The 288,358-nt window shown below is 42.9% G+C and overlaps 3 protein-coding genes across 7 annotated transcripts in view; 1 reads left to right on the top strand and 2 right to left on the bottom strand.

Annotated features, from left to right (window-relative positions):
• The window catches only part of KCTD1 (potassium channel tetramerization domain containing 1), a 147,044-nt gene extending 60,319 nt beyond the window's left edge, over nt 1-86,725 (top strand). For 4 of the 5 annotated variants that reach the window (XM_050941955.1, XM_050941957.1, XM_050941956.1 and 1 more), the window contains exons 2-5: nt 28,342-28,520; nt 74,279-74,423; nt 76,890-77,195; nt 81,065-86,725. In XM_050941955.1, coding sequence (XP_050797912.1) covers nt 28,342-28,520; nt 74,279-74,423; nt 76,890-77,195; nt 81,065-81,223 — 789 coding nt within the window. In that variant the 3' untranslated portion in view covers nt 81,224-86,725. Of the gene's footprint in view, nt 1-27,768; nt 27,856-28,341; nt 28,521-74,278; nt 74,424-76,889; nt 77,196-81,064 lie in introns of those variants that run through there. The other variant, XM_050941954.1, reaches the window with a different exon arrangement.
• Nucleotides 86,726-120,671: 33,946 nt separating this feature from the next.
• Nucleotides 120,672-247,889, bottom strand: TAF4B (TATA-box binding protein associated factor 4b). Its single transcript, XM_050942084.1, has 15 exons — nt 247,162-247,889; nt 225,866-226,014; nt 222,764-222,871; nt 216,898-217,065; nt 216,674-216,796; nt 214,883-214,972; nt 206,078-206,584; nt 202,409-202,544; nt 201,633-201,735; nt 194,341-194,510; nt 190,209-190,339; nt 178,544-178,669; nt 177,300-177,356; nt 157,818-157,937; nt 120,672-122,437 (listed from the first exon to the last, which is right to left on the bottom strand). Exons 1-15 carry the CDS (start codon nt 247,583-247,585, stop codon nt 122,273-122,275), a joined length of 2,577 nt encoding a protein of 858 aa, XP_050798041.1. The 5' UTR covers nt 247,586-247,889; the 3' UTR covers nt 120,672-122,272.
• Nucleotides 247,890-254,098: 6,209 nt separating this feature from the next.
• PSMA8 (proteasome 20S subunit alpha 8) lies at nt 254,099-274,668 on the bottom strand. The gene is made up of 7 exons (XM_050942063.1): nt 274,422-274,668; nt 268,920-269,046; nt 266,528-266,652; nt 258,490-258,612; nt 257,041-257,160; nt 256,878-256,940; nt 254,099-254,634 (listed from the first exon to the last, which is right to left on the bottom strand). The coding sequence occupies exons 1-7, from the start codon at nt 274,521-274,523 to the stop codon at nt 254,545-254,547; spliced, it is 750 nt and encodes a 249-aa protein (XP_050798020.1). The 5' UTR covers nt 274,524-274,668; the 3' UTR covers nt 254,099-254,544.
• Nucleotides 274,669-288,358: the final 13,690 nt, after the last annotated feature.

Genomic DNA, 288,358 nt, shown 5'->3' with positions numbered 1-288,358 from the left:
TGTTTAGAGATTTTTAGGATAATAGTATTTAGAGGTACAGAACCATCAGATGAAGTCTGTTCTCCTGCAAGGGTAGAATGCAGGTGTTCTGCAAATGATGTATCAGATATTACAGTAGACTATGCCCAAATCATTGTTTAAAAATCCTCCCCCAACTTCCACTGCTAATTTGGTGGTTGGACATACTTCTCTATCCAAATATTTGAAGTACTGTAAAGCAGGGGAATGTTTCTTTCAAACCTTGTTTATGTGGGTTGCGATGTCAGTGACCTTGATTAAAAAAAAACAAAAAAAAAACAACTAGGAAATCTGCAGCTAAGATTTAATAGGGAGAAGGAGACAGCAACAAATTGTTAGTGTAGCTATGGTCAAAAAACTGACTCCACAACAATAGCATCTTATTATTCAATTGACAGTACATGCTCCTCCTATGTTGTAGTTATATTTGCCTAGTTCAGCGATGTACATTTTTATTACTTCTAGCTGTGTCTTTCTGCAGTGCTATAAGAGCATGATCTTGATTTTGTTCTGGCTCACACAAATAAATAGAAATATTAGAAGTGCAAATGTAGACCCAAACTCTGTGACACTATATTAAAGGTTATGGAACCTGTAGATCTGGCTTCTTTGAATTTTGAGGCCTTTAGGATATGTCTACACTGCATTTTCAAACCCATGGCAGAGAGTGTAAGAGCCCAGGTCTGCAAACTTGGGCTGGCACTCCAACACTAAAAACAGCAGTGTAGAAGCTGCAGCTTGGGCTAATGGAGGCTGGGGGGAGGATGTCTTCCTTGCCTGACCCACATCATCTACAATACTGTTTTTAGTGCTGTAGTATGACCTCTGTAAGCCCAAGTCTGTAGATTTGGGCTCTGAGGTTTGCTACTGTGGATTTTAAAATGCAGTGTAGCAGGGCCGGCTCCAGGCACCAGCGAAGGAAGCAGGTGCTTGAGGCGGCCAATGGAAAGGGGCGGCACGTCCGGGTCTTCGGCAATTCAGCGGCGGGTCCTCTGTTCCTCTTTGAAGTGCCACTGAAGAGGAAGAGAGGGAGTGAAGGACTCACCGCCAAATTGCTGCAGAAGAATGAAACGGCGCAATGGAGCTGCTGCTGAAGTGCCGCCGATTGGTTTTTTTTTTTTTTTTTTTTTTTTTTTTCCCTGCTTCGCCACTTGAGACGGCAAAAAGCTAGAGCTGGCCCTGAATGTAGACCAGGGGTTGGCAACCTCTGGCACGCAGCTCGCCAGGGCTGGGCCAGTTTGTTTACCTGCCACGTCAGCAGGTTCGGCCAATCGCGGCTCCCACTGTCCACGGTTCGCCGTCCCAGGTCAATGGGGGTGGCAGGAAGCTGCGGCCAGCACATCCCTCACCCACGCTGCTTCCCTTTGTCTCTGTTGGCCTGGGACGGTGAACTGCGGCCAGTGGGAGCCGCAATTGGGTGAACCTGCCGATGCGGCAGATAAACAAACTTGCCCAGCCCGCCAGGGTGCTTACCCTAGCAAGCGACGTGGCAGAGATTGCAGACCCCTTGTGTAGACGTATCCTTAGACTCCATGCTAAACTCAGATTTTTCTCTGAAATAACCTTCAACATGTATACAAATCCAGTAAATAAAGCTGAGATTTTAACATTGTGATTTCCTTCCTGCTCTTCCTTCTCTAACCTCCATCCCCTTTATTTTAAATGAGGTAACTTACTGGTAGAGTCCAAAGAATTGAGGCACTGGCTACCTCAAAAAACTATAAAAAATTCCTGTGGTTGAGCACCATGTGTTGGAGTATCTGTGCAAGTTTGATGTTCGGGAGGTGAGAGTATAATAGGAGAAAGGTGACCAGAAAAGAGAGAAGGGAAGTGTGTGAATCAGCCAAATATAAACTGAGCAGAGACTGAGGCCTGGTCTACACTACGAATTTATCTCAAATTTAGCAGCGTTAAACTGAATTAACCCTGCACCCGTCCACACAACGAAGCCCTTTACTTCGATATAAAGGGCTCTTAATACCGATATCTGTACTCCTCCCCGACGAGAGGAGTAGCTCTGAAATCGGTATTGCCATTTCGAATTAGGGTTAGTGTGGCCACAATTCAATGGTATTGGCCTCTGGGAGCTATCTCCCAGTGCACCATTGTGACCACTCTGGACAGCAATCTGAACTCGGATGAACTGGCCAGGTAGACAGGAAAAGCCCTGCGAACTTTTGAATTTCAATTTCCTGTTTGCCTAGCATGGAGTGCCGATCAGCACAGGTGACCATGCGGTCCCAGAATCAAAAAAGAGCTCAGCATGGACTGTACAGGAGATACTGAAGCTGATCTATGTATGAGGAGATGAATCTGTTCTATCAGAACTCTGTCCCAAAAGATGAAATGCCAAAACATTTGAAAAAATCTCCAAGGCCATGATGGACAGAGGCCACAACAGGGACTCAACACAGTGCTGCGTGAAACATAAGGAGCTGATACAAGCGTACCAGAAAGCCAAAGAATCAAGTGGATGCTCACGGAGAGAGGGGCGACTGATGACTAGCTATCCCACAATTCCTGCACTCTCTGAAAACTATTTGAATTCTGGGCTTAGCTCCCAAAGCCTGAGGGGTCAAAAACATTGTCGCGGGTGGTTCAGAGTATATGTCGTCAGCCCTCTCCCAACCACCACCCGCAAAGCAAAGGGGAAAAAATCATTTCTCGCCTTTTTTTCAATGTCACCGTATGTCTACTGGATGCTCCTGGCAGATGCGGTGCTGTAGCGCTACACAGCAGCATCCCCTTGCCTTGCCTTGCGAACAGCAGATGGTACAGTAGGACTGATATCCATCATCATCGTCCTGTGGGTGCTCCTGGCTGGCCTGGGTGAGGTCGGTTGGAGGCACCTGGGCAGACATGGGTGCTCCTGGCCGACCTTGGTGAGGTCGGCAGAGGGCACCTGGGCAAAATGGGAATGACTCCAGGTCATTCACTTCACTTCTTTAAGTTTTGTCTAATGGAGATTCAGTCCTGCCTGGAATATCATGGCAGCTGGAGGCTTCTGCCTCAGGTTGCTCTCCCAGTCAGCAGCACCGAGCAGTCATGCCTACCCCAGCCTACTCCTTGCACCAGGGCTCACAGTCAGATACTTAGACCTCTACATTTTGCTGCAAATAAAAAAATTAAGCTGCCGTTTAGAACTGTCCCCTAACATACATATCCTGGGACATTTTTGTATTTTACCAGTGTCAACCAAAGGTCCCCCACACTAATGGAGATTCAGTCCTGCCTGTGCTTCTATCCTAATGATTGTCACAGATTCCCATTTTCAGCTATAGGCTGAGCACGTGCAGAACGGTGGTTCACTCTACTTCACTGTAAGCCAGCCGCCCTCCCCTCCCCCCTTTGATCTCTGCTTGCTATAAAGTCAGTGTTGTTTCTTATTCCTGCATTCTTTATTACTTCATCACACAAATGGGGGGATAACTGACACAGCCCAGGAGGGGTGGGACAGGAGGGAAGCAATGGGTGGGGTTGTTGTAAGGTCACCCCCTAGAATGGCATGCAGCTCATCATTTCTGTGGGATGTCTGGGGCTCTGACCCAGAGCGGCCATTTGCCTCTCTGGTTCTTTAGTAGGCTTGTCTGATACTCTAGGCAGGACCGACTCTCCATTAGACAAAACTTAAAGAAGAGAATGACCTGGGGAGTCATTCCCATTATTGTCCAAGCGCCCCCGACCTACCTCACCGAGGCCAGCCAGGAGTACCCATGACAGTAGTAGATGGTACAGTATGACTGGTAACCATCATTGCCAACTTGCAAAGCAGCAGACGGTACAGTAGGGCTGGTAACCGTCTTTGCTAACTTGCAAAAGGCAAGGGAATGCTGCTGTGTAGCGCTGCAGTACCGCGTCTGTCAGCAGCATCCAGTAAACATATGGTGACAGTGAAAAAAGGCTGAATGGGCTCCATAGTTGCTGTGCTATGGCATCTGCCTGGGCAATCCAGGGAAAAGGGCGCGAAATGATTGTCTGCCGTTGCTTTCAGGGAGGGAGGATTGTCTGACAACATTTACCCATAACCACCCACAACAAACTTTTGGCCCCATCAGGCATTGGGATCTCAGCCCAGAATTCCAATGGGCGGGGGAGACTGTGGGAACTACGGGATAGCTACCCACAGTGCAACGCTCCAGAAGTCGACGCTAGCCTCGGTACATGGACGCACACGGCCGAATTAATGTGATTAGTGAGGTGGCATTCACTCGACTTCATACAATCTGTTTCCAAAAATCGATTTCTGTAAAATCGGAATAATCCTGTAGTGCAGACCATACCCTGAAACAAAGGTGTGGAGAAGATTTAGAGATAAGTAATGGGTTGTGAGGAAGGAGAAAGAGAGCAAATTGTTGTCTTTAAGGTGGAGGCATAAGAGGAAAATCAAAAGAACAGTGAATTGATTACTTGAAATAGGTTTTGCATTTGATTTCTTTCTTTCAGCTATCAAAGCAGTTAATTAGGAGATGCTGTCACAAAACCAACTGAAATATTGGGTTCCTATTGTCCGTGTGAAAGTGTGGTTGAGGGAGTGTCTTCTCCTACCTGAAACAAAGCTGAAATTAAACCAATGGATCACCATAAAGGTTTTTTTTATTTCAAAGTTTTATTTCAAATCTGGGCTCTTGAATAAATGCCTGAAGAATAAGAAATCAATTTTCAGTAATGTAGTTTGTGGCAGTTAAGGACAACACTGTTTTTATTTCTAAAACACAGTAAACTAATTTCCCTAAGCTACTCGCAATATCTCCTGTGAAGTGGTGTCCGGATCAGTTTCTCATTCACATCTAATGTAAACTCCATAAGGAAATAGGGGAAACATGTTTTTGATCAAACTACTGTATAAACTGATGATCTACGCCATTACTCTTCAAGCTGCTTCGTAAAATTCCTGAAAAGAGCTCAGTGATTTCTTGGTTTCAGAGTAAGCCTTATTCCTTCTGGATAGCTGAACAAACTCTTTAACTTGTTGTTTTGTGGATGGGGGGTGGAGGGGTTGTATGGTGGGGGCAGGCTTGATGGAGTCAGTGGTGTTAGGGAAAAAGATCTGCAAATTTCTTTGAGTGCTCACTTTTTTTGGGGGGGTCAAACACCTTCCAGTATCTCTTAGTGAAATGCTAATATTATTGTTAGATTATTCCTTCTAATGCTTATATTTCTAGAAACTCTTTTGTATTCTAGCTATTCTGTCTTAAGGCAGTGTTTTCATTGTGCATTCAATTATATAGTATGTGGCAACTTTGCATGCTTCAGTGGTACGTTCTATTATTAAATATAGAGTTCTGATTATTTGTACCCTGAGAAGCAAACTCAGAGCCTTAGAATTAAGGAAATATTAGTTTCCAGTAGGTACAGTGGTATCTTTGATAAAATATTTTTGTCAAACTGATTATTTTTAAAAGGGTAACTACTATATGATGTATAAATCCTCTAATAATTTTTTTGTAAACCATTTCTTAAACTCTGAACTAACCCTCCTTTTATCTCAGTTATGAGAAGTCATCTTCTCAGGCTTGTAGTCCTTAATAAAAAATCATTATAAATCACACTTGCCTCCATACCATAAGCAAAGATAGAGCATGACTCAATGTATTTTTAAACTCATTTTACAAGTGCAATTGAAGCAAAGGGGTTTTTTTTGTTTGTTTGTTTTTTAATTTACAGTTTGTAATAAATCAGACACTGCTTATGATCTGTGTATAAAGTCATGTAAAACAACTGTACTGTGTTTTGGCAGAATAATAGAGTGTCACTGTAGAATAGTGGCTCAACCGGGAGGGTGCCATGAACAGGTTTCAGGGGGTCCATCAAGCAGGGACGGCATTAGACTTTCTGGGGCCCATGACAGAAAGCCGAAGCCCCGCTGCATGGGGCTGTAGCTTGGGGCCCCAAGCCCTGCTACTGAAGTTGAAGCCTGAGCAACTTAGCTTCACAGTGCCCTCTATGACATGGGGCCTTGGGCAGTTACCCTGCTTGCTACCCACTAATGCTGGTCCTGGCTTTTACATGCAGAAAAACTGTGGTGGCATAAGCGGGCAGTGGAGTTTTTATAGCATGTTTGGGGGGAAGGGGCTCAGAAAGAAAAAGGGTTGAGAACCCCTGCTGTAGAAGATGCCATTTAGTTGTGATAGAAAATAGAGTTTAAAAATTTTATGATAAGCTATAAAAGTGGATGAGTCTTGCATTGTTTGTCACTAGAGCGAACAATGTAGTAAAAACTTTGTTTTTTAATGTTTTAGGATTAAAGTAAGAGTTCCTCATAGAACCAGGAAATAGAAGTGTTTGGGGTGAAGTTGGAATAATCCATGTGGTCTAAGACAGGGGTTGTCAACCTTTTTCTTTCTGAGACCCCCCCCAACATGCTATGAAATTCCACAGCCCACTTGTGCCACAATAACCATTTTTCTACATATAAAAGCCAGAGCCAGCGTTAGAGAGTATCAAGCAGGGCAGTTGTCTGTGGCCCCATGCCAAAGGAGGCACGGTGAAGCTAAGTTGCTTGGGCGTGGGGTTCGGTTTCAGCCCTGCTACGGCAGAGCTCCGGCTTTAGCTTTCTACCCTGGATCCCAGTAAGTCTAATGCTGACCTTGCTTGGTGGACCCCCGAAATCTGTTCGCGGCCCCTAAGGGGGACATTAACCCCCAGTTGAGAACTGCTGGTCTAAGAGATTGGTAATGGGATTCCTGGCATTTCACTTCTTAATTGCTGGTTCAAACGCAAGTCAAGATATGTAGTGATTGAAAGTTGTTAGATATTCAGAAAGCTGTTTGGTGGTGTACATGAAAGAATGAGTGGTCTTAGTTCCGTTCCTAGTGGATACACTACAAAAGAAACCATCGCAACTGACACTAATTGTCACTCTTGGTGGCAGTCTCGGTAGAGAGTTAAAGGATTAAATGGGCGTAGAGAATAAACCACACTCATCCCTAGAGGTCTGTTTCTTCAGGTCAAAGCACACTGACAGCAGTGTGAGGAAACTTGCTCTGCCCATGGTGTATTTGTTCTATTGATGGTCTCCTGGACTGTCAGTGTGATACCTTTCAAAAGTAGCAGACTCCCTTCCCTTTTTTAGGGGAGTCTAAGACTAATTACCAAATCTTAACTCTTTCCTTACACTTTTTGATGGCAGTGATAAAAAACATGCATAATTGCTCCTGCTCTGTTTTGGACATCTCAGAAATGTAATTGACCTGATTTTATTAATGGTTTTTGTTCTCTCATCACTTAATTAGCAGATCAGTTTAGGGATTTGTCTGGATTTGGAGTGAGGTCCTCTTGCCTTCCAAAATCCTTGCTGTTTCCCTGCGCCCCTTTGATTCCTGCCTTGGGCAAAAACTGTTTCCAGCTAAGAAGGGCTAGATGCAACTCCTTCCAGAGCGGAAGTAAATGAGTGTCCATAGATGCAGATAGACAGAGATAGCATAAAAGACTTTTGAAGGAGCAAAGAATATTTTCACATCAGTGTTACAGCCCCTTCTAACCTGACTCGGAGGAGTCAAGTTAGCATCTAGAAATCAGATTTTGATTGATTAAAACAAACAAATGAAAAAATGCTTGTAATGCATTTGCTACCACTAGTATTCTGGTTTCCCTTTTAGGAGTGTGGCTAGATTGTGAGGTGCTCAGATACTACAATAACTGGTGCCATAAAAGAACTTAAGGTATACAGAGCAAATGTGTTAGTTTCTTTCTGTGGTCTAAGACATACACGTGAGGCTGAATCTTCAAAAAGGGTAAAAGCAAAGAATAAATTATTTAAAGATATAATAACAGCACTTTAATACCTTCTTAAGTCCCTTGTATTGGCACACCCATCATAATACTATAGAAATGGTTTGTAATAGTTAGGCTTAGTTTTGTTTGTATCTTGTTCGTTAATAATACAAATTATAAAGTTCCTTCCCTCCCCACAGGTAAGAAACTCAGGGGAATGCATGATTTATTGAAGTTGCAGTAATTAAAATCAAATATACAAATAAAGGGTTTTTTTATATTTATTCCCTGCCTCGTTCAATCACAATTTTTGCCTTTTGGCTGAACATGAATGTTTGTTCCAACTGGTATAGTCTATTGTGCAAAGAGGTCATGAGCCCATTTAAGAGGTAGCAAAATTCGAGTATCTTCCTTGTCAATTTTATTGGCACATCCTATGCAATTTTAAAATATCCTTTTCTCTTATTGCTTAATTTTTAGGGTTCATGCATCAATTGGTTTCTCAGGCCCAGAACTACAATGGAACATAGGTGTTGCAATGCTCAGTGTTTTAACACCTAGTTTTAGGCACCTAGAAAATCAGTGGAACAACAATGGGATCAACAAAGCCTGAATTAAGTGCCTAGACCAGGGGTAGGTAACCTATGGCATGTGTGCCGAAGATGGCACTCGAGCTGATTTTCAGTGGCACTCATGCTGCCTGGGTCCTGGCCACCAGTCCAGGAGACTCTGCATTTTAATTTAATTTTAAATGAAGCTTCTTAAACATTTTAAAAACCTTATTTACTTTACATACAACAATAGTTTGTTTATATATTATAGACTTATAGAAAGAGACCTTCTAAAAATGTTAAAATGTATTACTGGCACGCGAAACCGTAAATTACAGTGAATAAATGAAGTCTCGGCACACCACTGCTGAAAGGTTGCCGACCCCTGGCCTAGACTCTCTCTATAGTGAATGGGAAGAGATAGGGACTTGAGACTGGGATCCTCAAAAGCCAGCACAGGAGGCGGGAAGCAGCCTATGATAGCCAATAGCAGATGCTGACAAGAGGGATGAGTTGTAGTCCCTGCCCCTCTCATGGAGTTAGGCACCTAAATCTGGGTTGCAGGGAAGTTACATTTATCTGCTTGCAATCCACAACCAGGAATCCCTCTCAAAGGCCAGGTCTACACTACTGCAGGAAATGGATCTAAGCTATGCTACTTCAGTTACGTGAATAATGTAACTGAAGTCAACATAGCTAGATCCACTTTCAGTGGTGTCTACACCCTGCTGTATCAGTGAGAGATGTTCTCTCGCTGACTTGCCTTACTCGAGAAGTGGAGTACAGAAATCGACAGGAGTGCGCTCTCCCATTGATTTAGCATGTCTTGACCAGACCCGCTAAATCTTCAATTGCAGCAGTGCCAGGTTAGCTCTGTAGTGAAGACATGGCCTTAGAGTCAGACAACATAGTTGTCTAAGCCATTAGGCACCACCATCTCCTCTATTTCTTGCTCTATGTTAAACATTTTAGCCCAGCTGTTAGAGCACTCTCTTGGCATGTGGGAGACCCAAGTTCTGTTCCCTCCCCCTTCTGCTTGATGGGGAGATTATTTGAACAGGGGTCTCTCACTCCTCAGGGAAAGTGTCTTAACCACTAGGTTATGGAATATTCTGATGGGTGGATCCCTCAGTCTTTCTTGTTGAAGCAGTCTCACTTTGGATAATTGGTCATTGGAACTGAGGGACTTGAATCCACGTATCTTCCCCTCCACCCCCTATGTGTGTGCCATACACACTAGGCTATAAAGTCATTCTCTCTTTCTCTGGCCCAGTGACACTCTAAGTATTTCTCCAAAGTGGAACAGCAGCTTCAACAGGAGAGGCCTACACAAAGATGTCCCATAGACTGGTCGTTAAGGTACTTTCCTGAGAGGTTAAGAGATCCATGTTCAAATCCTTTCTCATTAGGCCAGGAAAAGGAACGGGATTAACTGCTCTCTCCACATACTTGGTAAGTGCTCTAACTGCTGGGCTAAAGTTGTCTATGGGAGACTGCACTGCTGCCAGTATTTTGAATGGGGCGCAATCCAATGGTTGAGATCTGCATACCAGTTAGGAGGAGGAGTGTCTGTCTTTCCCTGGTTTGAAAATTGCACTGGGGCTTAGGTATCCTGATGTGTAGAGGGATGCAGCAGTGCATATGCTCAGAGGCAGAAACTTATATGCTAGAGAACTTTTACAGTCAAAATGTAGGTGCCTCTGGGGTTAAGCAGCAGCCAAGCAGGGAGTTTGTGGATCTCACTGGTGCCTAAAACTGGGCTTCTGTCTAGATCTTTAGTTAGGGAACAGTATCCAAGGTTCCTTCAAAATATTTTCCTATTTATATTTTTCCAGTCTTCTTGTCACTTAAAATTGTGTTTATGCATCAATTTTATTAGAGTAGCATCTTTTTTTTTTTTGCCAACAGTGGATGTGGCTTATTTGTAACAATGCATTGCAACGAAAAGTTTAATTGGCTTGGCTGTGTCACAAATAAGTGCCCTTAACTTGGGGTGTGGGGAGGAATCAGTGTAACATAAATAATGCAGGATGAATTAGAACAGATCTGCTTATTTCAATGTGTTTGTGTGTAGACCAGCTCTTTGTATAATTTCAAGTGCAGTTCTTGGTGATTTCAAAATTCCAGATAAACCATTATTTAAAAAAAAAAACAAAAAACTTGGCCTTAATGAGTTCCATCTGGGGTATATAAACCTTGCGCATTGTATTACATAATTATGTTGGCACGTAGTATATGGGGGGGAAGATCTTACTGTTTATTTATACAATCTTATATGACTCTAGTTTAAAAGAATAATATAAGTATTTAATGGGGAAACAGTTTCTGATGCTATATCAGAAGAAGAGGTACTGTACTAAAACGTAAGAACACTAATCTTCAATATTGAATCTTCATTATTTAATATTACATGATTGAGACATGTAAGTGGCGTTCAATACACTGTCAAAATTGCCCTCCTAAGGACACTTCTAAATTGATTGGTGTGATTAAGGTGACTCTTTTAAAGGTAAATTATCCTGTGCTGAATTTACCATATTAGGAACATATTTATTCACTTGGAGTAATGTTTTGACCAGCCTTTTTGAGTAACACTTACACTGCTGCATTGTTTACAGCTGGATTCAAATGATGATTAGGAGCTTGCATTCCTTCATGACTGCTTTCTCTTTAACAAACTTATCGCAGAAATACAAACTGCATGTCTCCCTCCCCCTTTACCAAGCTCTATCATTAGAGTAGCGGAAGAAATAGCATTTAGTTTTATGTTGCATATGACCATGCATTTAGTTGCGTATGTTGCTATAACTTCATATGTGTCCTAGAATGTTTCTGAAAATATTTAATGTGGAAGGTGACTAAAGAAATTAAAATGCTAGACTTAAGATGTTTTTATGTAATGCATATCTGCCCTCTGTTCATTACATTTGTAAAGCTTATAGAATTAATGTGAACTAAATATAGAGTTATACATCTCTACCTCGATATAACGCTGTCCTCGAGAGCCAAAAAAATCTTACCGCGTTATATCAAACTTGCTTTGATCCACCAGAGTGCACAGCCTTGCCCCCCGGAGCGCTGCTTTACCACGTTATATCCGAATTTGTGTTATATTGAGTTGCGTTATATTGGGGCAAAGGTGTATGTTACTACTTTAAGTAATTAAATTAAATATTTACGGGCCTTCACCAGTGGCTCTCAAACTTTTTTACTGGTGACCCCTTTCACATAGCAAACCTCTGAGTGTGACCCTCTTTATAAATTAAAAACACTTTTTAAAAATATATTTAACATCATTATAGATGCTGGAAGCAAAGCAGGGTTAGGGGTGGAGGCTGACAGCTCGCTACTCCCCATGTAACCTCATGACCCCATGAGGGTTCCTGACCCACAGTTTGAGAACTCCTGGCCTACACCTTTTGCTGTTACTGTTTCAGTTATAGTTTTGTGGTAATTTAGAGCCACATTGTTACAGGTGTACAAAACTGAGAAATTGAATATCTTGCTATTGAACATTGAGGAAAATGTGATTTGCTTAACGGAATGTGAAATTTAATATAACTTCTTGAATTAGTTACCCCTTCCTTGAAAGGAACTGAGTACTGACCTTCAGATAAATGTAACTATGTAACTATGCTAAATTCCCTATGTGGAGAAGGTTAAAGGGGCATTCAGCGTATAAGTGGATCAAAAACTTTTGGTTTTGTCAATGTAAGTCCTCATGAATCAGTTGGCCTGTTTCCACTCTTGTGTCAACCACATGTCCTGTGCTCTGACGACATAGCTACCACAAAACGCTACTGAAGAATGGAACCAAACCATAATGGGCTTGGAGGAGGAGGGTCAAACAAGTGGCATTTAAGTGTAGTGCAGTATTGCAGCTTTATATCTCAAGTGTAATTCAAAAGTGTCTCAGATCTGAGCCATATGGTTTTTCAAGGTAACTTACTTGACCTCCCATATTCTGTCATAGAATATCAGGGTTGGAAGGGACCTCAGGAGGTCATCTAGTCCAACCCTCTGCTCAAAGCAGGCTCAATCCCCAGACAGATTTTTGCCCCTAGATCCCTAAATGGCCCCCTCAAGGATTGAACTCAAAGCCCTGGGTTTAGCAGGCTATCCCTCCCCCTACTGAGCTATCTGTCCCTCTGTGGTGTATTTTTTGTTTTGTTTTTTCCAAAATTTTTATTTAAAAATAGTGCTGGAATGAGACTTCCTGGGCAGCATGGAGAAGGAGGACTGTTACAATTTGCTTATAAAGTTTCAACAATGGTTGGGTATTTTACTATTGTCATTTTAAAATAAATGTTCATGTTAATTGGCACGTAGTGTTAAAATATGCAAATTGATCAGAGAAAGACAGCACTTTGTAGGACCTGTTAATTTGATTAAAAAATTAAAACATCTGGGACCTAGTATGGTCTTTTCTAAGAACATAAGAACGGCCATACTGGCTCAGACCAAAGGTCCATTTAGCCCAGGATCCTGTCTTCCAACAGTGGCCAATGCCAAATGCCTCAGAAGGAATGAATAGGTAATCATCAAGTGATCCAGTCCTTGTTGCCCATTCCCAGCTTCTGGCAAACAGAGGCTATGTACACCATCCCTAATAGCGTTTGATGGACCTATCCATGAATTTATCTAGTTCTTTTTTGAACCCTGTTATAGTCTTGGCCTTCACAACATCCTCTGGCAAAGAGTTCCACAGGTTGACTGTGCGTTGTGTGAAGAACGCACAGTCCTTTTGTTTGTTTTAAACCTGCTACTTATTAATTTCATTTGGTGCCCCCAGCTCTTGTGTTATGAGCAGGAGTAAATAACATTTCCTTGTTTACTTTCTCCACACCAGTCATGATTTTATAGACCTCTATCATATCCCCCCTTAGTCGTCTCTTTTCCAAGCTGTAAAGTCCCAGTCTTATTAATCTCTCCTCATATGAAAGCTGTTCCATACCCCTAATCATTTTTGTTGCCCTTTTCTGAACCTTTTTTCCAATTCCAATGTATCTTTTTTGAGATGGGGTGACCACATCTGCACGCAATATTCAAAATGTGGGCGTACCATGGATTTATATAGAGGCAATATGATATTTTCTGTCTTACTGTCTATCCCTTTCTTAATGATTCCCAACATTCTGTTCGCTTTTTTGGCTGCTGCTGCACACTGAGGCCTTGTCTACACTACAAAGTTGCAGTGCTGGTGAGGGGGTTACAGCGCTGCAACTTAGGATGTGTACATACCTGCAGGGCATTACCAGCGCTGCAACTCCCTGTTTGCAGCACTGGCCGTACATCCGGTCGTGCCTCGGGTGTAGAGGATCCAGCGCTGGATCACCAGCGCTGGTCATCAGGTGTAGACACTGACCAGCGTTTTTGTTGACCTCCGTGGAATAAGCAGGTATCCCAGCATACCTGAGGAAGCCTCTCTGGTAATCAAGCAAACTCCACTGCCCTCCAAGCAGGTCTCCTTCCCCGCGGTGTGCTCTGGCGTTCCCCGACCCCCCCTCCAAGCAGGTCTCCTTCCCCGTGGTGTGCTCTGGCGTTCCCCGACCCCCCCCTCCAAGCAGGTCTCCTTCCCCGCGGTGTGCTCTGGCGTTCCCCGACCCCGCCTCCAAGCAGGTCTCCTTCCCTGCGGTGTGCTCTGGCGTTCCCCGACCGCCCCTCCAAGCAGGTCTCCTTCCCCGCGGTGTGCTCTGGCGTTCCCCGACCCCCCCCCTCCAAGCAGGTCTCCTTCCCCGCGGTGTGCTCTGGCGTTCCCCGACCCCCGCTCCAAGCAGGTATCCAGCCCCGTGGTGTGCTCTGGCGTTCCCCGACCCCCCCTCCAAGCAGGTATCCAGCCCCGCGGTGTGCTCTGGCGTTCCCCGACCCCCCCTCTAAGCAGGTCTCCTTCCCCGCGGTGTGCAACAGCGCTGCAGCGTGGCCACATCTAACACCACTTGCAGCGCTGGTTGCTGTAAGTGTGGCCACTCTGCAGCGTTGGCCCTATACAGCTGTACTAATACAGCTGTAACAACCAGCGCTGCAAAATTGTAGATGTAGACGTACCCTGAGTGGATGATTTCAGAGAACTATCCACAGTGACTTCAAGATCTTTCTTGAGTGATAACAGCTACTTATACATATAAAATGATGGGGTCTAGTTGGAATTTTGTTTTTCCAGTGTGAATTACTTTGTGTTTATCAGCACTGAATTTCATCTGCTATTTTGTTGCCCAGTCACCCAGATTTGAGAGATCTTTTTGTAGCTCTTTGCTGTCTGCCTGGGACTTATGTATCTTGAGTAGTTTTGTATCATCTGCAAATTTTTCCACCTCGCTGTTTGCCCCTTTTTCCAGATCATTTATGAATGCATTGAATAGGACTGGTCCCAGTACAGACCCCTGGGGGACATTTTTTTTCTCTCTCTCCCTCTTTTATTGTTGGTAGAAACTCTCAATAGACCTTGTCCCACTCCCATTGAAGTTAATGGGAAGATCCTTATTGACTTCGGTGGACATTGGATTGAGCTTTAAGACTGTAATTCTAAATCATGCAAATGAGCACTGATTGGTACTTGGTACAGTGTCTGAAAACAAATGCTGTGAATTCAAAGGTTGTCCACAAGCCATCATCCCTTAGTTTTGCCAAACATCAGTATGAAACTAACGGTGATTTTTGACAGTTTCACTGCTCCCTACAGGAGTTTGAACAGCAAATTTGACCACATTTTGTAAGGTTAAAGATCCAAAGGTGATTCTTTGGATCTTTACAAGAGGCCAATACCTCATTTATTGGCCTTTCCAGAACTATTGTGTCATGTCTAATGCCTAATGTTATGCCTGTTTATTGACTCAGTACGGAGTTGGAATACCACTACCCAAATGGCCAGTGCCAGTTCTTGTAGTGCCTTGGTGTTAGATTCTCTATTCAAATACTGACCTGGACTGACCCTGCTTGGCTTGAGCTCAGATGTGATCACAGCACAATGTGGGTAAGAAGCATCTTGTTCTAAACCATATGCGTAGTCTTTGATTAAACTTGATGGTCATGGGGCCAGATTCACCAGCACCCTCTAGCTGCTTTGCATTGTACAGTGGCACAGAGCAACCAAGTTAATCTGGACCATGTTTCTTAACTATTGTGGGAATATTGCATTCTGTAGATGTTGTTGACTGAATTTTAAGTAATAAATGTAAAAAGGGCCTTCCCTTGTAGGAAACTTGAGACTCCTGGTTCCGTAGGGTTTTGAGATTTATTTTACCTCACTCTGCAAAATATTAAAATTTAAAACATGCTGCACTTGAAATAGTTGCTTTTTAACTCCTGCAGTGGTGTGCTCATTTACTGAAGATATTTATCAAAGATGAAGAATAATGATGTTTCTTTGGAGTGTGGTCCTAGTGTTCGATCAGTGCAACAGAAATGCAGAACAAGATACATAGGTGTGTGCTGTTTTACTTAGTCACCTTTCTAAAATATACTAGTTTTTTTTTTTAAGTGGTTAGTGTCTCCTCCATCTGCTGTTATAAAAACAGTTTCACTTACTAATGTACTGCCTGAAATATCCTTTGTTCTGAGAAGCAAGTCTGCTTCTGTTGTAATCTGGGCTAAGAATTCAGCTGCAGGTCAGTGTTTGGTGCACTAGAGTTCACTGACCATATTTTGCTTCTGGCAGTCCTAGCTTTGGGCCCTTTACACAGATCAATGCCAGGCTAACCCCATTTATTACTACTACTGAGTTAAAGCTTTCCTTCTCCTATTTAATTTAGCTCAAAACAGGAATAATACAGCCAAGCACCAGAGTGGCAAACAAGCCAGAAGGAAAGGAAAATGGATCCTCAAGTTCTTAAGCTAAAGATACCAAGTGGCACCAGATTTTGGATGGAAGGAAGTGGCTTGCAGTAAATCATTAGACCCTTTATCATGCGTATCAGTGAAAAACACGATCCACTGATTCCAGTTTCTACATATACGCTGTAGCTAATTCAGGGTTCTGCTCAATTCTTTTAAATAAAACTCTGCTTTTCCATGTAACTTAAACTGCTCTAAGCATTCCATACTTGCTGTGTTCTCTATTGGGTTTCATGGTCCCAGCGCATAACTCCCCTTGTTTAAATCTTTTTGGCTCCAAAGGTAGTGGCTATGGATGACATCATGTGACCTCCCCACCCCGGTTGGTTGCATTCCACCAGCTGCCATTACCTCAGCCTTCTAGAAATTCCCAGGCAGCTTGTTCTTGCTTGTGGTCTGATGAGGAGCTCTTTACAGGAACTTGATATTCTCAACGAAGCTGCTAGGTGTTAAGCACTTCTGAAAACCTGCCTAGAGGTTTTGTCAGAGCCAGCAAGCAGCAGCTCAGGCTGTATGGTGACTATTAACCCCTCTAGCTGCAACAGTGTTTTTATTACCTATGGCACACCTCCATATAAAAATATCTTTGGTTCCTGAATTACTAGAGGAGTCAAAAGAACAGAGCCTCTTGTCACATCTGGATGACAAGACCCCTTGGCCTGGTTGCCATGTAGCTATTTCTAGTTGGGATTGGATTTATAAATTCTATTAGCCACATCTCATGCCATAGTTCCTTCAAATATTATATGAAATGAGGAATATGCATACCCTCTCAGATAATCCTTGTGATAGAAATTATGTTTACTTTGCATGGCAGTGCCAACGAAAGTGGTATGACATTTAGTGCTTCCCACTGGTTTAATGGTTGTGGGGTTTTTTTATATCATTCAACAAAAGTCAATGTACGTGCTCAAAATGTGTCTAAAATTAACTTGGGCAAACGTGACCACCAAAAGCAATCTGTGACTTAAGAATTACTCCTAAATTTAAAGCTTTCCAAATACTTGCTCCTGAGTTGAGTGAGATGAAAAATTTCAGCTTGAAAGATGAGTTGAACAAAGTAATAAGAAATAGAGAGTGCCTTCTCAAAAGGAAATTCTTGTGCAGCCTTAACTATGGGCATTGTTACATACCTTGCATACAATATGTACAGGGCTTCGGGGGTGGCAGGGTGGGGAATTCCTGAACACTCACCTTTATTTAGTTTCCATTGGTACATCCTTACTCTTCCCCCCCCCCCCCACCTTCCAGTCAAATTAGATTTAATTTGTAGAGGGCACAGCATTAACTATCCCCTCCCTTACATCCTTTCTCCTAAGGTTCTGCTGTTCCTGCAGGAGGCCGTCTGCTTCACAGCATTTCTTTCTCTACCTGATGCCTCTGATTCCTCCTCACCTTGCAGGAGCAGCAGCACTTCAGTGTCTGTGCTCTCTTTCTGTCTCCTCCCTTCCAGAGAAGGCACTGTTGGTTCCTTGGCCTACATTACATCAGAGGACAGATCTTAGTGTGAAGGGAGCTCTTCTCTCTCTCATGCTGGGAGCATGACACCCAAGAGTTGAGAATCCTGTAACATAGCTTCAAAGAAACATAATTAAAGGTCAAGTAATTTCCCCTTATTTTATTTAAAATGTCCATTTTATAGAATTAAAATCCAACTTTGACTAAAGAAAAATCAGGTCTGAACATGTCATTCTATTGTAATTTATGAACATGGAGTAGATCATGGTACAGCCTACCTCTAATGGATTTATAGCATAATATTTTTGCAAGAGAAATGTCAAACTCTTCTTTCTAAGAGTGAGGCAAGTATTTCCTCTGTTCAGGTTAGTTACTTGAGTGAAGATACTGTACTGTAATTGATTTTCCCATTAATATATTGTGTTTTAACTACTTTCCATGAGAGAGTGTGGCATGCTTCATATTACACCTAGGATAAAGAGTATCTGAAAAGCAAGCAGAATTTTTCAGAGATAACAAAGGAACTAGCACATGTGGTATACAGTCTTTCTTTAAAATGACATTTTTTTCAGTCTCAGAACTACAGTTGACTTTTTTAAGTTAAGCAGGATCTGGGAGCTCAGGTGCATTTCAGTATCTGCATCTAAGTTTAGTATTAAGAAGATTACTGTATTTTTCAGTGCTTCTGTCAGTCTATTTCCCCATCCTTTTGTAGCGTGTCTTCCTTCAGAGATTCTAAGGGCAGTTCAGAGCTGTCAGGTTTGGACCTTTGGAGAGAATCTGTACCTGCGCAGCTCCTAGCAGAAATTTCATACACTGCTAGCTTTGCACCAATGTAATTGTGATTACTCTGACTTCAAATACATGTATTAGGGGGCCTGTTGTTTTTAAGGGTTTTTTTTTTGTAGTTGCGGATCAATGAGACAAGGCTTCAATGTAACTTTTGTTTAGCTTTTATAAAGTCTTAAGACCATTCTATCACGTAAAGAGAATTTTGCCTATGTCTGCTGTATCACCTTAGACCAGTTGTCCATTGAGTCCATAATTTGTGCCTGAAAATGACCAGTACCAGATTCTTCAGGGCTTCTTGTGCATGCTCCTCTGAAGTGGCAGTTAAGTTAACTGGCTCAGATTGAGAATTTATTCCTAACCCCTACCAGTTAGTGATTGGCTTCTGCTAGCTGCTGGTTTCTGCTCTGTAGTGTGAGGATCCTGGGAAGTTTAAATTAGGCATATTAATTAAAATCTTTGTGTTTTTACATTTGACATTAGCCTTCTATTGGTACTGCCTATTGCTGTGGGTTTTCTTTAAATTAAGATTTCCTCAAAATTGTCTAATCCTCATGTGATTCTTCCTTCGCTCTTGCCCTCTAATATTGTGGCAATAAGTTATGTCTTCTGTGTGTTTTTAAGTCTCTCTATTTCTTGCCTTGCCAGTTACCAAAGGAGTTAAATAGGAATGCTCCATTTACTTTCTTTATGCCGTTCACTGTCTTGTATGTCTCTCTCATGCCAATCTACTTGTTTCTTCTCCAGGCTTGACCATTTTAAATCTTCACTAAGTAATCAAACATAGAATCTCTTTCATCTGTTTTCACAAGGTATCTAAAACCAAAGAAGCATGAACCAGATCTAGAAGTGCTTGGATTGCATATCTCACCTGCAATTCTCTATGGAATAAAAATGTTGTCTGCACTTGTCAAGAAAATGTGTACGATATATCATGCTATGGTATCAGCGAAAAGCCTTTCTCAAATAGCATCCCAGAGTGGGAAGAGCTTCCTGTGACATTTTCAGTAGGATGCCTCATTATTAGGTAGCTAAGTTAGTTTCAGACAAATAATTCTGCCTTAAACTAGTTAGCTGGTCACTGCTTCATGGGATCAGCAGTAGCTGCCTGGTGGTGGTGGCAGCAGTGACCCCCTTATATAGTGCATGGTTATATGGATGTGTGGTTCATCCACCCTTGTGGGCAAAAATGCTAAAATTAGCTTATGTGACACACATACCCATTTGGCAGCTCATACAGCCACTCAAAGAAATCCGAAAACAGTAATAATCAAAACTCTATTTCTTAGCCTTGGATCTCAACGTATCTTTTACACATAATGGATTCAAATGAACCAAATATAAAATATTCTTTGTTCATATGCCAGATGATCTCCTTCTTGCCAAACACAGAATTATTCTGTTCTGTAAGCCAGTAACTATGTTCTACCCTATTTCCTCCTCCCCTGCTGCTTTATTCCCCAAACGATCCCTAACAGTCATATGTGTGGTACATTTAGGGATGAAGGCAGGAATACTGTCCCATGGTTAAAACAAAACTTTTTTTCAAACTATCAAAACATACAGATGCAGTTTGAATTTAGAACACACTTACTAGTTACAAAACTGTACAATCAAACCAGAACTTCAAATAAATAAAAAACCACACACAAGAAGTGTTGTCAAGGTGGTGATTTTGCTTTATCGTGATCACTTTACTTATGTTTTAATCCCCTTTCCACCACTTTTTATCCATGTAGTGTATTTTCCTTTGGGACAGAGATCATGCATTCCTTTATATTTATACATTATCTATCACCTGGTTGTTGGTGCCAGAAACAATAATAAAACCCTCATCAGAGAACACTTTCTGGCCATGGACAGTAGTGTTGTATTAACGCTGGTATGAGTAGTTTATAGTACAGGCTTGCTCTTCAACACTGCTGTTCCTTAATTCTGCACCACATTCTGAATTGGAGTTCCTTACTCATGGTACTGGTTTTATCTTTTCACCTCAAAATATGTATATTATAAATACCTTCTTCCTGTACTTCTGATCAATTCTTTTTCCTTTCTGTTGTTCTGTAATTGGATTATTATTGCTAGAAATGTCTTTCTGTATGATTTTTTTTATTCCCATGAGTATTAAAGGGATATAATCCACTTAAAATTGCATGTCAGTCTGAAAAGATTTTACCAACAATTGTTACAAGAAACATTAAAAGACTCCTCCCCCCCAAGTATGGTCAATTTTTGCATTTGACAGCATTTTCTATATAGTAAGTTTCACTGTTTCTCCTGTACAGCTAATCCCTTTCTTAATTGTATGGACTTCCATTTGATAATGTCTCGTTTGCTGCTGCCAAAAATGCGTATTCTATAAATGAGTTAGAATGATCTCTTTCTACTGCTGGGCAAATTAACGAAACATATTTAAGTACAGAGGGAAGCAGGAACCTGGTTGATTGTAAGGGAGATGCTGTGTTTTTCATCAGCACTGTTTCAGGCCTCTCTGATTCAAAAGAGCCATTGGATTGTGCAGGCAAGGCCTATGCCACTCCAGAACATCCCCATTCAGCAGTTTTCCCAGAGTGAAATTGTATCTCGTGCTTTCTCAGCAGAGATGTAACTGGCAGTGTTCCTTCTACTTCTGAGGCTGAAAGTGCTAGGGGGAGAACAAACATCTAATGTGCCTCTGGCAGTTTTACAATGGGTGTTAGCCTCGCTTTGTAAAGAGGTAGACAGTCTTGTGGAACACTCCCAAGGGGAGGTACTCCAGAAACTATAGTAGAAATTTTCTCATGCAAAATTGATTTGTATATATTTTTGTTGTGCTTTTAAAAAAAAACCAAAAAACTACTGGGTTTTTTATTTAAAAAAAATCCTGTTCAAATAAACAGTTAACTGATTCTTTAGAAGAAGTTTGCAGTGTTGTAGCTGTGTTGGCTCCAGGATATGAGAGACACAAGGTAGGTGAGGCAATATATTCTTTTGGACCAGCTTCTTCTGTTCCTGAAAGAGACAAGCTTTTGAGCTGCACAGAGCTCTTCCTCAGTGAAAGCTTTCTCTTTCTTTTACCAACAGAAGTTGGTCCAGTAAAAGATACTGCCTCATCTCCTTTGTCTCCTCAGAAGACGACTTCTCTATAGCAGAGGTGGATTTTTAAAATAGGCATGCCTAACTCTTCAGACATGACTTTTATAAGTGGTATTAATCTTCCTTCACATACCAGCAAAGAAAGAGAATTTTAATTTGGAGAGGGGGAAAATTAGTAGCTCTTGTTGTTTTGGGTATTTGTTAATCCTCTTGGTGAGCAGTAACAGGCTAAAACTATAAGCTCAGTACAAGAAAAGCCTGACCAGTATTTAATCAAATTTTGACACCATGTTTAGGAAGTTAGTGATCTTTCTAGAAATTCAAGATGAACAAACACAACTCAGAAAGACCTTTAATTCTTCCCTTTTAAATCAATGAAATAGACTGTTATTCCCCTGCTTGTGAAGACACTACGAACTTCGAATAGAAACTTCCTGCTAGGGCAGGAATCTCCACTTGGAGTTGATAAATCAGGGGAATCTAAATCCTTGATTTAAGGATTCTTCAAAAAAAATTATTTGTTTTAAGAGGAAGGGTTTTATTTTCTTCCAAGTACGGAGTGAAAAGGGATTCTTAAGAGGAGCTTGAAGCTTTAATATTGTTAATCTTTGTCCACTGTCTTACTGCAGTGACAACATAATGCTAGCATCCAAAAACCAAGGATTAAATTCAGCCCTGATGTTTCTAAGTGCAGCATCTATTAAAGTAATTGCAAGTTGCACCTGCTACAACAAGTTCAGTTGTCCAAGATATTCAGATCAGCACTGCCACTCATTGACATCAGTGATAGGTGCTTAGAAGGGAAAATTAACTCAGATTCATTGACTTTAAGGTCAGAAGGGACCATTATGATCATCTAGTCTGACCTCCTGCACAACGCAGGCCATGCAATCTCACCCATCCACTTCTAAAACAAACCCCTAACCTATGTCTGAATTATTGAAGTCCTCAAATTGTGGTTTGAAGACCTCAAGCTGCAGAGAATCTTCCAGCAGGTGACCTGTGCCCCATGCTGCAGAGGAAGGTGAAAGACCTCCAGGGCCTCTGCCAATGTGCCCTGGAGGAAAATTCCTTCCCGACTCCAAATATGGCAATCAGTTAAACCCTGAGCATGTGAGCAAGACTCACTAGCCAGCACCCAGGAAACAATTCTCTTGACCTTAGTAGGCATGCAGTACCTTCAGTCCTACTGTCAGCAGAAAAACTTCTAAAAGTGTATTGCACACAACTTCTTGTATATCTTCTTTCATATAAAACTCAGGTAATTTCTCTCACTTACAGGAAAGCTGTTTCTGGCAGGAGCTTAGAGGCAAAGTGTCTTGTACCCATGGTGGCCATAGGCTGCTATTGAGTCGGTCTTTGATACTGAAAGTGATGTTCTCTGGAGGCTCTAACTTTTTTAAAGCGCTTAATATTAACTGTTTCGTACAGTGGTATCACTATTTAGAATGAGAGATCTGTTGACAAATGTTGACTCTCTTGCTGTATCCGGCAGAATCTTATCTTCGTTTACCTTGCTGGTGGTGGCAGCTTAATTGAGATAATTGGGAATATACACTCCTTGAAACCTATTGCATTAGGCAGTTTGTATAGTACAGAAGGATCAAACTGATGAAGCAAATCAGACATCCTCCCAATCTCTCCAAAAGCACGGTTTTACATCAGAACAGTAGAAGCCAGCTAAGGGGTGGAGATAAGCATTTTAATGGAATAAATGTTTTGAAATTACTGGTGTCCTTCCCCCACTTAGACATCCTTGGAATAGTCATAGCAGATTTGTTGGTCTTTACTCTGACACCTTATGCCTGGTACATCTATATTTTGCTTTCTCTAGAATGGCTACAACATTCTGTTGACCATATGGCCTTTGATCATGCAAAATCTGACTTGTGTGTGCAGTCTAGTGCAAATTCCAAACACAGCTTTGTTTGTAAATGAGACATCTTCAGAGGATCAGAGTCAGCTGTCTTGAATGAGGACCAAGTCCATGGAAAACTTAATTTGAAAGTCTTCAAACTTCTTTCAGTTAAGAAAACAAAAATGGCAGATGGAAAGAAACTTGGGGCTGGATTCTGAAATATCTGGCTTCTTTGTGGTGCAAAGGGCTGGAATCTGGCCACAAATAGCCAGCAGAGAATTTCCCTGGAGTAGGAGTCTGCCAGTGAAATAAATGGACAGGGAGGAATATGGCAGAGCAGAGCTTTGTTACATAGGATTCATTATATCATTAGCATAAACTAGAAGAGCTGCTCAAAGACTCGCTGAGCCCAGGGCTGGTGGAGATCAGCCATTAGGGTGGGGAAGCCTTAACACTCTGTGCATCCATCCATTCCTGTCTTTGTTCCTCTACTGGCAAGTGGAGCTCTCCCACAAGAGACAACATCGTCTGCTTGATTAATATTAAAAAAAAGTTACCTATGTTCGTGTTTAACAGCAAGACACTGCAACTGTAGGTCTCAGATTTATGAAACTGAAGGCCAAATGATATTTTCAAGGAAGTCAGAGGGACGTGAAAATAAAGGTTTACAAAGAATATGTGGAACATATGTAATGTTACCTCGATTATAGCTAGGTTTGGCATACTCAAAATGACATGGTGAATCTATCCCTACTGTGGTTCTGCTAGAATTTTATCTCTAGCTGTCTGTCCCCCAGTGAATTACCTCAGTCTGTTTCTATCAGTATTTAACAGTGAGATGCATAATATTTTTGTTTCTGACTTGAGTAAAATAATTCCAGTTTCCTGCTTAAAGGAGTTTACAGTCAACTGGTAAATGATGCTTCCGTCTGGATATTACCCAAGATGGAGGGGGATCGGTGTCTTTCAGTTGGTTTAGCTTGGTGCATTTGGCAATCTTTGTGTATAGTTCTTCCCTGTTTTATGGATGATAATTGCATTTCCTCTATCATGTATCAGCATGTTGACATCACTCCCATGTACTTCCCCGATGGGTAGCTCACTTCACTCTTCCCCAATCCCTGCAAAAGGGCTGCTGCTGCTTCTGAATCTGGGCCAGGGAAATCTCTCTTTCTCAAAACCTCTGGAGTTGGGGAGCAGCAGGAATTGGAGAAGAAAGAGGGAGCCACGGACTCCCTTCTGTATACTCCTCAAACCCCTGCCTGAGAGAGAGACTTTTCACTGCCAAGAACTTCTGTAAGTCCCAGGAAAGGAGATTAGAAATTGCACGGTTTCACATCCTAGGCTGTTGTTGAATAGGCAGACAGGAGTGGGCACAGAGGAGCAGGAAGAAGGGCAGGTCTAAGCATGTTTAGTGGAGCTCTTGGACAATCCAGTGCCCTTTGTTGAGAAGACCCCTGTAAATTTCAGCAAGGAAGCAGCAACACTCTTAACTGTTTTAAATATTTTTAATTTCAGTGTTCTCAATCACAGTCTTTAAAGGCACACTGTAAACTGCAATTTTTTTTAACTTGGCTAAATTATAAAAAATTGATCTGCCTATCATTCTAGGCTTCCATAGTGCTTTTGATCCCAATATCAGTTAAAAAGTGTTTCTGGATTTAGGAGCCAATGTCACCATTTGAAATGTGCCTGGAGTCATATCCCTTCAAACACTCTGCTGCTGATCAGTAATTCACAGGTATCTGAAATAGGCATGTTGAACAATATTTCAGTGAATCAAAATAATTGAAATATGCATTGGCTTTTAAACTTAGAACAGGATTGAAAAAACTGTAAGGAACAAGAATAAAGTGAAAGACGAGAGGATAAAAAAATATGGGAGCTGCTGTCTGTAGGGAGCCATAGCTGTGCTTAACAGTGTCCCCTGTAATGAATGGGCTCAATATTATAAACCGAATTGTTGTCTGCTTCAAGAACAATGTCCAAATATCCCCAGTCTTAAAACAGTAACTGTTCCATCCATTGTGTCCCCATTGTGTCCGAAATAGCCACATGAGACTACAGAAGTGGGGGCAGGCTCACAGAGTTCTCAGATCTTTTCTACCACCTGCTTGTTTTTTCCCCTCTTGTGTTTTATTTTTAAATGCAATTGTATTTGTAAGCAGTTAGACAATGGGAATTGTAATTGTGCACAAACACAATACAAATACCAAATTAAACATCTTTGTTTGATCAATAATTTCCTTTTTATTAACAATTTCTGGCTATGAACATTTTTTCCAGTCAGCCCCTTTGTCTTTCATTGTTCAATTCCTCATTCATACTAACCCAGTACAAGTAATTTATTTCTTGGGGAACTATTGTAAGGGGCTGGTCACTTGGTCATCAAATCTACATCTTCATTTCTCCCATGGCATGCACTGATTTCCCTTTTAATTCTGAACAATTTAACAGTTGTTAAAATAGTCTTGTGCTCTGTCCACTGGACAGTGTTGCTTCATGTCATGCTTGAGGGTTTTACCTATTAAGATTATAAACGGTTTATTGTGGCATGTAGCACAATGGGAACCCATCCTGATTTAAGTTCTCTAGGCACCACCATACTGCAAGTCATATTGTCCTCTTCCAGAGTGGCCCTAAAACTGTAGCTAACTACACGTCAGTGAGATGTGCCAAATAGTAAGCTAAGGGTGGAGTAAATTTTAACCTTGTTCTATTTAGCACCTAAATTTTGTGATTTATGGGCATTCTTTCTTCAGGAACAACAGATTCACGTGGCTTGAAAGGAAGAATGCTCTAGAGTTAAACAGGATTGCAAAGTTTTGTAGGAAAACATCTTTATTTCATGGAATTTTAAGGTAAAAGCTATTTGTGAACGATAGCCTAGTTGGTTATAGCTTACGCCTGGAAACCACTTTCATTCCTCTTGTGACTTAACTAAAAACTGTAGTAATTCCACATTCTAATCTACCACCCTGGCAATGGTCTGTTATGCTGTACCTTTTTTTTACGATTTGTACACCTTGCACTATCACAGTTACGCTGAATGAGGTCCCAGTCTAACTACATTATTAACCCTGCAAATCTGTTCATTTTCTCCTGAAGACCCCGAGGCAGGATATACAGTATATGTCCAATTGAAAAACTATTTCAGACTCCATGGAGCTGTAGTGTGCTAAATTGTAAGAGGAATGTGTGTTGGACAAAAAAAGATACTAGTAAGGGCGGTAATATAGTGCATTGCATACACCTCACAGAATTTGGTTTTGGTTTTAATCACTTTTTCTAGTTAATTTTTAAAGCTCTTACTTAATGTGCTTTTCTTCACTCCTGTCTTGGCTATTAATTATCACACTTATTTCCAGTTTGTGTCATTTTTTGCATTTTCCTTTCCCTGTCACTTCTCCAGCTACTTTCCTGTAGCCTTTTTTATTTTGAATACTTTTAACCCAATCTCATTATGCAGATCTTGGGGTGGTGGTTGTGCCACACCAAATTTATAGTAGATGCCAGGGTTTTGTGTAGCGTGTATATCTGGTATCTTGTCAGGACTCGTCTTCGTTCTGCCCCAAGCAGGTCCTCAAGAAATTCTAGTTCTTAAATTGATGTTCTGCAAATGTTAAGGTGTATTTTATGAGCAAAAATTAGCCAGACTTTTTACTCCATCCCCTCCCCTCTTGTCTATATTTGACCCAAGTTCAATTTTGTGTATGAAAGAGAAAATTAGTTGTTTGAATATATTATGGTTTATAGAAGCCTTGTGTTTGAATTTATTGGCAACAGTGGCCACTACATTAATTCAGTTAGACAAATATCTATCTCACGCTGCCTTTATAGTTTGTCTTTAAGAGCAATGTAAACATTTATAATTTTTTTTAAACACAAAAGAACCTCATTAATCTGAATGCCCCATAATTCTTGCACTCAGCTGTATTTTCTCCCTGCTTCTCAAAGACTTAATATCATACTAACAATCCATTACCTTTTACAACTAAATGACTTGCCAAAGGAATAAAGCATGTTTTTTGATTTCTCACTATTTTGCTTATTTTTTTAAATGAAAAATTCAATAATTACTAGTTCTCGGCATGTATTAATAGGATTCCACTGAAAATGTATCCTGCCTGTAGGTGAGAAGTGAAATTGTCTCAAAACAAATCTAGACCGAGTTTCTGTTTGAATCCCAGAGCTTTGAAAATAGCCTGCCTTACTGGCTTCTGCAAAGCACTTCACCCTGCCCCACCCTATTGCATGCACAGATTGCACTGCACTTATTCCTCCTCTGACTAAAAGTTTGTTTCATCAGCATCTGTTTCTGTTCTACTTTCAGAGCTTGCTTTGGATTGGGAAGCTGCTCAGAACAGCAGTCTGTTTTGGGCACATAGGGGCACTTGTCATTATAGTATAATTTTTAATGGAAAATGTCTTTCTCAAAGGCTGTCGGTGCCCATTGTTTTACAGTACATGAACAGTTGGCTAGTCCAGGTGTTTCCTCTTTTGTTTTCGTGATATGTGGATTGGAAATTCAAGAGAAGCCTTTGCAGAATGGAAGAGCTGAGGGTTTGTATTTATCTGTCGTTAACTGCATAGCAATGAGTGGGATTTGGAAAGAAACCCAAATCCTGTGTGCTTTTTAATTTTAAAAAGTGTGTATTGTTTTAAAGGAGTCAGAAAGGATATAAACTATTAGCATAGCTCTTAAATAAGTGAGTATTCCTATTTTTTGTGGAATAGTTTTAAATGAATAGTATTCAGAAACAACCTTTTTTATTCAACACTAATGGTTTCATGTCTTTTTTTTTTTTTTTTTTTTTGGTGGGTTTTATAATTATACTTTATTCAGCATAACTATATTTAAGTTTAAAAGTTGAACTGATATTTTTAAAGAAAAAACTTAATACCAGTATCTGATGTAATAAAATTAAAGTTGTAGGCTGAAGATGAGATTAGTGATAGGTGTCTATTCACTGTTCACTGGGCATCTGTGTCTTTGGGGAAGCCAGGCAGCCTTAAAGAAATTCCTGACTCATGTCTGTCTCTTTACAGGACAGTCGGCCAAATATGTCAAGACCTCTGATCACTAGATCCCCTGCATCTCCATTGAACAATCAAGGCATCCCCACTCCAGCACAGCTCACAAAATCCAACGCACCAGTTCATATTGATGTGGGTGGGCACATGTACACCAGCAGCTTGGCCACGCTTACTAAATACCCTGACTCCAGGTAATTGTAAAGATTGCATTTCATGTATTTTGCCATTCATTAATTTAGTTTTGTGCTTAGACATTATGGGGCTCTATTCTCAAAATGTTACATTTGTCCTTTGCTTTAAAATGAGCTTGGTGTTTCTGAGTAGGTAGGAGGTGGCAGGTTGATCTTTCTTCCTCTCCTACCGTACACCTCAGACTAAAGACATATCTTGACAAATCCCTTTGTTTATGGCCTGAAATAAAGTTGGCACCAAGGCAGATGTTCTTAACCCTTGCATAAAGTTCATTAATATGCACTCATTTTCTCTGACTTCATATATGAAAAATCTAATGACATGGTTACAAATGTACATACAATTGAAAACAGAATTTTGAGCAACATTTACTTTCCCACACTGTCAACATGTAATCCCAAACAACACAGTTTTAAAATACAGTGAAGATTGTAACCTATGTCTAATAGCACTAACTTAAAACCTTATTAGATCATTTGTATTTTTAAAACCATTGCAATTATCTGTGGAATTCTAAATCTTCTTTTATGTCCCCAATTATACTCTAGTGAGTTGGGGATCCCTGTAGATCATGAGTATTAAATAGTGCTAGGAGATTTTCACATCCACAGACAAATTATATGATGTCAATGGAGTAAAGATCCATCGCAGAGGTGGGGGTGGGGTCTATTTGTCTTTTTTTTTTTTTAAGAGCACTGAACATACTCTTGGTGAGCTTTACATGGGCAAGATTTGAATTCCTCACTCTAACAGATAAAGAAATAAAAAGTCGCACCCCAAAGTCAGAAAAAAGGAGCTATGCACAAAAGTGGTGGTCATAATTAAAGCTGGCCAAGAAATGGGAATTCCTTTCCACAGAACATTTCAGTTTTGGCAACATTTTTGTCCTGAACTGGGATGAAACATCAAAACATGAATTTTGTCACAGGAAGGGATTTCAAGAAAAAAATCAGCTTTGGTAGAACCAAAAAACTCTGGCTGCACAGTGCACCTGAGCCACAAGTTCCAGGAGCTGGACAGTCAGAGAAAATGAAAATTCTGCAGTAAAACTGAAAATTTTTGCAAAAGGGCATTTTTTTGTCAGTAAATCATTGACTAAATTTTTTTTTGACCAGTTCTATACAGAACATCACAGCTGGGCTATTCAAGCATCTCTGCTATAGTATTTCTTGTTGGTGGTATCATATCCCTCCTGTTTAAATCACAGGTATAACTGGGGCATTTCACAAGTTCTATAAATGTGCATTCACTGCACAAGTCAATTTACTGCTTCTGCTTTGATAGAGTTCCCTCTACATTGCAAATTACCATATTTCCTGATCACAGCCCTGTCACATGACTGCTTTAAAGAGTCACACTTCACACCTACCGTTCATCTAGTTCAATAACAATAATAGAACCCTTGGAACAATTATGCAGTTAAACCATTTAGCAATTTAAGCTCTTTGCTTTAATCTTCTTCTTTTTTTTTTAATCTTCAGGTTCTGTAGCTGTACTTCTCTTTTTTATAACATACAGTCCATTTTAAAGCGTAGGGTTCTGTTTTGAGCATACAATTCACTGCAATGACACTTTTTCCCCCTCCCTCTGCTAATGCAATATAGCTTATAGTCTTAGTGTGACAATAGTATTATAATACATACTAAAGGCACCGAGAGAGAGAGCGAAGAGAATGCTTATGGAAAGAAAGAAAAAAACAGAAAATAAAAAGTTTAGCCCACTTGATAGGGCACTTCTTTTCAGAACAAGGAGCACTACTTCTTGTGTGTATGAGGAGGGGGAGACCGAAGCATCATGAAGGGGCAAAAGCAATACAAGCAGTGTGATTCATCCAAGAAGAACTGAAAATTTTTCTCCTGGTCCAGGAACAGTGTATAGAAAAGTTTAACCCAGAAAGCATTTGTAGTGGTCTGCAAAACTGGTTCTAGCCCTGTTGGGAACCTCTCTTAGGGAAGTGCAGAACAACCATATGAAGTGGAGTTGGGACAATTAAGCATGTCTCGGAATCAGGCTATTGATAAAGTCATGGAAACTTTAAAGAAATATTTGCACTCCTCTTGTTTTGCTCTTCTAGGGAATTTGAGAAGCCATTTCTGCTAATATATGCAGCTACTGTTTCCAAGTTAGAGGCAATATGCTGGTCCAGCAAATTTCAGTGAACAAAATAAAAAATCATATGGTGGGACAGAATTTCAGGTTAATCTTTTCTCCTCTCAGTTCAATGTGCCATTGTGACACTTTATGAAAGTGGGAATGGCAGCTGCCTATGTTAGAATCAGGAATTTAATAAATTTAAAATGTAATAACAAATACTGACTTAAAAAAAAACACACAACCCCTAGGTAACAGCTGCTTGTTTCATGTCATTGTGATAACCTTTTTTGTTTCAAGTCTGCAATTTTTTTGTTGTGTTGTTTTGTTTTGTTTCAGTAGTCCACGTTTCTTGAACCAATAGATGAGTGAGTTACACAGATTAAACTACTTGATAGTGTAAAAGCAGCAGAGTCCTGTGGCACCTTATAGACTAATAGACGTATTGGAGCATGAGCTTTCGTGGGTGAATACCCATGCATCCAATGAAGTGGGTATTCACCCACAAAAACTCATGCTCCAGTACGTCTGTTAGTCTATAATGTGCCACAGGACTCTGCTGCTTTTACAGATCCAGGCTAACACGGCTACCCCTCTGATACTTGATAGTGGGGATTCAGAGCCACTTCTAGAAAGTTTTTAAAACACAAATTTTAGCACTGGCAGCCTCAAAAGAGCAATTACTAAATCAGTTTGGAAGTCAAGTCAAGAGCTGTGAGGTGATAAGATGGTAATCATGATGTGACTTTTATTTTTATTTAAGGTCAGATACCTCAGTCTTCCAGCACACTCGTTAATTTTATATTTATTGGTGAGTTGGGAATATAAACTTTCCAGTGATACACTACATTAAATTCTAGCCCCAGCAGTTGACAAGAACCTGACATTCAACTTTACATATATAACTGGTCCCTTGGATTAGCAGTTTTTTGTGGCAAAATTCCAGAACTTGAAGCTTGTGTTACTGTTGATCTCTGCTTTGGCTCAGGTAGAAAACAGAAATGAACAGAAAGAAGGCATAATTCTTGTAAAAATGTGGACCTTATTTATTAAATGCCCTGGGTTTTGTTTTATTATTGGAGGCACATGGTACCAGTTTCACATCTCCCCAAAATAAACCATGAAACTGACATGGTTCAACAGATCTTTTCTGAATGATTTTCCATGTGGATTCTACTCTAGACTTACATGCGCGCAAGATCAGATTTTTTTGGCCAGCAGTGCCTGTGGCCAAGCTTGGACCTACAATACCCTCATATGTCCTTCTTCCCCAGCCCTTCCACCTAAGGGCACAAAGCCCAGCCATCCTTTGGTTCTTTCTTATTGCCTATAGCTGTGAGATGGAAGCTGTGCAGTGTCCATCCTTTCTTTGCACACTATTAGTTGGCTAGATTCCCAACTAGTTATTTTATTTAATTAGTTGTATAGTTAATAGCTTATTGGCTAAATACTTATTGCTTTTTAAGTAATCTTCAATTAGGATAGATCCTACTTTCACCCTATAGACATGTACTAGCAACAGGGCAGAAGCTAAATCTCCAAGATTCAGGACCTGTCTCTTGCGTTATGCTTCTATGCCTGATGGCTACTGATGCTCCTATTTTGCCTAGATGAGAGTCACATCCAATAGCAATGTTGGCATGTCATTCTTCTCAAAGCTCACTCGAACCCAGGGAAGCTCATGTGAAGTTGTTCCTCCTTGACAGATCAATGCAAGCTTCCTTGAACATCGAGAGGAAGGCTACAGCCAGGCCTTACTCATATAGTCACTCCCTTAGGGTATATCTACACTGCAAACAAAACAAAATCAAAAACACAGCAATGAGTCTCAAAGCCTGGGTCAAATGAGTCAGGCTCATGGGGTTTGTGCTACAGGGCAAAATATAGAAGTGTATGTGTTCTTGCTTAGGCTGGAGCCTGGGCTCCGAAACCAAACAAGGGAGGGTAGGCCTCAGATTTTGGGCTCCAGCCCAAGTGGAAACACCCTACCTACACTGCTATTTTTGGCCCCATAGCATGAGCCTACTCAGTTGACCCAAGCTCTGAGACTTGCTGCCACAAGATGGTTTTGGTTTTTTGCACATACCCGTATTGCTTCAGAGAGCCGAGATTCCAGCCTGAGTAACCCCATCTCCTCAAAGGCCCTGTTCATCTGCCACTATCTTGGTATTTCTATCCTCTGACAGCGACAGAAAGAAGCATTGCTCCAGGGATGAGCCAAGCACAGGTCACCATCTCTGGCACCTAGCAGATTGAGACACGAGAGTCATCAGACACGATTTGTCTCATGTACAATCTTCTGAGGGCCAGAAGCCTGCAAAGGCATCAGCCAGTGCCTCCATACCAACCGCAAGGAGAGCACATACAGTACCCATTAAATTGGTGGACTGTGCTTCTCTTGATACAGACCCCAGCACAGAGTGCATTGGTACCAGGAGCGCTGACAAAGAATGCTTCAATACTTGGAGCTTTGGAACAATGTCTTGTGGTACCTAGTATCTCAGCACCAGCTATCTTGGTATCTAAACCATACACAGCACAGAGTGACTTACTGTGGGCCCCGTATCAGTCATCTCTCCTTGAGAGATTGAGGGTGGTGGTATCGAAACCACTAGCTTGCTTGCTTGCTTGCTTTTTTTTTTTCTTATAAATCTTCTGTATGTCAGGTTAAAGAGGCATCCTGTCTCCAGTAGTGACTTCTCCATGCGGGCACAAGGTCCTCCCAATATAGCTTATGGGGGGGGGAGGAAGAATACACCTTTTTCTCCTCCTCCGCTGGGCAATAGTTGGGACTAGTCTCCCACCTCTTCCTAGGTAGTATAGTGAGAGTTGGGAAGAGATTCAGTGATAGGTATCAGGAAAAGATATAGTGCTCATAGCTCTCCTGCTACCCTCCAAGTGTTCTTCACTTCAGTATTCATATCCTTACTATCTAAGGCCCTGTTGGATGCCTGTGGCACAACAGTACTCCAGAAAACCTACACTATCCACTGTCTCTAAGGCTAGGTCTACACTGGGGACGGGGGGGTGTTGTCAACCTAAGATATACAACTCTCGTAGCTGAAGTCGGCATATCTTAGGTTGACTTATCTGGCCGTGAGGACGGCGGCGAGTCGACTACTGCCGCTCCCCGCCTCTCACCGAGGTGGAGTTCCAGAGTCGACGGCAGAGCGATCGGGGATTGATTTTATTGCGTCTACACTAGACATGATAAATCGATCCCTGATAGATCAATCACTACCCACTGATCCGGCAGGTAGTATAGACGTACCCTCAGACTAGATCACCCTCCCCACAGAGAGAGTTAACTATTTCAGAAAAGCAGCTGGTACAGCCTCAGATGCTAGACAGGAAGGAGAAGGAAAGTGAGGAAAAGCATCAGCTGCAAGGAGAAGGAAAAACTATCCCTTTTGTAATCTCCTCCTCCTTTCCCAGGTGAGGCAATGACCACATCTGCCTCAGTGAATGAATTCAGGGTGTTCCAGGGTCTCATAATGCACATGGCAGAGACCCTGGGTATACCCCTGGAGGTAGTTAAAGAAAAATAATATCAAACTCTTGGAGATTCTATATGCTTCCACACCATGCCCATAAATGAGCAACTCTTGAGGCCAGTGAAAAACATATGACACGCGCAATCATCCATTCCAGCCATTCTGAAATGAGCTGACAGGAGGTACCAGGTTCTTTGCCAGGGATTCGAATATTTTTGCTCACATTCAGCACTTGGTTGTCTTGTAGTGGCTCCTATTCAGGAGAGGTCAAAACAACAAGGACCTCAGAAACCCACGTGAAGAAAGAAGGGCCTGAAGAAATTGGAACTCTTTTTGGATGGAAGGTGTATTCATCAGCTGGCATCCAGCTACAGGTGGTGAATCACCAGACTCTCCTCTCCAGATGTGACCTATGTAAATTGGGATAAGTTGTTTGTTTAAAGACAAGCTCCCAAACACCAGGAAAAGATGAAGACTATTATGGCAGAGTTCAGCTGACTGCCTGCACTGTGTAGCAGGTTATGCTTGATGTGTCTGACAGGGCTGCAGTTACTATGGCCACAACAGTAACAATGGTCATCATGGCTTCAGACTTCGGAGTTCCCCAGGGAGATCCACACAATTGAGACGACCCCCGCTCCCCCATTTGAAGGTAACAAACTTTAACTCTGGAAAGGATCAGATCCTTTGTTCGTTAAGAATCAAGGGCGACTCTACACTCTTTGGGCCTTTAGGTTCCAGTCTCAAGGAGGAAGCAAACATGCCAGCAGTTATCCTTCAGACAGTGCACCTTTGTTCAATATTATCAGCTAGAGAGGCTCCTAGAGCCACTGAGGAAGACACAGATTCCACCATATGTGGCCCTCTTCTGCCCCACAGTCTAGGGCTCCCAGCAGCACCAGATTAGATGCTAATGTAGAGAGCCTGATAGAATCACCACAGGATTTTTTCCCCCATTCTAACTGCTTACTCTTTGGCAACTGCTTCTTATTTTGGGGGAGCTTGGACTGGGATTGCTTCAGGTGGTGGGGTCCTGGAGATTGTAGACGAGGGATATGCTATCCAGTTCCAGTCGCTTCTCATCTCTTTCCTCCTGTCCCTTTTTAGGGACCTTTCTCACAAGAGCGTTAAAACAAAAAGTGGATTCCCTTCTACATTTGGGAGCAGTGGAGTAGGTGCCCTTAGTTTTCAGGGCAGGGATTTTTAGCCTCATTACTTTCTGATCCTAAAGAAGAAGAAAGGGAATTGGTGGCCCATCCTGGACCTTTAGCGTCTCAACATCATTATCCAACATTTCAAGTTCAGAGGTCACTCCAGCCTCCACAATTTTCTTGTTAGAGCCTCTGGACTGGTTTATGGCTCTCAACCTATAAGATACCTGTTTCCTTACTTTAATCCATCTAGCCCTCAGGAAATACTTCAGATGCCTGTTAAAAACTTTATGCTACCAGTACAGGATCCCTGCCTTTTGAGTTTTTCCACAGCAAGGTTATCCACCAAGTACTTGGCAATCATGGCAGCTCATCCAATACTACAAGGAATTCAGGCCTATCAATACCTTGACAGTTTACTAACCTGAGGAAAATCACCCCAACAGGTGAACAACTTGATTCAGGTAACTCTCAAATTCTTTGCTTTGCTGAGCCCCAAAGTCAACAGAGAAAAAAAATCTATATTGACTCCAACTCAGAGTATAGACTTCATGGTAGTAGGTTTAAACTTCAAATCAGCAAGTGCTTACCTTCCACAGGAAAATGTCAGACAATAGTAAACTCCATCAACTAGTTTCAAGCTCACCCAAAAACGTTGAGAGCATGCCTCTGACTTCTAGGACACATGGGCTCGTGCACCTGTGTGTTGCAGTTTGCCAGACTTCACCAATCTCCATATAGAAGTGGTTGAAATCAGTGTATTTACCCAGCAGACACTGCACAGACACAGTGGTCTCAGACCCACAAGAAGTCCTCTCGTTAGTCAATGGAAAGATCCTCTTCCAGTGTGCAACAGAGTACTCTTCTCTGCACCTGTACTTACCAAGACTCTCGTGATGGATGCTTCTATTCAGGCATCGGGGATGCATCTAGATGATTTGAAAGTCAAGGCCTATGGTCCCCTCATGAAGTTTGCCTCCCATAAATGTCCTGTATCTCTAGCCAGTTGCCAGTCTCTAGGTATTCACAATACAAGTGGTGATAGACAACATGACAGCTAGCATTATTCCCACAGGCAAGAGTGAGAAAGGGCAGAAAAGATCTATCAGGAGGCCATGTGGTGCTGGAATTGGTGCATTCACGTCCAAATTGCATTGGTGGCTCTCTGTATCTTCCCAGCCATCAGAGCACCATGGGTAGATCAAATATGCAGACAGTTCTTGGACAACCACAAGTGGGCTGTCAAAGATGCAATCCTACAAAACTTTTTCAGAATTAGGCCTTCCAGAAATAGACCTGTTTGCCATAGACCAGAACAAGAAGTGTGAGGCATTGTGTTCGGGGGAGGCAAGCCTAGGATCTCTGCTGGATACCTTTCTCACCCGCTGGACACTGGATTGATATCTGCCTTTCCGTCAATCTCCAGGATACAAAGATTTCTGTGGAAACTGTGGCAAGATAAAGGACTGATGATTGATAATCCCAGCATGGGCCAAGAAGTTCTGGTATTCAGATCTGATGATGAATCTTTCAACGCAATTCTCCACTGCATCAGTCTCTTAGAACAACTGTCAGATCCTACACCTCGTGCCAACTTCCTTATATCTGACATCCTGGACATTGGCTGGTTGACATCCATTGAAGAAGCTCTTCAGCTGAGGTTCAGAAACATTCTGTTCCAAAACAGGATACCCTCAGCCTGATTTGACTTAAAGCTAAATGGAAGAAGTTTTCTATCTGGGTATCTTAACACCAGCTGTCTCCCTGGACATCACCGATTTCAGTACTATTGGACTATTTCCTAGCTCTGAAACAATTTGCACTTTCTGTTGGTTCCATAAGGGTTTAGCTAGTAGCAATATCTGCACACTGCCATCTTATCCAAGGCAACACAGTATTTTCTCATCCTACAGTGGCAATATTCCTTAAGGGCCTTATTCATGGTCCCCCCCCCCCAATTCAGGAGACACCTTCCTCTTGGGATCTCAAAATAATACTCACAAGATTGATGGATTCCACCTCCCTCTGTGCTCTTAACCTGTTCCCTGTACCATTTCTTGATGAATACTATCTTTTTAGTAGCTGTGACATCAGCTAAGAAGGTAGGGGAGATTCAGTCTCTCACAGCAGGTTCTCCTTATACAGTGTTTCATAAGGGACCCCAAGTTTCTGTCCCGAGTTTTGAAAATTCCATATGAACCTATCCATTCATCTCCCAGTTTTCTTTCCCAAGCCTCATTCAACCCCAGCGATGCTAAACATCACATACTTCATGTAGTAAGAGCGCTGCCTGAGGGACAAAGTTAATCAGAAATCCGTCCAGACTGTCTGTGGGCTTTGCTGATCATTATGGGGCAATCCATATCATAACACACATTATCTAAGTGGATCTTCAGCTGTAGAAGAGCATGTTCTGAGTTAGCTGGGTTAAATCCATCTAGCCATGTTAGAGCTCTCCTCACTAGAGTGCAAGCCGCCTCTTCTGCCCATTGAAGAATGTCTCTATTTCTGAAATCTCTACTGCAGAGAGAAGCTCTGTGAAGCTCAGTTTACACACTTACCAACACTACTGTTTGGTAGAAGCTTCCAAATCAGGTATCCATTTCATAGGACTGTCCTGCATTCATTGTTTTATTCATCTGCTCCTAGTACTCACCTCCAAGCAGAAGAATAACTGCTTGTTAGTCATCAAGGATGGAATCCATGTGAGCAGTTACTTTGAAGAAGAATGGTTGCTTACTTTACATCATCTGTGGTTTATTGAGATGTGCTGTCCACATGGATTCCATTAACCACTCTCCTTCCCCATTACTGTGGATTCCTCCTGCTCTGAAGTTCTATATTGGTGAAAGCATCTGACGAAGTGGGTATTCACCCACAAAAGCTCATGCTCCAAAACGTCTGTTAGTCTATAAGGTGCCACAGGATTCATTGCAGCTTTTACAGATCCAGACTAACACGACTAGCCCTCTGATATATTGGTGAAGGAACTGAGGAAGGGTTGGGTCTGCTATATCCTTTATACCTTCAGATGGAGGAGGCATGAGGACCTCTATGGGGCAGGTGCAGTCCCAATAGACACTGCTGACCAAAAGAATCCAATCTTGTGTACACAGAGCTCATGCATACCAACAATAGAGTCTGAGTGGACAACACCTCTCTAATGCCAGTTGCTATAGGGTAGATAACTGTTCTCGTGTGTTCTCTCTCTCTCTCTCTCTCAGATGAAGATGAGCTATTGCTAGCTAATGTCAATCTTTATTTTTAGAGAGATGCCAGCAAAGAGCGAGGAAAAATTAACTTAGTTTATGTTAAACTACTGTTTTGAGTCAACATCCAATTTCATTTTCCTGCAACGTGAACATGGAATTTTTATTTTTTTTTAAATCTTGGTCCGCATTCTCCTCTTTGGTTAAATTTTAGAATTAACCTCAACAGAAGTCTATATTTACCTGTGGGTTTTTTTTTAAAATTTATGAAACTTTTTGGTGACCCTTTGCAGAATGGGAACATTCATGTATCTAGTCTGTAGGCTGTTTTAAATCACAACAACAATTTAATAGCTAAGAACTTGAGGAGTCGTCTTACATTTAGTGATTGGCAAACCACAAGTGTTTCTGGTTCTGAAAAGATCAAAATTTCTCATAGATTCATAGACTCTAGGACTGGAAGGGACCTCGAGAGGTCATCGAGTCCAGTCCCCTGCCCTAATGGCAGGACCAAATATTGTCTAGACCATCCCTAATAGACATTTATCTAACCTACTCTTAAATATCTCCAGAGATGGAGATTCCACAACTTCCCTCGGCAATCTATTCCAGTGTTTAACTACCCTGACAGTTAGAAACTTTTTCCTAATGTCCAACCTAAATCTCCCTTGCTGCAGTTTAAGCCCATTGCTTCTTGTTCTATCATTGGAGGCTAAGGTGAACAAGTTTTCTCCCTCCTCCTGATGACACCCTTTTAGATACCTGAAAACTGCTATCATGTCCCCTCTCAGTCTTCTCTTTTCCAAACTAAACAAACCCAATTCCTTCAGCCTTCCTTCATAGGTCATGTTCTCTAGACCTTTAATCATTCTTGTTGCTCTTCTCTGGACTCTCTCCAATTTCTCCACATCTTTCTTGAAATGCGGTGCCCAGAACTGGACACAGTACTCCAGCTGAGGCCTGACCAGCGCAGAGTAAAGCGGAAGAATGACTTCTCGTGTCTTGTTTACAACACACCTGTTAATGCATCCCAGAATCACGTTTGCTTTTTTTGCAAAAGTATCACACTGTTGACTCATATTAAGCTTGTGGTCTACTATGACCCCTAGATCTCTTTCTGCCATACTCCTTCCTAGACAGTCTCTTCCCATTCTGTATGTGTGAAACTGATTGTTCCTTCCATGAGCTTTCTAGTAGTGTTGGACTTCAGCAGGTCATGTAATATCATGGCAATGGTCTAGGTTATAGTTTTTCAGCATTTTCTAATATGACTGTTGAAGGCAGAAAACCCATCAAACTTTTTTGAACATTCTACGTTTTTGATTTCATTCAAATTTTTGGCAAAGTTTCAGGTTGTGTATCTGAACCAGATTTGCTCATCTAGTTATTTAGCTTTTATTTTACGTGGCCCCTGGCTGGTTCTTTGGCTTAGAAGGGAGCACGACTTAAAGGTTAGAAGCTGGCAAAGAATCAGATCTTGTTTGTTTGTTGTGTGTCGCTGACCTGCTCTGTGACCTGAGACATGTTATGTAACTATGGAGTCTTTTTTCTTTTCTTTTTATGTAAGATAATGGAAAATCCCACCTTGTAAAGTGCTTTGAGATCCTGCAAGTGTGTAAGTGCAAATACTGTATTAAGAAGCCAGTAGTTGAGACGAGCAATTGATGACTCTTGTCAAACTCGTGGAGTGCAAACGTAGCTTAAAAAAAACTATATGCTTTTTAAACCAATAGCATTATAATGTGCAAAACATACCTTCCTCTCTGTCATTTTGGATCTAAAATACTTTCAACCTCCTATACACTTGGTATTGTCAGTAATATATAGTTATAAAAGGGAAGCATCGGAATGCTGAATTAAGATGATTATACTAAATACTTTAATCCTGCATAGTTCAAAGCTTCTTCTGCATTATTTTCCCACAGCAACAAACTGTTCATTCCTACTGCACAGTATTACTTTATGTACTCATTTGAATGAACCAAATAAGACTTTTTACCCTACTGCCCAACAAAATACTCAAAACCAAGGGAGGGTTGGATCTGTGGCCCTTTTAACTCAGAGAAAGGAAATGTAATGAAAGTCCGTTAGGAACTGGACTGATGATTTCACGTAAGACACTGAAGAGTCATCAGATAACTGCTAAGTAGTATTTTCAGTGATCTCAAGGTTAAATACTTTGTATTGCACCACTACGCCCCTACGCTGTTCAGTCTCTGTATTCATGGAATTCTGTATATTTGTCCTAGCATATGATCTTACTCCCACATAACTGACTTATGTTATACTGGTCTTTTCTAAATTGCAGTGTAGTTGGTAAGCAAATTGGCATATGTTATGTATATAATTGCAGATCTAAACACACTCTGCTTACTCTTTTGGAGTCAACACCACCAGCCACCCATAGGGTGTGTTTGGAGCTTCAGGCTATAGATGCCAAATTCTGGAATGTGTCTTTCTGGCAGTAATCAGCTTTCCTGCTGCATTAGCATCCATTTACATTTCCTATTTCATGGGACTCCTTTTGCAGAACTCTTTTAAAGAGAGGGTAAGTGGGATGGGAAGATTGCTCAGGGACTTATGGTAACCACACTTTCTAATGCATAGGTACTAGCCAATGGAATGTTGTCTATTCCTGTAGCATGCAAGTGCCCTTGACTTTACCATTTTGCTGTTTTATTAAATGAGGTAATCTTAGCTTCATACTCCCTTATCCCTACTTTCTACTCTGTCCTTCTTCACTCCAGTGTCCAACTCTGAGGTTTCCTTCCCTTGTCCATCTCCAACTTCTTTGTCTGCCCACCCAGCTCCATCCCTTGCTGCCAAGCAGGGCCAGCTTTATGAACTGCGGGGCCCAATTCGAATACCTGGCGGCAGTCTAGGGCTCCGGCCGCGGGGGGGTCTGCTCCGGGTCTTTTGCGGCACCGAAGGACCCTCCACCACCAAAATGCTACCGAAGACCCGGAGCGCCCTCCCCCCCCCCCTTCACTGCCTCTGAAATGCTGCCGAAGACCCGGACCACCACCAGTCCCTGCACACAGGTGTCGGGTAAGTTTAAAAAAAATTAAAATTAAAAAGGCGCCTAAGGTGTGGGGCCCAATTCCCGGGAAGTACCAAGTGTCGTCCTGTTCTCCCTCTCTTCTATGGGTCTCTCTCTCTCTCACTCTTTTCTGTAATCTCTCCATAGTTTACATCCATGGTGTTGTTCTTCATCCTGGAAAAAATCTTTTTCCTGATTTCCCACCAGCTGCCTATTTCTGCTGTCCAGGTTTCCTTCAGCTTGTGTCTTGATCCCTTTCTCATCTGGATTTTTACTTCTCTGTTCCAAAAAACACTCTTATCAAGGTCACTAGTGACTCCTTCCTAGCAGAATCAAAGAATCATATCTGTTCATGATGTACTTTGTTGGTTAGCTGCTTACAATATTATCAGTTGTTCTTCCCCTCTCCCCAGTCCCTTGGGTTATTCAGCTGTGTGCTCCTAGGTCTTCTGCTTGACCTTTCCTTCAGGGCCATTTCTGGTGACAACTTGTTTTCCCCCCTCCTTTTCCTTGTCATCATTCAGTGGTCCAACCTTGGTCATCTCTTCTCCATCTACCCTCTTCTTCTCCATCAACACTCTGCTTCCATAATTTCAGCTATGTCCTCTTGCAGCTTGCTTCCGTATCTACCGCTCTTCTTGTCCCCAGCTTCCATCCCAGTCTAGCCACACATCTCTATCTCTCTCTGACACTTCTTTCTGAATGTCCCACCACTATCTCAATTCAATTGGCCAAACTTATCAGATACAAACATACCTTAAACACAAGATATTAATTCAGCCTAGTTTATCTAAACTGCACTTCTCATCTCTTTCCCTACTCCCTCTTCCATCTCCATTTTGACAGCTCTACTATTCTCATCTCCCAATGACCTTTTTCACTGTGTCCTTCTCCCTTCATACCCAAGCAGTGTTCTCTCTCTTTCTCTGTAACATCAACATGATACACCTCTTTCCTTGCCCATCCGTATTGATAAAAGCAGCAGTGACCATTTCTTGTTGTAACGAGTGTGACCACTGCCTCTCTGAACTCTCCATTACTGTTCATTTATCATAGTTGGCACCATGTGCTAGAGGTTTTCTAAGCACTCAAGAGTGATGGTCTCTGTTCCAAGGAACTCGAAATCTAAGAAACTTGTTACTATAATACAGTTCTTTTCAATGAAGCCTGTCCAATATACTACTGCAAAATTCATCTTCTTGTACTGCAACGCTAACCACATTGATCCCCACCTGAAGAAGCCTGTAAAAAGTTTTGTAGTTTGTTGCATCAAATTCAGCCTATTGCCTCTCCTTGAAGACCATACACAGTATCATCTCTTTGCTTGTTTAATCTCATTATATTATCTGTAGTACCGTACTGCCTAGGAACCCTAATCATGGACCAAGACCTCATTGTGCTAGGTGCTGTACAAACAGAACAAAAAGACAAAGAGTTTACAGTCTAAGTACGAAACTAGAGGCATCAGATAGGTACTGACAGAGTAGTAGAAGTAAGCAATGGGACAGTATTGGTCAGCATGGGTCTCAACACACCAGGAACCTAACCACTGTCAAGTTATTTGTAGACATGGCAAAGTAGAGTTTTGAGGAAGGATTTGAAGGACGATAATGAACTAGGTTTGCAGATGTTTATGGGAAGCTCCTCCCAAGAGCGAGGGGCATCATGGAAGAAAGCCCAAAGGTGCTTGGTTTAAAATCTAACAAATGGGTTATGGAGCTTTATCATAATGGTGCCAACTCCCGCTTTTGATAGGCCCATGATACTGAATGAGAGCCAATAGGTAGGGTGGAGGTATGCTGCGAATGGCCTTGAAAGTGAAGACAGTGGTTTGATACAATAGAGGAGAGGAAGCCAATGGAGGGATGCAAAGAGGGGGTGACATAGTCAAAGAAATGGACTAGAATATTATCTTTGCAACAGCATTCTGAATGGCTATGTGCAATACTGCATTTGTTGATGCCAGAGAAAAGGATGTTACAGTAATCAAGATGTGAGGTGATGAGAGACTGGATGAGAGCTTTAGCTGTGGGAATGGATTAGAAAGGCTTGATTTTTAAAAATCTTACACAGAAAGAATTGGCAAGATGTAGACATAGTCTGGATGTGAGGACTTAGAGAGAGCTCTGAGTCAATGATGCCCTGATAACGGATCTGAGTGACAGACAGGAGGGTGGTTCTGTCCACAATTGAGAGAGGAGGTAATGAGGAGGGTTGGGGGGTTGAAGCTGTTTTAGCCATCTTGAGGTGACACAAGATAACGGTCTGAGATTTTAGTTTGACAGCAGACAGATCTGGAGTGTAGAGGTAGATCTGTGAGTTGTCAGCATAGACATGGCATCTGAATTTGCGTTTGCTGGTGAGATTACCTGGAAATAAGGCATAGAGGCAGAAGAGAGAGGGACCAAGAACCCGCACAGAAAGTTGGAGGGAGAATGAGGAGAGAAGGGAGATTTTGAAGATTGATTAGGGAGGCAGAAGAGGACTGTGTCATGAAAACCAGTGGAGGACAAGACTTCAAGATGAGCTTTCTCTGCTCTCATTTCTTCTTCTTCCGCTTCTTGATCCATGTATTCTTCATTGTCTGCTCTCCCCAGCATTCCATTTTACTCCATCTCCTCCCTGCTTTGTGCCTTCTTTCATACTGTTTCCTGCACTTGAACAGTTTCCCATCTCTTGTACACCAAGCGCCTTCAGTGGCCTCCTTAAAACTCCCACTTGGGAAAACCCGCTTGTTCCAAGAACGCTACCTGTGCTGATCTCCTCACCAGTTTTGTCCAGCACCTCCTTGTTTTAAACCTTAGTTTAGTTTTGTTCATTGTAAGCTGCTTTTGAGCAGTGACCTGACAAAAGCTCGTTTTGTAAAGTGCCACGCTTTCTACGTTAACAATCATGCTGCTTCAAAAGTTGTCAACCTCCTGAAACATCAACACTATTTCTTATAGAAACTAGGTAGTCAGAGTTGAAAGAGATGATCTCAAACTACAGTCTTTGGATCACCTGAGGTCCACAGAGCTCTTCTTGATCATTTTAAGAACCAAGCACTGGGGAGGCTGGGAAGGAAGGTGGACTGTTTTATAGCCACTTTTTTTGTTTTTTGTTAAGTAGCCCATAGTATGGGGTAACAAACCTGGAAACTCACTGCTTTAAAGGTCTTCCATCTAAGTACTTACCTGAGCTAACCCTCCTTAGCTTGTACTGTCCCTGCAGAAAATGCTAGAATGGCTGCTATTATCTTTTTTTTTTATAGTGAAAGGACAGGATTTTTTTTTTAATATCTAAACAGTTAAGCATAATCATATTAAATGTGACAGAGCATATTTTATTGGTCTATTAACATATAAAGGCACTTGGCTGCAGACTCACCTTAGGTGTGTGTTTACTAGAGCACAATGGAGCTTGTTAGTGTGTTAGAGTTACAGTGCAAGTCAGAACGCAATACATTATTGCTCTTGAAATGACCTATGAAAATGCTGTTTCTTTTCATTAAAACATTATTTATTCTCCATTAGTCCATATTCAAATGGACTGGAAGTTCTCCTCTGAGAATTGTTGCAGGTAGGAAGCTACAACGTGTTAAACACACACACAAACCGAAATTAGTGATTAAGGGACCAGTTCTGCACTGTACTCCCACTAACATCAAGGGAGATCGCAGGCACTCAGCATCCCACAATCCCTCGCCCCCAAACTCTTTGCATTTTTTGCCTCAGAATATGCCCATGGACACTTTATTGCAACATAGAATGCTAGAACACATAGAGCATTTCCCGTAAAAGTGTCACTTCAGAACATACAATGGACTATGTACTCCCCAAATCCCTAAAGTGTTTACTATATTGTCATCTTAAAAGTGTGTGTGTCTATATATTTGTTATAGTATTGAATTGGAAATATTTTTCTTCCAGACAATGAACCTGTTTTTCTGGGCTGCCTGAATATAATTCTGCTACAACTTCAGTAGATTAGAACATTGTCACAGGATAATAGTTTCCTGCTGCTACATAAATGCCAAATGCTAGCTTGCTTAGTAACTACACTGGTGTTTATCTTCATTAGCAGTGGTGATTATTTGTATTTTTGTGCAACTTCTCTTATTGTGTTTCCCATATACATACTATAATTTATAGCTCTACACAAAACCTAACCACAAATTCTAAACCAGAGGTTCTCAAACTGTGATCCACGGACCACCAGTGTCTGTGAGCTCCATTCCGTTGGTCCGCAGATAGTTCCCTCTAAGGTGCATGCCTGGGCAGCCACACGCAGGAAAATGAAGGGCCTAATTGGTGGAGCCATGCAGGCGTGGCTCCAATAATTAGGTGACTGGACCCTGGAGAAGACGCACAAGTAAGGTGAGATGGTGGCCCTGGGGGGAATAGGGGCTAGGTAGGACGGGGGAGCGGGGTGATAAGAGGGGGGAATTTGGGGCATGCAGGGCTGTGGTGGCGGCCTGAGAAAGAGGCGACTTTCCCCAGCTCCAGGGCTGCAGCTGCCAGGGAGAGACACTCTTCCTTCCCAGCCCCAGCTCTGTGGCTGCTGTGGCAGGGGAGAGACCCATCTCCTTCCCAGCCAGAGCTGGGGGGCTGCCACGGCACGTGAGAGGAAGAGACCCCGCTTCTCCCCCCACTCCCCAGCTTGGGGGCTGCCGTGGCTGGAGAGACAGGGAGAGATGCCCACTCCTTCCCAGCCCCCAGTTCAGGGGCTGCTGTGGCGAGGGAGAGAGGGCACATCCATTGCCTTAGAAAGGTAAGACTACTGATATTCAAATATGAGTTGTGTGCTTTTATTTGTAGAACAAAAATGTTAATTTTTTTTATATAAATAGCGCTTTTATCCAAAGCGCTATACAGTAGTCAGCTAACGGTACAAACAACATTTGGAAAGATCATTAAGTGGTCCTCCAAGAGCCTCAGCAATTTTCAAGTGGTCCACGAAAAAAAAAAGTTTGAGAACCGTAGTTCTAAACAGTACCAAATACTGAGAGCTGAGAAGCTCTCCATGCTGGAGAGCTACTTGGCTAAAAGGTAGGTTTAAGCTTGCCTGAACTTGTTTGGGATTCAAGCGGAATGAGTTCCAAAACTGCTGCCCAGGCTCATTAGGCTTTCCTAGGCCCCTTCTACCCATCTGAAAATTGATTTCTTTTAAACACTTTGGGAGACCCTGGGGGCCTTACAGCTTACATAAAAAATGAAGACCCTTCCTGTCTTGGAGCAGTGTGAGCAGTCAATACAGAAGAGAAAAATGATCTTTTAAGCATATTCCACTGAATTCATTATCTTGAGGGCCCCATGTGTGATACTTCATCAAAACATCATCCTCTTGACGATACATTGCAGAAGGAATTAAGTGGTATTCGAGGGTGAAATTGAGAGAAAATACTGCAATATGCTTAAATATAGTGCCACAGTGAGTAGGATAAACTCAACAGAAGCAGGGAATTGAGAGCTGGAAAGCTGATACTGTGTTCTCTTCTTGTAGTTAACCATATTACATTTTACATATTTGAAATGTAAAGTAATTGTTTTGGAAGCATTACAAGCATTTCTTTTCAGTATGAAAAATATAGTTAAGTATTTATAACAACACACATGTTGTGTTGGCTCAGAACACCTCATTTGCTTTCCTTCATATTTTTATCATATGCATCCTTACAAGATTAAATTGGTAAAGATAGATAAAAGATAAAGCAGAGGAAGAAAAAAGGAAACTGACTGTCACTGCATTTTTAGCTCTTGCTGGCAAAGTTTTATGGAGTTAGATACAGGATCATGATTTAGGCCTCTCCGATGAATTTCCTGGCTGTTGTTAGCATGCTACAACCTAAACAATAAGGAAAGCTTTGAAAACTATTCTGTTCTAAAAATAAATATGTCTATTCTGGGTTTCTTTCTTCTTCTTTAATCAGAGATATTGGCATGAAAAAATCATTTTCTTTTTTTTTTCTTTTTCTCTTTGTGGGGTGTTTTTTTTCGTCTGTTTGTTTTGCTTTCTGCACAGTAATACGCACCGGGGTGCATTGTTGCTCATGATGATTCCAAAGGCAGAATGCTGTCAACAAATCTAATTAGTTATTACCCAATAACACACACCCTCGAGTGTCTTAGACTAGTTAAAAGTGTTTTATAGTCTCTTTGACATGAATGATAGAGCCTTTCAAATATTCATCAAATGGTATTCAGCCTCTCTTCTCACTAGAGGTTTCCAGATGCAATTGGAGATACACTTCTGACATGGAAATTTAGGCTACATCTGCAGTGACATGATTCAGAATCTGCCACTGGTGGTGGGGGTGAGATGATATGGTGATGGTAACTCCTGAGTAGAGCTAGGCAAAAAAAATTTGACAAGTAGTTTATTTGCCAAAAAATACTGTATGGTGTCTCCCCCTTGCCCCAAGTGTTAATACCCTCCTTATACATTTTAGTCCACTTGTGAGGGCACTGGCATGTGGGAAATCTAAATTAAATTCTCCCCTCTGCCTGATGTGGAGAAAGGATTTGAATTTGGGACTCCCATATTACAGGAGAGCACTCTATCCACCTGGCTATGGAATATTTTGATGTGGGTCTCTCATGCTGAACATGTTCCACTGTATATAAATAATTAGTTTATTGAAGCAGAGATTTAGATGTCCCACATCCTACATGAGTGCCTTAACCACCCGGCTATAGAGTCATTCTCATGGTTTCCTTGGCTCAGTGACTTCATTGTCATACATAGTACCAATTCATAATCTTGCTGCTCAGTGATTATTTTTTCCCCAAAAAAAAATTTGTTAATTTTTACTGCTACTGTGAAACTGTATTGCTGCTGAGGAAAGCTCTGAGGTAGGTATTAGACCTAATCAGTGGTGAGAAGGATGCAATATTAGAGAAGTGGAGATGACTCCGGTCACAGGAACTGGTAAGTTGGAGGAGGGCTAATGTAGCAGAGATGCCTATCTACACCTTTTCCAAACTCCCCTACCCCAACACCCAGGAAGTAGAAGGGAGTGGAGAGAGTGTTGCCGCTTTCCAGCAGCCAAAGAGAGGAATACAGAGAGTTTCAAATTTATCAGACACCTACTGATTAGACGGTGATGTGAAAGGAGGAGTAATGCAGGTATAAACCTGATAAGAATCTCCATATTCTTCCAAATCCCAGTAGCTGGTCTTCTCACAAAGGTGGGCCTTGGGCTTGGCTCATCTTTCATACAAGCTTCTAGCTAATAGGTTTAGTCATCAGGCTACTAGCTGGCTGGCTAACAACAACAAAACTATAATCACTTTTTGATTTTCTCTTTGTATTAATGTAATAGCTTTCCATAACTGAATGGTTGCTGCTTTCTAAGAGCTGAAGAGGCCTGGGTTCAGGTAAATGTTTCTATTTTTACTTTAAAATAGAAACAAAAGCCTAAATCAGGTGTGTTTCATGTTCCTCTCTTCTGTTGACTTAAGTGAAAGTTAAAGGGGATATTATTGAAAGTTGCTGCCTGGTTGGTGCCATTACAAGGCAAAAAGCTTTGGATTGAAAATAGAACAGCTGGCCCGACTGCTGCCTCAGTGGCACTACTGCATTCAAGTCACTTCAGTTTTATTTCTATTAATCTAAGCTCAATCCCAGAGGCAATTCATCCTTTCCTATGTGTATTACTTAAACACTGAAAGTGTGACAAATATAAGGGACCCGGGAACTGATGGAAAACGCTGATGATTGGTACCACACAAAAATCCAATGCATATAACACACTTCTGTTTTGTAGAAGTGAAATAGGGCAGTTGTTCTCACATTATGTTCAAAATCCTGCTGGCTGGCAGTCCTCAGAACTCCTTCTATTGCATTAGGCCTGTCTTCAAGCAGTGGCTCTTCTATTGGCTGAGCTGAGTCCAGAACCTTTTTTTAAGAGTTTCTAATGAGGTTTTTTGTTTTTACTTAAAAAATTAAACTCAGAATGTGGAAGACAGAAATAGAGCGCCTCTCTGCACTCTGATTGGCTCCTTAACAGCCAACAAAGAAAGATATTTCCTCCACTTAAATGTAACAGTCATGAAAAACTGTATGACACCAAAACTGGAGAGGTAGCAAAAAAATTCAGGCCATAACAAAACTGGCATGAAACTAGAGAGAAAGGAGCAGTGAGGACTATAGGCAGGCAAGGGAAATCTAGTGCTAAGAAACATAAAATCAATACCATTAGAGTGGTGATATAAACAGAATGGATGTGAAATGGAGGCACAGTCACGACCACATCAGTAGACATTTATTTTCATCTTGTCGTCTTGTAGTCCTAATATTATTTGTCTGTATTAATGAAACACTGTCATAGGGACAGGGAAAGATGTAGGAACAGTATTATGAGGATGGGTGGTCCACAAGAGAGTCTCTTAAGAAATGTCTCTCAGTAGAAACACATTTGAAAACTAATGAGAGAGAGAGAGATAATGGTTTGCCTCTTTAATCCATGAAAAGGCAGACTGAAAGGTAATTTATGTAGATACTTCTAGCCAGTAATGCTACACCCATTTCTTTTGCTCCCTCCAGTCAAGCCATCTTATGAAACTTGTTACTGAATTTTTTTCACTTTAATCACTAGTCTTACTTGGTACTCTCAGGGCTTGGCTACACTGGAGAGTTGCAGCACTGGTGGTGGGTTTACAGCACTGCAACGTAGTAACTGTCCACACCTGCAAGGCACATCCAGCGCTGCAACTCCCTGGCTGCAGCGCTGGCTGTACACCTGGTCTGCTTGGAGTGTAACGATTGCAGCGCTGCTCGTCAAGTGTGGCCACCAAAAGTGCTGTTATTGGCCTCCAGGGTATTGGGAGGTATCCCAGAATGCCTGCTCACAACAAACCGGAAGAATGGCTGAATTCCGAGCTACTTATCTAAAAAACAAACACAGCTCCTGTTTGCTGGAGCGAGCGGAGGCAGGCAGGGGAATTTCTTTGGAAGGTTCACAGCTGTTTGCTTGAAGAGAGAAGTCACACGGCAGATGAGGAGGGGGGAGTCTGTGTTGAGCAGCTGCTTATGTGGTCTGAAGGCTATTTAGGAGTGCATAATTTTGCATTTAGTGAATAAGAAGGGGTGGGGGAAGGGCTCGAAACTTTTAAATTGATTGCAGGTTGGTGATGTGTATGTTCCAGTCCTTAGAACTTGCAAGGCAGGGAGCTGACAGATCCAATAATCCACTCTCTCTCTCTCTCCCCCCCACATTCCCCCTCACCCCCCTCTTGTGAAAAGCACGTTGCAGCCACTTGAACACTGGGATAGCTGCCCACAATGCACCACTCCCAACAGCACTGCAAATGCTGCAAATGTGGCCACACTGCAGCGCTGCTGGCTGTCAGTGTGGCCACACTGCAGCGCTTTCCCTACACAGCTGTATGAAGACAGCTGTAACAGCGCTGTACAACTGTAAGTGTAGCCATACCCTTAGACCAGGCCAAACCACTCCCACAGAGACTGGGTAGGGTTTAAAAAAGTTCAGGATGCAGGAACTAAGTATGAGACTTTGTCTTCAAAGTGAAGCCTCGAATTGCCAATCACATGTTAGGCTAAAGCAAGATGACTAAATTGATATAGCATTACCACACTGCAGAATAGCAGTGAAGTCCACATTGGCACTGTGGTCAATTGTGAGAGATGCAGAGACTTCTCTGTGCATATCCTACAACTTACTGTCAGTCTGTTCTCACTTTCACCGCGTATTGTGGAACAACTCTCTCTTGTTTAGGAATTCTGAGTGGAAATGGTCTAGGTTCAAGAAATTGTTTTCTTGGTAGGACCCAAGCTGGTATGCTGTTATCTCCTACTCATCCTAATCAGGACTGATAGCTTCTGGTTTTTATGGATGCATGTTTCTATAGCATGCCTCTGGAGACACTCCTGTCAAGTGATAGTGGCAGGTGTTTAAGAGGCAGCTTTTTGCCCGGAGAGGACAGCAGAGGGATTGCTGTTACAAGGAGAAGGAGAAAAAGTTGGCCCCATGGAGATAGGGAGGCATGGACTGAGGAGATGCTGTATTTCATGGCAGACCTCCCACCCCTATACAGACCACTGCTTCTGGACTAGGATGACAAATGCAGAGTGGTAGGAGAACATCCTGACACAAATGTGGGATGACAATTTTTGGGCCCAGAACTTCCATGTGAGGGAAAACAACATTCCTGGAGCTGCTTGAGAAGCTCACCCTCGCCCTTCAGTGCCAGAAGAAGCAGCTAAGAGGCAATAACCATCTAGAACCATTTTTCTATTGCCCTGTGGAACCTAGCACGCCCAGATTGTTACAGATCTGTGGGTAAACAGCTTGTGGTTGGCAATTCCATGGTTGGCCCAGTCTGGAAGTTTTGCAGTGCACTTACTGCTACAACTTCAACTCAGGATAGCTAGACTATGAACTATCCCCCAAATAATTGCAGGCTTTGAGCAGAAAGGGTTCCCGAGCTGTGCAGGTGCTATCGATGGCATGCATGTACCCAACCTACATCCACTGTTTGCATCGAGTACGTAAACAGGAAAGGATACTGCTGTCATTATGCAAGCCTTTGTGGATAACAACTGGCAGATTCGAGGGCACCTATGTAGGACAGTAGAGTGTACAATGCCTGAGTATTCTGGAGGTCCAGTCAGTGTAGGCAAGCTAGGACTTTATGCTCTCTTAGTGGTAATCCTCACTTCGGTTTCTGTGCCTATTTCAGTTGACCTGGCTTACCCTCTACAGCAGTGGATGATGAAAGATTATTCTGACTTCCATCAGCCTAACAGGAGACAGTTTTAAGCTACTCACTGCAGTGCAGGATGGTAGGAGAAGCTTCCTAAGAGTGATTGAAGGCAAGATGGTGCTGTGTGATTGCTTTAATGGGAGAGACTTTTTAAGGTTGGGAAGCACCAGCTTTGTGATTATTTCAAATTTATTCTGGACTGCTGTGCCCTTAGACAAGGTGGTTCTGATGGAAATCCGAGCCTAGAAGAGAGAGCAGTTATTCCAGGCCTTAATGTGGAGACCATCAGGTTGTTCAGGTGATAAATTACAGGAGTGGGTTTGAGAGTTCAGGAGAGGCTTGTCTTACCCAGAAATCTAACAGACCTCCTGAGTGAAAAAGTCAGGCTTCATAACTCCCCAAGAATGTAGCAAAATAGGATCTGCAGTCCATCATCTGATATACTACACTAGTGAAAAGGTTGTATCACATGTTGTCTTTATGTACTGTCCAGCCCTGAGGGGTTCTGGTAGTGCCTTTAAGCACTGTGTTAACACAGGCTACACATTGCCAGGGCTGTCACTGTGGCTGCAGATTTTTTAATTTTTAAGTCCTTCCCACTCATAGTTTGGAGGATAGGGCTAAAATTTAGAGGGATCTTGATAATTTGGAGAACTGGGCTATAGATACAAAATTAACTTCAACAAAGACAAATGTAAGGTGCTACACTTAAAAAAACAAATATAAAAATACAGAATGGGAGAAAACTGGCTTGGCAGCAGCACTGCTGAGAAGGATCTGGGAGTTATGGTGGATCACACCCTCAACATGCCATCAATGTGGTGCTGTTGCAAAAAAAGCAAAATGCAATTTTAAGTTGCATAGCATGCAAGTCATGGGAGGTGATAGTACCACTCTACTCAGCTGCAGTACTGTGTCCAGTTTTGGTCACCAATGTATAGAAAGGATACAGAGGGAAAAGACTAAGATGATCAAAGGAGTGGAATGCGAGCCATACAAGCAATGGCTGAAGGAACTGGTTAGTTTGGTAAAGAGGAGATTAAGTGGTATATGATAGCAATCTTTGGATATTTGAAAGGCTGCCATAAAAAAGATGGAGAAAAGTTGTTCGTTTGCCATAGAGGGCAAGACAAGAGATAATGGGTTCAAACTACTGCATAGCAGATCTAGATTAAATCTCAGAAAAACTTGCTAACTCAGTGGTTCTCAAACTTTTTCTGTACTGGTGACCCCTTTCAAAAAGCAAGCCTCTCAGTGTGACCCCTTCTTATAAATTAAAAACACTTTTTTTTGCATATTTAACACCATTATAAATGCTGAATGCAATCCACAGTTTGGGGTGGAGGCTGACAGCTCACGACCCCCCACGTAATAACCTTGTGACTCCTTGAGGGGTCCCAACCCCCAGTTTGAAAACCCCTGTGCTAACTGTAAGAACAGTAGGACAATGGAACAGATTACCTAGGGAAGTTGTGGAAGCTTCTTTATTGGAGGTTTTCAAAAGGAGGCTGGATTGCTATCTGTCCTGGATGGTTTAGACTGAACAAATCCTGCATCTTGTCAGGAGGTTAGACTAGCTGACCCTTGTGGTCCCTTCTAACCCTATGATTCTATGCTGTGATTTTCTGTTAATAAATTACTGCTATCATCAGCCACTGTAAACTACTCCCTGCCTGTCTGCCCCATTGAACAGTGTAGTAGGGAGTGAGAAATGGAGGGATATGGGGAATGATGCTTCATCTTCCTGCAGCTGAATAGAGAGCTGGGATTAGAGGCCAACACCTGCTCACCTATAGCATAATATCCTTTATATTAATGACCCTAGCTGAGATGCTATCTTCTGGTTCTTCCATGTGGAACTCCTCCACCCTGAATTGCTTGTTGCTGAAGAGACCACCCTGAGTGTCCGGGCAGAGGTCCTCTCTGGCCTTGATGCTCACAGTTGAGGGGATCTGTGCCTTTGCAGACAACCAGGTTCTGAATTTGCACCTCTCCTGACTCCAGATACAGACTGAAATGGGGATCCATGCTTATGGTGCCACTCAGCATGCTGTAAAGCTCCTCATAAAACTAGCACTTCCCTGGGACAGAATTGTTATTGTTAGCTTCTAGTAGCTCACCTTGAGCCCCTTTATCTTCTCCCTACGCGTTTGTCTCATCAGATTGGTCCACAGCAGTTTGAGCTATGCCATTGTGCTGCTGGATGCGACTTCTCTGGACCCAGAGATTGGCGTTGCTCACTTCAGCACAGTAGTTGATCAAGTCTTTGGTGTCATGCTCCAGCCCAGTGGCTGCACACTGATACATGGGCTTCTCATCGGGCATTCCTCTCTCTGTTATACTGGATACCAGAGATGACTGAAGCTGAGAGTACTTCAACCGATGTGGGACCAAGGACACTGAGTTGAACCAAGTGAAGATAGGTGGTCAGGGAACAGATTCCAGATAGACAGCAAGATAAAGAACATGAATTGGGTATCCTGGGAGCTTGTGGAAAGGGATTAGTGGACGCTTTGTCAATTGTTATGATTGGTTGACGCTCGACTTTCACCGCAGACACCTTGAGTTAGCAAAAAGCAAAACTAACTCATGGTTTGCCCTATATCTCAGAATATGTGGCTGCCTCATGGAGTGGCACAACTGATGTTGGTGTTTGAATGAGGAGCCTGTTCACACCTTGTGAATCGTGAGTGTTTCTTGTTACTACTATTTTAGTGGAGACAAAAATCTATGTGGAGTTTAGTGCAGAGTTCAGTTTTCAGGGCAGGAGGAAGGATGGGCTGTACACTCACCTGCGAAGAGTAGACTGAAGAAGTAGAGGAGGAGAACAGAGACTGGGAAACACCATTTCTCAAAAAGTCAGGAGCAGGGTTATCCTATCATCTTCTGAAAATGCTGGACACCATCTAGTGGTAAAAATACCACAAAGTTTTTTTAGATCAAACCTGATTTACTTGAAAACTCTTGGAAATTTACCTAGTTCTAATTTGGCCTTCAAAATCCTGACCTTTTCCCACTGATTTGGGTGCCAAGGTTTTTTGGTTTTTTTTTTTTCCTTCTTTTTCTGCCTGTTAATAGGAGATTGTAGCTTCTGAGTAAGATTTACTCTACGTTTTTTAACCACTTTTATTGTTCTAAGGCCTTCTCTGTGCTCAAGTTTTGCTGCATATTCCAACTATCAGTGACCAGCCATTAGTGCACCAGAATAAACTCCTAGTGTAAACTTTCACCAGTGCAAATTATCCCTGACTGAAACTGGGATAAACCATACCAGTGCAAATTGAGCTTATCTTGTCTATATATGAGGGTTTAGCAGTATTGCAGCTACACCAGTATCCAGCCACAAATAGCTTGGATCTGGGCAAACCTGCAGGGTCTACAAGACCTTAGACAATATCTTGTGTTTGATACAAGTCTAGTTAAACCAGTTGTTTTCTTAATCTGAAAATTTGGAAGAACCTGGAATGCCCCTCTAACTCTTGTTTCCAAGGAATAGTATAGGTTAAAACAGCAATCTGATTGCTCCATGACATCTATTCTTCAGTCTGTTTAAAGCAGCTTTCAGCATAGCACTCGAGCATCTCTAGTAAATTAGAATCTAGAGATGATTGTGATTGGCCGTTCAGTCATGCCAGGTTTCCAGCCACTAAGAAAATAGCAGATATATAGGACAATACCCTTGGCTGGTGTAAATTCACATACTCCATAGGCTGCAATGGTGCTATCTGCTTAACTGAATACCTGGCCCATGTGCTCACATTTTAGAATTCATTAATCCTTTTTAGTTGCTAGATTACAATTGTCCTATAACGTTTATCCTGTATGACCATACTGATGCACTTCCATGTCCCCAGTTTAAATGTGTATATGTCATACACAAAAAGGAGTACACACACTTACAAAATATGGGATTAATATAATGGGCTTGTCTCATATTACTTCATATTGGTAATCTTTTATATAATTGCCTCTGCTAAAGCCGATTTATGAAAGAGCATAAAAAATCAGTTCTTAGGCTTGAGGACAAGATCTGCAGGGCAAGAGGATGCTAAGAACCAGTAACATCCCTAAATCTATGCTAGTAATGCCACTAGCTTGTTTGTTTTGTATTTAAATTAACATTTTCTATCAGGTAAATCCATTCTCTTTTTTTCCAGATGCTGATGTCCATCAAAATACAATGTTGTATTGTAGTTAATATGCATACTTCACTACACTTATTTTCCAGCTACTGAAAGTCATGTGAGCCACCTACATTTTAAACATATTTTAGGGTAATAATCGGTGACTTGATATGTGGCATTTTCTGGAAAGCTAGTGAGTGACCAATAGATTTAGGGCTTGTCTGCACATTAACATTAATCTGGAATAAGGTAGAGAGTAAATTTAAAATGGATTAACTATTCTGGATTAAGTGTGTGCAGGGCCGGCTTTAGGCCTATTCCACCTATTCCCCCGAATCAGGCCCCGCGCCTAAGAGGGCCCCACGCCCAGTGAGAATTCCTTCCCTGGCTAGAGGCGCCTTTTTAATTTTTACTCACCTGGCGGCGCTCTGGATCTCCAGCGGCAGTTCGGCGGTGAGTCCTTCGCTTGCTCTGGGTCTTTGGCGGCACTTTGGTGGTGAGTCCTTCAGTGCTGCCAAAGACCTGGAGCGAGTGAAAGACCTGCCGCCAAAGTGCTGCCAAAGACTCACAGCACCGCCCGGTGAGTGCAAGCCCCACGTGTTTTTTTACATGTGGTAGTGTTTTTCTTTTGTTTTAGTCATCCCTGCCGGGGCCTCATCGAAACTGTTCGAATTGGGTCCCGCACTTCCTAAAGCCAGCCCTGACTGTGTGGATACCCTTATTCTGGAATCGGAGTGCCTGATTCTGAGTTAATCTGCTTCAAAATGGATAGAGTACTTTATTCCAAATCAACTTTAACGCCATCTGTGGATGCTCTTATTCTAGAGTAAATGTGGAACAGTTTTCCTGAATAAAACTCCCTGCATACAAGCCCTTAATGATATCAGCTCACCTGGCCACTCACTGTTGTCCAGTAACTTCTCTATGAATCATGTTACTGCTTTCATAATTTGTGTCTTCATTTCTTTCCTATTTTAAATAACTTTCTTCCGTCTTCACCTTCCCCCACACAAATAACTTCTTAGTTCAATAGGGAAAACTACCTCTGTAGGGGTTATACACATGACGGCAACTAACCTAATCAACAATAAAACTGTTGTTTTGTGTATGTTTGTAAACTGAAACACTTATCTATATGCTTTTTAGAATTATATTTATCACCTACCCTATTAGCAGGATGCAGGTGTGACTAACACTTCTACTGCATGCATTAGTTGTTACTTACTGCTTGTAACTGCTCTATAACCTGTTCTGACATGGAATTTCCTGTGTCTGGAAACTTTTTGGCTTTGTCTACACAGGTTTTGTACTGTCTTAAAAATGTTGGTTAGGAGGGTGACTTTTTTTTTTAAACTGAAGTAGTTAAAGCAGTACAACCTCTAGTGTGAATGCAGTTATCAGTATAGCATATTTCTGTAAATTTACAGGAATAAGTTAGATAAGGTGGCTGAGGTAATATCTTTTATTGGACCAACTTCTGGGGGTGAGAGAGAAGTTTTCGAGCCACACAAAGCTTGTATTCCCAGTCTTACAGCACCATAACTACTTGATGCTGGCAGTATCTTTCCCAGACCTGAGGAGGAGCTCTCTGTGGCTCAAAAAACTCTCTCTCTCAACCAGCAGTTAGTCCAGTAGAAGATATTGCGTCACCCACCTTCTTTCTCTAATATCCTAGGACCAACCCAGTCAGAGCTACCCTGCATACACGCATAAGTTATTCAGATCTGTGCAACTTCATGCCAGCATAGCTGTGCCCTTGCTAGGGAGCATGTACATTTCATTGCAATGGGTACAAACTAAGATAGTTAAAGCAGTACATACACAGTGTAGACAAACTCTTAAACTGCTATTGCTTACTTGTGTATAGGTAATATATCCCCCTTCCCTCTCCCTCCCCCCTTCTTAGATACTGTTACCTAGAAGTAATTCCTGCCCCCTAAGACTTTACACTCTAGTAGAGTAAACTGCTGTACAGCATGAGTAGGGGTTGGTAGACTGTGGCCCTGAGAAGTTAAGCAACACTATAATAGTGTGAGAAAGGGTGACAAATATATACACTACATTACAGCTTCTGTTCAATACAGTTATACACACTAGTACGTCAAAAACATCATTAAGGTTGCAAACTTAAGCACTGAAAAGCTGGAAATGCCAGTATTAAGGATGCCTTTACAACCTTAATTTGGTGCCCTTATGTGTGTGCATTATGATATAATCTTTAATTATTTGATCTCATACTATTTTTTTCCAATATGATCTCTGCTTCATTTGGTGCATAGAATGGATGGTGCTCAATTAATAAGCAGCTATTCAATATTTGTTTTTCTCTCTCGTTCATTATGTGGCCCAAGGCCTTATTTACTGCACACTATTCAAAGCCCAGTTCTGAAGACAGAATTATTAATTTCCTCATGTGCTCATCAGTAGAAGAGCCAAGTGTTTTATTAACAATTAATTTATTTTACCTTCACGACACCTCTGTGAGATGAGAGTAAAACTCGGTTTTACAGAAGGGGAACTGAGATAGAGAGCAATTAAGGCCAAAACATGTCCATTAATTTTAGGTGCCCAATATGAGATAATGAGGATGTGATTGCTCAGTCTAAGTAATATTATATAGCACTTTTAGGTATTCAAAGCACTGCTCCTGCTAACGTCAGCTGAAGCTGTAAGTGCTCAGCATTTCTGTAAATCAGGCCCCTGGGTCTCAAGTTGGACACCCAATAATGGAAAACATACAATCTCTGGCCATGTGTGAAAAGTTTAGTTTAAGTGATATACTCAGCATCACACACGAATGTTGCAGCACAGGCAGGGATAAAATCCAGTTCTCCAGTGCAGCATTCGACTGCCTTAACAAGGAGACCCTCCTTTCTCTTCCTGAAGTCCCCTACCTCACTCCAACACACCTCTGCCACTGCAGGTGGCAAAGTCCCTTTAGTGCACCGCAGGATGGTACTTGCTGGTGCCAGCAGAATCTGAGACCTCCCAGACTACAGTCAGAGGAACTGAGCCCACCTCTTCCTCCCTGCCCTGGGGGGGCTCAGCTGGTGCATGGGGCTGCCCACCCTGTGTCCCCCACTGTCCCCTGTCATGTGCTCGAGGAGGTGAGAGCAGCCTTGCCTCCCCCTACTCTTTTTTTTCCTCTTCAAGTGGGTCCTGTGGGAGGGTGCTCCCCATCTATCCTTCACCCCTGACCTTCCGGAAATCACCATTGGTCCTCTGCCCCACGAGCCTCCCTAGCTGCACTTGACACGCCCGCTAAGTTGGCTGAACAGTATCCAGCTGGTTTGCCTCAGAACTGCACCCAGAAAATATCTGTGCACACTTGTGCTTCACGCCACCTGGTTCCCTGGCCTCATGTCCAATCAAGTGGTGGGCCCTGCTGCCACCTAAGGAGGGACGCGTGGGCCAGTCTGTACTCTACTCCGGTTCAATGACCTGCCATGGATATTCGTTGACGGTTCCTCTATGGAGCCATGAGCACAGATATGTACCTGGTGCGATTCATTAATTCAGCACCTGCCCTTTCTTCAGCAAGAGGGAGACCCTGATGCACCTCTGTATAGGGTGCATCAGGTTACATCCTGTTTCAGCTTACTGAGGTTCTGGCTGCACTTCTCCCCACATCTCACTGATGCACACCCCACCCATAGCTCCCCAAAGTTGTGAGACTGCTTGTCAGCCTCTTATTGCAGGCCAAGATGACCGTCCATCACTCCAGGAAGAGGAAGCTGGACAGGGGCTAGGGGGCAGCGCTCTGCAATTGTGGGGCCTATTTCTGATCCTTTGTGAAGTCATTCATCTGTGCAGCGTTCTGGGCAGTATCCACAGATTCCTTTGAAGGCCAATGGGTTCTGTCAAGGTCCTACAGAAAACAGTTTTCTTCACTACACACCCCTGATTCATCCCCAGAATAGGTCTATGCTGTGCACTGAAGGAGGCTAGGGTCCTGTGGAAAAAATAGTATGCAAAATAGGGTAAACACCCTGGTGGGCTGGGCTGGTTTGTTTACCTGCCACGTCTGCAGGTTCGGCCGAGGGCGGCTCCCACTGGCGATCAGCACATCCCTCAGCTGGCACTGCTTCCACTTCCACATGCCAAAGGCTGCCGATCCCTGCTGTATCATAATGCAAGCACACGGGGGGCCCAATTAGGGTTCACAAACAATCCTTAATTCTGATATTTTCTAACTTCTTAGTGTTTGATTTTACAATCTTAATGTTCTAACTGGGGAGTGAGGGGTGATATAATTTTCCAAGGTTTTAAAAAAGCAAACTGGAAAAAACTAAATTGCATCCAGTGGCGGCATACTGACATCCACATGGGTCATCAGCAAGGTTGGAACCTTTAGATCCACTGCCCAGACCTCTGCTACTTGAACTAACAGAGTAGCTTAGGCTGTCATCCTCTGTGTGGACCTGCCGTAGTAGGGGAGGACATGCTTTGCCAGTATGTTTCACAGATATTTGCTGACCGCAGAGGAATGGTGAAACTTGGGAATTTTGGGTTCGATTCCAGGCTCTGGAGGGGAGTGTGTTCTATGGGGCACAGATTCTTCTCCTCCTTTTTGTCCAAGTCCCAGTCCTGTCACTTCCCCACCAGTGGCGCTTGTCCCAATCCCATTCTCCTCACCTAATCAGTCACAGTCTCCACTCATCAGGCATCTCATCCCAGTGCCAGTCTCCTTACCCAGAGTGTCCTAGTCTTCCCTTCCAGACTCTTAGTTTCTTCTTCCCCTCCTAACAGTCGCACCTCCTTCCCCAGCCAGTCCTAGTTCCCCTTCTCATTTCAGTGTCTGACATGTCTCTCCATCCTCCACCAGTGGCTCCCAGTCTCAACCTCCCTCCCTGGGGACTTCATCCCATCTTGGGTCTCCCCCTCACTACCTCCTTGTCCCAATCTCTTTGCCCAGGCAGTCCAAGTTCTCCCCTTGCACTACAGTTCCTTGTCATATCTGCCTCTCACTCCTTGACCCCCATCCCTCCCACGGGTTCCTAGTCCCAGTCTCCTTCCTTCCCTCTCTCCCTTCCTCCCTCCGATTCCTTGTCCAATCTCACCACCAGCCAACTGGCTCCTCATCTCACCAGGCTTCTTGTCCCAGTCTACTCCTTTCTCTCTCCCCAGATCCAGCTTTCATCCTGTCTGCATTCAACTCAGATGACTTCCTCCTCTGCACTGTGTGGCTGTTACTGGAGGGGGTGGGAAGTGGTTATTTTCAAGGAGGCCAGCACAGGAGAACAGTGCCTGGTCCTATCTCAACCTGGAGTAGCTGGGAGCAATTTTAGGAAAAGTCTGGCTTCACCCTTATAGGCCTGGGCTGGAGCTTGCTCAGTTGCTCTGTGGGGATGGTGTATGTGCAGTCTGGTCAGCACTCTGTAAGAGAATGGAACATCCTCAGTGAGTACAGAATCCAGAGATTTTAGCTGCTGAAAATTAGAGTTTCTACTAAGCTGATGCAAACTATGATTCTCTCACCCAGGCTTATAACTTGGCCAGATTTGGGTGGATTTTCATAAGAATGGCAAAAGGCACATCCCTGACAGTAAGACCATACTCTTGCCAAATTTCAACATCCTGCTTCAAAGCTCCCATGCACTAGAGCATTTCAAATAAAGTTTGCCAGAATCTTTAATATATTTTCCCTAGCCTCATTCTCAGAAATGGCTGAAGAAATGGATTAAATTAAAATAAATAAATAAATAAATAATCAATCAGCTGGAGGCAGACACCCAGTGTGGAAAATTTCAGCCTAAATGGTTAAAAGTGGCAAAATTATGAGCAACCGAAAACGGGGTCTTATAATGGGAAGTATGGGACAACTTTAATAAGTTGCTGCCTGTGCTGCCAGATCTGCTTGTAATAAGAATTTATGTAATGTGTGACCTTTAAACTGGTTGGCCATTTTTGTGCTGAAGTATATAATTTTTGTTGTAATTTATTCTGTACAAGATACAATTCTTTGAGTAATAATATCACCTTTGCTTGCTTGCCAGTACTAGAGCAGAGGTTTGGTAATTAACCAGGGAAGGTTTTTAAAAGTTCCTTTCTTGTTGGTTTGATCTGCTAGGTAGTAAGAGGCTTTGCTGCAGCCTTAATTCAGCAGGTGGGTTTTTTTCCTCCAGTATGGGGTAATCCTATAGGATAAACTGCTAAATCAAGCTTGTGATCAGTTGTACAGAGCTAAGGGGTTGCAAAATCTTACCCTCATGGGTTTAACTGTGGACACAGTTTGTGTAACTCTTACAACAGGAAAGGAATGTGCATTCTTGCCATATCTGTAGAAGCTTCTCTTTAGAGAAGGGGAAAGGAGGAAGCAATGATTAGTGAGAGGAAACTGCTGCTTAAATAGTAATAGGTGGAATTTCTAGCTGAGTGGCTAGGCAGCCCCAGTTAACAGAAGCATGGCACTAGGAACAAGGAAAGTCAAGTTCTTTAAGCCTCCCTTACCAATGTTGTCATTTTATGTGTCCAGCACAACTCCTGCCTAAGGCAATGTGACACCCAGTTCTTTAATATCTGCCTCGAAAGGGGCAGAAGTCAGGATTATCTGTGTATGTTGTGTGAGAAGCATTATTTTAACTCTGCATTATCTACTGTTCTTGAATTTTAGACTTTTTTGTGGTTTTGCTGATTCAGAGATAACTGTTACTCTCTTTTAACTTTCATGTTTAGTAACTTTAACTCCCCTGTGTCAATGTAGAAGTTAAGTGTGCAAGAATTGAAGCTAGTTAAAGATAGATGTTAGTCATGTGTACATTTTTTAAAGGAAAGTTTTTTGTAAACTAAAATGAGAGAGGGACTGGACCAAGATTTTTTTTAATATGATTTCTGAAACACAGTTCAGTGTTATAATATCAATGATTTCAAAAGTGGCACAATATCCTAAAATACACAGGCTAGAATAGTCTCAGCTAGCCAGAGCACAGGGATGCTATTTGTTAGTGACTCAATCGCTTGGTGATTTTCAGTAATTGTACAATATATACTTGTATTTCCCTACCATCCTCTGTACTGTATACTCACAACAAACTTAACTATCTGAATTTCTGTTTCACAAACCTGATAAAAGAAACACTTCACAAATTTCAGAGTAGCAGCCGTGTTAGTTTGTATCCGCAAAAAGAACAGGAGTACTTGTGGCACCTTAGAGACTAACAAATTTATTTCAGCATAAGCTTTCATGGGCCTCAAAGTAGCTAATTTGCCATTCCACTTGAATAATTGGAGGGTACTTCCTGATAACTTCGTAATAACCTGGGCAAAAGGACATGGTGGTTGTTACTAAGTTATTAAGAAGCCTCCCTCAAGTTATATTCTAAATAACACACTTCAGTGGAATTGGATTTGAGTTTAGTAAAATTCTCTTGGCAAGCAGACTATATGTTAAAATTTCTGTGAAATGTTGTTGTAGCCAAGAGAACTTGATTACAAAAATGTGGCTGGAGAAAGTATTTGCATGATTGATCAGTGTAAGCAATTTTATGAAAAAATGTTTTGATATGTTTTTAAAACCTGAGGAACTTATGAGGCATATTTGCAAGATAACAGATGTTATAGGAGATGTGGACCTTTTATGGTTTTGGTTCTGTTCTTCTCTTCTTTGGATCCAGTGTGCAGGAAACCTGAAAAATTAGTGGGGATGGGGACAGAGCATGAGAGCTGATCATAGATAGCAGAATATATAGAACCTGCCTCTAGATTACTTACTTGCCTTGTTTATAGAGTAATTGTATATGTTCAGGTAGCATCCTTTTGCTTTGGTTCCTATATTACATTTCTGTATCTCTACGGCACACATGGAAACTGACTGAAATGTACAGAGACAAGAGAGGAAACTCAAATGGGAACCAAAAAAAACTCAGCAGAACAATTTTGGAATAGTGCTCTATAGCCTTACCCTGAATGTAATGGCTTGCTGGTGGGAGATGGCTTTCTTCTGCCCACATATGTAGTATTGCAGCCATGAGTCACTCGTTCTTAGCATGCCCTCCCAACTACTCATTTCATTTCTACAAATGGGCATCAGAGCTGGTAAATGATATTCCCTTACTTGGCCACAGGCATTTGAAATATCCCTGTAGCGATTGTACAGAGCCTACTTTTTGCAATGTACTTCTACTAGAAATTCTTCTATCTTGGCTACTACACCCCCACCTGTGAGCTATGCACTAATATGTCACACACGCCAAAGAGAATTACTGTACTTGCTCTATTTCAGGCACCTAAAAGTAAGTAAATTCACTATCTGGAGTGAAACACCCTTTTAGTTTGGCCAGGATCTTAGCAGCTGTCAGCAAACTGATGACTCTGACATAGCAGGGCTTCCCTCCCATTCAACGCTGATGCTTGGATCTATATTTCTGAATCAAGAGCCTCAGCTCTTAATAAAGGCATAGCTAAGTGGTTATTGCCAGTGTGATGTAAGTGTCCTAGGTTGGTAGACAGGGATGGAGGTAGAAATAGGGACTTATCAGTACGCGGCTGGATTGGGGCTGGCTCTGGCCCACGGAAGGGGCGGGGCCTCCGGGAGAAGGGGCAGGGATGGGGGGGTCAGAGCCAGCCCCAGCCTGCCTTGTACTGGTAAGTGCCCACCCCCTCCCCCACCAGGGTAGCAGCAGCAACCGAGGGCTCCGGCAGCAATGTGCAGGGCCCAGGGCTCTGCTGCCGCTACTACCCAGGCCCTTTAAACCACTGCTGGAGCCCTCAGCTTCCGCTGCTACCCCAGGGCTCTGGTGGCTACTTAAAGAGCCCGGGGCTCCCCTGCCTCTACCGCCGGGCCCTTTAAACTGCTGCCAGAGCCCCCAGCTTTCGCTGCTACCAAGGCCTCCAGTGGCTATTTAAAGGTCTGGGGCCATAGAGGAAGCAGGAATCCTGGGCCCTTTAAATAGCCCCCAGAGCCCTGGGATAGCAGCGGCAGGGCTCCAGCGGCTATTTAAAGGGCCTGGGCAGTAGAGGCAGCGGGAGCCCCAGCCCTTTAAATAACCCCCAGAGCCCTGCTGCTGCTACCCCAGGGCTCCAGCAGGAGGGCTCCGGCAGCAATTTAAAGGACCTGGGGCTCCAGATGCTGCTGGGAGCACAAGACCCTTTAAATTGCCACCTGGGGAAGCTGGGCTGCCCTGGTACGGCGTGCCGGCTTCTGCCAGTACTCCGTACCAGGGCTTACCGGCTTACTTTCACCTCCGTTGGTAGATCGCGTGTTAAACAGTGACACTAAGAATTTGACCTATCAAGGAAAACAAGCTATTTATCAAGCAACTAGAAACTAGAGTGCTTCAGTTTTCTTTTTGGGGGCCTCATCCCATTATTGCTTTGTTCCACTTGAATTCTCCCCAACATTTGCTCCAGTCTTGTATCCCAACTTTCCTTCTCTATTTTGTATAACTTAGTTACTTGCTCACCTCTACATCTCCAGTCTTGTCTTTATTACCCACAACTAATGAAAAATTCCTTCTTTTCTGTTCTCTCTTTAGGATACAGAGCATTCTTCTATTGTGATTACAAATGTGTTGCTCAATTTATTCTTTTTCCAATTAATGTGACAGTTTGTCCATGTGGGTTAGTTCTGCTAGTTCATTTTATAAAACTTTTTTGTTTGTGTTTGTCTCCTGTAGGTGCTGCTTGTGATAAGGCAGCTTATAGCAAATGCCTTGTTTCATTTTATTGTCTCTAATCTGTTTCCACCTTGCTCATCATTTCAGATCTCCCAATCTGGTGCTTACAAACTATACTCGGCGTGTAAGACTACTTGCCCCTTTATCTATCTCAGTTTTTAATGAGAATTGTATAGCCCCCTGAGTTGACCTTTGATTTTCATACTACTTTTGCTTCCACATTTATATACCAATCCTAAAATGTTTGAAATGGCCTTTATGTAAAGTATTCTATTCCCTTATGTTCTTCAGCAAGATGTCTCTGTAGAGAATTCTTTAAAAACTCCCCCTGAGTTTTCCCTATAACATTTTCTTGTATATCTCAGCAGGGCTGCTGGAACAATTTGTATAGTGGGGGTGCTGAGAGCCACTGAACCAAACTGTAAGCCCTGTATATAATGGAAACCACTTCAAGCCAGGGAGTGTGGCAGCACCTATGTATCTCATTGTTTAATACTCCTTTCCTATCCATAATTGACTTGCTGTACCTGATGCTTGCTTGCTCTCTGCTGGCTTCTTTATAAAAACTTCCTCCCTAGGATAGCTAGTTTTAATATACTGTTCCCTGACTGCTCTGACTCTTTTATACTCATTGCATTCATGCCTCTTCTATTAAGATTTAGTCGATCTAATAATGTAAGACCTATCTATTCCAAGGAGATCTCCAGCACTCTCAAACTTAAAACTTTCAGTTATACACATAGAGGCAGAGATGATTAAAATAGAAAGGGTTAACGTAGTATTCACAGTGAGGGTTACAACTGACTATCTGGTTGGTTAAAGTTATGTTGTATATTTTGTCACTGAAAAATGCACATTTCTGTGGTTGTATCATGTTTACATGGTAACTTTGTTGAGCAGATTGAAACAAATCTCCCTTTGCATTCAGTGATTCTGGAAATGTCTCACACAAGGTCTGTGAGATGAAAAGCAAATTGTTAATCTGAAAGCAGTCCACTGTAAAACAACTAAAAACTCAGGATCATATGGTTGTACCAAGCTTAAATAGTCTAGCTGTGCATTTCTCTCTCAGTCAGTGCCATCAGCATGCTGTGGTGTCATAAACACAAGACTATTACTTCATTGCTGGAGCAAGCAAAAGGAGAAAATAGGCTCCGAAGGGAAAACCTTTAGCAAAGGGACACAGTCAGCTTGAGATCTAGTCAGTTTGTAAAAGAGTTGCAAGTAGTTCATTGTACTCACCTGCCTGTGGATTCTGCCTGCCAGTTTTGCGGCTCAAACAGTCGCATTTCTGACTTGCATTTTTTCCTCTTCCCCATTCTCTGTGCAAGTTACAAAGGAAAGGGGAAACAGTGATGATGACTATATCACATTTTTTTGTGAAATACACAAAGGAAATAATTTTTTTCCCTTATTGTTTTGTCATAATAATCTTCGCTGCTACCTATAAAATAGTACACACACAATTTTCAGTCAGATTGATTTATTTGTTTTTTAGTTAATAGTGTCAGTGGAAACAAAAATATATTCAGTAATAAACTTGCATGTCATACTTTCTTTTTGCTGTCCTTGTTTTGTTTTCATTCTACTTTAGAGCAAAAGTAACATAATGATCCAAATACCTGTAGACAATCAGTGTTTGCTCCTATTTCAGCCTATGTTTCTATCTAGAATAGGGGAATTTTTGCCACCTGTAATCCAGTGAAGTCTTTAATTATCAATCAGCAGGATTGTATTATGTTATCTATACATACTAGGAAATCTGTGGAATATTCTGTTTTTCATTCGCACTGGCCGTTTTTTCTTCTTCCTTGAATTCTCTACTGAGGCACAAGACACTAGCAGAAAATCAATTTTTTTATAATTTTTCTGCAGGCAGGGTATCAGCGAGGCTTTTGATTTGACAGCCAAACTGGGGGTTGTTTTTTGAAGAAGACAGGTGTTCTTTTTAGTAATGTCACCTTCCATTGCTCAAATGTCTGGATTTTCTTTCAAGAATCAGACTGAAATTCTGTTGTGTTCTTGTTTATGGGGGAAATGTCCTCTAAAGTACATACTAGAGTAAAAGATTGGTCTCTTCTGTGTCCCATCCTTCCTTTCCAAAAATAATAGTGCCTGTTTTAGGCTCTTAAAATAACATTCTCTGATTGAAGTTGAGTTTTAGAGTAGTTATTTTTTTTCAGCCTTAGAAGCAATAGTTTGCTGACTGTGGAATTTGATACTTAAAGCCAGAGACATTAACTATTGCTCTTTGGAGGTCACCTTTTCAACCCATGGGACGTTAATTTTCCTTATATACAGAAAATTCCAGTCTAACTTTTAATTAAATATATTTTAAGCACATTTTCCTCTAAATGTAATACAGCGTTTTTACCCTTTATCCTTGCTATTTGGCTAAATCTGTATATTATCAACTTGCTTTGCAAGCTACCTTCAAACCACTTTCGTATTTTGAAATCCATTCATCTGTTATAAATTTGTCTTAATATTTTTGCTATCTTTGCTGGTCATCATCTGTGTGTTTTAAACCAAGGATGTCAGGGAGCGTGGGGAGGAAAGCATATCTTCCAATCTTTCTTTGGAAGTGAAATTATAATAAACATGACTTCACAATCCTGTTTCATGCCAGCAGACTGATATCATTTAAGCATTATAATTTCAATGTCAGACCAAGCAGAAAGAGAAGCTGCATTATGGGTGAAGGAGAGTTAGTTTATTCAAACACTATTACATTCAAAACCTTAGGTGCAAAATCTTCACAGCATTGTTAAAGGATGACTCTTAGCGTATCTATACTCTTTCGTATTTAATGTTTAGGGTGTGTGTGTGTGTAATTTCATACAAATAATTTAATTACTACTTTACAGTAAAATTTGCAATTTCTGTTATGGGACTTAGGGTGACTGCGGGAGCGCCCCCCCCCCATGCTATAAAAACTCCATGGCTCATAACTACTGTTTTTCTGCTTATAAGAGCCAGAGGGGACCCTGTGAAGCTAAGTTCCCACGCCACATGGGACCCTGCAATGCTAAGTTGCTCAGGCTTCAGGTGGTGGGCCTGGGGTCACCGGGCTTCAGCCCCATGTGGTGAGGCTTTGGTTTTCGGGCTTTGGCCCCAACAAGTATAATACCAACCCTGCTTGGTGGATCCCCTGAAACCTGTTCGCAGCCCCCCAGGAGACCCCGAACTCCTGTTTGTGAACGACTGGCTAGACAACAGGTGTTTCATCCTGCTTTGGAGCCTAGATGCTACTGCATTACAAATAACTTTAGGCAGAAGTTGTCAGAGCAGCTCCCAAGGAGAATGCAGATAACTTCTATATTTAAAGTGTATGTAGGATGAAGAGCCGTCCATTACCATTCACTAACAGAGGAGGCCTGGCTGACAAGACTGTAAAATAAATGTTCCTTCTTTGTCCCCTTCCCCTGTAAGCCATCTTATTAGAAGGGGCCCTCTAAGCCAGTGGTTCTCAAAGCCAGACACCGCTTGTTCAGGGAAAGCCCCTGGCAGGCTGGGCTGGTTTGTTTTACCTGCCGTGTGTGCAGGTTCAGCTGATCGCGGTCTCCTGTTGGCCGTGGTTCACCGCTCCAGGCCAATGGGGGCTGCAGGAAGGGCGCGGGCTGGGGGATGTGCCGTCCGTCCTTCCTGCAGCTCTCATCGCCCTGGAGCGGCGAACCGTGGCCAGTGGGAGCCGCGATCGGCCAAACGTGAGGACATGGCGGGTAAACAAACCGGCCTGGCCTGGCAGGGGCTTTACCTGAACAAGCGGCGGGCCGGCTTTGAGAACCACTGCTCTAAGCCCTGTGACAGGTTGGGGAGAGCAGGCATTGCTTGAACCTACTAGGTATCTGGGAGGTGGCAGTGTCTGCAAAGCAAGACACAGCAAAGATTTTTACTGCTCAGCTTCCAAGGAAGCTAGAATGTAGAGGGAGGAGGAAAGGGACAGAGTTTTCCTTGATCTCAAGCACAGCGCATTCCTCCTAGTCACAACTGCTGCAGTTGCTGCTTAGGGGGCATTGCGTTCGTGGCTCCTGTTCCGCATGTTATCAGATCAATGCTTGCAAGCCCCTCCCTTGATTTGATTTTTGAGGGAGGGAAGTTGAAAAATTGCAAATTTTATCTAAAAATGAAGTAGCTGTTAATGCTTACAGAAATATATCTGACTGGAGTTTGCAGGCCTACGCTATTAATCTTAAAGTCTGGTTTTGTTCTGGAAAGTAATTATAAAAATGGCACTTTGGGGTTCCATGCTTACTATTTCTAAGAGACTTGTAGATCAAACGTGCTAAGTAAATAATATAGCCTTTCTAACTGTCAAACTGAACCTAGGAACTGAAAATCAAGCCAGGTTCTCTGTTTCTAATCCTTGGTCGTCATTGTCAGTATTTAACATTTTTGCAGGCCAGATTCTGTCCTCTGCTACCAGGTGTAATTTCCTAACCAATTAATAATGAAATAAAACCAGACAGTTTGAAGAATTATTTTAATTAAATATTTTAAAAAGCTGTTTCTGACTATCAGTTTGATTGACTGATAAAAATAAGTTATACTTAGCCATGTTTAAACACACTGTGCATTCCAGTGTGAGTACTAAGATCATGTGCACAAAATGCGATGAAAGTGAGTTGTAAAGGCATATTTTCACCAACATATTTCCATGCCAAGAGTCACAAACCTGGTTGTAAATTATGCTCATCAAATCAGTGAACGGAATCTACATTGTGTGACCAGTCACAACTTGAACTTTTGAATAGTGAGCCATTTAGTAAATAAAATGCATGAAAAAGTTTATTGAATAATTGTGACTAGAAAATTGCTGTGTGCAGCCCAGGGTGGATTGATTTAAATCAAATCTTGCTTTACATTTGTACTTCGTAGCTATTTTCAGAAACAAAAGTTGATTCTTATTTGGTTTATAATTATTCAAACATTGATTTGCAACTAAATATAGATCTTACACTAAATTGGTGGTACTTTTTGCTAACCAGGAGGATGCACTCTATATCAAGCAATTATATTCCTTAATATTTTATTCAGATTCTTAACTTTCACAATTTTATTGTGTTAAAAGATGGTAAATGACACATTTCTTAGATAATGACTAAATGTTTTACTCATGATTTATACTAAGCTGTATTTGGTAGAAACTGAAATTGAATCAAAATTCAAAACAGTATTTTAATTTTTTTTATTGAGTAAAACTTTCTTAAATCTGCTGGATACAGAAGGGGGAAAGTGTTGTATCAAAACATATTTTGTGTTTAAAACTGATATATTAAATAAAGGAAGTACTTGTTAGTAAACTGAACTGTTTTGTTTCTGGTCGCCATGTCCTTCCACATTTTAGAACTAGTAGATCTCACCCTCTCATATCTAGTTTTTATTCGTAGATTAGAAAAGGAAAGCACACTTTCCTGCTTTCTCAGCTCCAAATTGCTTTCTCAACTTTAAATGAATTAATGATTAAACTGAAATAGTTGAATAAACTGAAATGAAGAAAATATTCTCTGTATGCCTGCAGAAGAGCTACTGCTACCACAAGCTTGTTGAGCATTTCGGTAAATTCTGGTTTCTGGTGCTTAGCTTCTACTAGTTCAGTGGTTTGACTTTCTTTAAAATTTTGCCAGCAAATGTGTTCTGTTGAATATTTTTTTTATTTAATTTGTGATTTTAATAGATTATAATAAGGTTAGGCATTAATATAGATTGCCGTAATTTCAAATGTAATTTTAATTAATTTAAAAAAGAAAAATGTATTTTCTTTAAATTAAAAAATCCAATTTAAATTAGAAAACTGATTTTAAATTAAAAATATAATTTTTAAAAAATAATTTAATTTTATTCCCATTGTGCAATCTTTCTTCAAGAGAGAGAAGCAAAATGCATTCAGTAAGTTATCTGTTACAAATTATTCACCCAACTTTAATAACAATGATTACCTCAGCCTCTGGCATTTCCTGCAGAATTTTATATGACCATCTGAGGTTAATGGTCCTCTGTGTTTTTTTTTTCAAGTTGTCATCTCCCAAGCTGATCAGAAAGAGTAGGTTAAGTTTGAATCCTAACCTGAATATAGTGTATGTTACTGAGATGTTTGCTACTTATTCTATACTGGTATATGATTCATTTTAAAGTCAGTTTATTGCTTTTTGCATAATTTTGAAATGGAATAGATACAGATTTTAAATGTGGGTTATGATCATGAAATGCTTCTGTTTCTGTCTTATTTATTATCTAGAGCAGAGGTGGGCAAGCAATGGCCCGTGGGCCACATCTGGCCCGTGGGACCATCCTGCCCAGCCCACGAGCTCCTGGCCCGGGAGGCTAGCCACTAGCCCCTCCCCCGCTGTCCTCCCTCCCCCGCAGCCTCAGCTCGCTTGCTCCAGCCTAATGGTTTAGGTGGTGGAGCTGTGAGCTCCAGGGGCAGCGCAGCTACAGAGTCCAGCCTGACCCGGTGCTGTGTGCTGCGTGGTGGTGGCGTGGCCCGGCTCCAGCCAGGCGGCACGGCTGTAGCACCGCCAGCCACCAGTGCTCCAGGCAGCCCAGTAAGGGGGCAGGGAGCATGAGAGGTTGGATAAAGGGCAGGGGAGTTTGGGGTGGTGCTCAGGGTGGGGGTGTGGATAGGGGCTGGGGTGGTTGGGGTGAGGAACAGGGGACTGAATGTGGGCAGGGGTCCTGGGGGGGGCAGTCAGGAAGGAGAGGGGGTTGGATTTGGTGGGGGGGGGCAGTCAGGGAACAGAGAGAAGGAGTGTGTGGATGAGGCAGGGGTCCATGGATGGGGGGTTTCAGGGAACAGGAGGGTTGGATGCGGAAGGAGTCCCAGGGTGTGGAGGGGCAGATAGGAGGTGGGGGCCGAGCCACAACCCCCTCCCCTAACCAGCCCTCCATATAATTTACAAAATCCGATGCAGCCCTCAGGCCAAAAAGTTTGCCCACCCATGATCTAGAGAAACAAGGTGAATGAGGAAATATCTTTTATTGGACCAACTTCTGTTGGGGAAAACATGCACTTTTGAGCTTATGCAGACCTTTTCTTTATTGGACCAACAGGCGTTAGTCCAGTTAAAGATACTACCTCACCCACCTTGTCTCTCTAATATCCAGGAATGAACACATCTAAAACAACACTGCATGCAACAATGGAAGTTATTTGAGTTCTAATAGTTTGGGGAAGGGGGTTGTTCCCTCTATTACTATTTTAGTATGAAAATAGTCTCTGTAGTTTACATTGTGGTATGTTCTAACTGGAAAAAGAGACTTTGGCCAGATTTACAGAGTTTTGTTCCAATTTAACTATACTGATTAGAAACTAATATTGTTTCAATTGGTGTCATCCCCTGGTATGACAGTTAAGAAAATGAAAAGGTAGAATTTGCATAATACAGTATAGCAAATTGCAACAAGGCTCTAAAATTGTGGGATCCCAAATCAAGCAAAGCTCCGACCTCCTCCTTGAAAATTGTCCATGTGATATTTCAGACTTATGCAATATTTGATACAGCCCTGTTCACAAAAGTGCCCTTAGATGAGTTTTAATGATTAAATGTATGGACATGTACACTCACTCTCTTTCTCTTTGAAAAAAAATCAAAAACAGCATGAGAGATTTAGCTCAAACTTTACACTCCCACCGCCCCCCTGCAAAAAAATCTTAAGACACCAAATCTAGATAGGATGGCCAGATGTCCCGATTTTATAGGGACAGTCCTGATTTTTGGGTCTTTTTTTTTTTTTAAATAGGTTCCTATTACCTCCCATCCCCATCCCAATTTTTCACATTTGCTGTCTGGTCACGCTAGAAAATTTCAGACCTAAAGGTTAATGTTGCAGAAGGATTATAACACCCTCTCTCTCCCAAATCTCATGTGCTTAAAGGTGGACAAAAGTGCCCATAACTTTAGAAAAAGCTAATGGACACCTGCTACAATCACATTAAATTTCTACTATGAAATCTCCTCACCTACTATTTTAATAATGTATTTAATTGTACATGGTTTAACAGAAGTGTCTTGAAGTTTCCATTTCTGTTATGTAGTTCTTCCTGGTAAGCAGTAGCATTCCTTAAAGGCCAGAATCTGCAGCCTTTACATTGAGTAGTAGTTATGTGCAAAACTAATCCTCCTGAGGTGAAAGAGCTACTTTGAAGCCATTGAACTGTTCGTGTAAATGAGTTGTCTGCAGTGTGAAGAGGTGCAAAATCAGGCTGTTGGGTGCCTTTCTCTTCTGGACCAGGGCTACTTATTCAGTAAACAAGATGAGTAGCTGTTGGTGGTTAATGGCTAAAGTGTGGTTTGTAATTTGACCTTGGTGTTCACCTTTTTTCCTTTCCAGAATTGGAAGGCTTTTTGATGGCACAGAGCCCATTGTTTTGGACAGTCTCAAGCAGCACTATTTCATTGACAGAGATGGGCAAATGTTCAGATATATCTTGAATTTTCTACGTACATCAAAACTCCTAATTCCTGATGATTTCAAGGTGAGATTTTAAGTGACTTACGTGTGTTTGAAATTATTCTGCAAATGTCTCGCCTCCTCAGAGGAGATAATTTGGGAGTGTAATTTAAATAGTCTACGAGGCAGGAGTGGGTTTTGGAGCATTTGACAATGCTTTTAGTCACTTGGCAGAAGTAAGCTTTGTCTCACTAAAGTGACATCTGTTGGCCTTTTCTTGAATGATATTAATGCTAAACTTTGCCTTCCTGACCGTAGCATAGTATGCATGCTTATGCATTAAACTATATGACCTCTACAGAGGGTTCCCTATCAATTCTCCTTCTTCTCCTTCAATTAAAAGGACTCTGTCCTGTGATCACAGGCTGACACTGGAAGAGTGATGTGTGAGTCCTGACAGCCAAGAGTAAATAACGTTAAAATGTGTATAATGGGTGAACTGCAGAGTTTCATTTTCCCTTAACCCCTGACAGACACACATGTGACTCGTTCTTAGGGCTCGTCCAAACTAGGGGGGGGAAATCGATCTTAGATACGCAACTTCAGCTACGTGAATAACGTAGCTGAAGTCGAATATCTAAGATCGGAGTACTCACCCGTCCAGACGGCCCGGGATCGATGTCCGCGGCTCTCCGTGTCGATTCCGGAACTCCGTTGGGGTTAATGGAGTTCCGGAATCGATATAAGCGCGCTCGGGGATTGATATATCGCGTCTAGATTAGACGCGATATATCGATCCCCGAGCAATCGATTTTAACCCGCCGATACGGCGGGTAGTCTGGACGTACCCTTAGTGTCTTACCTGAGAAATCAAGGGTGAGTTCTTCAACCTCATTATCTAAACCAGATATTTATCAGTCTAGACTAAGCTTTTTGAGAGAGAGAGAGCGCTTTTAATAAAAATTTTGAAAATCTTAGAACTTCCTGTGTGGGAGGAGGGTTGTCAGTGAAATGCAAGCTGGAGGCCATAGATCGGCTCAGAAGGGATCTTTATCATCCTTTCTCCCTGTGAATGTACATCTGAGTATGCAGTGTGTCTTGCCGTTAGCTTACATAAGGAGGCATGACATTAGGATGGGATAGGAAAGGTGACATGGAAAGCAGTTTAGAATGTTCTGTAACCTTTTGTTCATCTTTAAAGCATGTAATATATTGAGCTCTTTTGAAAATGTGGCCCTAATTGTCTATGTAGCAGGAAAATTAATTTGCCTGACTGGTGAAATGAACATTAGTTTCAGTTTAAGAGCTGTATTGCAGCAACCTTTTGAATAATCTCTGGTATCAACACGCACATCCATTTTTTTTCATGACTAATATAGACCCACCTAAGTAACATAGATGTCTAAAGGTGCCTTCTTCATAACAGTAGTAGTTTACTCTTGCAGAGTAGTTTAATACATAATTATATTATAACTCTGCTGAAAATTTAAAAAAAAAAAAAAAAAAGCTCTTGACAGCACATTCACTGTGGTATTCAGAAGGTCCCTTCCAGTCACATTTTGAGTCTTCTGCAAAGATGCATGTTTAAAAGGAATACCTCTCCCTCTTCAAGACAGATGTTCAGGTTAGTTGATGACTCTCTTTTAATTATAAACGCAGCTGGACAATTATCCATTTATCACGTTCCTATTAAGCAGTAAGTCTATTGCTCAATTTCAGTGCAATATTGACCTTGTTACTATTGCTCCTTTGTTGTCATTACAGTCCTCTATCTTCCCTGATTCTCACATTGGTTTTCTTCATACAGACACTCTTTTTTTCCCCAAATACATGCGTTAAACAAAAAACAAAAAAAACCAAAAAAAAAAACCCAACAACAAAATAGAAATATAAAATTTGGAAGCAAGTAAACTTAAGAGCATCAGTTCTAAATAATTTCTATACTTGATATGGTTCAGAATGCATTTTCTATTGTGTTTGAGGCAGCATAGCAGAAACAATACTGTAGACAAAAGGGGATATATTCAAAATACTTAATTTTTAAAATGCAGTAATATGTGCAAATCATTATGTAAATATCAGAATCATTTTACTTTTAAAAACATTGCCGTCATCCTCATTTACATGCTTATACCTGTTACTGTCCCTGCTAGTATTGCTGTAAGACATGATGGATCCTAATGATGGATTTTCTGAATCCTGATTTAGTTCTGTTCCATCTGTTCAATGAGGTCATTTTATGACATCACTATGGGGATACAAATTTAGAGAAAGGTGGACTGTGACAATCTGATGTGGTCCATAATACACACTTCAGAAAAAAATGAAGGTAAAAAGCTTTTTTCTAGGTATTATTTCAATCAGTAGATTTTAAGAGACTGTTTTTGCTTGTTCCTTAACTATGTATGTAGTAATTATGAAACATGCAGAAGGGGTTTCAACTCTCGACCTATCCTAGCCTCTTTGCCAGAATAACCATACACATAAGCAGTTACTGTATATTCACAATACATCTTATTTAGTTGTGAACAGTAAAATATATATCTTTCAGGACTACAGTTTGCTATATGAAGAGGCAAAGTATTTTCAGCTCCAGCCCATGCTAGGTGAAATGGAAAGGTGGAAACAGGATCGGGAGACTAGCCGTTTTTCAAGGTCCTGTGAGTGCTTGGTGGTGCGTGTTGCCCCAGATCTTGGAGAGAGGATTACACTGAGTGGCGATAAATCTTTGATAGAAGAAGTTTTTCCAGAAATTGGCGACGTGATGTGTAATTCCGTCAATGCTGGCTGGAATCACGACTCCACCCATGTCATCAGGTTTCCATTGAATGGATACTGTCACCTCAACTCAGTTCAGGTACGAAGTCATGAGTACATCATTTTAAAAGTAGACCAATGATTGATTTTGTGCCAATGGACTGACTCTCTTTACCTTAACTCTAGAAGGTTTCAGTGGGCAAAAGCAATTGGAGACTTTGACTAGAGGCTAGTAAGATTAAGTTTAGATCCACAAGTTAGGGCTGACTTCCTCTAATTATTTCACATGTATCTTTTCCAAACATCCTTGCAAAAGAACAAACATTGCTGAAACAAATTACTTTGAAAACTATGCAACTTCTCCAGTTTTAGTCAAGTCTTTTGTGTTTGATCAGGAACACCCTGGTGCGTATGTTGTGTTGCCATATATGCTTTGTGTTGGATGGTGAGATCTATTCTTTCTTCCTGCTCTGTGAAGAAACATAAATGAGGACATGTGTCTGCTTCTGAGAAAATGGGCATATTTATTTCAGGGTCCATGGAAACATGCTGATTTCTTCCTGTTCTTCTTTGCATATTTCTTCCATTTTATTATGAAATAATGAGAAGCAATAGTACATAAAGTGAGTAGCCTTACTGTAAAATATATCTGTCATGAAATGGCTGAGGAACCCTGGGAGATGAATTTTAGCAGATCTATAGGAAATTTGTATTAAACCAGTCAGTTGCAGTGTTATCTCCCTCATCCCCTGGATTGGTGACAGTAAGGAATTTTCTTCTTTTAACAACTGCACCATATTCAACAAGTGTTTGGAGGTAAAGTACCTTTCAGTTCTGGAATTTTTATCAATACCTTTGTTGTTATTTTATTTAGATGCACCCGTGCAATGCTTTAGACACAGATACTTTGTATCTGCAAAAAATTCTAAATTAGGCCTACAAATTTTCCTCTCTCATTTACCCATCACTATGCTACCTATGTAACACTCAGTGATCATGTCAGATGAGGTCAGTCCAGCTAAAGACAGATTAGGAATAATTTTTCTGAAGTAATTTTTCTTCTTCTTCTTCAAGTATATGTCCCTATAGATGCTCCGCTGTAAGATGTGCGCACACCCCTGCACTCTCAACCAGAGATTTGAATCAGCAGTGTTCTATGTGTCCGTGCCTGTACACTACACAATCTTGTGCTTCAGAACAATGGTATGTAGGGAGGAGCAGAACCACCACCATTCCACTTCCATCCCAAATGCTGACCACTTGAGACGGAACAACTGAAGTGTCCACTGCTTCCTGGAAGCTATCTCTGTTGTTTTATTTACTCAGTATTTGTTTTGGTTTTGCTTCAATATTTGCTTTCCTTTTTAAATTTTGCACAAATTTATGTGTGTTTGTGACCACCTCCACCTCCGGTTCCTTGGCATTGTTTCCTTAGCCTTTCTCATTGGCTTTACTTCTGGGGTATGCCAGTGGCTCCAGTATTCAAATCCTGCCAGACCTGTAATAGAATTTTCATCAGACTCACAAGCATTCTAGGAGTCTTTGGTGTCTCAAAGACTCTCCCATCCCATCCAAGTGCAAAGATGCACAGGGATTAAAAGCATGTTTCACAAAGAAAGGGAGGCAAGATTGAAGTTCTCCTCATGGCAGACTCCTTAAGGTCTGTGAGGTCCGAGTCCTTCCTCCCCTCCCCCCAGTACTTCAGAAGTGACTGAGGTTGTTTCAGAAATGAAGTATTCTAAGAAAATATAGCATTTCTTCTGAGAGAACCTCCAGAAAAAAAGGATAGTTCACCTCCTTAGAATGGATCCCAGGGAGACCTCATGTCCCATAATGAGTACCTCCAAGGCTTGAACAGACATTGGCACTGAGGCCTTGGTACCACCTAAGCAGAGATCCTGTTCAGATTAGCCTGCCAGCAGACAGTTCTGATAAGCACCTTCCCCAGCACCATCTTGACATCGGGACTCCTCTAAATCCAAAGACTCAGGATAATCTGAGGCACTGGTACTAAAGCCCTCCAAGAAGTCCATATAGAGCCCTTTCAAGCCTCTGCTCCCTCTCCAATACCAATGGCGTGCACTTGGAGCATAGAGAACATTCCGGTGGCCACTTCATCACCGACATCAACAGCCCTCACTTCTCGTCCCCAGCTAGAGCTTCGTTGTCTCTCCCAGTCCCGACTGCCCATTGCCAGAGGCCTCTGGCACCCTAGCAGTTCTTCTTGCAGAAGGATCTGCTTATCTCAGAGGAACTGGATTCCCTACCTCTTAAGGGGCACTGAGAGAAGTTACCTGCTGATATCGATATGTCCACCAGTTATTTCCTCCTTTCATCTCACGCTACGAGTCAGGCTCCCACAACTCACCCATCTTTCAGTGCCTTGATAGCCCCCAGCACTGTTTCCAGCAGCAACACCAGGAGCTCCTGTTCTGGACATAGGATGCTGCCTCAGACTCTGAAATGTCTGGGCAGGGCTCTTCCTTAACTTACCATCCTACACTGCTTGAAGTGTACCCTAGCAAGAAATCACTAGAGCCCAGAAGGCACTCTGGGCTTTTTGAACATGAATATCCCTGGGGACTCTCCCCTTACCCACCTTATTGGAATCCCTGGACCTTTTAAGGGCACCAATTCTATAGGGTTCCTACCCAGAAAAAGCCGTGTTTGGGCTTCCCACAGGTGCTGCAACAACCATTGGCATGGCAGCTACAGTCCCTGGTACCACATTTCTCCTCAATATTGGAGGACATTCAGGAGCTACCTGCAGAAGAGGAGACACTTCCTCACACAAATGCTCCTCCCCGATGGTGCGGTGATGCTGCCACCACCAACACCCTCCTATGCAGACAATTTTACGGTATTCCGGGACCTAATGAAGCCACCTGCAGAATCTCTTCAAATTGCCTCAGAGGAGGTACAATATCTTAGCCCTCTCTGGACATTCTATGCGTCCCCCTCCCCGACCCTCAAGTAAGAGAGTTCTGCCTGTTAATAAGGCGCTCTTGTTTCTAGCCTGTAAATTATGGCAGATCCCTGCCACTCTTGCACATGCCTTCAAATGGACAGACAAAAATATTATGTATGAGTGAAAGGGCTGGAGTATTTCTTCCCTCACCCCACCCCCTCAGGTCCCTTATGGTGGATGCAGTCAACAAGAAAAACCGCCAAAGTCACTCAAGATTAACAGCCTCTGACAAAGAGGCTCAATGCCTAGACTTCCTCAGCAGGAAGTCACTTGTCCGCTGCTCTTCAGTTTTGAGTAACAAATTGTCGCACCCTGATGCCAAAATATGACTTCAACAACTATTCAAAATTTACTCATTTTATTGATCACTTGTCACAAGACAAGAGGGAGCAGTAACAAGCCCTCATTTCCAAAGCCCACTAATCACCTACATTCTTTTGCAGCACTTGAGAATGGTGACTCTGGCTATCATAATCCCATCCTTGAATCTGGGGGATGGTTTACTTCCCTGGACATTCAAGACATGTATTTTTCACATTGCTATGCACCCTTCCCAAAAACATTTTCTACATTACATCGTCAGCTTAGAACACTATCAATACCATGTCCTTCCCTTCTAATTCTCCATGGCCAAGCACAAGGACGCATAGGTGCTCAGATGCAGACCCGCAGACACTGTTGATTCAAATCTCTGTTTGTGGGTGGAGCACCCATAGGGACAAAACAAATTGAAGAGCTCAAGTTACTGGAAGGTAAGTAGCCTCTTTTTTAAAAAAGGTATTAGAAAGTTGTGGGGGGGATGCAATGGTATTTAAAGTAAGTCTAATTAAGACATTCTAGCAAAGCCTGTTAGCAGCACTGTGCATTATTTGTTCTTCACCTGGATCATAGTTTACAAGAGGTCACAGTTTGGCTACTGCAAGTTGATCATCCTTCACCAGTAGTAGCAGTCTTGTGTTTTTTTGTTGTTTATTTTTACCTTTTATTTACTCTCTTTGCAGGTACTTGAGAGGTTGCAGCAAAGAGGATTTGAGATTGTTGGCTCATGTGGAGGAGGGGTGGACTCTTCCCAATTCAGTGAATACGTACTGAGGCGAGAACTCAGAAGGACATCTCGTGCACCCTCCGTCATTCGAATAAAGCAAGAGCCTCTGGACTAAATGGACATGTTTCTTTATGCAAAAAAGGGACGTTACATGTGCAGTTTGGACACCAAACAAGTCCTGGAACTAAAATTGAATAAAGACGCCTTTGTATGAAATATAGAGACCACACCTGAATTCATGTGGGAGCATTTGGAATAGTAATAATAATAACCTCAAGGTGTAATTATATGTCAAAAGATAGGACATGCAAACAAAGGAAGGGGGGAAAATGGGTAGGTAAGGCTGGTGCTGTGATAGCCGTTAAGTGTCCTAGACCTTCTTTAGGCCCACTTAACGGTAAACAAGCCATTACCATCGGGGGGAGACAAAGTACTCCTATACATTTTCCATTACCAGAGATCCATCCACTTTCCCATGTGTACATCTTGATTCAAGTTTCTTTGCGTTTGAGGGTTTATGTTGGTGTCTTTTTAGAGGTAACCAGGCAGGAGGACTTCAGGAAACATCCATCCATTGCAGTGAAAGCTAGTTGACTGAGATTTTAAACATAGTCTGTACAGATGTCACACACTTTTGTCTGCCTTCACAGATGTGAAAAGTTATTTTTTTTTATGTTTTAAATGAGTTGAGTTTTTTGGGTTTTTTGCAATGGGACCAGAATTAACACTTTACAGTAGAGTTGCTCTAGTTTGGATCTGCTGCTTTCCTACAATTTTTTAAATTTTATAATATATTGGATACAATAAACACTGTTTAAAATAATGAAGATGTGGATTAAACCAACAAAAGCAAAAGAAATTGAACTAAAATAATCAGTCAGTAGCTCACTCTGTTATGCTTCCCCTAGTCCTATTAGGTTGCAGAATAGTAAGTTATCTTGCATACAGTAAGCAAGCTGCAATCCCCAGGCATGGTAGAGTGAGTTACAGGAAATAGATGCTCTCATTGGCCTATATTGGAAAACCTGTCTGGTGCACCCTACATTGCTGGTTTACATTCAACACTAGTTTTTTAAGCTTTGAGTTTGAAAAGAGGCTCTTGTGACGGGACCATTTTCAGTACTGGTCAAACTTAATAATAATAATAATAAGTTTGGCCCAGAGAACTCAGTCATGAAAATAATGCCAGGTAAATGTTTTGAAACCTATAACTAATAATAGTCACATCATTCCTTTTTAAACATGGAGTTGGCAGCTGTAACTCTGAATTACCTTGATGACTCATTCAGAATGTTTGTTTTTAATGTTGTTAATTTCCCTTGTTTAGGGCTAATAAGCTTCTGCCTAGAAGTGAGACCCTTTGGCTACACCATCAACCTTATTATTCTTATTACTAGGCAGTAACTTTGTACACAGTTATCTTGCAAGTTATTCTTATTGTGCAACATTTCATTGAAATCAATTGTGCACGTGCCCAGTTGATGTCAATTAGACTTTGCAAAGTAAACATAACGCGTAAATGACACTACTGCACAAACTGTTCATGGGTTGATGATTTTATCACATAAGATGCACCAGCAACCACATTATCTTTCATCCAAAGTATGTCTTTATGCAATATTACGCTATATGACTGTATATTACTATGGAAAATCCTATTGAATCAATGGTGCAGGCATTCCATTCATTTCAGTGAGATCTTGCTATTTATTTAAAAAACATTGTGAAAAGTAAATACTCCATGTAACAAGATTTTTAATATAGTTCTGATAACTGAAAAAAGTAAACCATTTTTTCTGTTTTTTATTAACGTTTAGGAGAGGGAGGGATATTTAATATCTTCTTGGCAGTGCATCCCATTGTGATTTGAAATGAGCAGGTCATGGAACTGGAGAGGTGGAGCAGTGGGGGAGAGGAACTCCGGAAATCTAAGTTGGGTAGACAGTTATAAGGTTTTAGTTTCCTGCTGATCTGTAGGTATACACTTATGAAAAGCTTGAAATAGCTGTATCATTTTTAAATGCTTGTTTTCGATTAATAATAAGTACTCCTCTTACAAAATAAATAAATTGCGTGTACTTCTCCCTCCCACCCTCCAAAAAATTAGTTGTTAGTTTGCACAGAGGTGGGAAAGGAAACATCCCAGGGATTGATATTTGTATTTGTGCAAAGTAGTCTGAAATGGTTGAGAGTGAATGTGCAAAACTTGAATATACGTTATGGAAACTCTGCCAGGCTGTGTGAGTGTAGTGTTGCTGCTGAGGCCTCTGGCTTATTACAATGCACCTGCCTATCCTCTGGTCTGTGTAAGCACAGAGATCATTGGGGTGGATGGGAAACAGGCATCAAAAGAATTCACTTTATCTTTCCTCTTAAATTCTACTACAAAACATTTTTGTTACTGTGTTTTCAAGTTTCTGGGTTTCATTCAGTTGGAAGTTTTGTGGCTCTTTGTACAACATACCTGTTCAGCTCCCTGAAGCCGGAGCTAACTTCCTGCTCTTTCCAAATCCCTGAATGGCCAGATATGCTTTCACTGAATGCTCATTCATTAAGAATTGAGTCATAAATCATTCTGAGACCCTGAATGTAAATGTCACTGCAATTATGTTGTAGTTATGGAGTAAGAGGTCACAGACAAAATAATGAGATGCAGGAATAAACAAAACATAGATTTTAGAGAGGAAACAGATTAGTTTTGTGCACACGAAGGTCACACTTGTAACAATGTCTTTAAAATGTTGCTTAGAAAATCTGATCAGTAGACACACGAGCGACATATCCAGTAAGAGAAACAGAAAGGACGAGTATAAGGACAGCTCGTTTCTGGAGGCTAATAATTTTTACGTGTACAATAAGTTTATTTATCTATTTTTTTAGTATGACTGTATTTTATGCCATCAATGTGTGTTTTATTTAGCTATACCGAGTGGAAAAATTGCAGTGAATGCCAGCTTCCAACTCTACATGTCTGGCAGGTTGATTAAGCAACTATCAAAGGGACTGCTGTGCATGTACTCTGAAAATGCCATGTGACACACTCTTCCTTAAAATAAAACTTAGGGGGAGGAAAAACTCTGACTTCCAAAGAACTGTGACGGCATTGTTGCTTTTTGAAAAGTTAACACTGGATTTTTACAAGTAGCTCTCAAAGGTTTCACTTCTGAAGCCTAGTACAGTTCTTTCCCAAATTCAACCTTAATATACACTGTGTAATGCAAGTCTTTATATATAGTGACTCTTGAAAGTCCCAGATCTGATGAGCCCCTAAACTGAACTAATCAATCCTCTCTCCCTTTGGTCAGGTGGGAAAACAATTAAGTCCCTATTTTAGTCACATTTGTAGAATTGCTACATATCAAAAAGTACTTGGTAATTCTGTTCCCCACTCCTCTTATAACAGGAGTTTTGCCCGGTTCCACTCTGCAGTTTCTTTTCCCAATTCATTGCCATGAATCTAGGAGAAAGCTGAATTGTCTCTTTTAAACTGCACTAGTCAGTAGGCTCGTATTTTCAATTGTTGGCTAGCAGGGGCATGAATAATTGGGAAGCAATTTGTGGGGGAGGAAGGGAGGGCTGTATCACACTGACATTTGACTAAGTTGGTCATGCTGCACAGTGAAGTTAATCCATAGGCTGAAAAGTCCTATGACTGAAGATGTAATAAAAGGCAGAAGGGACGTCAGTGGAGCCTGACTGGCTACAGAGGACCATCTGAAGATATAGAAGTTGAGCAAGCCTTTCAATTATTCTTGCTCCTATTATTATGCTAAACATGAGCTGATTTTTAATTTACAAAGAAATAACTTGTTCGTGGACCCTGCATATTTTCCATAGACCTTTTCAAATTGATTTATGCTTTAATTACAAGATTTTGCATTCCCATGAGTGACTTATCACTTTAAAGTCCACATTTTTTAAAAAAGAGAACTTGCAATTCTATTGACCAATGTTTATTTTTTAGAGAAATAAAATTATTTACTCGAATCTGTCACTTCTTTACTGAGGAATTCTATATTATGAATCATTTCTAGTGGACAACTGATATTTGAATGCAGGCATTCTTGTTGCCTGGGTTTATTTACAGTGGAAATGAAACCAAGAAACCCTCAGGGCCTTTAGACCAGTTGATTTTTCTCAGACTTCACTTTGAATGGTTTATTATTTCTTGAGGGGCTGCAGGGATCACCAGCACCAAAATCAATACTTTGCATTAAGTCTCTGTGTTGTCTTTGGCTATTACCTCACTGAGCTGGTTATTCAAGCCCCCAGAAATAAACTTGAGTATGTTGGGTCAGATGTTTTGTATTTGAGATAGAAGCTGTTGAAATCAAATCACCACCCTTCTTCCAACACAGATGCAAGATATATAGTTGAATTGATAGTACAAAAGTTTCCTCCCAACATTTTATAGCTGTAACTTGAGCTAGAGCAATGTTTTCATATTAGCCAATGACTAACTTTAGTGTTTTATGTTAATATTAGCACTTGAAATTGTCCCTCTTTTGGATAAGACACTTGTTTGCAAAAGTAGAAATGTCCCATGGGAGATTCTGGATACCTTTTTGTTTTCTGTAAATATATATATTTCTATAACTTTCTTGGCCTGCAGTTTACTACGTTATTGTTGTTGTGCCATATGTCCATGAAATAAGAGAAATTATCAAAAGAAAATCTGAAGTTAGCTATTAAGAACCAGATTCTGCTCCCCATTCCTCACATTTGAATAGCAGTTTACACCTTAATTAATCTCTTTTGGATTTGATTAGACTATTTCATGGGGTAAGGTGCTATGTAATGGGAGTAGGAGGTCAAAATCTGGGCCAAAATGATCAATTGACCACAATCCTGTATTTAAATTTTTTTAAAAAAAGTTTACATTTTAATATCAGATCAAGAGTGAGAGAAACGCACCTTCTCTCACAGCAAAGTTTAAACATTGCATTCCTGACAATGCCTCCTATTTCCCCATTAGTATGAAAAATTTGCCCTGAAGTGACCAGCTCCTGTGTCTGTACGTGCAAGTCATGCTGAGCACGTGCAGAGCTACACTGGTCAGCTCTATTGCATTTAAGAGTACAGCTTTGATTAGCTTTCTTGGATGGATGGTGGAGGAGGAAAGAAAGATCCATGTGATTTGTCTCTGTACTCTGAGTTGGGACTGATAAATGAGTTCATCTATAAGACCAAATAGTCTTTCTGTTTCTGTTCTACTAGGTAGCTTGTCAGTATTTTTTTTTCTGAGGAAAATATGTAATATTGGATGCCTGACCTTGCCTAGTCACCACTATTAAGCAGCCTTTAATTTATAGGTATGCAACATGTTAAGTACGCACCTCAATCTGGGTGTCAACCTTTTTTTAATCTATACATAAAGTCTACATTGACACTCTAGCTTAATGTACTGTTAGTTGTATTTGTTCTGATTTTCCATTCTATTACATTCAAATTTATGGATTAGTGAGGATCAAATAAATTGATGTTTGATGCTTCAATTGATTAATCCAGAAGAAATTACACTTGATATACAAATCAGCACATGGGATGCTAGTTCGATCTGTAGCAGCTGTTTCACTAATCCTTACAATTTCCTAATAAATAACATATTTCAGATTTGTATTTGGTGTCTTGCATTGAATACAGTTATTGCCAGATAAATGGTTGTGAATCTATTTGCCTTTTCCTCTGTATTGCATTTGTTCTGCTTGGGTGTATTTGGGTAGCTCCATAGTAGTACTTAACCTACTCAGAAGATTGTACAAATCTTTAATTAAACGTCTCCGCGCCTGTGAGGGAGGTAAGTGGTAGCATGCTCGTCTTACAGATGGGAAAGCTGAATTATTAGAGAGCAATGATTTGTGCGAAGCTGCAAGCAAAGCAGTTAGCAGTGCTAGAATTCACACTCGGGTGTTCCTGGCACTGACCCACCATGCCATCACTGTCCTTTCAGTTTCCTTCTCAGTTACATTTGCAATACAAAACCACTTTGGGAACGTAGATATACTATGATGTATTCTTTTATGATTAGCTCAAATGTGCATAGATGCTTTATAGCCACTGCCTTTCGGTCTCAATTTTTAAAATAATTACTGTGTTAATCTTGCATATTCACTTTGTTTTTTTGTTTTATAACTGGAACAAGAAAAAAATCCAAGTGTTTAAATAACCTTTATTTGGTTCTGTATCTTTGTCCTCTCGGTCAGTTCTTTCATTAGTATCTATAATCTTCTATTTATGATATTTTAATTCCCTTCCATAGAACTAAGGTGGCATCGGGGGAAAAAAAGCTGTATAATAAGTGAAAGCATTCTGGTAATTCATATTAGCCATCTGAAAAAAAAAATCCAGGAAAATATACCCGCTTAAAGGGATTACAGTTCAGTTTTGATTTTTGTCAATGACAGGAGCCTTTTCAAGCTACAGGTGCTAATAGACATGTTTGTTCCAGGCATGGCTTGATTTTAGCTTAAAAAAAAATCCAAAATTTGAAATTGTGAAATAAAAAAGATGAGGTTTAAACTTCTACATTAACATGGTCCTTCAGTATCTGCTTATCTTTCTCACAATAGTACTGTGTTTGGATGTGTAGCTTAAAAAGAGTACCATATTAATAACCTTAGCCAATGCAACTTTCAAATACTCTACTGGTTGGCTCAGAGATAACAGTACTGCCAAAAATACTCTTCTGATGCATTAGTGATAAATATAAGTTAATGCCATAAAACTTGCAGCTTTATCAGGCAATACCTACTAAATCCTGGAAGCAAGTAAGATAACCTAAATGTAATCTACTTCATACCAGCTCCTTCAGTGATGGATAGCAAAACAAAAGCAGGACTAATGAAAAATTAATGAAAACAGTTACTTCCATAAGAAAAATGATCTATTTTTTCCCACCTTTGTATTGATTTTAACTGGCCCTGTAATTGGAAGTGTATAATTTTATCCTAAGGTAAAGAGGGCTAGGGAGAGCAAGCCTATAATTCTATTCCTGTTTGTGACAACCTTTCAGGCAAAAAAAACCCAAGCACTTTCCTTAGAATGTTAAAGCCGCCTGTGAATACAGACTTCAATAATGTTTCTTCAACTCAGGCAAACTGCCATGCTGTTTGCCAGATACTGCATGAGCAGTGGACTTTGAGTACTTTGAAGGCTAATAGGGAAGTACAAAGAAACAATGTTTAGGAAAAATCAAGTATATTCCATATAACTTAGGTTTTTAACATGTCTGATCCATTCATGTTTGTTTCTGACTGATCTTCCCCTTTGTTGGAGAAACATTTTTAAAAAAAGACCCATGTCTCTTTTCTGTGAGCAAATCAGTATTCATTCCCAAGAGCACTGACAGTCTTTGTGTGTCCAAGCGAATTGGGTTAAATTGTTCCTTGCACTAGTTTAAATAATGAGATCCACTCACTTCTGTTTTCTTCACGCTTTATCACGGATGCATTTAAACACGCTGGAATTTTGTATAAAGTGAACAGAACATTGCTGACTTTTTCAAGAGACTGTAACATAAATTGATCTGTTCTAATACTTTGCTGTAAATTGTATATTAAATTCTTTTAAGCCCTCACATTTTTAATGTTAATGTGTCCATCGAGCATAAGAGTGCTGCTGAGATGATATATCAAAGGGACTGGAATATAGTCAGATTTTGATGGAAAATAAGTGTTTTTAGTAAAATGCTTAGGAAATGTATCTTTCCCATTCTCCATTCTACGTTGTATAGGCCTCTTACTATCTCCTTTGAGGGAGAGTGTTACACACCTACCCGAGTCTGTGCTGTGGCCAGGAGGTGAGAAGTGAGATGTTTCTGCACCTACAGGTAGGTGAGTACTACTTTGTTACCTTTTCCCATTTTCTGGAATCCCCTGACCTGTCTGCCCTTTTGGTCACATAATTGACAGTGTTGTTCTTTTCTTTAGTACACAGTGTCCGCCATATCTTAGGCTGAATATTTTCTTTACAATGGCATGACAACAGCTCCAATAAATGACACATTGCCTCTTATAGTGAGTTTCATTAAAAACTGGATATTTACCGCACCTCACTGTTTAGCTTTACTCGATTTGTATTACAGAAGACCCAATTGTGCTAGGTCCTCCATAGACAAGAGGTGGCATTCCCTAATCTTAAAATGAAAAGTATTGTGGTAAATGACCCTGAGTGGTAAGGGTCTAGTTTTTAATGGTGCTCACTGACTATGAGGTATATCGCTTGGTGATAGCTAATCAGTGACAATCTGAACAAGGAAGTGTCAAGATCACAACATGAACAATAAAAATTACCCATAATTCACCATGGTAGCAACGATGGATACAGTAGTGTAGACAGGACTTAGGAATTTATACCATTGTGACCACTAATGCATCACGACAGTAATACCAGAGCACTGCCTATGCCAATGTGTCTGCGATGGTGCTCAAAGCATGCAAGCCACTTCACGGGCAGTAAATAAAGATAGGGTGACCATACATCCGTTTTGGCCAAGACAGTCCCCTTTTTAAGCTGTGTCCCAGATGTGTCAACTTTTTTTGGCAAAACTTGGCATTTGTCCAGTTTTTCTTGGCCTCGAATGGTTTACAATCTGAATGAAGACACAACATGAGTGGGAATATAGTGAGATTACACAGACAGACACACTGTGCATGAGTGCCTACTTGGTCATCTGGGTGGGTCCAGACAAGATTTGGTGCCACATATCATTGTATAGTGCTGTAAAGCAATAGTTTACATGAACCAATTGTAGTCTGAATCCAGAGCTTGCAACCACTTTAGAGAAATCAACCACATTGCAAGAGCTGTTTTTAAACAGAGCAATATGGAAGTGGGCAAGAGAAGACCCACAAAGCCTTACATGAAAAGACTTTGGGGGCCTGCAAGGTGCTGAGCATGCTGACCTTGATTCACTAAAGCACTTAAGCACATGCCTAACTTTGGAGAATGAGGCAGATGTAGAACATCAGAGTGGGGCTAATTATAGACTTACATTGAAATTAAGCACATGCTTGAGTGCTTTGTTGGATGGGGGGGCCAGCATGCCCAGCACACTGCAGCATCCAGTCCTAGCTTCCCATGATCTCTAATTCACACTGAACTTCAGAGCCAGAGGAGCATGAAGTGCATGTGGGGATATAAACGAGCAATATTGTGCAAAGAGAAAGGGCTTAGCTGTCAAAATAAGCAGATGCTGATGGAACGAGTTAAGCACAGTAATAGCATGGACTGAGCACTGAGAATCACTGACAACTCTGGGAGTAATGTTTTGTATGGACTGAAGTCCGTTGTTGAACAGGAATGGCAAGCCAGCAGCCTGGGAGTGCTAAAGATGTGTGCAAGTATGAAACTTATGGGAGTAAAAGACAGTAATGTACTTTCTCCTTAACTCAGAATAGTCGGAGGAAGCAGAATGACCTAAATCAGGCTTAGGAGTCTGGGGCGGGGGGTGCCTGGCATTGAATTCCTTCATTCTTTAAAGAAGGGGAAAAGTAAATGTACGTCTCCTGTTGTGATGAAATGGACAAGTCAGACATGTTAAATTTATGTCAGGCAAGAAAGAAGAGACTTCTGGGAAAAGTTGCTCTGTTGCAAATCAAGTTTTGCCTTTTTTTTTTCTCCTCTACTCTCAAAGATTTGTATATTGCTCTACAGACCATGTGTGTCTTCAGCTTGACCATTACCTCAATATACTTTGAACAAAGTGTGTAATGGACTTTAAAAGTGACCTGCAAAAGAAATGTGACTTTTTTTTTACTTTTTAATATATACTGACTGCCTGACCTTCCCTCCCACATATACCCCCTTAAAATGTTTATTCTGTTTGTGTTTCAGAGCTTTAGAAATATCAGACATACCAAGTCCAGTAACAGCAAAGGAGATTACAGGACTCCTTGGAGAAGCAGAGATCTGCAGGGGAAGACTTCTGAGTCGTCATGCAAAGGGATACGGTTGTTGAATCCTTCAGAGCTTTCTCCCAAGTGCTTCTTGGGAATTGGAGTTAAATAGGTGTCCACAAAAGCAAAGCATTTTAAACCATCTAAAAATGTGTTGCAATCTCAGTTTTAGTTTCACAGCTAAATCCTGCTAGTTCTCTGGCCCTTCTGTGTGTAAAGGAAAGCCATCAGAAGCATACTTTCAAGCTTCCTCGTCCATTGTATAGATGCAAAAAGGAACACAAACACGTCTCTTCCTGTGCAGTCACCTTTAAGCTATTTTGGACATTGCTGCAGCATCAAACTGTCCTGCACTTTCCCAAAACCATCCCCATTTTCTTCTCCTTTTCTGCCTTCCTTTCCCATTCTCTGGGGTTTGTTTTTCCTCTAGACAAAGAGACCAGGGTTGAGGCCTTAAGACTTTACAACAATCTTTCATAGTTGCAGATTAGAAACACACAGCAGGTATCAATACTGAATTTCCTGTGAGTGACTATATTGAAGCTACTACTCCTGGAAGTTTTATGAACTGAAGAACGTACAGTAGTTCATAGTTACTTCTCATTACTGAAGAATGAATGATAGAGGACTTAAAAAGCTGACTGGAATCGCTAGTGCCAGAACCTTCTAGAGTTAGTATATAGGGCCCCAGTTCAGCAAAATACTGAAGCACTTGAGTAGTCCTGATGTCAGTGGGACTACTCATGATGCTAACATTAGGTCCACGTTTATGTACCTTGCTGAGCTGGGGCTTAGGTGTCCAGGAGGAAGAGAGGATAGTAGAAATCAGAAAGGTTTGGCCAATTGGTTGTTCTTTCTGATTTTTTGTTTGGTTTGGGTTTTTGTTTGTTTTTAAGTGCTGGTAACATAGGATTAAATATTTATTTTCAATCTCTCCCCAAGTAAAAATAACTGCAGATTTAGCATCCTCTTATGCTATGTTCTCAGTACCCTAATAATCACTCCATGAGCCACATTTTCCCCCTACAAAAATGCAAGCAATCAACACGCCAGCATTCTTCGTTCAATATATATAATTTATTATTGTAAACTGTATATAATTGACTTGGCAGTAACAGCTCCACCGCACTCATAAACCTTTTCATGAATCATGAGTAATAGTGGATGTTGATGGAATGTTACTACAGTTAGACGTCATGTTAAATAACTGATGTACAGTAGCAAACCACTACTTTTCCCATTTTCTCTTTTTAATGTAAAAAAATCTACTTTTCCATTATTTATTGAATGATTTTTATGCACTCATTGCTGTAGCATCTGGGTATATTAAACAGATGAATTCAGCATCATATTAGCTAAATTGCCCACCATGGACAAAACAAACAGCTGCCTCATTTCAGCCTACTTACAAATCTAAAAATGTGTGTTTGTGCTTGTTAAACAACCTGGGGCTGAGCCCCTGCAAAGTGGGAAGCAGAGAAGATGGTAGTAACCCCAAGCATGTGGGTATTCACACCCTACACAGTGTGGTAATACTCCTTGTACAAAATATGCCTTGTGAGATATCATTTGAAAACAAATAACTTGCTCATCATTGATATTCTTGCGTGAGGTATGTATGCAGTGTGTATGAAGTTATGGATATATGCTTAAATTACAGCCAAAGTGTGCTTAGCCCAGGCATGTCAGGGGAGTTGGTAAACAGGTCTGCACTAAACAAAAGAATGTGGGTTAACTTCAGTTTACATATAAGCAGTAAACAGGACCATCAAGACACAGAGTGTGGAGACTGCTAAAATGCAAATTGTTCTGTTTCTTGCAGATACCAGTGTGGGGAAGGGAACAGCCCGGAGCTTCCTTCACCACCACACTCCATGTCGGCTTTCCTACAGCTTGAATAAACTGTACTTAGAGGGGTAACCTAGAATCCACCTCAAAGGTTCACTGGACTATAAAAGAAAGGGGCAAAAAACTCCCAAGTTCTCTCTCTCTCTCTCTCTCAAGAAGACAAAGGAACCAGCACTTTGTGGCTGTTGGAGGAGATCCTGACTGGGGGCAGCCACCATCTTGCTGGAAGACTATGAGTGAGAAAAGCCATCTTAAAGACAGCCAGTACCTTGCTAGATTGTTTTAATCTTTTAGATGCAAATTTTCACTTATTTGCTTGTAACCATTTCAACTTTATCTCTTAAACTTGCTTAAAATCCTCTCTTCTTTTGTTAACAATACTTATTTTACTTTTAATCTAAGCCAACAGTGCTGTATTTGAATTCAAATGTCCATTAACTCCAGTTAATGCCGCAAACTGGTGGGTTTTGTCTCTTTAAAGAAGCAAATGGATCTTCTTCTTCTGAACGTTGCAGGAGGGGACTGGACACTGCAGAGCACATGAGTTTGGGAAAGTTCAGGGCTGGGGGTGTGTTGTGATCAAGGCTGGACAGCATACAGAACAGAGTGTAAGCTGGCTGCTGGCTGTGTGCATGTTCCAGACAAGGATCCATGAGTAGCAGAAGAATTTTGGGGCACTCAGGGTTATAAGACAAGCAGCGACACAATCTGACTGGTTTGAATTGCACCCCAGAACATGACCCAGTACTGCTTCTCTCTGGAGACTCCAGTAACCAACAATGGCCAAACTTTTCAAACTTGGGGGCATAAGTTTAGGGTCCATATGTAGAACCTAAACTAAAGCAGCCTCAAGGGGTGCTGCGTAGCCTCAATTCCCATTGAAGTGAATGAGCATGGCAGGGACTTAGCCCTGCTGGAAAAGCTGGCTCTTTTTTTAAGGCTTCCTCATGCTATTGTTGCTGCTCCACCCCTGGCAGGAAGCCTGGGAGCCCCAGAAACTTCTCAAGCAAGCACCAGCTCTTCCTTATGTTCCCACTTCTAAATATTCTTCACGTTGCACCTTCCCAGCTCCTGTCACACAAGAGGAGAGTTCTCCCTCTGCTTTTGGCAAAGAAAAGGCAGCTGCTTCCCTTCCAGCCCCATGTTCCTTACTCTGACTTCCACTCCCCTCCAAGGCATTCAAGGTATGTTACGGTTAAAATAACTGTCCCCTGTGCTCCTTCTCAAGAGCCTTCACTGGCTCCCTGTCTCTTTTGCATGATGCTCAAACTCCTCACCCTGCTTTCTAATGCCCCACCCTTGCGCATATCTCTGGTCGCTCTTCACCCTCTGTGCTTGGCGCACTCTCCACACGTTGTTCCTCCATTTGGCTCCTCTCACACTCACCTGGGAGCCTTTCTTGCGCCTCTCCCTCTTTCAGGAATTACATCCCTCTTCCATTCTCCTTCAAATCCTTCCTGGAACCCCACTTCTTCAGTAGCTCACTTGCCACTTTTTGCCTTTTGTCTCCTCTCTCTCTTATAATCCTGTACAATTGGGCAATTTTCTTCTTGGATCTTTAACATAATACTATTATGTTAATCCTTGTGCCATCTTGCTTACCTCTTGCTATTATCATGGTTTAGTGTTTGCCAGTAGAGAACTCCACTCTACTCCTGTGGATAACTGATTTGAGTGGGAGCAGGATCCGACTCTTAGACTGTAAAGGCCAACATTTTCAAGCTGTGTGGCTAAAATTAGGCTTCTGACTCCTGATTTTGAAAGATATCGAGCACCTACAGCTCCCATTGACTTCAAGAGGTTTGTGGGTGTTCACCATTTTTGGAAATCAGGCCACATGAATGAAGGTGTCAAAATATGGCTTTAGATGCCTAGCTGTAGGTGTCTTGGTCTGGAAATGTTGATCTAACTGTTCAGAGAAGGGGCTGTATCTTTTTGTCAGTCTCTGTAAATGCCGTGCCAAATTATTGTGCTATATTTATATTCAACAGTAAGAGATTGGGGAGGAGGTAAGAAATGTATTTCCCCAACTTCTTCTAGGAGCTCAGTTGCCCCAGGAAAGGCTGTCTCTACCAGCCCAGTTATTCACTCAGATGCTGCCTGAGTGTTGTGCTGTCCCTAACACTTTTCTGTTCACATGCTAGAGCCAGCGCTGCTTCTTTTAATCCCAGGCCAGATCTCCAAACTTTTGCTGGCACAGCTAGGTCAGTCAGGGTTGTAATGAGGCATGAGTTGTGACCAACATAGTTGGGCCCACAAAAGTCCCTGGTATGATGCAGCTGTAGCAGCAAAACTTCACTTTTATCCATCCCCATACAGCTTATTTTCCTCAGGGAAATGACAATAAGCTCTACTGCCAAAAGCTCACTTTCGTCAGGGTTGCTGTGTCCCCGGGAAGGGCATAGCGTACTGGTATAGCTGTACAGGCAAAACGTTCTCCATGTAGACCTGGCACCAGTCTGTCATGATTGTTTATAAGCTTGTTAGAGGAAGAGCAGAGCAATTCCTCTCACCGCTCTAGGTTATGCCATTATTTGTAGGTTTTTTCTTAAGCCACAAAAAATGCCGGTAAAACAATCCAAAATGCTCTCGAAGGGGAAAGTTGCAGTTGTGATGCACAGCTATGGGCCAGGATGCACTGCATCCTCAAACTACAGTGGCAGCTGTAGCTGAGCTAGGCTTTACACCCTTTCTCTTCCTACAAAATGTCCCACAAGAAAAAGCCCTCGATTTCCAGGTTATCTTTAAAATTGCTGTCAGTGCAGTATTGACTGCTTTTGGACTTCCCCTGCAGCTGTGTTTCTGTGTGATGTGAACTAGAAACTCTTCCCATTAGTTTATTTCAATGTAAATATTTTTTTTGTCGAGAAACAAAGTGATTGAAAAAGGGAGGTAATGGGAAAATACAGTGTGGGATGATAAATCTGGGACAGAAGAGAACACACCAATTACTGCGGCTTGCACACACATCTGCTAGATGAAACCAGTTTTACTGGCAGTTGCCCAAGGACAAACACCATAGGGCTGTTGACTTCATGTTGCCCTTTGGTGATGTGCCCAGGTAAGCCAGACTTTTTAAATGGGTGCCTGGCATCAAGAGAAAAAGACTTTACTCTCTAATGCCAGCTTTGTATCCTTCTGTTCTTTTCACATCAATTAAACATGCCTCTGTCTTGTTCTGCCTGCCAGAGCATGGGTTGTGTTCGCTTTCCTTCCATAACTCCTTAGATTGCTTTGCCGTAGCTTTTACAACAGCAAAAGTTGGCATTTGCCTCCAGGGTGGCAGGGAGCGAGAGAAACCATTTCACTTTCATGTTGTTTTTCCCCCCTGTGCCTCTGCACAGAGAAGAAAAGGTATTTGATGAGTTGGTTGTCTTGTAGAGGTGATGCGCAGGGCCAGTGCTATTGTTAATTTGCAGTGTTTCAACAGCACTGGCTTTTTCCCTAGGATTTAAATCGAAAGGAAGCATTGCTGAAGATCTGAACTATATTCGGTGTTCTTGTCTGTCTCTTTTTTTTAAATTACATTAGCTTCTCTTTTTTTTTAAATCAGCAAGACCCAGGGAAGCAGGCTTTATGGCGCAATAATTGTGTATGTTTTGGTTATAAATATCCTGAGGCAAAGTTAAGATTATTTCATTCAACCATCAAAGTAACACACCTGCTTCTGTTTCAGCAAGGAATGTGGAAGGAACATTTTCTTGCATAATAGCTCATCAATGAGCAGTAAGAGGCCTTGATTCTAATTAATGCCGCATACATTTTATTGCAGCATAGGCTGATGGCTTTGGTAAGGCAGATACCATCTGACCTGAGACATGAAGATGAACATGGTTAGGTATTATTTAGGGAGCCCCATCAAGGTGTTTGTCTTCCTATGTGTGTTGCTGAGCACCAAAGTCCCTTGCCGATTACATTGCAAATTACTTGGCCATTTTAAGATGCATTTTTAAAATGGAGCTAACCTTTTCCCAAAGAGCCAGCTGGTCATTACTTGTCTTGAAGGAAAAAAAATAAATTCTTGTTACACTGATAATTCGCACAATTAAAGCAAGGACATTTATTCCATCCCAAGCTTTGGCCTGGATTTTTCAAAGGGTCCAGTGATTTGTGAGCACCTCCGTTTTCTGGATGCCCAGCTTGATGCAACTTAAAGGGGCTTGCTTGTCCAAGGGCAGGTGCCCAACACTTTCTGAAAAATCAGGCCTCATGGTGTCTCATATTGGGCACCCAACAGCACTTCTGCATAGTTAGGGCTTTACCTCTAGCTCAATATTTCATATACTCGGAATGGCGAACACCTTAACCACTGCAGTAAATGTAACTATTCCGGATGGTGGATAGCTGGCTTGCAGTGCTACCTGCTTGAGCTTTTCAAACAGGCTGCAAAGCTGGTGGGCTAATCTCTCTGTACTGCTCCTGATGCACTGATCTGAGCCTTCAGTGGCATGTTTTCTTTATGAGAACTTCAGTACAATAATTTTTTTAAAGAGATACAAGGATTAGAAATTAAACATTTTTGACTATACAACATGAAAACACAACTTGGCTCATTCAGGTAGGTGTGCATTGGGCACTACTGTACCAATTCCTTCTTACAAGCTCTATCTTGTATTCCTTGCGAGGCAAAACTCCTATGGGAAAGTTTGCCTGTATAAGGGGTACAGGTGAAGAGTAACTATGCTCGGAGGTGGCAGCAATTTGGCAAGGCTGGGGCAGGTCTGTTGGAGATCCCCAAATCAAAGTTTGCAGCCTGTGTTTCTTAGGAATCCCTCCAACAGTCATTGTCCCTAAAAGAGTACATGAAGGTGCACAGCCATTTAATCTTTGGCCCTTGAGAAAACAGTGGAGTTGTGGCCTGAATAATTCTGCACTCCAGCCACAGTCCTGTAAGACTGATGCCAGGTCTCCTTAACTACAGTTGGACCCAAGATCAGAAGAGGACCTCTATTCAATGGAATGCCTAAAGGTTCATCAGACACAAGCGTAGGCTGTTCTGCCTGGGTCCAGTAGGGGCTGGCAGACCCAAGGCAGCCCAGGCAGCTGTGCATGTTGCAATTGTTCATATCTGCCAAACTACAGTTTACGTCTTAGGGCACTGCAAGAACTTGGCATCAAAGCTGAAGCCTCTTAGAGACTGAGTGCCATGAAAGGAAACATGCTGGAGGTGCCCACAAGGGAGTGGTTTAAGGAATTATACACTCTGCCTCTCCTGTGGAGCAGCACCTCCCAGCTATCTGGCACACAGACACTGGCTTCATCACAGATCTGGATAGAGGGGCAGAGAGGAACTGTAGCCATAATGCTTGATATTTCTTACAATTAACACTGGGAGCTGCTGGCAGAGATGAGATTCTCCATGAGCAGCCTTTAACTTGGGCACTTACTCCCTACCCTGGCCCCAAAATGTGAACCCATTGACCGCCAGGCCATGCTGCAAAATCAATCTGTTCGAACCAGCTCCTAGAGAGAGGGGAGAACAGCCAAGTCTGCTGTTCAGTAGGATAAGAAGCAGTATCCTGTCTCCTCCCACAGCCCCCTTTGGCTCAGTGTGGGAGCTGGGGCAAAACTTCTGCCTTTATAATGACTAAGGTTGTGTTATAAATAGGGCTGTCGATAAAGCGCAGTTAACTCATGCGATTAACTCAAAAAAAGTAATCATGATTAATTGCAGTTTTTAATTGAACAGTTAAACAATAGAATACCAATTCAAATGTATTAAATATTTTGGATGTTGTCCTACATTTTCAAATATATTGCTTTCAATTACAACACAGAACACAAAGCGTCAGGGGTGAAAGTAGGCTGGTACTGCGTACTGGAAAGTAGTAGCTGCCCGTACCGGCAGTTTAACATCGCTGCCCTCTTTCCCTCCTGACCCCATGCTCCCGTCGGCTGCCCTGCCAGTAGGAACACGAACATCAGGGCTGCTGATGGGGGTGAAATGGGCAGTTGCCCTGGGGCCTGGCGATTTAAAAGGGCCTGGGGCTCCCAGCCACCATTATTGCTGCAGTGGACGGAGCCCCAGGCTATTTTAAATTGTTGCCAAAGACCCGGGTGGCGCAGGCAGGCAGTGCAGATGGACTGGCTGGGGGATGCTGACCCCCAGTCCCCCGCTTCCACCTGAGGCCACGCCCCTTCCGGGGCCCCGAAGCTGGGACCCCGTACCAGTAAGTTTTCTGTGTTACTTTCACTCCTGCAAAGCGTACGCTGCTTTGCATTCTCCAGCCAAGCACGCATGGGCCTGTGCTCATCTTATGGTGGAGCACCCATAGGGATATATACTCAAAGAAGCCCCCTCCTTAAGAAACTGTAAGACCTGGCAAGTATGCTTGTGGCCCTGCAACCACCTACATATTAATTTTTACATTTATAAAATACTGCAATGAGCTCCCTCTTCCCAGTTGGCTGGGGTGGGGGTGGTTTGAGAAACAGGGTGGGCTCTTAAGGGGGTAGTGCCACCTGCCACCAATTCCAAAGGAGGAACGTGCTGCTGAGTGAGTGTTCTGGCTGTTATAGAGTTTGTTAGAGTTATAGAGTTTGTTATAGAGTTTGTTAAAGACTGGGTTAAGGATTCGGTCACATACCCCTGATGTTACAACACAGCCTCGCTGATTCCAGAAAGACGGGCACTAGAGAACACCTAAGGCCACTCAAGTTACTATCATACGTTTTGTCCCTATGAGTGCTCCATCTCCTGCCCCTTGGCTATGAAGACTCTGCTTTGCAGCTGAGAAAGAGCTGAAGGGCAACAGGCGTCTTTTATATGCCCTCGTTTAGAGGCACAAGGCTGTGGCCACTGCATTATATTCCCCAGTCAAGAGTTCATGGGCACGCATGTATTCTATGGTGGGGCACCCATAGGGACAAAACACCTCTAAGAACTCAAGTTACTGTAAGGTAAGTAAAAGACAATTACCTTTCTTCGTAACTGTGTTTTGAGATGTGTTGCTCATGTCCATTCCATTGTAGGTGTGTGTGCTTGTCACATGCACTGGTGCTGGAAGTTTTTCCCTCAGTGGTATCTGTTGGGGACCGGCTTTGGCGCCTTCTAGAGTGGTGCGTGTATGCCACGTTATAAGGGACACCGCCAGCTCCCCTCACCCTCAGTTCCTTCTTGCCAGACACTCTGACAGTGGGGAAGGAGGGCGGGTCATGGAATGAACAGAAGCAACACATCCTGAAGAACATCAGTTATGGAAAAAGGTAATTGTCTTTTCTTCAAGTGCTTGCTCATGTCCATTCCATTGTAGGTGACTCCCAAGCAATACCTCTGGAGGTGGGTAAGAGTTCATAGACATGTCGATTGCAACACTGCTCTCCCAAATCCAGCGTCATCTCTGGCTTGCTGGGGGATGGCATAATGCATTGTGAATGGGTATACTGAGGACCATGTCATGGCCCTGCAGATGTCCTGGATAGGGGCATGTGCCAGGAAAGCTGCCAAGGATGCTTGATCCCTGGTCAAGTGGGCTTTCACAATAGACAGCGGCTCTGCGCAAGCCAGCTCATAACAGGTTCGGATGCAGGTGGTGATCCAATTGGAGATCCTCTGCGAGGACACCAGGAGGCCCTTTATCCTGTCCGCTGTCATGATAAAGAGCCGGGTTGACCTGCGCAAGGCTTTGGTGCACTCCAGGTTGAACACCAGGGCACGCTGAATGTCCAAAGTGTGTAGCTGCCTCTCCTCATTGGTGGAGTGCAGCTTTGGACAGAACACTGGGAGGAAGATATTCTGGTTGATATGAGAGTACACGACCACAGGCAGGAAAGCCGGATGAAGTCCCAGCTGGACGTTGTCCTCGTAGAATACTCTATACGATGGCTCTGATGTGAGGGCCTTAGTCTCGGATACACGCCTTGCCGAGATAATGGCTACAAGAAAGCGATTTTCCATGACAGATGGGAAAGGAAACAAGAAGCCATAGGATCAAAGGGCAGGCCCCTGAGCCTAAACAGGACCAGCTTGAGGACCCATTGGAGAAATAGGGTCCTGGACTGGAGGGAAGAGTCTTTCAAGGCCCTTTAGGAACCTCATCAACATCTCATGTGAGAACACCAATTGGACGCATTAGTGGAAGGCCAATATGGCTGCCAAGTGCACCTTGATGGAAGAAAGAGTGAGGACCTGGTGCTTTAGGTGGAGCAGGTAATCCAGGATGGACTGCAGAGACGACCAGGTTGGAGAGATGCTACACTCCAACGCCCAGCAGGAGAAACACTTCCACTTTGTCAGGTAAGTCACTCTGGTGGAGGGCTTTCTGCTTTCCCAGAGAACCTGCTGTACCTGACTAGAGCAAGCCTGTTGTCATAAACAGATAGCTAAGGGTTAATGTTCTTACACCTGGAAAGAAGTTCCTGAAGCACCTGACCAGAGGACCAGTCAGGAAACAGGATTTTTTCAACTCTGGGTGGAGGGAAGTTTGTGTCTGAGTTCTTTGTCTTCTGCCTGAATCTCTCTCAGCTAGAGAAGGATTTTTCTATTTCCTGCTTTCTAATCTTCTGTTTCCAAGTTGTGAGTACGAAATGGTTTGTTGTTTTGTATTTACATGTCTATAGTTGCTGGAGTGCTTTGAATTGTATTCTTTTTGAATAAGGCTGTTTATTCAATATTTCTTTTAAGCAATTGACCCTGTATTTGTCACCTTAATACAGAGAGACCATTTGTATGTATTTTTCTTTCTTTTTTATATAAAGCTTTCTTTTAAGACCTGTTGGAGTTTTTCTTTAGTGAGGAACTTCAGGGAAATTGAGTCTGTACTCACCAGGGAATTGGTGGGAGGAAGAAGTCAGAGGGAAATCTGTGTGTGTTAGATTTACTAGCCTGACTTTGCATTCCCTCTGGGTGAAGAGGGAAGTGCTTTTGTTTCCAGGACTGGAATTACAGAGGGTGGACTCCCTCTGCTTAGATTCACGGAGGTTGCTTCTGTGTATCTCTCCAGGAGCACCTGGAGTGGGGAAGGGAAAAGAGGTATTTCCCTTTGTTGTGAGACTCAAGGGATTTGGGTCTTGGGGTCCCCAGGGAAGGTTTTTGTGGGGACCAGAGTGCCCCAAAACACTCTAATTTTTTGGGTGGTGGCAGCAGTACCAGGTCCAAGCTGGTAACTAAGCTTGGAGGTTTTTCATGCTAACCCCCATATTTTGGACGCTAAGGTCCAAATCTGGGACTGGGTTACTGACATGGTGTGCAGCGTCATGGGAAAGATAGAATCCAGAAGCCAGTAGGAATATTATATTTTTCTTTTCTCTGCTAGGGGCTTTTTAGCAGAGAGAAACAGTTTGGTTTTAAAAGGGAACCAGAGATAATTTTTTTTTCTGCTCTCTCTGGCAGTTGTGGCTTGCATATTAAGCAGGAAACCATTAAGGGGCTGTTAAGGGTCTTTTGTGACAATAGCACTCCCATTAGGAGGCAGATACCAGCACTATACTCATGCAAATAAAGTGGTTTTTCTGGTTTACTTTACATTGAAAAAATTAGCTAGAAAGACAGGGAAAAAGGCACTGTTGCTAGGCAGACCCCAGGAGGCAACAGAGCCTGCAGTTCAGAAGATAAACACCGGAGGGCACCCCAACACAAGAAAACAGGAACCATGACTTCTAAGGCAAAAATGGAGGCCGAAGAACAAAGCAAAGAAGCAGAACACAGGCGACAACTGGAAAAAAGAGAAAAAGAGGTGGAGCTGAAAGAAAGAGAAGAACAGATCAAACATGCAGCCCATAAAAGAGAACAAGACGCCAAAAATGCAGCCCACCACAGAAAACTAGAAGAAGAAGAGGTGGCCCACCGCCGAGACATGGAAAAACAACAAAAAGAAAGTGAAGAGAAGGAAAAACAGAGAAAACATAAACTGGACTTAGCGCAAGCTGGGCTGCATACGCCAGCCAATCCTAACAACCCTTCGCCAATTATTGTTCCACAGCACAGAAAATTTCCCACCTACAAGGCAGGTGATGACACCGAGGCCTTCTTGGAAAATTTTGAAAGAGCCTGTCTTGGGTACCGCATCCCTGAAGACCAGTACATGGTAGAATTGAGGCCACAGCTCAGTGGACCTTTAGCAGAGGTGGCAGCTGAAATGCCTAAGGAGAACATGAACGACTATAAACTTTTTCAAACCAAGGCCAGATACAGAATGGGGATAACCCCGGATCATGCCCGTCGGCATTTCAGAACCCAAAAGTGGAAACCAGATGCGTCATTTCCCAAGCACGCCTACTACGTTGGGAAAAATTATGAGGCCTGGATATCAGGACACAACGTTAAAACCTTGGAAGAACTGCACCTCCTCATACAAATGGAGCAGTTCTTGGATGGTGTTCCTGAGGACATAACACGGTACATACAAGATGGAAAACCCAAAAATCTCGCTGAGGCGGGGGAGATTGGAGCCAGATGGATGGAAGTGGCAGAAACCAAGAAAGCTACGGTCAAGGGGAACAAATACCCCAGGGGGCACATCGACCATAAACCCTACAACCGAAGACAGCCAAAGACCCCACATACAACCCAAGTAAAGCCACAGACGCCCTATTCTTCCACCTCACCAGTCTCCAGTAACTCACCTCGGCCCAGTGACCCATCAGATGGAAGATGCTTTAAGTGTAATGAACTGGGACATATCAAGGCCAACTGTCCAAAGAACACCATGCGAGTGCAATTCATTACATCACCATCACACCAAAGATCCCCAGGCCCGGATGCCTCTCAAATACCCTTGGAGCCGAGGGAAAATTTGAGAGTGGGCGGAAAGAAGGTTACTGTGTGGAGAGATACGGGGGCACAAGTGTCAGCTATCCACCAATCCTTCGTTGACCCCAAATTCATCAACCCAAAGGCCAAAGTTACAATTTACCCCTTCATGTCACAAGCTGTAGACTTGCCTACAGCTGAACTGCCTATCCAGTACAAAGGCTGGTCAGGAATGTGGACTTTTGCAGTCTATGACAATTATCCTATCCCCATGCTACTGGGGGAAGACTTGGTCAACCAGGTGAAGCGGGCCAAGAGAGTAGGAATGGTTACACGTAGCCAAACCAGGCAAGCTTCCAGACCCATTCCTGTTCCTGAGCCGTCCACAGAGGCCCCGTCTATGTTACCAGAGACCCAGACAGAGGTAGTGGACCCCAGATTCCATGCCAACCACTGAAACAGCCACAGCACCTCCAGTCCCAGGCCCGGAACTGGAACAGCAACCAGAACCAGCAAGTGCAACCACATCTTCAAACTCAACGCCAGAGGGCGCCAGCGAGCCAGAACTGGCAGAAGCAACAGACAGCCATACCCAAAAGGGTCAGCCCGAGCCTGAAATACCCTCAGGTGCACCAGCGGAGAGCGGTTCACCGGCAACGGAAACAACCCCATCACCTACATCGCTTCCAGAGGGACCAAGCCCAAGTCCACAGCCTGAGGAAGAACTGGTGACACCAGCCTCAAGGGAACAGTTCCAGACTGAGCAGGAAGCAGATGACAGCCTTCAGAAAGCTTGGGCGGCAGCACGGAGCACCCCACTGCCTCTCAGCTCTTCTAATCGATCCCGGTTTGTTATAGACCAAGGACTTTTATACAAGGAGATTCTTTCTGGTGGACACTGGGGAGAATGGCAGCCGCAAAAACAGTTGGTGGTTCCAACTAAGTACCGGGGGAAGCTCTTAAGCTTAGCCCATGATCATCCCAGTGGCCATGCTGGGGTGAACCGAACCAAGGACTGGTTGGGGAAGTCCTTCCACTGGGAGGGGATGGGCAAGGACGTTGCCAAGTATGTCCGGTCTTGTGAGGTATGCTAAAGACTGGGAAAACCCCAAGACCAGGTCAAGGCCCCTCTCCAGCCACTCCCCATAATTGAGGTCCCATTTCAGCGAGTAGCTGTGGATATTCTGGGTCCTTTTCCAAAAAAGACACCCAGAGGAAAGCACTACGTACTGACTTTAGTGGACTTTGCTACCCGATGGCCGGAAGCAGTAGCTCTAGGCAACACCAGGGCTAACGCTGTGTGCCTGGCCCTAACAGACATCTTTGCCAGGGTAGGTTGGCCCTCCGACATCCTTACAGATTCAGGATCTAATTTCCTGGCAGGGACCATGGAAAAACTGTGGGAAACTCATGGGGTGAATCACTTGGTTGCCACCCCGTACCACCATCAAACCAATGGCCTGGTGGAAAGGTTTAATGGAACTTTGGGGGCCATGATACGTAAATTCGTCAACGAATACTCCAATAATTTGGACCTAGTGTTGCAGCAGTTGCTGTTTGCCTACAGGGCTGTACCACATCCCAGTTTAGGGTTTTCACCGTTTGACTCTGTATTAAGGTGACAAATACAGGGTCAATTGCTTAAAAGAAATATTGAATAAACAGCCTTATTCAAAAAGAATACAATTCAAAGCACTCCAGCAACTATAGACATGTAAATACAAAACAACAAACCATTTCGTACTCACAACTTGGAAACAGAAGATTAGAAAGCAGGAAATAGAAAAATCCTTCTCTAGCTGAGAGAGATTCAGGCAGAAGACAAAGAACTCAGACACAAACTTCCCTCCACCCAGAGTTGAAAAAATCCTGTTTCCTGATTGGTCCTCTGGTCAGGTGCTTCAGGAACTTCTTTCCAGGTGTAAGAACATTAACCCTTAGCTATCTGTTTATGACACCTGTTCCTTGGGTTCAGCCAAGCAGCAGCCAAATTGTGAGGTGAAGAGAGGGAAGGTTCGGGTGCAGGTCCAGGTGGCTGGGCAGTGGCCAGGAAGCAACCACAGCCAGATCTATGAGCATGCCGAACCAATGCTGGCGAAGCTATGCCAGGGTGATCATAATGACTTGCGCCTTGTCCCTCTTGATTTTCGATAGGACTCTGCTGATAAGCGGAATCGACGGGAATGCATACATTAAATCCCCCGCCCATGACAGGAGAAAGGCATCGGAGAGGGCACCCCTGCCGAGGCCCTGGAGTAGGCAGAACTGATGACACTTCTTGTTCTCTCTGGTGGCGAACAGATCCACTCGGGGAGCCCCCCTACTTCTGGAAGAGCGCCCAGATGACCTCCAAGTGGAGCGACCACTCATGGTGAAAGAAGAACCTGCTGAGGCAATCCGCCAGCATGTTCCGGATGCTGTGGAGATGTGAAGCTTCCACATGTATCACGTGCTGGAAACAAAAGTCCCACAGGCAGAGTGCTTCCTGACAGAGAGCCCATGAAAATGATTCCCCTTGCCTGTTGACATAGAACATTGAGGCTGTATTGTCTGTCAACACCTGCACTACTCGACTGGACAATTGTGGCAGAAAGACCCGGCAGGCTAGACAAATGGTCCTGGGCTCCCTGATGTTTATATGTAACGCCAGCTCCTCTGGAAAACATGTCCCCTGGGTCTGCAGCATACCGAGATATGCTACCCAACCAAAGTTGGAGGCATTCAATATCAGGGAGACCGTTGGCTGTGGACTCTCGAACAGCACTCCTTCCAGCACCAACCTTGGGTCTGTAAGTACCTTCAGCAGGATTGTGATGACCGTGTTCAGGTGATCCCTGGATGGGGAATAGACTGTCACTAGCCACAACTGGAAGGACCGCAGTCAAAGCCTTGCATGGTGGACAACATAATTGCATGATGCCATGTGACTCAACAGTCTGAGGCAGACCTGGGCTGTAGTGAGTGGATGTGCGGAGACGCTGGCAATGAGATCTGACATCATCCTGAATCTGCAGTAGAAATGCCCTGGCTCGGGTAGAGTCGGTACCGCTCCGATAAACTATCCTTTGGACTAGGATTTTTGTAAATTTATCAACAGGCCCAGGGGGTGACACGTGGCTTGCAGCACGGTGACACTGTGCTGGACTTTGGCTCATCAAAGCTGCTTCAGGTCCCATCAACGAGGTACAGGTAAATCTGGATACCCTGACATCTGAGGTAAGCCGCCAACAATGATGTGCACTTGGTAAACACCCTGGAGCTGTTGCTAGGCCAAAAGGGAGCACTGCAAACTAGTAGTGGGCCGTCCCCACCATAAAGCGCAGGAAACACCTGTGTCCGTGGAATATTGATATACAAAAGTAAGCATCCTTCAAACCGTGGGTGGCATATGGAATGATGGAGGCCAGGGAAGGAATGATGGAGGCCAGGGAGACCATGCGAAATTTGAACTTCTTGAGATATCTGTTGAAGCCTCTCAGGTCTAGGATGGGCCACAGACCCCCCCCCTTGGCTAGTGGGAGTGAAACTCTTTGCCCCTTACATGCAGCAGGAATTCTTCCACAGCTCCCCCACCTGCAGAAGGGTGTGCTAGCAGATGCTCATGAGAAGGGTCCCTGAAGAGGGATAGAAAGTGGGATGGGAGAGAGAGAAATAAATTGCGGGGTATATTCCCCTGCTACCGTGCTGAGGACCCACCAGTCTGATGTTATAGAGGCCCAGGCAGGAAGGAAGGGGGACAGGCAGTTAGAAAATAACAGGTTAGCAGGATCCAGGCTGGAAGGTCACCCTCGAACGCATCCTCAATGTCCGCTTACCCCTCTGGCTATGGGTGGAGCTGGAATCAGGGCTGGCTCTAGTCATTTCGCTGCCCCAAGCACAGCGGCACACTGTGGGGGGCGCTCTGCCGCTCGCTGGTCCCACGGCTCCGGTGGACCTCCCGCAGGCATCCCTGTGGAGGGTCCGCTGGTCCCATGGCTCCGGTGGACCTCCCGCAGACATGCCTGCGAATGCTCCACCGGAGCCGCCTGCCGCCCTCCCGGCAACCGGCAGAGTGCCCCCCGTGGCATGCCGCCCCAAGCACGCGCTTGGTGCACTGGGGCCTGGAGCCAGCCCTGGCTGGAATGAGCAGAAGATGCTGGTTAGTGACCTTGCCAGCACTTATACCTCTTGCCCTTCTTACGGAAGGGCTCTGACCAAGGTTGGATTCCAAACCTCTGGGTCTGCTGCAGCTTAAATCAGTTCCTCACTGGCCCTGGGATGTACAGACCCAGAGTGTGCAGGATTGCCCTGGAGTCTTTCAGACCATGCAGTTTTGTGTATGTCTGCTCAGAAAACAGCACCAGGCTATCAAATGGGAGGTCCTGGATGTACTGCTGAACCTCTGTTGAAAGGTCTGATGACTGTAATCAAGACGCCTGCCTCATGGAGATAGCCGAGATTTGGTCCGCTGCATCTGAGGCTGCTTGGAAGGCTGCCCTTGTCACTGCTTTGCCTCCCTCAAGTATAGCCAGGAATTCCCTCCTGGGCTTCTCTGTCAGCAAGTCTGAGAACTTGGCAATGGACGGCCAGATGTTAGTCATAGCAGCCAAACAAGGCATGGTGGTTGGCCACTCACAGTTGGAGGCTGGAAGTTGAATAACCTTTTCTTCCAAAGAGATCGAGCCTCTTTGTTTTCTTGTGTCACACCTGGTTGGCCCTGTCTGTAATGCTCGTTGACTGCAGAAACCACCACAGAACTTGGGGCAGGATGCATGTACGAATATTCATGCTCCTTAGCAGGGACATAACATTTACGCTGTGCCCACTTGAAGATGGGGGGGTAACAACAAAGGCATCTGCCACTGTTTTTGTGATCTTTGCCACTCCCTTGTGTGCTGGCAATGCCACCCTGGCTGGGGCTGCTGAACTTAGAACATCAAAGTCCAAGGGCTCCATCAACTCCTCAGCCTTCAGCCTCAAGTTTAAGTTGACCCTCTTTAACAGCTCTTGATGGGCCTTGGCATCATCCTGGGAGACTGGATGATAGGACCCAGTTATCACCTCATCAGGAGATGATGATGATGAGGGAAGAATCAGCAGGTCTGTCACCTCTGCTGCCTTTATTATGGTAGCCTCAGCCGAAGCTGCGGGACCCTGAGAAGTCCGCTTTACTCCTGTGTCCGATTCAGGGGGTGGCTGGGAAGCTGTCACGGACTGCTTGTCGGATGCACCCTAGGCTGACCTATGTCCCTGTGATGGTCGGGGAAACACCCAGTGGCTCCAGCGATGCCATGCGGCTGGCCACTGGCCCTGAGGCCATGCTGTCTCCTGTTGTCCTGCAGGCAATACCGTTTCCCCAATGTTCGTTGTCGGAGTCTGAGGAGGGGGATACATGTCTGGGGGACCAGTGTCGAGGCCTTCGGTCCACCCTGGTTGCTCCCTGCATCGAAGCTGTGGGGACAGGTGCCATTCTTCTTCAGGTCTGCAACCATGCACTGGTGAGTGCCACCTCGAGCCCAAGGACTGTTGCCTGGAGTCCAGAACTGACACCGGGAACGCTGCCTGGTAGGCCAACCTGTGTCCAAGGTCTGGTAGTGAACGAACTGTGTCGGGGCACTCCCTGAGGTGAGGAGTGGTGCCACAATGATGGGGACCATTGGAAGGGTCCCAAGGCAGGTTTACCCCTCAATCGGGGAACCTCCATAGCCTGCATGGGCAGTACTGGTAAAGACAAAATATCCTTTGTGGCCTGAAAGGCCTCCAGTGTGGACGGCACCAGGTGTTGGGTGCCTCTGCCATTTCCTGGGGTGGTGGGCGGGTCATGGAGTGGGCTAGCCTGGTCAACAGAAGCTGTGGCCCGACCTCTGCCTGGAAGGGAAGATCTACCTCTCATGGGCCTTTGCTCTCCTCTGGTCCTCCCCTTCTCTTTGTGGGACGTAGAACAACATCCCCTCCCGGCCTTTCTTTGCTTTCCAGCTGGTACCAGGGATGGGGATCGATGCCGGACCGAGGCCAGTGCCAGCAGCACACTCCACACCGAGGCCATGGTGCTGGGGGTGGAGTCTGATCTGGACAGCTCTGGGGCTGATGTAAGTGCCAACTCCATAAGGAGCGCTCGGAGACAAATGTCCCACTTGTTTTTGGTTCGGGGGTTGAAACACAGATCGCTAATGTGGGTTTCCCCCAAGCACTTTAAGCAGTTACTGTGGGGGTTGCGGACTGGCATGGGCTTCTTGTAACAGTCACAAGGTTTGAAGTGTGGGAATCAGAGCCTCTCCCATCCCTAAGCTAAGTCCGATCCAGGACTACCACTAATACTAAACTACACTAAGAGAACTAAAGAACTAACAACTATAAACAGTGCCATTCGCAATTAGCAGTTGAGAAGAGTAAGCTTGTTGAGGCAAGGAGAAGTTCTAGTACTGTCACTGGGGTAAGAAGGAACTGAGGATGGGGGGGACTAGCAGCACCCCTTATTCTGCAGCATATGCATGCCACCCCAGAGGGTGCCAGAGCTGGTCCCCTACGGATACCAAGGGAAAATCTTTGGGCACCGATCCATGTGATGAGCGCACACACCTACAATGGTATGGACATGAGTAAGCACTTGAAGAACCACCTTTCCTTCTGCACATAGCCCCCATGACTTCTGTCGTCCCACAACTCCCCCGATTTGCCCCAGGCCAGTCAGACTGCCAGGAGAGCTGAATTGGTTCTGCTGCAGCTTGGAGTTCTGGTCTGTTCTCATTGCTCCTCTGCCCTTGGGGAAAGAGGCAGACCCCACTCACTTTCGTATTTTTGGTTAATATCTTAAATGTTATGTAGAAGTCAATGAGCAAGCAGTGCAGATGTGCTTCCTGTGGGAAATAATACTTAATAAGCAACATCCTATCTCCTGCACTAGCTGAACTTCTCAAAGGGCTTTAAAGCAGAAGCCATGTCACTGCCAGTTGAGCTTGCCTGGAGAGGTGGTGTGTGGGAGAGGTAAGTTTTTCCAAAGTTCCCATCTACCACAAAGTAAACTGAAATGAAAATGTATTCTTAAGTTTTTTACACTCGCACACAGAATCATTAACTTTGTGTAGTTAAAGACTAGAGGGATGGAGTGAAGGTTTTGGCCACTGGCAAAATTTCCACCATTAACTAATGAATGTTCAGGAAGCACATTGAGCTCCTTTGATAAAGGCACTATATATGCAAAGTATTACATTATATTATCTGCAGGGCCTCGGGACACTGCACCCACAGTACTAGACCTGTAAAGTTTAATAGGGGTAGGTGTGTTCTCATTTTTGTTGTATGCTTGAAAATGGGGAGAAGGGCAGCAAGAGGCACACCACATGCACTTCATCACACAACACCCTCCCACCCCAATCCATGCCAACATTAGCCAGCAGCTTGTGGCTGAACATGGGTAATAGTAACTGCAGCCAACTCGAATTTTAAATCCCAATATCTGACTTAGGGAGTATTGTCAGCTGGTCCAGGAAGCTGCTGCTGGCAGTTGTACTGGGCCACCTGGTGCTGATTAATGCAGGTGCAGCAGTAGCGAATACTTACAGGCATGAGAATGTATTAGAGATAAAAGATTGGCTATAACGACCAGGTGCAATATGCTTATGCCTTGCCATGTGGTGGCAGTTTCCTGTTCTATTTTGTGGTACAACCAGCTACTCGTGCTGGCAGAAAGAGATTAGGAATGGCAGCAGAGAACGAAAGTGAGGCATGAGCAGGCCCAAAGCTAGTCCTCCACCGATGCCTATAGCTGTGTCTTTCCTATATTGAAGCAGGAGACAACACATATCCAAACCTGTAGCACCTGTGGTGACTCCTGCATGTGTCAAAGCCAAAAAAGCTGGGTGTGGGCTCAGCTGATGATGCAAACTATCCCTTAACAAGGGCTTGTTACATGTGTTGGCAAAGACTGCAAGGTTCACAATGGAAAAAACATGTGGGCACCTATGCTACAGCTGAACAGGTGGAGCACAGACAGGCTGCTGCATGCAGGAACTTGCAGCAGAGAAAGCAGGGCCTTGGGGAGCAGAAATTTGATAAGGCCAGCCCATGGGTGTCTTTGGCCCTATGTGTACATTTTACAGTTGGAAGGAAGCCACTTTCCCCCAGTGGAATCGAGCTGATAAGAGTTGCTGGTAAAATGACTGAACACTAGCAGCAAATACACCTGCGTGAAGGGCCAGGGCGTGTCAGAGCTCAAATGCAAAACCAACCATGACTGAACACAACAGGAGGCAGTGGGAGTTGATTTACTGGTCCTTTCCGGTGGAGTGGAGGACACATCAGTAAGTAGATGGCAGATACAACTTCCACCAGGGAAATGCCTGGGCAGATGTTGCCACCTAAAAGTATACTGCCAGTTGTTGCAACCTCACAACACACTGAAGAACTTGCTGGCGTGCTCAGCAGGGAAAGGCAATTCATTGATGGAACACGGGTCAGGTGCTGTGAGGAGCCCCCCACTTCTTTTCAAAGGGGCATAGGTAAATATGGAGGTTTCCAAGGGGCTTGGGGAGGTTGGGGGGGGGGGTAACAGCTGGCCCCACCATGCACAGGCAACTGCAGGAAAACTCAAGTAGTGACAAACCTGTTGCAGAAATGGCTATCTATGCGTCAGCTGCTACAACCCTGGACCCAGGCTAGGCCTTGTATAATGATAGGTACTGCAGGTCCCTTGTTTTGCATGCTCTTAGAGCCTGAGGCTAGTATGTTGATAATGACCAACCAACGCTGTGACTACGTCAGCCTTGTTGAGTCAGCCCATTGTTCTGACAGTGGGGCAGGCACACCATGGTGCTGCCTGGCAACAGGTGCTGCAGGAGCAGGCTGTGCTGGTGAAAGGCCCCATTAGTTAGTGCCCTAGCCAGAGCATTCTACGAGTGACCCAAAGTGCCTCTTTAACCCTACACAGACTGCACAGTCCCTGCTGGCTAGTGGGCAAGAGCAGAGTCTTGTGCCTAAGCTTCTGCAGTGGGCGGGTGCAGAGCTGGTTTTAATTCCTGGCTCTAGCACAGCCATTGTGTGTGACTGTGGGTGAGAGATTTAATCTTGCTGTGAACCTTGAGGATGAGTAATGTGCTTCCCATCCCCAGCAGGTAGGGGTGGTTTGAGAACAAGGATGGAGGGATGAGACTCAAAGGGTTCTTTTGGGGTGGGGCACCGCCTGTGAACATCTCCCAGTGAGGCGCTGCTGGGTGAGGGCTCTGGCTGCAGTAGGGGTAGTGGCCTTGTTCGACAATGTAGTCTCACAGCATCCCTTGGGCTACCTCAGTGCTACAGAATGTTAGTCTTCTGCTCTTCAATGGCAAAGCTAAATATTTTCTTGTGTATGATTTTGCAAATGAGACTGACTGTCCCTTCAAGCCCTCCCCCTCCTTTCCCCAGAGGCAAGCAGGCGTGTTTACAGGCTACTGCTGCCTCTGGCTGTGGGCGTATGTAATTACCTAGCTGGCCTTTTTGATGTAACCTATTTACTTGCAGGCCAGGGTGATGCTTGCTCCCTGAGGCCAGGAGATGCCCACACCCATTTGTTATGCTGAAGGAGTAGGTGTTTAATGCCTGTCTGCCACTAACACCTCCTACTTAGAACAGCCATGCATTAGTCACACATCAGCAGAAAGGCCTCACAACACAACTGCTTTGCCTAGCAATCGTGTATAGGCATAGAGCCAAGGAGCCCTACTTAGGGACCAGCATCTCCCCAGCCCCCCCCAGGTAGGTGCTGTACAACCATAATAAAAAAGCCAGTCACTGCCCCAGAGACCTTACACTCTAAATAAAAGACAAACACTGGCTACAACTGCTATGCTGGGGGGAATAACAGCAGCTGCAGCCTTTCCTCTTTCACAGGACCTCCAGCATCTGCGAGGCAGAAGTTGTAATGTGCCTCAGCTAGACTTAACATGGACCTATTCACAGGCCTAGAAGGGAGCTCATCTAGTCCGGTCCCCTGCACTCGTGGCAGGACTAAGTATTATCTAGTGTCAGACCTTCTCTGATGGGTGTTTGTCTAACCTGCTCTTAAAAACCTCACTGATAGAGATTCCACAATGGCCCTTGGCAATTTATTCCTGGGCTTAACCACCCTGACAATTAGGAAAATTTTCCTAATGGCCAATCTAAATCTCCCTTGCTGCCATTTAAGCCCACCGCCTCTTGTCCTAGCCTCAGAAGTTAAGGAGAACATATTTTCTCCCTACTCCTTGGAACCACCTTTTATGTACTTGAAAACTGTTATGTCTCCCTCTCAGTCTCTCTTTGCCAGACTAAACAAACCCAGTGTATTCAATCTTCCCTCCTAGGTCATGTTTTCTAGACCATTAATCATTTTTGTGGCTCTTCTCTAGACTTTCTTCAGTTTGTTCACAGCTTTCCTGAAATGTGGCATCCAGAACTGGCCTCAATACTCCAGATGAAGCCTAACTAGCATAGAATAGAGCAGACAAATTACTTCTCATGTCCTGCTTGCCATACACCTGCTAATACATCCCAAAATGTTGCTTGCTTTTTTATCCACCAGCATTGACTCATATTTAGTTTGTGATTCCCCTCCCCACACTTTCCACAGTACTCCTCCTTAGGCACTCACTTCCCCTTTTGTATTTGTGCACCTGAGGGGGTATCTCTACATTGCAGTAACAGCAGAGCATCTCAAACCCTGAGGCTTGTGGGGCTCACAGGAGGTGCTTGGGCTGGTTCCTGGACTCTGAACCCCAAACAGCTGCACTGCTTGTTTCAGCTCAGTAGCCTTGGAACCAGGCTTCTGCGGATAAGGTTGAAACTGTAAGACTCCGCGCCGGGCATTTTTTATTATTGGGGTGTAGTCATAGCTGTAGCCACCCAGCTTTGCCCAGTCTTAGTCTCCCAGTGCAGCCAGACCAATAATCACTTGAGCATGAGTGGTTGCCAGGGCAGTTGTGTTATAACTGCAGTCATGTGTCAGTCTCAGCCCTTGCTCCATCTGGCTGCTGGCACCATGGCTCTGGGTATAGGGCTGGGGTGTGACCTGGATTTCCTCCTCCCCCAGCAAAAGGGAGGTATAAAGCAGGGATAGGCAACCTATGGCACGTGTGCCAAAGGCGACCCGTGAGCTGATTTTCAGTGGCAATCACACTTTCTGGGTCCTGGCCACCGGTCTGGAGGGCTCAGCATTTTAATTTAATTTTAAATGAAGCTTATTAAAGTTTTAAAACCTTATTTACTTTACATACAACAATAGTTTAGTTATATATTATAGACTTATAGAGACTTTCTAAAAACATTAAAATGTATGATTTAAGGTTTTGTGTGCCAGTAAGAGTGAATAAATGAAGACTTGGCACACCACTTCTGAAAGGTTGCTGACCCCTGGTATAAATGCATCGGTCCAAGAACAGCTGCTGGTGCTTCTCTTCCTCTAATCTGGTGCAGTCTGTGAGGTTTTCCCATTCCACATCTGCTGTTTCCTCATTAGGTGCTGGCTCCACACCACGGTAAGTTGCCTTATTAACACTGTAGGCCTCACTGCAGGCTGGTGGGCAGAGGAGCACATTGGCTTCCTCTTTTAGGAAAAGTGGGGGAATTAAGGGACTATTCCAACATGGTGGCGAGAGCACTGTGTACCTTATACTCTCCCCATGGGGGAAAGGAACACTGAGGGGCGCTCTACCTATGGCAGGTAATTTGCCTAGAGCTGTTAAATGGCCACAGCTGTACAGTCTGGGAGGTGGTAATGGTCATCGCTATGATAATTGCATGTACATGAAAGGGTGTGAGATACAATTGGGGGTGTTACACAGTACAGAAAGTGGGTCATGCTTATCTAGGGAGCAGTGAATCACTAGTAAGCAAGGGCAAGAACTTCAGCAGGATTTCTTATTGCATTGCAGGGTAGAGTATAGTGTTGCCTGTTGGAGACCTCCCCCTTGGGGAAGAGGGATTTTTTTGGAATTCTCTAGTGTGGAGAGGAACAGCTCCCATGAAGCATCTTAACTTGTACTCAAGCGACAGTAGGTGCTATTTGGATAGAAGGGCAGCAGCATTGCTTCCACCCCCTTACAACTTTCAGCCGCTGGGGGTGAGGAAGAGGCTTTGAACAGAGATCTTCCATGTGGAGGAGGGCTTTAACCCCTAACCTCTCGGACAGGCTGAAGTAGAGCTCCTTCAGTCTCTCCTCTTGAAGCTGTTTCACAGTGTCTGAGCAACTGGACTAGGCACACTGAGCCCCAGCTGTCCCACCTCCCCCAGGCATGCAGATCTACATCCTATGCACTGAACTACAGCATCACTCACTGGAGCACCCAGCATAAATATTTAAATAGGCTGCAATGAAAAGGAGCAAGACACCACCCCCCTGTAACCCTTAGCCCAGTAGCTAGCACATAGCCCTGTGCTGTCAGAGATCCAGGTTTAACTCCCACTTCTGCCTCACATGAGCAGCAATTTAAAACTCAGGGTTCACCTTTCTTCAGTCAGTGTCCTGGCCCCTGTGCTATAGGGTATGCAGGGACAGGCTTGTCTCACTCTACTCTTGGGGCTGTTCCGCAATATATAAAATATTAATGGAAGCAGGGAGACTTAAGTTTGGGTCTCCCAGGGGAGTGCTCTAAGCCTTGGCCTAGAGTTCTCCTCTCACCCCGTCCCTATTTAATTATTTATAGACAGTAGAACAGCTGCAACCGCTGAGATTCAGAGAACTGTCTCTGCATCCTCCATAGCTCTGTGCTGACAGCATCCAAGGCCCTCCTCTTCATTAGGCAGAGAGAGAACTTGAGCCCCCTAAACCACTCCACTCCCTCCCTGAAGAAGCCCACTTGATATCAGGCCTGGTGGGTCTTCTCCTCCCTTAGAGTGCAGAGAAAAGGGAGACTCAAGTTTTACACTATTCAACACGGAATAAATCAGCTGCATACAGGCCTGCATGTAGTACTGTCAAACCCCCATTTGATTGGGGCACATGATGTTTAACTCCTGCTGTAGCCAGTCTCACCCTGGAGAAGCTATAACCCTCCTATGTATTTCAGCCCTGCCTAGGGGAAACCCCTGCTGTCTATTCTTCCCTAAGAAGTGAGGAAGGCAGCCAGTCAATCAGGGCTGCTGCAGGAACCAAGCAGCACTCACCCATGCCTCAAGCAGAAAGGAGGAAAGAGCCCAGCACTGCTAGTGTTGCTGCCACCTCACCCTGCAACCCTACGCCAGGGAAGGGCAAACTAGTGTAGTTGCGCTCCCCGACCTGGGAGAGGCATGGGGAATGCCCAGGTGTGCAGTGGGGAAGAGCTGGGGTTAGAGGTGGCACAAAAATAGTTTCAGAATTTGGGGAGTGGGGAAGAAGCAAGCCACATTTTATACACATCTAATCCGATCACATTTTGATTCCTGCAAGAGCCAAAAATCTTATTCTAGAAATTCTGGAGAGTTGGCCACATTCAGTGACTGAGGGATGCAAAAGGGAAACTTAAAAATCAAGAGTGACCCCACACTGGAATCGTAAAAAGTCTCATAGATAATGGGACATTTTTGAGATTAGCCTTTTTGAACATTTGGGGGTAGTAATACTGCAGTTCAGGGTTCTCTGTCTATCTTCCCAGAAACCAAAATGTCTTTTCAAACCTTTCACAGCTGCTAGGTAACAGGGCCATCCTTACACATCAAAAGCAAGGTTAGGCAAGAATATCTTACCTGGCCCTAGGCATCCCATGACACAGAACTCTCAGTGCCTGTAACCCAGCCTCTGGGGTGTAGCCATCAACTGGGAGTTCTAATGACAAAGATCTCTGAGCTCGAGGTTATGAACTTGAAACACCAGTCATGCCATGAGCAGGTATAGACAAGCAGTTTCCAATCAGTGGAAACTAGAAAGTGTCCTCATCTCTGGCTGCTACAGGAAATGGCACTATCAATGTGATACTATAAGACTGATTTAGCCAGTTTACATCTACACAAGACCTTAGCCCCTCTCTTCCTCTGCTGCTTTCTCAGTGGGAACAGTAGTGTCCAACCTTTTCAGTTGAACAACCAAATATATATTTTTTCCTAAAGGAGATAGGGGATATATTCTTTGGTCAGGGTAGAGGTTGTGCTCTGCTTGTCCAGTTGCACCACTCAGATGACAGAAAGGAAGGGGAAACCTGCTGCACATCCCCAGTGAGCCTTCACCTACCTATGCCCAGGGCATTTTCCCTGCCTTGGAAAGGGTTGCAAAACTCAAACCTGCCCTGCAGCTATTCTAGGCTAATTACATCTTACTCATAGTGGGTATCCTGGTTTCTCCAGGTGGATCCTGGTATGAAAGATTAGAAATTATGATTGGACTTCAGCAGCTGCAAAAAAGGCTCTGGAATGGACTGGTCAAACACTCAAGAAGATCCCTTTCGGGACATCCTCCCCAACCCCTTCACTCTACAGAACAGGGGTTTACACTGCTTTTAGGTTAGTACACAACTAAAGTTCAAAGGAAGCTAGATATGGACATGTTGCAGCTGCAGGTCTTCTGCCTACCCCTCCTTCCTCTGCATTAGAGAGCTATAGGCACACTGTGCCTGGATCAGACAACACAGAGCCATGGAGGTGGGGGGGGGGGGAGAAGAGAAAATGAGAGCTCATCCTTGATCCTGACACTAAAAACACAGTAGAACCTCAGAGTCATGACCATCTGAGGAATGGAGGTCATTCGTAACTCTGAACAAAACGTTACGGTGGTTCTTTCAAAAGCTGACAACTGGACATTGGCTTAATACAGCTTTGAAACTTTACTATGCCAAAGAAAAATGCTGCTTTTAAACCATCTTAATTTAAATGGAACAAGCACAGAGTTTCCTTATCTTGTCAAAATTTTTTTCTTCAACTTTCCTTTTTTTTTTTTTTAGTAGTTTACACTTAACAGTACTGTACCGTATTTCCCCCCTCTTTTCCCCTTTTGTTTCTGCTACTGCCTGTGTTCTTCTGGTTCGAAATGAGGCGTGTGGCTGATTGGTCAGTTTGTAACTGAGGTTCTACTGCTGACTTCAAGTAATGCAGTGGGAGATGGAGGAGCATCACCAAGATGCAGCCCAAGCAGATTCATACTCTTGGTGTTGCTCTGGCATTAATTTAGGGTGGGACAAGGGAGAGGGTGAACAACAGATTTTTCAAAACATTGAAGAATCACATAGGAATGAACTAGATTGGATTGAACCTGAGGTGGACTGAAAGTGAAAGTTTTCATGCATTTCTTCCTCTGATGGAGAATACCAACAAGTCTGTTCAATTAAATATTTAACCTGCAAATTAGTCTGAAAGAATTCTAGAAGCCACATAGTCGTGCCAGAATGCAAGAGAACATACACCTCTACCCTGATATAACACAACCGATATAACACGAATTCGGATATAACGTGGTAAAGCAGCGCTCTGGGGGGTGGGGCCGCACACTTTGGCAGATCAAAGCAAGTTTGATAGAACGCAGCTTCACCTAAAATGCAGTAAGATTTTTTGGCTCCCGAGGCCAGTGTTATATCGGGGTAGAGGTGTACTTCACTTTGATTTTATTGACTTGAGACAGGGCAAAGAGCAGCTCTCGTGAACTATTTTCCTTCCTTAGAATTATGCCTTTACTTTTACTACTGTCCTTGACAATTCCAAAATAATCACTGTTTTTCAGAAGAATCTCTCTTCCCTGCACAATTCAGCACACTGCAGCAGTAACAACTCAGCTGAACTGCTTTTATAAGTTGCCCTCTCCCCAACCAATCACTATTCACAAGGTGTCAAAGGATTAAATGTATTAAAAAACAATCTCACACAGCTCTATGGGCATTCCTCCCCTTTATCTTCTCCCTATTCTTATTGGCAAGATTATTAGTTTCCACACTTGGGAATGGTTATAATTCAGTAATTGCACCAGAGATATTTCTTCTAGAAAGGTTCTCACACACACACACACACACACACACACACACACACACACTATTCTCTTATAAAATATGCAGCTCTTTCCAATTTGTGGGAATACAAGTAAGGAACCTATACAAACAACTTTAATTATTAAGGCTGTCACACCAAACAACTCAAAACATAACTGACAGATTTTGGAAGTAAGCCAATATGAATTGGCTTTCAGTTACTGAGAAACAGATGATATATCAGATTCACTCCAAACAGATTTAAGTGTTGTGTAAGTCAATGTGCAGGAACAGTACCTGTTTAAAGAGGTAGGTGAACTGTTTGTAATGCACATCTGGGTACATGACAAATCTAAGTACTAGAAATGAATGGCACTGTACTCTCTAAATGTTGCAATCATACCATGACCTGGACAATGTTTAAGGGGTCCATTATATGGACATAATTCACTTAAAGAATATTATAACCTGTGCATATTTTAGACAATTAACTCCAAACATATGAAGTATATATTAACTCCAGCATTGAGTTACTAAACTGGGTCACCCATAAGCATCAACATCCTTCATAATAATAAACTGCGAAAGATTAGAGAAAATTACCCTGAGTTGCATCTCTTTCAGGTATAAAAGGAAGTCTTAAAAAAAAAAATCCAAGAAAAGGTTACTGATATAGGCCATGGTAAGGATGTTGAGCTCCCTGCCCGAAATGCATATATTTAAATCATTTAAGGCTGATCCAAAACCTACTGAAGACAATGGAGAGAGACCCATTGGCTCCAATGGGTTTTATATCAGGACCTTAAACTCCCATGTGTTTCTACTTTATGAAGGAAATATTACACAGACATCAAGAATAAAAAATTGAAGCCTGTTCTGATTAAAAAAAGCTTCTGCTCTTGATTAAATAATATACTAATCTAGCACAGCTATGGCTTTATATTCTAGAGGTCAACAAATATTTTAAATTTCAATTCTAATTTTTGAGGCTATTTCTATTAAGGAGTTCCTTGCTGATTGTTCCTAATTTTTGTATAAATGGGCATGTGTTTAGCCAATCAAAATATTTAAAATAAAGCAAACCACAGCTTCCTGCACATATATCTATGGTGCTAACTAAGAGATAACTGCACCTCTTCTCATTCATTTCTGAATCAATTTTCAAAAACACTGAAGATTGTGTATTTCCTAGCACGAGATGGAGTAAAGTTGCCCACTATTATTTTTAATAAAATAATTGCTTTAATGCAGTATTTAAAATAATTTTAAACATCTGGTCAATAAGATACAGTACACAAATATGGAAAAATGCTGCACTTTACATAAAAAGTAAAGCTAAGCATTTAATTATACAAAACAATTTTGCCTGATGCCATCAATATCTTGCAAACTACAGCTTCATTGTCAAAGTACTGCTTTTTACATATATGCTATATGTACACAAATAATTTACAGCAATTTACTAGCTTTGTTCACTATTGTCCCAAAACAAAAACATGACTGATTCAAAACATACTGTATTTGGTAAGGGTCTACAGTGGTCCTAGTGACTGAGGATATGGTTACATTTCTTTTTTCCACTTTAGCATGCCAAATAACTGTAGGAAGCCTTTTCCTTAAATTTCAGCAGGAAGGCATTCAATACAGTTCAATCCTGCCTTCCCTACTAGTTGTGTCAGACAGCCATGCTATACAGTGCTGTGCCATAGGGTATGTGATGCAGTAGGAGGAAGGGACTTTCCCTTTTCCAACAAGGCAGCTTTCACTGGATCGTCAAATGCAGAAAAGAAACTATTCCAACAGTATTAAGAAACTGGAGTCACCGTCACTGAGTGGGAATTACGCAACTGGCTAAACCATTCAGTTTACATTTTTGAGACAATCCCCGGAGCATTAATATATTCTGCATATCTTTGCTGTAGTACCAGCATCACATCAGTTAAATTTACATTCTCAATAAAGCAATGAAAGGACTATTTTCCGACTGTATAGTCCTAGAATGTTTAGCATTTTAAATAGCCTTTTCTGCAGAAAGCCAATGCAGGCTGCTTTTGACTGCTCAATTTTTTGTTCAAGGTTTAGTTGAACTTACTGCTAGTTTAGATGACTAGCAAAGGAAAACAGACCAAATCTAGTTTCCCATTCCTTTTTAGGCTCCTTTTCTTATTCTGGTCTTTCACTAGCTAGCTCCAGGTTTCCTTAACACTGAAGCTCACGCTATCTAAACCATAGGATGTGAACCTCATGACAGGACCTTTTGCATTTATACTCACATTCCTCTTGGTTGAGTCTTCCTTTGGAGGCAATAAAGAAAGGCGAGCTTACTTCACATCCCTTTGCTTGCTCCCTCATTCCTTGAAAACTGGCTTTTAGGAATAGTTACAGCAATTAATTCCAAAACTAGGAAATGTAAAGAAATGCTGATACACTAGCATGTTGATAGATTGCTGGCTCATGATTAGATACATTCATCAGGTGTAGTGCCTTGAAATGTGTCTTCCTAAATAAGGTTGGATTAGAGGAAGGCTTTACACATAGAACAGATGTTGTAGACTTTGGAGTACTGAAGCAAGTGACAGATAACTTGGTACACATCTTAAGCCTTTAGTCTGCAAGAGTTAAATGCATGCAGGTGGATTGAGTATGTGTGTGCTCGGTGTCTTCACTGTTTTACAGACTGGTTTAACCTGAATGTGATTTATTTTTAAAAAACCCTCCAGGTGCTAAATTAGGTATTTAATACAAATGTGTATCTGTAAACAAAAGTTATCCTTATAATGGATTATTTCCCACAAATTGGAATTTCAGGACAGTGCAGCAATGCTTCAGTGTTTTCTTTGGCAGTAGACAGCAAGAAATGAAATGCAAGATTTGAATCATCACTTCAGAAGAGCACGGTACAAGGCTAGAGAATGCTTCATCTCCCTCTCTTGTTCCATGCAGAATATCAAGTCCCTGAGACAGACACGTGTTATTCTCGGACGAAACTGTTTTGTAAGACTAAAACCAGGTGATCCAGAAGCAACTGCACTGCCATTCAAGCCCTAAACGGGTGGGGAGAAGAGAGAAGAAAAAGTTAAAATGAATTATTTTTCAAAATACATGTCCCTTTATTCTCAATGGGCTAGACCACTGAAGTCATGTAAAGGCAGACAAAATCTAGCATGTTGATGTTCAGCTTTATGTATGTTTTTGTAAGAGAGAAACCTGCAATCCATAAATCCCATTTCTACATAACGTATGACTTAATTTATCTTTTGCAATTTAATTACTGTGTCATTTTAGTTGGTTATTTTAACAATTGGAAGAAAATATATCACACTAAACCACTATGATTAATTGCATTTTCACTACAGATACAGATCAGTGAATGCTCGTACAGACAAAAACCATGCTGAAAGCCACCTAATTACACGATAGAGTTGAAGAAAACTGAATTTTTGGTTTGCAAGAAACTGATGTTTTGGTCTAATCGGGATCAAAACTAAGTTTAACATCTGCTGTAAACCAAAGACTCCAATTTTGGGGGGGGGGGGGGGGGACAGGCTGAAATGGTGTTTCCAAAAACAAGAACCTTCCTTCCCCCCAGTCCCCTGACAGCAGGAGTGAAATTAAGGTGTTTGTTAGTTTCACTGTTGATCACCACTGAACAGCAGCTGACTTCCAATGCAGGGAACTGCAAACACAAGGTCCCTTGAAGCTTCAGGATCCCCGGACCTATCAGCATGGCTGGACTGCCAAAGACCCTGCAAGTCCAGGCTTCTTAGCATCTCTGCCACTCAGAGTTCTGTCAGAAAGAACCTTGTCTGTGATTCAACAAAATTCCATCAAACCCGAACCATGTTTGTAAAACTTTTTCTGTTTTGTCAGAAAATTTCTAAACTGCTGTACACAAAAGAATGGGTATGTATGGCAGAGAATACCATAGGAATACACTATTTTGGGTAGAGATATAGGTTACATCTTCATTCCTACCCATAACCACTCTTATGCTTCAGATGTTGATCTCCTCACAAAGACAGCTGTGTCTGAGAATGGACTCAACTATTAACACACGGTAAACATGGCAAAGAGGAACTGGGACAGTCTAACCATTCATGTACAGTCATTTGTCTAAAAGTGTTTAAAAATAATCCAGGAGATTTTATCGTTCAAGACAAAAAAACACACACAGCCAGAGTATCTAAATGCTGGGAAGGCATTCCTTGAACATGCAGTCTATCCATCTGCCAATCAGCAGGTTTATCTGGATATGAAAATCCAATTGGAGAAGAAGATGATGATTAGCTGTCATACATTCAGGATGTTAGCAGGAGCATATGTATGCAGCCACCCTCCATTTTGAAATGAACAGAGATTAATTAATAGAAAAAAAGGAAGATTACTATGAGCTGCACAATTGACTGGCTACTTATCTTGGAGCCAATCTATACTGTACAGCCAGTCTCATCACTACTGCAGGCTTCTTGGTAATGAATGCAATTTGTACAAATACAAGCGCTCAGACTAACTTCAACCAGGCGATGCCCACCAGCACCAATTCCACTTGGAGGTGGTGTTACTTGGATGCAATTTTAACTATTGTCAATTCTTATCCTAACAGTCTCTATGAAACTTCAGCAAAATTGGGCTTTATCACCTTGGCTTAAAAAAAACCCGATTAAAAACATTAGAAACAAAAGCCAGTAAAGGACAGTCCACAGCAATGAATTAGATATTTATGCCATAAGGAGAGACTTTACATTAAAGAGCATTTAAATTTATAAGCTAAGATGCATTAAAAGGCACTTTCACTAGATATTAGACAATGATTTGCAGAAAATTAAGCAGTATTTCTTACTAGCAACATGCACAGAATTAAGCATTGTTTCATTTGTTTTACAGTCATTTCTATTAAAAACTATCAAATGCCACAATTTGAAACTTTCAGTTTGTTAAATGGCTTGGAACAAATGTGCATGTGGGGAAGACCGCTGGCCACTTAGCATAAAGAGGGCACTGCTGGCCTGGTAAGAGACAAAAGGGTCACAGTTCAAGTTTGTCATATGACAACCCTGAAGGATCCAGGAAAAAGAGCTCTGCAGTGCAGCTGCCAGCACAGAGTTGAAAAGGAGGTCAATCCAACAGGATGCAGCAGAAGGCTCAAGGCAATGTTATAAATGAAAAACCCTCAGGGATTTTCAGTAACCCAACAGCAATGTCCTTTATAATTCAAAGAACTTCATGGAGGTGAAAACATTCTCTCTAGATGCACAGTCTTACCTTTAAAAAATAAACACACACATCCTCTCAATCTAATTCACTCCCTTGGAAAAACGGGGCGCACATCTCAAATCCCCAACCTCTGTTTGGGAGCTTATAAGGAAGCGGGAGAGCCAACCCGTCCGGGTTCAAGGAGTTTTGTTTTTATCTTTTTGAAGAGAGTCATAAATTTAGTTTATTCTTGAAGTCTGGAGTCCTTGGAAATCATATCTAGTGCACTCTGCAACTTGGAAGTTTGATTACATTCTTTCGTAATGTAATCAGACAAAAACAAAAACAAAACAAGCTCATAATAGACTGTAGTCTATTAAGCTAGTAAATTCACACTTCCAACTTCATTAGACAGCTGTCATCTATTATACAAATTTTTTATTGATAAGCTATTTGAGTACAAAATTCTGATAGCCTTTCAACTGGCTGCTGAACATACCCAAAGCAGCCATTAGGTTCTACAAAATCACTTCTGGAAAGTTCAGGCCACTGCATGTTTATTTGAAAAGAAACAGATCGAAGTCCAGATTTTTAAAAAGGTAATTAGGCATTGATGCACTCAGCATTGCGATGCCCAACTGATTTAGGAGCCTAAATCTCATTTTCAAATGCGATTTAGACACAGTTTAAATCCTGTTGATTGCCAATGAGATTTTGGGTCTTAAGTGATTAAATACCTTTACAAATATGGGCTTAAGTCATATTTAGTCTGTTACTGTGCTTTAACAGGCAATCTGGGTCAGGCCACTCACATATCTGAAGAGATAACTGTTGGTGCTGCAAAAGGAACGAATCTGGTTGGAATGACACCTAACAGAATGCTGCGTTGCTTTGAGGCTACAGCACATAGAAACCTCCTTTAAAGTACAAGTTAACTGCAGAGCACATACTAGCAAAACCTCAGATATGCATCATTCCAGTTCCCTCTTGGTTTGCCCTTCCCCACCCACAGCAATTTTTTGTCCTTTCATATTTTGTTTTAAACCGGGGAGCAATGGAAGTGGTTGTATTGACACTTTTTACCTCTAAGAGTATTGCTTTAAAAGCAAAACATCTTTCTGAGGTACCAAAAATACAAACCGGTATCTGCACTTACAAGTTCATGCTCACACTGTGCACTGAGAAGAGCTAATTGCAGCAGATGTCTGCATCTGTCAAGAACAGAAGAAAACTGGCACAATTCACTGCTAATGCCAAAGTCTGGCAGTCAAGACGACTTGGATTTTTGACACTTAGGGCCATATCTGTAGGTGACACTAGTGAAAGTGCTCTCTGCAGTGTAACTGCCAGAACAGTCCTCTACTGCTGCTCCGTGAGTGAGAAGATTAAGATGCCTCGTCAGGATTGGTGCAAGCCCTGTTGGACCCTGGGTGACAGTTACTGACCAACCCTCCTTCCTGGTCTTTCCCCTCCCAACCCTAGATGCCTGCACACCAGCTCCTGCCTCTGCTTTGCGGAACTTACCTGCAAATGGGTAAGGCATATCAGCCCTGCAGGCACCAGCCTGAACTCCATCCTGGAGTCTGCATTAGTGATAGTTTTCAAACAGGAAGGAATGTGTCCTCTTCCCTCTATACTCCCTCCAGAAATGGTATGTATGCCACGCTAAAGTACTTAGCCAAACAGAACAATTTAAAAAGAGGATATAAATCCCTTCTATGGGGAATTCCTGTCTATCATTTGTATTACAGTAACAGCTCTAACTAAAGTCAGGGTGCCACTCTACTAGGCTCCACACACGCACAGTGAAAGACTAAGCTCTTCGGAGTAAAGCCTATGACAACAAGGTGGGAGAGGAAGCAGAGGTATAGACCAGTGAAGTGACTGCCCAAAGTCAAAGAAGGTCAGTGGCAGAACCAGGAACAGAACCAAAGATTTCCGACTCCCAGGCCAGTGCCCTAACCAGAAACCAAGCCTCTCTCTTTCCTGAGAAAATATTTTAGAAGACATGTTATTGGAAGAATTGTATCAATGCGAATCAAAAATGGCTCAGCAGTATCCACAGAGGGGACTGAATTCCCCTGGACTGTGGGAAATACAGGCTTCTTTCCCTTCAAAAGAGCTTTTAATAAATGCAAATGTGATTTCATACAAAATATAAAGCGATATGTACCCACTGCATATGGACAACTTTTTCCACAATTACGATTTCAGCTAAATCTATTGATAATTTCTCTCCCCAACATAGTAAAAAGGTGGGATGCTTAAAGTGAATGAGAGTCACAAGCAAGGCCAGCTGAATGACTGCCCTTCCCTCCCAAAGTATTTGCATTTTTACCAATGCAAAGCACAAATGAAGAGATTACACATAGGACTAGATAACTCAAGTGAAGAGAGGTTTGAGACAGAATGAGGAAGCACCAGGCACTTTGAACAGATGAAGAAATAGGCTTTGAAATCAGTTAGTGGAATAAAGTTAAGAAAACCCGTTATGAGTTCAAAACAAAACAAAAAAGCAAGCAAAACAAACTCACTCACTCCTCTAAACTGAAGATAGAGCCTAACAAAAGAAGATCCCTGCTGTGGGCTGCAGCAGATCCATTGGGGGTAAAGGATACCCAGTTCCCTATACAGAGGGCCTGAGCACCAGACAGGCCAGAGCAGTGTTTTCAAAGCCCCAAACCACTTTCTCACCTCCACGTCTGTGGTAGAATTAACACTCGAAGCAATAGGTTGTGGACTGCAATTATGGAGAACTTGCTAACACAGACATGTTCTGGCTTTTCCCATAGATGGCCCCCTGATGTTCTCTATACTGGGGTGGCAGAGGGGGAAAGGGGCACAGGGCTGTCTGGCCTCATAGCTTTTGAGGATTTCACAAGAATCTCAAACCTTAGGGCAGCTTCGATGTTACCTTACAGGAACTCTCCAATTGCTAATCTGAAAATAGCGTGAGCGGGAGAGAGACCCCATCAAAATACCTACTGGGATAGGCAACGGATAGACATGTGGCCATACCCAGATGTTGAAAACAATTCTAGCGTGAGGTATCGAAACCAGAGGAAGATAGATAGACATAAGCTAGCAGATCCAAGAGAGTTCATTAGTCTCCACAAAGCAGTTATAATTAGAGAATTATCACATTACTTCTACTAATATATCCTATATGTAAGAGTTTGTTAAAGAATTATGGCTCTTTATGGAACTTATCTGAAATGAAAACTGGAGCAGTGTCCACAATACTGAAGCTAGCATCGAATGTTGGAGCAGTGCACTGTGGTAGCTATCCCACAGTTCCTGCAGTCTCTGCCGCCCATTGGAATTGTGGGTTAAGCTTCCAGTGCATGATGGGGCAAACACATTCTCGCGGGTGTTTCTGGGTGTGTGCCGTCACTCGCTCCTCCCTCTGTGAAAGCTATGGCAGACACCATACTACCAGCAGATGGTGCAGCACAGTCTCTTGGTACTATGAATCCACCTCGCATATCCTCTCGTCTTTCTATTTACTCTTTCATCTAACCATTTCCCGCCTTTTTTAGGCTACCATGACAGAGCTGCACAGCTTTCGCCGCTTTTTCCATGTTGTCTGTCCTGGGCTCCCGTGGAAGCTACAGAAGGCAACAATTCCCTGCCATTTTTCAGCCATCGTGAACAGAGCCACACAGCTTCCACCGCAAACTCTGCTCTCGCAGCTCTAACGAGCTTCTCGACTCCGTGAAAGCTACAGAAGACAACCGTTTACTGCCTTTTATCAGCCATCTTGAACCGAACAGCTCATCGTTTCTCGCCCTTTTTCCAGGATTACCCATCCAGGTGCCATAGCGCGGCCAGCATGGAGCCAGCTCAGATCTCTGCTGCAGTTTTGACCATTGTAAATAACTCGCGCATTATCCAGCACTATGTGCAGTACCTGCAAAACCGGGTGAGGAAGCGACAATGCAATTACTATGCTGAGGAGGACATGGACAGACATTCCTAGAATCACAGCATGTGGAAACTGGGAGATCATGGTGGCATTGGGCCTGGTTCATGACGCGGAATGCCGATTCTGGGCCTGGGAAACAAGCACAGACTGTTGGGACTGCATAGTGTTGCAGGTCTGGAATGATTCCCAGTGGCTGCGAAACGTTCGTATGCATAGGGCCACTTTCATGGAACTTTGTGACTTGCAGTCCCCTGCCCTGAAGTCCAAAGACACCAAAATGAGAGCAGCCCTCACCACTGAGAAGCGAGTGGCCATAGCACTGTGGAAGCTTGCAATGCCCAACAGCTACCAGTCAGTCAGGAATCAGTTTGGAATGGGCAAATCTACTGTGGGGGCTGCAGTGCTGCAAATAGCCAATGTAATTGTTGAGCAGCTGCTATCAAGGGTAGTGACTCTGAAAAATGTGCAGACCATTGTGGATGGCTTTAATGCGTTGGGGTTCCTTAACTGCGGCAGGATGATAGAAGGAACACATATCCCTATCTTGGCCTCGGCACACTGGGGTAGCCAGTACAAAAAACGCAAGGGGTACTTTTCCATGGTGCTGCAAGCACTCGTGGATCACAAGAGACATTTCACCGACATCAGTGTGGGATGGCCAGAAAAGATGCATCTTCAGAAACTCTGGTCTGTTTGAACAGCTACAGGAAAGGACTTACTTCCCAGACCAGAAAATTACCGTTGGGGATGTTGAAATGTCTATAGTTATCTTCAGGGATCCAGCCTTCCTTAATGCCATGGCTCATGAAGCCATACACAGGTACCCTGGACAGTAGTAAGGAGCAGTTCAACTATAGGCTGAGCAAGTGCAGAATGGTAGTAGAATGTGCTTCTGGACATCTGAAAGCATGCTGGTGCAGTTTACTGACTCGGTCAGATCTCAGGACAACCAATATTCCAATTGTAATTGCTGCTTGTTGTGTGCTCCAGAATCTGAGAGTGTAAGGGGGAGATGTTTACGGCGGGGTGGGTAAAATCTAAATTGTGTAACAAATAATAAAGAACAGTTTTTAAACACATTGAGAGAAATCAGAAGGCAGACTGGGGGAGGGAGGGAGTAAGGACAAGTCGAGAAACCAAATCAAAAGTTCACATATGCCAGCTTTCTGCTGCTGGGGCTATCCTCTGGGGTTGAGTGTGCGAGTCCCCGTAGCCTATGGAACTTGGGGAGGAGGGAGGGCGGTTATACAGGACCTGCAGCAGCAGTCTGTGGTCTTGCTGCCTTTCACGCATTAGCTCCGCCATACAGCGAAGCATGTCAGTTTGTTCCCCCACGAGCTTGACCATAGCGTCCTGCTTGCTCTCATAGCGCGCATCCCTCCTCTGTGTTCCTGTAATGCTTTACGGGACTCAGCAATTGTTTGCCTCCACACATTCAGCTGGGCCCTATCAGTGCGGGAGGACTGCATGAGCTCAGCAAATGTCTTCCTGAGTGTGTTTTTTCTGCCTTCTAATCTGGACCAGCCTCTAGGACAGAGTAGATAGGGGCCCCATTGAAACATTTGCACCTGTGGGAGGAGAAAGAGGGAAGGTAGTATTTTAAAATACATTTCAAAGAAAAAAGGGGACACTTTGGTATGAGTAAGCCATCACACACAGCCAGGCAACAGAATTCAGATTGCAGGCAGCCTAGGGGCACGCGGGGTTCTGCTTCTTCTACATTAATTTCTGTGTTTTCAAACTGCTGAGACCCCTTTCCTATAGGGAGCAATGCCTGGTGGGTTTGCCATAAAGGAGGGTCTGCGGGCTCTCTGGGATGATCACGTCACACAACCCCCAACCCCACCCACCACGTGGCTCTGATGAGGCTCTGAGCAGGGATGAGCCCTTTAAACTATATGCTAACAGCCCAGCATGGCTGGGTTTCACCCCTGCCCCCCACCGTGTGGCTCCGATCAGGCTCTCACTCACCAGAAGTACCTTCTCCAGGATCATGGTCTGGGAGTCCACACTGGGAGTAGGGCGAGGCTATTGGCTCCAGCGTTAAGCATAGTTCCTGGCTAGGTGGAAAACAGATTCCCCACCTGCCACCTGTGCACTGTCCTCCTCCTCCTCTTCATCCTCCAATGACTCTTCCTCCTCACAGGTGTCCACGGACAGTGGTGGGGTAGTGGTGACATCACCCCCCATAATTGCATGGAGCTCACGGTAGAAGCGGAATGTATGGGGTTGTGACCCAGAGCGCCTGTTTGCCTCCCTGGCTTTTTGGTTGGCTTGCCTGAGCTCCATGATTTTTGTACGACACTGCTCTGTGTCCCTGGAGTAGCCTCTTTCTGTCATGGCCCCGGAGACTTTAGCGTAATATTGGCATTTCTTTTTTTTGGAACGTAGTACTGCCATAACAGACTCGTCTCCCCAACATGCGATGAGATCCAGTACCTCCCATTTGGGCCATGCTGGAGTTTGTCTGCGAATCCGGGACTGCGTGATCTGTTGTGATGGTGGACTATGCTGACGGTCACCTGTGCTGATGGTGACCAAACAGGAAATGAAATTCAAAAGTTCCTGGGGCTTTTCCTGCCCACCTGGCTAGTGCATCAGAGTTGAGAGTGTCATCCAGAGCGGTTACAAGGGAGTATTCTGGGAGAGCTCCCAGAGGCCATTAACGTTGAATAGTGTCCACAATACCTTTAACTTGGGATTGCGATCTCAATTTAAGCGCTACTCCACTTGCTGAGGTGGAACAGAAATCAATGTAAAGAGCCCTTTAAATCAAAAAAGCCGGTTTGGTCACGTGGACGGAATCATTTTTTTTTCGAATTAACTCAGCTAATTCCGAAACAGACTAGAGTATACCAGGCCTTAATGACCATAGTCAGAGAACTGTAGAACTGGAAGGGACCTCAAAAGGTCATCTAGTCCAGTCCCCTGCATTCAGGACAGGTCTAAGTAATAACTAGCCCATTCCTGAAAAGTGTTTGTCTAACTTGTTCTTAAAAACCTTCAGTGATGGAGATTCCACAACTTCCCTAGGCAATTTGTTCAAGTCCTTTACTACCCTGACAGTTAGGAATTTGTCCTAACATCTAACTTAAATCTCCTTTGCTGCAATTTTAAGACGCTCGCTTCTTGTCCTATCCTCAGAGGCTGAGTAAAATTTTTCACCCTCCTCCTTGTAACAACCTTTTATGTACTTGAAAATTTATGTCCCCCCTCAGTCTTGTGTTCTCCAGACTAAACAAACCCAATTTTTTCAATCTTTCCTCATAAGTCATGTTTTCTAGACTTCTAATTTTTGTTGCTCCTCTTGACTCCCTCCAATTTGCCCACATCTTTCCTGAAATACGGCACTCAGAACTAGACACAATATTCCAACTGAGGCCTTACCAGCACAGAGTAGAGTGGAAGAATTATTTCGTGTGTCTTGCGGACCACAATCCTCCTGATACATCCCAGAATTATTTTTGCTTTTTTGGGGAACATTGTTACACTGGTGACACATTTAGCTTGTGATCCACTATAACCCCCATATCCCTTTCTGAAGTACTCCTTCCTAGACAGTCGTTTCCCATTTTGTATGTGTTCCATTGATTATTTCTTCCTACGTGGAGTAAAACAGACAGTTACCTTTCCTGTAACTGGTGTTCTTTGAGATGTGTTGCTCACGTCTATTCCACAATACGTGTGCATGCTCGCCATGTGCACCGGTGTCGGAAATATTTCCCCTAGCAGTACCCATAGGGGAGCACCCCAGCGACCCCTAGAATGGCGCCTCAATGGTGCGGTATAAAGGGCGCTATGCACTCCCCCCACCCTCAGTTCCTTCTTGCCAGACAACTCCAACAGAGGGGAAGGAGGGCAGGATGTGGAATAGGCATGAACAGCACATCTCGAAGAACACCAGTTATGGAAAAGGTAACTTTTCTTCTTCAAGTGATTGCTCACGTGTATTCCACAATAGGTGATTCCAAGCTGTATCTGTTGGAGATGGGTAGGAGTTCAAACTCTCAGGACAGAGTACAGCCCTGCCAAACCCAGAGTTCTCCCTGGTCTGGGAGATGATCGCATAATGTGAGGTGAACGTGTGAACTGAAGACCATGTGGCAGCCTTACAAATGTCCTGGATGGGGACATGGGCCAAAAAAGCAGCTGACAAGGCCTGCGCCCTAGTTGAGTGCACCTTCACAGTTGGTGGTGGAGGGATTCCCGCTAGGTCATAACAGGTACGGATGCATGAGGTAATCCGGCTGGAGAGCCCGAGTGGAGACTGGCCTACCTTTCATGTGCTGGGCTGAGGCGATGAACAGTTGCGAGGACTTTCTGAATGGTTTAGTCCGCTCCAAGTAAATAGCCAGAGCCTGTCTCACATCCAGCACATGGAGGCGGCGCTCGTAACTGGACACATGGGGCTTGGGGCAGAGGACCAGCAGAAAAATGTCCTGACCCATGTGATAGGTGGAGACCATCTTTGGGAGGAATGAAGGGTGTTGGCGGAGCTGGACCTTATCTTTATGAAACACTGTGCATGGGGGCTCAGATCTCAGGGCCCTGAGTTCCAAGACCCACCTAGCCAACGTGATCACAACCAGGAAGGCCACCTTCCACCGGGGCCCGAACCTGGTCTCAGCAGCCCTGCCTGGGCCATCAGAAGGACCTGGGCCTTGTCCTCTATATTTTCCAGGACCTTGCCAATCAGCAGGAACGGAGGAAAGGCAGAGAGAAACTGGCTTGACCAGGCCAGGAGGAAGGCATCGGAGATAGTGCCCCAACCCAGCTCCTCACCCCGAGCAGAACTAGGGACTGTGACAATTCTGCAGGGTCGCGAACAGGTCCACCTGGGGAGTTCCCCACACTTGGAAAAGTCTGTGCACCACTTCTGGGTGCAGAGACTACTCATGCTGAGAGGAGAAGTCCTTACTCAAGCGATCTGCCCGCGAGTTCTGGGCACCCAGTAGATGTAAGGCCTGTAGTCCGAGGTCCTGGGCTATACAAAACTCCCACAGCCTGAGGGCTTCGTGGCAGAGGATCGGGCCTTGCCTTGCCTGTTGATGTAGAACATTGAGGCCATGCTGTCCATGAGGACCCTGACCACCCGGCCTCCAGGTGCGAACGGAAGGCCATGCACACCAGCCGTGCCGCTCTGAGCTCCTTCACATTTATGTGGAGGGTCAGATCCTGGGCTGACCACAGACCTTGGGTCTTAACGTCCCCCATCCCAGGTCCAATGCATCAGACACCAGTTCCAGCGACGGGGCCCTGCCCCTGAACAGGACCCCTTGGAGCCTATTTCTCAGGGAGGACCACCACCGTAGGGAGGTGATCACTGGCTCGGGCACCGTGTGGACTTTGTCCATCCTGTCCCTGGCCTGGAGAACTCCGAGGCCAACCAGAGCTGGAGGGGCCTCATCCTGAGTCTGGCATGATGGATCACACACGTGTACGCCGACATGTGACCCAAGAGCTCAGACTCAGACTCTAGGACTGGAAGGGACCTCGAGAGGTCATCGAGTCCAGTCCCCTGCCCTCATGGCAGGACCAAATACTGTCTAGACCATCCCTGATAGACATTTATCTAACCTACTCTTAAATATCTCCAGAGATGGAGATTCCACAACTTCCCTAGGCAATCTATTCCAGTGTTTAACTACCCTGACAGTTAGGAACTTTTTCCTAATGTCCAACCTAAATCTCCCTTGCTGCAGTTTAAGCCCATTGCTTCTTGTTCTATCATTGGAGGCTAAGGTGAACAAGTTTTCTCCCTCCTCCTGATGACACCCTTTTAGATACCTGAAAACTGCTATCATGTCCCTTCTCAGTCTTCTCTTTTCCAAACTAAACAAACCCAATTCCTTCAGCCTTCCTTCGTAGGTCATGTTCTCAAGACCATTAATCATTCTTGTTGCTCTTCTCTGGACCCTCTCCAATTTCTCCACATCTTTCTTGAAATGTGGTGCCCAGAACTGGACACAATACTCCAGTTGAGGCCTAACCAGCGCAGAGTAAAGCGGAAGAATGACTTCTCGTGTCTTGTTTACAACACACCTGTTAATGCATCCCAGAATCACGTTTGCTTTTTTTGCAACAGTATCACACTGTTGACTCATATTAAGCTTGTGGTCCACTATGACCCCTAGATCTCTTTCTGCCATACTCCTTCCTAGACAGTCTCTTCCCATTCTGTATGTGTGAAACTGATTGTTCCTTCCTAAGTGGAGCACTTTGCATTTATCTTTGTTGAACTTCATCCTGTTTACCTCAGACCATTTCTCCAACTTGTCCAGATCATTTTGAATTTTGACCCTGTCCTCCAAAGCAGTTGCAATCCCTCCCAGTTTGGTATCATCCGTAAACTTAATAAGTGTACTTTCTATGCCAACATCTAAATCGTTGATGAAGATATTGAACAGAACCGGTCCCAAAACAGAACCCTGTGGAACCCCACTTGTTATACCTTTCCAGCAGGATTGGGAGCCATTAACAACTACTCTCTGAGTACAGTTATCCAGCCAGTTATGCACCCACCTTATAGTAGCCCCATCTAAATTGTACTTTCCTAGCTTATCTATAAGAATATCATGAGAGACTGTATCAAATGCCTTACTAAAGTCTAGGTATATCACATCCACCGCTTCTCCCTTATCCACAAGGCTTGTTATCCTATCAAAGAACGCTATCAGATTAGTTTGACACGATTTGTTCTTTACAAATCCATGCTGGCTATTCCCTATCACCTTACCACCTTCCAAGTGTTTGCAGATGATTTCTTTGATTACCTGCTCCATTATCTTCCCTGGCAGGCACGCTCTGGCGGTTGTCACCAGAAACCTTGTGACCATGTTGATGAGCCCCTTCAAGGTCTCGAATCTGTCTGGTGGGAGGGAGGCTCTGGCCGACGAGGCATCCAGGACGTCCTAATAAACTCTGTGTTGTACCGGGACTAACATGGACTTGGTGTTGTTTACCAACAGGCCCAAAGTCATGCATGTGGACAGAAGGCGTGCCACATGATCCTGCATTTGTGACCAGGAGTTGCCCTTGACCAACCAGTCGTCCACATAGGGGAAGATCTGGACCCCCCACAGTGCCTGAGATGGGCCGCTACCACTGACATTCATTTTGTAAATATCCTGGGGGCAGTGGACAGGCCAAACAGGAGGACCGTAAATTGGTAGTGTTCCTGCCCCACCATTAAACGGAGGAAGCATCTGTGCCCCTTGAATATATGAATGTGGAAGTAGGCGTCCTGCAGATCAAGGGCGGCATATCAGTCCCCAGGATCCATGGAGGGGATAATGGAAGCCAGGGAGACCATGCAGAACTTGAGCTTCACCAGGTACTGGTTCAGGCCTCGCAGGTCCAAGATGGGCCTAAGCCCCTTTGGCCTTCGGGATAAGGAGATAATGGGAGTAGTACCCCTTGACTTTGAACTGCCCCAGTATGGCTTCCACAGCTCCTAGGCCCAGGAGCCGCCCCACCTCTGCTCAAGCACAGCCTCGTGCAAGGGATCCCCCAGGAGGGATGGAGTGGAGAGTGAGGAGGAAGTAAACTGGAGGGTGTAGCCCTGGGAGATGGTGTTGAGAACCCATCGGTCTGAGGTCAACCGCAAACACTTTGGGAGGAAAGCACACAACCGATTGGGTAAGGGAAGCTTTATTGAGGGAGAATCCCTGATGAGAACTGGCAGGGCACCCCTAGGCAACCCATCAAAACTGCTTTTTCCCGCTTGATTGCCCTTGGAGGACCCAGACTGGAGGGCAGGCCAAGACTGCCTCTGTGGGCACCTCTTAATAGTCCCACGACTTTTTATAAGTCGCCTCGTATTTTGAACCGGTGGCCTGGGCAGGAGTCTGCTGTGACTTGAACTCAGGTTTAGCCAGAGCCAGAACAGAGACCAAGAGTCTGGTGCGTCGTGCAGGAGTCTTTCAGGCCATGCAGCTTTGTATCCGTTTGTTCCACAAACAGAGCTTTGCTGTCAAACAGGAGGTCCTGCAGGGAGGTCTGTGCCTCGCCAGACAGCCTGGAGAGCAGAAGCCATGATGCCCTTCTCATGGACACTATAGAGGCTGTGTCCGCTGCACCTGAAGCTACCTGCAGGGTTGCCCTGGCAGCTGCTGTACCCTCCTCCACTAGCGCTTTGAACTCCTTCCTGTCACGCTCCTGCAGGGAGTCTCGAACTTGAGCAGGGAGCCCCATAACTGAAAGCCTGAGGATGAATAAATTTTTCAGGGTAGGGGCTGGTTCGCCCTGCTGTTCCCCGTGGTTGACCAACTCAACCACAAGGGAGTTAGGCACAGGGTAGGCATACAAGTATTCATGCCCTTTGGTGGGCATGAAGTCCTTGTATTCTGCTCTCTTAGAGATGGGGGCCAATGAGGCCAGGGTTTGCCACAGGGCATTTGAAATTTTCACCATTCCTTCGTGGAGAGGCAAGGCAGTTCATTAAATAGGGAGTACGAGGGCTCCTCCATCTCCTCTGTCAGGAGGTGGAGGCTTGATGCCACCCTTTTTAAGAGTTCTTGGTGAGCCCTAAAGTCTTCCTGCAGGACGGAGGGAAGAAGGGCCATAATCACATCGTGGAGGGCGAGAAGACCGGCACGGTACTTTGTGTGTTCACCAGCACTGGAGGGCCCACCACCTGGTCAGTATCTAGGCATGGTGCTGAGGATGTACGTCCCACCGACTCCTTCCTCAGAGGTCTGGAGAAGGTGTCCGATGGTCCTTTTGAGGCTCCGGCCCCTGAGCAAGCCCCCACCGGGGCTGCATCGGAGGCCACAATGCCCACTGGTACCACTGGGCTGGCCATGGGGCTGTGGCACCGGCGGAGCCAGCTGTTCGGCCTGGCCCACCAATGGATGACTATGAAGGGAGGCCGGGCTGACACATGACCTGCCACTGTCCCTGGACTGGAAGGAGCAGCAGCGCCAGGAGCAATGCCGACTACAGGACCGCGATCCCGACATGGAAGACCAGTATTGTCAGCAGCAGCTGCTCTGGGATTGGCTCCAGCAGGCAGACCCATGATGGTGATCGATGCCCAGGGCTGTGGAGGCAGTGCCATGGCAGGGTCCTGGAGTGAGATGACAAACGGGAACGCTGTCAACGTTTGTGTCGTGACCGGCTGCAATAGCCCCTCCGAGACGAGGACTTTTGGCATCGTCTGCCTCGGTCCCGTCGGTGTTTGCTCCTCGAGGTGGAGCAGTGCTGGGAGTCTCGGTCAGACAAAACCCAACCAGACAACCTGGTGGGAGTTGAGGGCGATCCACATGGACTCTGACCTGAACAGTCACTGGGCAGCAAATGGCATCGGGAATGTTCCCTCGACGTAGACTAGTATTGAGTCAGGGGCAACTGTGGAGATCCCAGCGGCGCCTTGCCTGTGGAGCGTGGGGCTGACATCAGCTGTGCTCCTGGTACTGGCATGGACATGATATCCCAGCCGGCTGCAAGGCCTCCGGTGTGGAGGGCATCCGGACATCTGGGGAGGCCTGCTCCGAATGGGCCGGGCGACTCTGCTCAACTTGAGTTGGAGGCCTGGAGGCTGGTTGGGATCAAGGACTGCCCAACATGGGCCTAGCCTCTGTCCCGGGTTTACTCCGGTGCCGTGGTAAAGAAGGCCTCTTCCTAGCCTTCTTGGCATGCCCTGTGGACAGGGAGCGGTGCCGACTAGTCAATGGTGCCAAAGGGTTACTGCGGTGCCCGGTGCCGACTCAGCACGGTGCACCGGAGCCAGGGTCAGCGCCGACTCCATCAGAATAGTCCGGAGCCTAATGTCCCTTTCTCTCTTGGTCTGAGGCTTAAACAACTTTTAAATCTTGCAGCAATCGCTGAAATGGGTTTCCACCAAACAGCATCAACAGTCCATGTGCAGATCACTAACTGGCATAGATTGCCTACAAGTGTCACACAACTTAAAACCTGGGGCATGCCCCGGCCCGGGTGCTCTAGCTAAACTAAACTAAACTAATCTATTAACTAACTACAGGTACTGCACACTGAATGAGCTAGAGCAAAGCTGGAGCAGAGCAGTACCGAAGGAACTGAGGGTGAGGGGAGCATGCAGCATCCCTTATACTGTGCCTTGGAGGCGCCGATCCAGAGGGTGCTAGGGGAAAAACTTTTGACACCAGTGCATGTGGTAAGCACGCACACCTATTGTGGAATATACCCGAGCAATTACTCAAAGAATTTGCATTTATTTCAGACCACTTCTCCAGTTTGTCCAGATCATTTTGAATTTTAATCCTATCCTCCACAGTGCTTGCAACACCAGCTCTGTATCACCTGCAAATTATCTAAAATTATTTGTGTAGATATTGAACAGAACAGGACCCAGGACCAATCCCTGCAGGAACCCACTTGATTATGTCCTTCCAGTTTGATAGTGAACCACTGATAACTACTCTCCGGGAAAGTTTTTCCAACCAGTTATGCACACACAGTAGTAGTAGTAGTAGTGCCATCTAGATTATATTTCCCTAGTTTATGAGAAGGTCACGTGAGACAATATCAAAAGGCTTAATGAATCAAGATACACCACATCTACTGCTCCCCCTATCCACAAGGCTAGATACACTCTCAAAGAAGGATATTAGGTTGGTTTGACATGAGTAACAGTCAACCTGGGTTTGTCAAGAATAAATCATCTTCTAGGTGTTTGTAAATTGATTGCTTGATTATTTGCTCCATTATCTTTCTGGGAACTGAAGTTAAGCTGACTGGTCTGTAATTCCCCAGGTTGTCCTTACTCTCCTTTTTCTAGTTGGGCACTATATTTGCCCTTTTCCAGTCCTCTGGACTCTAGCCCGTCTTCCATGAATCTGGCTGCAGACACCTTCTGAAAGTTTTATATTTAGGGTATCACGTAGGCAACCCTTCACCTTGCCTTCTTTCTGTAAAAATAAGAATCCTTTACGTACCAGTGAACTTAACATAAGATACAATGTGATAAGTCAGAAGGCATACAATTACTACTGCCAGGATGATTTTGGTACAGAGTGAAGAAAACAAATTTGTTCCAAAAGAGTTTAGGGTTCCAAATAAAAACTTTTATTGACCTATAAATTAGTCACATCTACAACGCGTCAGACTGTTCTTCAGAACTATTGCTTTGAAAGTCTCCAGTGAACCCAGAGCTTTCTCTGGCATTTGTTATGAGCCAACAGTTCAGTACCTGAATTGTACCTCACAAGGCACGAGTGAAGAGTGTGACAACAGTGGTGGTGACTATGATGTAAGAATACCAAGGTTTGTGCTGTAATTATCTCCATTAAGTGATTCGGTCTCCAAGATATTAAGTGAAAGTAAGTGTAACCAATTTTAAATGGTAAGACTACAGACTTCTGGAATATGTGCTCCAAAGTACTATCAATATTGTCAGTGATCAGAGCTACCCACTCAGAACCTGATCCAATGCTCACTTGCTTCAGTGACCTTTTCCACACAGAATTCAGGTTCAGGTTTAAAAATAACTAGCTGATACCAAGACTGTTTAAAATGTTAACACAACTAGGAATGCTTATTTTTAATAATTTATGTATGTGTAAGTTTCAAAAGATTCTTTAGGACTTTTCTACATGTTCACAGTAATTCTACTATGTACACCAAAAAAGCAGCAGCAGAGACATAAGATAGTTAAGTTACAAGAGCTACACAAATACAGATCTGATATAGTTGCTGTTCATAATAAATCCTATGTAGATAGTAAGGATAGGGCACTGGACTGGGATTTCAATCTGGGTGCAATTCCCAGTTCAGTCAGACTTCATATGTGACCACAGGCAAGTCATTTACAATGGACACTGTGTTTAAGATCCCTATCTGTAAAATGCAGATAACACTTCTCTAACCGCACAGGCTGTTGAGAGGATGAAGTCCATTAATGATTGTTAGGTGCTCAAATACTACAGGGATGAAGGCCATATAAAAAGACAGGTTGGTTGAATTGCTGGTTAAATAGTTCATTATCTAAATGTAAAGGAGAAACACTGCCAAAAATTAGCCACTTCTACATTTAAAAAAAAAATTTTATTTTATCTATATCTATCTATATCAAAGAAAGCTTGCACAATCTAGCCCATTGTAAATCAGTGGGACTATTCCTGCCAGTCCTCAGTAAAATGACAAAGGATCAAGTGTAGTCCATAGAATGCAAAGGGTACTTGGTGGAAACAAATCCATGCTTCTCCAGTTACACCAAACTAGATTACAGCAATTCTGCTTCATTGTTTCTCCTTCTCTGATAAATCCTGGTTTGGTAATAGTACTTGTGTCCACAAAACTGGCTAGAATGTTCTCTCTCAAACTGTATTTAATGTATTAAAAACTGTTTTAAAAATTAAAAAAAACTTGTTTAAAAAGGAGACAGTTATAGACCTTGCGTGTAGATCAAGTTGAAGTCAAGCTTAGATCTCTATTTCCAGGCTGTTTCTCACACAGCTAAAAACAAACATGTATATTTATATCTTTTGTCTAAAAAGGAGCTTCACTACACTGTCAAAGATCTACAGAACAGAACAAAATATTCAGCTACATTTCTCCCCTCAGATTTCATTGTGACACTTTTACAAGTCCTTTCAAATGTAGGCAACAACATGTTTTACATATTGAAACAAATTACTGCAAATGTAATGTCAGTTTATTCACTATTATGCTCAGGATTCATGTACGCATGTCACTTTCTATGGCTACATCAGATGCTTAATCTGTACCTGGAGGTAATGAATACTGTACAAATATGTCATGTTAGTTAATAGACAATTATTAAGATGAAGTTTTCTGGCTCTTTGCCACATCATTTTAAGCAATATATTGTCAACTAAATTATAAATCTCCTGACCCTTCACATGTCATCAACATTTATGTTACCAATATGTTCAGCCTAAAGCTACAGTGCAATTAGTCATTTAAATTGCAGATATCTTTCACACAAGGAAAGAATTAAGTTAATCTCCATGCACACAGAACCCACTACGGGCCAATGAGCTGCATTCCTTAAATATATAAATGGCAGTCTCAAATATCTTTGTCTACTTACATGGTAAACTATTATGTCAAGAGTATGGCCTAAACTGACAACTGCCAGGAAATTCAGAGCTGAAACTGAAACTACAGCCTTAACTGACAGGGGTGTACTTGGGTCTTGCAGCAAAGTACAACATTCTTTGTTTCACGGTCTCCTTTTTATTACTACAATAGACAGCACCCCAGCTGGACAGGAGAGTTAAGACTAGAGCATGAACTCCTGAGTTGTCTGGTCGTTTTAAGGGTCTGTATATGTGAAATTCATGTGTGTTAAAAAACCCATTCAAGTCAAAAGGACATCAGTAGTCAAGAGTTTATGGCCACCGGTGTTTAACAGCTCATCTAGTCTGACCCCGGGCATAATCCAGGCCACCACCACCACCACCCAGCACTTGCACACTAACCGCAACAACTAATAGTCACAAGTATTACAACCCACATTAGACTAGACTAGTACGTGCCACAGGTAGAGAATAGAAGAGACTGAGGTGCACAAGCGCTCAACATCTCTACAATGTCAGGGAAATGATTACGTGAGATTGTTCCAGATAAACCTGGCAAATGACTTGCACCCACATACTGCAGAGGAAGGCAGCACCTTCCCCTCCACAACTCGATCTCTGCTAATTTGACCTGGAGGAAAATTCCTTCCCAAGCTCACATATGGAAATCAGCTAGACCCCAAGCATGGCCCCAAACCAGCCAAGCACAAGAGAATGCTCAGTGCCACCTCAGCACATCTGCCCACCACTCCCAATGTCCCATCTCCATGCATGCCCCTTCAGAGGAAGGAGACCAAACCCTCCTAGAACACATCATGAGGGAGAATCCCTTTCTGACCTCTGCAGGTGGCCAACTGAAAACCTGAAGCATGAGTTTTGGGCAACATAAGATATACAGTAACTCTTCACTTAACATTATAGTTATGTTCCTAAAATATGCAACTTTAAGTGAAACGATGTTAAACTAATCCTATTTTCCCCATAAGATTTAATGTAAATGCAGGGAGTTAGGTTCTAAAGATATTTTTTGGGGGGCAACAAAAGACATTATATACTGTTCAGTACTGTACCGTGGTCAGGAAGTGCCCTTGGCTTACCTCACCTCACAGGCACAGCCTGCTGCAGGCAAGGACGCTAGGAAGCACCTTCCCCGGAGAAGAACAGGGACCGACTTTGCCAGGGGATGCTCCAGGCCCACCTCTTCCGGTTCCCGCTCTACTCCAGGCCCACTTCTTCCCACCCCCACTCCACCTCCTCTTGAGTATGCCGATCCCCGCTCCTCCCCTCCCACCCAAAAAGTCTAAGCACCAAACAGCTGTTTGGCAGTGGGGTAAGCACTGGGAGCAAAGGGGAGGAGGTGGAGAAGAGGAACTTGTGCAATGCTCCCTTTTAAAGTCGCAGCTCTTCTACAGAATCTTACAAGCAGTGGTCAGAGCAGGCAGCCAAACGACATTATAAGGGAGCATTGCACACCTTTAAACGAGCATGTTCCCTAACTAAGCAGCGACGTAACTTTGAAACAACATTAAGTAAGGAGTTACTGTAATCCATAATACAAGGAAGAGGAGAAACACCCTTAACTGCACTTTTGTAACAGTATCTGCATTCTGGCTCAGTTCTCCAGAACATCTACTTGCACGTTAGAAGTTCATTCCCAACTTAAAGTGACTGCTTTCAAAGTCACCCATTCAGCAGCTTTTAAGAAGCTTTTCAGCTACACTAATGTGTAGTGATGAATGGCATCAAGCAGCAGACAGGCTGATCAGCTGGGTACATCACATGATATACAAGCAGCAGGAACCCAGTTTTCATCTCCTACTGAACCAGTGATCTGAATTTAGTTTAGATTTAAATATAGTTGCATCTTAATCCAATATTTGAGTTGATGAATTACGTTAATACCCACATAAGAATACTTAGCTAAGGGCTCGTCTACACTACCAAGTTTTGTTGACAAAGCTTATGTCAACACCCAAAAGTTGACAAAACAAAAATTGCCAAAAGGAATTCACACTTGCTCTCTCTGTCAACAGATCACATCCACATTGAGGACACTATCGATAGGGTGAGCAATGCACCATTGATATGTATCCCACAGTGCACTGTTGTGGGAAGGAAGAGCCGATCGCTGAGCATCTTGGGCTTCTCTCCGAGTCATCATGAGTAGCTCTGTGAGCTCTCCATGCTGAGGAATGGCAAAGCAGCACACAAGTGTGTCTCCCTCCCCCAGCAGCAGCAGTCTACCTGCTGCTGTGTTCCTAGTGCAGGCCAGAACAGGAGCATTCCAATGATTTGCTTTTTCTTTGTTCTCCAAACAGAGCAGCACACAGATACTTCCCGGAGCTTTGAAAGGGGAGGGGCGCATGCCTGCAGGGCAACAGAGATCAAAACAGTGAGCAGAGCAATCAGGGCAGGCATTGTGGGATACTGGCGGAAGACAGTTCTGTCAACAAAACAATCAGCAGTGTCTACACTGGCTCTTTGTCCACAATAAAGGGAGGGGAAAAGAAAAGTATCTCATGGGGTGGAAGTTTGTCACCGAAACTGAGCATTTTGTGTGACAAGTCCCAGTGTAGTGTGTACCCTCTTGCTGTTTTGTCACCAAAAGACAGTTTTGGGTGACAAAACTTGCCAGTGTAGATGAGCCCTAAGAGAGAATTAAGATTGAAAAGGTGCTTACCCCTACTACAGCTAACATCCAAACGTTAAAACACCTGTTATACGCATTAAACTCTGAAAAATAGAAAGTCCTATTATTTAAGTCCTATTATTATTAATATAATTATTAATTATTTCCTTTCTGTCGTAGGCCATTCCCCCGATCACCTCCCTAAGGGGTGGGGGGGAGGTTTCTTTTGGCAGTGATGTTGGGCAGCAAAGACTTGTTGCTCAGAGACTTATTCATGCTCCTTCCAGTGCCCCATATGAGCACTTCCAAAGCTGTAGATGCATTTAGAAGTTTAGTACTGCTGATAGTTGCATCAAATTAAAATGCTGCTAGAAACCCTGTCATAGATGGTGCTCCCAAGATAGGCAGCAGAACTCAATCAGCCTGATCAAACTAGAAGGGATTCCAGTTCTAGAAAAGAAAAATATCTGGCAACCATTTACCATCCTAGATCCTGACTTTACCCCCAATTTGTGACAAATTGGACAGTAAGCAGTATGGAGAAATGAAATATACTCCCCCCATACCTGTACTTGGAAGGAACTGCTGGCTTATTTACAGACCGTTCTGTTCAGTACTTTGTCCAAAGGATTTATCTGTGGGGGAACAAGGTCTAGTTTACAGTGTTTTATGAATATGTAAAATGATGACTGAGTTGAAGCCTTGCACCTATCAGTGGTGATCAATGCCATTTCTACTCAAGAAGGTGCCACAGAACAGGCTGTGTGAATCTTGATTCTTTCTGGTACAGGAATTTTGAATTAGATAAGCAAAGATCTGAACTCAAATATACCACTTGATCCATTTGGCAACAGATGACTTTATGCACTTCCTAAGTTTCAGGGGAAGACGCCTGAAGGTGTCTATATTGTTCAGGTTTTGTTTCCTCACCCTCTAATGTTGTGGGTCTGGGCGCTGATGTTAAAAGAACAACTGCTCATAGGGATTTGAAGATGAGGGGAAGATTTTCCATGGATTTAGAGGTACCTGCAGAGATGATACTTAGTGTCTAGACCACGCTGGAGAAAGTCCAGCAGTTTTGGAATACTGGGGTTTTGGTACCGTTTCTTCATTCTTTAGAAATGAATGAGACTCATGCCCATAATTTAGCATGAGCTGGATAATGGAAGCCATGTGATTTATTACAAGAGTTACCTTGGATCTAAATCCCTTCCGGTGTCTCATCTTGCTTACTAGTCATGTTGTCAAACTTCTGTGGGCTGGAGTTGGGGTCCCGCAGAAGTCAAGGTATTTGCAAGGCTGTGAACTGTGATCTCACCACATCAGCTATAGCATTCGTTATTTACAAAGCACTGTCAGGGTGCTCTGTGCTATACAAATCATGGAGGAGATAAATGGAAACATTTGAAAAACAGATTAAAGTGCCATTTAAAAAAGTGATTTAGGCCCTTTGGAGCCTAAGTCTCATCTAAAGTCAGTGGAATTTAGGTCAAGACACCTGAAAACAGAACAGTGCCTTAGATTGAGAATTTTTTGGCAGAGATTTTGAGTAACGTTTTGAAAAGTCCCATTTTCAAAAAGTGTCTTGACCTAAATTCCATTGACTGTCAATGAGAGAGACCCTAAAGTACCAAAAATTATTTTTGAAAATGGGTCTTTAAGTGTTTTTTAAAATGTTATCCAGAATCTCTGCCAAAAAATGCTCAGACAACAGATAAGGAAACAGTGAATGGCTAGACAATCATTTTACCTCATAGTGGTGCTGCATCTTTTAAAATCGAATAGCCATCCAGTGTAGGGTAGAGACAAGAATATTCAAAGGGTGAAAGACAGGGAGCAGTCAATTTAGTTTTAAGCTTCTGTAATGCAACCACAAGCACTGATGATGCAATATACTAGATAGCTGTTCACAGAATGAGATACCATTTAGCATGTAAAAAGAATGAGGAGTATTTGTGGCACCATAGAGACTAACAAATTTATTTGGGCATAAGCTTTTGTGGGCTAAAACCCACTTCATAAGATGCATGCAGTTGAAAATACAGTAGGAAAACTAAATTTGTTAGTCTCTACGGTGCCACAAGTACTCCTCACTCTTTTTGCTGATACAGACTAACAGCTACCACTCTGAAACCTGTCATTTAGCATGTAGTGCAAGTACATAAAATAGAGTGTAGACATCCTGCTTTTATGTTAACTCTGATGTTCCACTTCTGCATAGAAAGACTTAAATACTCTGCTCTAGGAAAGCTGAGTATCTGCGCAGCTAAGTTAGTGGATTTCTATGTGACTGTCAAGATCCTATCTACAAATAATAGTAGTGGGAGTCTACATTTCCAGTTTTACTGTAAGCCAGGGTTCCTGTTATTTACTGCTAAAACAGTCCTCTCCTGTTGCAAACAGAATTACTCCTCTCCAAGCCATATCTAGAATCAAGGTGTTTCTTCAATCCATTGCAATAGCCAACAATTAACAAGAATTTGATACTACCATGATAACAGCAAGTCAGTCAATACAAATGTCACTAACATGAAAGCAAGTGTATGAAAGAAAACACCTACAGAATATGTGGCTTTGTTTATTTCTAAACTGCTAATGTAATAATGTAGGTCAGAAAGTAACAATTGTTAGCCACACCAATTTTATTTCTTACTCTCCCCAAAACTATATTAGTGTAAATTTCTGATCAGTCTTTTCTGTACATAGTAGAATAGTCTGAAATTCTCTCTACACAAGTTGGATATTAAATACGCATTCATTACATTTGAAACTAAGAAACTGCAATGTATACATTATATATTCCCAATTGTTATATTATACTGCATATAGCTACAGTGCTGTTAATTTCTAAAACTGCAACAGATTTGCAGGAGTTAGAATCTTGTACAATGGAAACAAATTTTATAAGCATTTATTTAAAAGCTGTGGTTTTGTACTTCCTCAGCAGAAGAGATTCCCTGCATTTGATTTGGGAACTTTAAGAACTACGTCTCGAAAAAGGATACTTTTCCACTATATTTGCTCCAACCCCTCAGACAAACACCTACAAGATCTCTATCAAGCGTTCTTACAACTATAATACCCACCTGCTGAAGTGAAGAAACAGATTGACAGAGCCAGAAGAGTACCCAGAAGTCACCTACTACAGGACAGAAGCAACAAAGAAAATAACAGAACGCCACTAACCATCACCTTCAGCCCCCAACTAAAACCTCTCCAGCGCATCATCAAGGATCTACAACCTATCCTGAAGGACGATCCATCACTCTCACAGATGGTGGGAGATAGGCCAGTCCTTGCTAACAGACAAACCCCAAACCTGAAGCAAATACTCACCATCAACCACACACCACACAACAAAAACACTAACCCAGAAATCTATCCTTGCAACAAAGCCCGTTGCCAACTCTGTCCACATATCTATTCAGGGGACACCATCATAGGACCTAATCACATCAGCCACGCCATCAGGGGCTCGTTCACCCGCACATCTACTAATGTGATATATGCCATCATGCTCCAGCAATGCCCCTCTGCCATGTATATTGGCCAAACTGGACAGTCACTACGTAAAAGAATAAATGGACACAAATCAGACATCAAGAATTATAACATTCAAAAACCAGTCGGAGAACACTTCAATCTCCATGGCCACTCGATTACAGACCTAAAAGTCACAATACTACAATAAAAAAAATTCAAAAAACAAACAGACTCCAACGAGAGACTGCTGAATTGGAATTAATTTGCAAATTGGACACCATCAAATTAGGCTTGAATACAGACTGGGAGTGGATGGTCCATTATACAAAGTAAAACTATTTCCCCATGTTTATTCCCCCCACACACAGTTCCTTACATCTCCTTGTCAATAGGGGGGAGGGATAGCTCAGTGGTTTGAGCATTGGCCTGCTAAACCTGGGGTTGTGAGTTCAATCCTTGAGGGGGCCATTTGGAGATTGGTCATGCTTTGAGCAGGAGGTTGGACTTATATGATCTCTTGAGGTCCCTTCCAACCCTAATGATCTATGACTAACAATTGCTGGAAATAGGCCATTTTCATTACCACTACAAACAGTTTTTTCTCTCCTGCTGATAATAGCTCACCTTAACTGATCACTCTCCTTATAGTGTGTATGGTAACACCCATTGTTTCATGCTCTGTGTATATGTCTTCCTACTGTATTTTCTACTACATGCATCCAATGAACTGGGCTGTAGCCCACGAAAGCTTCTGCTCAAATAATTTTGTTAGTCTCTAAGGTGCCACAAGTACTCCTGTTCTTGCTTGCGGATACAGACTAACACGGCTGCTACTCTGAAACTTTTCACTACAACTGTTTCACCACCATAGGAGAGAGTCTCCATTTTAGATGATGACACTTGATTGCCTCATCATAGGTAACAGTTTATATGGCTCATCATGAAGTAACAGACACTATAATACATTAGAAGAATCAGGGAGAGAATTTGTGGCTTAAAGTGTTCTTCCTCACAAAAGCTAGCATTCTCTCTTTTTAGTGAGAATTTCAAAAACATCCTTGTCACAAATACATTTTAAAAAAAGTGTCCTCATCTTACAATTCATTAACATTTGTCCCCCACTTTTTGGAAGTGTGGCAAAAGAAATCTACAGAATTGAAGTCTCAAGGTCTCCCCTGCACACAGTGTCCATACAAAGAGTACTCAGGGCCTAGACTTTAAAGAAATTAATGAAGATATAAAAGGGTACAACTGAAGAGAACTTCTGATGATACTTGGAATGCAACTTTCACCAACTAGCATGTATCATCATGATAACCAGATTCTTTTACAAGGAATTAAATCCAAATTCATTTTGAATGCTGATGTTTGATCCTGGTAAAGAGAATATTACAAATGTCTCAAACAAGAACAAAAGATAATTCTTCTTCATATTGACATTTATGTAGATTCTAGACCTGGAAATGTTTGCCTTAACTGACAGCTTGATAGTCTTCATTGATTTTTCCATAGCCATAACCCTGCTGAATGTAGTGGCATGTATCCATCATCAATAGCCATTATAGCATACAGTTTACCGTATATTGTGGCACAGATGTCCATGGTACTTTAGAGAACAAAGGAAGGAGTATGTCATTGCCTAGAGGAGTTTACAATTTAATCAGACATAAAAGCAGGGGATGACAAAGGGTAATGGGGCTTTAAGGGAGACAAAAGGTTCCAACAGTAGATCATATATGCTTGTGTCAGTATCTCAGTTCTCAGCTGATTTGTCCAATTTTGTTCCCTGAAATCTTAAATATTTCTTTAAAATAATTCACGATATTATTTTGTCTTCAAAATATTTAGGGTGCAAGAGTGACGAGCACACAGGAGAGAGTATCTAGCACTGGAATGAGAGTCTTGAGGACGAAACAGATGAGAGATTGTACGGAACAGAGGATGAGGAAGAATATTCTCAGGTGAGGAGTCATCATGATCAAAAGGTACAGACCCACTAGTGGGAAGTAGGAGAGTAGGGAAGGGACATGGTGCACACGTTATAAGATGGATTTTAGCCTTTCACTTATTGTTATTTTTGGAGCAGTGACTGGAACCGTTACAGTCTAGTGTGTTAAGCTGTCCTCTGTCAGTGCTTGCTAGGATTTCTTTGCCCAGTGAAGGTAGATTTGAATATAAAACGTTAATTTATGTCGTTGAAACATTTCACTTCATCACATTTGAAAACTAATCATTTCTCTCCTCCTTCCCTAAATACCCAGGAGCTTTAGTTTACATTACTGACTAATGGTCTGAAACACTTCCATTTATTTTTTAAATACGGAGTTATAGTATGAGGGAACAAAAAAATTAAACATACCAACATCTTATTCTCTTATTTTAAGCTATGTTGGAGCACAGTTGAATGCCCCAAATATTGTGTGGGGAAAAAAAAAAAAGTTACCTGGTACAACTTGAACATTCATGGTAAAAGTGACTTTAAAGAAAACCTAATACTACAATTAATATTATATACCTAATTGAACTGCACAAAGAGGAACTAGAATGCAAGAAAGAAATCCTTCCAGCACACAACTCAGGTACTGAAAATGGATACAGAAGTATTAGGGACAGATTTATTCCTAGCTGCTCTAAACCACGAAATTCTGGCATTTAAGATGGAGTATAATACTTTCTATATTTGTAATACAAAATGAATAATTATACTCCATGAGTTTAAATTACTCAGACAAGTTGCCCAAAAAGATGATTTTAAAGATGCCAAATGTGTATTGGCCTAAAGCCACATTGTACTTGCTTTCATCAATTTGAATTCATTGCACAAATTCATCACCAGCGTGTGTTCATTCCATGACAGCATGCTGGGTATATAGTGCTGGAAAATGGTGCTTCAGAGCCTCTGTCACAAACAGTGTTAAGCAGGGCTGTGTTTGCATCTACACTATTTATTATTCTCTTTGGGATTATGCTGACAGAGATCCTCTCAGACTGAAACGGGGATATTTATATGCAATTCTGCACAGCATCTTCAATCTCCTCCATCTTCATGTTCGCACTAAACTAATTGATTTGCTTGTTAGGGAGCTCCTCTTGGCTGATGACTGTGTACTCGTAGAACATATCTGTGAAGATGCAGCATCTAATCAACTGCTTTTCTAGATCAGCCAAACAATTTGAACGCTATCAGCCTGAAGGAAACCAAAGTGCTTTACAAGCCTGCTCCAGGAAAAAAAAAAAAAAAAGAAAAATTTGTCCCCGAAATCGCAATTGATGACAGCCATATTTTTCTACTGTTTTAAGCAATCTTGGTAGCACTTGATCTAATAATGCTGTGATCAATGATGAAATTGCCTGCATTATGGTCGACTCACTGCCTGGGGAAGGTGAGAGGCATTCGACTTCACACCCAGATTAAAGTCTGCTGTGCAATCGCATTCAGCACTTCTCTACAGCTGTGAAACAGACACTATAGCAGGCACTTGACACAACTAGAGCATTTTCTAATGCCCTATCTGCATCTCATCTATAACATCAAGTGGTCGGACAGGATACCAAAACATGGAAGTCCTGGATTGGTGCTGCATAACTCGTGGTGAATCCCTAGTCATACAGGCATAAATTTGCAGGTTGGTCATCTCGTATGTATGGGTGGTTTGCGACTTCCCAAAACCATATTTTATGAACTCTTGAAAATGGGAGCATGTATGCTGGGAGGCTAACAAAAACAACAACATCACAACACTCTCAAAGCTCACCTAAAAGCTGGTCAAGTCTAGCTGAATACATGGGAAATTGCTGCTGATGACAGATCAGGATGAAGGCAGGTGTGTTGGTCTGCGATTAAGTCATTGAGAATAACAGAACAGAAAAAGTCCAAGTGTGTGTGAAGAAAGCAGGCTGTGTCAAAACACGTGGCCGTGTCTGCCCAATAGGCAGACACATCTGTGGATTCCTCATTGGTTTATAGTTGCACAAGATGCATTGAAACAAGCTGACTCATACATCAGCTACGACGGAGACTCCAACGATGACAGCCTCTGAAGAAAGGCTGTTTATTGCTTAGCATGTTGTCGATGAATTAAGGGTATTCTGCTTCTAGCAATAGTAAATGAGACTCAGACCAATTTTTATTTTTCTATACCAAATATTACGTTCTTTACAGTCACTAAATTTTGTTCAGACATCTTGGAACATCAGTTTAGAAGTTCCCAGAGAAAAACAGAAGAGGTTACATTCACAAAATATCTACTGTGAAATTGAATAAAGCATCAAAAAAAGATTTTCCAAAGAATTAGGTATTCTCAGACAAACCACTCCTCTGTTCCCAAGACAACAAATACCACACATGAACATGCAGAGTTGCATTCAAGAAACAGGTTGTTTTCACATGCGAAATTACCTTCATGACATCCTTTACTAATCAGCATGCTAGGATTTAGATGTTGGTCCAACTAGAGATGACATGAGATCAATACAACACACATCAAAAGTTAAATTTATGAATGTGCATTTCCAGTGGAACTTACGACAAATACGACCAGGTTTGTGTCAGTTTAAAAAAGGGTTTGGATGTGAACTTAAAAGTACTGCATTAATGGCCCAAAACACTGTAATATCACACTATTCTCAGCTGTACTTATCTGGCACAGTGCTACCAAATTTTTAATAAAGGAAACAATGGACATGCCAAAGAATGAGAGTGACAGATGAAATATGTAACAGGAAGCCATTACACAGCCTCTTATGCCAAAAGAGGGTTAGCAATTGCAGCCTTGTGTTATATAGCTTTTCCTTATCAAAGGCACTGTTAAAACACAAGAATGATTAACCAAAAAAACTTGGTGGGAAGGGAGGGAGAGGAGATGAAAGTTATTCTAATGCCAGGCTCATGTTTTCAAGTCTTCCAGTGGTGTTACATAAAAAGGCAGATAACAAGCTCACTTGTATATGCAGAACAAAGGCCATTACTGATGTATTGAAGATTCCAAGGAACATAAAATGTACCCACTCAAAAGGAAGATAAGTTATTATGTTTTCTGTGGCCAGGTTGAGCTGGTTCCTCCACCTCACTTGCTCTGAGGGGCAGGATGGCAAACCGGGGTCATGGAGGAGTCTCCTACTTGCTAGGTCTTCCTCCTTTGCTTCTCCAGTTTGATTCTTTCTGATCTAGGAGACTGCTTTACTTCCCTAAGGACAGTCTCTTGTCAAAGGCTGGACTAAGAAAGGCCTGCAGGATGGGAGTCTCCCCAGTATTGACCCAGCTGCAGAAATTAGGCCGTAAGTGGAAAGATATAGGCTCTTTCCATGCATGTCTCAGTTCGGAATCATACACGTGTAGGACTGGAAGAGACTTCAATAGGTCATCTAGTCCAGTCCCCTGCACTCAAGGCAGGAATATGTAATAACCAGACCATTTCTGACATGTTAGTTTAACCTATTCTTTAAAATCTTCAGTGAGAGATTCCACAACCTCCCTAGGCAACTTGTTTCAGTGCTTAACCACTCTGACAGTTACGAAGTTTTTCCTAATGTCCAATCTAAACCTCCCTTGCTGCAATTTAAGCTCATTGCTTTTTCTCCTATCCTCAGAGGCTGAGTAGAATTCCTCCTCCTTGTAACAAAATTATGTATTTGAAAACTTATATTCCTCCTCAGTGTTCTCCTCTCTAGATGAAACACCCATTTTTTTCAAATCTTTCCTCATAAGTCATGTTTTCTAGACCAGGGGTCTCAAACTCAAAAGACCATTAGGACTAGTACATTGGCCCGAGGGCCGCATTTACTGACACCTCCCCTGACCGCCCTTGACCCCGCCCCCACTCCACCCCTTCCATGAAGCCCCACCCCTGCCCCGCCTCTTCCCACACCTTCCCTGCCCCCATTCCAACCCCTTCCCTGAAATCCCCACCCCAGCTTTGCCCCCTCCCTGCCCCCAGGAGGTGCAGGAGGGGTGTGGCGGGGGCTCAGGGCATGGAGTTTGGGTGTGGGGTGCAGGAAGGGTGATGGGTGCGGCGGGGGCTCAGGAGAGGGGGTTGGGATGCAGGAGGGGTGTGGCCGGGGGCTCAGGGCAGGGGGTCGGGGTGCAGCAGGGGACTCAGGGCCGGTGGTGGTGCAGGAGGGGTGCAGGGTGTGGGCTCCAGCCTGACACACACCGGGGGCAGGGCAGGCTCCCTGCCTGCCTGCCCTGTCCCCGCGCCACTCCAGGAAGCGGCCGGAACCTGGGGTAGGAGGGGTGCAGGGGTGTGTGTGGCTGTTGCTTCAGGCACTGTCTCCAGCAGCTCCCATTGGCCGGGAATGGGGAATTGTGTCGGGCCAGAGCCACACTAGGTAAATGCTGGGGGATGGGGGGGAGGGGCCGCACCACGAGGAGCTCGCGGGCTGCAGAAAATAACCCCGTGGGCTGAGACCCCTGTTCTAGACCTTTAATCATTTTTGTGCTGTCCTATTGACTTTCTCTAGTTTGTTCACATCTTTCCTGCAATGTGGCAGCCAAAACTGCAGTACAATACTCCAGTTGAGGCCTGACATTACTCCAGTTGAGGCTTTATCAGCACAGAGTAGAGTGTAAGAATTACTACTCCTGTCTTGCTTACCACACTCTTGCTAATATATCTGAGAATGAGGTTTGCTTTTTTGTCCAACAGCATTAGACTGTTGACTCATATTTAGCTTGTGATCCACTATAACCCCCAGATCCTTTTCTGCAGTACTCCTTCCTAGGCAGTCACTTCCCACTTTGTACATGTGCAACTGAATGTTCCTTCCTAAGTGGAGTACTTTGTGTTTGTCCTTATTGAATTTCATGCTTTCTCCAATTTGTCCAGATCATTCTGAATTTTAATCCTAACCTCCAAAGAATTTTCAACTACGGCCCTGCAAATCTGTGGATATTTGCTTTGTATCCCCATCCAGGGATGTGAATATCCCCACACCATTTTTGCAGATCACAGCTCAGATGCGGATACAAAATTGTATCTGCACAGGGCTCTGCAACACACTCACTTGAATGTAGTGGCTGTTATCCAGCCCTCAGGCTTCAGCTCTCTGAATCAAGCAGCAGAAGCTTGCTGGGCATTCTGGGAGTTCTAGTCCCCAGCTTGCTCAGATACCGGAGATAAACTGCAACTCAGAGAAGGGAGCGTGATACTGTGCTCCTATGCAGTGAGCACAACACAGCATGTGTTAGAACCACTGCAGCTGTGTAGGGATGTCCGAGACCCCCCACACTGGGAGGGCAGTGCTGCACATGAGGACCCAGGATGTAGCTTCCACCCAGAGTGGGGAAGGAAGTACGACTGGGCAGAGCAGGTTGTGGGAGGTCTCTGGGGAGAAGTGGGAAGACTTGGGGGTTTGACACAGCCTTGTGTCACTGTGCAAGATGACCTGTGGAGCTCTTAGCAGAGCCCTGCAAATCCATGGATATCGGAGGACAATTTACGCAGATCGGACGTGGATACAAATTTTTGTATCTGCACAGGGCTCGACTTGCAAACCCTCCCAGCGTGGTATCGTCCACAACATTTATAAGTGTACTCTCTATACTGGCGTAGTCAATAGGCAGACCATGGGCTAAATCTGTAAATTCATGTTAGGACCTGGGTAGAGGCATCCATAGTTAAGTTCTCTGTCTGGATATGGGTGCAGGAGCATCGTTGGCACTGGTGATGCCACCCTTCCTAGCCAAAGTTATTCTATTATGACTCCCACTTACAAATTCCCTCTGAAACTTCTGTTTGTTGTCCCTTGTTCACTAGCTCTCCTTGGTCGCTTAGTCTCTGGCTTTTTAGCCCTTCTCTCCTCTGAAAGAAACATTCTAGAAAAGATGATCATGAGAACTGTTGCTGAATTAGAGGATGCAGCATGAGGGCTATGGAGAGGGAAGGAGGAATGGAAACTGCTTATCCCTTTATTCTTTTACCCCCACCTTCTCATGCAAGACAGCTCCTCATGGACTTCTGCGCTAACATTCTGATCAAAGGTTGTGTCTGCAGATGTCTGCATGTTCAACCAGTGGTGGGGCCTAGTGAGCAAGTGCAAGGAATTAAAAGTGGCATATTTGCTAATTTAATCTGATGATGCTTCCCATGTCCAGACCAAGAGGTGGCCATGTCTCTAGTGTAGTGGCTCTAAATCTTGGGGAGAAGTTTGGCAGCCTCATAAGTCTTAGATACCCAACACAATTCATGTGGCCAGGGTGTATCCTGCCACCATGAGCTCTTTCCCTGAACCGTGGAAGAGATGAAAAAGAATCTTTTCTGCTCAATGTTTCTGATCCAAGAGCACTTTAAAGGCCCGTTTGAGATGACAGGTGTTACAGGAAGGGAAAAACCTGAACAAGACTGGAGTAGAAGCTTGGATGGGGGAATATGGTTCGGAAATGAGTCGGATGTCAGGATTTTTGCTAAAAAACTAGGACAGAAGCCAAGGATCATGTTATTATGGGAAAGTCAATACCACAAGACTATAGGATCACTATATAAGAGACAGCTATGCAAGCTACCTCAAGGAGAGGAACAGATGATGTGTTAAAGGGAGACTTATACTAGGTATAGCTACACTGCAGCTGGGAGCTAGCCTTGTTTCTGCTAGCGGGGTTTGAGCAATCACACTAAAAATCGCAGCAGGGATTTTTGGGGCATGGGGTTGAGCTTTGGCTCTCAAGCCTAGCGGTCAGGAGGGATGAAAGCAGGGCCAAACTGCTGTTAGCATCATAGCTTGAACCCCTCTGGCATGAATCTGTCTACCTGTGCTGTGAGACTCACCTCCACTGATTTACACAGCCATGTTCTGACTCCCTTTGAGGTGCTATGGAACTCAGGGCAGAGGAAGTAGTTGCAGAGAATGCGACACTGGGGAGAGGATCCCACCTTGTCTCACTCCTCTACTGAGCAAGCAAGGGCTCTAGTGCAGAGATTAGGCTTTTGATGAAAGCCAGCTGCTGGAAGTTTAAGAAAGCTGAGATTCTGGTGCAGCTGAAAGAATCTCTATGCCCTACATAAGGGGAATGGTCCACATGCCAAAACAAAAGTATTTCTCTTTCAAGGGCTTAGCATGGTCAAGACCACTCTACTGGAGATTCCAGACACCTTCAGGAGCACACTGCCACAAACCATGTTAAAGGACTTTGGCCTGTCTACACAGATTTTGTACAGGTATAACTACATTGGTATGGGGTGCGATTTTGTAACAAAATAGTTAGCAGTGCAATCTCTAGTATGGATGTAGATGCCTTATACAGGTATTGCTTAATCCCCTTCCTGAATGTCTGCGATAGTTAAATTGGTACAACTTGTGTGTTTAGACAAGGGAACCTGGGTCAGGAGGAAATTACTTGAACCCATTGTCCTGACCCATTGGGGAGCATAGCTTGTGTACCAAGGTCCCTCAGTTATCCTAGGACAACTAGGATTAGAAGCCAGATGCCTCTTCACTACTTTCTGCGGGCCGAGGCGGCTGGTTTTCTCTTCCAGAGACCACCTCAACAGTTTGTCCCTCTGGGTGAGACTCTTCCCCTTTAGGGAAGCTAGGCAGCTAGTTGTCTGTCACAGCCCCAGAAACAGTTACGCTGCTGTCACACATCACCGAAGTTGTGGAGGTTTCCTCTCAGAGATTAAGCAGAGACTCATCATTCTTTTGATTATGTCTTGTAAATACAGTACTCCTTTTACACAGCATGCTCATCAATAGGGTTCTGTGTTGGTCATGGATTCTGTGACTTCCGTAGCGGCCAGTGTGGCTAATCCCAGGGCTGCCCAAGTAGCTGACCCCTGGCCAGCTGGTGCCATTGGCCCCCGGATGTGCCCCCACCCCCAGAAGCAGCCCCCTGGATTTGCCCTTCCACACCATCTTATCTCCCGTAAGATTTAATCATAGGTATTTTTAGTATAGGGTCATGGACAGGTCACAGGCCGTGAATTTTTGTTTATTGCCTGTGACCTGTCCATGGCTTAATTGTAGCATCACTCTTCACAATAATACCCATTATTAGAAACTATATTCAAAATAATTTCAGTTCACAAAAACTAAAGCTTTTAGTATTTCTTTAGTCATTATTTATTTTCCCTACAATATTCAACAAGCCTCAGTGAGGGCTTCCCTCCTTTTTCCCCCAAAAGGTATAGAAGGTGTTCCATTTTAATATTGAATTAAATGCATACAAGACATTACAGTACCTCAAGCCCAGATCCAGGGTTTGGTGAATCCAGTGGTCTCTTTTTCCTTGGCCCAATCGCTGCCAAAGCTGTGAGATTGGCTTCTCTTTGCTGCATCTGTGCCAGCTCCAACTGTTGCATCTAATTTAAAAAAGAGAAGCATATGATATATGGGATACTGAAGAGCCAGTTTTGTTCATTCAGCTTCAACCATTTGATCTGTCTTTTACATAGCTTATAAAATCTGCATCATACATGAGATGATGGCTTTTCAGAAGTTGCAATTCCGTAGTTAGGCCCATTGCCACATTAGTCATTTTAGGAGCCCAGCAAATGCTAATCCCACTACATGCACCATGGCATTGTCCTTAGGTTCAAGTGTTTTGGGAAGACAGCACCTAGGATCAACAATACTACCAGTGATATCCCTGTTGATCTTCAAATTCAGTGAATTTTGCTATTTATTGATTAGTGAGACAAGAAAAGTTTTGGCTCAGAACCAGTTTAAATGGCCAAAATTTTTTTTGAGAGTTGAAGGTTCTCGATATTGAGAATGGGTCACACTGTACTCAGTTTCACAGGTTGTTTCCATTTCAGGTGACCAGATATCCTGCTTTTAAGGGATAGTCCAGATATTCAGGACTTCTTCTCATATAAGTGCCTATTACCCTCCATCCTCTGTCCTGATTTTTCACACTTGCTATCTGGTCACCCTATTTCCATTTGAGCAAGCAAGAGAAATTCCAAAACATAATGTGTATTTGACAGCATTCATTTTGACTTCAATTATCTGAAGCTTAATTTTGTGAACCAAAGGCTTGTGCCCTGACACTACTCTAAATGTCATGGGGACAGAATACATGGATCAGAGGAATTTTCAGGTGACTGAGGTTTAATAGCATGCAGGTAGCACTTCAATTCTCTCAGTTAATTTTTCAATACGTCAGGCTTTTTTTAAAAAAATTTGTATGAGATGTTTAACACTCCAGATACTTATTTTCAGTTGTTCATGAAGAAAAGAACTCCCTCAAAATAAGTCAAGACTTAGAGAACAGATTCCATGATTAGCTGGTTGGATTAGTTTAGTCAAAATGATGACTAACAAGCTTTTTAAATATGCTGTCATGCTACCACGAAAAATCACTAGCAGTTTTTAAAAATAAAACTAAAAAAGTTTCATATAGCAGGGCAAGTACTGCTGCTTCCCAAGCGTGTTGAAATATTCTTGTTATCTATAGGATGGTGGAATAACTCAAGAAAACAGAGGGGGAATCGGCAAAGTATTCCCCCCTTCATCCCCTGGGGGAGGAATACCATTTATAGCAAAAAGGCAAAGCAGAAAGGAAATTATTCTCCAACTCAGGGTTCAAAACGTTCCCTGACTGCGAAGCCCATGAATTTGATATTCTAGTCATGCATCAGCTACAGTTTTTTATATTAAAATGGCAACACTTTCTTTCAAAGCCTAAGAAATGCTCAGCCAAAGGTGAATTCCTTACAGAGTTTTTGACTGCTCAGTTCAACCACTGCATACAAGGAAAGAAGCTATACTTCTCATCTCACAAAATTTCACTGGAACTTTTTGTAGTCTGCTCACATTTTGCTGTTTAACTACAAAAAGAGCATTTATTGAGCTCGCAGCGCAGTTGAACACACTTGCTTTCCCCCACTTCTTTTTAACAGGATATTAGAGTTAAAGAAGGGGGCTCCTTAAAATGGGAACTTAGTATGCCAGCAAAAAACTGACATCTGAATTGGCAACCAAATATTACTCTCTTATTGGTCATTTATACCTTTTCAGGTAGGACTAAAGTGATCCACAACAAAGTAAAAAGGAAATATTACTCACCTTGTGCAGTAACATTAGTTCCAGCTACGCTCTCTTATGGGTACACCATTTCAAGGGCTCAAGTGGTGCACATGATCAGAGATTTCTAGCTAGCAGTACCCGTTTGACCTGCACATGCACCTTATGCCTCTTCATGGCAGACACAGACTGTAGCGGGGTACACAGACAAACTGCCCTCATTTCTTTCTCTACTTACTCATTCCCTAAGGAACATCTGAAGCAGAAAGGGAGAAGGGTGGGTAGTGGAGTACCCATAGGAACACACATCTGATAGAACTACAATTGCTACACAGGGTAGGTAACATTTCCTTCATCTTTGAATAGTGTCCCTATGGGGTGCTCCACTTCAGGTGACTTCTGAGCAGTATCCCAAAGAGAAGGGAGATTCGGATCAGGGTCCAGAATTGAAGACAATACTGCCGAGCCAAGTGCCGCAGCAGATCCGATGGAATGACGCAGGGCATAATGCTTCGAAAACATAAGGCCTGAAGTCCACATAGGGGCACTATGTATCTCCAATATGGGAACATCTTTCAAAAATGCTGTAGATGTTGCTTGCAATCTGGCTGAATGCACTTTCACACCTGGGGAGGTGGCAGGGAAAGGAAGGCTGAGCACCCACAGACTCATAACAGACAGGGATACTTTCAAAATGGATATCAGGTGGTCTCTGAGCAGAAACAGGAATCCCTTTGATCTATCTGTGAAAGATATGAAGTGAAGACAATTTCCTTAATCACTTAGTCCTATCCAGATAGAAGGGCTTTGACTTTCTAATACCCAGGTTATGGAAATAGGCCCTCTGGGTGGACAGTAACACTTCCCCCAAAGAGCAACCTTTTAGCAGCCAGTTGTCAAGGTACGGGAAGACAAGAATCTCTTCCTGTCAAAGGTAATTCATCAATTACTGCCAGAATGTTCAAACACACCTTTGGAGCTGAAGAGAACCACTCGATACTGGAAGTAATCTTGGCCTATAGTGAATCATAGGTATTTCCTGTGCAATAGGTGTATAGTTATATGGAAGTAGGCACTGGTAGGTCAAGGGATGAAAAAAAATCGATCCCCCTTCCTGTGGCAAAGGAATTATAGTTGCTAGAGTCACCATCCTAAACTTTTGACATTTCACCAACTTGTTCAGCCATCTTAGATCTAAGATCAGTCTCCAATCTTCACCCTCCTTTGGTAATAGGAAGAGAAGAACTACCAGCCCCTGCAAGGGGAAGGAACAGATTGTATTGCTCCTACCTGGAGAAAAAAAAAAAAGAGTCCCCCTCTTGCCTTAGTAGATGCTCATGTGTGGGTCCCTGATGAGGGACAGGGTAGGGGGGTGGAAACAAAGAAGTGCCAAAAAACTGGATCGTGTAGCCCAGTGTTATGACCTCCAAGACCCACTGGATCATAGTGATCCATTCCCAAGCCCTAAGAAATGAACAAGGTTGTCCCCAAAGAGAAGGCAGGGCTAAAGGACAGAACTGCAAAAATCAGAAGGGTGAGAGGATTTGAACCCACAACAAACTTGTCAAAACTGCTGTTTAGATGATGCCTGGGTGGTGATGGAGGGTGGTCGGGCTGCTTTCTTCCCCTGAAACCTGTCTCTTTGGGCGGCTTTTCCCCATGGGTCTGCGATACCTCAAGAACTGAACAGCGTGTGACCTCTGGGCAGTCTGTGACCTACTGAAACATTTCCTGCTTGTAGGTGTATAGATGCCCATGGAACATAGACCAGCCTCTGCATATGCAGAAAGACTGCAGGAGTCATTCATAATCTCCGAGAAAAGCTTACGACCAAAGGGGAGTCCTCTATAGGGTTCTGAACCTCTCTCAGAAACCCTGAAAGTTGGAGCCAAAACACCCTGCGCATAACTACCACTGTGGAGAGAGATCTGGCAGCAATGTCCATAGCATCTAGGGATGCTTGGAGAGCTCTTCAGGCCAATAGCTGAGCCTCCACAACAATGGGCCAGAATTGCTTCCTGCAGTCATGTGGCAGCTGTTCAATAAAGGCCATGAGCTTGTAATTAGTCAAGTTGTATTTGGCCACGATTGCCTGACAGTTCACAATCCAGAACTGCACGGTCACAGACAATAAGACTTTTCAAAAAGACCCAATTGCTTTTGGTGTTTGTCATGGGAGTAGGTCTCAAAATGTGGCTTATACTGTTTGTTCACTGCATCCACCACTAGGGAGTTAAGTGGGGATGAGAAAAATAAATAGAATCCTTAGAAGGCACATAGTACTTCTTATCCACCCTTTTTCACGTTGGTCACTAACAGAAGACAGGATACTGGGCTAGATGAAGTTTTGGTCTGAGCCAGTATGGCTGTTCTTAAGTTCTTAGGGGCCGGCATCTGCCATACCTTCTTAACGAGGCTCTGCTGGATCCGGCTAATAGGTAGCACCACTCTGGAAAGTGTTGCCAACTACAAAACATCCATCAGCTTGTGCTGCTGATCTTTGACCTCCTCCAGAGGGATCTGCAGAGCACCAGCTACCCTTCTAATGAGATCCTAGAACAGTATGAAGTCGTTGGCGGTGGAAAGTGGGAGAGGCACAACAGCCTCATCCAGCAACGACGACGAAAATTGTGGTCTCATGTGTGACTACCTCTTCTGCCCTAGCCTCCTGCTCCTCAAATGTCTCCTCCTGTCATGCAAGGGTAGAGAGAGTATGGGAAACCTTGGCCTCCCTGAGGGACAGTATCAGTAGTCTGTCGTATTGTTGCCAATAGGCAGCCCACAGGTCTCAATATGGCCATGGGGGGGGGTGATGTACAACGTTGGTTCCACCATCCTTGGTGAGCTGCAAAGTCCTCCTTGAGCAAGGGTAAGTGCCTGAAGGGGTATGTAGGAGGAGAACCCCCATCCCCCGACACTCAAGGAGATCAATTGGAAGTCATCCTCTTCCTCTACATCTTCCCATAAGGGGGCAGTCACTGAGGATGGATGAGAGTTGTATGGCATGGAGTGGCCACTCAGAGACCAAGGTCTCTGTACTGAGACATGCTTGGTACCTGGCCAGCAATGGGGACCCCAGTTCATCCAACACCAAGAGGTCCCTCGAGTATCAGAACTCCTGTGGCAACAAAGGACCCCGGTAGCGACACCGTAGCTGAGATTGCCATGGCTGGAGACAAATGTACCAATGATGATAGGCATACTTCAGGTGTTGTGTATGTCAGACACTGAGGGCACTTCACATACCCACCCCTGTATAGACTCAGTGTCCGCCATGAATAAGCAGAGGGTGCATGAGCAGGGCATGGGCACTGTTAGCTAGAAATTGTGGACCAAGGGCTTGAGAGGTGCATAAGCACCTGCTGTGGAGCATCCATAGGGACAGTACTCAAAGAAGAAATTAGGTTTATGGCTCTTTATGTACAAAGGCAGAAAGCTGTGCTTAAAATGCATTTCCTGGTTGGTTAGGGTTTTGTTTTTTTTTTAAACATTAAAAAAACTTAAATCTTGTCTACCCTAAAAGCCTTTGATAGGTTATCATCTCCAGTGCCTAGTGCACATTTTGAAAAAAAAAGTGATGTGTCACAAATTCAATCTTCCTACCCCAGCACTTGTTTGTTGCTCTTCCACCTCATGATTAGACCTCTTCCACCAGCAAAACACAGACTTGACATTCCTAATGTTACTAAGGTTACAAACAGTTTAAAACCCCAAGTCATTCACACAATACACAAAGAAACCAATCCAAATTTTAAAAAGATTTACAGCTCACCTTATCTCCTCAGAAAAGTTAAACGATGTTTCTACAGCATTAGCTACCATATCACACTTACATATTTATTTCTATTTTCTTGTTAAATGTCAAGTGTAATAGTTTGTTCATCAGAACTTGCATTTTGCATGCTTTGCTTCCATTTTTCAGTAGTGTAGACTAACATTTTCAAGAGTGTTTAAGAGAGCATGTTACCAGTAAAGTTTTGCAGTTGCTTAAGTTATCTACAGCTGCCTTACATAAAAACTTAATATTTGCGATGTGTGTTTTGGAAAGAACACAATTTTAAAAAATAAAGAGATAGACGTAGAAAATACTTTCTGAAGTCAAGAATAACTCTCTCTAAGCTGGAAAGGAGAAAACAATTTAGATCAAAGTAACTAAATTGAACCTTCACTTAGAAGTTCAGCCAAACCTCAAGATTTGAAAAAACTCAAATAAAAATGAAAAATATTAAAGTTTAACCACTTCCTGGATTCATTAGAAGCTATTAAAAGCCAAGGTTCGACAGTCAGCTGTTGAATTTCCAAACCCGTTTCTAAATCTAGGATATTCCAAAAACAACTAAACTTGTGGGCAATAATCTGAGCTGAATTTCACAGAATTGTATATCCCTTGTTTTAACCAGACATTCCTATCAATACATTTTTGTAGCAGTGTTTTTCATACAGAGGTGCCACACTGTACTTCACAAGCTCCAACAGTACATTTTTGGGAGCCAAAATAATCTTACCACCTTATAAGTGAAACTGGCATTATATCCAACTTGCTTTGATCTGCCAGAGTGCGCAGCCCCGCCCCCCCGGAGCACTGCTTTACTGCATTATATCTGAATTCGTGTTATATCGGGTCATGTTATATCGGAGTACAGGTGTAGTTGCTTTCATCAACTGATAGCCAAATAAAAGCAATGGACATTATTTCCAAAGATGGTGCCTAAAGTCAGGGAGTCTAAGATGCTGATCCTATATTGAGATGTGTGGGTGCACCCATGCACAGCTCATTCCAGGATCAAAGCCTTAGTCTATAGTTAGGCTCTCCAACAAGTGGCCAGATTTTCAAGGTGTTTTTGTTTTGAAGTCAATTAATAGTTGACATAAGCTGATGACAACAAGACAAGCAGGATATGAGTTTCACAGCAACAGAAAAATGTATTGCCCCTTCTCACAGATTTAAGATTATTAATTTGGACAAAATAAGTGGCCAGCCAACTTTTACTTTGATAGGCAGTGATAGTAATGACAAAACAAGAGCCAGTGACACAAAGAAGTATGAATGAAATTGATACTGATTTAATAGAGAGCCAGTCAAAGGTGATGTGATCACCCAGCTGGCTACTGGTGGAAACAGAGGCTGCTGAATTCTGTACAGTGCATGAGTAATTCCATTAAAGAGTTAATGGAGTCTAGAAGAGACATTCATCAATTATCCCAAGAGACAGATACACCTTTTGTCATCTTGGGTGAAAGTCACACCTCCCTACACCAGCTAACCTCCCTCCACTCTGGATTGGGAATTCCCTGAGAGGGAGAGAAGGTGCTGCTATCATTGCCTACCCACTGCTGGGGGGGAAGCAGGTTCAGCAGAAAGTGAATTTCTTTAACATGGTGAATTGATGCATCCTTGGCTACCTAACATCTACCAGCACCACTTTCTAACACCAACTGTTGCAGGACCCACCCATTTATGAAAAGGAGAGTTGAGGATGCTTTCCACCACTTCATCCATCTGCACTCAGTCCACAACACATCTTCCACCATAGGACCAACAAAACCAGGCAGAATCTGGCCAGGATTTGAAGAACAAGTCTCATTCTGGCTATTTTCTGGAGATGAGAAACTTGTGCTCTAGTACAAAGAAACACCAATTGTGAAATACAATGCCAATATAAACTTCCAGTATAAATGCCCATAATCCTTGTAAGGGACTGAAGGAAACATTAATGAAGAGTATCAGAGGGGTAGCCGTGTTAGTCTGGATCTGTAAAAGCAGCAAAGAGTCCTGTGGCACCTTATAGACTAACAGATGTTTTGGAGCATGAGCTTTCATGGGTGAATACATCCAACGAAGTGGGTATTCGCCCACAAAAGCTCATGCTCCAAAATTCCTGTGGCACCTTATAGACTAACAGACCTCTCTGCTGCTATTAATGAAAAGCACCATGCTAGCAGCCTAGCTCAACATACTGGTGAGTCAACTAAAAAGATTGATTGAAATATATTTAGTTTTTATAAGTGTACAATATTTGTGACTGAGTGTTGTGAGAGTAGTGAAAGCAGAATGGGAAGGAGAGATTCATGAGACATGAAGATGGTATTGAGACATGCCAGTGAACAATCACTAGTTTATTATTCCTGCGATACAGTGGTCAGGAACAAGAAGGTCAGAGAAACACCTGAGTTAGATTTTTTCATTTCAAACAGATATTTTTGTAGTACATCCTTGAGTTATCAGAAAAGTGGAGGAAAGGGAGAAATGGAACGGGGCTTATAGTCCAGCATGAAGCAGAGTAAGAACTCCCTTTGGGTGGCGAAGACTCAGAAGTAGTTTATGTGGAAGCTACAGAAGGAGTTAGTGCTTGACTGAAGGGTTTCTTGGACTACCAGACTTCCATTTGGAATGGTTAGACATCAACATCTTTGAATGAGGAAGAGGCAGTGTCCCAGCTAACCCTCTTCTCCCAAATCCACTTAAGATATGCCCTCTAATCTCTTTCTCCACTACCTTTCCTGTCCTCTCACCTCTTCTAAAAACATCCCAGACCCCTCTCAAAATACAGACATCATGCTAATCTTCTGAAGTGTCTTTAAATCTTTTAAAAGGCAGGAAGCTGCATTTAGTATTTCAAATATTTTCATGGACCCTCTATTTTTCTATCAATAGAGCCTCTTCCTATCCCATTTCAATTAAGATGAGGGATGTGCCGTTACTCAGCGCCACACCCTTATCCATTGTTTTCTAGGCTATAGAGGATATGAACGCCTTTCAAATTATCTCATCTTGTTGGATCCCATTACCAGGAGATGGATGATTGATGATGCATCACCACAATAATGTTCACATGACAGCCATCAAAACTGGCAAGCTCCCTTTCCTATCCTGACCTACACGTCAGCCACTGAAATAGAATATGCTGCTGCCGCCATTATGCCACTCCATGAAGAATGATGATTTTGTCAATGCTACTCAAAATTTATGTCTCAAAACAGCATAAAGGTAGCAGCCTTTGAACCAGAAGCAAACCACAAAGTGTTCATGCACATTTTCATCTCCTGGAGTTTTACTTTCACTCTAAGAATTATAGTACAAAGATCTCTAAAATCCTGTACACAAAGATCAAATTGCTGTGAAAATGTCTCACAAGTTGCAAAACAGTCTTTGTTGCTGCTGGCCTTTTTAATAATAAAAGTGGGTTTTAAAGTCTGGTCTTGCAGCAGTAAGGGACTTCTACGGTGACACAACCATTTTAGTTAAAAAGGTACCTTTTTTTGATTTGTGCTGCAGGTCAGACTAAGTCCCTCCTTATAGTGAAATGGCATTTGCAGCATAGCTGTAATCACATAAAATGAAAGCCTCTAAAATTGACCTCTCTCTTCTCCACTCAATTTCTCTACTAATAAAAATATTACCTTTCCAGCTCATGGAAATTGTACTTCTCACTCTTGTGAAGTCTTACTCTCCACATTTCAGTAAAATATGCAAAGCCTCTATCCAATATTACACTGACTACATTTTTGGTAACAATACATTTTGAAAATAAAGTTTAACTTATGCAAAGACCAGAAATATTTCAGTTACAAGACTCCAGACTGGTGAAAATGCCATTTGTTATGCAAAGCATTCCCAAGGTTGAGATCTTTGGTCACAATGGTGAGTAGAGCAGGTTGCTTACCAGTGGTCTCCCATCAGTCCTAGATCTGCTAGCCACAGTTAGGTGCCTGACGAAGGAGACAATTTTTTCTCTTCATTATTACCTAACAGGTTGGTTTTTTTGTTTTGGTAATTAAACAAAGCAAAAATAAATACTATAGTACTTGTCTCATAGGCAAAAAAGCAGGGCCATCTGTTTCCAGAGGCAGGTACCATCTTTGTCCCATTGGGCAGGAGAACTAGAGTAGTATGAAGTCACTTATACCTGACAAAAGGAAATGGGACCTGGCTTTTCAAGAAGTTTCCAGCCTGCACTCACTAAATAGAAACCTCAAAAGCTGCTTCAAGTCACACTGCCTTCCAAGCAACATATCCAGGGTCTTATGAGTATGAGTTTAAGTTGTCTAATAATTCAAATAAGATGGTCTCAGGTAAACAGTCACCTTTGAAGTACTTCATGAGGAGACTAATCAGAGCCCTATTTCACACTGGGTGAATGTGGATAGTTATGTGCTAAGGAAGAATTGTTTGTTGTAGTGTTCATGAAAATCTGTCTGGGAAACTGGAAGGGAAAAACCAATCAGTGTATTGTTAGTGGACCGTACTTTTAACTAACTCACAGATTGGTATGTCATGTCTCTAGTGAGAGATTTATGTTATTGAACTAGGTCACATTGCCTCAACTATATAAGAAAAAGCTATTGAACTCAATATTTATTGTGCTTACAATTATTTTGGTCATATACACACAGAATACAGGAGTGAAGTTATCTTAAAGTGACAGGGAAGAGGAAGACCATGCTTTTTGAGGATCCAGAGAGCGTTTTTACTGTTCTCAGGAGCCCGTTTTTTCCTATGCTACCCAACATTTAGGATAGTTTTGCAGAAGAGGCAAAGTGTGTAAGAGGAGCAGCTCTGAACAGCACAGGGTAGATCAGAGGTTCTCAACCTTTCTTTCTGAGGGTCCCCCTCGCAACATGCTATAAAACTCCACGGCCCAACTGTGCCACAGCAACTGGTTTTCTACATATAAAAGACAGGGCTGGTGTTAAGGTGTACCAAGCATGGCAATTGCCTGGGACCACATGACACATGTGCCCCTGCGAAACTACATTGCTCGGGCTTCGGCCCCAGGCGGCGGGCCTTTGGCTTTCTGCCCTGGGTCCCAGCAAGTATAACACTGGCCCTGCTTGACAGACCCTCTGAAACCTGCTCATGACCCCCCAGGGGTCCCAGACCCCTGGTTGATAACCACTGGGCTAGACAACAGGGTAGCAAATAGGCTATGGTTATGGGAGGATAAAAGGCAGCACTTTGGCAGATATCCTAGTAGAAAGGTCAATCCAAATCCTCAATTCTGCATGAGTGTAGCACATGACAAAGTACATACAGAAAATGTGACACCCACATACCATGAAAATACCCTTCTACACAACTATGGAAGGAGAAATAGGAATGGAAAAATCAAGTGCTAAGGAACACTGATGTGGACTGAACAGAAAGAGCAATATAAAGGCAGTAAGGAGTATGCAACTGTTTGGATGCGAACAGACAGAACAGTATGGAAAGGAAGCTATACAAGGAACAATTCTGGGCTTGGTTTGGAGTGACTTAAGAAAAATGACTGGAAATGTACAGGTGTGGGATCGACCAAGAGTGGCCCTTACACAGACGGGTTTAGTAATTAGCAAAAGAGGGATAATTTCAGCACACCAAGTTTAGAAGAACATGGGAAAAAAGACAGGCTATATCAAACGATTTAAAGCATCAGAGGAACTGGCAGCAAAGGAAACTGGGGAGGGCTGAAAGGCAAGTTAATGTATGCCCAAGGGTTATGCATGCTATTCTGCAATAAAAATGTGTTCAGAGTAATAAAAGCAGTAACATGGATCAACAAAAATACATAGAAGGCTTGAGGAAAAAGGAGATGGCGGACAAAGGCATATGAAAGAGACAAAACAAGGTAGAGAGGACTGTTTCAGTTTATAGAATAAAGAGAAATTATAACAAAATAGGTAATCACAAAAGAGTTCACTCAAATGATCCTTTAGTTTTTCTACTCATTTTAAAAGGATTCAGTTCTCCTTTTAAGTCTTTTCCATTGCTGTATATTGGCTGTACATCTTGAAATTCTAAATTTTAACTGTCTTTTTTTTAAACCTATGCTGTTTATTCTAGATACTGAAATTACTTTCCTCTCTCTCACACATTCTCATTTCTTTTTATCTATATATTCTACCTTGCTTCACTTAAAGGCTGAGGGATGCAAGGTGTTTAATCTCCTTCTACCTTTCATGCATCAAGTTTTCAGAAACTTTTTGCCCCTTCTTTTGAATGCTCTTCTTTATTGCCTTCTGCTCTAAGATATCTACCTACCTTCTCCATTCCCTTTTTCTGCATGCCAAGCATGTTCCTATTTTAAAATGTTTATTTTACTTTGCCTCCTCAGGACCTTACACCAGCTCTCAGCAAACCTAACCCATTGAGCACTGGAGTCTTTACATTTCGCTTGTTTTGTAAGCAGTTTTCTGACCTGCAAGGTGAATGCCACATTCTTTCCAGCAGGAGAGATGGAACTTTAAGACTGTGAAACTAATGCATTTGCCATCTTTTCTTTCTTGCCGATGATGCAATTTCTCCCTCCACCTCCTTCCACCCTAACTGAATGTTTTGATTAGCCATACAATATGTTTCTACTGGTTTTTAAGAAGTTTTTTTAGAGTTAAATACAAGATATCAGACAGTATATGGTCTGAAGTGGCTTGGTGTGTAGCTCTTTAAAAAACTATTAAATAAAGTTGCATTAGATTATATTGTGGATTTTTTAAAAAAATATTTCATAGACATGGCTTCAGTCACAAAGAAGTCTAAAGTAAATGCAATCTAAGATTTGCCCTACCAGGACAGATGTTTACTCCACTATCCTGACAGTGGCTATAACCAGATGTTTCAAAACCAAGTGTAAGACAGTTACACAAAAACCTGCGCAGAGAGATTTTCTTCCCAAATCACTGACCGGCTTATGACCCAATGTCTGAGGATTTAGATCCCTTTCAGAAAAGAACGTGTCTAATCCTTTTCTGAATCCTACTAAACTCTTGGCCTCAAATATCTTCTTGTATTAAGTTCCACAGGTTGATCAGGTGTTGTACTTAAGAGTATTTCAATTTTGTCGCATTTCAATGTTACAGACGTGCCACTGTTTGAGTGAAAATTGGAGCACTTCATTTACCTTCACTATACTGTAAACATCTGTCATGTCATCTCTAAAGAATTTGTCAGTGTTCTCACACAAGTTTCTCAGTAGCTATTTGTAGCATCCACCCTTGAACTCCTATTTATGCTACACATTTTGAGAAAGAGTGGCCTGACTAAAAACAGCGTCCCATAAGATAGCGAATTATATAATATATTCAATACTTATTCTTTTTACACTGAATAGTGTTTGCTTTTGACTGTTGAGTATTCAGCAGTAGCTTGCTTTTAACTGCCTGCAAGCTTGCAATAATGGGGAGGTTTTTTTCCTGAGAAACTAGTTAACTTAAAAACCAGCAATGAGTATCAGTGGTTACTTCCCATGTGCATTACACCTTGTACGAGTTTCATCTGTCATCATGCTGCCCAGTTACTTACCCTTGTTAAGTCCCTCAACTCTTACCTCATCTTGAGATAGCTAAACTGTGCTCTGCAAGTTTTGCCATCTCACTTTTTACATCCTTTCACCAAATACATTAAACACTGGTCCTATTACAGAATTTTGGGTATTTCCATTTTTAAACCTTTTGCTATGTTGAAATTTATTTATTCTTACTATTTTCTCACTCTTCACAAGTTTATAACCTACAGCAGTACACTTTACCTCTCGGCCTGTAATTAAGGTATGTCTACAATGCAATACCACACTTGCAGTAGACTTGAGCTCACAGGGCTCAGGCTAACGGGCTATTTAATTGTGGTGTAGACATTTGGGCTCAGGCTCAGGCCCAGGCCCAAGCTCTAGGATACTCTCCCCTTATGGGGCCCCAGAACCCAGGCTCCAAACTAAGCCCAAACATCTATACTGCAATTAAACAGCCCTGAGCCTGCATGAGCTGAAATAGGCCAATCGTGGCAGTTTAACTGCAGTGTAGACATACCCTTAATTTCCTTAACAGGCTCTCATGGTTGACTGACAACGACTTCTTGATAACCCAAGATGACCCTAAACGATCCCCCTTAAAAAACTATATGTACATTTGCTATCTTTCAGTCCTTCAGGATAGCTGATTTTCATAAGGTATGACACAGTGGCTCAGCAGCTTCATTCCTAAGCTGCTTCAAAACACAAGGATGTACACCCTCCTATGTGGTTATGTTTCATCCAGCACCTCTGACACCTCAGTATTTTACTGTGCCTCATCTTTATTTCCTCAAAGAATAGCTCTCCAACATCCTCTGTGGCATGTGCTCTGTACTGCACCCTTATAATAGTTTTCATTTGTTTCAGCTTCATGAAAGTGTGAGCACTTTAATTTTTGTTTAACAGTCAAATTTGCTTCAACACACAGATATCTGACTTCTTGGTGGGTGGAAGAAATGCTGAAGTCCAGATCACATAACCGAATGACTAAAGCAATGGTCCAAATGACTAACGCCATAGTCCAGCTGCTATTGGAAGATCAGACAGCTGGTGGATGACATTGTGATGTCTTCAATTTGTTTCCATTTCCGCCATCTGCCTCTTCCAGGGGTTACTACTACATAAAAGAGGTGGCAGTGAACCGGAAATATGAGCTACCTTGAGGAAGAGAGTCACCACTGGGAAAAGGAATGAGCGGAAGAACAGAACTAAAAAGTGGGGCACCACATGCATGGGAACAGGAAAATCAATCAGCAGGGAAAATAATCAGGCAACTGGGAAATTTTTTTTTAAATGGGAGTGAATCTGTAGAAGGGGAACAGATAACCAGAGTCGTAGAGCAAGGGGTGGGGTGGGGATAAATGGAACAGAGGTATGGAAGGAACATGAAGGAAAGTGGAAATTCAGTAAGACTAGTTTTGAAACTACGACAAATGCAAATATTAGTAACTGCTAAAATAAGTTAGACCCTCTCCTACTACTGTTTCGCTGAAAAAGGTGCAGCAGCTGCCACAGTGATTTTAGGTTAAACTAGAGAGCGAGGAGACGGTTCATGCAAACACAAGTGCCGGAGAGATGGCCACCGAGACACTAAAATGTGGGACATACTATTAAAAGCAAAAGAACTCCTGAATTAAAGAATCGCCATTTCCAAGGTCCCATGGCATGCACACAAGATTTCAAAAAAGAAGGGAGAGAAAGGGAAGCTCGAAAGATGAGATTTTAATTCAGATGCACAATGAGCACCACATAGGACAAATGTGCTGGAATTTTCGGTTCGCATGAAGCTCATGCATGCTCATCTCGTATTATATTCCTGCTCTTTAGTACGTCCATGTAAGTCGCATTGGAATAGAAGGTGTCCGTGGACTAGAGACCAATCAGCACACTGATATTTAAGAACATCTATCATCTGGGAATGATACAAAGTTACTTGCACATTTCACTTTAGGGAAGGGAAAAAAGTTAAACTAAATAGTTAATTAAAAAATTAAACTAGAATAGAATGGGGAGTGGCAGAAAAATAAACTAGAATGTTAAAATCCAAAAAACAAGCATCAGAGTCACAAAAAGGAGGTTTATACCCCATAAGCCTGAAGTCAGAAACTAGTGGGAAAGCCATGAACAATTTACCCAGGCTTTGGGAATGCTATTACACAAAAGGCTAACATACAAGGTTAGTAAGTATAGTAGAAAGCACAAAATTCTTGGATGGATAAAGGAGTAGCTTGAGGCATGCCCAATAGCAGTCTAGAAAGGAATGTGTACTTTCTATAGGTGATAATTTGCTAACAGGTTTGGTGAAGGAGGGAAGTAAATAAAGGATCAAATTTAGTGTGGGCTAGATAGACAGAGCAGGGGCAAATAGGTGGCTGTTATGTAGAGAAGATTGAGGAGTGAGGTCAGGCCAAAAAGGTCAGGGAAATTATTTATAATCTCATTTATAAAAGCACATGTCCACTGCCCAAGTCTCTGGATGCACTTACAATAAAAAAGTTATAAAAAGATGTTGCAGCCAGCTGTGGGATGAGAGCTAACCCTGAATTTATATGTATTCACCATTGTGACAAAAACCTGCAAACCCCCCACCCTACCCCCACTTAATCTCTAGGATAATGAGCAGATGGCAGGTATAAGTTTACAGAAATGCAGGTTGGTAGTCTATAAAACAGAGGACAGAATTGAGGGTGGTAAGAGGAGAAAAATGAGAGGGATAGCGTTTAATGAATGAAGAGCACAAAGTGGAAGAATGATACGTTATTAGGACTCCGTGACCTGTGGCTGATCCCAGGGCTGCCCAAGCAGCTGGCCCCGGGGACAACTACACCAGCTGCTGCTGGAGCAGCCCCCATCCTGGCCCCCTAGAGCAGCTCCTCTGTCCTGGTCCCCCAGAGCAGCATCCCAGCTAAGATGTAGTCAGGGGTATATAATACAAGTCATGGACAGGTTACGGGGCTATGAACAAATTCACGGGCCTGTGACTTTTACTGAAAAAACCCATGACTATACATTGTTCATAGCAGGAGACATGTCATTTATGAAATACAGACACTATGGCCAAGATTGTCAAAAGTGACTGGCTATTTTGGATACCCAACTTCAGGCACATTCAAAACTGTGATTTCCAGTTAGATTGGTACTGAGTACTTCCTTAAAAAAAACCCCAAACCCCCAAAAACAACAATAAAAAAACAGGCTCCTTAAGGTGTCTCGAGTTAGGAATCAAACACTGAAGTACCCAAAGTCACTGGTCACTTTTGAAAGCCTTGGCCCATGTGTCTAAATTGTTTGACAAAGTCTTATTATGCCTCCATTTCTAAGGCTTCCAAACCCAGAGTCCAGTCCTCTACAAACTGTTTACCAAACTTTGGAAAACTGAACATCCCTTCAGGAGGGTTCCATGGTTAGTTTCATTTTCAAATCCCTCCTGTGTTAAAGGCTTACAGCCCATGGTTTAGACCTTTAATGGAAGGAAATTGAGTTGTATTTTAACAGGCCCTTTCATTTTTATTTTGTAGCTCTTCATGGTGTGATCCTTACTCCTTTCTTCTATGCTTGGATGAGCAGTAAATAGTTAAAACTCTTGACATTTAAAGAATCACTGACATCCAAGTTACCATTCCCCTTTGAAATTAACAGGGCAGTCCACATCTCAGTACTACTGCCACTACTCAGAGCTGTCATTTTAAAAGATGTCTCTGACACCACAACAGTTTTTTTTAAAAAAGAAGTTGTTCTAACTGAAAGCTGGAACGTTGGAGAACAATTGAAAGGCCTGCCTGTTCCCTGCCCCTCCTCACCCTGCCAGTCCTTTGCATCCCACTCTTCAGGGCACACAGCTTAAAAGGTTCCTGGGATGTTGAAGGCTTCCAATGCTGCAGGGTTTTTCCCTGCAGGTCACTTTCTATTACAAACTTCGGCTTTTTAATTGTTATCTGTGATCTGATCCAGAGACTCAGGAATTGCTCCTGCTGTGAACAGTTCTGGGTAGCCACCGTGACCTCTCCTTATTGGAAAGGGTGACCTGGAAATGGCACTATCCTTGCCTACAGGTGTGCCAAAGCCCCACAGATGCTCAGGTGTTTGGGGTCAGGCTACACTCAGGGTTTGACAGGCAAAAAGGTAGTCTTGGCCATAATGAGTCTTTTCAAGTTTTATTCCTTAATTACCACAGAAACCTGTCAGTACCATAGGCTCTTGGTTGATTTCTCTCTGCTCTTAGATTCCATTTGTGTTTGCATTCAGCCCTCTTCAAGCTTTCAGTAAAGAAGTACCAGAATGGACCAGCTGTATTTGGGCTCAATGCAACACTCAGCCCCAGAATGGAATCTGTTAAGAGAAAAATATCCTCGCTCATTAGGCTGAGATAACAAGCTGCATTTGGAATCTTATGAAGCTCTGCTTAACTCATTCTTTAAAAGGACATTGGAACGGTAGAGCAGCAGGCAACCAGAATCACACACTGATGCAAAGATCTCTATTATTCAAAGAGGTATGGCAAACCTATGCCTGGATTCTTTTGATGGAGCGGTAATTAGAAGAAGCATTCAGCGGGGTGTACAAATTTGATGGAAATATGGGACAGATGGTACAAAGGCTGTTTAAACTAATACAAAATAGAGGTCTAAAGGACATGAACTCAAATTAAGGAAGGGCTGAGCACTAAATTCAAGTGGAGTGTCTTCTCCACCAAGGTCCCTTCTTGATGGTTTACTAATAAGTCATTTTAAAGAGAACCGAACAAAATATTCAGGACTAATACCATCTAACTTCTTTGATTCCAATTTCCTATTGTAGTGTAGGATCTTCAGGTTCTTGTACAACATTGAAGGAGAAGAGGCCAGGAACTATAATCAACTTCTTACATACAGGTACTTCTAGGTTGCAATACTGAATTAAAGTCTCCCTAAAAACCAATAAAGCACTGTGTGCTAGAAGTTATCTACACAAGGTAGATAACGGAAATCAGAATGCAACCATACAAACATTTAAGAGATACATTTGCTGCAATCTCAGTGACATGAGAATCAATTTGGAGAGAGTATTTAGGCAACACTGCCACTTGCAAATTGTAAGCTTGACAATATTCTTAGCACAAGATGAAAAAACCCCAGCATAATAAAAGCAAGTTCTCCCTTCTGCCCTTCTTCCCTCTCTCATTTTATGCATTTCTCTTTCTTCTTTGGTGGAAATCCAGAACATTGATTTTAGGACTATTTTACTGGATTTCCATTTGTTTTGCCTCAGCTCCTACATTAATCCAAACAATAAGGGCCTTTAAAGCATTCATAAATAACCTGCTAGTGCTGCTGGCACCTAGGAGTCAAGTGCAGCAATGTTAAGCAACAACAAATTTCATAGTTCAAAAGGCACAGTTAAAGAAAAAGGTTGCTCAGAAAAAAAAAAAATCACTCATTTAGCACAAAGATCCTTAAAAATTGCATGAAATCAGTCAAGTAACTATAGAAACCAATTTCTTCAGCTCTGTATCACACGTCTCACACCTCAATTGTCTTTATTATCATCTGCTGTCAGATCCTTAATCAGAAATGTGAACAGGCTTGATGATTTATTCAGCAGGGAAAAGAATCTGTAGGTCAAGTGAAAAATTTCACACATGCACACACACTCTTCCTCCCCTCCGCTTCCCCCAACCTTAGGTACATTCATTTCATTCTGTTCCCAGTAGCTCTGGGGGCAACTCCAGTGAGATCCAATATTAAGGCTCAATTAAAATAAGCTCCAATTAGTGGAGCTTTTTTCTCTCAGGCTAGAAGAGTCAGGAAATGGATATTGGGAAATGTAAAAAGTCAGCTACTGAGAGGAGGTTGCAGACATAAATGAACTTATTTGTTGATTTCTACAGTTGCTATGCAGAGGCCTCTGGGAGTAAAAGCTTAACCAGTCTAAGCTATAAACTAAAACCCCTGCAGCTAAACATGAACTGTGTGAAACAAGGGCTCCATTCCAGAACAGAAAACTGCTGGGCCCAGAAAATTAAAAGCCAGAGGCATTTTCCATTTAAAACTAAATCCCAGTACCGCCTCCCAGCCAAAGAATTATAAGCAGTATCAGATTTACAAAACGAACAATTACCCTGGAAAAATGTAGCCTATTGTACAGTCCCAGATGCTAAATCTCAAAGTTTCTTTTTTTTTTCTAATCCCACATTATATTCCTACTAAGTGTATGGCTGTAGTTTACAAAGAACCATTTCTAGACAGGCCTAAACTATGAAAATTAAATGTTAGAAAGAGCTCATAATTCATTGACCTCATTTGAAGTACTGCCCTTGCCTGCAGCAGTTCCTGTCCTTCCCCAAGGCCTCTGCAAATGGTATGCAACAGCAAAATAAACCCTGACCTAATTGCCAGGGGAGGGCTGCCAACCTTCCCTCAAAACACAAAGGCAAACATGGTAACTTGAAAGTCCTACCTCTTTCGCTTTCTGCTTTAATCGCAGCTGTTCTGGATCTTCTTTATTGGAACGACTCTATTAAAGGAAGAGGAAAATTTAACAAATTACTAGCATCTAAACACCGCAGCATCCGTTAAATATTTAATAAGTGACAATTTTCTCTTGTGATTGAATGTCTTAGCTCCAGGGGTGAACGCCTCAATCCAGATTGGCTTCTCCCTCCTCCCCCCAGCCTCTCTCCTCTTCATCTGGGCCTGGCTGCCTCTGTTCTAGCCTGGAGGAAGCTTAAACTGAAAATGATGCTAACGCTGTCAGTCAGGTCCAGTCTAGGCATGATGTTCATGTCAGCTGCAGACACTTAAAAGGACAAGAAGTAGAGAAGAAATTGCTTTTGTTTAAGTACAGTGAGATCCTAGTAAATCTAGATTCCATACCCACCCAAGTGATTCTAGAATATGGGCCCCAGACTTATCAGTTCTTAAAAAAAATAAACACACCTAAACTGAGCCAAGACCATATAGTCACACTCAGTGGTGCAGCATTTACATGTTTTGTTTATGCTCAAACAATTTTAGCCAGAGCATAGGCCAGAAATGGGTCACATATTGGACTGACCGGATTGCAACACACACAGCTTGCCAAGATCACACCTCCAGAACATCACCAGAAACAGTGGGGACAAACATTTTGATGAGGCACGGTGCGGAGTATTGAGAAAGGAAAGCAAGTTGGATCCAGAAACAAAGACAAGTGGTCAGATTAAGAATACAGAATAAATATGGCTTTATGTTCACCAGCAGGACTGCATGAACCAAAACGTGGCCTTTAAGTAACTACAACCTTTCGACTATGTTCCTTAAAGATTTATTTTTATTTCTGTATCAACAATCATGATATTATGTTTGCTGAGCATACGTTGTTCTTGCATTTATTTCTGGAAGATTAGGACTCCTCACTGTTAGCGACAAAAAAAAAAAAGAGACCCAGTGAACTGGACAGTAGATATGCAGGGAGATGGCAATAGAAATTTACCCCATAGCTTGCCTGTGAGCTAAACATCCATCTCTAAGAGAAGCAAAAACCCAATAAGAACATCTTTTCTGCATGGCACAGGCCATGCTAACATATACTTACATGTTATAATAGCAAAATCAGGGATTGAGAAGTTTAATGTAGAATATAATGAGACAGGTGTCATTGGATGTGTGGTGTTCAAAAGACAGTTATTTTTCTTGGTGGCCAACAATAAGATGTTCTCTCACCTTGGCTGCTCGTAAAAGCATTTCTCGTTCCTCTTCATCCTTTCTCTGTTTTTCCATGTGATCCAGCTTCTCAAGAAATTTAAGTTGTGCTCTGGTGTCACTAGATACGATATACTTATTACTCTCCTGCAAAGAAATAACGATTAGAGCTGGTTAAGCTTTTATACACTACTAAAAACCTATTCTACGTCAAATAAAAACATATTGGAAAGAAGTTGAGTTGCATGAAATTCTCTTTTTCAAAGCCGATTGTTAAGTACTTTCCATACGATTCTGTTTACAAGAGAACCCATTTGCATGTCTCCTCTCCAACTACAGTATGGTCCTAGAAGTCTATTCAGCTACTTAATATCCCTCTGTCATTAGCATCCAGTTCCTCTATTTGGACTCCCTATCCTCACTGTCTAACAAACTTCGGTTTTAGATGTCTGATTTGAAACTGTTAGTTTACACCTAAGGGGGGAAAACCTCACACACAGAAACCATTTTCTTACTGAGCAAACTTCTTTTTTTTTTTACGTCAAAATGTTATACAACTAGGATATATATGATCCATTTTTACCACCTACTTAAGAAAACCATCGTAGAGATATGAACTATATTTCACGCTGCTGGCAAAATATAATAATTTAAATGTTGCAGCATTGTTTCAGCTAGTCATTCCAGAAATGATTTAAGCCTTACTGGTATTTCCAAAGAAGGTGGAAGAGGGGACTACATTTTTTCCAGAACCAGCTAAAAGATATTTAGATTGAGAATTAGAGTGCACATTAGCACTGTTCATTATAGCTTTAGGAATATATTTTCACCTTGGTTGATTAACAATTCCCTATTAATGCTAACGGTAACTACGGTACATTTGTGCATAAAGGTGAGTATAGGTAGAGTCCTGCAAATCCACGGATATCCACTTTATATCTGTGGGTATCCGCATCCACAGATGCAAATATCTGCGGATCATTTTTGCAGATTACAGATCGGATGCGGATACAAATTGTGTCTGTGCAGGACTCTAAGTACAGGACCCTTAGTGTACATTAATGGTAAACACCATCATTGCTTCCCTCCTTGAGTTTTTTGAATAGAACATACTTTTACCCTTTCTAGATATAAAAAGGTAAAAAACCTAATTTAAATATGCAGGGCATGGAAGGTTAATTTTCATTTTATTTTTGTTCTTATCCTTTACATTTTATATTTAATATGCCACGTACTATCCAGAAAATATGTAGACAAGACCAAAGTGGACTTTTTCTTTTGTTCTAGGTAAGTTACTTGACTGTCTCCTCTTATTGGTGGTACCCTTTTCCCTCTTATCTCAGAGAAACTGAAACCTTGAGACTTACGTAATCCTTTTCTCCTCCCTCACAACTTTAAGTTGTCACCAGCCCAGCCCAACCCATTCCTATGTTCTTTTTTAAAAAACACTCCTCCTACAGATCTGTTCTTGTCTTTTTATCTCTCTCACATGGTTCCTGGAACATCCACCCCTTCCTTCCTCAGGCTGCCCCAGTCCCTAATGTTATCTAGTGCTGTGTTTATGATGTAGTCTTGTTAGGCAAATATTTTGGGATTGGCTTTGTATTTTAACCATCGTTGTCAAAATCACTTGGGGCAGTATGAAGCTATACCACCATACCACATTATTTTGAATATGGTGTCTTTCAAAAGAGTACCCCTGAACACTTTACAGCATATACAGTAAGTTTATGGGGCAAGGATAAACTCAAACATGTGAGCAGTCAGTGATTTAAGTTCCATCTTTAGCATTTTAGTTTACACATTCCACAGAAAGAATCCAGTGCCAATCAACAACTTAACATGGAAACAGTATAGAACTAATGGATTCAAAGATACCTTAAAATCCACGACTCGACCCTCTACTAACACAGAATTCTCAACCAACCATTGCTCCAGACCTAATCAATCCTTCTCTCCCCTTACATGCAGCTTGATCCCCTCTTCTAAGAGTTCTTTGTATTATGGTATTGCCTCAGGAGACCAGGCTCCCATTGTGTGAAGCATTCTAAAAACACAAGGTAACAGCTCCTTCCCCCAAAAAGCTTGCAATCTAAGAAAAATCCTAAAGCACACCCTTGAATCCCATTCTCCTCTGCCCTAGTCATTCAGTTTTATTATTGCTCTAAGTCTTGTACCATTCCCCACAAGATGTGCACAATCCTGAAAGTCAGTATTGGTACATTAGTAGAATCTGTTTTGAAGTAGCAACCTAGAATCCACCATGTTGCACTATTGCTTTGAATGGCGGGTAAGGAAGCTGTGTGAAATTAAAATGCTTAAGACCCTTTACTAGTTTGGACTATCAGACATACAACCTGAAGCTCCCAAATGCAAGATTTAAAGCTTAAGTAGAGAATATAGATTTCTTACATGACTTCAATAGGTAACAGCATCATTCTCAACTTTCATAGGGGAAACAGGACTCCGAAATTAGGTCTTTGAAGTAAGGCAGGAACTATTTTTTCAATTGTTTAGTTTTAAAGTTCAGTTATATATGGAATATGTAAAAACTGAACATGTTAACTCAACAGATCTGCTCCCTGTGAACATTTGGCATCATAACCACTTGTTATACATTCATAAAACTATATATTTTACTTCTGTTCATACTGCAGAGCCAATACCACTATGTGAGAGCAAGATTCTGTTCACACTCATGAGCCAACGTAATTGTTAAATTTCCAATACAAGATTAAACTGTGCCCCCGAGCTACACCTGTGCAATTCCAGCAAAGACACTGAGATTGCACAGGGGTAACTGAGGGCACAATTTGGTCTGCATAATCTATTATTGCATATCACAAGCCAGAAAGCTGGATTCATACGTCAGGTTGAGTTTGCATGGCTGGTAGTTCAAAAAAATATCCTTTTGTTTTAAAACTGAGCATGTTTGCCCTCAAAGTAATTGAAAGGCAAACACAGAGCCCTCCCCAAGTGACACTCCAAGAATGTTTTCAGACTAGAACTGCACTTTAAAAATCCCATGTGTCAGCTGAAATTCTACAGTTCACCCCTGAACCGAAACCACCAATTTCCCCCACCCTCTCTTTTTGTGCAATGCATGGAGTCCTAAAAGGGCATTGGTGCAGGTTAGTCTAATATTTTGGCTAAAGTATACACAACTCTCCAAATATTTTCATCTTAATTTTGCATGTATACTTACGTATACATAAAGTTATTTCCACATACTCTAATGAAGCGTCTCTGCAGCAGCTAGAGGATTATGAGGCATGTCTTCAGTGGGAAAATACCTGGCAGTAAGTTCAAAAGCAGGTATGTTCCCTGTACGTGACTTGCTGTTTCCTTACTCAATTATCATGCTGTTATGAATGAGTGGGAACTCTGACTAAAGCAGCTATGGTTTAGGATGCCAACTCCTACCAAGAGTTCCCCCCAAATCAGGGCAACAAAGAAAAACAGACACACCTTGAGGAGTAGACAGTTCTAGCTCAGTCCAAAAACACACCAAAAAAAGGGACCACTAAGTGGAGGGAGCATTAAACTGCTTATAGTAATGGCCACCTCTGTCATTTAGGCAGAGCAGGCTGCAGAATGTTTAACAGTTATCAGTTAAAGCCCCCCTTGAAAATGGCCACCATCTCTCCTTGTTCACAATAGGACTGAAGCTACTGTTGCTCAAGAAAGATGGTGGACTCATATGAAACAGCAGGGGCACTCAGTCCAGTTGAGATGCTGGCCACTTTGAAAGAGCACCTCTCCACAGAATTCTGTGTAGTACACCACTGTATCCTTCCGCCTCTAGAGAGGCATGGGGAAAACTGATCACTAATCCTAAAAAATGCTCAAGTGTAGTATGTGAACAAAATTTCAATGAGTTTTCACTATATGGGAAGTTTGAAGCATGTGTTCAGTTATTGAGATTATTGCGCACAAAAAAGGCTGATAGAGATACTAAATTGCTTAAAGGCCCTACTTAGTTTTAACTCCTGAACAGATTAGCAAACTCGCTGAGTACATAATATTTTCTGAGAAGTGACGAGTCAGCACAGTAGTTTGGGGGAGGATACATACAAAAAGGGTTGAACCCTTGCTTTATGCAGAAAAACTCAACTTTATGGAGTTGCTAGTGATGCCTCCACAACACAGCCTAACTTCTCACTTGCTTTGACTAGTGTTCTACAGTGATCCATCCACAATGACACCTAGATGTCTCTCCCATACACAAAGCCCATCAACATGTAGGAAAAATTTGAACTACTCTTATGTTTCAGTGCAGACAAGCACAAGAATCTTTTGTCACTGTGTTGTCTAGTTGCTTAAGACTGCTGGGACCCTTCTGAAATAGCCAAAACTAAAGGATTGTAAGGTAACCCAAAATTGTGTCATCTGCAAGATTTTCCAGCCTCACTATTCACAACTTCTTCCATCTCATTCAATACACTAAAAACTTCTCTGAGAAGACATACCTTAGATACTTTACCATTAACCTCTTCCCATGTAGAAACTGATCATTTACTCTCACTCTGTTCTCCAGCTGGTTTCTAAGCCATGATATAATTTTACCTTGACTACATGAATACCTACAACAAGAAGCTTTTGTGGCAACTATCAAAGGCTTTTTGAAAGGCAGTCATATCTACTGCTCTCTTTGAGCTATTCTGTTGATTCCCTCAAAGAACTAATAAGGGTGGACAGGCAGGTCTACTTTTATAGAGCTTAGAGTCCATACAAATTTCTATCAGGATGGAGAATTTGAACAGAGGGGGCCTGGAAGTGCCCATACCAAAATTAAACACACTCTTTGCCTAGCAACAGGCTTACTTGGGGACATGAGCTCCTCTCATACAGTTCATTTGTTGTTTCATTTTTGTGGTCTATTGTTACAATCCATTATAAAACTGCATCATCATATATCACCATCCAAGAAGATAGCTGCCAAGATTGGCAAGCTCGCCCTCCTTTATTGATCTGCATTAGCTACTAGTTATAACGGCTGTAACAGCTTCACATCTTCATAGGATAACTAGAAGTATCTATGGATTCACATGCGTTGTAATGGCTACGCACAACAGAGCTAAAATTAAAGAAGTTACGGAAGCTGCAACATCGGTTTCCTTACTTTTGAGAACAGGAGAACAATATAGCACATTTTAAGTCAGTTACTTTAAGAAAACACACATTGAAAAAGTTGTGTCTGACTAGCTCACAAGATGCAGAATTTCACAGTGGACTCAAATGCAGATTTTACTGTACAGACTGTTTCTTTAGAAGGACTAGAACAAAAATACTATGCATGTTACTCTCTGTAGTATTTACTTCTCTATCCAGCAAGGGAAAGAATTACTTGCTTTAGGCCAGACAACTCCCAAGAGGATTTCCCGCCCCCATTTTCACTGCTCCTATTGTACAGTATGGGTGGAAGTTATTTTAATCAAAGTGTAATTCTTGAAGAGTTACATGGTGTCTCATATCCTGCTTTAGATACACACATTTCAAATCTAACTCTTTTGTACATGCAAGTCTGAATTTGTGAATGCTCACCTGGCTGGTAGAACACATGCAAAATAGGAATGCATTCCCATGTTGCAAATGAATACCTAGCCCTAGCAGAGAAGGGAAGGAGAACTACACTGGGGCCACATAAATCTATGGTGTTCTTTACTTTCTACGTTTGGGAATTTATCACACTTTAAAAAACCGTATATTCCTAGTTACATTACGAAAAGTAGCCGGCCCCCATTTTTAAAAAAAATTATAAAAAGTTCATACAAGAAAAACACTACCTATGCAAAAACAGGTGTCTAAAAAAAGTCTTATTTTTCAGAACCTACATTTTTGCTTAAGACTATCCACATGATTGTGAATTGTTATGGCCTTTGTTTTGAGGAAATGGGACATCTGATGAAGTGTTATAATCTTTCTATCTTAGCTTCTGGCAGTTCAATTGTGAGTTCAAACCTGGAGGCCATTTAGGGAACTGGGGGTAAAAAAATCTGTCTGGGGATCAGTCCTGCTTTGAGCAGAGGGTTGGACTAGATGACCTCCTGAGGTCCCTTCCAACCCTGATATTCTATGAAGCTCTTGATTTGACAAATCTATTGGTTTCCATTCCATTAGGACAAAGGCAGTCAGAAGTCTGTGTGCCACATTAAGACCATTGTTCAGAAATTTCCCTTGGCTGTCTTGTCTTTACAGGATGTTACAGGCATAGCTCCCCAATGTTCCGGCAAGCTTTCAGAGTTTGCTTCACCTCATTTGTGCCAAAAAAGGCTTCTAATTTCCAAGTCTTTGGTTGGGATAGAGAGAAGTCGAACTTCGCTGACTTCCAGAGGCTCTTCTCATTGGGCATTGATACACTATTTTCAGATCGGATTTCATTCCATGTCATCTTTCTGGTTTGGAGCAACATGTCCAGTAGCGTCAGACACTATTACGTAGACATGGCCAGGTACTTCATTTCCCATTCTCTGATAGTACCTCTTCCATGTTTACTAATCTATAAAATGTATTTAAAAATTAAAAACCTCCTTGTGACAGTGTGCGCTTACCTCTTGTGAGCATTTGCTGTCAGATGAGAGCAATCCTGTGCTCTTCCTTTCTTTGCTGCCAGCATCCCCATTGGCTATGGCCCTCAGTCAGGTCTTCAGTTGCTCAGCCTTCCAGCTAAGTCACTCAGTTAATAGTTGAATGGATGGATGAATCCCTTGTGGGATAAAAGGTCTAACAGGGCCTGTCCCTGTGCCCTTATTCGTGTCTTTAGTCCAGTCTCTGAGCTCAGTTCCTCAGCCCCTTCTGGGCTAGCGTTAGTCCACGTCTGCTCTGGTATAGAGCAGTGCCCCCAGGGCACAGGCACTGCCCTGGTACAGAGTCGTCTCCCTGGAGACACTCTGCCTTTATCAGTTCTTATTGCCCCAGCTCTGAAGCCAGGTCACTCCTCCAAGTTCAGTCCCCTTCCAGGGTAACAAGGTCCAACACATGGTTGGCCCTCTGCAGGATCTTCAGCCCTGTCTATGAGCCCTTTAAATTCCTGTGCTTAAGCTTCTAAACTAAACTTGTCTCCTTTTCATGGCTTTTCACGTGGAACTTGGAGCGGACCATAAACTAGTTGAGATCCCATAGGTCCAGGATGGGCCTCAGCCCCCTTTTTGCCTTTGGGATCAGGAAGTACTGGGAGAAGAAGCCTCTGTCCTGGAAGTCTACTGGTACTCCTTCCACTGCCTCCAGAGTGGAGCAGACATGCCACTTCCTGCCCTAGGATGTGAGCATGCTCCGGGTCCCTGGGACTCAGCAAGGACGGGGGGGTGGTGGTAAGGTGGGGGAGAGGCGAACTGCAACATGTCGTCCTTGGAAATGGTGTTGAGGATCCATTGGTCCAACGTTATATGGAACCACTCCACTCAGAAGGCAGACAATCGGTTGCAGAACACAAACTTTATTAAATCAGGGGGTTTCCCTGGCAACAGGCCTGGTGCTCCCCTGCAAATAGTCAAAATCGCTTCTTTCCCTGCCTCTTGCCCTTAGAGGGCCTGGGCTGTGGGGCAGAACAGGACTGATGTTGAGACCGATGCCTCTGGTCTCTCAGCCTCTTGGACGTGGGCTCATATCTGCTCCATGCAGGTGGAGCTGAAGTTTGCGGCCTGGGCTTGTCCTTAGCTGGCGGGAAGTAGAGGCCCAAGGTTTGCAGGGTCCTAGGCGAATCCTTCATCCCGTGCAGACGGACATCCCTTTGGTCCGCAAAAAGCGCTTTGCCGTCAAACGGCAGGTCCTGCATGAGGGGCCGGGCCTCTGCCGACAGCCTGGATAGGAGGAGCCACAACACCCCACGCATGGAAATGGCGGAAGCCATTGAGCTGGCTGCCGTATTGGCCGCATCCGACGCCGCCTGGAGGGTTACTTTTGCCACTGCCCCCCTTCCTCTATCAGAGCCTTGAAGTCCTTTTTGTCCCGCTCCGGGAGGAGACATTCATACTTTGGTAAGGACACCCATAAGTTAAAAACACAGAAGCTTAGTAGGGCCTGATTGGCCACACTGAGCTGGAAGCTTGCCAAAGAATAAACTTTCCTGCCAAAAGTATCCAGTCTCCTGGTGTCTTTAACCTTGGGGGGTAGGTGAGGGCTGGCCATGTTGTTCTCGGTGGTTTACAGATTCCACCAGAGAGTTAGGTGCTGGGTGGGAATAAAGATACTCATGGTCCTTAGCTGACACGAAGTACTTCCTCTCCGCCTTTTTGGAAATGGGGGCCAAGGAAGCAGGAGTTTGCCACAAGGTAGTGGAAATGTTGGCTACTCCCTGGTGGAGGGGCAGGGCCACAGCCCGGTGCCAAGAACATCAGCACTTTGAAAAGGGAGTCAGACAGGCCCTCCATCTCCTCAGCCTGTAGCTGGAGGTTGGACGCCACCCTCTTAAGGAGGTCTTGATGTGCCCTGAAGTCCTCCTGTGGAATAGGTGGCGGTGCCGTAATGGCATCATCCAGTGCTGGAGAGGGGCTGGAGTGGAGCCGAGAGTCTTGGGTGGCACTGGGGGACGGTCGGTCCCCAGGTCAGAGTCTGGGTGTGGGGCCACCGACTTGGGACCTGTTGACTTGTCCCTCTACTGAGAAGGGGAGGCCAAAGGAGTCTGGGACACTCCGGCCACTGATTGGGTTCCTGTCTGGGTGGGCATCTGCAGCCATGGTGCCTATTGACACCGTCTTTGCCACAGTGCTCCTTGCCACTAACCGCTTTGGGGGCCAGGTGGCATCATCTGTTCCGGCTGAGCTGCATGACCTGGCAATGGCGGCTGGGTGCCAATGCTGAGGTCACCGTCTAGTGCACGGTCTCATAGGAGCAGCAAGATCGATGGTGCCTTCCACAGGACCGGGACCTCGACACCGAGGACCGATACCCATTGAAGTGCTGCTCCTGTACTCATCCCGGTGCCAGGAGCAATGATGTTCCAGTGCCAGTGAATTGCAAGAGGAGTCCTGAGTGCGATGCCTGGCAGAGCGGGAACTCGAGCAGGAGCATCAACATTGATGGTGTCGGGACCAGCTGCCGTAGCTGCAATGCGAGGAAGAGCGCCTGCGGAGCTTGTCACAGTGCTTGCACCTGTTGTTGCATGGCGTGGAGTGGCCTCAAGACTCCCATTCAAGCAGTGAGCTGCTCAAACTGACTGGTGTAGAGGGCTGGCATGAGCTGTGAGAAGACCACGTCAAACGAGGTAAGGAGTGGCTCTCAGTGCGGTAGCTGCGTCGTGCCGGAGAGGTCTGATGAGTCCCCAGCGGCGGCTTGCCTCGGGACTGACACCGGCAATGCACTGGTATCGGTAAGCTCAACATGTCTCGCGCAGCCTGAGCAGCCTCCAGCGTTGACGGCATCCTCTCTGCAGGGGAGGCACGCACGGACGGAACCGGGCTGCTCTGCTCAACACGAGTGGGAGGCCTAAGGGGGATCGAGGGCTGCCCGGCTCAGGACCAGCCTCACTTCTCTCCTTTTCTCTGTGCCACAGAAGTCTTCCCTTGCTTCTTGGAAGGGGAGCGGTGCTGGCTAGTGGAGGGGACTTCGCTATGCACTGAAGAAGCGGTGCTGGGTACCAAGTCCGCTCGGCATGTCAGGATAGGGCCCAGCATAGATTCCCTCAGGAGAGCGCGAAGCCTGACATTCCTCTCCTTCTTAGTCTGCGGCTTGAATGACCTGCAAATCTTGCAGCGCTTACTCACGTGAATTTCGTCCAAGCAGCGGAGGCACCAGCGTGTGGATCACTTCTGGGCATAGAACGGTGACAAGAGTCACAACTTGAAGCCTGGGGCATGCCCCGAACCCACTCTAACTACTTGAAAAACTAGTAAGAGTAACTGTACCATTAAGGTCAACTAGAGAAGCTGCAGCAAGATGTTCCGACTACCTTCCCAGGTGGCAAGAAGGAACTGAGGGTGGGGGGAGTGTGCAGCTCCCCTTATAGCGCAATATAGAGGGGCAACTCTAGGGGCCGCAGCAGCGCTCTCCCGTATGGGTACTGCTAAAGGAAAAACTTCTGACATCGGTGCACGTGGCGAGCACGCACACCTATTGTGAAATACATATGAGCAATCACTCAAAGAACCCCGGCTCCTTATTCCTCTGGTACCAGCCAAGAATGACTAGCTCAAACCCTGCAGTTCCTTTCAGCTGAGCTTGCTATGCTATGATTGGCTGCTTCCCTGCAGCCTTTCTAGCCAAGCCTGGAGGACCCACCTTCACCACTCCTTTCCTGGGACAAGGTATGGGGTCTCAAAAGTGTGGTACACCCAGTCACACTCCTGTTAGTTTCACTAGTTAACTTTCTTCCCACATGCAGTTTCATTTGTAAACAATTCAACAACCACATAAGTGGCAGGATCCTAGCAGTGCAAGGGTGTTCTCAGTGGTTTTAATCTGAAATGTGTCTAAAAATAGTACTAGAGATCCACATTTGTGGTCTTTCAATTACTTCTTTATGAAGTACCTATATAATCATTCATAAGCCAAATTTTTTTTTTAGTAAAAAAAGGGAAGCACCGGAGAAGGGGGTCAGCTTATGAACTGAGAGCAAAAGGTGGGACGCAGCCTCTCCCCACAACAGAGGGAGCAAGAAGCAGCAGCACAGCCAGCAGAGACAGAAGGTAAGAGGCGGGGCCAGTGTCTCTCCACTTCTGGCCATGCTGCTCTCCCCTCAGCCTCCGAAGCAGCTGCAGCTCCAGGGCTGACAGGCTGCAGCCGTGCAGTGCTGCCCAGCCTGCTGCAACATGCTGCGGCCAGGTCAGAGACATCCTCCCCGGGCCTCCCCAGATAAGGTGGGATGGGGAGAGTGTGGGTGTCCCAGTCTAGGGGTGAGGTCATGTGAGGGGTGGTCACAGGGGTTACTCTGACTCCCAGCTTCTCCCTGCCTCCCCCCCAAAAAATTTCCCCACCAGTGGCTGTCCTGGACCTTCAGGGTAAGCAGCTTGCATGCCAGGACACTCTTTACTTAGGTTTACCTCCATGCCTGTGGACGCTTGAGGTAAACAAGCCATCTCAGACCTCCAGTGGCTTATCCTGATGGCCCGGGAGCCAAAGTTTGCTGACCCTTGAATTATAGGGTAGGCTTATGAACAGGTTATAAAAACTTTGCATTTTTACTTATCCATCTTGGGGGGGGTCAGCTTATAAACAAACTAGCTTACGATCGAGTATACACAGTAAGTTCAATTTACAAGTAACTGTCAGCCCTTCAAACAAGCTGAGATCAGAAAGCCAAGCTCTGTTCTTTCAAGCTCAGGCATCACTACCAGTAATGAAAGTTCTGCAGGCAATTCAACCTTGCTTTACTACTGTGCAATGTTAGCGCCACTGAAGTCAATGCAGACCAAGTAGCCATGTGAAAAGCATTTCATTTTTAGCAATGGTACAATGGTAAAGTGCCATGAGAAAGGTCCTTGAATTAAAATGACCATTTCCATGAAATGTTTGAGCTAGGGCTTTTTTTTGTTTATCCGTACTTTAACTTTTAGTGCACACAGCAAAGATGTCAAAAGGGAAACACCTGGATTAATTCTAAGCCACCATTAACAGTAGCAAGCCTGGAAAATAGTCTTGGGCCAGATTAAAAACTTACATATAGCATGTGTGTGTTTATATGGACAGAAAGTTTACTTTTAAGGCTGCAGAAGAGGACAAACTAATGTAAAACTTGCTTAATTTCTTTTACCTTATAGGTTGTCATTCGATGCTGAGCAATTACAGTCAGTTTTTCTAGGAGCCCTCGTAATCTCTCCTGTGTAGCATGGGAGATCAAGTTCACAACATCAGAGTTAGGTTCCATAATGTCATGCCTTTTACCTGTGGAAGCAGAGAAAATCCATTACGTGTTTTAGGAGTAGTTGATAATTGAAATAATTAGCACAGCAGGTATTCTGTTCCCCCTGGAAGTCATACCCATTACGAATAAAGGTTTGGAGATTATGATTTTCCTGGTAAAGTCACAACTTCAAAGATCTTAGACATTACATTAATAAAACTTAGCCTGGAGCTTCAGAAAATATAGACTTAGCCTCTAGAATCATTTTCCTTGCAAGGTCATTTATAGGACAAAGTTAATAAGAACACAAATCAAGCCTTATGTTCGGGGGGTGGGAGAGAAATAGTAGCTGTAGAAATTAGTGCCATATTCTGTTAATTTCAGTAATTAAAAAAATAGAGAATTACATTTTGCCCTGTTAGACACTGCTTGTTAACAACTCATGACATTTATTTCAACGATGTTTTTTGCAGTGTACTTCAGGCATAAGAGCCTTTTCTCATCTACCTCTGACCAAACAGTATATACCAAATTAACCTAGATGCCCTAGGTGGTAACTTGGGAAATATACATCTAGTCCAACTAGGGTCATAATGCCATCACCTCTGACCTATTCTCTCGGGTTGCCACTCCTCTTCCTGTTCCCTGATGAGACCTACCGCCTCTCTCCATATTTCAACAGTTGATATCAAAAAGGGAGACAGCTTTGAGCAAAGCTGCTTGGGTCATACACCCGAAGCTAAGTGTTACTTCTGCAAATTTCTCAGCTGCAGATAGCCAAAGAGAAGTATTCCTGTGGTTGACACAATCAACATGTCAGCACATCTACACATAGGTACTTGGACAACCCTGACTACTTTTTAAATAGACAGCACAGTTTAGCTACTGATAACCAATGCTGATATCAGTAAAAACTATGAGGAGTCCTTGTGGCATCTTAGAGACTAACATTTATTTGGCCTAAGCTTCCATGGGATAGAGCCCACTTCATCAGATGCATGAAGTGAAAAATACAGGAGCAGATATAAATACATGAAAGGATGGGGGTTGCTTTACCAGGTGAGGTCAGTCTAACAAGATAAATCAATTAATAGCAGGATACCAAGGGAGGAAAAATAATTTTTAAAGTGGTAAGAGTGGCCCATTACAGACAGTTGACGAGAAGGTGAGAGTAAAAGTAGGGAGAAATTAGTAATGGGGAAATTAAGTTTAGGTTTTGTAATGACCCAACCACTCCCAGTCTTTATTCAGGCCTAATCTGATGGTATCCAGTTTGCAGATTAATTCCTATTCTGCAGTTTTGTGTTGGAATCTGTTTAAGTTTTTCTGTTGAAGAATTGCCACTTTTAGGTCTGTTATTGAGTGACCAGAGAGACTGAAGTGTTCTCCTACTGGTTTCTGAATATTATGATTCTGGATGTCAGATCTGTGTCCAACCTATCCTGAAGGACGATCTCTCACTCTCATAGACCTTGGAACACAGGCCAGTCCTCGCCTACAGACAGCCCCTCAATCTGAAACAAATACTCACCAGCAACTACACACTACACAACAAACACACCAACCCAGGAACCAAACCCCAGTGCCAGCTCTATCCACATATCTATTCAAGGGACACCATCATAGGACCTAACCACATCACCCACACCATGCAGGGCTTGTTCACTTGCACATCCACCAATGCAATATATGCCATCATGTGCCAGCAATGCCCCTCTGCCATGTACAGAGGCCAAATTGGACAAAAATCTGACATCAGGAACCATAACATTCAAAAACCAATAGAAGAACACTTCAATCTCTGGTCATTCAATAACAGACCTAAAAGTAGCAATTCTTCAACAACAACTTCAGGATTAGGACCTCATTCTGCTAGGTGCTGTACAAATGTGCTTTCTCTACAGCAAACACACACTTAGGCTATGTCTAGATTACCACGGTAAGTCAACCTACACTATGCAACTCCAGCTATGTGAATAATGTAGCTGGAGCCAACGTACCTTAGGTTGAGTTACCGCGGGCCTACAATGTGGGGGGGTCAACAGAAGGAACTCTCTCGTTGACTTACCTTACTCTTCCCATCGGGAATAGAGTACGGGGGTCAACTTGAGAGCGCTCTGCTGTCGATTTGGCGGGTCTTCACTAGACCCACTAAATCGGCCGCAGGTGGATCGATCTCAGAGTTGATCCCGGCTGTATTATAGACAGCCTGAGGTTGGGGGAGAGAATCAAGTTTTTAAATATATGCACTCTTGTATATGCTCCCAATATTATTCATAAATAAAAATACATAAAGATATAGTCTTGCCCCAACTGCCTTCAGCCCAGCTCTTTAAAATGTGAGCTGAGTTCCTGCAGGTATTGAAGCAAAAATGGTCTGAAGAAGACGTCTCAAGGGAAAACAGTAGTTTTTACCATCAATGCATGCCAACAAGATTGCTACTCCTGAAAGAGCTTTCAAGATTATCAAGGGCCCTGAAGACACTGAAATAGGAGTATGTTGGAATGTCACCTTCCTACTAAACAGATCTGTTTCCTGTGTATAAGCTAGTATGGGTTTACTTCTGATCATATGAGCAGAATCTAACACTTGTGTAAGAAGTATATATTTAATAGTGAGATTTCAAAGCTTGAGAGCTGTCATTGGGTTGGGGGAAGGAAGCCAATTATTCACACTTTCCTATGTTATGGGTTGCATCAGTAGAAAGCTGACTAACCAACATCCCATTCGAATATGTTTGTGGGTAACAGATACTGTTCAGTACCTATTACAGTTCACAATCATAATTAAAAAGGTTCACAGCGTCTGTTCATGCTGTTGCTGCTGTTGGACCATTTTTTCTTTGGGTTACCCTACAAAGCTTATTTTTAAGACCCACCCCAAAATGTTTAGGACAGATTTCCTGATTGTAAGTACAGCTGTCTTGTTTTCCAGACTAAATAGAGTTTATTAACTTAGTATGAGATTACTGTAATAACTTTCCTACTCAGATCTGAACCTTAGAGTTCAGAGCATAAGAAGCTAGCATGAAACCTCCAAACTTAATTACCAGCTTGGATCTGATATCGCTGCCACCAGCCAGAATTCCAGTGTTTGGCTCACTCTGGTCTCCCCAAAACCTTCCCTGGGGGACCCCAAGACTCAGATTCCTTGAGTCTCACAAACCATTTCCCTTCTCCCTCTTCCCCTCCAGGTGTTCCCTCCCTGGGTTCCTGGAGAGATATACAGATTCAAGCTCCGTGAATCTAAACAGAGGGATTCCACCCTCTTTACCTCCTCCCAGATTTCCCCACCCTGGGTACTCTAGGAGATTTCCTGCTTCAAGTCCTTGAAACACAAGTACCGAGAGATCAATCTCTCTCTCCCCTCACCCAGAGGGTATGCAAAGTCAGGCTTAGTAAATCTAACACAAAGAGATTCTCTCTTCCCCCCGTCTTCTTCCTCCCACCAATTCCCTGGTGAGCTACAGACTCAATCCCCTTGAGCCCCCACTAAAAAAAAAAATCCACAGGTCTTAAAAAGAAAGCTTTATATAAAAAGAAAGAAAAAGACATAAAATGGTCTCTATCAAGGTGACAATATACAGGGTCAATTGCTTAAAAGAAAAAAATGAACAAACAGCCTTATCCAAAAAGAATACAATTTAACACATTCCAGCAACTACACACATGTAAATACAAAAAAAACAATATAAACCTATTGCCTTACTATCCTTGTACTTACAACTTGGAAACAGAAGATTAGAAAGCCTGGAGATTCCTGTGGTCACTCTCAGAGCCCAGAAAGAGAACAGACCAAGAACAAAGGACTCACACACAAAACTTCCCTCCACCCAGATTTGAAAAAGTCTTGTTTCCTGATTGGTCCTCTGGTCAGGTGTTTGGTTCCCTTTGTTAACCCTTTACAGGTAAAAGAACATTAACCCTTAGCTATCTGTTTATGACAATTACAATACATTCGGATTTCATTTTTTAAAAGAGTGAAAATTGTTCAATGCAATCATTGAGTCCAGAATGCCAATTACGGATGCTTTGGTCTCACCTATGTCTAAGATCTTCTTTTGCAAAGCCTCTGGGGAGAGAAATGGTTCATCTGCACAAGATCGGATCAGTGTACCAACCACTTCAGAATTTGTTGCCAAGATGCATGCATTCTCTTCACTTAGGTTGACCCCAGCCATAGAAGTCACATCATTGATGTCATCTTCATCTCTACCAGAAAGAAAGCCAATTGTTATTTTGTTCACATCCTGAAAGAGCCTTTTGTATTTGTGACCAATTTTATACACAAGTGTAACTACCTGTACATAATCATCCCTATGCATCAGTGGGCAAACAGTCTACTACAGAACACCTTTGGAATGGAGATTGTTCGTAACGCTGAACAAAACGTTACTGATTGTTCTTTCAAAAGTTTACAACTGAACTTTGATATGCTGCTTTTAATTATCTGAATTTAAATAAAACAAGCACAGAAACACTTTCCTTACCTTTTCCAAATCTTTTTTTTTAAACTTCCCCTTTTTTTAGTTTACATTTAACATGGTACTGTACATACTGTATTTGCTTTGTCTCTGCTGTTGCCGGATTGCATACTTTGGATTCCAAATGAGGTCTGTGGCTGACTGGTCAGTTCATAATTCTGGTGTTTGTAACTGAGGTTCTACTGTATCTTCGGTATTCAGTGATGTTTCTGCCCCTTTTCATTTATCTACTTTTCCAGCTAGGCAGTTTCTACATAATTTGTTTAGGGAAAAGGAGGCTAACAGATACTCAAACCTGTTTAATTTATTCTTAACTGGCTGACAGACTTGTACTCCAAATCAATGTATTAAGAAAAGGGCTACAGCCCAGGATTATCAGAACAGTTAGTGACCAGTGATGATTTAAAACTAAAGTCACCACTGACATTTCCTCCCTCTACTTATCAGTAGCTGTTGAGAAATTTCAAGAGTGTACTCATAATGTATTAGCAGAACAGAATTCTTAATCTTTCAGGAAATGTGCAAATTAGGCCTTTAATGCCTGGTAATTGAGTGCTAATTGATCTTCACAAGTACACTCTAACTCCCCTGTTCCTAATGACCACAGAATCTTTGGCTGCTGTGATCCCACTGTGGTATAATTACAGCTGCTACCATGGGCCAGCCTGAAAAGGGGGTTATGTAGTCAGTGTACCTATTAATACAGGATACACACTAAGGCCTTGGCTACACTGGAGAGTTGCTGCGCTGGTAGTAGCTTTACAGTGCTGCAACTCACTCACCAGCCACACCTGCAAGGCACATACAGCGCTGTATCTCCCTGGCTATAGTGCTGGCTGTACTCCACCTCAGCCTGGGGAATGACTATAGTGCTGGTGATGCAGCACTGCTCCGCCAGTGCGGCCACCAAAAGTGCTGTTATTGGCCTCCAGAGGTATTCGGAGGTATCCCAGAATGCCTGTTCAGCCACTCTGCTCATCAGTTCGAACTCTTCTGCCCTGGACTCAGGTTTAAAGTGAAGGAGCTACAGAGTGCCTACTGCAAAGCCTGCGAAGGAAACCGCCGCTCTGGCGCTGCCCCTATGACCTGCTGTTTTTACAAAGAGCTGGATGCGATACTTGGGGGTGACCCTACCACCACTCCAACGACCACAATGGACACTTCAGAGCGGGGGGAGGAGGAGAAGGAGGAAGGAACCGAGAGTGAGGGTACTGGGGTGGGGGGGAGACACCTCAGAGTCCCTGGAGGCATGCAGCCAGGAGCTCTTCTCAAGCCAGGAGGAAGGTAGCCAGTCGCAGCAGACGGTACTTGGTGGAGGACAAACAGAAGAGTGGGTTCCCGGTAAGCGGCTTTTATTTTCAGGATGGAAATTTTTCAGGAGAGGGAGGGAGGGTTAGGGCTGCATGCATGCCTGCCTAGATGTGGAATAGCACATTGATGTGGTCTATCACATTGCAGTAATCAGCCTCAGTAATCTCTTCAAAAGTTTCAGCCAGAGCATGGGCAATCCGCTTGCGCAAGTTTATTGGGAGAGCCACTGTGGTCCTTGTCCCAGTCAGGATAACGTGTCCGCGCCACTGTGCCGCAAGGGGTGAGGGGACCATTGCTGCACACAGGCAAGCTGCATAGGGGCCAGGGCAGAATCCGCATTGCTGTAAAAGACCCGCCTGCGCTTCCCAGGTGACCCGCAGCAGCAGTGTAGGTGCCCCCTGCAGCTGTTTGCTTTCCCCAACACACACACAAACCCCGAGGACAGTAGAGCCCTGAAGCCATCAGTCCCCCTTACTCACCATTTCGGGGCTCCTGTGGGTTATGTGCACTCTTTGGGATGGGAAAATTATGCTATTGTGAAGAATGTTACTCCTTAACTGTGTGGGAATAACTGTCTGGTATAAACAATGCTGCCTCTTGTTAAGTGTTGCATTTTTTACCTTTCTAGAAGCAACCTTGAGATCTCGGCTGCCCGCGTTATCAACAGCTCAAAGACTATAAAATCTCCAGAAGAAGCTGCGAAAAAGCAAAGAACCTGCTGCAAGCAGTTATGATCACACTGTCACAGAGAATCAAAAAGTGCAGGACTGGAGGGAAAAGGAAAGCAGGATCCGCCAGAAAAACGCAGCGGACAGGAAGAAAAGCACAAAGCAGCTGATAAGCATCCTGGTGCGCCAAGAGGACTCTATCCAGGCGCTCGTAGCCATGCAGGCAGAGCACTACTGCCCCCCCCCCTCCCGTCCCGTCCCAAAGCTCTTTCCCTTGTGCCCCAATATCAGCTCAAAACCTGCTTCCCCAGCATCCAGGTTCTTACCACCACCAGCTGCCTCCAACACCTGTACGTTCACCAACCAGCCCTGAGAACTATGACCCTTACCCTCTGCAGCCAACCCCCTCACCATGCAGTATAGCCATCCTGAAGTGCAGCAGTCATTGCACAGCACTCCAGACAGGACATTCAAACCTGTGACTGTACAGTTCCCCACCCTACTCCCCTGCCCTTTTAGGTTCCCAAAAAGTTTTGGGTCTGTCAATAAAGTAATTTTCTTTTCAATAAATGAATTTTTGGCTTTGAAAACAGTCTTTATTATTGCAGAAAGTCAAAGATACCTTTGCCCAGGAAAGAAACAGGCACCGCAAGTCAGCTTAGGAAACACAGATTCCTACTAACATTGTAACCACTGCACTTCACTCTCGTGCAAGGCACCAAACGTTTACTGTTGGTTTTCAGCCTCAAATTCCTCCCTCAAGGCATCCCTAATCCTTGCAGCCCTGTGGTGGGCCTCTCTAGTAGCCCTGCTCTCTGGCTGTGCAAATTCAGCCTCCAGGCATTGAACTTCAGAGGTCCATGCCTGACTGAATCTTTCACCCTTCCCTTCACAAATATTATGGAGGGTACAGCACGCGGATATAACAGCGGGGATGCTACTTTCCCCCAAGTCTAGCTTCCCATACAGAGATCGCCAGCGCCCCTTTAAATGGCCAAAAGCACACTCCACAGTCATTCGGCACCAGCTCAGCCTGTAGTTGAACCAGTCCTTGCTCCTGTCAAGCTTCCCTGTGTACGGTTTCATGAGCCAAGACATTAACAGGTAAGCGGGGTCTCCAAGGATCACAATGGGCATTTCAACATCCCCTACTGTGATATTCCGGTCTGGGAAAAAAGTTCCGGCCTGCAGCTTCCTGAACAGGCCAGTGTTCCGAAAGACGCGTGCATCATGAACCTTTCCAGGTCAGCCTGTGTTAATGTCAGTGAAACGTCCACGGTGATCCACAAGTGCCTGGAGAACCATGGAGAAATACCCCTTTCGATTAACGTACTCAGATGTTAGGTGGGGTGGTGCCAGAATAGGAATATGCATCCCATCTATCGCCCCTCCACAGTTAGGGAAACCCATTTGTGCAAAGCCATCTATAATGTCCTGCATGTTCCCCAGAGTCACGGTTCTTCTTAGCAGGATGCAATTAATGGCCCTGCAAACTTGCATCAACATGCTGCAGGGTGGAGGCAAGCTCCTCACACAGTCTCATGAAAGTGGCTTTTCTCATCCGAAAGTTCTGCAGCCACTGCTCGTCATCACCGACTTCCATGACGATGTGATCCCACCACTCAGTGCTTGTTTCCTGAGCCCAAAAGCGGTGTTGCACAGTGCTGAGCATTTCCGTGAATGCCACAAGCAAGTTCGTGTCGTACGTGTCACGCAACTCGCTATCAGACTCCTCATCACTTTGGATCCTAAGGAATAGCTTAACTGCCAAACGTGATGTGCTGGCGAGACTCGTCAGCATATTCCTCAGCAGTTCGGGCTTCATTTCCCACAGAAATCGCTCTGCACAGAAACCGTTGAGAGAGTCAAGATGGAGCCAAACGTGGACGGAAATAAAGGGATTGCTGGGATGTGAAGTGATTCATCACGGGGCGATGGGACAGGAAGCAGAATGACCCACACCTTCCACCCTCTTCCCACAACCCACCGCGCCAGAATGGGAAGAGGTGCTCTGTGGGATAGCTGCCCATAATGCACCACTCCCAACACCACTGCAAATGCTGCAAATGTGGCCACACTGCAGCGCTGGTAGCTGTCAGTGTGGCCACACTGCAGTGCTTTCCCTACACAGCTGTACAAAGACAGCTTTAACTCCCAGCACTGCACACCTGCAAGTGTAGCCAAACCCTAGGCCACCAGAGGACTTAACAGAAGTTCATGCTGAAATTTGGAGCTTAGATCCTTAAAGGATGGGTTCTAAAGAAAAACTTGCATCTCCGGTGGCATTTCATACTGCTTAGTCGAAATGACACTCTCATATCTAACTTGTAGTTTAGTATTCAAGTAAGGAACTGACAGAACATGTGGCTAAATTATAACATGTTTTTCCTCATGTAGCATAGCTCTACTAATGTAGCCATTTCTCTAAATAGCCCTAGTTTATATGATACATTCAATTAACTTATTTCAAGTAGGGCACTATGAAATGAACTCCAGTTGAAAGTTAAAGGCATTCTCACAATATAGCTAACAGAAGTTAGATTCTGGCTATCACCCTGAAGTATTTTCAAGTTATTTCATGTAGTGGTCGTACTAGAAGACTTGCATGACAACATCTATATATAAAAAAGCCAGCAATACTTCTCCACAGTAATTTCTCTTAACACTTTTACACTAGGTATTGTGTTGAATCCCTGAGAAATAGCCCTTTTACCAGTCAGAAGTACATGGCTAAAGATGTTATCAGTCTACCAGTACATTGGCAAAGAAATTGCACATATAAGCAGAGAGCAGCGTGTATCTATTTGAAGTTGAGATTCTCACAACGTTTGTTAAATGGGAATAAAAGTCATGCAATGTAGATGTACTTCACTGTGTGAACCTGAATATATTAGACAAAAAGTGAGTCTCTGGCACCCTCTGGTGTTTGACTATGCCTGTTTTCCTCTTATTCAATCTTTTATTTACTCCAATTTACTGAAGGGAGACAAGAAGGCTAGAAAGAAACACTTAAATCTATCCTACATTATACTGACCCTGGGCTACTAATCGAAATAAGCTTACGGCCTTTAAATACTACCAAGGTGAGACTACTCCCTTCTCTCTACCAAGCTTATTAACCTGAAGAGTGAGCAAGAATTCTACCAGCACTCAGACATGAGAGTGAGACCACCAACAGATACAAACAGCTGTCAGCAATGCGTTCTGCGAAGGCCCCTCAACAGTGGTTTCTTGCTCCTACCCTTTGTCTGATAGGGCCCAAATTTGTTAGCCTTTCAGACAAGTGTCAAGGCCCATCTTTTCACATAAGTATTTGGGGAGGACTGTCTATTTCTGCAGTGGTCTATGGTTAATATAGTCATAAATATATGTAGAGCCATCATATATTTTCAGTTCTGTAAGAGCTTTTTAGTGAGGAGGATGATAAAGTAACAGAAAAAAGAAAAAGGAAGTGCCAACATTAGAATTGGAGATTTCAATTGTTAAAGAAATATTTCTCAGGTGTTTTCTTGAAAAGTCCGCACAGTAGTCTCATGGCATCTATTGTAAAAACAGGGGCCATTGGCACACTGTATGCTCACGATTTTCTGAAATCCTATTATCTGAATCCCAGCATGCGTAACAAGGAAGGTGTTCGGATAATAGAGCAGAGATCCTCGGCCATGGGGGAGGCCAGCCTGACATTGGATGGCTCTCATGGTAGTGTAAGGAGCCCCTGAAGACTTGCTGTCATGGGAAGGAGGGAGGGAGCAGGGCTGTTCCTGCACTGCCGCCAAGCTGGTGACATCTGAACCCTGCAGGCAAAAGATGCAGGCAAGGCTGCGGGACCCCAGCAGGGCAGAGGAGAGTCCTAGCCATGGGTCTCTGCTCTGCAGCCAGGACCCACAGGCTCTCCCCAGCACTTTGCACCTGCAAAAATCGAGAGGGCAGGAATGGCAGCAAAGGAAGCCCTCTGCAGCCTCTAGGTTCAAGTCTGACTTAAGTCTGCAGTGGAACTGCTTTTGTAGTCTCCATCTCCACTTCTGTCCCAACATTAATTTTGAAGAGGAAAACTGAATTTGTATAACGTGACCTGATACAACATGAATTCGGATATAGCACAGTAAAGCAGCGCTCCAGGGGGTGGGGCTGCACACTCCGGTGGATCAAAGCAAGTTTGATATAATGCAGTTTCACCTATTACACAGTAAGATTTTTCAGCTCCCAAGAACAGCATCATATCGAAGCAGAGGTGTAGTTCTGAAATTTAATGAGTTACTGGGACTAAAATCTTTAAGAATTCTAGTGACCTAAAGGGCCAGGTATTTTGATAGCCATTACAGTCAGAACTTTAGCAAGAGACTTTTACCTCTACCTAAAAGGAACAAATATCTAAGAGGAGGTAATAAGAGATTCCTTAAAAGCTCCCAGCTGTATTGGGAGGTTACCAGTACAGCCCAAATTACAGTTCGATGGTATCTGGCTGTTTGGACTGAGCAGAGGTCATTTTTAGTTTAACCCCAACTATCTAATAAAAGATAACAGTGCGAGCTACTTAATGCTCATCTCATAGGGCAAAGCATTGACATACCTCCTCACTATAAAAGCATCATCATTAAAACACAAAAGTTATCAGGCCAACACTGTGATAAATAGAATGCTGACAAAAACCCAGACCCAATAGTACAATTCTTATACAATTAATCCAAGTTTCTCAATTTTCAGGTCAATGTTTTTAGGTTCTCCTCCCCACCCCATCATTAAGAGATCCATCAGAAATCTCTAAATTACTTATTGAGGCATCATTCCTTGTATCTATACTGCCGTCTGTTCCTTTTGTTGAAGTCTTGTTTCCTACAGCCACATAAACTTCTGACTTTGTTTATTTTTACCTGAAGGTTGTTCCATTCTCTTTTATTTTATTTTTCTGAACAGGAGATGCTTGAAATGACAGAATTTTGTTTCCTGGCAGTGTAATTTGTTTCAGAAAGGAACCTAAAAAACAGCAACATGCCACAATGAAAAACAAAATCCAAGAAAGATGACTGTTTATTTAGTACATATTCTAAACAAAAGTCTTTGTTGCAGGCTGAAGAACCAATTATATCCATTTGGAAACCAGACACTCAAAAGTACTACGTTCTACATATTTTTGCAAGGCTAACAAATTAATATTTTCTTCCTTCTCTTAATGACATAGTGTTTCACCGTCTTATTGCTAACCTACATACGGTCACATATCCCAGTGCGGGAATGAGCTAGCTGAGACAAAACTGAACCCAAAATTTACTAAATTATACGTTAAATTAATTTTTACCAGTAGAAGTCTAATTTAATATCACGAAGCACCAAAAAGAGTTTATAGAAGCAGCATCAATTTGCTGGAATGAGCATACTTAGAGTACTCAAAATAGTAAAAACTACTTATCTTTTAAGTGAAATGTTTTCTCAACAGGCAAGGTGATGGACAGAGTACTCCCAAGGCTCTGAGTATACAGTTCCAAGCAACTTCGAAAGACACCCATATAATTTTACCATAATTGACTGGTTTGAATACATTATTTCCTTTGTCCCTTCAGTGTTATTCTAATATCTAATGTTACGACGAAGCATTTTCCCACCTCCCTGTTTAACAAAAACCTGCAAAAATATAGAAGTCCAACCCTACCCGCAGGAAACTGGTTAGTCTGAATTAGTGTGTTCAATGGCATCCTTTTTTCGCCAGGTTTCTGGAGAGTCAGTGTTGCTGTTTGTGGAAGCGTGGCCACTTGTTTAACAATGCCTCCTGATGGCTGCTGGACTACCTGGAAACAGTATATCCAATATCAAACATGGAAAGAGCTAAATATAGAGACATGAATCCTATCAACATGCTCATTCAACCAAAACTGCTCGGGGACATGCATGCATGTCTAGATTTCACTTTAAGAAATACATCATGCTCACAAAACTACAAATATACTTTTTGTCTTGACAGGACAAGTAAATCTACCAATTCAAATTTGCAGTTAGCAGCACTGACTTGTTTGGAGTGTTAAAACTGTTTGGACAACAGACATCTCACCCCTAGTCATGTTGCCTATTTCCAATGGTGGTGTCAGAACAGTTTCCTAATACCATATAATTCATTCATTCAGGCCTTAACTCTTTGATTAATGAAACTGGCATTAAGAGCTATCAATAGAAGATTGAACTTTTTATATGGATTCAAACTATCTCACGATTCAAAAGCAAGCCAGCATTTTTTAATTCACAATGCATTTCATAGCTATTCTTAAATTGTCTTTAGATATAGATAGCTGAAGACTATATGCATCTACGAAAAAGTGTTAGTACAGATATTTGAAAACCATGGATTTTTTCCTGCATAAACTAGTTTAATACATATTTTTTGTACATTAGAGGACCCCCCAAGTCCATACTTCTGCTGTGACTGACAAGTACTATCCAGCAACGCTTTCATTGCATGCACTCTTGGGAGTGCTGCTACACCAACGGCAAAGGAGAGTTGTGCTATACCAAATGGTCTGACCCAGTATGGTAATTCTCATGTTCAAACAGATTGTTTTGGTTCTCTATTCAGGGGCATTTTTATTAGACAGGTATTTAAATAAAACCCAGTTAGCGTGATTTTGATGCTACATTAATAGGACCTGCATGAGACTTTACTTTTCAAAACCACATACAAACGGTTTTCCAGGCGCATCACTTTGTTTCCTCTCACTCAGAGCAGCTGATGAAGTTTGACATAAGCAAGCAAAAGTTTTATTAGTTACTCTGTGAATGTAGCTTTCCTTGCCAATGGAATCTGGCTTGTAACTTCTAATCTAGATCTTTGCAGATGATATGGAATAGAAGCGATTTAAAAAAAAACAGACCACCAAGTACAAATTGTAAGATTTTTCCACCAAGACACAGATGGTACGTCCACACTGCAGCTGGGAGTGAGTGTCCCAGCACAGGCAGACTGACTCATGCTAGCAGGGCCAGAGCTAGTGCACTAGAAATCGCAAAGTGGACATTGAAGCTCAGATAGAAGAGTGGGTTCTCAAGCTCTACCAACCTGGCACATAAGGAGTGGTGGATAATAGGACAAAAGAGGGGGTAAAAAAGCCTTTCCTTCAGAAAAAGCCTGATAATCAGAAGGTTAGTGTTGCATCTAAAAGAGCTGATGTAAAGAGTGGGATATGGCAGAAGAACCAGAAGAGAATGGATCAATTGACCAGAAGTAGGGGTCCCAGAACAGGGCAGGGGCCAGGAGGCCATGGCTCTCCCACTTTTGATTGGCCACAAGGGTGAGCAATGCAGGGAGGGTGCAGAGAGGAGCAAGCAGGGGGCGGGGCCTCAGGGAAAGAGGAGGCACGAAGGTGAAGGCGGAGCAACAGTTCAGGCACCTGGGCCCCTCCCCCCACTTTTAGGGGGCTTCCTCTGCTCCTGACCAGAAGTATAAAGGATGTGCTGGCAGCAGAATGACAGCTCTACACACTGTCTCCTGCTCTCAGGACTGGAAGTGCTGGGATGTAGGACGTGGAGAGGAAGAACGGGTAACAAACCTGCTAGCCAATTAAACAGTGTTACTGAGAAGCTTCAGAAAGGAGACCCTGCTGGAAGGACTGCAAAAATACACTAGCTGTGTAAGAAGCTGAATCTCCATGTTTTTCAGGACCTTGCACATGCTAAAAGGGAGGCCTGGTGCTGCTCCCCCGGGGGGGGGAGGGGTGATAAGTGTCATATTTCATAAACAGCTTAGCCCCATAGTAGAAGCTATTCAAATGGCCAAGTTAAAAAGCAATAGGCTAACTTCACCCGTTCACCTCTCTCAGGAAGAGCCAGACCTTTGAAATAGCCAGTCTAGAGGTTTGAGCACTAGACACAACCAGGAACTCTAAATTTGTGCTGGATGTAACTTGACTCCCTGATGAGTGGGAAAATAGTTTAACCTTGAGGTTGAGGCCCCTCCCCGCTCCCCGCCTACCCCAAATGATTAAAACAGGGATAATGTCTCCTCATATGGATGTTACAATAATGAAATGAATGAATTAAGAGAGAATGAATAATAATATACACTGGTTAAGGCACTCACCTGGGAAGTAGGACACCCAAGTTCAACTCCTTGATACAATATTTAGTGCATAAGTAGTGAAACAATTTCAACAGGAGAGATGGAGACAGTCCCCGCCCCTTCCAAATACATTGTAGCCCAGTGGTTAGGACTTTCACCAAGAAAGAAGGGAGACAAGTTCAAATCCCTGTGCCACACCAAGACGAGGGAGGAACTGAACCTGGGTGTCTCATATCTCAGGTGAGTGCCCTAAACAATTAGCCAAATTGGCCTCAAAATGCCTCTGTATTTAGGGAACCTGTGATGCATTTTTCTTAGGCTTCTCCTTAGTTAAGATTCTTGAGAAAAAAGTTAATATTGGGAGCTTCTCCTTAAATGATAATCACACGGGATAGTTTATGTACCTTGTTCTAAAAATAACCAAAAAAACCCAGCACACGTGCTGCTGAAGACCCAGGGCTGGACAAGAAACTCAGAGATAAAGAGAATCTCTCTTTAAACATTATTCTTTGGTAACTTTAATAATTAGTTGAGTTTCTTTTATAATATTAAAAACTTAAAGAGACAGGAGCTACTAAAATAGTTTAGCCACTTAGCTCTGAAAGCACCATGTACTTCTACAGGAGTTAAGTTTGCAGATTTCAGCTCAGACTGCAGTGAACAGGAATCCACACTACAATCCACAGTATCAATACTTCTAGGAAAACCCCGGGACAGAATCTTTAACATGGAGATAGGACTCCCTCACCTTTAGACTGTCTGTCTAAGGATTGAAATTTTCGGTAGAACACCTATTAGGGCATTCAGCTATACCGACACTTGGCTTTTTTCTTTTTCCTGCTAAAGAAAAAATTCTCCTCTTTTTGCTATGAAGTAACTGACAGCATTAGAAGTCAGGAGCTGAGACCCCCCCCTTCAAATCCTGTTGGGGCAATTAGCATATCTTGCAAAAATCAGATCCCAAAACACTCAGCTCAGAATAAAATTCACGTTCACTACAACTACTTGACAACACCCAGATTTGTGAACTAGAACATTAATTAGCAGTAAGGTGTCTTCATCACTACTTTGCTCTCCCTTACATGTTAAAACAGCTGCAAACCATAATACTCAGAGGCAATATATTTAATTTATCAAGCATAACAGAACAATGTCTGAGGGAAACCTGAAGTAGCCCATTAACTCATCGCAGAATACACTTAAACATTTATACTACTTTAGATCAAAAAGCACAATCTTAGATCTGAAGACAAAGGTAGAGAAGTTTAATCTTACCAGCTGTTTCACTCTAACTGCCTGTTGAGCATGGACGGGCTGTGCCACAATAGAGTTGGGCTGTGTAATTTTAATACTGATCGGCGTCCCAATGACTGATTTCATAGGCTGAAGAGGGGTTGTCTTTGTGGTCACCACTGCAGATGCAAAGATTGGTTTAACAGCCTGGAAAGAGGTTGTTGCCACTGCAGACGTGGGGACTGGATTTGCAAGTTGAAGAGGGGCTGTCACTGGTTTCACAGTGTGGAGGGAGGCTGCTGCTGTTACTGTTGAGGAGGAGACTGGTTTTACAGTCTGAGAGGCTGTGACCACTGCAGAAGAAGGGACTGGTTTTATGGGCTGAAGAGAGGTTGTTGCCAGAGCTGAGGTGGTCATGACTGTGGAGGAAGTTGGTGCTGCAGAGATACAGGTAGAAATAGCTGCTTGGGTTGCAGCCTGCTGCTGAATACACTGCTGGATAAAACTCTGGGCATTGGGCATTAACTGCCGTAAGGCAAGCATACTTTTCTAGAAAAAGAGAAAGCAGCAATCATAATACTGTGAATACCTTCTGCAAGTTTAAGAACTACATTACTTTTCAACTGATTTTTCGAAGTTAATCTCGTTTCATGAGGAAGACAATAAATTTGTTATTCAGAATTACATACAACTGCTGTCAAAACAACATCATGCATAATGCAATAGTTACTAGCATATAATGTGCAATAGTCAGAAGTTATCCACTGCTTGCCCCCATGGAATAAAGCCCATCTGATATTCAATTAAAGTTTCCTTTTAATTAGTTACCTTTCATTTAGTAACTAGGCTGCAGTCCATGTTTCACAATGAGAATAATATAATTACACTGCTTTTGATCTTTGTTTCAGAAAACAGCAGCTTATTCATGGCATTGCGTTTATTCCATTAAATATCTTATATAGAAGCAAAATTCTCTGACAGTTTAAGATTCACCCATATTCAGTTTTACACTTCCTGTAGTGAAATATGCCCATTCAGTCTAATTCTGATATTGTTCATATAGGAAATGGCATTTGTAACACATTTTAATCATTTATAAAATTTTGGGGTCCAATAAAATGTTAACTTCATACTGGAAGGGAATAGCCCTACTATTCTTTATTCCCCAAAATTAGCAGACAAAAGACTTACCTTACTTATTACTAGAGTTACACATTTAATTTTAAGTCTGCATAATGCATTATCTGCTTCATTGGCTGGTGTATTTGGTTCAGATTTCCTAAATTAGATTCTGATCAATCTTAGTAAATGTCTCAAACTTTTAATGAGAACTTCAAAGACAGCAGCCGGTGGAAGTTTCTCTTTCTAAGGGATCACCTAATTATGCACATTTTAATATATGCTTCCACTATCTCATAAGTGAGCTTCATCATTTAGTCAAAGTATTCAAATTTTTGCTCTACTCTACTTGCAAATAATTTTTCCTTTAAAAAACCCAAAAGATGTAAAGCATTCACTTAAGTGGCATGTGCAACTAGCATACAAGAGGGCATTACTATTATTTGTTAGAATGATTACCATATAATAAGGTTTAATATTTCAATATGATTTCTGTCTTCAACTAGTATATTTAGTCTCTTATGTTTATTTGCTTTGCCTCCCATAAGGCATAGCCTTGCTCATTGTGAGAGTCTAAAGCCCGGTCTACATTTAAGTCTTACTGACATTACTTAGGTTAGTTGTGGTTTTATTTTTTGCCAGCATTATTACAATTGCTTCGACACTAGTGCTTTTGCCAGTGTATCTGTATAAAGGTGCCTTATACGTTATAGCTTTTTTCAGTTGAGGGAGTTGGGGGGAGGGATGGGGCTATAGAGATATAAGTACTATTGTACAACTGCACCCATACTAGGGGAGGTTACTGCTTTAATTATGCTAGTATATTGTAAGCATAGTGGAGAGTAATTTGCAAATTAAATATAGATAATCCCTAACTGTTAACAAGAGGATTATGCTAACAAATTGAGATGTCTGGCTACTTTTCTCCTTTTGGTGGTTACAATTATAGAATCATAGAACTGGAAGGGATCTCGAGAGGTCATCTAATCCAGTCCTCTGCACTCAAGGCAGGATTAAGTATTATCTAGACCATTCCTGACAGGTGTGTGTCCAACCTGCTCCTTAAAAAGGGCTTTGGAGCTCCAGCTCCGGCTCCGCTCCAGCTCCTGGCAAAAACCTGCAGCTCCACTGCTCTGGAGCTGTTTCGTGCTCTAGCTCCAGGCCCCGCTCGAAAGCTCTGCTTAAAAATCCCCAGTGATGGAGATTCCACAACCCTAGGCAATTTATTCCAGTGCTTAACCACTCTAAGCCCACGTCCAGACTACAGCCTAAAATAGATGTGCTTAAAATCGATTTTATAAAGCAGGTTTTATAAAATCGATTTTGTGCATCCACACTAGAGGTACTTACATCGATGCTGAGCGTCCATTTTCCCTGGCGTCCATCTTTTGCTTGAGCGTTGCACTCTGGGTACCTATCCCACAGTTCCTGCACGGGTCCCTGCCCTTTGGAATTATGGGTTACTAGCCCAGTGCATGATGGGATCAAAGTCCCCGTCCTGGGTGGTTCTGGGTACAGCTTCATCCCCCCCCCCCTTCCTGTAAACGGCACACAGTCAGTTCGCGCTGGATGGTTCGGGGAACGCGAGAGCAAACCGCGGCGAAGCTGGTCTCCTTTCCCGGTTTGCTCTCGCGTTCCCCGAGCAAGCAGGTCTCTTTCCCTGCTGTTTGCAGGGGGGTCCGGGGAACGCGAGAGCAAACCGCGGCGAAGCTGGTCTCCTTCCCCGGTTTGCTCTGCGTTCCCCGAACAAGCAGGTCTCCTTCCCTGCGGTTTGCAGGGGGGTTTGGGGAACGCGAGAGCAAACCGCAGCGAAGCTGGTCTCCTTCCCTGGTTTGCTCTCGCGTTCCCCGAACAAGCAGGTCTCCTTCCCTGCGGTTTGCTGGGTGGTCCGGGGAACGCGAGAGCAAACCACGCTGTGCAAGCAGGAAATGGAATTTCAAAGTTCCCGGGGCTTTTCCTGTTTACCTGGCCAGCAGAAGAGTACCTTTACCTGTGTAGAGCGGCCACTAGAGCACTGTGGGATACGTCCCGGAGGCCATTAACTTCGATGTCCGTCCACACTATCATAAAATCGATTTTAAGAAATCGATTTTGGGGTTACTCCTCTCGTTTAGATGGAGTTCCAAAATCGATTTTAGGGACCCTTAAAATCGATTTTATGCACTCTGTAGTGTGGACGGTTACAGCTTTAAATCGATTTAGAGCTCTTAAAATCGATTTAAAGCTCTAGTCTGGACCTGCCCTAACAGTTAAGAAGTTTTCCCTAATGTCCAACCTAAACCGCCTTTGCTGCAATTTAAGCCCATTGCTTCTTCTCCTGTCCTCAGAGGTTAAGAACAATTTTTCGCCCTCTTCCTTGTAACAACCTTTTATGTACTTGAAAATTTATGTCTTCTCTTCTACAGACTAAAACTCATTTTTCTCAATCTTCCCTCATAAGTCATGTTTTCTAGACCTTTAATCATTTTTATTGCTCTTTTCTGCTTGAGGTTTCAGAAGCTAAAAAATAGAAAGGAGCACAAAATGGCAAATTAATTGTAAAAATATAATTAGGGAGACCAAAAAGAATTTGAAGTACCGCTAACCAAGGACTCAAAAAGTAATAGCAAACATTTTTTAAGTACCTCAGAAGCAGGAAGCCTGCTAAAGAACCACCTGGGCCACTGGACAATTAGGATGCTAACGGAGCATTCAAGGATAAGGCCATTGTAGAGAAACTAAAATTAATTCTTTGCATCAGTCTTCACCGTTGAGAATTCGTGGGAGATTCCCAAACCTGAGCCTTTTTTTAAGGTGACAAAATTTGAGGAACTGTCTCAGGTGTCCCAGATTGAGGTGTCATTAGAGGTGGTTTTGGAACAAATTGATAAAATAAAACAGTAATAAGTCACCAGGACCAGATAGTATTCAGCCAAGAGTTCTGAAGGAACTCAATGTGAAATTGCAGGACTACTAGCTGTAGTCTGTAACCTATCATTTAAATCAGCTTCTGTACCAAATGACTGTAATATAACTAATATGACGCCAATTTTTAAAAAGGGCTCCAGAGGTGACCTCAGCAATTACAGGCTGGTAAGCCTGACTTCAGTACCAGGCAAACTGCTTGAAACTATAGAAAAGTCAGCCACACAGATGAACATAATTTCTTGGTTAACAGTCAACATGGTTTTTGTAAAGGGAAATCATGCCTTACTAATCTAGAATTCTTTGAGAGGGTCAACAAGCATGTGAACAAGGGGGATCTAATGTATTTAGATTTTTAGAAGGGCCTGTGACAAGGTCCCTCACCAAAGGCTCTTAAGCAAAGTAAGTAGTCATGGGATGAGCGGGAAGATTCTCTCATGGATTGGCAACAGGTTAAAAGATAGGAAACAAAAGGAAGACCTAAGTGGCCAGTGTTCACAGTGGAGAGAACTAAATAGTGGTGTTCCCCAGGGGTCTGTACTGGGTCCAGCCCTATTCAATATATTCAAATGATCTGGAAAAATGGGTAAAGAGTGAGGTGGCAGAATTTGCAGATGATACAAAATTGCAACAGTTAAGTCCCAGGCAGACTGCAAAGAGCTACAAAAGGGTCTCTCAAAACTGGGTGACTGCACAACAAAATGGTTGTAAATTTTGATGTTGATAAATGCAAAGTAATGCACATTGGAAGACAATCCTAACTACAAATATAAAATGGAGTCTAAATTAGCTGTTACCACTCAAGAAAGAACTTGGAGTCACTGTGGATAGTTCTCTGAAAATATCCAATGTGCAGCAGCAGCAGTCAAAAAAGCAAACAGAATGTTGGGAATCATTAAGAAAGGGATAAATAAGACAAAAAATATCTTATTGCCTCTATATAAATCCACAATATGCCCACATCCTGAATACTGCGTGCAGATGTGGTCGCTCCATCTAAAAAAAAAAATTATATATAGGAAAAGGTTCAGAAAACAAAATTAGGGGTATGGAAGGGTTGCTGTATGAGGAGAGATTAATAAGACTGGAACTTTTCAGCTTGGAAGATAGACAACTAAGGGGGGATATGATAGAGGTCTATAAAATCATTACTGATGTGGAGAAAGTAAACAAGGAAGTGTTATTTACTCTCTCTCATTACACAAGAACTAGGGGCCACCAAACAAGGAAGTGTTATTTACTCTCTCTCATTACACAAGAACTAGGGGCCACCAAATGAAATTAATAGGCAGCAGGTTTAAAACAAACAAAAAAGTATTTTTTCCACACACAATCACCCTGTGGAACAGGGTTTAAAAAATGAACTAGATAAATTCATAGAAGATAGCCACTGATGGACCTATTAGCCAGGATGGGCAGGGATGGATGACAGGAGATGGATCACTTGATTACCTGTTCTGTTCATTCCCTCTGTGGCACCTGGCATTGCTACTGTTGGAAGACAAGATAGTGGGCTAGATGGCCCTTTGGTCTGACCCAGTATGGCCATTCTTATGGTCTTATGATCCAAAAGACCTAAACAGTTTTCTTCATTGATTAAACTGCCATAATTCTGAAAACAAAGTGAATCTAATATTAATAGCTACAGGAAGACACTCCCATCTTTCAGTCCATATAGTTTTAAAAAGCTCCGTAAAACTTGTACAAGTCAAAGTTAGATTATATTGAGATTAGAGACACTATAGCTGTGGGCTTCTTGAAGACCTGAGCTGAAAAAGTGTAGCTAGCCTACATGCCAGATGCACTGTGGGTGAATAGGGTAAAATTCAAGTTTTTTGGATAATTAGTTACACCTTTAAAAGTGAGTTAAGAATTTTCTGACTTTCCAACATATGGAACATACAACATTTTAAAAAATCCCATTTCTTCCATGCTTGAGCCCACATCTGTAGACAAAAGTTTATGCATCAACGCCCATCCACCATGACTGATTTGAGAATGAACCATTGTCCTAGCTAGTGTTGCTATCCGTACTGAACAGTAAAACAGGTTAGCAATGAAGACATTATTGTATGTTACTCATTTAAGAGTGATGGCATACTTTACATTTTTTGTGACCTCTTTCTAAACTAATTTAAAAGCTTAGATTTGCGTCTGAAAAGCACAGAAAAGTAACAGCTGAAATAAATGAGATAAGAAACTGGAAATAGCCTGTATCCATATAAAAGTTTACTGTATTTGAACATGAATGTTAAGAACTGCTTTAGATTATGCCAATTCACATTCTGCTGAGTACTTCTCACCAAATCAACTTTTATTCAGCACTGTGTTAGCTAGTTGTGATGAAGTTCTCAGGATTTCATCTACATGATTAAGCCTGGTCTGTACTGGTTGCAAAGTCATGGTTGGCAAGTTAGCCAACTCACTTCTTGACAGCATTCAAACAAGGAAAAGTTTCGTAGCATAGATCAGCCTATATGCAATTAACAATGAAGTGCACATTTCAGTTATTGTGCTATGTTCATTTTATAAGATATGAAGTGAGAATTTATATACAGTAGAACCTCAGTTACTAACTGACCAGTAAACCACACACCTCATGGTACCAGAGTACTCAATCAGGCAGCAGCAGAGACCAAAAAAAGCAAATATAGTACAGTGCTGTGTTAAACTATTAAAAAAATAAAGGGAAAGGAGCGTTTTTCTTCTGCACAGTAAAGTTTCAAAGCTGTATTAAGTCAATGTTCAGTTGTAAACTTTTGAAAGAACCACCATGTTTTGTTCAGTGTTAACGAACAACCTCCATTCCTGAGGTGTTCATAACTCTGAGGTTCTACTTTAAGAGGAAACTGTTCTAAAAAGAGTAAGAGATGAAGTAATAGTATATTTTACTGTAATGGGACAAGTTACAACCCCACACTGTAAATCCACTGCAGAAAGCTTTTATTCTGCCTAAATGCCTTTGCAAAAGTTAAAAAAAAAAAATCAAGAAAAAATGTGAATGACAGATTATATTACTGAAAACTCACAAATGCCAAGTTTTGCATTAAGCACTGTAGAGTACAGTGGCACTGATGAACTCCAGGCTGAAACAGACAAGCTTACTGACAAGGAGTTCGAGGGTTGCCATTGAAAAATATGTATTAGCTCAATATTTGACAAATTACCAGCAGCCAAAGTACTACAATATGCAGGACAAACAGATGGCAATCCTCACATTCCCTCTAACCCAGTTCTGCCACTTCACTATTATCCCCTGGGTTTTCAGGTCTTTGTACTATGTCTATACTAGGTGGACAGATACATTTCTGTGAAGTCACATGCACACAATAGATTTGGACCTAAGTGCCTCTGTGTACAGCTGTACACAGATACACAACTGCTTTCATGAGTAGTGCAGGTGTTCACTAGATTTAGTACTTAAGTCAGACCTTTGCCTGATAATAGAATGAACCCTTTGGGAGAACATGATTCACTGCTAATAAAAAAATTAGCAATTGGGCTTTCGATCAAATTGGCTGAAAGGGGTTATAGTTGTCCTGGACTTTTTTCCAGGGTTGTAGTACCCTGGTTGGGCAGTTCCTAGTGCAAAAAAACAATTGTTTTTTTTAAATAGTTTAACTATGGATAGCGCCTAAAGCTAGGCAATACTTATTTCATTGTATTATGATAGTATCTTTATTCTTTTTCCATCAGAAATAATTAAATACACAGCTTTATTCAGCTCAAAAAAAAAACTGATTACAACTTTCACTATGTTTGACTGGGTATTAAGTTTCAGAACAGCTGCAAAAGGATTCTCCAAGAATTAGTGCCAACTATAATAAGAACAGATTCTAGAATTATATCAGTGAAAGCATAAATTCTGGGACGATCTAAGTTATTTCTGTAAGAAGGGGGTATGTTTTATATAGGTTAGCTTTCTTGGCTACAAGTATTATTGTTGTACTCCCTGGAAACTGGATCTGAAAGCACTTTGATAAGTGAACTGAAAGGTTGTATATTTTCGTTGTGGCTTCTTTAATACAAAACCCATGTCCTTCACTGAAATTCGATTCTGCAGCTTATTTATTTCACTGATACTCATATATAGAGATTCCTCTGCCTGACAGCAGTAAAATAGTGGGAGTTGTGCGCAGAGACAAAAGTAGCTTATTCTTTCTATAGCAGCAAAGTCACAGCTATTTCATAAAGACTCAAGCACTAGCCCTGTAGCCCCTACACATAAGATGGCAACTTAAAAAAAGTATTATAAGCAAATATTGCTCTATCATCATCACTTTAGATTAACAGTGAAAGAATTTTACAAATCCATCTGATCTGTAACTACTAGTGCTCAGTTTCTTTTGCATTTCTCTCTGCTCAGACAATGAAACAAACAGAAGTAATTGACTTCATTTCACTATCAGGTTCTTAGCACTGCAATGCATTTCAAGCCCTACAATTGAATATTAGACAACTAACTTTTTATTAGAACTGTTTAATTTTTGAAAGCTCTCTATTAATCTTAGTTTTTTTTTGTTTTATAAAACCTAAGTACAAGTGTAAGTTTTGGACCAAACACTAAAAGTTGGTTGGGTCACTGGAGGAAAAAGTTTACAGTTTGTGATGTTAGAAGTGGGATGTAACAATCAAAAGAAAGGGATTAGTCAGGAAGTGGTTGACAGAGACAATATCATAGCATATTTCCTGCTATGTGTTTTTAAAGTTTGATTTGAGGGTGTTTTGCAACATGGGTTTGAAATTAGCTCCTAATATTGTATGACAAACCTATTTAAAAAAAGTGTATACTATAAACTTCAGAACCACCACACAAAAACTTACCTTGAGGAAAGGAACTAGATATGGTTGCGGTGAAGACTTGAGTTCAACATACAACTTTTTTGTAAATTCTTCTGGTTCAATTTTTGCTTCCTAAAGTGAACAAGAAAAGCTTTTTATATGAAGTTGATCCAACCATAAATAGGAGTAATATCAAATTCTACCTAAAAAGGCAAGACATAGCATCCTGATTCATTGGAATTCCAAGGCACATGGAGTTATTGAATTCCCAAATGCTTGTATTAATTTGATGTTTTTAAACCTAACTGAAGTTATAATATTATAAATTAAAATACTGTATTACAGAATTAATTTCATTTAATCTCTGAACAGTTATATAACAGCAATAATCGCTCAAGCACCCATTACAAGCAGGCAGCAAGTGCTTTCTAAGAGAAATGTTACTTACAAATATGTTGACCCCTCTGTTTACCATCAGTGTTGTGCAAAAATATTGTTTAACATAATTTTGTATTTTCTGTAAAATAAAGGTAATTTATCTGTACATAGATCAAGGTGGACTCAACTTCTAAGGTCTTAAAAAGCATAATTCAAAAGATAATTCAATAATTATATGTAACTCTCCTGTAAAACACAGTGTATGAAAGTAAGAGTACTTAGAGGCCCCTTATAAAAACACAATACAAAAAATAAACCTTATAATGCTCAGTTATACATTCAGCAGAGGCTAATAATATCTGAAAGTGGACAGCCAACTAACCAAATGACAGTTTTAGTATTTAGATCTTTTTATTCCATTCTGTGCTTGTTTTGTCTCACTGAGCTTGAGCGTAGACAGGGCTCTACCAAATTCATGGCCATGAAAAACATCACAGACTGTGAAATCTGGTATTTTATGTGCTTTTACCCTATACTATATAGATTTCACAGGGGAGACCAGCATTTCTCAAATTGGTGGTCCTGACTCAAAAGGGAGTTGCAGGGGGATTGCAAGGGAGGGTTGTTTGTTGGTTGGTTGTTTTTTTCTGGAGGGGGGACGGGTCTACAGTATTGCCACCCTTACTTCTCCACTGCTGCAGGCGGTGGCATTGCCTTCAGAACTGGGCAGCCAGAGAGCAGGTGGTTGTTGGCAAATTTAAATAGCTGAAATCATGAAATTTACAATTTCTAAAATCCTATGACTGAAATTGACCAAATTGGACAAGTAATTTAGTACGGCCCTAGGCATAGATCAATGAAAACCAGGCCAGGTACTGCCACCAAAGGAGGCATGTAGTCTCTAAAGTGGGACCACAAGAGAAGAGCAAAAATGAGCAACTGAAAATCAAAAAAAAAGTCACAGAAGAGGAGAGAAAATTAAAGACAATGCAACTGACAGCAGAGAACTAGAGGACACAGGGGAGGAGCTATCCATTCACAAGTCAGTTGTGAGGAGACGTCTATCAGGGAGAACTCGAGGCCAGTTGAGTTCAATCCTCAATCCCACATACTAGAACCATCAGATTACCTTGTGCACTGAATAGCACAAAGGTTCTGTGCAGAAAAAAAAAGCATGTGATCATCTAATTAAAGCCTGAATCATCAATCATATGCACAAAGGGGCTAAATTAAGGTTGCTAGAATTCAGGTTTCCCCATGTATTTCTTAGCTTTAGCGTGCTTGACTTGACAAGCAAAGTAATGTTTATGAATTTTTAATGCATAATTAGAAAAAAGTAGAGTAGTGATGGTGGAGGAGAGGGAGAATAAGCTAACTTTGCAAAGTGCTTTCCATATATAATACCTGAAGTATTAAATATTGATACAAGAAGATTTTGAATTAAAAAAGTCTTACCAATAGATGTTGCACCAGATTCTTCACATTCTGTCCCATTTCTGGGGCTTGAGGTCCACTAGATGCCAGCTTTATTAATGTTGCAAGAAAATTCTTGCATTTCTTCACATTCTCTAGCATTTCCTGGTTGTGGAAGTCAAGGAAAGACTTAGTGAGACACTGCACTGACTTTGAACCGCAGCAGCTTCGAGAAAGTGATATTTTAAATTACTTATTTGCCTTACCGTGGAAGTGTTGGGATGTGCTACTGTTGTGCCCTCTGCTTTGACAGAGATTGCCTTTTGGGAGACAGACTGTGCAGCAGGTCCTGTAACTGGAAGCTTTACAGGTGTTCCAGTACCTGGAGGTTTTACAGCAGTAACTGTCTTAACACTGTTAGTTGCACCTGCTGGCTAAAATGAGATATGAACACTTGTTTAACTGATACCTTCCCAACCTCACAAACATAACATATACTCCTAAAGTGTAAGTAGTATTTTTCCTTAAGTCACCAAATCAAACCATATCAGGATAAAAATGTATGACATTAAACTTGCAACAATAATCATTAAATGTTATGTGCTTTATGTAAATGCAATTTAATCTTATTTAGCCAAAACAGAGAAGAAAAATCACAGCCCAGTTTCTCCAATCGATATTGGAGAAGGTCAGTCTTAGCTTGTAGCTTGTGAGCTCTCCAGAATAAAAAAACCAGGGTAATCAACCATTTTGCATGAGCTGATGCTGCGAATGTATAAAGCTTACACTACACAGTCTAGGATACAACAGTCTAGGACTGTGTTGGGGCAGCAGATGCCATTCTGAAAGACTAGCAAAAACTAAAACAATACAATTGCAGCTTTTAAGATCTTAGAACTTGACACCTGCTGCTATGTTAAAAAGAATTCAGCTCACTCACTTACAGTTGGTCTTTGCTCTACAGTGGCATACAGGCCTAAAGTAGTAAAAACTAATCTTTCAGTGAAGTAAACAGGCATGACTGGATACATACCAAGTACAGACCTGTTGAGTAAGGAGGTGCTATATTGGCTCTGTTTTAAGAGGTCACTTTTCAGAATCAGAAAGCACTAACATTTAAATTTATGACAAATGTGATCATTCTTTCAATTCCTCTTCTCATTTCTTTGCTGCAAGTGGGCATGCCTCCAGGTAATTACCAACAATCACAAGCTGATCCACCTGATATGGAAGAGGCAAGCAGTTTCAAGAAAGCATGCCAGCTTAGCTTCCTGCTGCTGGTATATTGTAACAGCTCTCTGCAGGATCTTTGCCACCACTGTCTCGTCCAAGGATGCAGCTCAACAGATCTATGGCCATAGGGAGGCCAACTGTGCAAGAGAATCTCAGAAACAGATGGACGGGAAGAGGACTGATAGGAACAGAGTACAGAACTGTCAAGCTGCAATGTTTTGGGTTTAAAAAAAGTTGCTTTTGAGCTACTCTTGTGAGTTCTGATATATTTATAGGTCAAGACAAGATCAGTGTTCTATAAGCTGAAGAGAAAGGGTCAGGAAGTCTACTTTCCCCTTCCCCAGAAAAACTGATATATTGGAATAAGATTCTATCACTTGCCTCTCAATCTTCTCCACTACTCTGACACGATATTTGTTCTTAGTCCAAGTAATGGAGAAATTCACATAAATGATAGATCTTGTATTAGTAGCATTTATCCTGCATATTTGGAAAAAGTTTGTATGGGGAGCAGTTGCTGTCTTGAAATGACAGTACCCCAGCATGATGCTAATTAGATAGTCAACTTCGTGATCCCTTCTGGGGAGAATGAGACAAACAGCCTGCACAATCTGAAACAGAGACGGGTGCATGGGATTTGAGGTTTTTAAGAAAAAAGAGTGAAACATCAAAGAATAAGAACAATACTTCTGTAGACTGGACAGAATATTGAGTTGGTAATATTTATTGCAGAATATGTTGCGCCAATAATTTTACACACTATTGACTACAGTAGTCTTAGTACAGGAAAAAGCTAAATTAAACTAGCTTAGCACTGTATCTCTCCATACCCACCTTTTTTTGCTGCTGGCCCCATTTTTTTTAAAAAACACTTCCTGACTATGTCTGACACTGTTGATACCATTGCTAGCAAGCTGATTTTTTTGGATTGGCTAGTTGATACAACATAGCTACAGAACAAGCCTCTTGAGTTCCCTTCTTTCCTTTCTCAAAGACAGTTCAAAACAAGCTTAGATGCTCCACTGGCTGCTCCGTGGCCAGGAGCAGGAGGGAGGAAATGGTCCTCCTCTATACTACACTCATTTATTCAGGATTTCTGAGAGGGCAGGATGATTTGCCCTTTAACGCAGTGGTGTTTAGACTTTGGTCCTTTAAAAAACTGGAAGCCTATAAGTCTTCTTTATAAGGCCTGGTCTACACTATGCATTTAAACCGAATTTAGCAGCGTTAAACCGATTTAATCCTGCACCTGTCCACACAATGAAGCCCTTTAAAATCAATATAAAGGGCTCTTTAAACTGATTTCTGTACTCCTCCCTGACGAGGGGAGTAGCGCTGAAATTGGTATTGCCATGTCGGATTAGGGTTAGTGTGGCCGCAATTTGGCGGTATTGGCCTCCAGGCGGTATGCCACAGTGCACCATTGTGACCGCTCTGGAAAACAATATGAACTCGGATGCACTGGCCAGGTAGACAGAAAAAGCCCCGCAAACTTTTGAATTTCATTTCCTGTTTGCCCACCGTGGAGCTCTGATCAGCACAGGTAGCGATGCAGTCCCAAATCCAAAAAGAGCTCCAGCATGGACCGTACAGGAGATACTGGATCTGATCGCTGTATGGGGAGACAAACCTGTTCTATCTGAGCTCCGTTACAAAAGACGAAATGACAAAGCATTTGAAAAAATCTCCAGGCTATGATAGACAGAGTCCACAGCAGGGACTCAGCACAGTGCTGCATGACAAGCGTAACAGAAAGCCAAAGAATCAAATGGATGCTCATGGAGGGAAGGGGGGTACTGAGGACTCCAGCTATCTCACAGCCCCCGCAGTCTCCGAAAAGCATTTGCATTCTTGGCTGAGCTCCCATGCCTGAAGGGTCAAAAACATTTTCCTGGGTGTTTCAGGGTCTACGTATTCAATTTACACCCCCCCCCCCCGAAAGAAAAGGAAAAAAATCATTTCTCGCCTTTTTTCAATGTCACCTTATGTCTACTGCCTGCTGCTGGTAGACGGGGTGCTGCAGCGCTGAACACCAGCATCTTCTTCCCAGTGGCAGATGGTGCAAAATGACTGGCATCCATCATCAGCCCGTGAGTGCTCCTGGCTGGCCTTGGTGAGGTTGGCCGGGGGCACCTGGGTAAAAATGGGAATGACTCCCGGTCATTCCCGGCAGACAGTACAGAAGGCTTGGTAACCGTCCTCATCATAGCAACCGGAGGCTAAGCTCCATCAGCCCCCCCCCCCTTTCATGTCTAAAGAAGATTCTGTACTCCCTGGACTATCATAGCCTCTGGAGGCTGCGCACCTCTCCCCCCACCCTTTAATGTCCTGCCTGGACTATCACAGCAGCTGGAGGCTGCTTCTCCCTCATTTTATCTCACTAAAAAGTCAGTGTTTCTTATTCCTGCATTCTTTATTACTTCATCACACAAATGGGGGGACATTGCCACGGTAGCCCAGGAGGGTTAGGGGAGGAGGGAAGCAATGGGTGGGTTTGTTGCAGGGGCACTCCCTAGAATGGCATGTAGCTCATCATTTCTGTGGGATCTCTGGGGCTTTGACCCAGAGCAGCTGTGCTCTCTGGTTCTCTAGTACACTTGCCCTACATTCTAGGCAGGACTGACTATTTTTAGACAAAATAAAAAGGGAATGACCCAGGGAGTCATTCCCATTTTTGTCCATACGACCCTGGCTGACCTCAGCGAGGCCACCCAGGAGCACCCATGACAGCAGCAGATGGTACAAAAGGACTGATAACCGTCATCGCCAATTTCCAAATGCAAATGGTGCAAAATGACTGATAACCATCACCTTGTCACCAATTTAAAATGGCAGACGGTGCAATAGGGATGGTAAACATCTCTGCTACCTTGCAAAGGCAAATGAATGCTGCTGTGTAGCACTGCAGTACCGCGTCTGTCAGCAGAATCCAGTACACATACGGTGACAGTGACAAAAGGCAAAACAGGCTCCATGGTTGCCATGCTATGGCATCTGTCAGGGCAATCCAGGGAAAAAGAGCGCGAAATGATTGTCATTGCTTTCATGGAGGAAGGATTGAGTGACGACATTTACCCAGAATCCCCACTACACTGTTTTTACTCCATCATGCATTGGGGTCTTAACCCAGAATTCCAATGGGTGGGGGAGACTGCGGGAACTATGAGATAGCTACAGGATAGCTACCCACAGTGCAAAGCATCGGAAATCGACGCTAGCCTCGGTACATGGACGCACACCGCCAAATTAATGTGCTTAGTGTGGCTGCGTGCACTCAACTTTATATAATCTGTTTTAAAAAAACAGTTTCTGTAAAATCGGAATAATCCCGTAGCGTAGACATACCCTAAGACAAAGCAACTATCATTCTTCAGACAGTGATCCTTCTTGTCTAGTCAGACTCACAGGATGACCAGGAGTTTTCTTTTGTTTGTTTTTTAACCAAATACCTCTAAGCATCCCTTTGTAAAAAAAACTGCTATGCGTCCTCTGTCACGTATTTCTTATAAAAAATGTGAAACTTTAACGGGCTAACACCACAAACTGAACAGAAGAGAGATGCAAACTGCAAAAGGATGGCAGAATTAAAACAGTGTGTGTAACAAAGGGAGATTTGTTATCAAATATAAAACACAGAATTAAATACAGGGATGGAGGATTGGGCTGCAAGGACTAAAATGAGCAGCATCACCCATAAGATTAAACAGATTTATCTTCACCTCATCTCCCTACTGCTAGCCTAGTATTTTCCTACACCCAGAAGTGGTGTAGGATCTGGAGTGGAGAGGTCCATGAGATGACCTCTGCCTAAAGACATCACCAGCATATGAGAAGGTTTACAAACACCTGTAATTAGACCAAACTGAAGAACAAATAGCAATGCATAACACCCATATCTGCTCTTGATGGATGAAAGATTTACATTCTTCCCTATGCATATAAATAAAATCGGAAATTTAAAAATGAAGTGACTGCCATATTTCTCTCCTCACCCCCTTTGCTTCCTCCTCATTGCAGGGGGGGAAGACTCTCCCCCTTACCCTCTCTTTATGATGTCATAAGATGACCTGTTGCCAATATATGTGGGCATCTGAAGACAGCAGGAGGACAGCTTTAGAAGTCAGCTTGTTAATTACTGTTGTAGGCTAGGAAGTCCCTTTCCTAATGACTAGCCAAGTCAAGAACTCACAGCCAGTGAGCGATCTGACAGCCCAAGTCCCTTCATGCTGTCTTTTCATGATGGGAAAGAGAACATAGTTAACATGTCAGACTTTCCCCAGGCCAACTTCTCCATCCTGGCTTCTTTGCCACCAAGAAGAAAGGAGTAGAGAGTATTTTAGTACAGAAAGGATTAGTTTATTATTTTACAGTGTTTATCCAGTATTTTGCTCCCTAAGAACAGATAGGTAGCCCTGTACAGAAAGCTAGACAAAGGATTCTTTTAAAAAAGAAAGCATGCCCAGAGACAATACTGCTGTGAATAGTGAAACACTACACCGAGACAGCTGTCTCTATCCCAATATCCAGATAGGAAGTGTATTTAAAAAAATATAGCTATGGAATTTAAAGTCAGATTGTACATACAAGCAACTGCCAATCTGTATACAATCATATGATGTTATTGTAGCCATGTTGGTCCCAGGATATTAGAGACACAAGGTGGGTGAGGGAATATCTTATTGGATGAACTGCTGTTGATAAGGGACATAAGCTTTCAAGCTTACACAAAGCTCTGTGATATTACCTCACCCATCTTGTCGCTCTAATCTAGATGATGGGCTCTCCTGAGCTGTTTGGGCAGCCTCATAACATTATAAATTTTAAACATACAATGTTCATTTTTATCTTAAAAACATTAAAGAACTCAATGCCAGCTTTAAAAAAAAAGCTAAGACATACCTGTACTATAGCAGGTCTTTGATCAGTAGATACAACTGAATTTGTTGCTTGAGTTACTGTTTTCACAGGAGTTGCTACTACTTTTTTTAGTAAATGGGTGCCAGTGTTCTTTAAAATAAAAAGATAGAATATTCTAAGATACAAGAGGCATACAACAGTAGTTAGGCTAATTAACAGTGTTACAAACATTTACCTAAACTAGTACTTACTCTTGCCCAGTGCAAAGCATTTTTAAAAAGGCATTAATTTAATCCAACAATTTAAAAATGAATTTGGGAAGGAGAGTGCAGGTGTAAAGAAACCTACTTAACTACCAATGTCATAACAAGGTAAGCAGATACAATACAGTAAACAAAATAGTTTGGGCATGTTTGCTGATTAGTACAGAAGTAGTCAAACAGTGACCATTTCATGAAGAGAATCACTCAGGTTACTCGTCATTTTGGTACGTCCAGATGTGTGGTTCATACATTAAGGCTAAAATTCTATGTATTTTCAGATATAGAATCACCGAAATGTAGGGCTGGGAGGGGTCACTAGTCCAGTCCCATGTGCTGAGGCAGGATGAAGTATATCTAGACCATCGACGAGAGCTGTTTGTCCAACCTGTTCCTAAAAACCTCCAGCAACATGAGTGCAACACTCTCCCTTGGAAGCCTATACCAGTGCTTAATTATCCTGATAGTTAAAAAGCTTTTCCTAATATCTAACCTAAAACTTCCTTGCTGTAGATTAAACCCATTACTTCTTGACCCACCTTCAACGGACATGGAGAACTGACCACAGTCTTATCAGATCCTCTGTCTTCTTAAGACTAAACATGCCCAGTTTTTGAAACATTTCCTCAGAGGTCAGGTTTTCTACACCCTCTTTCATTGTTGTTGCTCTCCTCTGGACTCTCTCCAGTTTGTCCACATTTTTCCTGAAGTGCGGCACCCAAAGCTGTACACAATACTCCAGCTGAAGCATCACTAGTGCCAGAGTGGGACAGTTACCTCCCATGTGTAAGACATAGGAGGTAACTGTCCCACACATCCCAAAATATCAGCCTTTCACAATTGCATCATGTTGGTCCATATATGCAATTCGTGATCCACTATAACCCCCAGACTTCTTTAGCAGCACTACCACCTAGCTAGCTATTTCCCCATTTGTAGTTGTGCATTTGATTTTTCCTTTCTAAATGTAGTCCTTTTCACTTGTCTTTATTGAATTTCATCCTGTGGTCTCAGACCAGTACTCCAGTTTGTCAAGGTCATTTTGAATTCTAATCCCATCCTCCACAGTGATTGCAACCTCTCCTAGTTAGACATCATCTGCAAATTTCATAAGCACATTTTCCACTACATCATTCAAGTCATTAAAGAAAATATTGATTAGTACCTGACACAGAAGAGACCCTACTTCATACATCCCCTCACTTTCACAGTAAATCATTGATAGCTACTCTGAGTATACGGTCTTGCAACCAGCTGTGCACACCCCATATAGTAATTTCATCTAGTTCACACTTCCCTAGGTTGCATAGGAGACTGTGATGTGTGACTGTGTCAAACACCTTCCTAAAATCAAGATATACCACATCCACAGCTTCCCCCCTTAACCACTAAACTAATAACTAATAACTCCGTCCAAGGAGGATGCCTAAAGATAAGCCTCCAAGTTCAGCACTTTTGAAATTCAGGGCACTTACGTAGGTGCTTAAATATGGATTTTAAGTCTTAGAAAAACAGTTTTATCAACTAATCAAAAGGTTGTTTTTTTCAAGCCACATGCAAACCTTGTATCATTTACTTTTTTTATTTTATTCGTTTTAGATAGCGAATGGTGCATCTTCTCCAATTTGAAGGCACTGCCACAATAACTTAGCTGCAAACACTGCAGGGGAATGTTAAAATCAAAATATAACTACTTAGCACATATATATAGTGCTTTCAAAAGCAAGTGCTACACAAACATTAAAAGTGTTTTTGTTTTTTTTAAATTCCAGGGTTGGGTTTTTGTTGTTCTTTGTTTTGAAGACATATGAAGTGTGCCTAGAAGACTCAGCAATGCCCTTCTATTTGTATTGTGGTAACACCTACAGGGTGCCATTGTGCTAGGCACCCTACAGATAAACAAGAAGATGGCCCTCTGCCAGAGAGTTTACAAGCTAACTAGGAGGAACAAGCAGCAGATCAGGGAGGAGCATATAAACTAGTAACTGCACAACTAGTAATTTCAGAACAGTTTTGTTTTCAAAATCAGCATTTGAGCCAATGACAGTGGCCACTACGCTGGTTAAAAGGGACCATGTGTGAGAACAGCAAGACTGAAACCCACTTTTAGAGATTTGCTAGTTATGCTATAAAAATAATTACCTTAGCAAGTTTTACAGGATTTCATTGGAAGGGTTATCAAGTTCAATACTAATTTAAGTAATATGTCTATAGAAAGGAAAAAGGAAGCCAATACCAATGCTAGTTTAGTTACAATTAACATCAAAATGTATTAAAATTTTATGTTATGAAAGTCTTCTCTCATCACGTGAGCTACGCAATCCAGAGCAAAGTAGCAGAGTATGTTTTAAATAGGCTTTGCACCGATTTTTATTTTTAATTTCAACAGAATTGATGTTTTTAAATTTTTTCATCAATTTAAATTCACAGTTACATGAAATTATGGGGTAGATGAGTCAGACAATAAGGGGTCAGGAAGTTATTTAATGACAGACAGATTACAAAATAGAAAGCTTTATAAACTGTTAAGACAGTCATCACCACATCAAAATAAATATTCTTAATCAAAATCTAAAATGTGAGCAGCATTTTTTTACTTTGCCTGTCTGTAAATTCTGATTATTATTGATGGAAATATTTTAGTCAGTTTGTGCATGTATGGTGAAACTGACGTTTACTGATAAAAATCTAAACTGGCCAAACCTAGTTTTTAAAGTATGAAAGCAAAATACACAGTGACATTCATTCTAATGACAAACTAAGACTTTCAAACAACGTTTAATGAATCTTCTACAAGGTTTGCAAATACTAAGTTATAAATAGATCACATTAAAAACAATACGGTACAGCTATTGCAAAATCAAGTTGCTTGAAGAAGTTTTACCTGTACAGTACATATTCTGACCGAAGGTGTGCTGGTAGGTATTGATGGTCTTGCACCTGTGTTATTTTGTGTCTGACTCTGTGCTCGAGCTATTGCTTGTTGAGATACTAACATTAGTTGACCATTGTTACTTCTGATGAGAACTGTACCTGTTAGCAAGAAAAAGGAACAGACTGTTAAGAGGAATTACTGCACTGAAGAGTACCTAAGGAATTTTTAAAAATTATATTACATGCAAAGAACTGAGGTATTGTAATATCAATATCCCTGCAATGTGACAAGGGTGAGGAAATGCAAGGGCTAAGGTTCCAAGAGCAGTCTTGTCTTGACTGTCTTGCACTTTATGCTTCATGACAGCAAAATTATTTAACTATTACAGTCACAGACAGCAACGTTAAATAGCAATACTGAGCCACACATTTAATACACCACATATTACATTTTGATTTTAATTATACACAATTGGATTTTTGCTTTTCCAATTATATTTGTTTGCTTGGGTTTTTTTGAAGAAATATGAAGAAAATGCAGAGCAGATTGGTTGGCAGCACATGCTTGTGCAACTATCTGACGGAGAGCTTAAGAGCTCTTCTAGATTTGTTTGCACTTAATTCCCTGAACCAACAAGTGTACCCTTAAACACAGATGAACATAACTATGCACTTACAGTTTAGAGGAAGTTTGCAATGGAAACTGAAATAGGCAGGTCGACTAATATTTATTAGAAAGCAATTGTCGCTCCCAGTAAGAGCCAGCCATTGGCTGAAGACCTCTTCAAAATAGGTTTAAAATTTTTTAAATCAAAACAAGAGATTTTATTTAGACATTCAGGATAAAGACATCCTGCTTTCTTTGTCCCTTTCCTGTGTTTGAATTGTCTTTTTTTCTTTCACTGTAGCAACTCCCAATATCCAAAACCTTTTCTTAAAAAGCATGTTAATTTTACTCAAGGTATCTTTAATAACCAAGCTTCTCCAGAGCTTTCCATAGCAGTGAAAGATCAGTAAGCATATGAAACAATTCAGCCAAGCATTCTGCAAGTCTACATTTGTTACATAATACAAACCAGTCTCAACTTGATACTTTTTGCTTGAGGTACCTCACACTCTTTAGCCTCTGTACTTTTAAACAAGATCATAGTTCAAGTTTGCTACTCTATAGTTGGATTTCTCCTATCCCATGCTCAAGGTATCTCACATAATTTAATACACTGAATGGTTTTAAAAGTTATCCAATCTAATATCAGTTCTCAGGATGTGCGAACCACGAAACAACTGACAGCTATTACACATACAAGGAGGAAGTTTACACAACAACCAGGAGGTGTAATTTGCAACACAGGTAGACATGCGTGTTAGTGCCTCAATACAGCCGCGTGGCTGTGACAACTTGGATGGTGACTGAGGTTAGCCACCCAAGTACAATCTTGCCAGACCCCCACATATGTACTCAGGAGGTATAATTCCCAGCATGGACAGACATACGTATGCTAGCTCTCCTCGAGCTAGCACCTGAAGATAAGTGTGCCTGCTGCGTCTCAAGCTAGCCACCTAGCTGCTTTGCGGACATACCCATAATGAGGCATGGTTTGCAATACTAACAGACTAGTTATCTTTTAGCAGACTGGAGCCGGTTGGTCTTCAAGACCCTGCTCCTACAAACACTTATGCACATGCCTAACATCACTTACATGACCAGTCCCATTGACTTTAATTGGTCTGCTCACATGAGTAATGTTAAGCAAATGCATATGTGTCTGCAGGACTGGGGCCCAAATGTGGTGTTCACTAATGATGTAATAGGCATTAGCTACGTTATTTATACACAAGTTTCCATGAGAAGGAAAAATATCTGATAAGCAGTCAGTTACAGTAAATCATTCTGCTGGTATTAAAGATGTCCAAGTAAACAGAGGAAATTCACTGTCGCTGCAAATATTCACTTTGGTATATTGACATTTGGAAGACATTAAAGGGACATTGTCAGATCAGTTTTGGCCCACACTTAAAACTCCATATTACAAAATCTAAAGAAATTTTGAAATAGATTTTTTTTTTTGTTGTTCTAACATTCTTTTAACATTCCAGAGGAAACAAGGCCTTTGGTTTCTTTAAACAAAAGATTTGCCTATCATGTCTGCAATCTTAACTTTGGGCTTGTCTTCACTACTGGGGTAAGTTGACCTAAGTTATACTACTCCAGCTGCATGAATAATGTAGCTGCAGTCTACATAGCTTAGGTCAACTTACCACAGTGTCTTCACTGCGCTGAGTCGACGAGAGACGCTCTCCAGTCGACTTCCCTTACCCTTCTCGACGAACTGGAGTAGTGGAGTTGACCGGAGAGTGCTCTGCCATCGATTTATCAGGTCTTCACTACACAGATACCTGTTGCATCGACTGCAGCAGCATTGATCTCCCCGTAGTGGAGACCAGCCCTTTGTGCAATGCCAGAAGAGGATGAGAAGTGACACAGACTATGCCTACAATAGCACTTGTCAATACAAATTATGACGCTCTGAGGGATGTTTTTTCACAACCAGGTGACATATGTTACACCGATAGAAGGGCCAGTGTGCACAGTGCTGTCAGCAGGAAACATTCTCCCGCCAACATAGCTACCACTGCTTATGGAGGTGGTTTTATTGCGTTGATGGGAGAGCTCTCTCCAGTCAGCATAGCGCCGCTATATGAGCGATCTTACATCAGCACAGCTGTATTGGTACAGCTGTGCCACTATAAGATTGCTAGTGTGGACATTGCCTTAGTTTCATACGCTTCTCTAGGATGGACAGCTAAAGACAAATACCAGTCAAAATTTTAGTGTTTAAGTTTAATAAATTTGGGTCTTCTGTCACATAAGTAAATGAACTTTTAAAATGTGCTCTTTAATCTAACTCATGTAAATTGCCAGAAATAAAAATCTGTAATAAACTGAGCTAAGTTCTCAATACTTTTAGCAGGTTTTTAATATAATCAGGACCTAAACACAAACACGTCTGGAAGAGTTCACTCTTATCACTGAGGCCATGGTTACACTGGCATTTTACAGCACTGCAACTTTCTCACTCAGGGGTGTGAAAAAAAACACACCCTTGAGCACTGCAAGACACAGCACTGTAAAGAGCCAGTGTAAATAGTGCTGCAGCGCTGGGAGCACAGCTCCCAGCACTGCAAGCTAATCCCCATGAGGAGGTGGAGTACGTGCAGTGCTGGGAGAGCTCTCTCCCAGCGCTGGCGCTGCAACCACACTCACACTTCAAAGCGCTGCCGCGGCAGCGCTCCCGCGGCAGCACTTTGAAGTTTCGAGTGTAGCCATACCCTAAGTTACCTAAATTCACTACTGGGCTGCCTAGTTCAACTTGGCTTAAGTGACAGCAATTCCCACCAAAAAAGTGCACAATCAAGGGAAGTTCTTAAAGTGCAATCCATAACCAGATCTTTCTTTAAAATGCAAAGCTTGCAAAAGTCATTATATATTGGATCATGACATGATACTGGGGAACTTTTAATCATCTGTGAGGAAGATTAAAATATTAAATGCCTTTCTATACAGTAAAAGCTAAGGTCTCGTCTACATGGGGCACTCAGGAAAGTAAAGATGAATTAACTAAAGGTTAAACTAAATGCTTTAGTTGAGTACCTTGAGAGCATCTACACGGGGATTTTTTTCAGAAGCAAATTGGCCTTAGCTCACTACCACTTAATCCAAGAATCTGCACAGGGGTTTAAACGCACTTAAATTCACACTTTTAGGCCATGTCTACACTAGCAAGCTTACAGCAGCGCAGCTGTACCGAAACAGCTGCACCTCTAAGATCGCTCATGTAGTCGCTCTATGCCGATGAGAGAGCTCTCCCATCAACATAATAAAACCACCTAAATGAGCAGCAGAGGCTAGGATGGCAGGAGAACATCTCCTGCCAACACAGCACTGTGCACACGCGCACTTATGCCAGTAAAACTTATGGTGCTCAGAGGTGTGTTTTTTTACCCACCTTCCTGAGCACCATAAGTTTTGCTGACATATGTGGTAGTGTAGACGTGGCTTTAGTTTTACTTTCCTGAAGTTTGCCTATATTACAGATGCTATAGCAAACATAGGTGTGCTGCTTTAGTGCCCTAGTGTAGAAGCTTTCGAATCAATGGAAGGGATTTTTCCCATTGATGTGATTAGTTCACCTCACTATGAAGCAGTTGCTAAGTCAATAGAACAATTATTCTGTGAGCCTGTCTCTACACATAGGCTTGGGTCAACCTAACCACAGTACTCAGGTATGACATTTTTCACAGGCCCGAGTGACATTAGCTATGTCAATCTAATTTTTAAGTACAGAACAGGCCTGAGTGTCACTGTGTAGCCTTAGTTATCACATTTACACTTGTGTTGTCAAAGAAAATAGTCACTCTTTGAATATTACTTTGAATACTATTTAAACAAAATGATTTCTTTAAAAACACTTTTCCTTGCCACAAGAGCTTAAGACCCAATACTTAGAAAATGAAAAAGCAGTCTGCTACAAAATAAATCATTCAGAGTTCCTCCAGTGAAGTGTGAATTTGACCCAACTGTCCTAATAAAACAGGAATTACTACAGCTGAACTTTCAAAGCAAGAGCATTTAAATTTATTCCAGTACGAGAGCTTCATTTTTGCTAGTTAAAAGTCTGTTGCCAACTCTTAATATTCACTTTTCAAGACCTGACTGAAATATGGAAGAAGGCAAAGATTTTTAAAAAGATGTTCAGATCTCAGACCAATAAGTGAACATGTCTAGACATAACCGCAAATATACTTATTTTAAAGCATTAAAGTCACTCCCTTCCTTCTTCACTTACATAACCTTACCAAGATTTGGACTTTGCGCGTCTCTTGCGATATGCGCCCACAATAGAGTGTGGAACATTTCTGAGTAAAATAGAACTGATTTCCATTGATTAGTGAAGACGACATATGAGAAAACAGCTAAACGTTTACCTTGATTGAAAGAGTGAGTTGGGAAGGAGAAATGTGGGATGGAATTTTCAGAGACGCCTAAGAAAGTTAGGGGTTCAAATACGAATGAAAATTAGTAGGGTTTGGTCCCTTAACTCCTTTGAAAATCCCAGCTATGATTATTTTCTCAGAGTCCTCAGGCTGTAAACACTCAAATGAGTAAGGAATCACTTAAGGCATTACAACCAAGGTATTAATATGGTTGAACATTAACAAAAACAAAGATAGGACAATTTACCCGATACATAGCCTACAAATACTGAGGCATCTTCTGCTATGAAAAAAAGTCAAAAGTAAGTGAAAGCCCTGATCACTTATACTGTTTAAAACTGTACTGGATAAAGCAGGACATGCTAAGATATCTTAAATGGAAAAAATTAACTCAAAAGCTGCAAATTACATCTGAAAGAGACCTAGCCTTTATATGATTTGAATAAAAGTTTTGAAGCTGTGGGGCTGTATGGTTTCCTACACAACACAGGTTAAGGTTTATATTTTGTCTTTAAGGATACTGCTGGCTCAGTAAAATACATTTATCAGGGCTTGAACAGATGATTACTATGGATGCTGATACCGAAGATGGGAAAGGCTAGCACGGTAGGACCCAAACCAACATATTAGTGAGAAGCTTAATAGGGGATGCTGCAATTCAGACTGCACTATCTCTGTATGCTGGTCAGATACCAGAATGGTGCCAAACACAGAAAAAGTAAATAAATGTAAAACTTCCAAAGAAGAGCCCATTCTTCTACTCCTACTATGACCTAACTTTGGGGAAGGGAGTTCTCAATTACTCCCCTCCCAGACAGCCTTTTAGGAGTCCTCCCCAGTTGTGAATAGCTCCTGTGTTTGCATCTGCTACTGCTTAGATTTACTCTGCTGCTTAGGAAAACTAACAAACAGTTTCCCTACAACCCAGCTGTGAAATGGACCTATCTTGTTCATTTCACTAGCAGCAGTGGCCAGATTATGAGGAGAGACTGGGCTGTAACCAGCATTAGGCCTGGTCTACACTGAGAATCAGCCCCAATTACAGCCATTAGTTTAGCTGCCCTAACGTAGCTGCCTAGCATAGGCAGCAAAACTGCTATAGACAGTGAGGTGCATCCATGCAGCTTACCAGTTTCAAGTAGAGGTAAAATGCACTGATGAACACTGTTGCTTGTATTAGCTTTGACTGTCTACACTAGGGTTCTGCACCCAAGCTGGCCACTGAATGACTAACTATCCAGCATAGGCAGACACAAGATGCGGGGATGGATAAGGGAGGTCCTCAAGGTAGGGTACAGCAAGTCAACCAAGCTAATTTTATACTTTAGAACACCTAGCAGTAATGGATCTACATTAAGGATTAATGACTTCTCCAGCGCAGATCCTCTTTTAAGGCACATACTAAGTGCTAAAGTTGCTAATGTTTGGACAGCAAGATAGGTTTCATGTACTGTCTTATCACACTGGTGTCTCTCCTGGCCTTGGACTCTGGACTTTCAGATTTAAAAAACAGTTAAAATAGGAGTGCTATGTTCACAGTGCAATGTAAGCCCAGGGTTTGAATTGAGGCTCAAGCCTAATCACCCTTCCATCTACACACACAAATTGTGCTAATCCTGGGCTTGGACCCAGGATCTCAGGACCCCACAGTTTGGAGGGTCCAAGCCTGAGACAAGCCATGACCCACGGCTCAAGCCCTATTGTTTTGCAGTGTAGTCACAGCCTCACTGAATTTGTGCTCTGGAATCTGCCAATCCCATAGAATGACTCTTTGTTCTCTGGACAGACAAGTTTGGTGGGCGGTCAAACTTTCTCACATTGCACCATGAACAAAGGACTGGAGTAGCCACCTTTTGGGAGAGCACTAGGAACTCTGGGATATGGGTGGTTACATTCAGGTCCGCATAATGTAGCCCCAGGTTAGGACCCAAAATTCAACAATTCCTAGCCTGGGGTTACAAATGAGGATAAATGCTCAAGCCCTCTAGATTAACAATGCTCTGCTAATCTGAGTTCTACTAACCCTGGATTTACATTGCATGGTAGACATCCCTGAATTGCACATGGCCAAGAGGTTGAATTTCTTGTTTGGAATAATCCTTCTCTGACCTTCAAACTGGATAACTAGTGAGACTGTCATCCAATGTATTCTACTGGGCTCTTCATCCGAAGTCCAGAGAGAATTAAATTGATGCTAAATATTTAGCTAATTGGAAAGATAATTATATCGGATGCCCCACAGTCTGAACTGACTAACCTTTACTTTTGGGGTTCGGTTAGTGATATGGTTTTGCACAAGTGCCATCTTCCATTTGTTCTAGGAGATGCTCAGCCCCAGGCCTCTGCCCTATTCCATCCCGCCCCTGACCCCACCCCTTCCCCCAAGCATGCCCTGCCCCACTCCTCCCCCTCCCTCTCAGCACCTTCTGCATGCTGCAAAACAGCTGATTGCAGCAGGTGGGAGGCACTAGGAGGGAGGTGGAGGAGTTAATTATTGGAGCCACTGACAGGCAGGAGGTGCTCTGGGGGGAGCTCAGCACCCACTAATTCCCCCCCCCCCATCTGTGCTCCAGCCCTGGAGCACCCAGAGTCTGTGCCTTTGTGATTTAGACATCTGACACCTAAATGATGTGGATCCTGACTATCTTATCAAGATATCATGACAACTGAGACTAAACGTTAACAGTGCTCCCCATCTCAGCCTCATTAATCTCCCTGGTGATGGGCAATTTCATTCTCTTCTTCAAGTCTTCAAATTTTCACATCCAAACATGGTGTAATAGTGATGACTTCAGGCAAAACCTTGGCCTGAATTAATGCTTGCTCAAGTGGTTAATCTCTATTTACTTATAAAGTCCTTTCTAAGGGCTTGTCTACATGGTGACTGTTGGGCCTAAAGAAAATACATCCCTATTGAAAGCTCAAATGTAAAAAAGTGAGTAAAATGTTACAATAACCTACAACTCTTCTCTGCTTGGAATTTAACCATGAAAAACAGGTTGAGTACATTTTCAGTAAAGGAATATTACGAACAAGTGTAAGAGAACTAGACAAAGGAGCTGGATTAGTTCAAACAAAAAGGACCTGCTGATCTGAGTCAGCTACTGTTGAAATTGTGCTTGGTTAAAACGGAAGACGTGGCATCAGATGCTTAATAGTTCAAAATTGGTGTGATGGATATTAGGTCTAATTTGTGGACAAAACACTGAGGGGGGATGAACTATGCTGCCCATTCCCTCCCTCCCTTTTGTGATTTCTTAGAGAGACTTTGGGAAAATTGTCTCCTCTCATTTCCTCCCCTACTACCCCCCGTCCTACCTTGCATCCCAGCTTGTCTCATCTCATCTTCCCTGACCCCAAGCTAGGAGGAGGAGACCAGACTGAGACAGTCTTCAGGAAGAAGGCCAGCCAGCTGGCCTTGCTCTTGTTTAAGAAACTGTCACCTCTGAGAGCTGACTATCATCGTGACACCTTGTCCTCAGCGAAGATACCTAATTGCTAGCATTGTAGAGGAACGCAAGATCCTGTTTTGCCTGCCTTCCATGTTGTTACTTTCTTCCCCACTATTTTACTTCCAGTTCTCTTGGCTTTTTCTCCAAACCTTAAAATCAGTTGCACTGCATCAGCATAGTGATATGAAATTACCACAACCCTGCCTTCTCTAATAAGAAAAGACCCAATCAGATGTCCCTGACTGGAAAAGTGACCTAGGTTCCAAGCAACAGGTGCCACGGTCAGTCTGCCAGCCAAAGCATCCATTTGTGACCAGCCTGCTATCCAGCATTCCAAAGACATCAACAAAAGCCATGTTTTCTCCACCTTGTCTATTCGAAACAGGAGAAACGAATACCCCTTATGCATCAGGACTGAAAGTAAAATTAACCCTTTCCTTTTCATCGAGAGGTTGATGTGAAAATAAGACACTAATATTTTGCTCGCAAAAAGAGAGTCTTCAAAGGTTTCAATTTAGGTTTGTTCTGCATAATCACTCAACCACAGTTTCAGTAAAAAGGCTTGTTTTAATTTCATATTCTTGTGTTTAGTCAATCAACTTTCAACTTTAGAATGGATTTTAGTGTTTGCCAAATAACTGAGTAAAACCAAGGGCTCTGTTTAAAAATATCTCCAATTCTATATCACTGTTCAATGTTCAGAGTTTATAAACACCTCTAATTTGTATTAATTAGCTCAAATTAAGCCACCAGTCAATGCTCTATATATGGGCTTGTCTATATGGGGAAAGTGAACGGAATAAGCTATTTCACCATAGTTCCCTATTTGGCATTCAATGCAAATAAGAACACTTCATTATGGAACAGTTTTCTCATGAAGAAAAGCCCTTAGGCTTTGTCTAGACTAGGATTTAAAAGCATAATGTTAGATTAGACTGAGTGAGGTGACTCAGTTAGCATCTTCAAAAATCCTGGTCAAGACAAAGCAGTTCTGTAGTAGCACATGGGCTTCCTTAGGGCTTGTCTACATTGGCAATTTACAGCACTGCAACTTTCTCGCTCAGGGGTGTGAAAACACATCTCCTCCCCCCTCCCGCCCCCAGCACAGCAAGTTTCAGCACTGTAAAGTGCCAGTGTAGACAGTGCACCAGCGATGGGAGCTACACCCCTCATGGAGGAGGGTTTGTTTTGTTTTTTAAAGAGCGCTGGGAGAGCTGTGCTGCAACCACACAAGGCATGTTAAAGCGCTGCCATGGCAGTGCTTTAGTATTGCCAGTGTAGACTACCCTTAGGTTTTCACTTGACAAAGCTCTTAGCATATGGTAAAGTAAAATTGCTTTATCTTGCCCTGGGTCTCTGAAGATGCTAACTAGAGCTACGTAACTATCTAACACTTTATAGGCCTTGGCTACACTCACACTTTACAGCGCTGCAACTGGGGTGTGAAAAAACACCCCCCTGAGTGCTGCAAGATACAGCGCTGTAAAGCGTCAGTGTAATCAGGGCAGCAGCGCTGGGAGCGTGGCTCCCAGCGCTGCACGCTACACCCGTAAGGGATGTGGTTTACATGCAGCGCTGGGAGAGCTCTCTCCCAGCGCTGCCGCTCTGACTACACTCACACTTCAAAGCGCTGCCGGGGCAGCGCTTTGAAATTCCAAATGTAGCCATACCCATAGTGTGCTGGGGAGAATCAAGTTCCTCTCCTGACATTCAAAAACTGAGATTTTTTTTGTTCTAGCCATTGTAACGTGAAAGCTATACAAATAGCTGGGGCTAGGGGGAGCATTACAGTATCTATACTGCAGTGTAGCTATATATAGTGCTGTATGCTGTGTGAATGTGCCACACAGCTGACTTGCTATTCAAAGCAATTAAATTAAAGCGGGCATAAACTAGATCGAGCAATACACAGCAGAAAGAACAGGGTGTGGTGTGTGAATTGCATGCTTCATGGAGCAGCAGTGTCTTTGAATGTGAAGACGTGGCAACTTTACTTACCGGAGACAGCTCAGCCAATAGTAATCTAACAGCAGTTCAAGGAGCCTGACTCCCTCAGCAGCAACTAAAGTCCCAGGAGTACTTGGCTCAGGTGAATAAATCTCACACAATTGACGGAGGATAAATGGTCCAGACAGTATTACTTGAGATTTCAATTACTCAGCTTTCAAGCCAGCAAATCTATCAAGGTTCTACAAGAGCAAAGAGTTGGGATGCAGAAGTGCTGACAAAAAACTGTCTGAGCTGTTCAAAGGGTTGGCCGCAGAGGAGCAACCAAAATAGGTTCGGTGGCAGTCTTCAAATAGTCTGCTCAGAGAGAAGTGAAAAGTTAGGCCCAAACACCCTTCACCTTCCTGCAGTATAGAACAGGCAAAATCTGAAACAAAGCAGAGTCATTTTCTTCAAGAGGAATTTTCATATTATATTGTGGCTTAGTCAATTTCAAGTGTCAGTGGAAACACAATGCTATCAGTTAAGGTTTGACTGGTAACACCAATTACACTGATTCTTGCTGGATTTTAAATGATTAAGACAGACTAAATGTTAGGCTCTGAGCTGCCATATTTCTTTGTCTCTAATCTGAAACACTTACTTTATCAGTTATGAACAAAGACTGTACCTCAGTAAGTTAGTGTTGCTTAAAAACTGAACAATTACCCTCTTTTCTGATAAGAAATGTAAGACTTCTGTGAAATTTGGGTATAAACATGCCCCTAAATAGTAACAATGAAAATCCATATGCAATCTAGGCAAACTATCACCACTTCATAAGCAAAGTGAAAATTTAATACCCAGATGAAAAACTGATACCACCACAGTTATTTAGGGGCCTAATTCTGCTAGCTGTACTCACATTGAATAGTACATCACAGTCTTGGGCACCTCTAAGTATGATTGTTTCCATATGTGCTTTTGCCCTTGTTTCTTTGAAACTTGCTAGAAGTCTGGCCTCTTATGTAGCACAGACCATAGAACTTTCCCAATTTTTTTCTGAAAATGAGCTAGGAATTAAACATCCAATCTTGATGTAAGAATCACCCATAATAGAAAATCCACCATGATTCTTGATAAGTTGTTCCAATAATTAATTGGCCTCACTGGTAAAATTTTACACTGTATTACCAGTTTACCCATATTTGACTTTCAGCCACTGATCACATTATACCTTTCTCTGCTAGACTGAAGAGCTCACTATCAAATATTAGTTACTTACAAATTGTAATCAAACTGGGAACAATGTCACCCCTTAAACTCAAGGAGTTCAATTTTTTATCTTAGAGAAGATTATCGCCATAAGGCACGTTTTTTCTAATCTTTTAATCATTCATGACTCTTCTCTGAACTCTCTTCAATTTATCAATATTCTTCTTGAATTGTGGACATCAGTATTGGACACAGTATTCCAATTGCACCAGTGCTAACATACTATTACTACTCAAGATTCCCTTGTTTATGCCTTCAAGGATTACAACAGCCCTTTTGGACAGTGTCAGCTCATGTTCAGCTGATTCTCCACCATGACCTCCAATTTTTTTTTTCCCCAGAGTCATTGACTCCCAAGATAGAGAAACACCGCCCCCACATCCTGCAAGTATGACCTACATTCTTTGTTCTTAGATGTATACATGTGCATTAACTGTATTAAAATATATGTATTGTTTGCTTGCAACTAGCTGCTCAAGGGATCCAGACTGCACTATATCAGTGACCTCTTCATTTTTTTTTACCACTCCACCAATATTTGGGTCATCTCCAAGCATTCAGTGATTTTATATTTTCTTCCAGGCTCATTGGTAAAAATCAGTTAAACAGTGTAGGGTGCAGAACCAGTCCCTGTGGGATCCCACAGGAAAACCTGTTCAATAACAATTCCCTGTCTCGTCAGTTTTCAATCCACTTAAATGTGTGCCACGTTAATTTTAGATCGTTTGTTTTTAAAATAAAAATGTCATGCAGTACCAAGTCAAACACCTTACAGAAGTCCAGGTATATTACATCAACACTATTACTTTAGTCAACCAAACTTGTAATCAAAAAAGATATCCAAGAAGTCTGACAGGATCTGTTTTTCCATAAACACATTGATTGGCATTAATGATATTACCCCCTTAATTCTTGAACAATGAGTCCTGCATCAGCTGCTCCATTATTTTTCCCTGGATCTGTGTCAGACTGACAGACCTATGACAGCTTGGATGGTTCCATTTACCCTCTTTAAATACTAGAAAGCTGATTTTGTGCTTCCAGTCTCCTGGAACTTCCTCAACCTACAAAGACTTACTGAAAATCAACATTAGTAGTCCAGCAAGCTCCTCAGATATCTCTTTTAAAACTCTCGGATGCATGTTATCCAGATCTACTGTTTTAAATGTCTAACTTTAGCAGTTGCTGTTTAACATCCAGAAGCAGCCAGTGATCCAACAGGACAGAAAAACTGAAAACTGGTTTAAAGAAGTCAGCAAACATAAGCTGAACGAGCCAATGCAACCTTTGCTACTTCCTCTGATTGCTCCCTCTATTCAAAAAGTTAGTGCATGGAGTTGAAATTTTCTCTTATATTAGATCTGAAATTTGCCCATTGATCAGACGTAAAGAGGGCTTTTCAGATGACCTTTTCACATCTTCAAAGGATACACCAGAGACTATTTCCTTGAGATCCTCATGGGAAAGATCATGTCATAATCAAGTCCATAAGAAATTGTCAGGCTAAGTTCTTTGCATTTCTGGAGCTACCTTGGAATAGTCAGGCCAAGTGACATGCAGTTGACTTTACACATTGGCATCCTTTGTTGTTGATTATGACTATTCTGCTGGAAAATAACAGCTTTAAAAATCAAAATGGTTTCAGCAAAATGAAGAGGTAAAACACAAAGTAAAAAAAGCATTTGAACAGTATGATCATGTCACTGATCATTTTTCCATCCAAATCAGAAGTTCTGCCAGAGTCACAGTAAGAACCTAAATATGTCTATTAACTTACTATTCTGTGCATTTTAGCATGCTATGAGTTTCTATCAAGGGGTGTATCGCATATTCAGATGCTCAGTGTTCTTTCGTCACTTAAAGAATTATTAAATTAAAGTGATATTGCAGCACTTTCAACAATTCAACCGGGGTTATCCATTGATGGGGTTTTATCTATGTTGGCTTTCAAGGGCTTTGTGAGGAACATCTTATTCATTCTATTCTCACTACAATGAGACAAATGAACACTCTCCCAATTAAGTCATTTATATTTCCTTCTAGTCTCACACACGCAAATAACCTGTGATGAATCTGCTACGCAGAAAAAAAAGTAGAATAGCTACAGTATGACACACTGTTCTACCCAGCAGCAATACTGCTCCTTCACCTGAATTCATGTGCACAGACCTAAGTGATTAGCCACATATAAAAATAATATAAAACACAGCAATTAAAAATGGAGAACTTCCTTTCACCTCAAAGTACTTTAAAAAAAAAGCCCAGCATGCACAGTACTGTACAGAAGACAAATCTGAGGACAATCCCATGTCCTAGAAGAGTTTACAATCAAGAGATAATGAACAGGACAGATTGGGAGATCCAGAAGTGTGTGCTGGCATGTGTGTTGATTTCATGTTCCTGACTATCTCCCCACATGATGAATACCTAGAACTAAAGCAAAACTTTGGGAGAGGCAAGCCAGAACAGAACAAGTTCTGCTGCCACCCAATAGCTCTTTGGGGATGATCATATCATTTCCTTCCATCTCAAAAGGTGCTTATGTGCTGTACACATCACACACTTCTGGCCACGCGACTGTCACTTCCCCTCCCCAGCCTTTCTGCTGATTTTGAGCAGAAAGATACAAGGGAAATTAGAGGGGCACAGCAGGAGGCTATTTGAAACAAGGAGTCTTTGAAGGAACATTTTGACAACGATACCCAGTAACGTGCCTGTATGTGATGAATTTGGCCAGGCCATGTTTACTTGCGGCCATGAATTACTCCTGTAGTGCTTGCTTCTTGAGCGTTAATTGCAAGGAGCAAATATTCCTACCTATAGCCACCGTGTTTCAATGGTAGCATTGAGCGATGTAGGTATGTCACAAATAAAGACTCGTTATTTCAAAGACTCAAGTTTAATAACTGGATAAAATACAAACTTTTGGACAAACAGGAAACAAAAGTGAGGAACAGTCTTGCAGTTACGGCTCTCAGCTGGGTGTAATTCCAGCTTTCATTGGAAAACCAGTCCCCAGACGTGGAGCGCACAGGGTACAGGGAGGAACCAGGACCATGCAACAATTGTAGTGGGGGAGTTTGGGGAGGGCATGGACCGGTGTTCTGTTGTGGCTGGAAGGAGAGTCAGGCATGAGTTCGCTCTGATTGCAGGCTAATGAGGGACTTCAACATCTCTGGCTGGTCCTCCAGGATCTTTATCGTCCACTTCTGCCCATGTCCTTTTGCAGCTATCCAGCCTCAGTCTTTCATTTACTGTCTCCCACCACGTTCATTTCACTATGTGCTACACCTATTCACTGCAGCACTTCAAGAAACATATCCTCTTTACTCCTCCTGGGTCACTGCCTTATCTGATGGAGGTGCATTGCTGGTGTGGAGGAGTGTTCAAGGACACATTGCAGAAGGCAAAGAAACAATCAAAAGAGACGGTATTGTGAGTGCCCTCACAGCCGTGACTCTCAAAAGTTACACACACCTCTTTCTCACGGTCCCATTTATGGTGAGTTCACAGCTGGGGTGGGAAAAGGCAAGAAGGGACAAAGGCTGGTTTGCAAAGGGGGCTATTATAAGTGGCTACAGAGCCTATTCTGAATACTGGTACCCTCTCTTTTCCATAGGAAAGGAATCAAACCAGATCTCACTCCACAGGGTAACCCAGGATGCAAGGGAGCATCTCCTGCATGCATGTGGCTTCAGACCAGCTCTGTATGCTGATCGCCTGTGTGCTGCTTTGGTCCCTGCAAAGATAATTGCTGGGTAGTACAGCAAAGTTTCCTACAGTGGCGGAGAGAAACAAGGCAGCTCTCCCAAGGAACCTTCGGCAGAGGACAGCAGAATTCCTAGACGACAGTTTCCTAGAGATCACTATGGAGGATTCCAGAGATATCCCCGTGTACATTAACATACTTTTTGCCGTGGCCCCACTGCGTAGACGGGCAGGCTTTATTAATTTCTGTCCCTTATCCCTCCTCTACCATATAACGAAGTACATGAGAGCGCAATCTCCTCTCACCTTGCAGTATCAAAGCAAAACAAGCACTTACCAAAGCTTCCGTCTCCTGCATCCTGCAAGCCAGAGTTGGAGTGCTGGGACCGACTAGACCCCTCCGGAGTGGAAAAGAGGTCCTGATTCACCATGCATCTGGACAACTTTGCCTTGTGCTCCACATTGTCCTCCAGTTCCTCATCGGGGTTGAGTCAACTGGCCGCTGCTTCCAGTCCCCTCAAAAAGTATCCACAGGTCTCTTGATGGAGGTGGGGTCACCACCAAGGATAGCATGCCGCTCCTTATAGAAGTGGCATGTCTTCAGTGCTGCTCCAGAGCAACAGCTGGCCTCCCTTACCTTCTGGTACATCTGCCTCAGCTCCCTGATTTATCATGACACTGCTGCATGTGCCTTTCATGCAATCAGCCCCATAGTATTGAAATTGCTACAGCTGGTGCAAAGCTCCGATTACACAGCCTCTTCTCTCCATATACTCAGCAGATCAGACAGCTCCGGTGTGTGCCACATGGAAGCAAGTCTGCTGTGTGAAGGTCAGCTGGGAAGATGCTGTGTGAACTGTGTACCAGGAGCAACCAGGAATTGGAATTTCAAAAATTCCCAGGCTTCTAAACAGGGGAAGGCACATACCTGTGCATCTTCAGGGAAGCAGAGTTCTAACTGCTGACCAGAGCAGTCATGATGGGCACCGTGGGACACTTCCTGGAGGCACTTAGGGTGACATAAGTAAGTGAGGAGCCAGAGTGATGCTGCATCGCTTTATGTTGCAAAAAAGCTCTATACTGCTCATCAAGGTGGTTTTATTATGTCGGTATAGCAGGAGAGTTACATTGGGAAGAGCATTTCAGTGTGTACACCTTCACTGCTTTGTCGATGAAAGCTAACTTGAACAGTTTTCTGAAGTTTATCCACAATCAGCTTGAACAGACGTTAGGCAGCAGTGAACTTGCCAGAAGCAAGTAAAACAGTTCTTTGTAGAGGACCCAGAGGGAAAGAGAAAGTGACTAAATTCCCATAATCTTAGTCACTTGTTTTCTGCAGCAAGTAGAAAAGCATGTTATGCACTGTAGGGCCCTGCCTACAATAGGGCTGGTTTTCAAAGCTTACCTATCCACTGTTGCTAACACACTTGTTCAGGTCCATTGGTGTTAGCAATTTTGGCAACCCTAGCGTAAACTGGCTGCTGCTACTGTTTTAAGCATCATCTAACCCTGCTCACAGGACACATACCTGACATAAAACAGTAACTGGCAGCCCTCGCACACTACAACATTGCTAACACCAGTAGAGCTAGACCAGATTTAGCAACAATTGTAAGCGTTTGAAAAGTATTCCTACTGTAAGCATATTGAAGTAACAAATGTGAATCCATCAGTATCTAGGCAAGTTTCACACTTCACTGCACCGCCCTTCCATGAGGGAAACAGATCTGTTTGGCTGCTGGCGACCCTTCAAAAATGGCCTTTAAAACATTCCCCAGATAAACGGAGGAAGGATGAGACGAAATAGACTGACAACTGAAAAGACGGACAGTGACAGAAAGGGCAAAAAAAGAATATAAGGAGATTCAAGAACAAGGATGGGGAGAAAAGGAAGACAGAGTACTGAAATTAGGATTGCTGCTGTTCTTTCTGGTCCACTAGACCCAGCAGAGCCAGGCAAGCTCCTATCCTGGTCCCTCAGGACTCCCATAGCCCAGGACAACTCTCTCCTCTCATCTCTCTCACAAAGCAGCAGGCAGCCAGCAGGGGAGCTAATGAGCAGCTGCAACCAGGAAAGGGCACCTGCTGCTAAACAATGCACCCAGTTCACACTGCAAGTGCTTTAAAACAAACAGTGTAAGCGGCACTCCCTACCTCTCCCCATAGCAACAGGGCCAATTCAAACTATTCAAGAATCACAAGGAACATGCTTTTAATTCATAATTAAATGCATATTTTCTCAATAGTTGCTCTCAAGGGCCACAGATTGAACACCATTATTTTGAAGACTAATTGTATTCTCTTACCTACCATTTTTCATTTGCCTGTTAGATTTTATAGCTATTTATTTTCAAATATAAGCTTAAGTCAACCATGCGTTTGAGGCATTCACATTAACACTTACATAGTTGTAATGCTACAATTCAGCATCAGAACTTCCTGTCTGAATTACTTTTTTTTTCCGCTAATTATTAAGAATGAAATCCATAAGACAGAAGACGTAAATAGAATAAAGCCTTCTCAAGTGTAAGAGTCGCTTTTTAAAGGATCAAAATAATCATTCAAAGTGCATCACCCAGTGATGTCTATACATTTGAATTTTAACTAACTTTGTACACTGGTAGCACAGAAGGAAACTCCATGTGTTTAAGAGAAAGGTTGCAACATTTTTAAATATTAAAACTTCTAAACTCCAGTCTGAAACCTAGCTCAGCTTCATCCTTTCCTATCCCAGGCTCAAACAGAAGATGCAACAGTGACATCTGCATAGTTCCACAGATACCATATTCAACACTATTTCCTCACTTCAGTATGAAAGACGACTGATAGGGAAAAAAAAGTCTTGTATAAAACTACATCTTCAATACAGATTATACACAAATTATGAAAAAACACATGGAAAGTGAATAGATTTAAAGTCATGAAAGTTCCCAACCTATGATAATCACTAGTGAGCATGCACTTCAGTTTATTTTCTTAAACCCATCTTCATGTCAGAAGTCAGTATGTAGTAAAAGGACCTTATTAGAGGCCAAAACGTAGATTTTATAAATGAATTCACAAAACCTAACGCTCACTTCTGCAATGTTTCATTTCAATGGAAAGCTGGACAGAATTTAAACATGCCCTTGATGTGCTCACAACCCAGACACCATATCACTGTGCTGGAGTTGGAGAACTAGAAAGTGAAACTGACTAATGAAAACAGCTTAGTTTCTTTAAACTTGATAGGGTTCCATAACAGGAATTTTGTGAAGTATTCTTTAATACAAAAGAATACATGAAGTGCATTTCAGGATATTGAATTTGTTTTGAAAATTGTGGATAATATGTAATAGGAACATAGGAATTACCATATTGGATCAGATCAGTGGCCCATCTAGTCCAGTATCCTATCTGACTGTTAGTAACAAATGCTTTTAATATAGGAATTTTCTGGCAGTAGACAATTATGGAAATACAAATATTTTCATTACAATTGGGGTCTGAACTTTCAAGGCATAAGTTAAGCTCCAACAGAAGTATGATTCTTTCCCTTATAACGTCATCTAATCTAGATCAGTGTTCATCAGTTCTTGAATTCCACTAAACCCTTGCGGTCTCAATATATAGTGGTAGTGAATTCCAGTGAACAGACTTTTTTTAAAAAAAGCTGTCCGTGAATCAGACTCAAGGTAACGTGGGGATGGAAGGGACCATAAGCGGTCATCTAATCCAGCCTTGTGACGAGGCAGGCAGAACAGCAAGTTTAACACTGATCAGAGGAATAACCCATTGTTTGCAATATTATGAGGAAGGGTGAGTGGAGCACCTGATCAATCTTCTATATATCATATTGCCACTTCACCTGCCCCCTAAACTGCATGTTCCAATCCTTTCCATCTCTTTTCATGAAGACTTTCTATACCTCCAATCATTTTTGGTGTACGTCTCCGAATCCAGCCTATTTCTGCTATCTGCTTTTTGGGAGAGGGTGGCTAGAACCAAACAACATTTCAGGAATAAATTCTATCATTTGAAGATATCACCACTTGGCTGTTCACCACATTTTTGCACACCGAACTGTAGATTAAAAGCCGAACAACCTAGGTCCTCTTCTCCCTCCACCACCAGTATTATCTAAGCACCTCACAAATGTTAATGGATATATCTGCACAATACTCTATGAGGTAAAGAACTAACCTTATTGGACAAGAAACTTTAGGCAGGGCAATTAAGTAAGTTCACTAAGATCACAATAGCCCACCATAATAGCACTGAATTTCAGCTCAGTTACCACTCCAAGAGACCTTGGAGTCATTGTGGATAGTTCTTTGAAAACATCTGTTCAATGCGCAGCAGCAGTCAAAAATGCTAACAATGTTAGGAACCATTAGGAAAGTGATAGAGAAAGCAGAAAATAGCACAAAGCCACTATATAAATCCATGGTACCCCCACACCTTGAATATTGGTCACACTATTTCAAAAAAGATTAATAAGGCTAACTTTTTAGTTTTGAAAAGAGATGACTAAAAATGGATATATGATAGAGGTCTATAAAATCATCAATGGTGTGGAGAAAGTGAATAAAAAGGCATTATTTACCCCCATACAGCACAAGTTTCAGACATGTCACACAATGAATTGAATGGGCAGCGGTTAAAAAAATGTAAAAAGGAAAGTACTTCTTCACACAACAGAGTCAACCTGTGTAACTCACTGCCAGGGGAAGTCATGAAGGACAAAACTGTAAAGGAGTTCAAAAAAGAATTAGATAAGTTCATGGAAGATAGGTCCATCAATGGCTATTGGTCAGGGATCCCATGCAACCCCATGCTCTGGGTGCCCATAGCCTCTGATTGCCAGAAGCTGGGAGGAGACAACAGGGGATGGATCAGTCAATGATTGCCTATTCTGTTCATTCTCTCTAAAGCACCTATGCTGATACAAAATGTATATTCGCGGATGTGGATAGCTGTGGATATCCATGGAGTTGTAGGGCTCTAGCAACAAGACAGACCAGCAGGGCCATGGCCAGCGACCAGGCCAGGAACTGCAGCAGCCAGTCCGGAAAAACTCCTCCAGCATGGCTGTACCACCCCCAGCCCTACCCACTGGGGTGGGCACTAGGCTTACCAGCAACTGTCCCTTATCATGCTATTGTGTGCAAATGGCTCACATGCTCCTGGGCAGGAGTCCTTTCCAAGCAGCGGTGCACGTCTCCTGTCTGGAAGCACACAATCTGCTTGCACACACTAGCGCAATGGTTCTCAACCTATTTACCATTGTGGGCCGCATTCAATACTACCTGTACAGCCCTGAAGATGCCATATAAGCCACAGCTCTGTGCTGTTTGGGCTACAAGCAGCCCACAGGCCGCAGGTTGAGAACCACTAGCATGATCAGCGATAGCTGCCAGTGAACCTGGTGCCCACCCCAGTGGGTAGGGATACATGAAGTAGAGCCACACCAGAGGAGCTACCCAGGCTGGGCGCTGGCTCCTGCAAGTGGTGGCCTGACATGCTGCTGATGCTTTTGCTGCTCATTCCTGGCCCGGTCACCGACCAGGGCCCTGCTGGTCGTGCTCATTGTTGCTAGAGCCCTGTAACTCCAGAGATATCTGCTTTATGTCTGCAGATATAAATTCTGTATCCACACTGGGCTCTAGCTGGCAGAAAACAGGATACTGGGCTAGAGGGACTATTGGTCTGACCCAGTATGGCCATTCTTAAGTGAATACATGAGAACATAAAAACAGATATAAAAGTTCCTAATTTTTCCTTCTACTTGAGAGCTTTATAAAAGAATCTAGAACAGTACTTCAGGCTCAGAGTGGTGCACTTTGCATTATGACTGTAGTCAGCTTGCTAAACAAGTTTCACAGGACACTGAACTCTCCTAGCACAGCAGCAGTCCCTTAGCAGTGCAATGCCTTTCAGCGTGTGTAGAAGAGAAAAGCAGGCGACTCACCTGGTGGGATCTGGAAGTTTGCAGGCAGTTGTATTGTAGTGGTCTGGGGGGCTTTGGGAGCCACGGTTTGCGGAGCAGCCAGCCTAGGCCCACTAGAGTTCTTGGGTGGCTGCTGGACAGCGGTGACAGTGGCCACTTTAGCTACCAGAGTCCCCACGGGGGCAGTCACCACTCGTGACTGCTGGGTAACGGCAGGCACCAGGCTGATGGGAACCTTAGTCACTGCGTGGCTCAAGGCAACTGCTTGGGCCCCCGCGGGAGCGCCAGCGGCGGAGACAGAAGCAGGGGGCACCGTGCTCTGAGAGCAGAGAAGCGCAGGTGCCGGCTGAGCCCCACCGGCCCCGCTCGCTGCAGGAGCCGGCACTGCCTGCTCAGGGTGCCCGGCGGGCATCACCCTCACCGGGGCTGCCGCAGAGGTGCTCATGGAGGAGGAGAACGGGACCAAGGCGGGGAGGGCTGGAGTTTCCCGGGGCGTCCGCGTTATCCCACAGCATAGCAGCCGGGAAGGGGGAGCTGGTGTGTCAGCGGCGCGGCAGGATCCGGGGCTCAAACACTGCCTCGGCGCGCCGGCTGCTCCGGGAGGCTCCCGCTGCCACACTGGCGAAAACACATGGTCATCCGTCCCCTGCCGGCTGCGCACACGTGGGGCGGGCTGGGCCTCCCCCCCAGCGGCGGCGGCCGGGTACAGGGAGCCGGCTCACGCTACTGCGCCGGCGCCCTGGGCTCCTGATGTCCGGCACTTAGACTTGCCCCCGCGCGGCAGGCCCCAGCCATGTTTATAGAGACACGCGGAGCCCCCCGCGCACGCGCTCCAGGCGCGCGGGGCCGCAGCCGGGCTTTCCCCGGGCACTCTGCATTCGGATTGGTGGCGCCGAGCGAACCTATGGGGCGGAGCTTTGTGGCGTCATAGGGGCCGCGTTCCGAACAGCTGGGAGGCTGAGGAGGCAGGTGTGGGAGCTCTTATGTGGGGAAGCGGCTGGACGGGCTGTCGAGCGGGAGCCGCGGTGTTCAGGCCGAACATTTCGGGTTCGCTTAGCATTTTTTCTTACAAACCCGCTAAAGCCAAAGAAGCGTGTCAGGCCGTTTTAAACATTGCAATTTGTAGAGCGGGATTTAAAAATCCTCCTAGAGCACCTTCAACCAATATCGTGTTCTGGCACGGATTCCATGGGTGTCTTTGGGCAAGTCACATAGGATGAAAAAAAACCTGCAGGGCAGTAACAGCCTCTCTGCGCCCGCTAAAATAAATAGGAATTGAGGGAGTTTGTACATTACAGGCAGGGGCTCTTAAAGAGTGGGTTCTGTTCTGAAAAACAACCATATTAATAGCAGCAAAGAGTCCTGTGGCACCTTATAGACTAACAGAGGTATTGGAGCATGAGGTATTCACCCATGAAAGCTCATGTGCCAATACCTCTGTTAGTCTATAAGTTGCCACAGGACTCTTTGCTGCTTTTACAGATCCAGGCTAACACGGCTACCCCTCTGATACTTGAAACCATATTAATACGTCTTTACCCCAATATAACAGTCTCCTCAGGAGCCAAAAAATCTTACCATGTTATAAGTGAAACCGGGTTATAGCGAACTTGCTTTGATCTGCTGGAGCGTGCAGCCCCCACCTCCCAGAGCGCTGCTTTACCATGTTATATCCAAATTCATGTTACATCCCGTCCTGTTATATTGGGGTAGATGTGTAGTTGCCTTTTTACTCACCCCATCTACTACCTGTTTAGACTCACATGTCACACCTGCTGATTGAAGTGATTAAAATGAGGTTCTACAGTTGTTACCACTACAGAACCGACAAAGATGAAAGGGAATGAACTAGATTATATTTCCTCTAAAGGTACCCTCAGTCATTATGCCTGTGCAAATGCTGTAAAAGCAATTGAATCATTGAGAGGACAATTTAAAAACAATAGTTGCGGAGGTGTAACCATAGGTGCTGGAACTGTGAGTGCCAACCATATACAGGGTTTACAGTTTGGTTCAATGGTTCGCAGCATCCCCACTATACAAATTGTTCCAGAACACCTAGGTGTAACTAAGGTCTTGATGCCACAACAATTGCCTGGCTTGACCTCATTATAGGACTAATATTCTCGACTAAAATTTGGCCTATTTTTGGTGAATGAAAAGGAAAGAATCCAGCTTGACTTTCAGATCCCAAGTTAAATTTACAGGGAAAAAAATAAAAATATTTTCCCATGTAAAATAAGCATATTTTATTATGGAAGTCAATAGGAGATAAGAGTTAATTTTTCAGAGTGGAATGCCTCTTTTGTTTCTGCCTCAGTTTCCATTGCCTGTTTAATAGGGATAACCATACTTTACTGCTGTGAGTAGTTCCATCACTGTGGTAAATTGAAGCTGATAAATGAAATTGTTACAGGATTACATGAACTGAGTGTAAAAGGATGTAGTACTATTTTCCTTACGTGGAGATGGACATGTTACAGGATTAGGGCCATAGTCCCAATCCTGTGAATCATAGAATGCCAGGGTTAGAAGGGATCTCAGGAGGTCATCTAGTCCAACCCACTGCTCAAAGCAGGACCAATCTCCAGACAGATTTTTGCCCCAGATCCCTAAATGGCCCCCTCAAGAATTGAATTTACAACCCTGGGTTTAGCAAGCCAAAGCTCAAACCACTGAGCTATCCCTCCCCCTAATGTTTATGCATATACATATGCTCATCTTTAAGCAAATAATTAGTGCCATGGCAGTCATGCATATAAAGTTAACTGCAAAAATAAGGGATTGCAGAATCAAGGCCTACTATACAGAACTGTGAAATTGATCATATGTGAAGTGCTATCAAATGCACAATGTAAACAAGTTATTAAAACTACAGCAAAATGCTGTTCATTGACCTCTGTCCTGGTGATGGTAGGCACTTGACTGGAAAAGCTTCCATTAGCATCCACAGAATCTAAATTTTCTCTCTATTGCTGCTTGAAAAAGCTATAACAACACAAGAGGTTGGCACTGGAGAGGAGTCATCTAAAAGAGAAGTTGAGTGAGGGAAAGAGTGGCAAAGACACTTCCATCACAGGAGCCAGGAGACTGGGAAGAGGTAAAGTAGTGTGAGAACTCCCACACCTCGATGGCGAAGTGATTCTGTGGTGGGATGGGAACAGAGAAGGAATTCTCTTCTCCCTTCCTGCAATGAGAGGGGTTGTGGGGCATAAATATTTATCAGTGACCTGACACCAGTTGGAGGTGGATACAAAAAGTAGACCACCAAGGCACTGTCCTTGGGCAACATCTACTTTGTCAGCAATTTAGGTGCGCAATGGAGCAGGCTTGTTTATCCCTTGGACGTTGCCTTTGTACCTTGGGGTCAACCTACCATTCTCTGGCCAGAAGGATTAATCCTCCATTAAATGTTTGGTAAAATTTCAAAGACCCATATCTGAATGGACCAGGGTGAGAGGTATATGTGAAGTAGGTAGACATGGATGGGTGAAGCTGAGAGATGAGTAAGGGAGAGAGTTTTTGAAAGGAGGAAAAGAAAAAAAAGGAAGTAGAGAACACAATGAAGTGTAAGAAAGAGAAGTACCTGAAGATAGTGAAAGTAATGGAGGAAGTGACACTGACGACAATATGGCATGATTGGGGAGAGGGAGTTTGAGAGGCAGTGAGAGAACTCCAGAAGGGAAAAACAAAAGAGATTTAGGAAGTTACATTAAAAAAGTTTGTGAAGAGTACACAATTGCATTATTCCATTACATTGCAAGGGGAATAGGGGACCAGTTTTTCACCTTGGCTAGTCATTTAATCCTTGGTTTATGGGTACTGAATAACTATTTCAGTTATAATAAACAAAAGTTTAATTAGCCAATCTCCACTGACCAAACTGAAAGAAATGCGAAAGTAATCCAGAATAGTAAGGAGTATGGAATCTGGATTCTTAAAATTATTTCCATAATAATCTCAGGGGTTAACACACTGGTAAGGAAATGATTTTAAGTAAGATTTTTAATCTGACAGTGACCCTTTTAAAACAGAGTTACATTTTATAATTTTAATTGAACGCTGAAATTCTTTGTCACAGTGAGAAATTTTTAATACTTGCCTTAAAACTCAACTCAAATGAGGGAGGCTTGGGAGGGCTGCTGACAATTTTATTCATTCCCATAATTGCAACAATTGGAAATGTATTTGAGGAATCAATCTCACTAGTTAAATTAAAATTATATTCTCATGGAAAAAATTAAATCATCATAACTAGATTTATCAGCATTCCAAATGCATTAAAGTGGCAGCATAACTTCACACCAGAGATCTTGAGCTCTTCAGGATGAATTGCCAAAAGAGACAGCAAGCAGAGCAGTAAGAGTCAGGAAGGAAAAGGAGATGCTATACAAACAGAGAAAAAAACTAGGACTATTTAGTCTGGAAAAGAGAAGAGTGAGGGAAGAGATTAAGCAATGAAGGTGTAGTTACAACTGTGAATGCAAATCCTGTATTTACTGATTCAAATGGCCAATTGGGTGCATAACTGGCTATTCATATACAACCTCAGTAATCACACTAGCATATTAGGTGTGCAGTTGTAGATGCATTTTTTGAAATTCATACCTGATGTCACAAATCCCCCCACCACACCTGTATCTCCTCCTCCGTCCTCTTGTGCTAGCTGACATTTTATATGGGTGGACTTCTCTTCTGAACATTCAGGCTTGTAAACATCAAACAGTATTTTAAATTTACACATTGTTGTGATTAATTTGAACAAAGGTGTTGTCAGGCTTAAAAAGAACAATAGTATTGTATTAGGCCTAAAACTTCCGGAAGCTTCATAAAGCGAGCATTGTAGAATTAGTTTTAAGAAGCAAGCTTTGCAAAAGGAAACAGACTTGTGGTCAAGATGCTCCGCTACCAGTTACCACATTATGCTAACTCCTATAAAGTGAGATAAGTTGTACCCTCTCCCTGGGCCCAGCTTGTCTAACCCACATTGACCATATTTGGAATATTTAGCTATTACACAAACCACAGACGAGACAATGGATATAAGTTATCTCCTCGTGCATAGCTTATCAAATTAAAACAATAATTGGCTACAAGAAAATAAGCATGAATTATACCGCAACTCTAATCACATTAAAGATTTGGCCTAACCTGATTGGTTGACCTGCTTCAAAACACAGTGGTCAGATAAGAATGTGTAGAGCCTCAGGGGTGTGTGTGTGTGTGTGTGCACGTCTTGGTCTAGGATGTGGTTCCCTTTGACCATCTGATACACACCCCCTAAACCGAGGAAACCTGGATCACACTGAGTATCTGTTCCAGGCCAGTGCAAAGTGCAGTCAACTAAAGGATAACATATTCTTGGTAGGGTAAGATTTTAAAGTAAAATAGTCTGGTTGCATGCAGTATTAGGTTAGAGGGTAAAGAAGTCAGGGTTGCTCGAGCTGTTTTGATCACAAGTTGTACTGACACTATAATATTAAGAATGGTAGTGTCGGGATAATCTGATTTTAGATTATATTAATGCTGCCGTATTAGAAATAGTAGTAAAAGTTTTATACTAGTGTTAAATTGTTTAGGAATAGTAGAAGTTGTTAATTAACTGATAGTATCTTTGTTTGTACTCGTGGTTATTAAGGGTAGGAATAGAATTTATAAGGTTAATAGTTAAATAATAATAACTTTGCATGTACTCGTGCCTGTCATCAGTAAAACTTGCCACTTAAGAATATGCTTTTATAGTCATAAGTAGCTAATGTATAATATTACCTGTACTTGTGTTTGTTTACAATTTATATTAATCCGTATTCAATGCTGGTCATTAGTTTTTCTTTTCCTATTCTGTCTGTGTTGCATTTATAGCTGTAAGTCATTAAAAGCCTGTCTTGAGGAATAATCAGAAGTTTTAATTTCTTTATATTGACACCACTTAACCTCATTACATCTGTGTTGGGTGGTGGGAAGTAGTGATCACCCAGAGCCCCATTTGGGCCCTGATGTGTGTCCCCTTCTTCCTATATCTCCGCAACTTCTTCATAAATATCAGAATAAAAGAACAGCCATAATACAACAGAACTTTACATTCATATAAAATGTCTAAAAATACAACAAGAATGCATGGTAAAAAGTATATTCTAAAGAGCTTGCTAAAAAGTATTTAGTTACCAATAATAATCATCAGGAGCTTGATTTAGTCATGACGTAAGACAGCGGATATATCTCAGGGCAGCTTGCTCATACCAGCAGAAAGCCTCCTTGGAGGTATATCTGCACATCTTGCTGCACCAGAGACCCAACCAGGTAATGCAGCCCCTAAAGTGGCCCAGTGAGGTGGCAAGGTCATGGGATCATGAGGACCTAACTAGTTGGGGTTAGAGTGCAGGAGAAGAATGGGAATAGGATTGTTGGAGTAAGACAGCGGAGTAAATAAAGAGAGAAACTGAGGGAGAGATAGGGTAAAGGAGGGAAGAGAGGAAGAAGAAGAATAATGGGTAAGGAGAGATAAGTTAGGCAACTGAAAGGTTGCAGTGGTAGGAGAGATTCAATTAAAAAAAAAACACTCCTGAGAAGGGGTGCAATGTCTAACTGTGCGACAAATATATTCTCAGTGGGGTACTAACATAATAGGCTTTGTATGCAGTGTAGTTGTTGCCATATCAATCCCTGGATATCAGGCAGACAAGGTGGGTGTGGTAATAACTTTTATTGGACCAACTTCTGTTGGAGAACAGAAGTTGGTCCAATAAATGATAGGCTTCATCAGTTAAGATTTTGAAAGTTTAATATAATACAAATGCATTAAGAAAAATACCATTCACTGTCTTGTACAATCCACTAATAGGAGAAAGGTGTTTATCATTCAAACAGTGATGCAATTCAATGTGTTGTGCCATCTACGATAGAGAAAGACTAGCAGTGCAACATGTTTTGGAAAATGCAACAATAAATTAAACGGTCAAAACATAAATCAGAAATTTATTGAATTCTTAATTTGCATTCCATATGTAACAGTAATAGTATGTAAACACAAACTTATCAAACTTGCAAAAAGTTACATAAGAAAGAATTGAACACTTGGAAACCTTTAATATCTTGTACAGAGATATGCCAATAGTTTGGTGATAATCTGTTTACAGGAAGTTTGACAATCCCTTTTAATGCTGAATATGTAAACAATAAATAAATGGAGGAATGGTAAGATGCAAACACCTGCCTGTTTGCACACCATAGTAAATACAAGCACATTAGGACTAGCACATTTGTAATTGTAATAGGTTTCAGAAAACTAGAGTTTTTGATAATGAAAGAGAAGTTTATTCAGCAGCTGTAAATATTGTGGTCAGCTAGTATTTGTTAAAACTTTGGAAACATTTTAATAAGCAGCAATCAGCATTTATCTGGGATTTAAATACTTTTCTTCTTTTTCTTTTCAGATTCTTCTTTCTCCTTCTCTATTTCTGCAACTTGGGATTCAATATCCTTTGCACTAAAAATCTGAAATGGAACATAGGACAAAGAATTGTATAAAGTGTAACTAATACGGATTCCATCTGCACTTTTTAAATCCATAGATTCAATTACATTTCACAGATCCAAAATGTACTCCTGAAGTGTTGAAAAAAAAAGTTTCGAAAGCTCCCATCTAAGACACAAATTGACAGAACCAAACTTGTGTGAATTCTTTGAAGTCAAGACGTGTGTTTATACAGAACTGCATTTATAAACCTGGCAGGTTAAGAGACTGCCAGGGATGATTATTTTCCTTATAAGTACATTCACAGGTCAGATATTGTGAGATAGCTGTACCGTGAGCTACTCCACTAACAACTTTAACTTCAACAGCAGAAGGTAATTTAGCATCTATACTGGCACGAACCTAGGTTGCTTCAGTACAGACTGGAAATTCTGTCAAATTATGTGTGAGGGTTTCATTTTATTGGGCTGTCCACTAGCAATTTAAATGAGTTTTGTGGACACTCACTCAGACCTCCAGCAGGAACCAAATCCTAACAGGCTCTTACCAGACATTAAAGGCAAATGGTTTATCTAATAACCCCCTTAGATCTTTATAAATATGTTGTTACCCAAACCTTCAGATTGGTTACAAGTGTTAGAAATCCATATAACATAACTGAAAGAAAATAGTGAATATAAGAATTAAAGCCATGTTTATGAACTTAGGGGTGTGCGGGGGGGAATGTCTATGCGAAGGTGATGTTTTCCCATGATGCTCTACCACCCTGATAACAGAAGGAAGAATACTAAGGGCCACTTTTATCTATGACAGAGATGGCCAAACTTACTAATCATCCTAGCCATATGACAATCTTCAGAAGTTCAAGAGCCAGGGCGCAACTGCCGGGGCTCAGGGCTTCAGTCCTGTGTGAGGCACCTGATGGGGTGTGAGGCTTCAGCCTTGCTCCTGCTGAAGCCCCAAACCCTGGCAGGTGCACTTCACAGGGCTGAAGCCCTGAGACCCCCACACTGGGGAAAAGCCCATATCCCCATCACCCATAGGTGGAGAATGGGAGGACTTGGGGGGCTCCATGAGCCGCACTTTAACTGTAAAAAAGAGTCGCACATGGCTCATGAGCCACAGTTTGGCCGCACCGATCTATGAAGTACATGCCCTATTCTTTCAAAGGGTTAGGCAGCGTCCTCATTTCCCCTGCATTCCTGGAAGTAAATGTCCTGGGGAGCTCCTGCTGAGTTGATGCACCTTCACAACCCCTCCACCTCTCCAGGGTTTCATAGCAATTAACCTGTCCTAACAGGGTGTCTTTCTTATCACTCTGTCTTTGATAAAGCACATATGTAATTTTGGCTAAACTTCTAGCCAGCTATCTTCTATCAATAATTCATCATTCGATTCACCCTCAGCACACAGAATTCACAATAGCAATATATGGACATAAAGGTTTACTGAACTTGAGTCTACAGGATGTGGGTGTTACTGCAGGAAATGGTGATACGTTGCTAAGGGTTTAATGCGGAATGCAGTTTGTAGAAGATGTGTTAATTTCAAGAGTGTACACACCACCATTTATCTTTATAAGTCAAAATCTTTTGACTATATTGCCAAGAATTTATTCTAGAGCTGGGCTTCTTTCATTTGGGACTGAGGACTAAACATCATATCTTACTAAAATTCCAAACAACTCAAACAGTTAAAATTGCTTAAAGAGATTACGTACACTTATCTATTATGGGGTTAATATATGCAGAAGAATGGAGTTGTTTATTCCAAAAGAAGGGAAATACTCTATGGAAATCTTATTTTTTAATTGTCATGCCTGGAGTCTGTCTTTTCCACTGTAATAGCAGCTACAAAAGAAGTCACAAAACGTTTGCCAGAAATATTAAATTGCAAAAATGCTTCTTTAGAACTATACAATATCAAAATTTACTGAGTCTCGCCATGTAAACTACATGAAAATGTCTCCCACCCACAATACAGAAAAGTATGTTTCGATATGCTTTCCCAGAACTGTTTCCTGCACTGAATGTTCCCAACCCAGCTTCTTATAGTACAATATAAATTATCAGCAGTTACTATATAGCTCACAGCATCATCAATCTATAGAGACACAACAGAAGTCACATAATTTTGTTTTACCAGATGTTAGGGACACTTTATACATCCAGTTGAAATGCACACATGTAAACTGGTATAATTTTTGTCAAAAGATTCTGCATAGGAATTATCGTTTTATTCCTTTGTAATCAATAGCTCATACCTGCAGTGGTTGGTTTCTCCTTATTATTGCAAGTTCAATGTTTTTTCCACCAGATTGCACAACCTGGTATACAACAAAAACATCATTACAAGTACGTTTCAAAATGAAGAAAAACAAGCTTTTCTGAAAGCATTTATTGTATGCTGTCTACTGGATTACATACTTCTAGCAAAGCTCTTATTGCTAATTTGATCGTTTCCTTGTCAGTTGCTATAGCTTCTTCTGTGTAATTCTTCTCCAAAAATTCACGCACAGTTTTAGCATTGCGACCAATTACATTTGCCTGTAGAAGACACACAGATATGTATCTCACCACGATGTACATTAATTTGTTTTATCTAATCAAACCTATTTGGTCTGCACACATTTCTCAGACGATACTGATTTGGCAATCACCCACTACCATTATGTAACATGTGATTTGGGTTTTGCAATATTGGCAGCAAAGACTTTATTTCACTGTTTCCATGTGGAACAGTGCAACATTTTCAAGATGTCCAGGCCTTTACATTTTTAAGGAAAGATGACAAAAGAGCATAATAAACCTTGTTAATTTGAAGCACTTTGAAAACATCATTAGTGGTCCTAGGTCTTGTAACACCTGAGGACATGAAAATATTAGAACAGTGGTTCTCAAGCTGTTTCACACCAGAACCACCTTTTCCATAAATTGACCACACTAGGACTTCCTTGCCGTAACAGGGTGGTCTCCCCATTTAAGGGCCTGGGGCCAGCAGTCCTGTGCAATTATCAGACCCAGCTGAGAAGGGGCCAGGTAATGCCTAAAAATGGAAATAGAAGGCTTGAAAAAACAGTAACAAGCTGTTTTTGAGCAATAAGAGAAATAAAATTTAAAATAAGGTAGTTTTTAATGACCTGTAACTCATAACGTTGGACCCACTGTCTTTAAATCTCTCTCCTATGTTTTCTTTTGCTCTCATAGTAGATATGGTAATTTTCAGGCCATGCCTCCATTTTTCCATGGGAAAGTTGAAAAGGAGAGGGGGAGTTTGAAATAGGGCTTTATAATGGAATCTGATTTCAACATTCACCATGGAGAGGTTATCTCCTCATAATCGGTGACAGCGTACACGCAATCACCATGCAATATGCTTGCTGTTGTAAATATTTTAAAATTTATTATTTTTTTTGCTGTGGGTTCACTAATTCTTTAACTATAAGGCTAAGGCTATATCTATACAGCAATTCAACATCCACAACTAACCCAGTTCATCTGCCTGGGGGTTATAAAATTGCTGTGCAGATGTTTGGGCTTAGGATGGAGCCCAAGCTCTGGGACCCTGGTTGGAGGGAGGAGCCCAGAGTTCTGGCTCCAGCCTGAGCCCAAGCAGCAATTTGTAGCCCTGCAACACAAGTCAGCTGACTTGGACCAACCATGGCTGGGCCACAGGTCTTTTATTCCAGTGTAAACGTACCCTAAATTAGCTTTGGTGCTCAAACAACTGTAACTAGCCTGCTGAAAGCATGGAACAGATTCTTTGGTTATGTGACTCCATAGTACAAAATGCAACATCAGACTTCATTGGGACACACTGCCTATGCAAATATTTGCACTAAGACAATACAATTTATGAATTAAATTGGAGCTTACCTTCCAAGAATGATATGTTCCAGATGGGTCTGTCTGATACAATCTGGGACTACCATCATCATCAAAGCCCACAATCAAGGCAGAAATACCAAAAGGTCTACGTCCATTGCTCTGTGTATAGCGCTATGAACAAGATGTACATTTTTACCTTCATGGAATGTTATCTGTCTAGTACACATGAAACAGCATAAGACTGAAAAGGCTCTACACAGCAATTTGACCTATAACTGATTATTAACAACATACTATTGGGAGAATGCAATTCCTAAATATTCTGGGATTAAATTCTACTCTGTGTTATACTTATACAACCCTAGTGAAGTTACACAAGAGTAACTCACAGCAGAATGTGGCTTTTAGTGAGAGAGAAAGTACATTATAAAATATTCATAACTAGGTCTAACCTAATTGTAGGAATTTAAAAATAAACATATTGCTTAAATATTTTTACATATGAAGCTATTGCAAACAGGGTGCAGGATACTGTTATTAGCAGTTTTCAACAGATATCTTGTCATAAACAGATAGCTAAGGGTTAATGTCTCTTTCACCTGGAAAGGGGTAACAAAAAACACCTGACCAGAGGACCAATCAGGAAACAAGACTTTTTCAAATCTGGGTGGAGGGAAGCTTTGGGTGTGAGTTTCTTTGTTCTTTGTCTTGGGTCTGACCCTCTCGGCTCTGAGAGTGATTTTTCTATCTCCAGGCTTTCTAATCTTCTAATTACAAGTTGTAAGCACAAGGATAGTAAGACAATAGGTTTATATTGTTTTTCTTTTGTATTTACATGTGTGTAGTTGCTGGAATGTTTTAAATTGTATTCTTTTTGGATAAGGCTGTTTATTCATTTTTTTTCCTTTAAGCAATTGACCCTGTATATTGTCACCTTAATACAGAGATATTTTATGTCCTTTTTCCTTCTTTTTATATAAAGCTTTCTTTTGAAGACCTGTTGGAGTTTTTCTTTAGTGGGGACTCCAGGGAATTGAGTCTGCAGCTCACCAGGGAATTGGTGGGAGGAAGAAGTCAGGGGGAAAATCTCTTTGTGTTAGATTTACTAAGCCTGACTTTGCATACCCTCAGGGTGAGGGGGAAGAGAGATTAGCTCTCTCAGTACTTGTGTTTCCAGGACTGGAAACAGGGAATCTCCTAGGGTCATCCAGGGAGGGGATCCTGGGAGGAAGTAACAAGGGAACAAGGGGAGGGGGTTATTTCCCTTTGTTGTAAGACTCAAGGCATCTGAGTCTGGGGGTCCCCCAGGGAAGGTTTTGGGGAGACCACAGTGAGCTAAGCACTGTATAATTCCTGGCTGGTGGCAGCAATTACCAGGTCCAAGCTGGTAACTAAGCTTGGAGGTTTTCATGCTAACACCCATATTTTGGACGCTAAGGTCCAGATCTGGGAAAAAATGTTATGACATGGTGGTAGCGGTGGGATAGATAGAATCCAGAAGCCAGTAGGAATATTATATTTTTCTTTTCTCTGCTAGGGGCTTTTAAGCAGAGAGGGTTTGGTTTTAAAAGGAACCAGAGAGAAATTTTTTTTTCTGTTCTCTCCTTGCAGTGGCTTGCATATTAAGCAAGGAACATTTAAGGGTCTCTTGTTAAACATAGCACTCCCATTGAGAGTCAAGTACCCAGCACAATACACATGCAAATAAAGTGGTTTTTCTGGTTTCATTTTACATTTAAAAGATTAGCTAGAGAAAAAAAAAGGCACTGTTGCTAGGCAGACCCCAGGAGGCAACAGAGAACCTGCAGTTCTGACAAACACCAGAGGGCACCCCAACACAAGAAAACAGGAACCATGACTTCCAAGGAAAAAAGGGAGGCAGAAGAACAAATCAAAGAAGCAGACCACAGGCAACAACTGGAAAAAAGAGAAAAAGAGGTGGAGCTGAAAGAAAAGGAAGGAAACATCAAACTGGCAGCCTACAAAAGAGAACAAGCAGCCAAAGAGGCAGCCCACAAAAGAAAACTAGAAGAAGAGATGGCCCACAGGAGGAAAGAAGAAGAAGTAGTGGCGGCCCACAGAAGGAAGCAAGAAGAAGAAGAGGCAGCCTACAAAAGACAGATAGAACTCCAGAGGGAGACTCACCGACAGGCCTTGGAATTAGAAAAGGCTAAGCAACAAAACACAGCCGATCCTAACAACCCTGCGCCAATGATTGTTCCACAGCACAGGAAATTTCCCACTTACAAGGCAGGTGATGACACTGAGGCCTTCTTAGAAAATTTTGAAAGAGCCTGTCTTGGGTACAGCATCTCTGAAGACCAGTACATGGTAGAATTGAGGCCACAGCTCAGTGGACCTTTAGCAGAGGTGGCGGCTGAAATGCCAAAGGACCGAATGAACGATTATAAACTGTTTCAAACCAAGGCCAGATTAAGAATGGGGATAACCCCGGATCATGCCCGTCGGTGTTTCAGAACCCAAAAGTGGAAACCAGATGTGTCATTTCCCAAACACGCCTACTACGTTGGGAAAAATTATGAGGCCTGGATATCAGGACACAATGTTAAATCCTTGGACGAACTGCACCTCCTCATACAAATGGAACAGTTCTTGGATGGTGTTCCTGAGGACATAACACGGTACATACAAGATGGAAAACCCCAAAATCTCACCGAGGTGGGGGAGATTGGAGCCAGATGGATGAAGTGGCAGAAAGCAAGAAAGCTACTGTCAAGGGGAATGAATACCCCAGAGGGCACACCGAAAATAAACCCTACAATCGAGGGCACCCAAAGACCCCTCCTACAACCCAATGAAAGCCACAGACACCCTATTCTTCCACCTCACCAGTCTCCAGTAACTCACCTCGACCCAGTGACCAGTCAGCTGGAAGATGCTTTAAGTGTAATGAACTGGGACATATAAAGGCCAACTGCCCAAAGAACCCCAACCAGGTGCAAGTCATTACACCACCATCACCCAAAAGATCCCCAGGCCCAGATGCCTCTCAAATACCCTTGGAGCAAAGGGAAATTTTGAGAGTGGGCGGAAAGAAGGTTACTGCGTGGAGAGACACGGGGGGCACAAATGTCAGCTATCCACCAATCCTTCGTCAACCCCAAATTCACCAACCCAAAGGACCAAGTAACAATTTACCCCTTCATGTCACAAGCTGTAGACTTGCCTACAGCTAAGTTGCCTGTCCAGTACAAAGGCTGGTCAGGAATGTTGACTTTTACAGTCTATGACAATTATTCCATCCTCATGCTACTGGGGGAAGACTTGGCCAACCAGGTGAAGCGGGCCAAGAGAGTAGGAATGGTTACATGCAGCCAAACCAGGCAAGCTTCCAGACCCATTCCTGTTCCTTAGCCATCCACAGACGCCCCGTCTGTGTTACCAGAGACCCAGACAGAGGTAGTGGACCCGGATTCCATGCCAACCACTGAAACAACCACAGCACCTCCAGTCCCAGGCCCGTAACTAGAACAGCAACCAGCACCAGCAATTGCAACCACATCTTCAAACTCAACGCCAGAGGGCGCCAGCGAGCTAGAACTGGCAGAAGCAACAGACAGCCATACCCAAAAGGCTCAGCCAGAGCCTGAAATACCCTCAGGTGCACCAGCGGAGAGCGGTTCACCAGCAACGGAAACAACCCCATCACCTACATCGCTTCCAGAGGGACCAAGCCCAAGTCTAAAGTCGGAGGAAGAACTGGTGTCCCTAGCCTCAAGGGAACAGTTCCAGACTGAGCAGGAAGCAGATGACAGCCTTCAGAAAGCTTGGGCGGCGGCACAGAGCACCCCACCACCTCTCAGCTCTTCTCACCGATCCCGGTTTGTTATAGACCAAGGACTTTTATACAAGGAGATTCTTTCTGGTGGACACTGGGAAGAATGGCAGCCGCAAAAACAGTTGGTGGTTCCAACTAAATACCGGGGGAAGCTCTTAAGCTTAGCCCATGATCATCCCAGTGGCCATGCTGGGGTGAACAGAACCAAAGACAGATTGGGGAAGTCCTCCCACTGGGAGGGGATGGGCAAGACGTTGCCAAGTATGTCCGGTCTTGTGAGGTATGCCAAAGAGTGGGAAAGCCCCAAGACCAGGTCAAGGCCCCTCTCCAGCCACTCCCCATAATTGAGGTCCCATTTCAGCGAGTAGCTGTGGATATTCTGGGTCCTTTCCCAAAAAAGACACCCAGAGGAAAGCAGTACGTACTGACTTTCGTGGACTTTGCTACCCGATGGCTGGAAGCAGTAGCTCTAGGCAACACCAGGGCTAATGCTGTGTGTCAGGCCCTAACAGATATTTTTGCCAGGGTAGGTTGGCCCTCCGACATCCTTACAGATTCAGGATCTAATTTCCTGGCAGGGACCATGCAAAAACTGTGGGAAACTCATGGGGTGAACCACTTGGTTGCCAACCCATACCACCATCAAACCAATGGCCTAGTGGAAAGGTTTAATGGAACTTTGGGGGCCATGATACGTAAATTTGTCAACGAACACTCCAATAATTGGGACCTAGTGTTGCAGCAGTTGCTGTTTGCCTACAGGGCTGTACCACATCCCAGTTTAGGGTTTTCACCGTTTGAACTTGTGTATGGTCACAAGGTTAAGAGGCCATTACAGCTGGTGAAGCAGCAATGGGAGGGGTTTACGCCTTCTCCAGGAACTAACATTCTGGACTTTGTAAGCAACCTACAAAGCACCCTCCGACACTCTTTAGCCCTTGCTAAAGAGAACCTAAAGGATGCTCAGGAAGAGCAAAAGGCCTGGTATGACAAACATACCAAAGAATGTTCCTTCAAGGTAGGAGACCAGGTTATGGTCTTGAAGGCGCAACAGGCCCATAAGATGGAAGCATCATGGGAAGGGCCATTCACGGTCCAAGAGCGCCTGGGAACTGTGAACTACCTCATAGCATTTCCCAATTCCTCACTAAAGCCCAGAGTGTACCATGTTAAGTCTCTCAAGCCTTTCTATTCCAGAGACTTACAGGTTTGTCAGTTTACAGTCCAGGGAGATGACGCTGAGTGGCCTGAAGGTGTCTACTACGATGGGAAAAAAGACGGTGCCGTGGAAGAGGTGAACCTCTCAACCACCCTGGAACATCTGCAGCAGCGACAAATCAAGGAGTTGTGCACTAGCTTCGCCCCATTGTTCTCAGCCATCCCAGGACGGACTGAACGGGCATACCACTCCATTGACACAGGTAATGCTCACCCCATTAGAACACCACCCTACCGGGTGTCTCCTCAGGCCCAAGCTGCTATAGAACGGGAGATCCAGAACATGCTACAGATGGCTATAATCCGCTCATCTACCAGTGCATGGGCATCTCCAGTGGTTCTGGTACCCAAACCAGATGGGGAAATATGCTTTTGCGTGGACTACCGTAAGCTAAATGCGGTAACTCATCCGGACAACTATCCAATGCCACGCACCGATGAGCTATTGGAGAAGTTGGGACATGTCCAGTTCATCTCTACAATAGACTTAACCAAGGGGTACTGGCAAGTACCGCTAGACGAACCTGCTAAGGAAAGGTCAGCATTCGTCACCCATGCCGGGGTGTATGAATTTAATGTCCTTCCTTTCGGGCTGTGAAATGCACTCGCCACCTTCCAGAGGCTGGTAGATGGTCTACTAGCAGGACTGGGCGAATATGCAGTTGCCTACCTCGATGATGTGGCCATTTTTTCTGACTCCTGGGCCGAACACCTAGTACACCTGGAAAAGGTCTTTGAGCGCATTAGGCAGGCCGGACTAACTGTTAAGGCCAAAAAGTGTCAAAGAGGCCAAAACAGAGTGACTTACCTGGGACACCAGGTGGGTTAAGGAACCATAAACCCCCTACAGGCCAAGGTGGATGCTATCCGAAAGTGGCCTCTCCCAAAGTCAAAGAAACAGGTCCAATCCTTCTTAGGCTTGGCCAGGTACTACAGGCGATTTGTACCACACTACAGCCAAATCGCTGCCCCACTGACCGACCTGACCAAAAAGACCCAGCCAAATGCAGTTAAGTGGACTGATCACTCTCAAAAGGCCTTTACCCAACTTAAGGCGACGCTCATGTCTGACCCTGTGCTCAGGGCCCCGGACTTTGACAAGCCATTCCTAGTTACCACGGATGCATCTGAGCGTGGTATAGGAGCGGTTCTCATGCAGGAAGCAACGGATCATAACTTCCATCCTGTCGTGTTTCTCAGCAAGAAACTGTCTGAGAGGGAAAGTCACTGGTCAGTCAGTGAAAAGGAATGCTACGCCATTGTGTACGCCCTGGAAAAGCTACGCCCATATGTTTGGGGACGGCGGTTCCAGCTACAAACTGACCATGCTGCGCTAAAGTGGCTTCATACTGCCAAGGGGAACAACAAGAAACTTCTTCGTTGGAGTTTAGCTCTCCAAGATTTTGATTTTGAAATTCAGCACATTTCAGGAGCTTCTAACAAAGTAGCTGATGCACTCTCCCGTGAAAGTTTCCCAGAATCCAGTAGTTAAAAAGTGTTCTTAAAATGTAAAGTCTGTTAGTTATATACTTAGTGGTATATGTAAAGGTGCATGTGTTGTATTAATCTGTTTATTTTACAGTTCTAGGAGGAAATCACCGCCAGTGAGGTTCCCCACTGTCTGCAATTTGGGGGGTGTGTCATAAACAGATAGCTAAGGGTTAATGTCTCTTTCACCTGGAAAGGGGTAACAAAAAACACCTGACCAGAGGACCAATCAGGAAACAAGACTTTTTCAAATCTGGGTGGAGGGAAGTTTTGGGTGTGAGTTTCTTTGTTCTTTGTCTTGGGTCTGACCCTCTCGGCTCTGAGAGTGATTTTTCTATCTCCAGGCTTTCTAATCTTCTAATTACAAGTTGTAAGTACAAGGATAGTAAGACAATAGGTTTATATTGTTTTTCTTTTGTATTTACATGTGTGTAGTTGCTGGAATGTTTTAAATTGTATTCTTTTTGGATAAGGCTGTTTATTCATTTTTTTTCCTTTAAGCAATTGACCCTGTATATTGTCACCTTAATACAGAGATATTTTATGTCCTTTTTCCTTCTTTTTATATAAAGCTTTCTTTTGAAGACCTGTTGGAGTTTTTCTTTAGTGGGGACTCCAGGGAATTGAGTCTGCAGCTCACCAGGGAATTGGTGGGAGGAAGAAGTCAGGGGGAAAATCTCTTTGTGTTAGATTTACTAAGCCTGACTTTGCATACCCTCAGGGTGAGGGGGAAGAGAGATTAGTTCTCTCGGTACTTGTGTTTCCAGGACTGGAAACAGGGAATCTCCTAGGGTCGTCCAGGGAGGGGATCCTGGGAGGAAGTAACAAGGGAACAAGGGGAGGGGGTTATTTCCCTTTGTTGTAAGACTCAAGGCATCTGAGTCTGGGGGTCCCCCAGGGAAGGTTTTGGGGAGACCACAGTGAGCTAGGCACTGTATAATTCCTGGCTGGTGGCAGCAATTACCAGGTCCAAGCTGGTAACTAAGCTTGGAGGTTTTCATGCTAACACCCATATTTTGGACGCTAAGGTCCAGATCTGGGAAAAAATGTTATGACACATCTCCCCATAAATTTATGATTGATTAGACTATTCCTAACTGTTCCACTAATATGAAGAAAGAAAGGGCATTTTGAGATTAAGGATCTGCATCTATGTGTTACCTTAAATTCAGCCCTTTATACTATCTAGTACTGATCTGAAAAAAGCTTTTTAAAATTTGTTTAATCTATTTTTTGTTATACAATAATATATTTTCATTTTCAAATAAGATAGGAAATGCATGAAAGGGACTACAGCACATGAGAGTAGAGCAGGAGCGATATTTGCAGGTAGTCCATCAAACAGAAAAGCTAATAATGGAAACTATTTCCTTCTGGAAAATACTAGTATTTCTTTTAAACACTATATAAAATTCTTAAAAGTCCAGTGACAGAAAATGTAACCAGGCTCCCATTTTTACTGGCAATCTGACACCTGGCTTCTGTTTCTACTGCTGTGAAATAGAAGCAGCGTGGTTGCTTTTAAATAGTGTTACCTAAAGGCCCTTATAGAAAACTAACACCACTAAGTAAGATACTTACTTGCTTTAAAGATGCTATATAGCGTGTTATATATTCTACTGTTACTGGATCCTCAACAGTAAGTTTATGGCTTTGACACTCCACACGGGCTCTGTTAATTATTATTCTAGCATCAGCAGTCAGACCTACATAATCATAATTATCACATATGTTAACACAAAGTGAATATTCATTCTTCATCAAACAATACATGTATCATTTATGAAGAAATGTACTATTAAAATAAAGTATTTTCTTTAGTATCAAAAAACAATTTGCTTAAAACCTAACAGAGACAGTAATACAGGATACAAATAGAACACAAGTTGTTCTAAGAAAATAGTGTTTATAATAAACATTTTTGTAAGAAATGCACATTTCAGAACATGAAAATTTTTCAGATTAAGGAATACGGATTTACTGAGCACTTGCATTAGCAGCAAAAACAAATCACTGCACCTTAAAGGATATCAACAACTTGAAGTTTAGTACATTTAAAAAGTGAGTTAACAAGTAGTTTCTGGTACTACACCTGTCGTTAGCCTCTTTTCAAGTTTTGTGTTTTTACAAACATTACTTTTTTCCCCTCCCTCTTGCCTTGTGAAAGTTATTTTCCTCTGTCTGAGTCTGACTACAGAAGGGAAACTGACCATTCAAAAAGTATGGTCAATTGCACAAAAGCAAACGAACTGAGAAGGAAAGAAAAAAAATAAAGATGAAAAACACTGTTCTCTACTTTGTTTAGTTATAATAATCTTCCATGTTGCCTGTAACAGTAGTAGGCAAGACATTTTGAGACAGAATCACAGAATATCAAGGTTGAAAGGGACCTCAGGAGGTCATCTAGTCCACCCCCCTGCTCAAAGCAGGACCACCCCCCAGACAGATTTTTACCAGCATTTCCTAAATGGCCCCCTCAAGGGTTCAACTCACAACCCTGGGTTTAGCAGGCCAATGTTCAAACCACTGAGCTATCCCTCCCCCAAGCTTGATTTAAGTTGACTGTGTATCTTTAAATTGTCAAGTGACAACCAAAAACTTGTGACACCTTTTTCTAGAATAAAATACAACCTTATGTCCTCTTCAAACTGTCTTTTCACTCTAATCTCTCAGACCTCAATCCTGCAAACAGTCAATGAGGGTACTTGTGTGCTTAATATTAAACACATGCACAAGTGTTACAGGATCTAATTATATTACACTTCTTTTCTTGTACAAAAAATGGTGCAGCAAGATGGGCACTAAAGAGCTGTTGAGGCAAATGGACATCTTAGGAAGTTCTTGCTGAATCTTCCATAAAAACCCTAGCAATTGTAGTAATTTATCACTTTTTACAACAGTAAGAGCTAGGGTGGGTAAATGACAATTATGCTCTCTCTCTGTGTGTGTATGTACACGCATGCCCGTGCATGTGTTTTGAACATTTAAGGACTCCTAGCTGATCCTTTCTCTTTCCTTCTATTCTGCAGGTAGGAGTCTCACCCCTGTTCAGACAGATTCATGCATAATTAGCAGAGGCACTCAGGCCTAGCAGAAGCAGGCTGTAGAAGCTACAGTAGCCCTAAAATAAACAAGGGAAAGGAGATCTGAAAGGAGCACCACCACAGCCCCAAAAGAGGAGTTCTAGGGGTCTCTTTATGGTCCCCTCTCTTCTCTTCTCTCTCCCTGAAAGCAGTAATAAGGAGAGAATGGGAAACTGCAACCACGTAAACAAACGGCTGAGTTCTTCTTCCCCCAATCTTTTCTTAAGGGGGATGTTTATCTAAATGCCCCCCCAAGCTACTCCTTGGTGTGGGGGGGCAGCAGGTGTTCACAAGTGCTCCTTCCCCCCACACCAGTTGCCTGGGAGGGTATTTCTCTCCCTACCCTCAGAAAGGGATTCCAGGGGCAGACACAGTGAAGAAGAATGGGATAGGTGTGCTTTTCTAGTACCATAATGTCTTTCCCATATTTGTGGGTTTTTCCCCAATATTACCCCAATTTCTTTTTCTGGGGATGGAGTCACAGGTACAGTGTTCTCTTCTCTCTTGGTCTGTTTAAGGCTATTGCAGCCAGTCTACAGGCAGCTTGCTGCTCCAACTGGCCCTATCACTGCTAATGATTTACATTATCTACGTGAGCAAGAGGGAAAAAAAGTAAAGGGTCAATCAAAAGTCCCTAAATGTTCAGAATTTTCTAAAAGACCAAATTATTTCCCACCAGCCGCAGGGAAAAAAAACAACAAAAAAACCCCTCCATTAGGCAGTGATTTCTGGTCACTACATTCAAACCCATGATGTAAAAGCAAAAGCCTTACCAGTCTCCTGAACTATCCTGACCATCTCAGTAATATTTTTTCTTAAATCCAGGAACAGGTCTTTAAAGGCCTCTTGCACAACATATATCCACAGAGCAATAACTCTATAACCAATACCTGCAAAAGCCATGCAGACGTGATCATCAAGTGCACAAATCTTTCTCACGGTTCTTTCTTCCTGAAGTTTGGCAACAGACTTTCTCTCTACCCCCAATACAACTATGTCCAGACCTCGAATTCCAACCTGTTAAGTCATCATAAAAAAATAATTAAACTTTAGAAACAAAGATGTTTTCATCATTAACAATATAATGAAGATATTATAGTACTTAGGGTAAGAATGACCCTTTACATTTAAGCCCCCAAACTATGATAATGAAATTATGTATATACCAAATTCTTTGCAGAATAAAAGCCTTAGACTGTTACAGTATCCACGGTGATGGTACTGAATAAGTAATAAACAATAATATTTGACCCTCTGTTAGAAATGAAAGTGGTAGGGTGGGTATGCTGCCATACTGAGAAGCTGTGGATTTCTTATTTATTACGTGTATTGCAGTAGCACCTAGGAGTCCCAGTCACAGACTAGCATCTCACTGTAGTAGGTGCTGTACAATCCCAGAACAAAAAGACAATCACTGCCCAAAGAATTTACAATCTAAGTATAAAACAAGTTACAAGAGGTGAATACAGTCAGACAGATAGAGGAGCAGGAGGAACCAATGAGGTAATACTGGGCAGCATGATAGCCTGTGGTATCAGCAGGCCAGCTGCCTAACTGATGTCAAGATTTTTTTGTAGGTATCATGGCAAAGGAGAATTTTAAGGAGGGGTTTTTAAAAAGAATAAAGATGTACTTTGTGGATGTTTACAGAAGCTCCGACCATGCGTAAAGGGCAGAATGGGAGAGATGGGCAACAAAGGCTGATATTATTATAATAGCGGAGACAATTTTCAATATATCAATAGTGTATGAGAACTTTGTTTCTATCTTTCTTTTATTACTTGGTATTTTCTCCCCATTCTAATCAGAACTTATTCCCTGGATGACTGAATCACTGTCAGACTTCAAAGTGCTCTAAATACTCCTGAGGGCATTCTGCACCAAAAAATTAAAAATTCTGCGTGTAATATTTTAAAATTCTGAAAGTTTTATTTGTCAATAAATAAATGCAGAGGCTCCAGCACAGCAGTGGAGAACACAGGCCACTGACTGCACGAAGGTGAGAGATCACCCTACAGCCTCCACACTCACCTCTGGGGCAGAGGCTCAGTGGTGAGGCTGCACCCGAACCTGACAGAGCACAAGACCTGGGCCTGCCCCAGAAATACCCCAGGGTCCTGTCCCTTTGCACCAGTGCAGGGCAGGCAGGCTCAACCAGGCAGGATCCAGGTGTGGCATGAGAGGATTCTCTGTGGACAATCTGGAAGCAGGCAGCTCACTGTGGGGGTCTAGGTGTGGGGGGATTTGGATGCACAGAGGTTCCTTGGGGTGGTTCCAGGTGCAGGGGCAATGGGACTCTGCAGGGGCTTCCTGGTGAAAGTGATTGGGGCTCAGCAGAGAGGTCTGGGTGTGGGGGTCTCAGCAGGGGAGTCCTAGTGCTGCAGGAGTGGGACATGGTGGGGTGGGGCCTGGGTGCAGCTAGTTGGGGGTCGGTAGGATGGGAGTCTGAGTGCAGCTAGTTGAGGGTTGGTGGGATAAAGGTCTAGACTTGGGGGCTCAGGGAGGTGAGACTCCTCAGAGTGAGGGGTTGAGAGCAGGGAGCTCAGTGGAGCGGTGGTCTGGGTGCAGGGATGCAGGTCCAGAGGCAGGGGGTCTGGGTGCAGGGGGCTCCAGATGCAGGGGTTGACGTTCAATGGAATGGGGCTCAGGTGTGGAGGGCTAGGGAGGTTCTGGATGTACAGGGTGAGGCTTGGTGGGGGTGTCTGGGTATGGAAGATCTGGAGAGGGCTTTGGAGCGGAGCCAGGAGCTGGAGCGTGGAGCAACTCCAGAGCAGCAGGTTTTTGCCTGGAGCTGAAGCAGAGCCGGAGCACAGCTCCAAAGTCCTGGGTCCGGATGAATGGGGCCTGGGCGGATGGGGGAGCAGTTCCCTGTACAGTGATCCCTCCACCCACAGCTGAGGAGCAATGGAAGCAGGAGAGGATGCTGAACTTCCTGCAGCTGGGAGAGGCTTCTGTGGGTGGGTCTGACACAGCTCCAGCCACTTCTTGCAGGGGAAGAGGAAATCCCGTTCTCTACTGCTTCCAGCCCGGCCGGGACTAGCAGATGATCCCGGCTCAGGGTAGAAGCCATTAGCTGGGGTGTCTACAGTCCTGTGTGATTTACTGCTCCGCTGGCTGCTCCGGGTGCCTGAAATGATGTACCCGAGCAGCTAGGGAGTGGTGTGTGACCGTTCTTGCGGCTTCCCTTTGCTTCCCTGTCAGAAAATCACTTTTCTGCGGGAAAGCAAAGCTATCTGAGGGGAAATGAATTCTGCACATGCGCAGTGGTGCAGAATTCCCCCAGGAGTATCTAAAGGTGGAAATGAATTGAAGATAGAGTAAGGTGTGCAGAGGAACAGAGTTTAGGAACAGCTAGGTCCCAGGATAGAATCAGAGAGCTCATAGACATCCACTCCTCCAAGACAGAGCTTCCAAAAAGCCGTATCACTACCTCGGCAGGGGAGGACAAACAAACAGAAGGAATACTCTCTCCTTTCTTTTTTTGGAGGAGGTGGGGTGGCAAAAGGCAAGCAGAAATCATGGAGATGCCTCAATCCCAGAAGGAAGCTCCCGTCTCCCATTGCACCCAAGAAAAGCACCTCAGAGTGCAAAGTACCCCAAACCTCATGTCCCTTACATTGCACAACTTACTAACTAGTGACAAGCATTCCAATATCATCCTCCAATCACCTTTCCAAAACTAAACCTTTACTGCATTCTAACCAATGACAAGCTTCCCCTGACATTTTGTGTCACCCTTAGACACAAATATAGCTCAACTTCACATGAGGTAAAAGGTCACAATATCAAATGTAGGAAACATTACACAAATATGAAGATATAAGCTGGAGTTTTAGAATGTTTAGGAAAGATATACCCAGTGGTCTCATACCTTCACTGCATCTTAAAAATACCCACTGTAAAAATGCCTATCCTTTAAAAAATGACAGTATGATCATCAATTCTATTTGTTGCAGCTTCCCAAGACATTTTAATTAGTCCGGGAGTTTTCTATAGATGATTTCTTATGACACTTCCATCTTCTCCACATTACACCTTTTATTCTTGATTTTAAGGTCCCAGTCCTGCAAATTGTTCTATGCAAGCAGACCCCTGCATCCATATCAGTGAGGTCTACTTGTGCACAACTTCTTGCAGGATTAAGGACTTTGTGTGTGTGTGTGTGTGTGCGCACACACACGCAATTTTCTAAATGTTGGGAGATAAAAAAGGATTCTATTTTGATATAGATGTTTGGGTCACAAAAAGGTTTTCCCCTACAAATCTAAAAAATTATTGAAGTGCAGTTATGGTAAAAAAAATGATTACATTAAAGGTCATCTTCTTCTTCAGTTATATCTATTTACATTATTTATGAAAATTACTACTATTTTTTTTATTTTACTCCTGCTAGTATAGCTGAGTCACTATAGGTGTGCAAGTAACTTGGGAATGATCCTGCCTTGCCATCCACATCAACAAAATTACTTATCAAGCTCTAATTGTAGAATTTTTATACTGGTGATAATATGATACCCAGAAAATACCCAACTTAACTTTCAGACTAAACTTCCAAAGCTGGCAATAAGAAAAATAATTGTTTTACTTGTAAGCTGAGCTAATACTAGATGGAAGTGCATGAGAGACAGACAATTACAGAATGTCACAATGGTAGTTTTACAGAATAACTGTTCAGAGTAGAACCATACTTTAAATTTTCTTATAGAACAGATCTAGACATGGATTTCTTGAAAAAAATTGCAGTTTCTTTAAACAAAGTACACACTAAAATCAACCCACTTATTTTTTTCCACATTTTTTAACTTACTTTTTTTGTACAGTGGTTAAAATTTGTAACATGTGGCTCTACAACGTAGCCTTATTACACCTTAATACACACAGGCAACCTGAAAACTATAAGATCTAACATGCAATTTTCTATCTTGACGCAAGTGGCAACAGGTCAGATTGTAGGTAGTGAAGGTCTATTTGGGAGTATGCCATAGGATGGCTGTCTCTTTTAGAACTGACTTCTCTGTGACCTTTCTGCATGACCACATCTAGCCCTGTAAGGCCTGGTCTGGGGGGTGAGGGGGGAGGGGAATCGATCTAAGATAAGCAACTTCAGCTACGAGAATAGCGTAACTGAAGTCGACATATCTTAGATCGACTTACTTTGCATCCTCGCAATGCGGGATCAATGGCCACCGCTCCCCCATCGACTCCGCTTCCACTTCTCACCCTAGTGGAGTTCCGGAGTTGATGGGCAGCACATTCGGGGATCGATGTATCGCGTCTAGATGAGACACGATACATCAATCCCCAATAGATCAATCACTACCCGCCGATCCGGCAGGTAATGTAGACATACTCTAAGTGTGTAAGCAGGTCCTTCTAGGCAATCATGAACTAGGCAAGGAGTCACCTATTCTGTGAGCGAGATACCTGAACCAACATTTTCTTGTCATTACCTAAGCCTGCATCTCCTGTATGTCTATATGCTCAATACCACAACACAGATCAAGCTAGAGGATAGTGTGCTACAACCAATCAACCCTGCAGATCACACCTTTGCGTATTACAGACAACCCAGCTGTCTGCTCTGTTTTATGCATATTTGGAATGCCACTTAGGCTCCTGACAAATTGCTCACATGGGTCCCACAGCTAGGCAGTTTGGGCATCTCCTAGTTTACTACACCTGTAGAGGCACTTTCCTTCATTTTTAGTGGGGGTCGGTGCCGTGAAGTTACTGGCTTTTATTAAAAATCTCTCTCTTTCTGTAGCAAACCAACCAGGGCTGGTATCATGAGCTCGGGGGGAAATCTGATGGAGAGGGACCTTCCTTGTTTGTTTTTTAAATGGCACAAGACTCCTGATGGTAAATGTCACTTTGAAACACACCAAAACAATATGCCCCATTCCAAACAGAGATGGTGAGACTTAATACCCAAAACCAGGAGGGAGCCTCCAGCTCCTTTCTCCTCAGGGTTTGGGGCAGTCTCTTGGTACGTACTGGGGCAGTCGGTCACACCAATGCGTGTGTCGTGTGTCCCAACGGGCATACACAACCATAACTCTCCTCTCTGACAAGGGAGACTCTCTCTAGCCCAGTCCCACCCCGGGGGGGAAGTCTCTCCCTCTGTTGACCCCTGGAAGAGTCTCCTCTATCCCAGCCCCTATGAGGGAGTGTCTCCGTATCCCAGCCCCGCATGGAGGGGTCTCTCTTTCCTCCAGCCCCTCCCCATGCGGGTCTCTCGCTATCACACCCCCAGGAGATGGGGAGCCTCTTTTCCTTCCGCACCCTCCCTCTGGGGGCCGGTCAGTGCCAGGGGCTCTCTCTTCCCTGCTGGAAGGCGCAGGGGAGGCAGGGCGGGCGCTGCCGGGGGGACCGACTGCACAGGGCGCACTCACAGCCGTGGAGCCCTTCTTCACGGCCTCCTGGGCGTACTCCACTTGGAAGAGGTGCCCGTCCGGGGAGAACACGGTGATGGCGCGGTCATAGCGGGCAGCCATGCTCCTCCTGCGGCGCGCTGGGGACGCCCCGGCCGCCGCTCCCGCTCCGGCTCCGCGCACCTGCTGCTGCGGTGGAGAGACCACTCCCAGCCTGCCGGGCTGGCTGCAGTTTCGGGGCCGGCCAGCAGGCGGCTGCCTAGGGAGCGCGCCAGCCGCCGGGAAAGGTTTGCTCGGAGCTCTTCTCTCCCGCAGGCCTGGCTCGCCCTGACCCCCCAGGCATTCGGGGCTGCACAAACCAGCCCAGCAAACGCTGTGGGGGAGACTGGAAACGAGTGTCGCCTCGTTACAAGTGGAACAAAAGCTGCTGGGGAGCTAGAGGCTGCGGGGTTGTTGGAGTGCAGCTGGCCCCAGGAGATCAGAGAGACAGGGAGCAGCTTTGATTGGTCACCCCCGGAGGAGCCCTGGGCAGCCTGAAGGCTTGGCTTGCTCTCCAGCCAGAGGGCCAATGTTGAAAGCTGTCACCTGACCAACTTTGGCTCCTCGTTAGAGTGATATTCAGCAGCTGTTCTGTTCCTTTTGCACTCTAGAGTCCTCCTCCTGGTTAAAAAAGTCTATTCATCTGTAGTCCCATGGAGTTAAGAAATGTCTTCCCAGCTCCTCACCAGTGCTTCTGTCAGGAGCTTTCCCACATGCACAAGTACCATATACAGGCAAACATCTCCTCCCCCGATTCCCAAAACGTCCTGGCACTACCCTAGTCTACCAGCTGGAACTGCAGTGTCAGAGCCCCATGCTCACTGGGAACCTTGTTTTTCCAGTTGTAGGATTGAGGCCAATATTTGCATTTTGTATTAACGCTTTGATAGTGTTACTTGAAAATCTGCAAACAAGGATACCAGACTGGGATTTAGGAGACCTTGGTTCAATTCCTGGTTCTCCCACTGGCCTGCTTGGTGGCCTTGGGCAGGTCATGTTACTTCTCGGTGCCTCAGTTTCTCCACTTGTGAAATGAGGATAATGATACTGACCTATCTTGTAAAGCACTTTGAAATCTAAAGATAAAAAGTGCTACATTATTATTTTAAAGGAGACATTGCTTGAAAGAAAAAATATTTAAAGAAATACAGCTTGTTTGTGTGTGGCATCTTTTAGAAAGCCCACCATTTCACCTGCTTGCATATTAGAAGTATTTGTGCAGTCCAGGCTGGAAACTTGGGCCAGAGAAAGGAAAAGAGAATTTTATAAATATTCCAGCTATTTTTACTAGCTTTGGCCCTGATCCTGCAAACACGTATGCCTGAGCTTAACTTCACTGCCATTGAAAACAGGACTATAGCTAGCAGTAAAGTTAAGCACAGGCATACGTGTTTGCATTTTCAGAATCTTTGACTTCAGTCCTACAATGAATCCTGTGCCCTGGTGGAGTCCCATTGACTTAAATTACTTCATCCTCATTCCGTCTCATCACTTGCTGAATTGGACCAAATGGGTGGGGTATCACAGGCTAGGTCAAGGACAAGGGACACAGCACTGATTTCGATGGGATATGATTATGCTACATAAGTCCCTTTTGGTTCCTTTTTAAGGTTTGTTACATGTTAATATATTGCACTTCTAAATTCAGATTCAGAGTGAAACTCTGGATATTGTGTATAGGGAGGGCTGAGAAGGAAGGGATCCCTGTTATAATCCTTCATAAACTCCCCTATTTTCAGTCACTAACAACTAATGATAACATTTTATATCCTAATTGTGCAAATTTATCCATCTGTGCAGATCTGATCGCAGGATCAGGTTCATAATAATTAATACTGAGACTGTTTTATAAATAAATAATGAAAATGGGAAATAAAGTGATCTATGGACTTCTAAAGTGGAAAATAATAAATGTACATTCAGCATTTCAAGATTTTAGTTACAGAGCAGGATTTTCTAAACTGCTTTCAAGAACAGTAATACTCAGAGCATATCTGCAGAATTATGAATACTGTATATTGTTTCTTTTCTTTGCTGTGCTTTTTTTTGTCACCAAGGCACTATATAAGAGAAATGGCACCATGATTATTAATGCTGACAAAACCAACTCTGCAATCTATTTTTGGTCAAAACTAGCTATGTATTCCTTGTTTTTGTGTTTCATTGTACCATTTATTACTGGTCATTTATTATCAAATGAAATAGATTTATTGAAGATCCTCTCCTAAAAATAATATATGATGATTCTGAGATTGTAGTGTATAAATAAATTAAGTTCCATAACCAAAGAAAACACACACACACACACACACACACACTATAAGCTTTAAACAAACAATGTAATACTGGTACACAGTGATAATGATTATGAAGCTTGGTTGAGGTGGAGGAGTCAGAGGCCATGGCTACACTGGCGCTTTATAGTGCTGCAACTTTCGAGCTCAGGGGTGTGAAAAAAACACCCCCCTGAGCACTGCAAGATACAGCGCTGTAAAGCCTCAGTGTAAACAGTGCCGCAGCGCTGGGAGTGCTTTGAAGTGCAAGTGTAGCCATACCCAGAAGATGGGATAGTTCCCTTACTGCTAAACGAAGAACTAGCAATTGGCTGAGCCCTCAAGGGTTAACTCTCTCACTCTACAAGGCAGCAAGAATGGAGAGAGATATGCGCATTTTCCCTTTAAGTACACTGCCTTGTTAATTAGATCAGCTTGCTGAGACCTCAGCTGCTGCAAGCTCCCTCTGTCCTGAGCCCTGGTGTGTCCCCCTTGCTCTATGGACACGGCCTGCTTCAGGCACCAGGAAGCACGTGCCTGGGGTGGCACATGCTAAGGGACAGCATTCCATCCATTCTTGGGGCAACAGTTCAGGTGGCCCTGTCTATGGAAGATGAAGTAAGTGGGGTGCAGGAGCAGGGGCAACACTGTGATATTAGCCCCCCTCTTCCTTCCCTTCCATCTCCCCCCCACCCCCACCGCACAACAAGCAGGAGTCTCAGGGAGCAGCTCCAAGGCAGAGAGCAGGAGCAGCACATGGCAGTGTGGGGAGGGACAGCTGCAAATGCTAGCCTGCTGGGCAGCTGCTGTACAGGGAACTTAGGAGAGCAGGGAGCTGGTGGGGGCTTGAAACCAAGGTGGACCAGCAGCCCCCCACCAGCTAGCTGCAACGGGCTGCTCTTTTTGCAAGCAATAGACAAAGAGGCGGCTGCCAAATGACGTTAGAAGGGAGTATTGCACAACTTTAAATGAGCATGTTCCCTAATTGATCTTGATCAAAGTGTTTTTGGTGATGGTAATACTCAGTTTTAGTGGGAATTGGAGATGCTCTGCATTCAGGATCAGGCCTTCTGACAGAAAACTTATATCTGGTATCATTCTGACTCCATCTTGCTGCTGCATATTGCTGATAAGTGTTGGCAAAGTAGGAATGGCGGCCTGTGGTAATTCAAATTTTTTTCCTCTCTCGTTAATGGTGATGATTCTTCAGAAGGCCAATGATAGCTTATAAAGGAGAAAGGGTGCCTGGAGCCATTTCTGCAGGAAAGGCTTCTCTGTGACAGCGTTGTTTTTCAAAGGAGGAAGCAAGTCACCAAGACCTTGCTACAGATACCATCCCACATGTACCTTTTCTGATTTGCTATATTGACACACACAAGTGAAAAAGTCACTGCACAGTAATACTTTGCCGTACTTGTCCTGAAAGAAAATGTTAACCTTTAGGAATTTTTATAGAACTTTCAGCTCTAAGGGGAGTTAGATTAGACAGTGTTATATATTTTTTTTATTTACAGCATACATGCCTACTAGCAGGAGATTCCCCTTTGAAGAATAAAATCAAGGCTCTGAAAGATTTTCTCACGGCTGCAGCCCTGCTTGTTCCCATTTGTGCTGACTGTTGAGCATGACATGCATTTCTTATTCTAAGTATTTATATTTGCAAACTAACGTGTTAGATACTAGACTCAAAATTTAGCATCACAATGATATTCTCTGATTTTGTAATTGTCTCTCTGAAAGATGGCATAGACACCAATACCTTTGTAATGTGCAATATTGTTTGAGTAGTTCATTTTATTATCAGGACATATTTCAAGTATTACTCTTTATTAATATTCCACACAATGGCCAATGCAAGACATATATGTCAAAATTGAAAGAACCAGGCAAGAGGTAACTAGTCAATAAATAGAACAAGTTCAAAACAACTTTCCCCTCTTGATATAATTTCTTTTATGAAGTAAAAAGCACCATGAGAGTCAAACCACAGCACAGTTGAAGGCAGTTTCCCCAGGCAATGTAGTGCTCAGTATCTATTGGGTTCTGGGAAGTGGGCGGGCAAAGCCCGCCCACTGCTAAAGGATCCCCCCCCAGCCTAAGGGAAGGACCCAGAGGACCACAGAACCCACTGAGTTCGGGGGACAACTAATAAAAGAACAGGGACAGGAGTGAGGTCAAAGGGTCATAAGAAGGGAACCTGACGGGGACACCGAGCAGAGAACCCTGGACAGCGCCCACTGCTCCTCAAAGGCGTCAAGGGAGCCAGTGGACGCCGCCCAGAGGAACTCCGCCCGGATGCGTGAACGGACCATGGATCGGAAACAAGCCCCACAGTCGCCGGGGTCTCCATCGGCCAACCTCCTCTCTCTGGTCGTGTAGATGGCCTTTTTAGCCAGGGCGAGGAGGAAGTTGACCAGGAGGTCCCGGGACTTCGTGGGGCCACGGATAGGGATGTAGTACTCAGTAACAGGGTAGCTGGCCCCTTAAATGAAATTGGGCCCACCGCTCCTGTTCCAGTCCAAGTCCTCCCTAGTTTGATGGAATAAGGCAGATGGGGCTGCCCCTAGGAGTTATAAATGAGCGAGAGCAGTATGACTACAGAAAGTGCAGAACCTAGAGTTCAAGGACCAAGCTGGGGGTTTCTAGAGAAGTACAGTGTGTGCTCAGCATAAGACATGGCTGAGAGCTGCAGGGAGAGGATATACCTGAACAAGGGAGCACTGAATGCTCCCTAGTTGAGCAGCAGAGCCAGATCAGGCTGATGAAGGTAGGCAGGTAGTGGCAAGTGGGGTGGGGGTCACCTACAAACTTCCCTGACCTGACAGCCACGGCTAGAGAGGGCTGAGAACTACAGAGGGGGATGTCTGAGCCAGGGGTGAAAGTAATATTAAATTCTTACTGGTATAGGGGCTGGCTCTGTCCCTTGGAAGGGGCAGGGCTTCGGGGGGAAGGGGTGGAGCCTCAGGCAGAAGGGGCAGGGGTGGGGGTCAGCCTCCCCCAGCCTGCCCATCCACGCTGCCTGGCCCTCGGCTGCCCAGAGCTCTGGACGCTTTACCGTGGGTTGCATATGGGCCAGTACTGGCTTCTTACCGGTACATCATACCGGCCCACTTTCACCCCAGTCTGAGCTGAAGCAGAGAGAGCTGAAGACTGGGGAGTGATGGAGGGATGAGCCTGCCCATGTCTCTGGGTCACTAGAACCAAATCTGAGAATGTAACAGGATGGAGAATTGCCTCAGCTGGAGGGCTTGGAGTGACACATCATGAGAGGTCTCAGGGAGTCTAAAGAGAGAGTTGTATTTAGTGTATTGATGGATTGTGCAGACTTGAAAAACTGAATGTACTACTTGGACTGAGTTGGAGAATTCTGGATTATGATTGTGGGACTTCTGTTATGGTGTATATGCACAGGGCTTTTTTTTTTCTTAATGAACCCTGTGGGCTATTTATACTTGCAATGTTTGAATAGAATTACTGGGGCCTTTGGAAGAGAAAAACAGACCTGGAGGTACCTGGGTAGCAGCCTGTCCTACAGCACACTATATATGTTTAACAAAGGAAAGTTTTTAATTAAAGAAACATTTAATTTAAGACTTATGTTTAAAATTCAACTGTTCAAGTAGGCAAAAGTCAAAATGCAGGCCCTATAAGAATGGCCATATTGTCTCAGACCAATGGTCCATCTAGCCCACTATCCTGTTTTCTAACAGTGGCCAATGGCAGGTACTTCAGAGGGAATGAACAGAACAGAGCATTTATCAAGTGATCCATACCCTGTCATCCAATCCTAGCTTTTGTCAGTCAGAGGCTAGGGATCCCGAGAGCATGGGGATGCATCCCTGACAAATACCCATTGATGAACCTATCCTCTATGAACTTATCTAATCCTTTTTTGAATCCAGTTATCATTCTGGCCTTCACAACATCTCTTGGGAATGAGTTCCACAGGTGGACTGTGCATTGTGTGCAAAAGTACTTTTTTATTTGTCTTAAACCTGCTGCCTATTAACTTCGTTGGGTGACCCCTGGTTCTTGTGTTATGTGAAGGAGTAAATAACATTTCCTCATTCACTTTCTTCACACAATTTCTGATTTTACAACATCTATGCTACTTTACAACTGGATTCACTAGCATGGACCTATGCACTTGTGAGGAACCCCAGTGAGGTCACTGCACTAGCAGATCTAGTTGCAGGTGTGATATTGCACTCCATATGTTTATGGAAATATGCTTATCAATATGATATAACTGGAATATGCTTTATGCAAAAGGTCTCTTGTAATGTATCATTACAAAGCTTATAATCTACTGTGTGTGTTCATCCTATTTGTTTGCATGTATCATTCTTGTATCTGAAACTAGAAATATGAAATAGAACTCTGAGGTCAGGGTGAAAGTAACTTAAAGGACTTACCAGTACTCTGGAGCCCTTAGGAGGGTATGGGGCTGCGGTAGCAACAGCTGAGAGCCCCAGGCCTGTTAAATCACCCCCTCCCCCGAGATACCAACTGCAGAGGCAGCTGGGAGCCCTGGGGGGTGATTTAATGGGCCCGATGCTCCAGCTGCCGCTACCACAGCAGAGCCCCGGGTACTTTAAATCACCATCGGAGGGGGACCCTGGCCTCTGGTGGAGCTTTAAAGGACCTGGGGCTCTGCTGCATTAGCAGCAGCCGGCAGCCCCTGGCCCTTTAAATCAACACCAGCGCCCCACCGCTGCTACCCCAGGGCTCCAGCAGTGGGGCTTGGATGGTGATTTAAAGGGCCCCAGAGGGTAGCAGCCGTGGGTGTTTTTGCGTGTTTTTGCTTGGTTACTTACTTTGCTCTGTCTGTTATTACTTGGAATCACTTGAAGCCTACTTTTTATACTTAATAAAATCACTTTTGTTTACTAATTAACCCAGAGTAAGTGATTAATACGTGGGGGGAGCAAACAGCTGTGCATATCTCTCTATCAGTGTTCTAGAGCAGACAATTCATGAGTTTACCCTGTATTAGCTTTATACAGAGTAAAACAGATTTATTTGGGGTTTGGATCCCATTGGGAACTGGATGTCTGGGTGCTGGAGACAGGTAACCTGCTGAGTGGTTTTTAGTTAAAGCCTGCAGCTTTCGGGGTGTGGTTCAGACCCTGGGGCTGTGTTGCAGCAGGCTAGCATGTCTGGCTCAACAAGGCAGGGTACTGGAGTCCCAAGCTGGCAGGGAAAACGTGCTTGGAGGTAATTCCAGCACATCAGGTGACAATCCCAAGGGGGTATCTATGACTGAACCTGTCACAATAGGATCACAGCCTAACCCAGTTAGACTGGGGAGACACTAAAAATCTTTAGGTCTTTTTCTTTCACAGCTACCAACATTTGCTGCTTAATTTCTATTACTCCCTTAGAATTTGTGGCTGTTGTTCTGTGGTAATATTGTGTGTTTTAAAATCTTTCTTAATAGGATGAGAAAACAGTCTCACCTGAAGAAAGCCTCACACACAACCTCTTGTTCTATTATAAAGATCTAAATGCACCTAGTTACCAAAACAAAATCTAGCAAACAAACCTCTAATTACTTATTTCCTTCCCATCCAATTATGTCCCAGTAGGCACAAGCAGGTGGAATAGCCTTGACACTCTCTTTCGCTAACTCTGATTGTCAGCCTCATAACCTTGAAAATGAGGGTGTTACAATGACCAAACAGCTTTATGTTCTCCTTATTATGAAAGAGAATTTTTCCTGGTCCCTCTTTTAGTCTGGCTCCTCTTTTGTTCTGGATAAGCTCTTGAAATAGAGCTAATACACAGGGCAGGATATTGCAGTCCTTTTTTCAGGAGAATCCTTGGCAGGCAGTACTGTTGTTGGGAGACTGGTCTCATTGCCAGAATCAGCATAGATTACAGATTTCTATTTCTCCAAAAGGAAAATGAATCAAGTACAATGCAATGAGGTGTTTGGGCCCAATCATGAAGGGGCTAACCATCTCTGACCTGCCATTGACTTAGTCTCAGTAAGAATCTTTCTCTTTGTTGTCCTTGAGACTTGCCTCCAGAGAACAGCCTCTCTCCCTGTGGCTCTGGGAAGAGGAGTGAAAGACAGGGGGGAAAGTACCTTTATAATAACTGGTTCATCGCCTTCATCCAAAATATGTAAAACCTCAAAATCCTCTTAACAATAAAGGGAGTAAACGCTCAAAAGTGGAGCTGGAAAAGAGGTGGTAGAAAGAGCAGGATCATATGTTTGTTTGCTGTTTGAAACACTTGGTGGTGATCTAGACTTATGTATCAGAATTACAATTAAATAATGTTAAGGTTGTGACGAATTCACAAAAGCAAAGAAATGCACAATTAAGGAGAAAATGTACCATATGTTCCCCAAAACCAAGACATATTGCAGTGCATTAAGAAAGACATAAAGGAGACACCCTGTTGTGGTTATGTGTTCTGAGACATGTCATACATTTCCACTATAGCTATTTCCTTGCCTGTATGAGCTTGTGCCATTATTTAAATCTAGTTGGTGTGTAATATTTCCCCCTGTTAAAATAGGGGGCTTCCGTGTTTTCCATAAACTTACAGTTAGATCAGATGCCATTGCTGTTAATAAATGAGGAAACCCTTCAGCAACCTTGACATTAACATTGTGAATGTAAAACTATCCTAGAGAAAAGGGTACAAATAGTTTTATTGTAAAACTGTCAGCAGTGGGGGACAATGTGTTTGTTGTTTGCATGAACTCTTACTCATGGACCTCTCTGCAACATTTGATACTGTTGACCACCAAATATTGCTTTCCCACATTTGAGATGTAACAAGGATGATGGGGAATGCACTGAAATGGTTCCAATACTTTATTTTGGACCAGCCTCAGAGGGTTGTGATAAGCAACTACTTGCATCTTAGGTCTTCACTTGAGGAATCCCCCAAGGCTCAGTCCCCTCCCCCACATCCTATTCAAAACTTATATCAAAACATGGGAGCATATGAGGTGACAGCATAGGTTCCAAGTGACCAATATGTGGATGGTATCTAGCTCTGCACTTCAACATCCAACATTGTCACAGGATGGCTGGCCCCTTTAAAAGAAGCAGGTCCAGTTTGGCCAATTAAGAGGGCAGGGCAGCACCAAGGGCTGTAAGAGTCAGCAGTCAATAGGAAGGGGGAGCAAAAGCAGCAGGAAGTTTCCTGGGAAAGGCTGCTAGAGTCTTGGGCAGGCCAGAGGTAACCTGCTGAAGAAAAAGTGTCTCCAGGCAGAAAGCCCTAGGAGGTGGTGCTCAGTTAAAAAAGCACAGAAGAATCCTGCAGTAGGCCTTGAAGCAAGATATGGGTGTGGGCAGAAGAAAGCACTTTGAAGACTTGTCAGTGTCTAATTTCCGTCAAAGGCCTTGGCCCTTCAATTGTCAGCATAGTCTGCTGACTTGGGATCCTCCTGAATGCCTTAGTATTTTTTTTTTGAGGCCCAAATAACTGCAGCTGTTTTTAAAAAAAATTCCATTTACAGCTGTCTAGGTAACTTCACTCTCTTCTATCAGAATCTGATTTGGCCACAGTGATCTGTGCACTCTTGATCTCTAGAATTTTTCAGGAATGGACTCTCTAAACTAGTGATACTCAGATTGAGACTCTGGAGCCACAAGTGGCTCTTTAGTGCATCTCCTGTGTCGCTTTCCAGCATGTAATATTAACACACTGTGTGATTTAATAACTTAGGATGCTTTTACTATGTTATTAACCAATTGTAGTTGATAAAATAGTTGGTCAGTCCTTCTGCTGTGAGAATTTTATTTTTATATGTACATATTTCCCCAATCATTCATATGTAAACAGTATATCTACTATTATAGTAAATTTAAACAATAAATTCACACTACTGTGGTGCTTTTGAATAATGTTGATTGCTAATTTGGCTCTTGAACCCCGGAGGTATCACTGCTCTAAATCTGAAGTCAGTCTGGGCATTGAGCTATCTTGGCAGTTATCCCATAAGTGCAGTGCTCACTCCCAGAATTAATCAGAGTGACTATCACTCTCACCACCTTCAGAACAAAATGTCAAAAGAGAGAGGTTTTCTTCTGATTTTTGCTTTCCCACAATAATAATAAAACTGAGTGGGAGAGGGGGAAAGAAACTAAAAAGATACCATGGTGCTGAGTGACACATAACCTAGACAGATGTGTAATGAAGCTGCTGAATCATTAATAGGCACTACTCTCCCTCCTTAGAATGACCTGGAGTGAAAGAATTGAGCCAAAGCTTTTTCTGAAAAGGGCAGCAAGCCAGATCAGTATCAAGACAGTAGAAGTCACTGTATAAGCTGAAGATAGAATCCCATTCTGGTGGGAGGAGAGAGAATCAGACTGATGCCTGTAAGCTGCTGGGAACTGGCTGTGGTGGAAAAAAATAGGTAAAAGGACCTGATGGGTAGTTACAGTTAAATCCTGGGAGAACAGAAGCTGAGGAAAGAGGCCAGCCCAGCGTAGGACTGAAATGGTGAGAATAGGTTGGTAGGTGGTCAGCAGCATGGTGGCTGGGCTGCTCCTGAGAACCAGTGGGGCCAGTGCTTGAGGAGAGTGGTCTGAGCAGTGAGCCAAGGATCTGAGCCAGCAACTAGCTGAAGGAGAGCAATAATCAATGTCGGAGAGCAGACTTGCTTATACTTCTTGGTGTGGCATTATGTATTGTCACTCAAAAAGCAGAAATCATCCAACAAAAGACACTGACCAAAACCACCCCAAAGAAACCATGTGAAGAACTCCCAACACAACACCACCACACAATAGGTAAGGAGAAACAGGCCTGTGAGAATGACAGTCTAAGGCAGGTGTAGGCAACCTATGGCACGTTTGCAAAAGATGGCACGCGAGCTGATTTTCAGTGGCACTCACACTGCCCAGGTCCTGGCCACCGGTCCGGGGGCGGGGCAGGCTCTGCACAACTAAGTGGGAAGATATAGTGGAAAGTTTTGTAAACCATTTTGAAGAACAAGGAGTTGAGATCAAAAATATTTTGTGAGACAACAGATGGTGCGGCTGCCATGGTCAGAAAACAGAAGGGATTTGTAAAGTTACTTGAAGATCAAATTGGCCACCCAGCAGTCAAATTTCACTGTATCAACCATCAAGAAAACCGGTGTGCTAAAATTTCAAATTTAGAGCTTAATAATGTGATGAATACAGTGGAGCGAATTGTGAATTTCCTTGTTGCTCGATCTGCTTTGACTCAGAGACAGTTTCAAGCACTGCTAGAAGAAATGGACAGTGCTTATAACGATATTCCACTTCACAGCAACATTCGATGGCTAAGTCGTGGCAAGGTTTGGTGTGCTTTGTAAACTGTTTTGATGCAATCAAGGCCTTTTTCTCAGAAAAAGGACAAAACTACCCCGAACTGGATGATGACATATCTGTGTAAGCTTGTATTTCTGACATCACCACTCACCTAAACGAACTCAATCTCCGTCTCCAGGGTGCAGGGCAAACTGTTCTGGATCTTTATGAAGCCTGGAAGGCATTTGTTGTAAAACTAGCAGTGTTTTCCTTGGGATATTCGAACTTTGACTTTCCACTACTTCCAACACATAAAGCTATGGACACATTGCATTGTCAGTGTCGATGAGATTGGAATGTACATGCAAGAACTGGAATCAGAATTTTCTGACAGATTTCGAGATTTCCAGTGATATGGCCTAATGCTTTCTTTTCTAATTAAACCTGAAAAGTTCAACGAAAGTGACTTGGATTTGTCTGTATTTCAGTGGATGGCTGTTGAAGATTTCAAAATGTAACTCATTCAGTTAAAAAGCTCAGAATTGTGGGCATCAAAGTTTGGAGATCTGCAGAGTGCACTTGAAGCTACCAAGAGAGATCATGGGGCCTCTCTTCTGACCTGCTGGATGTCCCTGCCAGTGAAATGTAACTGTGTGAAGAAAATTGCATTTGCAGTGCTTTCAGCATTTGGATACACATACCTGTGTGAACAGGTATTTTCATACATGAAATCTGTCCTGTTCCCAGGACCAGTGCTTGCATTTAAGCGGCTTAGGCAATCGCCTAGGGCGCCAGCATTATTAGGGGGCGGCATTTTGCCGGAGGGGGCGGCAGGCGGCTCCGGTGGACCTGCCGCAGTTGTGTCTGCGGAGGGTCCATTGGTCCATGGCTCTGGTGGAGCTGCCGCAGGCATGCCTGCGGATGGTCCGCTGGTCCCGCGCGGCTCCAGTGGACCTCCCGCAGGCACGGCTGTGGCAGCTCCACCGGAGCTGCGGACCAACGGCCCTTCCGCAGAAATGGCTGCGGCAGCTCCACTGGAGCCGCGGGAGCGGCGCGTGGGGCAGCGAAATGGCCGTGTGCCTAGGGCGTGAGAAACCCTGGTGCCGGTCCTGCCTGTTCCTCTCGGAGCTGGTTAACAACTGATCCCTCAGAAGCCTGTGTGCAGCTTAAAGTATCCAGATACATGTCAGACACTGGAAAACTTAGCAAGGAAAAGCAAGGGCAGGGATCACACTAAACTGATAAGATCTGCATTTTCATATAATGTCAAATGAAGCTTCTTAAACATTTAAAAAACCTTATTTACTTTACATACAATAATAGTTTAGTTATATATTATAGACTTATAGAAAGAGATCTTCTAAAAATGTTAAAATGTATTACTGGCATGCAAACCTTAAATCAGAGTGAATAAATGAAGATTTGGCACACCACTTCTGAAAGGTTGCTTACTCGTGGTCTAAATATGTGTGACTATTCTACCCTCAGAGCAACATAAGTTATACTAACATGAGTTAGTGTGTACAGCTCTCTTGCTGATGTAGCTTATGCCACTCATGGAGATGTTTTTTTTTATGCTGACAGGAGAGCTCTTTCCTGTCAGCATAGAGCATCTTCACCATATGCGCTGCAGTGGTGTACTGTACTGGTACGGCTGCACCACTGGGTATAGATATGGCCTAAGACTATCTCCTCCCCAAACAGCAGTGGACTTAAAAAAGAAACTATTTCCTAAACTATAGTTTGGAAATTCTCTGCTCTCATTTGCAACTAGCATCTTATACTTGTGTCTACAATCTTTGCATCCTTTCTGTCCTGCTAATCTAGTAAAGAATCATCTTACTTTATGGATTGGTTTATTTCTAGGGGCTTTCAAACATAGGTATTATTGCAGAATCAGGGCTAAGAGTTTTAATTAGTATTTTTTTTCTGTAGCACATTAAACTAAGGTAGTTTTAGCAAGTTTTGCTTCAGAAGTAAAGCAGCACTGGGTGGTAGTGCACTTGGATTTATTGGCTAAGGTAATAGGTAAACTAAACCAGTTTTATTTGAATCAGCCCACGGCGTTCGGAGAGATTTAGCAATATAATCTAATTCCATATAGGGTTGCTCCTTGACACGTTTTGTGTATGGGTTCTGGCAACTAAATTATGGGTAAGTCAGTTCCAAAATAACACCAGCTGTGTCCTTGCACACGTTGAAGTGTCACAGCTGCAGCTTCCCAGCCGCATTCTTTATAGCGGCTTTAACCCCGCGCCAGTTGAGTCGATGGAGCGCTCCTGAGGCGTTGAACGAGCGGCGGAGCAGACCCAAACGGCAGCATCACGCGCCTCCCCAGACTCCTCCCCCTCCGCTGTTCGCACAGGCCCCTGACTGCCCCGGCCAGGAGCTCAATGTGTGG

Source organism: Gopherus flavomarginatus, chromosome 2 (genome assembly GCF_025201925.1).
Source record: "Gopherus flavomarginatus isolate rGopFla2 chromosome 2, rGopFla2.mat.asm, whole genome shotgun sequence".
NCBI lineage: Eukaryota > Metazoa > Chordata > Testudines > Testudinidae > Gopherus > Gopherus flavomarginatus.
The sequence above is the reverse complement of the archived record's forward strand: the minus strand, read 5'-3'. Positions and strand labels throughout refer to the sequence as shown.

Bases quoted from the DNA above. Each gene is read 5' to 3' on its own strand.
- TAF4B (XM_050942084.1), bottom strand. From the start codon at position 247,585: ATGAGCACCTCTGCGGCAGCCCCGGTGAGGGTGATGCCCGCCGGGCAC. The intron at 214,973-216,673 runs GTAAGACTTTTT...TGTTCACTTTAG, and splicing joins ATCTGGTGCAACATCTATTG to GAAGCAAAAATTGAACCAGA. The intron at 177,357-178,543 runs GTGAGAGAACAT...TTCCTTTAATAG, and splicing joins TGCTTTTACGAGCAGCCAAG to AGTCGTTCCAATAAAGAAGA.
- PSMA8 (XM_050942063.1), bottom strand. From the start codon at position 274,523: ATGGCTGCCCGCTATGACCGCGCCATCACCGTGTTCTCCCCGGACGGG. The intron at 269,047-274,421 runs GTGAGTGCGCCC...ATGACTTAACAG, and splicing joins TGAAGAAGGGCTCCACGGCT to GTTGGAATTCGAGGTCTGGA. The intron at 257,161-258,489 runs GTAAGCTCCAAT...TGTCTTCTACAG, and splicing joins GAACATATCATTCTTGGAAG to GCAAATGTAATTGGTCGCAA.